The sequence below is a fragment of the Calonectris borealis genome, chromosome 22 (genome assembly GCF_964195595.1).
Source record: "Calonectris borealis chromosome 22, bCalBor7.hap1.2, whole genome shotgun sequence".
NCBI lineage: Eukaryota > Metazoa > Chordata > Aves > Procellariiformes > Procellariidae > Calonectris > Calonectris borealis.
The window spans coordinates 9490563-9717406 of record NC_134333.1 but is presented as its reverse complement, the minus strand read 5'-3'; the positions used below and the strand labels follow the sequence as shown (position 1 = coordinate 9717406).

At 60.5% G+C, this 226844-nt stretch overlaps 16 protein-coding genes across 40 annotated transcripts; 4 read left to right on the top strand and 12 right to left on the bottom strand.

Annotated features, from left to right (window-relative positions):
• Positions 1–311: 311 nt before the first annotated feature.
• Positions 312–22146, bottom strand: RARA (retinoic acid receptor alpha). Of its 2 annotated transcripts, XM_075171615.1 has the most exons (9): positions 21923–22146; positions 14445–14746; positions 3249–3397; positions 3012–3153; positions 1899–2059; positions 1645–1821; positions 1366–1570; positions 938–1096; positions 312–638 (listed from the first exon to the last, which is right to left on the bottom strand). In XM_075171615.1, exons 2-9 carry the CDS (start codon positions 14620–14622, stop codon positions 448–450), a joined length of 1362 nt encoding a protein of 453 aa, XP_075027716.1. In that variant the 5' UTR covers positions 14623–14746; positions 21923–22146; the 3' UTR covers positions 312–447. The 2 variants fall into 2 exon arrangements, with proteins under 2 accessions (XP_075027716.1, XP_075027717.1); XM_075171616.1 differs by lacking the exons at positions 14445–14746; positions 21923–22146 and adding an exon at positions 8522–8700.
• A 3260-nt stretch (positions 22147–25406) lies between these two features.
• On the bottom strand, positions 25407–29439 carry CDC6 (cell division cycle 6). Its single transcript, XM_075171613.1, has 12 exons — positions 29338–29439; positions 28831–29079; positions 28312–28530; positions 28035–28234; positions 27725–27888; positions 27454–27560; positions 27156–27295; positions 26963–27063; positions 26749–26813; positions 26373–26572; positions 26132–26272; positions 25407–26045 (listed from the first exon to the last, which is right to left on the bottom strand). The coding sequence occupies exons 2-12, from the start codon at positions 29066–29068 to the stop codon at positions 25956–25958; spliced, it is 1665 nt and encodes a 554-aa protein (XP_075027714.1). The 5' UTR covers positions 29069–29079; positions 29338–29439; the 3' UTR covers positions 25407–25955.
• Positions 29440–29904: 465 nt separating this feature from the next.
• Positions 29905–47907, bottom strand: WIPF2 (WAS/WASL interacting protein family member 2). 6 transcript variants are annotated; one of them, XM_075171611.1, is made up of 10 exons: positions 47818–47888; positions 45683–45837; positions 39458–39757; positions 36134–36261; positions 35476–35608; positions 35197–35316; positions 34039–34698; positions 32420–32629; positions 32178–32279; positions 29905–31257 (listed from the first exon to the last, which is right to left on the bottom strand). In XM_075171611.1, the coding sequence occupies exons 4-10, from the start codon at positions 36197–36199 to the stop codon at positions 31217–31219; spliced, it is 1332 nt and encodes a 443-aa protein (XP_075027712.1). In that variant the 5' UTR covers positions 36200–36261; positions 39458–39757; positions 45683–45837; positions 47818–47888; the 3' UTR covers positions 29905–31216. The 6 variants fall into 6 exon arrangements, with proteins under 6 accessions (XP_075027712.1, XP_075027709.1, XP_075027713.1 ...); XM_075171608.1 differs by lacking the exon at positions 45683–45837 and having other exon boundaries at positions 47818–47905; XM_075171612.1 differs by lacking the exon at positions 39458–39757.
• Positions 47908–48868: 961 nt separating this feature from the next.
• RAPGEFL1 (Rap guanine nucleotide exchange factor like 1) lies at positions 48869–55586 on the bottom strand. The gene is made up of 15 exons (XM_075171606.1): positions 55172–55586; positions 52813–52891; positions 52070–52220; positions 51903–52000; positions 51508–51620; positions 51178–51345; positions 51000–51097; positions 50731–50853; positions 50471–50649; positions 50314–50404; positions 50173–50223; positions 49850–49937; positions 49691–49755; positions 49310–49364; positions 48869–49079 (listed from the first exon to the last, which is right to left on the bottom strand). The coding sequence occupies exons 1-15, from the start codon at positions 55584–55586 to the stop codon at positions 48955–48957; spliced, it is 1899 nt and encodes a 632-aa protein (XP_075027707.1). The 3' UTR covers positions 48869–48954.
• A 4552-nt stretch (positions 55587–60138) lies between these two features.
• On the bottom strand, positions 60139–72279 carry CASC3 (CASC3 exon junction complex subunit). Of its 6 annotated transcripts, none has more exons than XR_012676923.1 (14): positions 72002–72279; positions 70766–70793; positions 70374–70411; positions 68486–68644; positions 68247–68398; positions 67641–67817; positions 66710–67404; positions 64892–64956; positions 64519–64633; positions 63802–63900; positions 62819–63033; positions 61501–61639; positions 61292–61368; positions 60139–60605 (listed from the first exon to the last, which is right to left on the bottom strand). XR_012676923.1 is itself a non-coding variant. In XM_075171599.1 (14 exons), exons 1-13 carry the CDS (start codon positions 72257–72259, stop codon positions 61333–61335), a joined length of 2163 nt encoding a protein of 720 aa, XP_075027700.1. In that variant the 5' UTR covers positions 72260–72279; the 3' UTR covers positions 60139–60605; positions 61292–61332. The 6 variants fall into 6 exon arrangements, 5 of the variants coding, with proteins under 5 accessions (XP_075027700.1, XP_075027701.1, XP_075027702.1 ...); XM_075171599.1 differs by having other exon boundaries at positions 61292–61355; XM_075171600.1 differs by having other exon boundaries at positions 61517–61639.
• A 234-nt stretch (positions 72280–72513) lies between these two features.
• MSL1 (MSL complex subunit 1) lies at positions 72514–79967 on the bottom strand. 2 transcript variants are annotated; one of them, XM_075171603.1, is made up of 8 exons: positions 79398–79967; positions 76733–76956; positions 76006–76391; positions 74982–75046; positions 74629–74696; positions 74253–74377; positions 74067–74139; positions 72514–73912 (listed from the first exon to the last, which is right to left on the bottom strand). In XM_075171603.1, exons 1-8 carry the CDS (start codon positions 79950–79952, stop codon positions 73822–73824), a joined length of 1587 nt encoding a protein of 528 aa, XP_075027704.1. In that variant the 5' UTR covers positions 79953–79967; the 3' UTR covers positions 72514–73821. The 2 variants fall into 2 exon arrangements, with proteins under 2 accessions (XP_075027704.1, XP_075027705.1); XM_075171604.1 differs by lacking the exon at positions 74067–74139 and having other exon boundaries at positions 79398–79640.
• A 6672-nt stretch (positions 79968–86639) lies between these two features.
• On the top strand, positions 86640–92077 carry NR1D1 (nuclear receptor subfamily 1 group D member 1). The gene is made up of 8 exons (XM_075171594.1): positions 86640–86786; positions 88913–89245; positions 89332–89420; positions 89503–89647; positions 90023–90483; positions 90620–90805; positions 91263–91473; positions 91543–92077. The coding sequence occupies exons 1-8, from the start codon at positions 86759–86761 to the stop codon at positions 91740–91742; spliced, it is 1653 nt and encodes a 550-aa protein (XP_075027695.1). The 5' UTR covers positions 86640–86758; the 3' UTR covers positions 91743–92077.
• Positions 92078–92118: 41 nt separating this feature from the next.
• Positions 92119–107042, bottom strand: THRA (thyroid hormone receptor alpha). 2 transcript variants are annotated; one of them, XM_075171597.1, is made up of 9 exons: positions 107021–107042; positions 100690–100893; positions 99381–99442; positions 98224–98324; positions 98002–98149; positions 97553–97758; positions 97011–97157; positions 96675–96933; positions 92119–95108 (listed from the first exon to the last, which is right to left on the bottom strand). In XM_075171597.1, the coding sequence occupies exons 2-9, from the start codon at positions 100740–100742 to the stop codon at positions 94858–94860; spliced, it is 1227 nt and encodes a 408-aa protein (XP_075027698.1). In that variant the 5' UTR covers positions 100743–100893; positions 107021–107042; the 3' UTR covers positions 92119–94857. The 2 variants fall into 2 exon arrangements, with proteins under 2 accessions (XP_075027698.1, XP_075027697.1); XM_075171596.1 differs by lacking the exon at positions 107021–107042 and adding an exon at positions 101472–101531.
• Positions 107043–112067: 5025 nt separating this feature from the next.
• Positions 112068–131344, top strand: MED24 (mediator complex subunit 24). 3 transcript variants are annotated; one of them, XM_075171593.1, is made up of 26 exons: positions 112089–112151; positions 112447–112585; positions 115017–115099; positions 115625–115663; positions 117192–117265; positions 118427–118650; positions 119222–119333; positions 119822–119972; positions 120216–120329; positions 121038–121085; positions 121315–121397; positions 121777–121863; positions 122182–122293; positions 122901–123043; positions 123859–123896; positions 124595–124677; positions 125983–126161; positions 126295–126394; positions 126758–126933; positions 127027–127291; positions 127500–127681; positions 127985–128078; positions 128448–128547; positions 130404–130481; positions 130653–130801; positions 130961–131344. In XM_075171593.1, the coding sequence occupies exons 2-26, from the start codon at positions 112456–112458 to the stop codon at positions 131075–131077; spliced, it is 2961 nt and encodes a 986-aa protein (XP_075027694.1). In that variant the 5' UTR covers positions 112089–112151; positions 112447–112455; the 3' UTR covers positions 131078–131344. The 3 variants fall into 3 exon arrangements, with proteins under 3 accessions (XP_075027692.1, XP_075027694.1, XP_075027693.1); XM_075171591.1 differs by lacking the exon at positions 115625–115663 and having other exon boundaries at positions 112068–112151; XM_075171592.1 differs by lacking the exons at positions 112089–112151; positions 112447–112585; positions 115017–115099 and having other exon boundaries at positions 115656–115678.
• A 3655-nt stretch (positions 131345–134999) lies between these two features.
• On the bottom strand, positions 135000–136775 carry CSF3 (colony stimulating factor 3). Its single transcript, XM_075171885.1, has 5 exons — positions 136760–136775; positions 136245–136414; positions 135717–135824; positions 135419–135565; positions 135000–135170 (listed from the first exon to the last, which is right to left on the bottom strand). The coding sequence occupies exons 1-5, from the start codon at positions 136773–136775 to the stop codon at positions 135000–135002; spliced, it is 612 nt and encodes a 203-aa protein (XP_075027986.1).
• Positions 136776–139359: 2584 nt separating this feature from the next.
• Positions 139360–144028, bottom strand: PSMD3 (proteasome 26S subunit, non-ATPase 3). 2 transcript variants are annotated; one of them, XM_075171590.1, is made up of 12 exons: positions 143815–144028; positions 142860–143050; positions 142377–142514; positions 142010–142146; positions 141711–141901; positions 141413–141516; positions 141193–141307; positions 140820–140939; positions 140630–140733; positions 140173–140328; positions 140007–140090; positions 139360–139881 (listed from the first exon to the last, which is right to left on the bottom strand). In XM_075171590.1, exons 1-12 carry the CDS (start codon positions 143978–143980, stop codon positions 139804–139806), a joined length of 1584 nt encoding a protein of 527 aa, XP_075027691.1. In that variant the 5' UTR covers positions 143981–144028; the 3' UTR covers positions 139360–139803. The 2 variants fall into 2 exon arrangements, with proteins under 2 accessions (XP_075027691.1, XP_075027690.1); XM_075171589.1 differs by having other exon boundaries at positions 140007–140057; positions 143815–144026.
• Positions 144029–144546: 518 nt separating this feature from the next.
• GSDMA (gasdermin A) lies at positions 144547–151144 on the bottom strand. The gene is made up of 10 exons (XM_075171585.1): positions 151060–151144; positions 149455–149717; positions 149082–149292; positions 148345–148510; positions 148162–148255; positions 147686–147733; positions 147265–147419; positions 146691–146841; positions 145969–146042; positions 144547–145395 (listed from the first exon to the last, which is right to left on the bottom strand). Exons 2-10 carry the CDS (start codon positions 149666–149668, stop codon positions 145159–145161), a joined length of 1350 nt encoding a protein of 449 aa, XP_075027686.1. The 5' UTR covers positions 149669–149717; positions 151060–151144; the 3' UTR covers positions 144547–145158.
• A 607-nt stretch (positions 151145–151751) lies between these two features.
• ORMDL3 (ORMDL sphingolipid biosynthesis regulator 3) lies at positions 151752–163136 on the bottom strand. Of its 3 annotated transcripts, XM_075171586.1 has the most exons (5): positions 163015–163136; positions 159408–160231; positions 158216–158422; positions 156591–156742; positions 151752–156453 (listed from the first exon to the last, which is right to left on the bottom strand). In XM_075171586.1, exons 2-5 carry the CDS (start codon positions 159534–159536, stop codon positions 156318–156320), a joined length of 624 nt encoding a protein of 207 aa, XP_075027687.1. In that variant the 5' UTR covers positions 159537–160231; positions 163015–163136; the 3' UTR covers positions 151752–156317. The 3 variants fall into 3 exon arrangements, with proteins under 3 accessions (XP_075027687.1, XP_075027688.1, XP_075027689.1); XM_075171587.1 differs by lacking the exon at positions 159408–160231 and having other exon boundaries at positions 163015–163134; XM_075171588.1 differs by lacking the exons at positions 159408–160231; positions 163015–163136 and adding an exon at positions 159175–159385.
• Positions 163137–167101: 3965 nt separating this feature from the next.
• On the top strand, positions 167102–172054 carry LRRC3C (leucine rich repeat containing 3C). 2 transcript variants are annotated; one of them, XM_075171583.1, is made up of 2 exons: positions 167102–167173; positions 169165–172054. In XM_075171583.1, the coding sequence occupies exon 2, from the start codon at positions 169243–169245 to the stop codon at positions 170023–170025; it is 783 nt and encodes a 260-aa protein (XP_075027684.1). In that variant the 5' UTR covers positions 167102–167173; positions 169165–169242; the 3' UTR covers positions 170026–172054. The 2 variants fall into 2 exon arrangements, with proteins under 2 accessions (XP_075027684.1, XP_075027685.1); XM_075171584.1 differs by lacking the exon at positions 167102–167173 and adding an exon at positions 168732–168985.
• Positions 172055–178349: 6295 nt separating this feature from the next.
• Positions 178350–184492, bottom strand: ZPBP2 (zona pellucida binding protein 2). The gene is made up of 8 exons (XM_075171883.1): positions 184342–184492; positions 183544–183620; positions 182882–183007; positions 182166–182327; positions 181051–181269; positions 179750–179835; positions 178974–179151; positions 178350–178466 (listed from the first exon to the last, which is right to left on the bottom strand). The coding sequence occupies exons 1-8, from the start codon at positions 184458–184460 to the stop codon at positions 178369–178371; spliced, it is 1065 nt and encodes a 354-aa protein (XP_075027984.1). The 5' UTR covers positions 184461–184492; the 3' UTR covers positions 178350–178368.
• A 5120-nt stretch (positions 184493–189612) lies between these two features.
• Positions 189613–226268, top strand: IKZF3 (IKAROS family zinc finger 3). 6 transcript variants are annotated; one of them, XM_075171578.1, is made up of 8 exons: positions 189613–189683; positions 194924–194977; positions 196244–196354; positions 209387–209647; positions 210334–210501; positions 212215–212331; positions 218304–218420; positions 223117–226268. In XM_075171578.1, exons 1-8 carry the CDS (start codon positions 189677–189679, stop codon positions 223812–223814), a joined length of 1533 nt encoding a protein of 510 aa, XP_075027679.1. In that variant the 5' UTR covers positions 189613–189676; the 3' UTR covers positions 223815–226268. The 6 variants fall into 6 exon arrangements, with proteins under 6 accessions (XP_075027679.1, XP_075027677.1, XP_075027681.1 ...); XM_075171576.1 differs by lacking the exon at positions 189613–189683 and adding an exon at positions 191489–192136; XM_075171577.1 differs by lacking the exon at positions 189613–189683 and adding an exon at positions 194311–194418.
• Positions 226269–226844: the final 576 nt, after the last annotated feature.

Genomic DNA, 226844 nt, shown 5'->3' with positions numbered 1-226844 from the left:
ACAAAGGTTTTAAAACGTATTTATAGATATTTATAGATATTTATATATATATACTTTGTTTTCTTTTCTCTTTTAAATGACTCTGCTTCCTCGGCGTGCGGGGTCTGGCCGGGTCCTCCCCGCCGGACGGCCGGGACAGGGGGGTGGCTCGGTGGTCGCGATCCCGTGTGTGCTGGTGCTGGTGGGGCCGGGGCGTCCCCGGGGACGCGGCCGAGGGCCCCCGCGCCCCTGAAATGTGACTCAACCAACGCGCTTCGCCCGGGGTGGGGGGCGGCCGGGGGCTGCGGGGCTCCCCGCGGGGTCCGCTCCGGCGGGGGGTCCCGGGGCTGCGCCGGTGGGGGGCTGCCGAGGAGTCCGCCCCAGGGGGGCTGCAGCCAGGGCCGAGGCGCAGGGTCCCCCCCGCGTGCCGGCGTGCCGGGCTCTGTCCTGGTGCGCGCCGGGCGCGGGTCACGGCGAGTGCGTGGCCGGGCTGCTGCGGTTGGAGCTGGGCGAAAGGCTGGGGCTGCAGCTGCCCGCGCGGGGGCCGCCCGGCTGCCCCCCCAGCGTGTCCATGCCCTCCGAGTTCTCCAGCATCTCCTGGATGAGGGGCGGCATCGACCCCGGGATCTCCATCTTCAGCGTGATCACCCGCTCGGCGCCTGCGGGAAGGGTCGGGGTCAGCGGGGCAGGGCACTGCCCGCACCCCCAAACGGGCACCCGCAAACCAGCAACCCCGGCTCTGCTCCTCCCTGGGTGCCGAGGACAAGGGACGTGGCCATGTCCCCAGCATCCCTTGAGGGTGCGGTGCTGTGGTTATCCCCTCCCTCGTCCCCTCCGGAGGATGCTGTGCCCTGGGAAGGATGAGCGACCCGGACCCCCCGAACGATGCCGAGCCCAAGGGATGCTCCCCCGGGACACGGAGACGCAGAAGGGCGGCCGCCCCCTCCCCAGCGCTCACCCTTGGCGCTGATGCTGCGGAGATCCGTGATCTTCATGAGCATCTTGGGGAACATGTGGGGCTTGTTGGGCCTCCTCTTCCTCACGTAGATCTTCAGCGCCTCCAGCAGCGGCTCCTGCAGCTTGTCCACTTTGTCGGGCTGCTCCAGGTCCTGGCGGTCTGGGGAGGGGGGACAGTGGTTTTGGGGGGTCAGGACACACCCTGTCGTTCCCCCTTGCCCCCGGTGGGCACGGATACAGCCCAGCTCCCTGTACCGGGCCCCCGAGGGGGTCACCGGGGTGGCTGTGCCGCGGCAAAGGGCACCATTTGGGGTCGTCTTGGTCAGCCACTGGGGGAGGACAGCCGGGCAGGCGCCGGGGGTCCGCTGGGGCACTGGACAGGGTGCCCGTCCCTGCACACCCCCCCTGCACACCCCCCCCGGCACCCACCTCCGCAGATGAGGCAGATGGCACTGAGCAGCCCTGTCTCGGCGTCGTCCATCTCCAGCGGCAGCAGCTGGTTGGCGAAGGCGAAGACCAGGTCGGTGAGGGGCCCGAAGCCGGCGTTGTGCATCTGCGTGCGGTTCAGCGTCAGCCCGTCCGAGAAGGTCATGGTGTCCTGCTCCGGCGTGTAGCGCGTGCAGATCCGCAGGATCTGGGGGGGCGAGGACAGGGGGCTCAGCCAGGTCCCCTCCCTGTCCCTGTCCCCGTCCCAGTCCCCGCTCTCACCAGGATGTCGAGGCAGGCGGCTTTGAGGAGGGTGATCTGGTCGGCGATGGTGAGCGTGGTGAAGCCGGGGAGCTGCTTGGCAAACTCCACCGTCTTGATGATGCACTTGGTGGACAGCTCGCTGAACTTGTCCCACAGGTCGATGTCCAGGGAGACCCGCTGCTCCGAGCTGTTGTTCTGCAGCGGGAGGCGGGGGGTGAGGGCACGGGGGGGCTGCTGTGCTCCCCAGCCCCCCGGGACCCCCCGACACTCACCGTAGTGTATTTGCCGAGCTGGCAGAGGGCGGGGAAGGTCTCCTGGTGGGCTTTGCGCACCTTCTCGATGAGCTCCTCCACCTCGGGCGTGATGATGTAGCTCTCCGAGCACTCCGGCTTGGGCACGTCCTTCTTCTTCTTGTTCCGGTCGTTGCGGACGGCTGCGGGGACGGCAGGGTCAGCGTCACCCGGCCCCACTGCCACCCAGGCCCTGCCCGGGGGCGGACTCAGCCCCATCGCGCTCTGTCCCCCCAGGGCAGGATGAGGACCCGCTGCCAGCGACGGGATCAGCCGCGGTGACAAATGGCCAGCGGAGCCGCCAGCCCCACAGAGCTTTTCTTTAAATAAGCCCCCAAGTCATTAGGAGGCAATTAGGGGTGACACCGCACCCGGGGGGGGACACACCACACCCCGGCCAGGGGGACAGTGCTCAGCTCTGCTCTGCAAAGCCGATACAGCAGGGAAAAACACCAGGGAGAGAAAATGGCAGCTGAGCCACCGCGCTCATCACGGGGGCGTGCAGCCGGGGGGGAGCAGCCGGGCGCAGCCCCAGCCCTGCACCCCGCAGGGATCAGCCTCTGTGGCCGGGGGGGGCCAGGACCCCCGTAGGTGCAGGGTGAGCTGCAGCCCCCGGGACGCTGAACACCCCCCGGCGGTGCCCGGCCCCCCCAGCCCCCCCGGGACCACGGGCCCCACCGGCGCAGGCAGATGGGGCAGGACCGCCGGGTGCTCGGGGAGGCAGCTGCGCCCCAGCAGCCATCGCCCCCGGTCACCCACCCCCGGCGATGCCGCACCGCGCGGGGGGTACAGCCGGGCACCATGACAACTGGCACGCAGACTCCAGGAGGCCTCATCAGCGTCATTTATCTCTGACATCATCAATCATGCGTTGCCCAGGCAACGGCCAGGCTGTGACACAAACCCAGGGGGCCCCCCCCATCCTCCCCCAGGGCCTCACTGGGCACATGGTGGGGGCTGCCGGGATGGCCCACTGTGCCCGGACCCCCCGGCTGCACCCAGGCAGGGTGTCCCCAGCACCATCCCAGCCCCGTCCCATCCCTGTCCCTGTCCCGTCCCTGTCCCCATCCCCGTCCCGTCCCCGTCCGCACTCACACTCCTTGGACATGCCGACTTCGAAGCACTTCTGGAGGCGGCAGTACTGGCACCGGTTGCGCGTCACCTTGTTGATGATGCAGTTCTTGTCCCGGTGGCACGTGTACACCATGTTCTTCTGGATGCTGCGGCGGAAGAAGCCCTGGGGACCCCGCATGTCCCGGTCAGTGCCCGGCCTGGGGACCCCGGGGACCTGCGGGGCCGGTGGCCCTGGCACGGGGCGCTGGCAGCTCTCACCTTGCAGCCCTCGCAGGCGCTCACCCCGTAGTGGTACCCCGAGGACTTGTCCTGGCAGACGAAGCAGGGCTTGTAGATGCGGGGCAGGGGCGGGGGCGAGGGCGGGCTGGGCACGATCTCCTCCGAGCTGGTGCTCTGCGTCTCGACGGCTGCAAGGGAAAGGCGGCGGTGCTCAGGGCATGGAGACCCCCGGGTAGGGCTGGCCCCAGGGGGACCCCGCACCCCCCGACAGTGCCAGGGCTGGCCCCCGGGTCCCGTGGTCCCGCCGGCCCCCCCGCACTGGCCACCCCGGCCCTCCCTGGCCACAGGGCTGGGCCGCGCGAGGCCGGCGGGGAGAGGACGCGAGCTGGGAAGATGCAACTTGACATTTCCAGGCCACGGAGACGATGTGGAATTCAGGCAGACAAAAAAAAAAAAAAAGAAAAAAAGAAAAGAAAAAAGCCGGGATCCCAGGAGCCCCCCGCGCGGGCGGCGCTGATGGCGTCTGCGGGGCCGGCACGGTGCAGTCCCGGCCTGGCGCGGGGGGGCCGGTGCCGCACACTCGCTCGCACGTGCAGACACACACGCGTGCATGGCCCAGGGCCGCCCGCTGCGCCCACCACCCCAGAGCTGAAGGCATGGCCCCCCCGGGAGGAGATGGGCACGGTGGCACCCAGCCGGCACCCCACAGGACCCCGGCGAGGGACGTCCCCGAGGGCAGCGCTGCCCTCGTCCCCGCGACGGGCAGCCCCCGGCCACCACGTGCTGCAACGGCCCCGCCAGCACAGGGGACGCAGCCAGTGCCCCCTGCACCCCAAAACCTCATGGGACGTGCCTGTCCCCCTCCTGCACCCCAAAATCCCATGGGACGTGCCTGCTCCCTCCTGCCCCCCAGGACCACCCCTGTCCCCCACTGCCCCCCAGGACCGCCCGGGAGGTACCCGCGCCCCCCAGGACAAGCCCCGTCCCCCGCCCCGGCGCAGCCCCAGCCGCAGGGCGGGGGTGCGGTGCAGCCGGGGTGCCAGCCCCTGGCGTGGGGCGCAGCCAGGCAGGGGTTAAGCGCTCCCCGGCTCCTCCGGGATGTTTGCGAATGTTTTTCTGCAGCGGAGCCAAGCGAACCAGTCAAACAGGATATTAAAGGCCGGGCCCGGCGGGGGAGCCCGGCCCCCCCCCCCCGCCCCGCTGGCCCCTGCGCCCCGAAAAGGGCCCCCGAAAAGGGCCCCGCCGCCCGCTTCGCCCCTGGGGCTGGGGCAGGAAGAGGCCCCACGAGGGGCACCCACCCTGCGCCCACCCCAGGGCCGAGGTCCACCCAGGGTCCCGCCGGGGCGGTGGGCCTCGGGGGGGTGATGGATGAGGGGTGGGGGTCCCCAAGCCGGCTGTGCCACCAGCAGCTCGCCAAAGGTCACGGCGCCAGGGTCAGGGGGACAGCGGGGACAAAGGCACCCCCGATGCTGTCCCCCAGCACAACGGGGACGGGTGAGCGTGCCGGCAAGGAGGCGAGCGTGCAGGGCACAGAGGCGAGCATGAAGGGCGCAGCGGTGAGCGTGCCAGGCGCAGAGGCAAGCGCGCAGGGTAGGAGCGAACACGCGGGGCGCGGAGGCGAGCGTGCAGGGCGGGAGGTGAGCGTGCGGGGCGCGGAGGCGAGCGAGCCGCGCAGCGCTTCCCGGGCGGCACTGAATAAATCACCGCTGCCACTCGAGGGAGCGGAGCCATTAAAGTGACTGAGCGAACGTCGTCTATAATTTATCGCCTCTTTTATATAATTTAAGAACTTCCTCGTGGAGAGCTGCACTCACAAAATGCAGATTTGACAAGATTTTGATGTGCTGGGTGCGGAGGGGGAAGGGGACCCGGCTCCCCCCGCGCCGGCGCACGCCAGTGTCCCCAGGCAGGCACGGCTGCGCCAGCGCCGCAGGAATCCCCTGCCACCGCAGCCACCGGCGAAGGGACCGCGGTGCCACCGGGGAGGGGACAGGGCCGTGGGCACAGCCGCCTGCCTGCTCAGCTCCCCAGGAGCCCCTCGTGGTGGTGTCAGGCCCGGGTGCCCCTTGCGCCCCTGCGGGACAACGGGAGGGCACAGAGCAGCACCCAAAGGTGCTGAGCAGGCAGGATGAGTGCAAACCTCCCCTGCTCCCGCAGGGCTGGGTGCAGGAGGGGCCGGCTGGGGACAGCGGGGACCCAGGCGTCGGGGCTCCCTCCCCTCCCCCAGCCCCGTCTCCTCTGGAACAGGAGGGACCCAGGCGTCCTGCCCCCCCGTTCGGAGGAAGCGGAGCCCAGCTGCAGACCAGATGCTGCGGCTCCGCCAGCATCCCCGGGCGAACGCGCCGCCCCCGCCCGCAGCCCCGCCGGCCGCTTCCTGCCCGCGCCAAGGGACCCGGGGGCGCCCCGACACCCGGCAACCCGCCCCGGCGTGGGAAAGCGCCCACGGGGCCACACCGTGTGCCGGGGCCCGGGGGGAACCCAGGAGTCCGGGCGGCCGCCACCCCCTCCAACAACCCGCCATTGCTCCCGGGGCAGAGCCGGGGACGGGACGCAGGCCTCCGAGCGGGGGGACGAGGAGCCAAGCCCGGCCGGGGGCCGCAGCGGGGCTCCGCTGGCGCTCACCACCGGGCCCAATCCGGCAGGCAGCGCCATGCCAGGCAGGACAGCCCCACGCCCGCGCCGCGGGGCCCGGCGCGCCCGGCAGGAGGGTGGGCGCCGGCCCAGGGCTTTCCTGTGGATGAGGATCCCACGTGCCCCGAATTCCTGCACCTCTGCGGGAGCGAGGTAGGGGGGAAGGAGGGTCCCAGGGCTGCAATGGCGCCGGGAGCCCCAAACCACGGGGTGCCCTGGGCCATGGGGTGCCCGTCCCTGCCTACGTGGCGCTGGGCATGGTGCTCAGCCCGCCAGGCACCGCTGGGCATCCTGCCCAGCAGACCCAGGGGTCCTGCTCCCTGCCAGTGCCAGGGCCTGGGGTCCCCACCACCCCGACTCACCCATCTCCGCACCACCACACCGTGCCGCAGCACTGCGCTGGCTGCGCACCACCGGCCGGCCCGGGGTGACGGAGCACGGCTAACGCGAGGCGACGGCAGGGCCGCCCCGTGCCCAGCGGGGCGGTGCTCGTGCCCAACCCAGCCCCACGTACCCCCCGAGACCCCCACAGAACCCCTGGCAGGATGTGGATCCATACAGGCACGGGATGCTCCTGCAAGCACCGCCGCCACCGTTGGGAACCGCCTCGTGCCTCAGTTTCCCCAGCTGTGGCGTGGCAGCGTCCCCAGGCCCTGCTGCAGCGGCGGGCAGGCTCGCCGCACCCCGAAGAGCGGCTCTTCCCCCTGCGCCAGCGAGGCGGCGTCCCGCCGGGCAGGGCAGCGCCGGCGCCAGGCCAGCAGCCGGCACCTCGGGGCTGACCCTGCCGGGCACAGCCCAGCCACAGCCACAGCTGTCTCTGGGGAAACTGAGGCTCGGCATCTCTGACACCAGCACCACCGAGCCGTGCCGTGGGCTGGCACCCGTGGGCCGGGGAGACACGGCACCTCGGCATGACGTAGGGAGCGGGGCGCCCTGCCAGGGAGTGCCGCCAGCACCCGCCGCCCACACACCCGCCGGGTCACGGTCACCATGACCAGAGCCCGGCGGTGCCCTGGCCTGGGCAGGGGCCCCACGCAGCGCCATGGCCGCGCGTCCACCCAGAGCTGCAGCCCACGGGGAGGGGGCTCTGGCCAGGAGGCCCCTCTCCTGCAGGATTGGGGGTGAGGGGGGCGATGGCCCCCAGGCACCCCGCTCAGGACAGCACAGCCCCAGTGGGATCTGGGGGGGCCCTGTGCTAAGGGGATGGCACTGGAGCCTGGGACACAGGGCCCCTGCCAGGCCCTGCCTGCGCCCTGCCTGATCCGGGGCTCCGAAGGCAGCACCCCCCGCAGAGGCGGAAGGAGCCCCCGCGGCAGCCCCGCGCCGTCCCCAGCTGCAGACAAAGGCCCCTCGCGCCGCGCTCGCGCCCGATGCCAGCGGAAAGGTCGAGCGGCCCCGAGACAATGGGGGGAGCGAGACCGTGGGGGCCGTGGCCGCACAGCGACGGCCACGGGCACCACACCGCACCGGGCATCGCCACGGGAAGGGCGAACCGGCGGCAGGGAGAGGGGCTTGTCGGCCCCCCGGGACAAGGCGGCCCCGCTGGCCCCGCTGGAGGGCCCAGCAGCCCTTATCGGGGTGAAAGTCCTATGGAGCCCGGCAGGACTTTCCCTGGGCCGTTATCGCCGCCCGCGGCCCTCGGGCGCCAGGCCAGGCCGGCCGGCCGCCCGCTGCGGGGGTGCGTGGGACCCCCTCCAGCCCGCCCGGGCCCCTCTCGCCTCCCGCACCACCCTTGCCCTGCACGGTGGGCAGAAAGCACAGCGGGGCCCCGCGCCCCCCGTGCGGTGGCAGCCCCCCGGGCTGGCCGGCAGCACAGGGTGCCCCTGCCTGCTCCCACTGCCTGCTGCCCACCCCGGCACGGAGGTGCCCACGCACCCCCCATCTGCACAGAGCAGGGGGCTGCCCATCCCCAAGGGCGGTGGGGGACCCACGGGGGACATCGGCCTGTGACCCCCCAGGGACACAGGGCAGGATCCCGCCAGCGGGACTGGCCGGGCCCCACATCAGCACCCAGGACACCCCGGCCCAGGGGGCCACGGGGGGGCCCCACGCTGGCGCTCCCCCTCCGGCTCTGTGCTTAATTGGATTTTGTTGGAGCCCTTATCAGGAGGGAGCGAAATTCCCGGCGGCGCCGGCGCTGCCGCGGACCCCCGCTCGCGGGAAGGGGGTGCGAGAGGTGCAGGGGTGCCCCGCCGGGCCCCGACCGCCGCCCCGCCGAGCCCCGGCCCCCGCCCCGCCGGCCCCCGCCCCGGCCCGGCCCGGCCCGGCCGTCCCAGCTCTCGCCGAAATAGGACAAGGGTTGTTTATGGCCGAGCCGGCGGCATCTGCGCAGAGCTCGGCCCGGCGATGGAGCCGGCGGGGAGGGCGCTGGGCCGGGGGCTGAGGCCGGCACCCCTCCCCCGGGATCAGCACCCAGCACCCTGCTCAGCCCCCCCGCCCACGGCCAAGCCCCCAGCACCCATCGCTCTGCACCCATCCCCGCGCCCAGCACCCATCCCTGCGCCCAGCACCGCGCCCAGCACCCGTCGCTCTGCACCCAGCAGCCCGCACCCACCCCCGCAGCCCCCCCCCCGCCCGGATCAGAGCCGGCCTTGAGGCCGCTCTTCCCGCCCGGGCGGGCTCCAGCACCGGCCCGAAGCGGCGGTGAGGGGCTCGGCCGCCCCCGGGGCGCAGGTACCTACAGCGGCCGGAGCTGCTCCAGGGCGGGGGGCGGCGGGGGGCCCCGCGGGGCGCGGGGGGGCCGCGCTCCGGCAGCAGGCAGCCCCGGCCCGGCCCGTAGAAATCCATCCGGAGGAAGGGGCCGGGGGGCAGCCCCGCCACCGCCGCGCCCTCGTACATGGCCCGGGGCCGCGGGGGCGGCTCCCCCGGTCCGGCGGCGGGGGCGGCCCCGGGCGGTCAGCGCCCCCCCCCGCGGCAGCCGGGCCCCCGGGGCGCCCCGCGCCGCGCTGCCATGGCCCCGCCGCGGCTCAGCCGGGGAGCGGGGCCCCGCCGCTCCGCTCCGCGCCCGGGCAGGCGGCGGCGGCGGCGGCGGGAGGCGGAGGAGGAGGGGGGAAGGGGGAGGGGAGGAAGGCGCAGCCCCGCCGGCTCTGCGGCTCCGGCAGCCCCGGTCCCTCCCGACACCAGCCGCCTCCCCACAGCCTTAACCCGCTCCGCGCCGCGGGGCCGCCCCGTCCTCCCCCGCCGCCGCCGCCGCCGCCTCCCCTCCCCGGCACCGGCCACGGCCGCGCGGTCCCCGCGGGGGGACACGGACGCGCGGGGCCAGCGCCACGCGGGAGCAGGCCGGGGGGGCGCACGGCGGGGCCGGGGGCTGCCCGGGGCCGCGGCTCATTTGCCTAATGGAATGCGGGTGAACTGCGGGTGAACCCGGCTGGGAAGGGCTCACCTCGCCCTGACCCCCGGCCGCCCCCCGGGGGTGCGGGTGTCACCGCGGGGGGGTGCGTGCACGCGTGTGTGCATGTATGTGCATGCGTGTTCCCGCTGCATGACGGGGTACATGCATGTCTGTGTTCCCACTGCGGAGGGGCCCACGTGTGCTCCTGGTGCATCACTGCGTGGGGGGTGCATGTGTGCGTGCACATACGTGTGTGTGCATTCCTTCTGCACATGTGTACATGCGTGTGACACCGTGTCCCCACCAACCACAGGAGCAGCTGAGCGTGTGCACACGTCTGTGCATGTGCATGTCCCCACTGTGTCTGTGTGCACGCACCCCCACTGCACACGTGTGTTTGTGTGTGTCCCGCGTGGGGCAGAGCACCACATGCACCCCCCCTCCCCTGCGCACAGGTCCCCGCGGCAGGTGACACCCCAAGCCCCTCCCGGGCTGCCCAAGCGGTCACGGCCCACACAGCCCGGCATCACCCCACGGGGCACGGCACCGCCGCCCGCACCCAAACAGGGACGGACCCACACCAAGGACGGCGGCCACAGGCTGGGCTGGCAGGACGGGCCCCGGCGGTGCCACTTCCCTGACACGCCGGTAACCTCCCCACCACGCGGTCTCACCCACCCACCCACCCTGGCTTCCTGCAGCGCAGCACCGCCGCCGCCGCCACCCCACGGGGCCCAGCCCTGGTGCGCTCCGTGGTGGGCACGCGGCCTTCTACCCACACAGGGGTGTCCTTACAGGGAGAGCCCAGGATGCTGCAGGGCGCGTACGAACCTCCGGCTGGGTCCTGCCGTGGGCAAGGAGCAGGAGGAACACACGCGTGTGCACGGCCAGACACTGATGCGGGTGCTGCTGCACACACCAGCCCTGCACGGCCACACGCAGCAAGCAGGGAGCATGCATGAGCAGCTGTGCGTGTGCATGCGTGTGCATGCACACATGGCAATATGCACACACACACGGCAGGGTGTACATCCCCCCCAGTGCTGAGGGCACCCTCCCACTGGCACAGCCACACTCTGCGCGCCCACGCACCCCAGCCCTGCACACACCGGCAGGCCCCCCCCACCCCGGCCCTGAAGTGAGCAGCCAGGGCCACCCTGCTTTTATTGCAACCTGCCCCCCCAAGAAAGGGGGGGAAAGGGGAGGAAAACAAAAAACAATACGAAAAAGGCCGGGAGATGTGTGTGCATGTGTGTGTGTCCGTGTGCATATGTGTGCGTGCGTGTGTGCGCAGAGCAGATCAGCAGCGCCTGTTTAAATAATAATAGAAAGTCAAAGGCTTTGCTTAGCCAGCAGGTTTCTGAACAAAAGCCCAGCGCTCCTCCAACTTCCTGCAGCGAACATGACAAATGTCTGCTTTGACTCATTTACCAGCGCTGGAAAGAATGTGGCTGCGACGGAGGGGACGCGGGCCGGTGGCACCGCACGGCTCAGCCACAGCACAGCCGTGCCATGCACGCACGCCGGCGGCCGCCCCGCCGGGCAGCGCTTCCCGTCCCGCGCTGGCGGCAGCAGGAAGAAACAGAGATTAAAAAAAACCCCAAAGGCTTAACGCAGAAGCCAAGAGGAACTGGGCGAGGGGAGCGCCCCGCACGCAGCCCTGCGGCGCGAGGGGGACGGGGACGCCCCTGCCATGCGCCCCGTCCCACCGCCCCGCCAGCAGCCTGGAGACACCAGAATAGAGGCCCCCTCAGCAGCACCCCCCCGGCCCCGCTTCCTCCTGGCTCCACTTATGGGGGCGGCTGATGCTCCGGGGAACACAAGATGCCCCCATGAGCATGATGGAGACCTGGCCACAAAGCCCATGGGGACACCACGGGGGACCCCACGGGGGACCCTGCTGTGCCCAGAGTGGGCAGCTTCAGGAGCGCAGGGTCACAGCCCCAGCAGACAACGGGACGTGGGCAGGGACGCCCAGGACCCCCACGCAAACCCACCCAGCCCAGCCCGGGGTACGGGGTGCCTGGCCCCGGCCCCCTCCCCCCATCCCAGCACCTCGGGGCCCCGCAGCCCCCCTCCCGCCCGCCCACTTCAAAAGACCCCATTTATCCCCTTCAGCAGCTTTTGAGCGCAGCGAATTCCCGGCCGGCGCAGGCGGCTCCCCCCGGCCCCCGTGACAGTGATAGAAAACCTCCGCCGTAATGGGCTTTCCCAGGCGCGGGGGCCCAGCGCCCAGCCCGGCCTCATCAATCTTCCCCGGGCGGGATGGGGGGGCCAGGGGGTCCCCAACACCGCACCCCGCAGGGGCTCCCCGGGCGCTGCCCCGAGCGGGGCCCCCCCAGCCCCGCCACCCCCCGCCTGCAGCCCCCGGCCTGCAGGGAGCACGTTTTGCTCATTAATTTTTAAAAATTAATTAATTACGGGGCGCTGCGGGGGAGCGGCTGCGGCGCGGAGGAAACTGGAGCCAGCGGGTAGGGTGACAGGCCGGGCCCGGCCGCGGGGCCCCCCATCCCGGCAGCCGAGAGCGGGGCCGGGGGGGCCCCGCTGCAGGGGGAGGGGGCCGCGCCGGGGTCCCATTTCCCACAGCCTGGGAACCAGGGCGGAGGGAGGGTCTGGTGGGGGCGGCAGCCCAGGGAGCCCCTTGCGGGGCCGCGGGCAGGAATCCCTCACGGCCCCCCGAGACCCTCCATGGGCCAGCACCGGGCGAGGGGAGGGGACCCCAGGGGACAGCCAGGCCCTGCAGCGGGAGGCCCGGGGGACGGGGACGAGGGCACAGGCACAGCCCTGGCACCCCCACCCACACAGACACGCGTGCACACACCCGGCACGGGGACACGAGTGGCTCCGCACCGCGTGTGGCGTGCGCACGGGATCGTGCAGGAACGGGCACACGCACGGTGGGCTGGGCGCTGAGCACACCCGCACCCCCCCCAGTCGCTCAGCCCCCCCCGCGGCCCCAGCTCTGCGCACACGGGCGTGCACGCACACGCGCAGGCACAGCCGGCAGCGCACGCGCACACACGCAGCCAGCTCCACGCACACACGGATGTGCACACCCCCTCGCACGGGGTGCGCGCACACACCCCCCTGCAGCGTGCACACACGGGCACGCACATGCACGCCCACCGCGCGAGAGCACACGTGCCCACACGCAGCTCTGAGCATGGAGAGGCCCCACCCCAGGTGCCCCCTGCCGCCATCGCCTGCCCGCCCTGGGGTGCCCTGCGTCGGGCAGGGGCTCCTGTCCCCACCCCGCAGGGGAAGCCGCAGCACTTGTGCTGGGGGGGCCGTGCCGGGGGGGCCGTGCCGGGGGTCCCCAGGGCCATGCCTGGCACCCCCGCTCACTTCCCCTTTGCCCGGCGCTCTCGACCCACGGCACGAAGGGCCCCGGCACGCGGGTCTGGCCCCAGGCGGGACGGTGGCTCCCAGGGCACCCAGGGACACCCGCCTCGGGCTGGGGGGTGCAACGGGCCCCCCCCGCACCCGTGGCGAGTGGGGCAGCCCCCAGCGCCGCGCACGGGATACGGCCGATCCCATTTCCCCACACCGGGGGCAAAGCACGCGGCACCCCGGGGGGCCGGATCCGGCACTGGCAGCTCCCCTGCAGCCCCAACGCCACCGGATCCCCATCCCAACACCCCCGGCCCCGGTGGGGTGCCTGGCCGAACCGGGGGGGGCATCTGCACCCCCAGGAGGGCCCAGCCAGATCGGCCCTGGGTTCGCACAGCTGCAGCACATCTGGCGAGGGCGGGCCGGCGGCGGGGCCGGCGGCGGGGCCGGACGCACATGAGGAGGGGGTGGCTGCGCTGGGCCCCTCGGCGGCCCCCCAGCCCCGGGTCCCCCCCAGCCGGGACACGGACCCCAGCGTTTCCCTGCCACCAGGAGGGAGCGCGGGGGCATCCTACCCGGGCACACACCAAATACTGCAGGACCTACACAAACATTGCACCCACCAGGCTGTACAGCTGCTATGGGGGGGCAGACACGGTGCCCCCGCCCCCTGCATTCCCCCGGGCACCCCAACAGGGAAGGCCAAGGGGAAACTGAGGCACAGTCCACCCGGCCGCCATCAGCCCCACGGCACCCTCCAGCCGTGCCCGGCCGCCTGCCTGTGGCCCCCATCCCCAATGTCAGGGAAGGGGGGGCCGGACAGGAGCCCCCCCCCAGCCCGTTCCCACAACGCCGTACGGGAACGGCCCCAGAGCCAGCGCGGGGGAGGGGCCCCACCCGCCGCCACCCAGTCGCTGAACTGGTCCCACTGGGTCCCACCGCCGCCGGGGCGGCTCCGGCGGGGGACAGCGCCCGGGGCCGGCCCTGCCCGGGCCTGCACCATCCCCCGGGGCCAGGGACGGGCTGGGGGGGCCCCCGCCACACCCCGACCACAGGGGCCTCCCCGACGGCGGGCGCCGCAGGGCACCCATGCCAGCACGGCACGGGAAGGGGCAAGGGCGCCCGCCCCAGCGGTGCTGGGGATAGGAAGGGGTCTGGCAGCCGCCCCATGGCACTCAGCGAGGGTCTGGGGAAACTGAGGCACGCCATGAGCCCAGGGCTGGGGTGACGGTGCGGGGAGGACCCCGGCCGGGAGCCCACCTCCCATGGCTCCCAGCTGCCGGCGCGGCGGGGTGGTGATTACCGGGGCCGTGATGGACGACCCTGTCAGGGGGAAATTGAATCAGGAGCAGACGCGATGATTGCCTTCATCGCCTCCCCCGCGGGCGGCCCCCGCGCCGCCGGCAAACAAAGAGCCGCCGCGGGGACGCAGCGCGGCACCGGCCTCCCCGGCCCCCCGCCACCGCCGAGCCCCCCAGCCCGGCCGCGGTGGGTGCCGGTGACCGTGACAGCCAACGGCCCCTAACCAGGGCCAGCTGGGCCGTTAACAGCCGGGGTATAAACACAGCCATTAACGAAGGCGGCCACACAGCAGCAATTAACTCGCACACACCCCGCCGGGTGCCACTGTCCGCTCCGTGCCTCAGTTTCCCCAGCGGCAGCGCTAACGGGGACACATGGGGGGAAGTGCCCAGCGCTCACCTCCCACCAGGCAAGGAACTGGTGCCCCCCGAAACACAGCTCCCCACGGGCGGGTGATGCCGTGGCTGGGAGCAGGGACATCCCCTCCCCGGTGCCACCGCCCCAGGGCAGGTTACGGACCGGTGCCGGAGCAGCAGCCTGGGGTCAGCACCCACATCCCACGCTGGGGACAGACCCCGGCACAGAGGGGTCCCCGCACCGGGGGTCCCACCACCACCCCCCCGCGGGGCCACGGTACTCACTGGCAGGCGAGGGGGTGCTGTATCCGCTGACGGGCAGCTGGTGCTGGATGCCAGCCAGGGTGCTGGGCGGCGAGAGCCCCCCCAGCATGTGGGGGAAGAAGAAGGCGTAGGGGGGCACGGGGTAGCCGTTGAGGTGCCCCCCTCCGGGCGTGGGGCAGGAGCTGCTGTTGCTGGCCATGGCGGGGGTCTCCGGCGCGGGGGGGCTCTCAGGTGCGGGGCGCAGGGGCCGAGCAGAGCATGGGGCCCGCGGGCGACCCGCTGCCCGGCGGCTGTCCTCGCTGGCGGCGCTGGCTCCTGCGACGCTGCGGGGGGAGCAGAGAGGGGGGTTAGCAGAGGGGCTGGGACGCCCGGCCCCCACCCCAATGTGGCACCCACCAGCCCCAGTTTCCCCAGACCCCCCCAGGGGCCGCGTCCCCTCCCGGCCCCAGGAGGGCGCAGCCGGCCGGGCCCAGCGCTCCCCGTGAGATTAACGACAATCCCCCAGATTAACGACACCGCGACCAGCGGGGCCCGGCAGGCGCAGGTCGCTAATCCCAGCTTAGCGGGCGAGGGGGCAGGGGACGGGGGGACAGTGTGGGGACACTGCAGCCCCACAGGGCACCCCCTCGGGCCAGAGGCCACACGATGCCCCCAAATCTGCTCCCCCAGGCCTGGCCCGGGAGCAGGGGCGCACGGGGGGAACCAGGGGGGCAGCACCCCTTGCACCAGCCTGGGGGCCTGCGAGGCAGCCGCGGGGGGGACGGGCACACCGGGGTCCCCTGAGGACAGCGGCTCCACTCCAGCCCAGCTCTGCTGTCACGGCCACGCGCCCCCGCCGGCTCTGCTCCCCCCACGCCTGCACCGAGCATGAGGGGGCTCAGCCACCCGGCCCCGGGGCCGGAGTGGGCTCATCCCCCTGGGACCAGCACCCGGGGACTCAGCCTGGCCGCCCGCCCCAGGGCTGGGCTCTGTCCTTCGGGGCGCAGCCCCCGCCCCGTGCCATGTGCCGGGCCCTGCGCCGGGCCGTGCCGGCAGCTTCCACGCCAGCCTGGCGGGGCACAGACCCCACGGCCCAGGCCAGGCCGGGGGGCGGCGGTGGGAAGGGGGGCACGGGGCTTTCACAATCCCGGGCTGGCTGTTTATTTAAGCGCTGGCGCGGGGCCCGGCGGGGGCTGTTTATTTGCCGAGAGTGCTGGCTCCCGGCCCCGCGGAGGCGGAAAAGGATCCAGAGGAACAAGGCTGGGCCGCCCGGCGAGGCGCTGGGGAGGGGCCGGGACGGGCACGGCCCTGCCCGCCCCCCCAGCACCCAGCTGGGTGCACCCACTGGAGGCAGGACCCCCATCCTCCCAGCTCACATCAGCACCCACAGCCCCAGTGCTGCCCCCTCACCCGTGGGGACCCGGCGGAGCACCCCTGGGGAGACCCACGGTTCAGCTGCCCCCGGGGTGGGCACTCAGGGGTGGCTGGGGTGGGGGTCACGTCCCCCCCCGGCACAGGGCACCCCGCCGGGCGCTGCAGCGCGCGCTGGATTCCCACGGGCACCGCCACGGCATGCTGCCGGACACGGGGTCAGCATCCGCCCGGGCACAGGGGCCACGGCTCAGCCCCAGGGAGGGGACGGCCCTCGCATGGGGTCCCCACATGGCGCCGCAGGGACCCCAGCCCCCCGGTGTGGGGGGCTGCCCGTGGACCCCCCCAGCCAGGCCGTGGCCCCTGAGCCGTGCCGGCCGGGGGGAGCAGGGGGGAGGGAGGCGCGGGAAGAACTGTTTATGTTTGCCGGTGCCAAGTGCTCGCCGGGCACCGCGCCAGCCGCGCCGGGGCCCAATTACTCAACCCGCTCCTGCCCCCCCCGCAGTCCGCCGGCCTGGGACCGAGCGAGGCCAGCACCGTTGGCCCGGCCACCGTGCACCCCGGACCCAGCGGGTGGCTGCCGGCCCCCCGGCCCCTTCCCAACACCCCCACAGGACCAGCAGCGGCCAAGAGGGTCTGGGGAGCCCAGCCAGCCCCACTCCCGTGGGTCCCCGTGGAGCTGCAGCCCAAAGGAGCCCCCACGGGCCCTTGTGTCGGCGCAGACCCCAGCACACGGCTGCTCCCCGACTGGGGGGTCCTGGGCGTCCCAACTGGGGGTCTTGAGCATCCTGGCCAGGCCCTGCTCCCGGAGTGCCCCAGGCCAGCGGCGCAGGGCTGGGGGCCGTGCAGCCCCTCGGCGGGGGCCTGCGCTCGCCCTCCCCGGCGCCTTTTCCTCCAGTCCCCCCAGCAGGAGCTGGATGGGGCCCGAAGCTTCCTGGAATCCAGCGCCTCGTTCCAGCCCCGCGGAAAACACGGCCGCGGGGCCCGGGCCAAATCCCAGCCACGAGGAACCTCCCGCCCAGGCCGGGGGCGGCCCCCGGGAGCGGACGGACGCACGGACGCGCAGACCGGAGCTGTTCCCAGGGCCAGCGGCAGCGCGGCTAGGGGGACCGTGGCTGCCCAAGCCACCCGTGACCCCGAACCAGGGCACGAAACCCACCCCACACACCCAGATAGGCCGGGCAGCGCTGGCACACCCCCCCCAGAGACCCCTTCTGAAAACGCAGCCCCCAGCTGCGACCCCAGGCTGGATTCACTGCCCGCACCCGGGCAGGGCCGCATCCTGCTCCCCTGTGCCTGGCACGGCCAACACTAACCACAGAGCGACAGGGATTGCACCGGGACGGCGGCACCATGACACCCACCTCCCCAGCGGCCGCCCCCAGCCCTGCCCGCCGAGGGGGCCAGGCAGCACCCCCATCCCACCCTATGGGCACCCCCGTGCAGGCAGCACCCCCAGCCCTGGTGCCCATGTCACACCACCAAACCCAGCCGTGCTTCCTGCCGGGGCACACGGCGGTGGCAGTGCCAGCGCCCGGATGTGACACGCCGGTGAGCGGGGGCACCGCCCTGTCTCCCCCCCCGGCACCGCGGGGGCAAGCGGGGCCAGGGCAGTGCTGGGGTGCCTGGCGGGGCGGCGGGCAGCGACCGAGCCCTTCCTGTCATGCCTGCGGGCACCGCGCTCCCGGCCGCAGCTTCCCCTCGCCGCTCTCGATTCCCGGGCGACCAGGTTTCAGTTCAACCCTGGCCCTGCTGCCACAGCCCCTTGCCACTCCAGACCTTGTCACCCCAGTCCCCTGCCACCCCGGTCCCCTGCCCTGCTGCCACCCCAGAGCCCACCGCCCCAGCCCCTCTGCTCCCCAAATCTGGCAGGGGTGGCCGCTGCCTGCGTCCCCCATCCAGGGAGGGGACCAGGACAGGTCACAGGGACACCCCGGTGCCAGACCGCCCCGCGGCGCCTGGGCAGAGGAGGGGGTGCCATGCCCCCAGCGCGGGGGGAGCAGGGTGGCCCCGCTCCGCTGGCAGCCTCCCGGGCAGGGCAGGAAGCGCCCGCGGAGCCGCTGTGCGGTCGCAGCCTGCGGTTTCCTCGCTGCTGTCAGCGCCCGGCCCGGGGCGGCCTCACACGCGAGGTCGAGGGCCCGGCCACCCCCCACCGCTGCCGGCCCCCCCGGCTCCCCCCGGGCCGGCCAGTGCCATGCAGGGGGTGTGAGGTGCCCCCCGGCAGGGCTGGCGAGCGAGACCCCCTCCCTGTATCCCCAAAGCATCTCGGCCGTGAGTCACCGTCACGTTTCTCACGTTCCCGGGCAGGCGTGAATCATGCCCCAGCCCGGCGGCAGGGCCGGAGCCGGCGGCACACGCTCGGCACAGGCAGCATGCGCCGGAGCCGGGGCTGCCAGCAGCCCCCACTGGAGGGGATCTGGGAGCGCTGGGGCCGGTGTGGACCCCAGGACTCACACGCTGCTCCCAAGGGCCAGCGTGCACCCAGGGGCTCGCTCAGCCCCACCGCGGGTCCCCGGGCAGCGCCGGTGCCCCTATGCCCTGGCACCCTGCGGGCCAGCAGCAACCCACACCCGGCCGCCCCAGCTTCCACCAGCACGGATAAGGGCCAGGGACCCCGCGCTGGCCAGTGGGGTCGGTGTCTGTACTGGCCCCCCAACAGACACTCCAGGGAGCAGCCGCCGGCCCCACGGCGTGGGTCCTCGCCCCGGCACCCCCACGTCCCGCTGCCGGGTGGGAGCCACAAACTGAAATTCCACCTGTCGCGGCCGGGCCGGCTCCGGTTACGCGGGGAACGCGCCGCTCCGGTTACACCTCCCGCACCCGCCGCCAGACGCGCCATTCTTCTGCCGGAACAGGTGCCCCGGCCCCCGCCACGGCCCCCAGGACGGGCACGGCTGTGCCACGCCAGCACCAGCACCAGCACTGCCCCGGCCCAGCTGCCCCGTGGGTGCCAGCTCGCCAGATCCTGGAAGGAGCGAGCCAGCCCAGCCCAGCCCCAAAGGCCCCGCGGTGCCCAGGCCAGCCCTACCCACCAGCCCCTGGCACCGTGGAACGGCCCCGCACCACCCTGGGGACCCCCACCCACACCCCGGCGCCGCCTGCCCACGGAAGGGGCACCCCTGGGCCCAGCCTGGCCCCCACCCCGCGGTGCAGCCCCGACCCTCGGTGTGAGCCCAGGGAACTGCAGGTCCCGCAGCCCTGCTCGCTGCCGGGGGGGTTGCGGTCCCGAGGTGCCCCATCCCGGTTCCCCACGGGCTCCCGGGAAGCGGCGGGATTGCGCCACGGCAGCCGCTCGCAGCAGCGCTCGGTTGTTTTTAGCCCTGGATGCGGCACGCAGCCGGCGCCCTGGGAACGGCGTGCCGGGAACAGCGAGGCCCCAGACAGCCCTTTCTGGCTCGGCGACAGCCGGCAGACAAGTGCAGCTGGCTGCGCCGCCGGCCCGCGGCACGGGGCCGCTCGGGACACGGCGCCCGGGGCTGGCGTGGGTGGACCCCGCGGGCAGGCGGCCACACGACACCCCTGGACACCGGCATTTGGTGCCACCATGCCCCTGGCCCGGGCAGGCTTCCAGGGGCCGGGATCAGGCCAGGCCGAGCTGGGACCTGGCGTACCTGGGGGGGCCAAACCGCCCTGGGCTGCAGGCACCGCAACCCACCACGCCGGGACGGGCCAGCTGCAGAAGGGCGTGCAGATGTGTGGCAGTGCCATGTCCCCTGTCATGGCCTGGCGGCCACAGCTCAGCCAGGGACGGTGGAGGCCGAGGCGGGCACACGCGGCCCCTCGCCGGGCCCTGCCACGAGCCACCCCCCGCTAAGCCGCTTCCAGCCGCAGGGAGATTAACCCATTTTCCGTAATCAGCACATGTGTCACCGCAGATATGATCGCAGCCCCCCCGCGCCTGCCGGTACCGCAGCCCTTCCCCCCAGCCCCGGGGCTGGCACTGCCACAGGGGACCCTGCAGCACGGGGCGCCTGTGGGTGCTGGGGGTACCTGGGCACGCGCTGCGAGGGTCCCACCGCTCCGCCAGCCAAGGGCCCCCCGAAGCACCACAGCAGTACCCCAAAAAGGGCCAGGGGACCCCAGAGCCCAGCCACGCCCCAGGCTGGCAGCGCTGGCATCGGCGCAGGCCCTTGCTGAGGCGGGTGGCCCAGGGCACGCTCTGCCCGCGGCCGTCGCAGCCGAGCGTGGCACGTCGACACGCCAGAGCCTCCTGGTTATAAATAGAGCCGGAGCCGCGGAGCTGGTGAATCCCAGCGCCGCAGGGCAGGCGGCGGCACAGGCCCTCCCCAGGCTCGGCAGCCGCGACGCTGCTCCCGGCACAAGGACTGAGCGCCGGGGACACGGCGGGTGTGCAAGGACAGCCGGGCAAAGACGGGCATCCCGGCTGGGACGCGGCACCTGCGGGCACCAGGCAGTGTGGGATGGGGCACGGGGCCCTGCCCTCCTCCCCACTGTCCCGGTGCCCGCTGGTGGTGGCCGTGTCACCTGGGGGGGCCACGAGCGCAGCAGTGGATGAAGGGGCCGGGCACCCACCGGCATCCCTGGTGCGAGCACCCGCGGGGCCACGCATTTCCCGCACCGCAGCAAGGTCACCCCCAAGGGCAGGGCGCGGGGCCCACGGGTGACATATGGCGCGGGAGCGGCGGCCGCGGGGCCGCTAAGCCACCGAGCCGTCACCCGCTAATCCCGGCACGGAGGCCAGCAGTCGGGGCGCCGCATCCAGAGCCGCCGTCCGGCGCCTGCCCGGCACCCCTGAGCGGGACTGCTGTCCCTGCGGCGGGGACCGGCGTGGGCGCCGTGGGGAAGCACCCGTGTCCCCCCCAGCACCCGCCGGGCTGTGGGACGGCCCCCGCCGCCCAACGAGGTCAAAGGTCAGAGGCACAGATTTGGGGGACACCCCGGCTCCGCCGGGCAGGGCGCTCTGCCCCGGCCCCCCCCCCGGCCTGAGGCGCTACTGCCCGGCCTCGGGGGGCTCCCCCCACCCACGGTGCCGCGGCCCGGGGAGCACCCGAAGGGGCAGCCCCCCCCCCCGCCCCCGGCCGCCGCTGCCAGGAGCCCGCGGGGGCTCCACCGCCCCCGGGCCGGCCCCGGGCAGCTGCTGCGGCGGGGGAGGCGGCGGCCGGCGCCCCCCGCCCGGCCCCCCCGGCCCCGCCGCCGCGCCAGCGCCCTGTCAGCCGCGGAGAGCGATGGCTTCCTCCGCCCGCCGGCCAGGAAACGGCGCAGACGCCGCTCCCGCCCCCCGGACCCCGGCCCCGGCCCCCGCCGCCCCCCGCGCTCCCGGCCCCGCTCACCCGCCGGGCCCCGCCGTCCGCGCCCCGGCCCCCCCGCACCCCGAAAAGGGGAAGCGGCCCCGGCCTCCCCTGCCCGCCCCCGCCGGGGAAGGAGGGGGGGGACGTGGCTGCGCGCACCGGAGGCCCGGGGGGGGGCCCGGCTCTCCCGGGGGGGCACCCCCAGCACCGCGCTACTGGCGGTGCCCCGGCCCCCCCCGGGCGGTGGAGGACCGCAGCCCCCCGCGCCGGGGGTACCCCGAGCCCTCACTGGGGTGGGGGGGCATCGCTGCCGCTCGGGAGCGCCCAGACAGCCGGTCCCGGGAGAGGGGACCCCAGCCCCGGTAACCGGGGGGGCCCGGCACCGCCAAGCCCGGGGCCAAAGCCACGCTCCGGAACGGGGGCGGGGGGCAACGCTCCCCCCCCTCCAGGGCTCATGGCAGCTTCGGCCAGGCGGGGGCCCTCGCCTCCCCGCGGGGACCCCACCACCGAGACGGAGCGAAGGGGATCCCCAGGATCCCCCCTTACCGGAGGGGGATCCCAGCACCGCCTCCCGAGGGGGTCCCCCACCGCCCCGGGACCCCCAAGACACCCCTCCCGGGGCAGCACCTCCAGCAGCCCCTCCCGGGGCGGGGACACCCCACCACCCCGACCCACCGCGGGGGCAGAGCGGGGGGGTGTTCCCCGGTGGGACGGCACCCACCACCCTCGCCCGGTCCTTGCAGCTCCCCCCCCCCCCCCCCGGCGATCGCGGCGACCCCTCCCACCGGCACCGGGTCCCACCGCAGCGGCTCCCAACCCCAGCACCGGGAAGGCGGGTACCGGGATCGCGACAATAAGCCTCCCACCCCACCACGGGTGGGCACGGGGCCCACTCGTTACCTGATCACGGAAGCTTCACACCGAAATCCTTAAAACCGGGAAGCTCCCGGTGGTGGTTGCATGGCGGCACGGGAACGACCCGGCCTGGGGAAGGTGTGGGGGGGGTGGGGGTTGGGGAAGAGGACCGAGGGGGGTTGTTTAACGAGCGGCGGCCGCGGCCATTGCGAGTCATGTGCTCGCGGGGAAACTTTACCCGGGGCTGGGCCGGGCCGGGCGGGGCGGCGGCGGCGGCGGCGGCGGCGGAGGGCGGGGGGGGAGCGAGGGAGGACGCTCCGCCCCTCCCGCCGGCCCCGCCCTCGCCACGCCCCGCCCGCCAATGGGGTGCCGCCGGAGGCGGAGCCCCATTGGCGGGCGGGGCGTGGCGAGGGCGGGGCCGGCGCTACATTGTAACTCTTTGAAGTCTCCAGAAGGCGGAAGGGGAGAAAGTGGGTGCGCGCGCCGCACGAAGCGGAGGAGGTGGGGGGGGTTCTTAAAGGGGCCGCGCAACCGCAGCCTCGTTGCCGTCTGCCTGTCCCCAGCCGGGCCGCTGACCCCGGGGACGGGGACACGGACACAGGCTTCTGTCAACCGCGCTGCTGCACCCGCCAGCGCAGTCCGGTGCCGGGCTGGGGGGCAGTAGCTGCCCTGGGAAGACACATGTGTGAGGAGTCTGGGCGGCCTCAGCACACACCCGTGGGGGTCCCACTGCCCCCCGTGCTGCCCAGACCCCTGGGCACCCATCAGACCCACGCCAGGAGGGCTGGGTGCCCACCAGGCCGCTCTGAGCAGCGCTCCCGTGCCTCAGTTTCCCCTGTATGCTCAGCAGAGCGAGGGGGGACACCCCGGGCCAGGCGCAGGCAGCGAGGCCTGGGCACCCACGGCCTGGCGCGGCCACCAGCCCCCTCCCCAGCACGCCGGGGCTGCCGGCCGCGGCGAGGCCCAGCCGCCGGCATGTGCTCAGCCCAGAGGAATGTGCCAAATCACTCCCAGATGTGTGCGGCGGCCAGCCCACCGCCCCCTCCGCCGCCCACCGGGGTGGCCGCCGGGCACCGGAGACCCCGCACTGCCCTGCCGTGGGGCTGCCCGTGGGGCCAAACCCGCTGCTGGCCGGATCCCGCCCAGCTGCAGGGCCCAGCCTGTCCCGCTGCGTCGCGGTGCCGAGGTCTGGCAGGACACGGGCAGCGGAGCGGGCAGGACAGCGGGGTGCCGGGGCACAGACGGGAGCTGCAGGCAGGGCAGGGCTGTGTCCCCAGCATCCCCATCCCGCCGAGGCCCCACAGCCCTCACCCCGCGTGGGGCCCAGTGCTGGTGCAATGGGGTCGTGTGGGGTCCTGCCCCGCACCCCGGCCCCGGTGCCCGGCAGGAGCGCAGCCGAGCGGAAAGGGGCTGTCAGATGGAATCTGGGTGCCGGCGGTGACAGCGCGGCGGGAGGGGGCCGTGCCCGCCACGTGGCCGCTTATGTAAGGAGAGTGCAGGGGAGGACAGGGAGGCGGCCGGGGCACCGGGGACACCACCGAGGGGACACCGGGCCCCCGCCACGCACATGCGGGCAGGCGCGCAGCCGGACACGCACGCTGGGGTCTGCCCGAGGCACAGCCGGGCACTGCCCAGCCCCGTGGGCACAGCACGTGTGTGCGGGAGCAAGGGGACATGGGCACACGTGTGCCGGAGTGGGGGGCCGAGGCCCCCCTGGCCCCTCGGCCTCCCTGTGCTGCTGCTGCCCCTGCTGCTGGCCACGGCACAGGGCCTGGGTGTCCCGGGGTGTCCCAGGGCCAGAGGAGATGTCCCCAAGCCACGGTGCTCCTGCCGCGGCGCTGCCGGCCCCTCACCGCGTGGTGATGAACGGCTCCGGCGGGAGCTCCGACACCCGCGCGGCTGAATCCGTCTGCGCTATCGATTTTTCATCCACTGCGGCAGAGCGCGGAGCCAGGGCCGGCGCGGGCACCCCAGCGGGCTGGCACGGCCAGGGCAGAGCGTTCCCACACCGCGGGGCCATGTCCCCCACGCCGCCCCGCTGTCCCTGTCCCCACCCGCATAGCCGGGCCACCCTGGGGACAGTGCCGGGACCGGGGACCCTCCAGCCTCGCCATGGGATGCCCAGCACGGCCGGTCCGGCCCAGGCGTGGGGGTGCCCCCCGTGCTGCCTGTGCAGCCGCCACCTCACCCAGCACCACGGCAGGCCCGGGGGGGGCCGGGGCTGGAGCAGCTGGGGGGACGTGGGGAGCACAGGGGCACCGTGGTGCCCACCCGCGTCACCGCCGCGTCACTGCGGTCACACACGCTGCCAGCTGCTGCCAGCCGCTTCCTTCCAGCCACCGTCACCGTGTGCTGTGCCATGGGGCTGCGTCACGGCCACGGGGCTGGCACAGGGCAGGATGTGGCCGCTGTGGCCCGTGGGACAGGGGCAGCGGGGGGGCCCCGGGCAGCCCAAGTCCACCCCAGCTCTGCCTACGGCACAGGGGGTCAGGGTGCCGGTGCCCGCCCAGCCGCACAGCCTGGTGACGGGTGGCAGGGCCACGGTCCCCGCTCAGGGCCCCGCTCAGGCCCCCCGCAGCCCCCCGGCACGGCGAGGTGGCAGGGACGTGGAGCGGAGCGGGCGCAGCCTGGCCTGAACCCGCCGCCCCCCCGCCCTGTGCCGCCGCACACGTCCGACACACGGCAGCTCCGGCTATAAATAGCCCCGCGGCGGCGATCGGCTGAGCCGCGCTCGGGGCCCGGCTGGGGCCACCGGCCGCCTGCAGCCCTGGGCCTGCCCCGGCCCTGCCGCGCTGCCCCTGCCTCAGTTTCCCCACCGCTCCCCATGGTGAATGGCGGCTGGGAAAGGACCCGGCCGCCGGGGCCTGCCCTGTCCCCAAGGTGTCCCCTGGCACAGCAGGGACGGGCAGTGCCACAGCGTGCCAAAATGGGGGGTGGGAAGGGGAGGCTGCACCAGGACGCCCAGTTCAACGGTGGCATCCAGCAGCCTCGCCAGGCTCCACTTCGGCACTGGGTGCCCAGGGCAAGGACACAGCCCATGTCCCCACATCCTGCGCCCCGTGGGGACCCCACGAGCCAGGGGCCCAGGGGGCCAGGCCAGGCCAGGGCTGGCACACACTAGGGCCACACCATAGGGCCAAGGGAAACTGAGGCTCGCCAGGCACCCCACCCTGTCCCCACGCCCAGCACCCCATCCTTGGCCAGGAGCTGCCGCGGGGGCAGCTGGGGATCCTGGGGGACGGGGTGGGATGGCCGGACACAGGGTGCCACGGCCAGACGCAGGGCACCGATAGAGCCCCAGCTCCTCCCTCGCTTGCCCGGGGCCCCCCCACCCCCAGCTGGGGAAGCTGCAAAATTAGGTCAAAGCGTCTGTTATTTAACACGAGTGGAGGAGCCGGGGCCGGGAGCTGGGGGGGCTGCAGCCGGGAGGAGAAGGGCTGCGGGGGGCCAGGGCCAGGCCCCCACAGCCCTGGGGCAGGGAGGGAACGGGGGGGCAGAGGCAGGAGCCAGCGCTGAACCAGAACGACTTTATTAATACCAGGAGATAGAGGGACCCCGCTCTCCCCCCGCCTCCGGCCGGGCACAGCCTGGAGCCGAGCACGCCCTGCACCCCCCCTGCCGCTGCCAGCGCCGGGACCCAGAGCAGGGCTGGCCCCGGGACCGTCCGTTCTGCAGCCGGGGCCTTGGGGGGCCCCGACGGCTCCGACCGAGCCGGGAGCAAACGCGTCCGTGGCTCATGGCAGGGAGCAGCGCCGGGCCCCGGGATCGCACGTGCTGGCGTGGGAGCGGGACCAGGAGCACCACGGCCACGGCTGCAAAGGGGCTGGGGCGGGTGCCAGCCTCTCGCCTCAGCTCCAGCCACACAAAAATAATAATAATAATATTAATAATATTAATAAAACCGCCCCAGCCCGAGGGCCCCAGGGCAGGACTCAACAAACAACGGCTGAGGCCTCCGGGAGCCGTTTCCCAGCTCTCGCCACGGCCCGGCCAAACCCTGCACGCACCAAAATCCCACCCGGGGCAGCGCCCGCCCAGCCCGCGCCGAGGCGCCACGGGGAGGGGGCTGCCGGGGGGGCTAGCGCAGGCCCTGGGCCAGGATGCTGCCCACCAGCGCCGCGTCCTGCAGCGCGTGCTCCACCGCTGCCGCCTCCATCTTCAGGGAGACCTGGGGGAGAGACGAGAGCCGCTCAGCACCGCGCTGCCGGACCCTGCCCCGCCACCGGACCCCTGCCCCGCCGCCCCCCGCGGTACCTTGGCCAGCCGGGCCTCCTTGGCCCTCTTCAGCTCGAGGATGCCGTGGGATTCCAGGAGGGTGACGAGGGACAGACACTCGGCCTGGCTGACGGCAGGGAGCTGCTGCCGCCGGCAGACCTGGCTGTAGGCGTCGTGCAGCTGGGGAAGGCAGGGCGGGTGTTACGCCGCGGCACCGCACCCAAGGGAGACCCTGCCCACTCCCCAAACCCAGCCCTGAGAGGGTCCCACTGCCACTCACCTTCCCCAGCGTCACCTCCCGGGCGCGCAGGCGCTGGGCGAGCAGCAGCAGGGAGCAGAGCAGCAACTTCTGCTGCAGCGGGAAGGTGTCCCGGGCCCCCCGGCCGCCCGCCGCCAGCCGCTCCCCAAACACCTCCGAGATCACGCGGGAGACGTGCAGGAGCCCCACGCGCTTGGGGACGGGGGACGCCAGGGAGTCGCCTGTGGGACAGACAGGGCTGTAGGGGACCTCAGGGGGATGAGAAATGGGTGGGGGGGGTGGCAGCGCAGAGCAGGTGCCCCAGAAAGGGACCCTGGACCCCCCACATTGAGGCCAGCCAGGAGGTGCCCCCCGCAGGGCTTTGGCTCCGGCGCGGCGGCTGGCAGCAGCTACTCACCGCCGGGCAGCGGCTTGAGCAGGCTCTGGCTCCGCACCTCCAGCTCCACCACCTCCACGGCACGCCTGGGGAGACACGGCCCTGAGCGCCGGGCAGAGCGGCGCCCCCGGCACGGGCACCCCCGGCACGGGCACCCCTGGTGCAGGGGAGCCGCGTGGGGCTCGCAGGGGCCACGCTGGCCCTGGCACCGCTGGTTTTTGGGGCAGGCGCTGACCTGCAGACATCCAAGGCCTTGCGAGCATCACCGGAGACCGCGGAGACCTTGCGGGCGCAGAACTGGAGCGCGGCAGCGTCCAGGACGGGGTCACCAGCCACCTGCCGAGGCACCGTGCGCCATCAGTGCTGCTGCCTGCGTGGGCAGAGAGCCCCTCCGTGTGTCCCCCCTGGCGCGTCCCCTCGCATCCCACCTGCCCCAGCCGCTCCTGCAGGATGGCGGCGAGCTGCTCCCTGCTGTAGGGCGGGAAGTGCAGCAGCCGGGGGCCGCCGGCCGGCCGGGCACCCAGCCTGGCCAGGCCGCGGTCCGTCAGGTCCAGCGCGTTGGCCAACCCTGCGGGCACAGCGGGGTGAGGAGGGGAGGGGGGGTGAGGGCTGTGCCCCGAGGAGGGAGCGGGTGGGCAGGAGCGGGGTGCACAGGCAAACCCCCATCAGCCCCCCAGCACAGGGAGGGTCCCCAGGGTGGGCAGTGCCACGCTGCCGCACACTCACCCACGAGGACGAGCCTGGAGCCGGGCAGCTGGGGCCACTCGAAGAGGGTGTAGAGCACGTCCTGCTCCTTGCTCTCCAGCTGGTCCAGCTCGTCCAGCACCAGCAGGCTGCGGGGGGAGGAGCCCGGGTCAGCCCCAGCGCTGCCCACCGCCCCCGCGGCCCCTTCACAGCACCCCGGGCAGGGAGAGCCGCCGGCAGGGCCGCCTCTCCGGGCTGGCCACACGGGGTGTCGAGGGGGGACCCCACGCCACCCCCCGGGCGGGGAACTCACACCATGGGCCCCTGGGCCGTCAGCTGCTTCTCCAGCCTCCGCATGCCCTCCCGGCCGGCAGCCGCGGGGAGGCCCAGCTGCTGCGCCACGGCGGGGAAGACGCCCTGCGGGCTGCTCAGCGACATGCAGTTCAGGACGACGGTTTTGCTCCCGGCGAGCTCGTCCTGCCAGGGACGGGAGCGTTACACCGCCCGCAACCTGCTGCGCCCTCCCCTGAGCCGGCGGTGCAGTGGGGCTGTGCTCCCCCCCGTTTCCCTGCCAATCTGCTCCGCCAGCACCCCCAAAACAGGCCCCCCCGGCCGTGGCACACCTTGCAGTCGAGAAGGACGCGGCTCAGACAGGCCGTTTTCCCCGTCCCGGGGGGTCCGGAGACGTAGAGGCTGCCGGGCCGGCGCCCGCAGACGTGCTCCCGCAGGAACTGCCGGATGACGCCCGTCTCCCTCTCCCTGGCGTGGAGGCGGTCGGGCACGGCCGCGTGCAGCACCCGCTTCGCCTGCTGGTAGCAGGTGCCTGCGCCGGGGAGGGAGAGGGCTCAGGGGGGGCCGCAGCGCCAACAGGGCCCCGTCCCCCTCCCCGACCGCGCTCACCTTCCTGCCTGAAGAGCCGGGTGCGGGCAGGCTGCCCGCCGAGCCCCGAGCTCCGGGGGGTCTCCTGCCCCCTGCGCCGCGGGGACAGCCCCGGGCTGCTGGGCTTCTCAGGGGAGGCCGGGGGGTCTCCGAAGAGCAAGCGGCGCCCCTGGTTCTCCTTGCTGCGCTTGGCCGGGGAGCAGGGCAGGGTGCGGGGGACGTTGCAGAGGTTGTCGTCACCTGGGGAGCAGACGGGTCAGCGGAGCGGCCGAGCGCGCGGGCCCGACCCTGGCGCTCTCGCCGTGCGCTCGTGCGCGAGCAAGAGGCCGTTCGTAACACGGCGTCGCTCTCACTGGGGGGAGGCTTCGTGCGTCGGCCCCCGCCCGGCCCCACCAGAGCAGCTTTTCCTCCCGAAACCGGGGGAAAGCCACAAACGCGGCCGTGCGAAGGATGGGAGGGAGCTGGGTCCGTCCACCTGCCCCAGCCCCACAGTAGCTTTTGGGAAAGGGATGACCCCCCACCTTTCCCGGGGGGGCTCACCCAGGCGCTTGCGGGGGCTCAAGGGCAGCGCTTTGGTCCGGGCTGAGCGTGTGCCCGGGGCCGCCCGGCCGGGCTCCGCGGGGCCCGAGGCCCTGGGGCGGGGCGAGAGCCGCAGAGTGGCGGGGTCGGGGCCGGCGGGGTCGGGGCCGCTCTTGGCCGGGGGGGCGGCGAGGTGACGGGCGCTCCTCCTGCGGGGGAAGCCGATGGTGGGCTGGCGCTGCGGGCTGCTGCTGGCCATGGCGGGGGGGTCTGCGGATGGAGGGGGGGGGACACCGGTCAGGCGGGGAGACCCTCAGGCCCGCGGTTCCCGGCCGCCCCCCCCATCTCGCCCCTGCTTTGCCCCCCCCAGCCCACATCTCTGCCCCCCCGCCCTGTCCCACCTCTCCGCTCCCGGTGCTCCCCCACCGGTACAGCCCTGCCCCCCCGAGCCCCCTGCCCCCCCCACGTCCCCCCATCCCAGCCCTCCGTGCCCTCCTCCCGCCCCGGGCCCCCCCCGCCGCTACCGACCTTCTCCCGCCAACTCAGCCCCAGCTCCGCACTTCCCGCCACTAGACCGAGCCGGCCCCGCCCCCTCCGTCCCATTGGCTGCGCCGCCCGTCTCCGCCGCCAATCGCAAGGTCCCGCGCCAAGCGCCCTGGCCGGAGGCGGGGGCCGCCGCCGAGCGGCCAATAGGCGCCGGCGCTCGAGGCCTGCCGGGAGGTGCAGCGCGCGGGGCATGCTGGGAGTTGTAGTCTGCCGAGGAGTGGATGAGCCCTCGCTGTGCTCCCAGTAACCCCAATCCCGCCTCCCCAGTGCTCCCAGTACCCCCAATCCCGCCTCCCCGGTGCTCCCAGTGCCCCCATCCCCCCAGTCCCGCCTTCCCAGTGCTCCAGCACTCCCAATCCTGCCTTCTTAGTGCCCCCCAGTGCTCCCAGTACTGGCCTCGCTGCAGGCAGATGGGAAGGGCCTGACCCCACCCCTGGGGCCATAACCCACCCCCCGAAAGAGGGGAGGGGGCCCTGGGGAGGCTCAGAGCACCCCTGCGGCCCCCCCTTCCCCAGCCCCCCCCCCAGACAGTGCCCTCGAAGAGACATGTACCTTTATTACTTTTATTTAAATGCAATTTCAAGCTCCTCGGTTTTTATTCTGTTCCCTCTTAAAACAGCCCCTCGCTCCCCGGGAGGGGCAGCCAGCGCTCGGGGAGAACCTTTTTTTACCTTTATTTAAACCAAACGGCAGCGCTGGCGGGAGGGGCTCATCCTCCAGAAAAACCCACCCCACGCATCCCTCGCCCTGCGCGCTGCCTTGCTCCAGCCTGAACAGGGAAAGTTTCCATCTTCATAGAAAAAAAAAACCCAAAACAAACCCCAAAACAGTTAGAGGGGAGGGTTTAGTACACCCGCCGCGAGCCCGCCTTCCTCCTATAGTACAAGCTTTTTACAACGTACAAAACGGATCAGTAACTACGGTTAATGCCCAGCGCACCCCGGTACTGCGAGTAAATACAGAGAAACCAGCCCGGTGCCAACAGTCGGACAGGGTAGTGTGTAAGGCAAAACATCCGCCGGAGCCCCCCGGCGCGGGGGCCGCGGCCCCAGGTCCCTCCCCACGCTCCCCCCTGCCACATAAGAAACAGAACAAACGACCCCCCCACGGTAACGGCACCCCCGGCTTCCTCCAAGGACAATTAGTGTCTTCCCGTTAAAATGCTCTAGTTTGGTAATTTAGCGTTAAAACCCGGGCTGCCACCGCCGGGCGCCTCCTCAAACCCAGCGGTGTGAAAAGCCGTCGGCTGCGGCGGTTTTGGGGTGTCGGGTGGCATTGGGGACATCCCCCTGGGTGGTCCCGCTCGCCCCCCGCTCCTCCACTGGCTCCTGTGCAAAAAAGCAATCAGCTGCGCCGGGGTAACGAGGCTCTGCCGGCCTGTCCCAGCTCCCCCTGGCTCCGCCGCCGGCGCAGCCGGTGATCGCGCAGCGCGTCCATCTCCTGACCTACCCCGGCTCCTCTCCAAGCCCTCGCTCTGCCCCGGCCCCGAGGAACCGGGCACCGAGCCACCTCTGGTCCAACAGCCGGCCGCACACGGCTCGGCGTCCGCCCAAGTCCTCGTGCCCGGTCCCGGGCCGCGGCTGGACGTGGCCCAACCCGGGATCTGCGACGAGCGAGGAGGAAAGGACCCATCCGGGCTTGCCAGCAAGGTCAGCGAGTCCCGGGGGAGATGCATAGATGAGGGTGGGCTGGCGGAGAGAGCTGGGCTGGGGGTATCTGCTCGTCCTGGCGCAGCTCGGAAAACCAAAGATGCTGGGAGTTTCTCATGCAGGATCCTGGGGGGCAGGGAGGGGGGGAGGGTCCGTCTGAGGAAGGAGGTCCATCTCTCTGCTCAGGAACAATCCGCCTGTGCAGCCCGCTTTCACCTGGGGATGGGGGGCAGAGGGGGGGCCCCACGCATAGCTGCAAGACGAGAAAGCCTGTTGAAACCAGAACCCGCACGGAGATGGCTGGCACGGCGTGCCCTGCACTGCTGGCATGTGCTGGACCGGCTGCTCCCCAGCCGCCTGCACTGGTTCAGCGGATCGCCGCCCCGGTGCTCCGCAGAGCGGGATCCGGCACGTCTGTTTTCCCTCCTCCGCACCCCCGCGCCAGCTGCCCCCCCGTACTCCCCGCAGAGATCTGGAGCCTGGGATTTGCGACTCGAACCAGCCGCTGCAGCACGCATGGAAAGCTCAGGGCTTTTCAAATCCACATTAAACATTCATTGCTCTAAAAATAAACGAGCATCCCATTCTCCCCGGAGTCTCCTCCGGGATCCGCAGGGCTGACGTGCAGCAGCAGCGGCGCAGCAAGGGCACTTTGTGCTGTGCCAGCAGCACCGGGTCCGAGCGCCGCCGCTCAGGGCCCCGCGGTCGGGCTCATCCCGGGATGCGCAGGGGCTCTTTGCCCCCCTAGCCCCTGCCCAACGCCAGCTTTGGCCACAGGGCCGGCTGCTGGGGTCCTTTTGTAACTGCTCCAGCACCAAAGGCCCTCAGCGCAGGCGGGAACAAGCCCTGCGGTGTTTCTCTGCACAGGCAAAAGAGGGGGCAGGCGGGATGGGACACCTGCACAGCCCGAATCCTCGGGGCCCCCCCGAGCGCAGCAGGCTGCCTTCGGGGCTTGGCACCCTGGGGAGCGTGTGCAGGCCCCGAGGCAACGCTGCTGCACAGAGGACGTGGACCAGGAGCCCGGGGCGGCTCACGCCAGCCCCTGCACAATCCACCCTGCCCGGGGACAAACAGGACAGCCACGGGTGCACTGCTGTCACCTCCTGCCACCCTCGAGAGCGCAGGAGGGGAACCAGGCCATGCAGGACAGCGGGATATCTCCTCCTCCCTTACCTCTGTTTGTTTTGCTGGGGTAGATTCTCTGGAAGTATTTATACTCTTCTGGGGCTGGGAAGTCTTCGACAGGATGAAAGGAGTATTTGGATTCAAAGTCATCTGCAGGGAAGGGGGAAAAGGGGCAGGTGAGGGAGGGCGGCTCTGGATAAGCACAGCTAAAGCCGAAGGGCTCCAGCTCCAGCCCCCCCGGAGAGCAGCAGCCGCTGCGAGCGCAGACCCGCGCCCGGGGCCCCACTCACCCAGGAATGCTCTGACAGTGGAGATGGAGTCCCGGTGCCCGTTCCGCACCGGCGGGGGTGGCGGTGGTGGCCCGGCTGGCGTCCTCGTGGGCGGTGGCGGCGGCTTCCCTCGGCTTGGGGGCTCGGCAGAGCCGTGCAGTCTGTAAGGGGGCGGAGGTGGGGGGGCATCGCGCCCCCCGTTTCGCAGCATCGGCGGAGGGGGCGGCGGGGCTGCAAGGAGAGCTGGGTCAGCACCGGCACAGCCCACCGCATCCTGCCAAGCCACGGCATCCCCAGGGCAAACCCTCCCTCCAGCAGCAGGGCCAAGGACATCCTCCGAGGTAGCTTTCCAGGCCAGCTGCTGAGCCAAACCGCGCCAGCAGCCAGCGTGGCCGGCCCAGGGATGCTCCTACGCGCACCCAGCAGAGATTTCCTGCTCGTTCCTGACATCTGCATTCCTCCTTGTCAGCTGCAGCGGAGGGGACCGGCCAGCCCGCTCCCCCCCCGGCTCACCGCCCACCCTCAGTGGGGCTGCTCCGGCCCCTGCACGCTCCCAGCCTGCGGCCGGACCCAGGTCACCCTCTGCGCAGGAGGGGATCCGGGGAGCAGCTACGAGCCCGCACACGCGAGGGTTCGAGGGCAGCGGCTCCACATGGAGGCAAGATGCTGCCTGCCGGGGCTGGGAAGCCACATCCACACTGCCACTGAGGCGGCGACAGGACCCACGGCCCTTCCGACCCACCTTTCACTCCTGCCCAGCCTCCCACGGATGCACAGTGGCAGTTCGTGCTCCTCATTAGGCTAATTACACACAGACTAACAGAGCAGATCCCCAGCCGTAACTCAAAGGAGGGATTCTGGCACAGCCGGAAGGACAGAGCGGCTTGGCAGGGGACCAGGCGGGAGCTGCGGTCTGGACGCGGAGCCCAGGAGCGCATGGGGGGGCACCGGGGCGAAGCCATCGCCACTCCCGGCAGCGGGGACACACTCGCGCCTGGCTCTGTGTGCACAGGGGGAACAGCGAGCTGTTTTCACCAAGCCACCCCTTCCAAGGGTGCCCGACACCAAAACCCCAACACCTGCACCAGCAGCAACAGAGCATTCATCGCCAGCTGCGCTCTGAACCATACAGGGCCAAGACCAGCCCAGAGAGGGGCAGGACGGTTCCCGGGGCTGAGCGAGGGTGTCCGGCTGCACCACCGAGGGAAAGGCTTCTCCCTGCTCTGCCGCAGCTTTTTGTCACCACCCCGGTGACTATCAGGAAGCGCAGGGGAGCAGCCGCAGCACGCACGGCTCTGGCTCCACCATGTTCTCACCTCCCACCCCAGGAGGACACACCATGCTCACGGGCAGGAGCTGCCCAGCCGCAACCCACCGCCAACATCGGGCGTGAAAGGAGCTGGATAAAGAGGAAAGAACCGGGGACGCGAATTAAACATGAGTCCAGCTACTGCCCCTGGCTCAACCCCCAGACCGACTGCCACGTGCAGGAGAAGCCTCGCTGTGCCCCGGCGCCGACTCTTCCCCTGGCATCTCCTGCCAGCCCCCGAACACCCCACGGGCAGGCGGCTGCAGCCTGACCCACCACGGCTGCTCCCGGGCGTGAAGGAGCCGGGCCCAGCAGAGCAAACGGTTCTTACCTGCTCCCCGGCTGGGGGGGTCTCTGGCCGGCGGAGGGGGGCGACTGCTCTGGAGAGACGGGGAGGCTGAAGCAGGCGGCGGTGGCGCAAGACCCCGTAAGGGGCCCGGCGTCTTCCTGTGCAAGGAGTTGTGTCTCTGCGGCAGCTCCGGGGCGGACTCGTTGATGGGGCTGGAAGGGCCGTTGGGGACACCGGGGGGTTGCCGATAAGGGGGCGGCGGGGGGGCGAGAGACTGGCCCTGAGCCCCCGACCCCGTTCGGACACTGACTGGGGAGGGAGGGGGCTTGATGGGTGGTGGGGCGGGGGGTCCGTCCCTGCTCACGGGCAGTCGCTGTCCCGGGGTGGGTGGCAGGGGCTTCTCCCGGTTGTAGGAAGAGACCTTGGCGCCGTGCGCCGGAGGGGGGGCGGGAGGCGCGGTGGCACGGCGTCCCGGCGGGGGAGGCGGCGGGGCAGACGAGCTGTGCTTCATGCCGGTGCTGCCGGCAGTGTTGGGCCGGGAGAGGTCCGGCAGGGAGGGCCTCTGCGTGCGCGGCAGCTCCGGCGGAGAGGCCCGGCTGTTGTCAGCATCATCTTGAGGTCGGCTGTTGCTGGCCGGCACCGGGGGCCTGGGGGCGGCTGCTCTGGAGCCGGGGACTTGCAGGGTTTGCTTACTGGAGCCGTCTGCGGTGAAGGAAAGCAGAGTGACTGGCCAGGCACAGCGCGGGCCGGGAGTCAGCAAGAGCGACGTGCGGCGCTTCGTCCCCAAGCCTGCGCAGAGCGCGGGGCAGCCTGCCCGCTCGGCCGAGGAGGGCCAGACCGCGGGGAACGCTGTCTGGCACAGGCAGGGAGCTGGCACCAAGCTCAGCCACACACGGCTCCTCTCTCACCACTGCTATTCGCTCTCTGGCTTGCTGGAAGGCAGGTCGCCACAGAAAATAGCAGAGAGAAACATTCAGCAACACACGCAACTCTCGGGCCCTCCAAGGAGGTTCGTGTTGTGGGACACTGTGGCACAGAGAGAAGGCAGCTTGCCTGCGGCCACACGTGGGGTGTTGATTTGGGGTCCCTGCCTCTAACCAGCTGAAATCCCCAGGCAAACACGGCAAGATTCTCAACCCCCTCCTGCCCAGGGACCTCCCCAGGGAACCCCCACGCAAACCACAGTCAGACGGCCATTACCTGAGCTGTCCTTCGCTCCCACGGGTCTGAGCTTGGGCACGCCACCTTGGAAGAGGCCACCCTTCGGCTGGATCGCAGCTGAGCTAGAGCCGTAGCTGCCGCCGCCACTGCCCTTGGGCTCTGGAAGGAGGCAGAGAGGTTAAGCCTGGTATTATCAGCTCCTCCAACGAGGAGCCACTGGAAACCAGACAGGTGAGAGCCCAGAAGCCATCCTGAAGGGCACAGCAGGACCAGCGTGGGGCTGAGCACCTCCCGGGGACAGGCCAGGCGGGTACTCACTCTCTAGGATTGGTGCACTCCGGTCATTGATTTGTGTCACTTTCTTTAGCTTGGTCCCCTTACAGATGTCCTGCAGGAGGGCCCCACGGCCCCGCTGCTCCTCTCGGCTCAGTTTTGGCAGCTCTGTGTTCGCCTGGAGACAAGAAGCGGCTCAGCAGGAGCTCACCTGTGCAGACGGATACCCCGCCGCACAGAGCAGGCACAGCCCGACTCCACCTTCCCAATTCTACTACGCTGAGCCCAGAGGCACCCCCACCCCCTGCCAGCAAACAGCCTTCTGCAGGGGCTCTCTTCCAGACAGAGCGACGGGGCTGCCCCAGGAGGTTACGCTGCCATCCCACAGGGCAAGGTTGAGACCCCGGCCTACCTAGACCCAAGGCACAGCTCAGTTACAGCCACGTGCGAGATCCCCTGCTCTCCCCCTCGAGCCGTGGTGGAGCAGAAGACACCAATGCAAAAAAAAAAGCCACGTGCAGCCCCTTCCACGTACAGACTCTGCTGCAAGGGAAACTGAGGCACAGCCCCGAAGCTCTCGTAGGCTGGATTCAAGGAGGTCCAGAGACAACACAGGGGCCCCTGGCAAGTAGCACCACATGGAGACAGGCCACCTCCCCACGCCACAACAAGCCAGGCCACCGGGTAGCAAGAAGGCCCCTACCTGACTGAAGGTGGGAGGCGGTGGGGGGCCAGGTGGCGGCGGCGGCGGGGGAGGAGGGATCGGCATCCTGGCCCGGCTCCCGGCGGCTCCGGCTGCTCAGTGCTGGGGGCAAGCCTGGTCACTCATGCCTGCGGGAAGGGAGGAAGCGGTCAGGGACTGGAGGGGAAAGCTGGCAAGCCGGCCACAGGGAAACATGGCCCCAGGCTAGCGTGCTAGTGCCCTGTGCCTGGAGCTCCCCGCACGGGGCAGAGGCTGGGGCTGCCCTCTCCCGGCTGGCTCAAAAGGGCTGCCACATTCTCCCAACACCCTGGAGCAGCAGGTCCCAGCGCTGGGAGCCAGCACGACCCCCCGCCCCAAACCGCCAGGGCCCCTACGCCAGCACAGAGCTCGCAGCTGAAACCCAGGACGTTTTTCACACGACCGCCTCGCTCAGCAGAGAAAACCCGGCCAAGCTAATCCTGCACCATTAATCCAGCTCCTTTATCTGCAGCCGGAGGCTGCTCACGTGGAAGTGCGACGGGAGCCCAAAGCCTACAGCCTGTCAGCAGGCACCGTGGCCAGCCCTGGCACACGTCCCCAGCAGGCCCCTCCAGCCACGAACGCCGTTAAATCTGCCAGACGGATCACCGAGCAGAAGGCAGATGAAGCGGCGCAGGGCTGTCCCGTGGCTCGCACAAGGAGAGACGCTCCCGTCCCCAAACAGCCCTGACACATAAGGCAGTTTTTCCAAACCACTCGGATGCTACTTCAATAACCTCCCAACACTCTGAAGGCTGCGCCCCACTCTGTTTCCACAACTCCAAAGCCCCCCTTGAAGCTGTCCAAGCAGGCAGCAAAACAAGCTTTCCCAACATCGATCCGATTACATTCCAATCCATCTCATCACAAACCCAAAACGAATCCATCCCGTACTGTGGCTTACCCAGAACGGCTCCCAGCCCGCACAGCGCTTCGCCGGTGGGGTTCCGCAGAGCCCGGCAGCTCCGGTCGGCACCGGAGACTGAGCACGGAGGAAGCGGGGACAGGAAGATGAGCCTGAATCACCAGGAGATCACAGGACGGGCCCCTGGCAAGCTCATGCCTCTGACAGCAGTGCACAGGTAGGGCCGTCCCAGCAGCACCGGCTCAGGGAATAGGAATGTGATGACTGGAGGCCTCACTCGCCACCCTGGAAGTTTCGGGTGCTCAGGGCAGAGTGAGAGGCAGGGGATAAATGCCCCTCTCCAGGCCGCAGATGTCTTTCACCCAGAAAAACCTGTTCCTTAACCATTGAAGGGACCACAATGCCAACGCCAGGAAAGAACAGGATAGTTTTCACACCTGAAGCTTCCGACTTCTGATCCCTGACCTCCAGGGCAAGCGACCAGAGAGGTCACAGATATATCCACCACGACAGTGAAAGTTTCTTTACGACCCAGGCACTGAAACCCAGGTGCCCACGACCTTTGAAATGGTTTGTATCAGGTATTAAAATCCAGATCCCTTCTGAGACTCACCTTCGATTAGATAAACTACAATTTACTGATGCCACGGTACACGGAGGCCAGGATAAGACCAGGTCCGTCCTCACGTGTCAGACATTACCACTCCCTGTCACAGCAGAGGCCTGAGAACAGGAAAAACGGACCAGCAGCATCGCTGCAATGCCAGCGGCTCCCTTGCCCTCGAGCAAACCACCAGCTCTCTGCGGTTCAAGAAAATAAATAAATCACCTTTTAATTAAAAGCAGCTCTTCTACCGAGTGAGAAACTTCCCAACTACAGACACCCTCATTGGGAAGATGTTCCTCCCTCCACCTTCTGGTGTTTTCTAAGTCACTCGAGATTTCAAGTTCTCTGGTGGCACCTGCCACACCTCTGTGGAGCCGGGGAACGGTGCGAGCTCGAACCCTCCATGACTCAGTGGGTCCTCGTCCACCTCACCGGGGCAGCCACCTCGCTCCTGCCTCTCAGAAACGCACCTTCCCCCGACACATGCGGTGCTACTTTGCTCCGGACCGACCTGGAAGCCTCGCACAGAAGAGCCGACGTCTGGCGAGTTCTCCTTCAGCCCCTTGTGCCACCAGTTCCACCACACCGGGACGCTCCACAGACTGGAACGAAGCCCGGCAAACCCATTCAGCCTGTACCTTTCCCACCAAAGCAAGATCAGAGACGGCTCATAATGTGCTCGTCTGGGACCTGCCGGCGCTGCCAGGACGTGTTGCAACAGGAGCGCTTTTCCCCCGTGCTCCTTCCCACCCCGCAGCGGGATCACAGGGCTGGGACGGCGCAGGCTGCTGCCAGGGCAGAACACCATGACGGGGGGATGGCACGACGGTGTCGCGGCACCACCGGCGGGAGGGGAGAGGCAGGGGAGCCCCGGCCTTGTTTGAACACCAGCAGCTGGAGGTAATTAGCAGAGATACAGCTGAGAAACGTGCCAGGTAATGAGACTCCTGACTCGGTCTCATGTGTCACAGGCCTGAGCCAGCACAGGAGCGGTGCCAGCACTGCGGGCCGTCACCTCCACTCCCGACCCACAGGAACAGAAACACCCACATCACCTCCCTGTTACACTCCTGCTCCAGCTGGTTACTCACAGGGTGACGTTTCCCACCCAGCTCTGCACCTCGAATCACAGGAGCCCCTTCAGATACTCCCGTGACAGGGACACACCGCCTCGCCGTGCGCAGACGGATGGACAGGGGTTTGTCGGCTGTCAGAAGACAAGTCAGTGCCACGCTGCTCGGGTCCCCCCGTTTGCCCTGCTGCCCTTCACGTAAGCCCTGTGTCAGGCAGAGCGGCTAGGGACAATCCCACAGCAACATTACCTCCTGTAAGCACAGCCGGGGAGGAGAGGGGTATTTCTACAAAGAAAACCATGAGTCATTATCTCCCCATATCTAAGATACCCTTAAAACTCGTGCTGCACCGAAACCTGCACTCAGATAAAGGCTCTGACCTAGAAGAGCGAGAGAGGAGGGGAGAGAAGAGTTTAAGCTAAAGCAGCTTGAGGATAAACTGGAGCTGAATTCCCGAGAAACAGGTCATTTCGTTTCAGCACACGGCCCCGTTCAGGTTGTGGATTAACAGCAAAGGTCACATTGAAAAATCAAAATCAAGAGGCACCGAACTCAGCACATGGTGGCTGCTGATTATTTCATACCATGAGAAAAGCAGAGAGCTTTGGGTGGGAACACTGGAGTGATCCGTGTCTGTCTTCAAAATAAAGCCTAGATCTTTAATGTTCGTGAAGACAGGCACAGCTGATAAAGATTAGGGAGACACAAACTAAATCCTCCAAGAAAAAAAAAAAAGTGGGGGTTCTCCCAGCACTGCTTACCACCCCTTAATGTCTGGCGTATGCCTTACGGAAACCATGCCCTTTGAAACAATGCTGCTCCGACAGCCGACTTCTCTGCATTTCTTCTCCTTTGTTCTTCGTTACCAGGGATCCTTTCACCAAGCCAGATCTGAGCCTTTGAGAGCTCCATATGCCGCGGCGGCAGCTCACTGCGCTTGCAGGGAAAGTGGTTTCAAAGACCTGAATCGGGGCAGCGAGAGAGACACCCGCGAGATCAAAGCGCAGAGGAGAGCTTGTCTTCGGTTAAGCCAGGAGAGGCAGGTTTGCACCTTAGCTTTCCTTTTAAAATAAAAAACAAAAACCAAGAAAGCTGTGAGAAAACCAGGAGGAAGACAACGTGTGAAAAGCTATCACTTAGGAGGAGAGAGAGTTCACCGAAATCGAGGTGACCCTGCAGCAAGCTGCTTCCAGAGCTGCTGCTCAGCAGCCACGCTGGACCCCACCATCACCGCAGCACCCCTCGCCCCACGGCAGCACCGACTTCGGGGCAGTCCCGCAGCATTTCGAATCAGGCCTCCCCTGCCAACCCTGGGTTCAAAACACTACCAAAAACCAAGAATGTTCCACTCAGCAGTCCCCTTCTCCAGCTGAATTAGCCAGATCTGGCCTGGACAGGACTACCCGCCACGTTTTTCAAGTCCCCGTTTGCTGTGAAGGGAAACGAAATGCCTTCTCCAGCAAGCAGCCCTGGATTCTGCTCATCCCTCAGGGGAGGGTTTGCTTTTTTAGCAGGACAGGCAGCAGTGACCTTCAGACGCAGTAAGCACGTTTCCTCTCTTTTCAGGGGGATTTGGGCACTGTGGCAGATTTGTATTTCACAGCTACGCTCGCTGCTGCGGCGAGCCTGCATTTGCAAACCCGAGATGAAGCGCTTCATCCTCAGGGAGGCAGCAGCTTTGAACTGCAGATCAAGAGGAATTTCCAGCCCTCTGATGTTGGCTGCAGAATGCGGCTGCACCGGTTTGGGGACGACTTCCAAGGCTGGACCTCTCAAACACCTTCCCTCCCGCCCCCGCCTTGCAGGGCGCCTTTATCTTCCACCTCTTCCCACCCAAACCCTCAGTTCCTCGTTACCCTGAGTGCAGCCCTTCCAAATTCAGAGCCTGTCCTCTGAAGCCTGACATTTCTGCCCGTTCCTAAGGAGCGAGGGCTTCGGCAGCACTGAAGATGCGACATAAATAATTTATCCTGAAAGACAGCCATCGCAGGATTTAAGGTCATTCAGGCTTTTAAGATCATATCAGCATGCTTTAAGAGAGCAAGCTGCCATCTCGATTTGGAGCGTCTCAAAGAGCCGGTGCATCTCTGCGTGCACACAGACAGACACACTCCAGCCCCGCAGGACTCAGACGTTCACTGTGAATTATTAACAACCCACGGTCACTGACAATGCATTTTTAACAAAACCCTGAACACAAAAGTTTTTAACGCCTCGGGGCCGAATTCCACAGCCCTCGGTGGAGCCACAGCTTCCCCATCCCCGACCACGGGACCCCAGTCAGGCCGTCCTTTAGCAGCTTTCCACCGAGCTCAGCTCAGTTCACTTGGCAGAGGAAACCTTTAATCAGTAGCACGGAATCGTGTCCTGACATTAGGGGCTGCAGCAAAGCGAAGAGCAGGAAAAGCCCGTCCCAGGAGGGCCTGCAGACTTCCCTGCCTCTCCCCGTCCCATGTGCCAGGCGAGAAGGGAAAGGAAGCCAGGCAGGGAGAGGTGGCACACGAGGGGACCGGGCAGGAACCGCTCTGAACCACCGCTCTCTCCGATGGAGATCTCCGATTGTTCCAGCGGGAGGAAGCGGTGGGAGACACAGGGACTTCCCGACTGCTTCGACGGTGACCCACGGCTGGGAATAACGTGCTGCACAGCCCACGCCTCGCAGAGAACAATACGCTGCTGAATGGAAAGCAGCTCCCGAGCCTGGTGGTGTTAGTCTCGAGGTCAGATTAAAATGCCTTTTTATCAGCTGCCAACAATGCGCCGTCCCCTTCACCGCGGGCTCCAACACCGTCTGCGCATTTAGAGCAAACGAAGCCTGCACGCTAGAGCCGACAGAGGCGGGAGCTCCTCGAGGCACAAGGGGAGTAAGGAAAATATTGGCGGCCTCAGGCTGCTCCGAGCAGGACGGGGAGCAGAGAAGGGCTCCAGCCACCTCAGAGCGCCTTTTAAAGCCCCCCAGCAGTGCCAGGGCCCACTCACTGCGGGCTCGTTTAGAGGCAGGCACTAACAAGCCACTCTCTGCACAGCGAACCCAGTGCAGCATCAGTCTTTGGTCTCCGCCAGGCTGCGGCTGACGCGCTACCAGTGAAGAGCAAGGAACAGCGAACGAACCCACGGCTCTTCCGACTGTCACTCAAAACCGACAGCGTGCAAAGTTATCTGTAAAACAGCACCAGACGCTCCACGGCGCAGGGCTTACGGCACCGGCGGCCTGACACAGGAGCAGGCAACCAGTCTCCAGCTCCAGCCTGCCACCCTGAGTTGACGCCGTCAGCTGCCGCAGCATCTGCAGACGCCGGTCTGCGTCACGAGGCAGGGACAGCAAAACGCCCAGGTGAAACTCTCTGCCAAAAAAAGCACATTAATTGGAGGGGGCCCTCGTTGAAGGCCACGCTTTCAAACCAAACCCCTGCGCCAAGGTTTGCGCCCAGACTCACCCCAATATCCGAGCAGTTGGCAACAAGCCGACCCACCCTCTCGGCAGAAGCGATGCCAGGCCAGTGCTGAAGGTCTGACATTTCTGGGTCTTCCTCCTCTGCCCTTCGGGAGTGGCGGCCCTGCCCCGGCGCGTGGGCCCAACAGGCAGCGTCTCCTCAAGAGGTCACTGCGCCACAAGACCACACGGGCTGTGCCGGTGTTTTAGGAGGAAAGCCAGTGGTCTGCCCAGTCCCCCGGACCCCACCCAGAGAGCTCGGTAACAACCGTAAAAAAAAAAAAAAAAACAAACAAAAAAAAACCCTGTTGAAAACCCATGAGCTACACACACGCGCTGCCTGGAGGTCTGCTGCTCTCAGGAGCCTGGATGGAGAATAACTGTGCCTTCAAAACACGGCAGGAGCGGCTCCAACTTCAACCCTGTACCAGCCTCCGCCTGTGTTTAAGCAGAGTGCTTGAACATGCCTAAGACCCCGCAGTGCCTCTGCAGCGGCCGCCCTCCTGCTCTGCCTGCAGCCCGGCAGCCCCTTCGCTCAGCAAGGCAGCCCCCAGGGCTGGGTTGTCTCCCCTGGCCAGGACCTCCAGGACAGACAGCCCCCGTGCCTGCCGGGGTCTCGCCCGCCTCCCGCCAGGCGTCCGTGATGCTCCCTCCCTCTTCCGCTGCTTTCAGGGAGGCTGAGGACAGAGACCTCCAGCTCTGGTCCCTTTTGCCACCCCTCTCCTGCAGGCCAGAGGCGCTGGGGCTCTGCCTGCTCGCCAGCCTCCCATGCTGACTCTTTTGCAAGAGCTGCTCTGAGCCCGGCTGCGGGAAGCGGCCCTGAAGGAGACGAGCAGAGCTGGGCTGGAGCGCGAGGTCTCCTGCTGTTCCACGAAACCCGGCCAAGTATTCTCAGGGTTTTCCTAGGCAAAGGCCAAGCAGAGATGCGCCAATTCGCAATCCAGAATACACAGGGCGAGTAACCGAGGCAGAGGGCAAGTCGCTGGGCGCCGTCGGGAGGTGCCTGCTGGAAGGGCACAGTCCCTGCCGCAGAATAAAGTCACCCCGAACCACCCCAAAGCCACAACGGCCTCGCAGAAAGGAAGCAGCCACTCAGAAAACCATCGCTGACTGCTTCTAAAAAAGAAATGCATCTTTCCTCTAACCAGGTTTGCACTCGGAGTCATTAGGAGAAAATTTACAAGCTACCATAGAATACCCAGCACTTAAGTGTTATTTTGGGATACACGTATACACTTGACATTTGTGCAAGACCCTAAAGGTACAGAAACTTTACAAATGGGGCTGATCCACGCCGCAGGATCGATAGGACGGCTTATGGCAAGCAGAGCCCTTGCTGGGGCAGGAGGCCGAAGGTGGCGAGGGCCCGGCCCCGCCAGCCTTCGCTGCGACAGCCACAGCTGCGGGAGGTGTAAGAGCGCGAAGGAAGCGCCTGTGTCAATGCCAAGGGGAAACCGAGCCAAGCCCCGTCAGAGCGAGTTCTCCACACAGTCAGATCCACACTCGGCTGCTTTTCAGGTCGGTAGGTGCCAAGAACACGCTGCAAATTTACAGCCGGCGCAGAGAGAGGAGGGCTTGCTTTGAGACATGGTCTAGTAACGGGGTGTGACAGACGAGAGACTCAGCAATGGGGTCCTTGCAGATGCAACCCTGTCACTCCCAGCTCCCGGACAAAGTCACGAGCACGCCCGGGCCACCGACCCAGACTCCAGCCCGGGCAAGGGAAGACTTAAGCCCCACACCTCCAGGAGGGAACACCGCTGGCCACGCAGGGAAGGTGCCCACCTGCTTCAGCGAAAGCAGAGACAGGCCCTGGGCGCAAGCAAGCGCAGCGTGCATCGCTGCAGGAGCACCACGGCAGCAGGTCAGACCTGACAAGGACACTCGAGCGCAGCAGCACTGAATCCCAGCACGCAGCGTCCCGGGGCGCAGGGCCCGGCACGACACCCACGTCTCCCCACGGCCCAGACTGCCCGGGGCCACGCTGCGAGCGAGCCCTGCCGAGCAGCATTTGCAACTCACCTCACCTGCTCCCGCTGGAAAGGGGAAAGCTCCCTGCAAACCTCCGCACCCGCCCGGCAGCTTCTCCCCTTTCCCTGTGAGCACCCCTCCCAAGCTGCCTCCGCCCCGGGGCTGCCAGAGGGAGAGTCTGCGCCCAGGGCACCGGACAGCCGTGGCTCCGGCTGGTGCAGCCAGTCCTGCCGAGCAGCAGGAATTTCTACGGTTATGGTATTGCATGTGGGAGACACCAGAGGAAGGAAGGGGAACGGGGATGGGCCGAAGGAAGCAGGGAGACATCCGAGCCCCAGCACCACGCCGGGGCATGGAGCTCCACAGCCTCTGTGTTGCAGGAGACCCCGCAGCAGGTTTCGGCTCCCAGTACTGCAGCCCCCCTGAGGCCAGTGATGAAGAAGCTGGCTCAGCTCTGGAAAAGACCGTTTAATTTTTGAACCAACCTCTTAACATCAGAGCGAGAAGCAAGCCCTGGGAGCTGCACTCGTTCCAGAGCTGCCCTGGCAAAGCCGGCAGGAGAAACCCAACACGCTCAGCCCCTCGTTAGGAGGGCGCTTTCCCCCGCTCCCTCCTCCCACCTTTGCTTCCCAGCAGAAAGCTACTTCTTTGGCAGAGCAAATCTGCCTTCCTTCCAAGCAGCCAGATGTAAGTAAGTAGGTCAGACAAGGACCAGAGCGCCTCGACAACAGCACTTTAAAGCAAAGCAAAGCGGGAAGCGAGCCCTGACCTGGAACATGCCCCGTCACCTTGGTGCTGGCGGCGAGGGGGGGCTGGCATGCCTCACCTCGGAGTTAACGCGTTCAGCAAGAGCAGAAAATCCAACAGCAGCAGGGTGGCACTCTGCGGTGACTTTTGTGTCAGGGTCTAATACCCTGTGGCTGCAGCAGCCGAAAGCTTTGCAGCCTCGCACGTCTGCGGCACCAGCCGGCCTGCCACGCTGCGGAACCACAGACCTACTTTTAGTGGCAAATACTAAAACCGACCCAATTCACTGGGAAGGGAGGCAGAGGGGCGGGCCGCGGTGGTAGAGGTGGCACCGGTCAGCTGCGCTCCCCTCCGTGCCACGCTCACGTCTCAGCACCGGGCACAACACACGCTCTGGATGGCACCGGCTTGGCATGCCGCGGCCAACAGCTCCCGTTTGTTCATGGCGGGACGAAGCCAAGCCCTCCCTCACCCCCCACGGCACAAAGAGGGGTCTGTGCTCCCAGCCCCGGAGCGGCCATGGGAAAACAGGCTCTGCCTTCGCATTCCAGCAACAGAGCGCGGCTGCGAGCAGGAAAGCCGCCGTGCGGCCACCTGGCAGCCCCCACCGGTGGGGAGCGCGGCTGCCGTCACGCAAGGTGCGAAGAGGAGTCGTCTCCGCGGGGGGCTCGGCCAAAGCAGCGCTGCCGAAACACCTTGGGGACACGACACATTCGATAAGCCAAGACAGGCAGGAATGAAAGCAGGCAGCGGAGCTGTGAAAAGCAGAGGACGCGCTCGCCAGGTAGCTTTGCCCCAGAGAGCACATCCGAATTGGAGCCGGGCGGATTCACACCTCAGCTGCAAACCCAGCCAACTCCTTCGGCAGCGGAGACGGGAGTCAGGTCAGATTAGATCCTCTCTGCCAGCCGTCAGCGGGGCAGGGACACTCCACACCAAAGATCAGGCCAGGCCAGAGCAACCCGGGCAGACACCCATCCGCAGCCAAGTCTGCCAAAGGTAAAACGAGGACGATTTGGGATCGCGGCACCTCTCCAAGGGCTCCTGCTCAGCGCAGCGCACAGGCTGCGGTTCATTGAAATGACTTTCATGCAAAACCTCTGCCTCCACCTGGCCCGAGGACGCTGCCGCACCGGCTCCTTGCTGCCGCCTTCCCACCGGCCTCCAGCCCACGTTCCGCCTGGACAGCGGGATTGGGAAACCCGGAGCAAGGCAGTCACGAGGCGTTCAGCGCCCCACGTCCGCCCATCAGCTGAGGGTCAGGAGGCAGCCGGCGTCCCCTCCCTCTGCGTCCCACCCCACGGCCCCAGAAACGCTGCTCAAGTCCAAGCGGGTGGGCGGGGGGCACAGCCTGGCCCCCACCCGACTGCAGGGGGGTTGCTAGAGCAGAGCTGTGCTTAACAGCAGCGGGGACTCGAGGTAAACCCCTCAAAAAATCTGTCTCTGAGCAGCGCTTGGAGAATAAGCTGTTTCAGAGGACGCTGCGCAGCGCTGGGCTCACTGGGGCTTTGGCCTGCAGTGCCCCAAACCCACCCTGGCTGCCGACTCCCCGAGGTTTGGGCTCGCTGCAGCTTCTCCGTGACAGGGCAAACACCAAAACAAGCAACACCTCAACGGGAGCAGAGCCCCGAGGAGGGACAGCTGGGCGCCCAGGCACACGGCTCACGGACGCAGCCTGCCTGCTGGGCTCGTCCCCGTGCGGCACATGTACCCCACAGCCTGAACCCATCCTCGTCCCTCCCGTGCCACGGCCAAGGGCATCGAGGCGCACGGAGAACCCTGCGAACAGAGAGCCGGTGTGGGCGAGAGCCGCTCGCCAGGGCCAGCCGTGCACTCAAGGGCAGGCGTGAGCTGCATCAATTCTGCTGAGTCTTCGCAGGGGGAAAGGCTGCGGCTGTTCATGCCACGGCGCTGCTGCTCTCCCTCTGTCCCAAAGGACACGCAGAAAACAATCAGCTACTTATTTCATTTGCTTACAGCCAGGGCTCTGGAGGGGTCCGGCGCATAAACCCGCAGCAGGAATCCGGTCCTCAGGGCTGGGGCGCTGCCTGGGCAGTGTCTGGCGGGGGCAGGCGCGCCGTGCGGCTACGTGGGTGGGGAGGGCCAGCGGACTGGGAGCACGCAGCCGCGGCGGTGTTTACCCGGAGCAGAAGGGAGAGCTCAGCCTCCACCACGGCACTCGCAGCACTTTGCTGCCCAGCCATATGCTGCCCCGCGCTCGCGTTTTCGTAGGCAGAGGCTGCTCAGGCCGCAGTTTGCCAGCACCGGGCCCAGAGGAGTGGCCAGACTGCGACACTGCCTGGGCACCCTGGGAGTATCGTCCCCCCAGGTCGGCACAACGGGTCACCCAAACCTCCCACGGCAGCTGCCCACACACGGACACGGACCCTCCCTGCTCTCCCAGGGAGCACCGCTGGAGGGGGGCGAAGGGAAGAACGTGACACGGGGAGGAGCAGAGCGGGGAGAAGCTGTCCCCGGGGTCCCCGCAGAGCCCCCCCGCCGCCACCAGTGCCCTCTGCCAACACCCCTCCAGCACAGACCTCCCAGCTGCACCAGTGCCTCCCCGGGAAACTCCCCCACAACCTCCCGCTGCAACTGTCCCTGCAGACCCCGCTGCGCCCCACGCAGAGCCCAGCGCACCCACCGCCACCCCTGTCCCACCGCGCCCCTACGGGCCCACCGCCCCAAAGCGCCCACCGCCACCCCCGCCCTCCTGCACCCTGAAAGAGCCCAGCGCGCGTCCCCCTCCCCAAAACAGGACCCACACAGACGCCAGCGCACCCCAGCTCCCTCGCCCCGCCGCACCCCGCGGGCCCCGGGTACCCCACAGCCGTCCCGGGCTCCTCACAGGCCCCGCGCAACCCCCCTGCACCCCACACGCCCACCCCGAGCCACCGCACCCCACACAGAGCCCCGCAGCCGCAGCCCTCACAGGCCCCGCGGCCCCCGGCCCGGTGCCCCCGCGCTCACCCGCCGCCCGCGGCCTCCTCCCGCCGCACCCGGAAACGCGGCCCGGCGGCGCCGTCCGGCCTCCAGCCGCCGCCAAACAAAATGGCGGCCGCCGCCCCTCTTGCGCCTGCGCTGCCTGGACAGGATGTGGGCGGGGCACGGCGGGGCGACAGAGCCGCGGCGCCATGCTGGGGAGGTCGGGCGGCCATGCTGGGAAGGGCTCTCGCAGCGACGTGCTGCGTAGCGCCGTACGGGCCGCCATCTTGGGAAGGTCACCCCCGCAGCGGCAGCGCCTGGCTCCGCAGACGTCCGGAAGAGCGAAGGGAGCGCGGCGCCACCGGGCAGTGAGTCCCCGCTCGGGGCCGAGCCGCCCCTGCGGTCCGTAGGTGCCGCGGCCGAGTCCGGCTACGGTCGCCAGCTCCGCCCCCCCGCCATGTTGGGAAGGTCGGACGGAACAGTCGCGGCTGCCATGTTGGGAAGGTCACGCCTAGTGGCTCCGTGCTGCCGCCACCTTGAGAAGGTCGAGGCCCCCCCGTCGGTACCGGGACGTCCGGAGGGGGGTGTGCGCGCGCGACCCTCCGCCCCCCGCTGCTCCCGGCATGACCTCACCCAGCAGCACGGCTATGACCTCACTCCCCAGCATGACATCACGAGACGGGCGCCGGGACAGCCTTTTATTGGGGCTCCGCGCCCCCGCCCCCCCGGGCTTTTTTTTTTTTTTTTTTCTCCTTCTTCTTTTTTCCTCCTTTTTTTTAAAAAATAAATGTACAATTCCGGACGGCGGCTCGGTACAAAATATACACGTCTGGGCGGGCGGGGCGGGGCGGGGGGGCACGTACAAAAATAGAGGGGGGGCCAGCAGGGCACCCCGGGGGCGGGGGGGGACACGGACCCCCGGGGGTCCCTGCACCCCAGCCAGGGGGAGGGGCGAGGGGGGCTGTGGGGTGCCAGGGGGAATGGGGGGGGGGGATGCGCCCGGGGTCCCCAAACCCGCCCCCCCGACCTCCCCCCGTGCCAAGGGCGGGGGGCAGCACCCAGCTGCGCCCCCCCACCCCGCGCCAGGCCGGGGGCCCTGGCCAAAGTGCATCAGTGCTGGGGGGGGGCCGGGCCCCCCGGGCGGGGTGGGGGGTCCCCGGGGTGGGGGGCCCCCCCCGGCCCTCACTGGCTGCCGGGCTCCAGCTTGTAGGAGAGCTCGAAGAGCAGGTTCTGGTTGTCGATGACCCGCAGCTGCCGCACGTAGGCCTTGGTCTGCAGCTGGCTGGGGGAGGCCTCCAGCTCCAGGCCTGGGGGGGGGTCAGTGCCGGGGGGGGGCAGGACCACGCACCCCCGGGATGGGGATGCAGGGCGATGGGGATGCTGGTCCAGACACATCCCCGTCCCACGGGGCCAGCACCAGGGGCGTGGGGCCACGCACGTCCCCCCCACCCCGCCGGGTCAGCCCCCTCCCGCAGCACTGGCCCCTCGCCCCCGCCCGGCCGGGGCTGCGGGGGTCCCGGCCCCCCGCCGTACTCACAGAGCGGGCGGCTCCGGTACTTCCGGACAGTCCTCACTTTCTCGGCGATGCAGTGCTGCGGCAGAGAGCATCCCCCCCCGTCAGCCCTCGGCCCCGCGGGACCCTGCCCAGCCCCCCCAGGGACCACCTGCCCCCCAAGACCCCGGGGACTGTCCCCCCTCCGGGACCCTGCTGCACACCCTGAGGCACCCCTAGCACCAGGGACACCCCCCACAGATCCTATTCTGCACCCCGGGGACCCAGCACCCCCAGGGCCCCCCACCCTGCTGCAGGGACAGGAGGGCCCCAACCCCTCAGTGCGTTCCCCCTTCCCTGGCCTCACCCGGGGGTCCCTCCGCCACGTCCCCCCATCCCAGCAGCCCCCCGGCAAGGGGCACCCACCAGCTTCTCCACGTTGACCAGCCCGTCCAGGAGGGTCTTGCTGCCTTCGTGCAGGAAGGTCAGATCTGGGGGGCGAGCAGGGGGTAAGGGGGGCCCCATGGGGCAGCAGCGGGACCCCGGCCCACCATGGGCTGCGGGCAGCCCCCGCGCCCCCTTCACCTTTGAGGATGAGCGGCACGAAGGGGATGAGGGGGGGTTTCATCTTGGCCAGCACCTCCCGGTAGGTCTTGTGGTTCCTGCAGGGGTCCTGGGGACGGGCGGGGGGTCAGGCTGGGGGGTGGCTCCCCATGGGTGCCAGCACCCTGCCCGGGCTGCCCCGGACCCCCCCACCACGCTGGCCACCACGAGCACAGGGCCATGGCCATTGCTGGTGGCCTGGGGGGGGCAAGGACGGGAATGTCCCCTGCCCACCAGCTCCCCAAATACCCCGTGGGGGGCATGGGGGCTCCCCAATACCCACAGGGTGCCCGAGCACCTCTCACCGTCAGGTTCTCGAATTTCCGAAACAGGTTCTTGAATTTCCCCGGGAGCTTCTGCAAGACAAGCCCGGGGGGAGCCATGAGCACCCGGGCTGGGGTCCAGGAGCACCCAGGGGGGGTCCAGGGCACCCCACGGCCCCTTACCTCCCAGGTGAGGCGCAGGCGGCTGATGGCGGCGTTGTTGAGCCCGATGATGACGGCGTAGAAGGAGAGCATGTCCTGGTTCTGCTTGCATCTGGGGGGGGAGAGGGTGAGGGGAGGGCAGGGGACCCCCCTCTGCGCCCCCCGGCCCTGCACTCACATGGCGGCGATCTTGATGAGCTTCTTGAGGAGGTGGGCGCGCTTGCCCAGCGACTCGCAGAGCAGCAGCTCGGTGCCCACCCAGTGCTGCACCTCGCTGCACCGCTGCAGCAGCAGCTCCAGGTTGGCCGTCTCCCGCCGGCCCCGCTCCCCGTGGAACACGTAGTCCACGAACTCCAGCTGCCAGCGGGGGGGACGCACACGCCGTCAGAGCCCCCTCCCAGGGCGCAGCCCCCCCCAGCCCCCCAGTCACCCCCCCACCTCGTGGATGCAGCGGAAGAGCTCCCAGTGGAAGGCGGTGAGGTGGTTGGCGATCTCCTCCGGCTCCGCGCGGTGGATCTCCGTGTCCCCCGGGACCACCTGGATCTCCTCGGGCAGCGGCACCTGCAAGGGGACGGGGAGGTGCTCAGGGGGTGCTGGAGCACGGGGCTGGACCACGGGGGTCCCACAGGAGAGTCCCCCCTCTTCTGCCCAGGGGGTCACCGCAGCCCCGGGGCCGGGCAGGCGGGGGTCCCCGGCGCGGCGCCCACCAGGGAGTCGAAGGTGTCCCTGGTGCAGGCGAAGAGGTGGCTGTTGATGCCCAGGGTGGTGAAGACGCACTCCTCGCTGGGCTGCAGCACCGCTTTCTCTGCGGGCAGAGTGCAGGCAGGGTGTCAGCTCCGGCCAGAGCCCTGCCCCTGCCCGCAACCCCCCCGGCCCTGCGGGCACCTCCGGACGAGGCCATGGTGACGAGGATGAGGGCGTCCTCGCGGGCGCTCTGCTCCTCCGAGTACTGCAGCTTCTCGGTGACGGAGGCCAGGATGTCCTGCACCGAGGCCGAGAGGCGGCTGCGGATGGTGACGTACGAGTGGTCGGGCATGTACACGCGGCAGAAGACTGGGGAGGACGGGGGGGCGTCAGGGCCGCGCCGGACCCCGTGCGCCTCCCCAGAGCGCTCCAGAGCCCTGCTTGGGGAAACTGAGGCACGGAGTAGGCACGGCCCATTTCAACCACCGGCGGGCCAGGGAGGGGACCCCAGCACCCGGCCCGGTCACTCACTCTCGTCGGAGCCCCGGAAAGCCACCCGCGTCTGCAGGCACGAGTCGATGCGGCGGAAGTGCCTGAACAGCGGCTTCACCTGCTTGTTCGGGGGGGGCGTCTCGTCGGCCACCCTGCGGCACCGGCGCGGGGTCAGGCAGGGGCACCAGCACGGCCAGCACCCTCGGGTGCTGCACCCCGAGCCCTGCCAGGGTGCTCTGCTGGAGCAGGGGACCAGAGCCCCCGACCCGGGTCCTTGCTCAGTACCAAAGGGCTGCTAATGACCACCCCAGCTCCTGGGCATCCCCAAGGACCACGACTCCTTGTCCCTCCTGGGGACCCCCTGACCCCCAGGATGCCCCATCGCCTCTGGGGACCCCCTGCCTTCCCCTGGGACCCCCTGCCCCCCCACTCACTTGAGCTCCACGGTCTCCACGAGCTGGTGCAGCTTGAGGATCTCGTCCTCCAGGTCATTGTAGAGGGACGTGTCCTTCATGATGAGCAGGTAGAGCTCCTGGGGGGCGAGAGGGGCTCAGGCGGGGGGCGGCGGGGGGCTGCGGGGTCACGGGCGGGGGGCACCCACCTTGATCACCTTCCCGGCGCTCTCCTCCTCCTGCAGCAGCCCCTTGTAGGTCTCGAGGAAATGCAGCAGCACGGCCAGCACTGCCCGCTTGCGCCGCAGCCCGGCCCCCTCCTCCCAGCGCGGCGGGGGGCTGCCCACCGCCAGTACGAAGGTGGCACCGTCAAGGAAGCACCACGGCAAGGAGGGACCCCGGCCACCCATGGGCACCCACCGTGTCCCGGGCACCCCTTGTGAGCGTCTTTGTGCCCAGCCTGGTGGCACCCCTCTGCCCACCTTGTGCCCAAACCCCTGCCCTCCTCACAGCACCCATATGCCCGCCCTCAGGGCACCCCAGTTCCCTCCTTGCTGCTCCCATGTGCCCCCCCACGGCACCCTGCTGCCCTCCTCACGCCCTCCTCCTTGCAACCCCATGCCCACCCTCGTGCCACCCTCATGGCACTCCCGTGCCCACCCTCCTGCCCACCCTGATGCCCTCCTGGTTGCACCCTCACGTTCACCCTTGTGCCACCCTCACACTCTCCCTGTGCCAGCCTCGGACCCCTCCTCATTGCAACCTTGTGCCCACCCTCCTGCCACCTTCACGGCACCCTTGTGCCCACCCTTATTGCACCCTGGTGCCCTCCTTATGCCTAGCCTCGGATCTCTCCTCATTGCACCCTCATGCCCATCCTTGTGGCACCCCAACGCCCTCCCCACGCCCACCCGCTGCCCCCCCGGTGCCCCCTCGTGCCCCCCAAGGATATTGCTGGTGCAGCTGCTGCAGGAAGCGCTCGGTGGGCAGGAAGAGCGAGTGCGTGAGCACGATGTCGTCCAGCAGCAACTCTGGGGGAGACGGGGGGCAGGCGTGGGCACCCCGCCCCGCACAGCCCCCCGCCGACAGCCCCTGAGCCCCGTGCCCAGCGGAGCGGGCGGCCGAGGGAAGCGATGCTAATTCCCAGGCGACACCAGGAGATGCTGAACCCCACGCTGAGCCCCCCCGTGCCCAGCGCTGACTCACGGACCCGCTCCCAGCCCTGCGGGGCAGCCGGGTCCCGGGAGGAGCACGGCGCAGGGGCAGAGGCACCGGCAGGGCAGGACCTGAGCCGCGACGCCCCGGCATGCCCGCCGGCCCCGGCGAGAGCCCGGCTGTGGCCAAACCGGGACACGGCTCGGGGCAATGGGGACACTGAGGCAGGCAGCGAGGGCAGGCGGCAGCAGCAGCTATCGGGGCAGCTGCGCTGGTGCCAGGCGAGCCGGTGCCTGCAGCCGGGCTCTCTGGGCCAGCACAGGCGGCACCGGCCCTGGGGAGCGTGTTTTAGCATGGTACAGCTGGGTGAGCCGAGGGGCCGATACCGGCAGCGGTGCCCGTCAGCGCCAGCACCCAGCCACCACCGTGACCTTTGGACAAGGCACCGCTCCCTCGCCCAGCCCCGGAGCAACCCTCGACCCTGGGCCCTGAGCAGGTCCCTGGCCGGATGGGTGCCCGGGGGCTGTGCCTGTGTGCCCCAGGGACGCCGTGGCTGTAGCGGGGCCCCTGGTGTCCCCTCAGGGCCACAGGAGTTGTCCCCGTGGGAGGGGCCTAGCAACCCCCCCCAGCCGCCCCCCGGGCCCCAGCCCATTAACCAGGCCACGGATCTGTGCCGAGCCAGGGCTGAGGCTCCCCCGGCATCACCGCGCCGGGGCACAGCGCCCGCGGGGGACGAGCTGCCGCCGAAAGCGGGACACAGCGGTCTGGGGCTCAGGCTGTACCCACAGGGCCCCCCAGTCCAGCCCAACAGCACTGCTGGGCCGGTGCCCCACATCCAGGTGCCCCCAGGCTGGGGCAGGCAGGGGCACTGGTGGGGGGGCACCCCCAGGACAGGTACACGGCCCCCAGCTCCCCCCAATCCTCCAGCCCCCCCTGCCCCGGGTGCAGCCCCCTCCCAGGCTCTGCCTGAGGGGCAGAAGGAGTCAAACAACACCTGCCTCAGTTTCCCCATCCCTCTGCAGCACCCACGCCATCCCCCAGAGCCGCAGGGACAGCTTTCCTGCGCCAGGAGAGCGTGGCTGGTGAGAGCCCTCGGACCCCCGCGCTGGCTCCTGCTTCCCCCACTCCCTGCCAGCCCGGGCACCGCAGGGCTGGGCCCGGCAGCGTGTTGGTGCAGGCAGGGCCTGGTGCTGCCAGTCCCATCTCGCTCCTACCCAAAAGGCTCCTTCGTGTCGGTGAGCCCCACCCCACCCCGGGCTACCCTGGAGCATGGGGCTGGTGGCAGGATGGGGTGCCCCCCTGCCCCCTGGGTGTCCCCCAGCCCCGCACCCCTGGCAGCTGAGCAGGGTTGGCCGGAGCAGGGATCCCCATGGTGTGGGAGCGCTCCCAGCCCGCGTGCACCCAGTCTGGCTCCCACCCAGCTCCGTGCACCCAAAACCACTCCGGCACCTCGGCATCGCGGACACCGGGGCACCGGGAAGCCTGTGCTGGAGCAAAGGGGCATCCGCCCGCCCCCCCCCGCCCGCTGCGGCTCCCGTCGGGGCTAATTTTAGCACCGGGAAAATGTTAAAGATTAACCGGGAGGCTGTCGGCTCTGCGCGGTGCGGCGGCAGTCGGTGCCTGGCCAACCTCGGCCTCTGCCAGGCCTGGTGCTGCCGCCGAGCTCGCTGCCATGCCGAGCCCCCCTCCCCACCGTCCCCCTGCCCAGCCCCTCTGCCCCAGCGCGAGGCCAGGAGCGATGCCCCGTGGGACCCCTGCCCACTCTGCAATGCCCCTGCCCGCCCCACTGCCACGGGCACCCCGGGCCGCTGGGGACCCAGCCTGACCTTGCCACCCCAACCGGGCACCCGCCTGCGCCCTGCGCGGTGCCACCCGCCTCGCCGGGCACCCGGCGCCTCCCACCCCGGCGTCTCCCACCCCGGCGTCCATCAGCGCATCCCCCGGGGCAGCGGCCGCCCAGCAGCCACCCCCGGCCCCCCCCGCCGCCGCATCCCCCCCCCAGCATCCCTCACCGCAGCGCCCGGCCGCAGCCCCCGCGCTCCCCGCACCGGGCACCCCCGCAGCCTCTCCCGCCGGTGCCCGCAGCCCCTCCATCCCCCCGGCCGCGCTCCCGCGGGGCCCGCAGCGGCCGCCCCGCCAGCCCCGACCCGCGGTACCTGCTCCGCAGCCGCGGCCGTGCGCGCCGCCCGCCGGCAGCCGCTCGAGGAGCGCGGCCAGGAGCCGCTCGGGGGGCGCGGGCGCGGCGGGGGCGCAGCCGCAGCCGCAGCAGCAGCGGGCGGCGGGCGGCGGCTCGGGGCTCGGCGGCTCCCGGTCCCGGTCGCCGCCCGGGGACGGCTCCTCGGGGGAGCGGAGCGGCGCCTCGGGCGGCCGCAGCTCCAGCCAGCGGCCCTCGCCCCCCGGCTGCGGCCCCGCCGGCCCCGCCGGCTCCTCGGGGGAGGCGGGCGGGCGCGACAGGCTCTGCCGCCGCGGCCCCGGTCCCGATCCCTGCCCCGGTCCCGGTCCCGGTGCGGCGGCGGGGCGGGCGGGCAGGTGCGAGCCCGGCTTCTTCAGCAACTTCTCCAGCGGCTTCATGGCCGCCCGGGCGCGGCGGCGGCGGCGGCTCAGGGGGCCATGGGCGGCGGCGGCGGCGGCGGCGGGGCGGCTCCGCTCGGCTCGGGTCGGGCTCGGGCCCCGGCGCCGCTCCCCGCCCGCCCCGCGCCTGCTGCGCGCTGCGCCCCGCGGAGCCGCCGCCAGCGCCCGCCCCGCCGCCCCGCCCCCGGCCCCGCCGCCGGCACCTGCCCGCCCCCGCCCGCCGCCGCACCGGGAACGGCACCGGAGCGCGGGGGCCGGGGCCGGCCCCGTCGCGGGGATGCGGTGACCGCGGGGTGCTGCCGGGACACGGTCACACACGGGGACGCGGTCGCCCCCCCGCCCCAGCAGCCCCGCACAGGTGATGCGTTGCGCACCCCCCCGTACTCCCCCCCCGCAGCACCGTCACAGCGGGGACACGGCCACACGCCATCAGTCGCGCTCAGGGAACACATTGGCAGAGCCCCCGCATCGCCCGCACCGTACAGCCTGGCAGGGGGGGACACAGCCCGCACCCTGTCACCCCCCCTGCCATCACACCAGCGGCACCATCGCACACCCCGACCGAGGGACACGGCCTCACCCCCCGCGTGCTGTCTCACACCCATGTCACACCCCTGGCACACCCTGACGCCCTGTCCCCTGGCACACCCACACGGCCCCCCCATGCCAGCCCAGTGCCCCGGCAGCCCTGGGGCACACGGGACCGTCCCCCCATGGTGTCCCTTCCATGGGGGGCACGTCCTCAGGCCCACCCCGGCCCCCCAGCCCAGCTGTCTGCACCCCATCACAGCGTGGGAAAGGGCCAGGGGTGGGTGCAGGACCCCCCACTCGGGTGCGGGCACCCCCTGGGGCCAGGGCCACCCTGCGGGCAGGGCTGGGCAGGTCGGGGCAGCTGCCTGCCCCCCGCGCTGCCTGCCAGGCCGGGAACAGGCCCTGCCGGGCTGGCAAGCCGGGGCAGGTGCCGGGGCAGGGCAGGGTGGGACGCAGCACCCGCCTGGGGCAGAGCCGCCGTGCCCCCTGCCTGCTGGGTGCTGAGCACCCGCCCTGCCTGGGCCCTGCTGCCGCCAGCCCTGCCCCGAGCAGCTGGGGAGGTGCCAGGACCGGGACCCGCTCTGCACCCCTCCGGGTATGGCAACGGTGGTGACAGCAATGGGGGGACAGACCCCGTGTACCCCCACAATCGCCATCTCCCAGGTTCACTCCCTGCAAACCCGCAGCCCCGCGGCAGCCCCAGGGTGGGACGGCGGCAACGGCCGGGGGGACACAGCGGGTGACCCCGTAGCCCTTGCTGTGCCCGGGCAGGCAGAGCCGGGGGGTTTGGGGAGGGATGGAGGGACGGGGGGTCCCAGCAGATCCCGCTTTGTTCCCACTTCGCCTCCACCCGGCAGTTGCTTGGCAACTCCATCCGTGCGGCTGCGGGAAAGCGGCAAAACATGTCCCCATGTCCCCGTCCCTGGCTGCGAGGGGCCCGGTGGGATGGCATGGCACGGCCCGGTCCGGCCCAGCCCTCCTCCGCCCCATGGCACCTCCACCCGCCCCGCCAGGCGCCAGCGCTCAGAGCCCCCCCCATCCCACCCGAGACCCCATAATGCTCCCACCCAGCCGAGCTCCTCCGTTCCCTCTGCCCGGGGCGGCCGGACCAGGGTGCCCGGCCCCAGGTGTGAGTGGTGCCCGCTGGCCGGGCTGTGGCCGCATGGGGAGGGGCTTCTCCTGACAGCAGAGGCTGGAGGAGGCAGGAAGGGAAACTGAGGCACGGAGGGGCCATAGGAGCTGGTGGCAGCGGGGCTGCAGCCGGGCCATGCGGGTGGGAGGGACCCAGAGCATCGTGCAGTGCCAAGGACCGTGCTCACCCCCAGGACACACGCCCCAGATCCAGGCCCATCGGCTCAGCCCAGCTCCTCTCCCCTGGCTCAGCACGGACGGGGGCACTGCTGGCGCAGAGCGAGCTATTAGCTTAATTAATTTGCTGTTATTTCTCTTAACGAGCTGGGATCTGGAGCAGGCGCTTCCCTCCCAAAGCCCGCGCCTCCATTTGCAGCCGCGTTGCGTTCTCCCGCCCCGGCAGCCGAGCGGGGGGTGCGAAGCCTCCAGGCGCTGCTCAAAACAGACCTTGTGTAGGAGGGAAAAATTACACCGAGGGAAAAATCCCTCCCCGAGCCAGCGCCTTAACCCACTTCCCGGCTGCAGCGCTAGGAGAGGGGATCTCGGTATTCGGGGAAGGGGAGAGCCCCTAGTCGAGGGGCTTCTCACCTGGCAGCTTCTCCGTGAGGTCCCTGCGATGGTCTGAGCTGGCCCCTGGACCAGGCTCAGCCCTGAGCCCTCTGCCAGGGAGGGAAACTGAGGCAGGGGCGGTGGTGAGGGAAGGGGCCGCACGGCAGTGGGGGCAGCAGGTCGATGGCTCCCGCCTCTGCTGCCGGACGGGCTCTGGGACCCCGACCCCGCTGCCGGCAGTGAGGGCAGGGGCTGGGGAGAGCTGCAGGGAACGGAGGAAGGGCCTGGGGCAGGATGCAAAGGGGGGCAGCTGAGGTCCCCCTGCCCTCCCCAGCCACCCTCCACCGCAGCGCTGGCAGGCCCTGCCGGCATCCTTCCCCCTCCCCACGCCTCCCCCCAGCCCTGAGCCACCCCTGCCCAGGCGGGGGCCGGTTGCCGGAGGGCAGACCCCACGGTGGTGCTCCCTCGGTGATGCCCCTGTGATCAGGGTGTACCGGGAGGGTGCAGGAGCGGGGTACGTGCCCCCCACCCCCCCGTTTGCCGTGGGAAGCTGGGCCGCGGGCCAGAGGGAGGTTGCGGCGGCGGTGCCGAGGCGGAGGGAGGGAGCGCGGCACAGAAGCTCGGAGGCGGCAGCTCCCACACCACCTACACACCAGTTGTTCCTTCCCCTGCGAGCGAGCCAGGCTGCAGGGAGAGGAGGGGGCTCGCTTCCGCGCCGAGCCCCGCTGCCGGGGCAGAGCTGGGCTGGGGACGGGCCGCAGCTGCTCCCCGGGGACGCCGGCGGGGGGGCGAGGGCAGCTGGTGCCGGCCGCGGAGGAGCCGCTCTTCCAGTCCCACCAGGAGCCCCTGGAAAGGGGGGAGCAGCTCCCGGTGCGCGGCCGAGCCTTGCGGCGGCGCGGTGGAAGGGGCGCCGGTCCTCCTGGGGCAGCGCAGGGGCACGCTGTCCCCGCAGGTCTCAGCCCGAGGAAAGAGAGACGGAGAGCCGGCTACTTTCTAAAACGTATTCTCATCCGCGTGCCGATACAATGCTGGTTACAAATGTGCACTCCTAAGGGACAGGAATCCAAATAAACAAAACCAAAAACCCATCACAGTGTTGTAAGGTCCAGGACTTCCGTCATGCGACCGATACGTTAACGATACATTTCAGCCTTAAGGCAGAGAAACAGTTACATTTAAAACATAAGGGATTTCTGCTTTTTAAATGTCGTTTTGACGGCTGAAATTAGGTACAAAAGGTTGTCGAGTTACAAACAACAAACAAAGAAGGTATTTCTGCTGGAGAGCCGGGCATGCGTGAGAAGAGACCAGAGGGCGGGCAGGTGGGCCGCTGGGCACCCCTCCCTCACCGCAGATGGGGACTCGGAGGCCAAGACGCCGCTTGCTGGGAGCAGCGACGTTCCCCCTCTCGCCGAGCGGCCTGCGCCAGCAGCTGGCACTTCCCCACGCTGCCCCAGCACGTGCTCGGGGCGAGCGGCAGGAATCGGCAGCCTGCCTTGCCAAGTTTCCTAACGCAATTTGCAAACGGCTGCGAGGACACGGCCAAGCCCGAGCGCGACTGGGAGCCGGAGCCGCTCCGCCTGCCGCGGTGCCGGCGGGATGCGAGCTGCAGAGAGGCAGCTTGGCACACTTGGCACTGCGGCGCCAGTCCCCCCGGTAGATCGGCCTCCGAATCGTAACGGGGGAAAAGAAGGCTGCCGAGGTCCCTGGGGAACGCCGGTTTTCGTGGTGGCAGGGGCAGGGCTGAGGCGCTTCCTCCTGGGGATGGGAGCCCAGGCTGGATGCGTCGGGGCGGGTTACAACACCCCCTTCCACTTCCACAGCAGCAACACCCAAGTGCTAGGAGCAAATCACTCCTCTGCTTGCCCTGTCTAGCTGGTTTGTCTGCTGGCAGGGCTGTTCTGGCAGCGCCGAGGTGCCTGGACGCCCATAAACCTCCCGCTCTGCCGCTGGTTTGGCAGAGGCGCGGGAGGCGGGTGGAAATCGCCCCCTGCTCTGCAAGGTGTGCTCGTGGAAGGGGGTTGCCCCATGCTCGTGCACACGGATTCCCATCTGGTGCGAGTTGAGAGCTTGCACACACATGGACAGAAACTGCCAACGACACAAGTTACCAACAGGGCTTGTTCGGAAAAAGAAACGGGAGGAGCTTCTAAATTAAGTGGTGGCTGCACAGCCAGCGCGTTCCTGACAGACTCCTATCGCTCAGCTGCCCTTCCTATGCTTAAACAATGGCAGAAATAAACTCGCTAATTTAAAAAGAGAATTGAAATGAAGAATTAACTTATCGGCTGTCTCCACGGGGGACGGGGGATGTTACATTCCGGTTAGCCAGACAAACAAATTCAAAATACCCAAAAGAAACAAATCAGCTTTACTGAAGGAGCTGGTTCATTTCTTAAATAAAAAGAGAGACCACAATCAAGCCAGTCAAGTTTAACATCCTAGAGAGGGAAAAGGGCAGACGTTTAGTAAAAGAGAGAAGTTGCGAGAACTTGTGGCCAAGGACCGACTCTGGGGGTTGATTCTTCGGTGACCTCTGTGCCCCAGTGAGGGGGGGGAAGGAGGGCAGATCAGCAGCGGCGAGATGGTTTTCGGGAGGGCACCGGTAAAACCAGAGAGGGAAGGTGCCTGGCCCTGAGCACAAGACGGTGCAGCTGATTTCATCCCGCTGCCTCACCTACGCACAGGGAAGGAGCCTTTCCTGAGAAGAAGCTTCCTCCTTGCTGAGGTGCCGGGTCTGGCGTTGGGATTCCCACGGCCACATCCCTACGTGTTGCTCCTCTCCTTTGACTTTTCACCTTTGCTGTCCTGGTGGGGAAGAGGAAAAAGAAGCAGAGGCTTAGGCGACCCCACCACAAACGCTGCACGGGGGTTGCGGCGCTATTGCCAGGGTCCTGCGAGCAAACACCCTCCACACCTGGGTGCCAAAATGCGACCACTGCCTGCCCGCACCTCCAGCTTCCTCCGTGCCCACTCTGGGCACAACCAGCTCCCTTCAGCCAAGCTCTCCTCAAATATTTTTCCGAGGCCTTTCAAAGGGCACCTCGATCAGGCGATCTCGCGGTAGATTTACAAGTGCTGCATGTTTCCCAGCCCTCTACCGCGCCGCACGCCACCTCCCCGCGTACGGGGAAACAACCGGCACATGCCTGCCCGGGCCTGGGCTTGCCGCGGTTCAGGCTCGTTCGGCTCCCATACGCTAAGCAAGGTATTAAAAAGGAAACCAAACACACACGTGGCACTCTGGCGCGCACACACACGCACAGCTCACAGCACTGGAGCAAGGAAACCATTCCCAGCGCAGAGAAACGGCTCTCATCTCCGGAAAGCCTTTAAGTCTGCTGCCTGAATTATCTACTAAGGTCTCGACATTTATTCTTCCAAAGAAGTCACTGCCTTCTAGCTTAGGACTGGATTTTTCTCTCTCTAAAGTGTTCTGTTTTCTACCCTGAGCAAATGAAAAAAAAAAAAGCGAGAGTCAACTTTGGACTTACTTTTTACGTGGGTTTAGTTTTAAAGTATTTAGAAATTCAAATTAACTGGAGCCCTGCTTACCACCTGCAACGAGAAGCTGAGGTTTGGGACATGTCAAAGATCAGACAGTTTAAGATTGCCTTGGAACACTGTATTTTTTGGATGGGAGAGGGAGACTGCAGCATCGTGCACACCCCAACGGTACAGCATCGCGCGCGCGCAGACTCACGCCGATGGGACGGTACCTCAGGAGGCGGTGGCTTGATAGTCACAGGCTGGGACGTCCTTCGAGGTGGAGAAGGCTTGGGCTGCACTTGCTGCTGGACAGTGTTGTAGTACGTGACCCCTCCGTACACCTGGGACTGGGCCTGCATTCCCCAGAGAGCAGAAGGGTCAGTGCTCTTCACTGTGGGGGGGCGCAGAGAGCTGCACCCCCCTGCGAGAGCACCACGTGTCTCAGACAGCCTTTACGGCACACAGCTGGGCTGTGAAAAGATGCCACCACCTAGCACCGAAGGTGGGTAGCCACAGGGGGATGGGGGTTGATTTGTGCTGTGCTCCCCAAAGCTACAAAAAGCAGCAGCACTTACAACTCCCGGAGGACCCTCGCCTACCCCTGCTCTCGGCAGGGTGGGCAGGTACAGGCTGCAGCAATCCGCAGCCACGCCGGACTGAAGTTCGTGGCAGATGGGTTTCCTCCGCCCTGCAGAGTTTCCCAACTGCCGTACAACGTCTGTGCTTTGCAACAGCAGCAGCTACCGTTTTCCCGCATAGACAAGGCAGGTAACAGTTCCCCTTCACACCGAGATCCCCTCCAGCTGCCCAGGGGCTCGGGATCTGCCCCAAAAGCAGGCGGATTCCCTGCCGGGGCAGCTGGGATCAGCCCAGGGCAGCAGGGAAGGTCAGAGAGGTTGCAGGGCTCGGGGAGCGTGCACATCTCTCGCCTGCCACTGCGTGTCAGCCGTGGGCCGCTCACACGGCGGCCACGGGGAGCACCGGGTGCGTCATCATGATGCCCACAGAGATCTGCCTCCTCGCTGCCCAGCAGCTGCTGCGCCACAGAGGTCGGACATCGAGTGGGAAAAGGCAGCCCCGTGCGGGTTTTCCCGGCTGGTGCCAAAGAACAGCATCAGCCAGTTTCCAGCCTCCTGCCTCCGTCTCAAACAGAAAGGACTTCCAAAGCAATTTTCAAGGCATCCTTGGCTTAGCACGGACCTGGAGGGAACGTAACGGTTCACAGGCTCCTGGTGGGCTGTTTCCCTGTTCTGTGGGGGAAGACCTCGATTCTGAGATCCACCAATACAGGCATTTCATCCACTAGACCCTAAATCCAGCGTAGCTGCACAGCAGCCATGGGAGTAGTCCTTTTCAGTTACCCACCCCAAGCAGAGAGAGTGGTGACAGTAAACAACCTCCCACCACGGAGCAGCCCAGCTGCTCCCCGTTCTCTCCCAGGAAGCCTCAGAGAATAAACCCACACACCACAGGATCCCATCTGCTCTCGGCAGCTCCTGCTCAGGAAGGAGACGCGCAGCGCAGCTGCTTACCTGCGTGTTGGAATAGAGGTGAGGAGGTGGCGGAGGGGGTAGTGCTCCTGGGGGGTAGGGGTAGCCGGGATTCCCAAAATTCATGACGCCAGGAGGGGAGAAGTAAGTCGGTGCAAGCAGCTGCTGCGGTGGGGGCTGGCCCGGGGGCATGGAGACTGGCGGGGGGTACAGCCCAGGGTTTGCCATGGGGGCTGGCGTCTGGTGGGGATGTAAACCTGGGAAGCAACAAAAATAAGCTGAAGGTGATGTCATGGTAAAGCCAGCACGTCCCGCGGAGGGCTGGGGCTGCTACGATGCCAGCAGGTCAGCACGGCTGCGCCTTCCCTGCTGCAGCAGGAAGGAGAAGCACTTTGCTGAAAGGCCTTTCCTGCAGCCACGAGTCCTCAGCTCCTGCGCTGGGGAGGGAAAAAGGGAAGCGCTTCTCAGCACAGCAGAACACGGCCCCTTCCCCAGTGCGGAGGTTCCGATTCACCGGAACCGGACACGGCCCCGCTCAGCATATCCACTTCAGGAAACAGTTTTTGTGGGCAAGATAGAGAACATGCCAATTCAACAGCTCTCGTTTCTGCTTTTCTCTTCTGATCTACAAGCAGCAGGGACTGAAGAACCAGCCTAGCGCAACAGCTGGCAGAGCCAAGCACCCCACTGAAGGAGAAGCGACTCAGCCAGGAGGGTCTGCACAGAACCTGCAGACATCCAGCTAGAGGCTGCCAAAACACTCAGATCATCTCGGTCCTGCACTGGCTGCAAGGGCCCAAAATGTCTATTTTTCTTTCCTTAAAATTTATAGTGATCCAGCCTCACTGCAGGAGGGAAGCAGGTCCCTTCCACGTTGTAGAAATAGGGAAAACGGATTCCCCCAGCGACAGAGGCTGTGCGAAACCAGAGTTATCTGCTCCCCAGCACAGGCTGAGCCGCCCCAGGGCACAACCGCAACGTCGGTACCAGCTGCCCCGTGCCCTGCTGGGGAGCTGGTTCCTCACCTGGATGAGGGAGGTGCATTTCTGGCTGTACGATCATCCCTTGGGGCGGCAGCGGGGCCGGGTTCTCACTGTGGGTGTAGATTGGTCCCTGGAATTGTACTGCAACACACAACAGTTGGTAAGGAAAAGCTCCACCAAATTTTATTCTACTGCAGCAAGTCACACGCACGCCCCAGCCAGCTACCGTTACAACACCTGAATGCAGTGCTGCAAGCTACATCCCCATCGGCACACGCAGTCTACCAGGCTCACAGATGCTACGTACCCCCAAGAGAAAAGCCTCCTACTCCCTTTACAAAGCCGGAGAATACTCAAGGAATTTCTTCTCCAACACTTTAAATGCTGGAGTAAATTCCTAACCTATCCTCCGTCTTGTCCTGTAATTCTCCCCACTCTTACATGGCAACGACATTGCTCTGATTTCAAGTTAATTTTAAACCCTGGTTCTCATGAAGAAAAGCAGTGTCCTAGAGAGCCCATGCCCAGGGAGGGGAGGTCGTAACACTGACTGTATTTCAGGGGGTTTAAACCCCGACCAGGGAGGCTCAGAGCAGCTTTTTAGTTACCGTACGGGACGACGCAGCGATGCTATTTACAAAGGAAAGGGAAGACAAATCCCCCGACCTGCCCGACCCTAACAGGAGGGGGGGGACTCCTGCTCCAGCTGCTCAGGTCTGAGCACACGCGGAACCTCAGGAGCGGGAGGGAAGCACTCACGTGGGTCGTAGTAATGCCCTTCCATGATGCTGATGTGCATGGGGGGGGCAGGCTCCGGCACCGGCGGTCTCTGCCGCTGCGACGAGTAGCGTTTCACGCGGCCCCCCTGCACCGCCTAGAAGAGTCCAAAGGCATCGGTGAGGGTCAGTGTGCGGAGCAGCAGACGCCCCTCCAGCGAGGGAGCACCGACCTGCCCCCTCGCCAGCCCCTGCAAACCTCTATCTGGGTCACGCAGTAAAAACTACGAACGCCCACAAAAGGGAAAGGCTGAGGTGTCACAGGCAGTCTTTAATTACTACAACCCAGAAACAAATAAATGCTGGGCTTCCGCGCTTCTAAAAGCAAGAGTCACACTCCACGCAACAAGCTTTACCATTTCCTCCATCCTGTTAAACTGAGGCGGTGGCCCAGTTCCCACGTGCATATGGTTAGGAATACCTGAAGAAGAAACAAACTGGTTATTATGGTTTGCATTTGTTCCCAGTAAAGAGCCACCTCACCCGCCGAGGGCGCTGCCGGGAGGCGCCCGTCGCTGGCCGTAAGAGCGCCGGCAGCCTGGGGACGTCATTGTGCTACAAACAGGCACAGCTCTCGCTTTCATGACAAGAAACCTTTTCTAACAACTTCATCTCTTAGGTTACAATTTTAAATGTTTCAGTACAAATTAGAAGCTGTCGCGCCACTGTACAATCACCCACACTGCTCAACACCTTTTAAATCTTGCTAAAAAAAAAAAAAACAAACGATCCTCAGCTTGAAATCCAGGTCCTGATCTAAGCTCTCTTTGGGTGGAGACAAGGACCTCTTCCGAGCAGAAACAAGGATCCATGTGGGACTGGGTAAGCCGCAGTTTAAACTCTCTACAGGGCGTAACCACTTTTGTCATGGGCTCCTTTTAATTCAAACAACAAAGTTACAGCACACATTTAAAACCACAGTGCCAAACTGATCACAGGTGATTCCAGGGGAGCGAAAGTGGACAAAACAAACACTGGAAGTGCCCACAATCACTGATACTGCAAATATACGCACAGGCATACATGCTGTACATACAGAATGACCTGACGGCTGGCTCATCCAGTCAAATGCCTCCCAGAATTAACTCCTACCTTCTCTACTAGGAAGAAACAAAGAGACAGTAGAGTAACACGTCCTTCTTATAGACAGAAAGTGGTCTCCTACCTACAATCCAGAGCTGTCTCGTGGCAAACTTGTTAAGATGCTTTATTTTTAAGCATCAAAAAAAAAAGAGTACATAATCTCAGCTGCAAAACACAGCACTTTTGAACTCTCATTCTACTGGCATGTTTAAAGCCTGTTTACTCGCATCCGCAGTCGAGACCAAGGGTCTGTTCACACAAAGATTTCACCAGTCACATCAGTGCAAGAAGACTTATGGTGTCATGACCTAAACCTCAAGAGATGCTTATGAAAGCAGCAAGTCGCTTTCTTCTCCTTGCTCCAGTTTTATTTCCCTCGGGAAGGACTCTAACATTCCCCAGAAAAGACTCTAATTCTGCAAAGAGATAATTATACCTGAATGACCTCTCGCATGGATGCTCAACTAGAACTGTCCTTAGCTCACAGGGGGGTAACTCTGCCGCCTATCCCTCCCTCAGCCGGCCTGCCTGCTGCTGCGAACAGAGCAGCTTCCTCCTGCCAGTGAACTTGCCAATCCCAGTCAGGCCTTAGCTAGTGGCAACCAAATCTCAATGCTAGGAGATAAGCTGATAAACAGAGGAGAGTTCCCTCCTGCTCCTAGCAGGGCATTACAGGAGCCCGATTATTCATTACCCTTACCTGCCAACCAAGCACAGCACTCCTTATCTCTGCAGCAGCTGGTCTCACCCTGATTCACACCGCACAAAGTCCCTGTTGCCTGTTCTACACACTGAAGCTTCCCCATTCTCAACGCAAAACAGCGCAGAGCGAGAGAAAGGATCTACTTTTATGTCCTTCCCAGCCCTAATTCAATTAACCTACACTGGAATGTTTAATTTCCCCTTTTTCTCTTCTGTTTTGTCCCCTCTAACCATCTCCACTGCACTTCCTCAGCAGCATGCATCGCCATCACGAACCTACCCTGAGACTGGACTAAGGCAGAGACAATTCAGCTCTGCCCGACTACACGAATGCAGAACTGCATTTGGCTGGGGTTGCAGTGGAAAACCAACAGGCGGCACCCACTTACCCCTCAGCTCCCGGGGCTGTATGAACTGAGACTGCCCCGGAGTCCAGTTCTGCTCAGTGAGATTCATTTGGGTCATCTCTTGCTCAAGTCCATCCAAGCTGGATTCTACTGGCGACTCCCAGTTACCGCTCTTGGCTGGTGGGGGGGACGTCTCGGCTTGCACAGGTTTTGGAGGCACAGGAGTCAGCCCTTCCGAAGCGGGCACTTCATCTGCCAGCTTTCCCGCATCCCCAGCTTTGATTCTGGTCCTTCTTGCCCGGGAATAAGACTTCTTTTCAATTGGTCTGTCTGGCGGTGGCTGTGCAGCATCAGCAGCCGTGGCTTGGTTTTCCAAAGCAACCTCCTCCTTCGCAGGGCTGCTGTGGACGTGGGCTGCTTCCATCTCGGGTGACTTGTCTCTCGGGGGGGTTTGCTCTGCACGCTTTGCTCGATAGTTGCCCTCCTGTTTGGCTTGCTCGCCGTTACGAGACAGATGCTGGATGTTTGCTTCCGAAGCTCGGTAGCTTGGACGGGTCTCTTTGTAACCCCCCATCCTCGGGTAGTTCCTAGGTGGGGGCATCCTCCCCGTACCTGCGGAGCTCCTGTTGGTGAACGTTCGAGGGGGAGCTGAAGAGCTGTCTGCGTCTTGGTGCCTTGGGGGCTTACCTGGCCTCTCGTTCGACCAGTTTGGGTCTCGCTGAGGAGGACTCCCAAACCTAAGGGAGAAAAATAGTACAAATGACTGGAAAGACATCCCTGGGTGAGAGGTGCTGCTGTGCCAGGGAAACCCTCTCCTGTACGCAGCGTGCAGAACTCCCAGGACCAAGGTCCCACCCCGGGGCCAAAGGGCTTTCCCCTTCGGGGCTTCAGACCTGTTGTTTGAAGCGCCTGGCACAAAGGCTGAGGTTTCCCTCTGGGACGAGCCAGGCTCTAGTCTGACTTTACTGCTCACCTTGGTTTGCGCATCCTCCTCGGCTTGATGTCATCGGGGTTGTGAGCCGACCTGATGTCATAGCCATAAAGCGCGATCAACTCCTGCCTGGTCTTGGGGGCCTGCTCGTCCTCCCGGAATTTGTCGTGCTCCCAGCGGCCCTCGTCCTTCCACAGCTTCCGCTGACGACCCTTCGGCCTGGAACAGTTACACAGGGAGGACCAAGGAGATGTGGCAGCTTCAACCAGCCCCACACACAGGGACCGAGCATTTCTAGGGCAGGCTGTGCCACAGGAGACAGCGTCTCTTCCTCCCACTCTTCCTGCCCAGCAGCTGCTGGCCTACCCACTGCTATTTCTGAAAAGCAGCAAGAAGGGTCACTGCTCATTAGCAAGAGGCTTTCCTTGTGGCTTTTTTTGCACCACCCTCAGTCTCTCCTTCAAAACCAAGACCCAAAATGTCCTAGCAGGACATTGCAAGCAGGCAACTGAAGCACAGACAAATCCTCCTTGCCGATGCCTTCCCAGCACTTCATGCGGAAGCAAGGAGCTGTGCTGCCAAACACCGGCCTGGGAGTTGGCCTCAGCCTCCCAGAGAGAGGCAGACACGCGGGGGATGCTCGCGTACCTGACCTCCTCCTCCTGCGTCTGCCCTCGGAGGTCGTGCTCAAAGAAGAGCCCTTTGCGCGGGATGTAAGCCGGGTTCTTCCGATCCTCATCATCATCCAGGTGCTTGGGAACTTTTTTCCCAACTTTATTCTCAACAGGTTCAGTGCTCTCCTGTCAAAATCAGACAGCTCTTACCACTGCAGCAGTCCCTCTGCGAGAAGCCCCCCACAGCCCAGAGAATGCATGTTTAACACCTACCTGCCCGTCCCCGCTCTGCCTCTCACCAGTTACAGCACCTTTGGAGTCAGGTTTCTCATCCCCTTTCTCTGCTTTTGCCGCTGACTCACAGGAATCATTACTATCCTGCTTCAGTTCCACTTTGGCACTTTCTTCCTCGCTGTAATCCTCTTCCTCTGCCTGAAAGAACCCCAATTACTCAAACATGCACCTTTAGCAACAGGTCCCCAGGAATTTCCCCACTCAAGTCCCCAGATCCGGAGTTAGATCCCTGTTCCAGTTGCTGGAGACCCGACTCTTTCAAAGCAGAGGATTAGCTCTCAAGGTCCTTCCTATCCTTGTATTTTTAAGGAAAAAGCAAAGACTAAACCCAACACCTCTCCCCACCAACTCCCACCAGCGACATCAGATCCAACAGTCAGGCTTTCTAGCACAGGGCCGGGACCAGCTCCCCCACAAAGCCCCAGCCTCTCACCGCTCTGAAAGGAAAGGGCTCAAGCAACCAAGGGCCCTCAGACCGTCCCTTCCTTCCCACACCGAGGGCCCGGATCCAGCCAGCGCCGGGTTTCCAAATTCCCTGGAGTTACTCAGCTGACTCACTCGGAGCACTCTGCTCGCAGGAGCGTGACCTCGTTTCACCCTCCAGGAGCCTGCAAGCCTTGCTTAGGCTGGAACTGTCACTAAAAATAGCTCTGCGTGATTAACAAAAAGACTGCTCTATTTTTCTGTTTCAACACAGCGTATTTGCACATCAACTGCTCCTTTTGTTTACGTTGGGGAAACCCAGACGTGGCATTATTTTTAGGCACAGGAACAGAGTCATCCTGGCATGTCAGTGATGCAATACCCCCGCTGCTCCAACAGCCCAGCGTGCACCAGCGCCGCTCTGCTTCTCCGCGTGCCGAGCCTCCGGGGAGCCTCCGCGCAGGTTTCCAGGCTTGAAGAGCCGCTGCATGGTGAACACGGGGAGCTGCCCCTTACCCTCCAGGTACCACCTCTACAGCCTGCCACGCTCCTTCCTCGCTAATGGCAGAGATTAATTCACAAAGTAACAGCCCCTACGAGCTTCGATTTCATCTGCCTTGCTGTTTTGTGTTTTCTCTAACTGCTGCCCCCCTCAAGATCTCCAAAACAGCTGTCTCAAGAGAAGGGTTTTCACTAGAAAACCTTCACTGTGATCATTAGAAACCAGAACTTCTCTAAACCGCCTCGAGATGTTAAACTTACAGTTCTGAACTAAAAATCCAGGGACACCTACAGCCACAGGCTGCCTCCCAAGCGCAGGCAGGGGGTCTCAGTGCACGCGAGGCGGGATTTTCCCAGCACAGACCCAGCGCTGAGCTGCCAGCACTCATGGGGTGCGTTACCCCTCCAGCTGCCGTACGCAGAAGACAGGGATGCTGCCTGGGATGCTTCCAACCCAGCACTTAGTTTTCTAATTTCAACTAATTAAAACGCAACCAGCATCCTACGCTTCCTTCCACACCCTTCTTGGCCACGGCAAATCCTGCTCTCAGGATCCAACGTTTGAGGAGTCAGGCGTTTTTTTTTCCTTTTTTTCCCCATGGATACTGGCCCTACACCCACCCCGCAGCAGCGGCTTCTCCGCAGCGCCGGGCCCAGCGCCGGCTGCCCAGCACCGTGGAGGGAACTGCCCGGCGAGGGCACTCAGACCGGCAGAGACCGTTTTCCTCTGCAGCGGCGATGACTACGCTGCAGCGCAGCTCGCTCCGAGTCTCTGCACGGCTGGTGCGAAGCATGCGAGCTGGTATCTTGAGACAAAGGCAATCACTGCCGACGGGGTCAGTGGAAGAGAACGAAGGACACAAACTGGGTTTTGTGCTAAAATTATGCAAGATGCAGTCACTCGGCAGAACCCTTTAAATGCCAGGACAGAGACTCCTCTTACCTCCGAGTCTTCTGCGCTTTCATAATCTGAGAGTACAGCTGCGGGGGAGAAAAAGGAGTTTGGTGTCAGGGCAGAAACAGAAACACAGCTTCCCTCCGAGCGTAACACGCTGCGCTGCGGGCGACCGCTGGCAAACACACACCGAACAGTCCCGCCAAGGCGAAGTCAGAGGCCAGCACCAAGCGTCCCTGATGAATGCCATTGCCAGCTCACACGGGAGGAAGCAAGGGCAAGTTTGGGGCATGCTGTCCCTGCACCCCGCGTTTGCCTCCTATTATGAGTTAACGTTCGGGATGACAACAACTGCAGGACTATTGGAAAAGGCATTTTGTCCGGTTTTTACTTTTTGCATGCAGACAGCACTCGCAGTGCCAGAGAAAGTCGTTACTCACCGTCTCCTTCGATGCCATCCTCGCTTTCCTGCGGAGAGAGGGAGAGGAAGGTGCGTTAGTGGAGGGGAAGGTCAGCAGCCGGGTCCCTGTGGCATCCCACGATCCCGGACACAATTACGACAAGGTTTGGCCCCAGTGCTATCGCATCCACCCTTGGAAGTTCAGCTTCAGTGACCGAGAAAGAAGAAACAAATTGAGGGATCCCAGTATGTTTCTCTAAGATCCTTCTAGAGCAAGTTACGCTGGGGGAAAGCAGCTTAAGAAAAAAAGCACAAACTGTGTTAACTGCTGGAGGTCTTCAGAGGGAAAAGAGCGGCATCAATAGACAAGCCAGGCTCCCCTCCCTCGATAACGGAGAGCCAGACGGCTAACTCGGGAAAGGACAAGAGGATTACTTAAAGCAGGAGCCCAGGAATAATGAACAGATGCCGAGCAGGACCGAGCTCAGGCAGACATCTGCTAGAGACTCCGGCGACAGAAACACAACCCCGCACCTGAGAGAAGATGCTGGATGAAGCGGAATCAGATCAGGAAGAGTTTCTAGTAAAAGAACAGACTGATCGAACTGTGCAGTAAAAACAACCTCAGATCAAAAATAAAACCAGCCAACGCATTAACGAGATAAGCCCAAACGCCAAAACAACTGAGCAGAAATACGCTGCGATTCAGGAGGAACTTGAAATAACCGGCGCTATAAACCCACCACAGGACAAAATCGCACCCAGCGTAAACTGCCAGAGGAGAACTGCCCTGCGCAGGCGGGGGAGAGCAGCACCACAAACTGCCCGTAAAAGGTTTTTAATGCCCTCACTTAAAAAAAAAGGCTGGTCAGAGCTAATAAAGAGCGGAAAAGGCCCGACCAGGCAGCAAACCCACCCGCCCGCGCCCCGCTGCGGGGACCCCAGGCCGGGGGATGGGACCCCACAAGAAGGAGCCAGCCCCGAGGCTCAGGGGGACCCCCTGCCTGGTGCTGGGGGGCCGCAGAGCCCAGCCTGCCCCCGCGGGGCTGCCCCCGCCCTGCTCCCCCGCACACACGGGGGCACCCAGCCCGGTTCCCCCAATTCCCCAGCCCCCCTCGCACCCCAGTGTCCCCCCCACCTCCCCGGTCCCAATACCATCCCAGCACCCCCGCTCCGAGCCCCCCAACTGCCCCCGAGCCCCCCAGCCCCCCCCGTCCGCTCGCCCCCTTTCTCCCCCCGCTCCCCCGGCCCCACGCCCCCCCCCACCCGCACTCACACACTCGGACTCGGGCGCGCTCTTGGCCGCCCCCCCGGCGGCGCTCTCGGCCCCGCGGCCCCGCGGCCCAGCGCTGAGGGCCCCGGCGGCGCCCCGCGGCGAGCGGTGCGGCGGGCGGGGCGAACCGGAGCCCGAACCGGAGCCGGATCCCGAGCGGGAGCGAGCGGCGCTGGCGGCCGAGTCGGCGCTGTCGGAGGCGGCCGAGTCCGAGTCGTCCTCGCTGTCCTGCGAGGCGCGCTGCCGCCGCCGGTCCGCCATCTTGGGCAGCCGCAGGGGCGGGCGGCGGCGCGGGGCACCACGGGACGGACTACAGCTCCCGGCGGCCCCCGCGGCCCGCGACGTCACCGCCGCCGTCCCGACAGCCCTTGCGGCAGCGAGCGGCCGCTCCTTCCCCGCCCCGCCCGCCTCTCTCCCCAGCAGGGGGCAGGCGCGCGCCGGGCAGGGCGCCGACGTCACAGCGCGCATGGCGTCACGGCGGCGGAAATGACGTCATGCGCGGGGGGAGGCAGACAGCCGTTTTCCTCGTTTATTGTAAAAAAAAAAAAAAAAAAAAATAGAGCGCGGGTGTGTCCACGCGTGACGCCCGCCCCCGCCCCAACGCGTTTATAACTTTATTTTTTTAAACAGATTTCCTTTTTTGTTTTTTAAACTTTTTTTTTTTTTTAAACAAGTTTCCTTCCGCTCATGAACCTGGTGCCAGAACGCAGCTGGGTGCGGCGGGGGGGCGCAGCCCCGGGGAGGGGGGGGATAAACCCGGGGGGGCGCAGGCCCCGGGGGACGGCGCAGGAAGGGGAAACGCAACAAACCGAACCAAACCAGAACAGAAGCGGGGGGGCGGCTCTGCGGCGGCGATCCTGCTCAATCGCTGCTGCGGGGGAGGCCGGGCAGAGGGGGGACGCGTGGAGCCCCCCCGTGGAGCCCCCTCCCCACCCCTCCGGCAGCGCCGGCACCGCGGGGCTCCGGAGCCCGGCACCCGGGGGGTCGGCCAGGGCAGGGGACGCCGCGGCGGAGCAGACACGGCGCCAAGCCCAGCTCCTTACGGCACACGTTGCCAACCTCAAAACATTTAAATTATTAAAAAAAAAAAATTAAAAAACCCAAAATTGTGCGTATAGGATTTCTATTTCACAAAAAAAAAAAAAAAGGTTTTGTTTTTAAACTCTCCCCTCTGACCCCGTTACAGCCACTCAAGAGGGGGCAAAAAAAAAAAAAAACCAAAGAGGCTTCCTGGCGCTTTCCGGCTCCTCGCCGCGGCAGGGCACCGGCTGGCAGCGCCGGGACCCGCTGGCAGCACCCGCTGCCGCCTCTCGCGCCGCTCGGACACAACCTGGCCTTTATCCCGTTTCTAACGAAACGTAACAAGGCAGTGGCGGGCAGAGCCCCCGCAGGACGCGGCCTCCCCGGCTGGCGAACGCGGCACCCCCCGCACCAGGGTCTGGCCCCGGTGCTCTCCGCGCTCCCGCCCGCGGCTCGAAGGCCAATGTCCAAAATAAACCGAACATCGGCTGCGGGAGGGCAGGGGCAGCGTGCGGAGCTGCGGCAGGCAGCGAGGACGGGCAGGACGGGCAGGCAGGGCCTGGGGTCCGCCCGCTGCCCCCGGGACCGGAGCAGCCGGTGGGAAGCCTCGGCCGGCAGCTGGCCGGTGCCGCAGGGGGTACGGCTGCCAGCACGGGGCGGGATGAGTCCGGGGAACGTGTTGCAAAACCCAAGAGAACAAAACCGGGGTCACGGAGGAACGAAACCATCCGTCAATGAGAAGGCAGGAGAGGGCAGCGGCCATCGGCGTGACCCGGCGACGTACGGATCTCCCGGCGGCTCCGCTATTTCCGGCAGGTCCGGTGCGGCGTCTGCTTCTTCTGCATCTCCAGCCGGCAGCGGCTGCGCTCGTCCAGCCAGGGCAGCTCGAAGTTCCTGCGGCCAGAGCCCGCGTCAGTGCAGCACCGTCCCCAACCCAGAACGCACCAGCACCTTCCCGGTGGGCGACGCCGGGGATGCCGGCCCAAGCAGCGGTGCCCGGCACAGCCCAGCCCCGTCCCCTCCCGCCGCCGGTGACCCCGGTACTCACTGTGGGGTCAGTTTTGGTAAGGGCCGGCCAAAGGCGACGACAGGCAGGTAGGGGGTGATGAGCAAACTTTCCACTGCGGGAGAGACACCGGAGCATTACGCACCCCTGCCCGCATCCCCTGCCGCAGGCAGGGCTCCTGCCTGCACCCCAACACCCTGCCTGCCCCCCGATGCCGAAGGCACTCACCGTCATCTGGCTCAGGGAAAAATGAGGTAACTTCAGGCTCCGACTCCTGAATCCCTTTCCTTTTGTACATTCGGAGCTGCAGCCGCTGTAGAATTCTCTGTTCCCTGATCCGCTGAATGTCCCACCTGGAAAACGCCCGGGCAGTGAGAATCGGCAGGCAGCGAGCGGGCAGGCGCCTCGACCCTCCCGGGGAGCTCAGGGGGCTGCGCCGGGGCCGCCGAGCATCCCTTCTCCGGCAGCGTTTCTGGTTCCCGTTCCAGCTGCCGGCTGCGCCCTGGGCGACCGGACCCCATGTCCCCCTCCCGGGTGACACCCCGGGGCCCTTCCTGAGGGAGCGGGTGCAGACCGGGGCCCCCATCGCCCTCTTTGCTCCCACCTTTTCCTCCGTTTCTCATCCAGCTCCAGCTTCGCGTGCCGTTTGGAAAAGACGCTGTCGTCCAGGTTCTGCAACGACAGACAGGGGTGAGCACGTCCGCCCGGCACCGGCAGCCCCGGCACGGCCCTGAGCCGGCAGCCAGAGCCGCCGCGGCACAGAGGGGCTGGTCCTCCACCCCCACCCCAGCCCTCCAACTGCAGCCGGGATTCACCACGCTGTTTATGCCAGACGAGGGGACGAGATGCCGCCGGCCCCGCAGCGGCAGCGAATGCCGCAAGCCGCTCTCCTGGGACGGTCAAACAGCCAGGAAGGGGCCTGCGGCAAGGCCGGCTCTGGCGGGGCAGCATACGTACCTCCAGGAGGTCCGAGGGGTTGGGGTCTCTCAGGGGCTCCACGACATGGTCCCTCCAAGACGGAACTGCAGGGCAAGAGGCCAGGCCGTTACCCCGTGCCGGCACCCCCCACGGCCCCACGCTCCAGCCCCATCCCCGCCACCTCGCCGCTCCCTTCCCGCCCGTCCCTGCCTTGGGGAGCGCAGCTCGGCCTCCCCAAACCCCCGTCCTGAGCCGGGCTGGGCGATGCCCCCGGCTGAGGGTGGCGGCAGCTGCTGGGGGGAGGCAGAGACAGGAGGGCGAGCTCGTCGCCATCCCCCCGGCCAAGTGCACAAGCAAACCTGAGCCGCTCCCAGAGGAGACGTGCCGAGCTCCCGGGCGCTCGGCCATCCAGCACAGCCTCACCGGCAGCATCGGTGTCTGCCGCGGCACAGCCCAGCGCTCCCCATTGCCAGCGCTCGCCACACTGCAGGACCCATAGGAGATCGGCCGGGAAGGGGCGGCCGGCAGGACAGGACCAGATTTGGGGGCAGCAGGCGACCCCGTGGAGGAATCCATACTGTGCCGTGGTGGCACAAGCCAGAGAGACGTTTCCCAACCACGAACGGGAGGTTGCTTCATCCCTCGCTCAAACGGGTGCGCAGGCTGCTCGGCAAACCAGGCGGCTAAAGCGGAGCGGGGCCGGCAGCCCTGCCCAGCGCGCTGCCCTCGGCTCGGCCGTGCAGGCAGCAGCAGCCCAGCGCGGTGGCAGCCCGGTGCGTGCCGGAGCAGGGCGAGCCGGAGATGTGGTTCGGGAGAGCCCATCACCAGCAGCAGGGCTGCTACCGGCCACCGCGGGAGGAGCCAGCAGCGCGGCACAACAGGTTCCACCTCTCCCACCGCGTCTGGGACTCTGCCCTTTGCTGGCTTCGGGGCGAGGGTGCCGAACCCCGTTCCCCATCCACCGTGCCGGCCCCAAGGCGGGCAAACCCCTCTCTGGCCGCCAGCTCTGCCCCAACGCCCGGCACGCTGCTGCCTGCGCCGCGGCGGGCTCTCCATCGCTTACTTGCTACAGTCTCCTCCTTCTTTGGGGAGGGCTCCCGCAACGGCAGCGGCGACGGGGGCGGCTGGTGCCAGCGGCACAAGTACATTTCCGTGGTTGAGAGATAGGGCAGGTCGTCTGTCTCGCTGCTGAAGAAGCCCTTCTCCTTGGGGTGGGCGCCGGGGCCCTTCGGCGGGGCCGAGGCTCGGAGCGGGGTCTCCAGGAGCGACCTGGGTTTTTCTGGAGTCTCTTGGCTCCGCAGTTCTCGTTTACAAACAGTTTCGGACAAGGAGCCGCTCGATTCCTCCTTCCCCGGGGAGTGCTTCGGAGTTTTACTCTTCACTTTTGAGAACTCGGACACCAGTTTTTTAACGGGCGTCTTCCTCTCCGCGCTCCCAAACGTCGGCTTCCTGAGGGAGGAAGAGGAGCTGAGCCGGGCACGTGGATCCTTGCCCCACATGGGGGCTACCGGCACCCCCAAACCAGGGCTGACCAGAGGCAGGTTTCTGGAGGCGAGAGGGGCCTCCCCAGCATTTTGGGACCCCCCACTCCCCACCCAGGCTTTCACGAGGTTCCCCCCGGCCAGTGCCCACAGTCGATGGGACGCGCTCCCGGTGCCAGGCAGCCTCTCCGAGCGGCTGGACTGCCAGCCCCACGGACAGAGGGTGAAGCCATGGCGAAGGTCCTCCCCCCGTCCTCCCTTTCCCCCCAGGCCCCACGCACCCCCCCGGCACGGCCGGGCACCCTGTACCTTTTGTGCCCCTTCCCGTTCCTGCCGTAGGGGAAGTGCTTGGGCTGCAGGGTCGGGGGGGGCTCCAGCAGGTCCTGGGGACACTCCAGCGGCAGCTTCTCGCACGCCTCCGCCTCCGGCTTCTCGTCCACCTCGAAGCCCTGGAAGATGCGGTGCTTCTCCCGCTCGCTGTCCTTCTTCACCAGCTGCACCCGCCTTTCCATGCGCTCGATCCGCGCAAGGAGCTGCAACGCAGGGCGAGGGCTCACCTCGCGGGTGCGCTCCCAGGGGTGAACCCTGCCTGCACCCCTGCTCCCCCAGCCCTGGGCAGCTGCCTGCGCCGTGCCCTGCCTGCACATCCCTTCGGCAGCAGGGAAACACCCCGGGGAAGAGCCGACCCGCAGCACCCGCATCTTTGCCGTCACCTGCCTGCAGAAGCGCTCCGGCACACGCGGTGCGGGACCGGCGGAGGACCGGTGCCACCCCGCTGCGGTGCCCTGCCTGCTTTCCGCCTGTAGCAAACTGTGCCTGTCCTGGCTTTCACCTTGGCAATGCTCAGGGAGCAGGAGCACCTTTATGAGGAGCCCCTCAACAGTGCCTGAGCCGTCCCCGCTCGGGCTCAGCCGGCACGGCGGCGTGCTGGTAGTGCCATGGCTCACACCTGCCCTTGCAGAGGGGACAGGAGGCTGAGGGCAGCGTCTGCCACCGCGCTGGGTGCTGCGGGCATCGCACCCCTGGACAGTTTTACTGCAATGCTGGCAGGCAGGGGCTGAGATGTCCAAACTGCACAAAATGGCCACTTGCTCCCCGGCTGCTTCTCCCCCTCCGGCGCTTGCCCGTCCCCGTGGCAGGAGGGCCACGGCTGGCTGCAAACCCCGCATGTTTTGAGGAGCAATTTGGGGGTCTTGATCTCTGCCGCATCCTCCCCGAATGCCCGGGGAGGGAGAGGGCAGTTTGTAATTAGATGTAGGCTTCACTAGAAAGCAAGCATCCGACTCGGTGACACCTGCCCTCCGTCACCCGGCCCCGCCAGCCGGGAGCTGCAGCCATTTAGAGGGGTGCGTTCAGCAGTGGGGGGTCCCCAGGGACGTGGCTGGGGAGGGGGACCCGGCTTTTGGGGAGAGGAGCTGGGAGCAGCCCCCACTCCCTGTCCCTGCCTGCCCGGTGCAGCCGGGCTTCGCCTGCCCGTCCCCCCGGCTGCTTCACCCCCGTGGGAGGATGCGCCGCGGTGAAGCACCATTGCGGCCTTGCCGCAGCGGCTCCTCCATGTTGGAGGACTCGGCAAGCTCTGTGGGGACGCAGCACCGCTGGCTTCACCACGTGGGGTGGCCCTTCCCTCTGCAGCCGGGGCCACCGCAACCACCGCCACTGCAGAGCCAGCGCAGTCTTCCGGCACAGGGCACGCACCGCCCCGCCGGGGACGGCCGGGGCAGGCACGGCCTGGCAGGCGGGCGATGCGGGTGCGAGCGTGCGGCGAGGCACAGCTGCACGCGTGGGGCAATGCAGGCAGGGCAGGCGTGGGGGGCAACACGCAGCATCCATAGGGCAATGCAGGCAGGGTACATTTCGGGGGCAAGGCATGGCATCCATAGGGCGATGCAGGCAGGACAGGCATGGGAGGGCAAAGCTCAGCCGAGCGGTGCAGCGGGGTGCACACACCACAGGCAAAGACCAGCAGGGCCCCCCCGCCTGAGAGGGGCAAGGCAGGCAGCCCTGCGGGGCCGTGGGGGGCCCACCCACGCCCGGGGGGAGGGCAGCCCCCCCTCGGTGGGGCAGGGCAGGCCCTGCCGCAGCGGGGCGATTGCCCGCGGACCCACGCGAGGCCGTGCCCCCCCGCCCACAAACATACACACACCCCCCCGCCCCCGTGACCGCGGTGACGCGGCCCCTTTAAGTTAACCCCCGCGCGGCGGGGCGGGCAGGCGCCGCGGGCCCTTTAAGGCCCCCCCCCGCGGGCGCGCTGCCATGGCGACGGGCGGCGGCCCGTTAACCCCCGCCGGCCCGCCCCGCCCCCGCCCTTTGTGCCCCCGCCGGTCACCCCGCCCCCCGCCCGCCTTTGTCTGGGGGGGCACCGACCCCCGGGGGGGGGGGAGACGGACACCGATACCCGGGGGGGCATCAACCCCCTGGGGGAGCATTAACCTCCCGGGGGGGGCAATAACCCTTTGGGGGGGGGCGTTACTGCCCCGGGGGGGGGCGTTAATCGCTCGGAGGGGCACTAACCTCCTTGGGGGGGTATTAACCCCCTGGGTATCTTGGGGAGGGGGACTGATGCCCCCCCCAGGGCATCAATTACTCCCCAAGGTGTCGGGGGGGGGCATTAGTCCCCAAGGCGGGAGGCATTAACCCCTGGGGTGCCACGGGGGGGGCATTAACCCCCAAGGGGGCGGCATTAACCCCTGGGGTGCCACGGGGGGGGCATTAACCCCCAAGGGGGCGGCATTAACCCCTGGGGTGCCATGGGGGGGGCGTTAACCCCTGCAGGGGGGTGGCGTTAACCCCTTGGGTGCCACGGGGGGGCACTTACCTGTTGGTGGGCGGAAGCACCAGGGGACCCCTGGGTGTTGGGGGGGGGCATTAACCCTAGGGGAGGGTTAGTCCCGCGGGTAGGGGGTAATCCCGCGCGTGGGGGGGGTTAACCCCTGCTGTGCCGCACTCCCGCCCCCCCGTCCCCCCCCCGCCGTACCGTGTCCCGCTCGGCCTTGAGCTCCTCGATCTGCCGCTCCTTGGCCTGCAGCTGCTGCTGCTGCTGCTCGATGAGGTCCAGCTGGAGCAGCAGGATCTGCCGCAGGCAGGCCGCCTGCCCCGGCGAGCCCCCGCCGGCCCCCATCCCGCCGCGCCGCGAACCGCTCTTCCACTTGCCCTCGGCGGCCGGCGGCGGCGGAGGGCCCGGTTCGGCGGGCCCCGCTCCCGGCCCCGGCCCCGCTCCCGGCCCCGCCGCGCCCTCCCCGGCGCCGCGCCCGGGCAGCACCGCCTGGTAGCGCGGCCGGGCGCCGGCATCCCCCGCGCCGGCCTGCTTGCCGCCGGCCAGCGGCACCAGCCCGGCCCAGCGCTGCTGCTGCTGCTCGGCCGCCGCCGCCACCCCGCCGCCGCGGCCCTTGTGTGCCCCCAGCGGCGGCGGCGGCGGCTCCCGGGGCCGGCGGGGCGGCGGGCGGTGCGGTGCGGCGCCCTCCTCCTCCTCCTCCTCCTCCTCCTGCTCCCCCCGGGGCGGCTCGGCCGCCCGGAAGGCGGTGGACCTCATGGCCGGGGCCCTCCGCTCCGCGCCGCCCCGCTACCGCCCGCCGACACGGCGCAGCGGCGGCCGCCACCGGCTGCGCGGCCCGGGGGACGGCGGGGCCCCGCCGCCATCAGCGCAGCGCATCCCCCGCCCCGGGGGCCGCGGGACACGGGCAGGGGCTGCCCCGCCGCCGCCGCCCCCTCCCCGCGCGGGGCAGGGGAGGGGCCGAGCCGGGGCCCACGCGGGACGGCTCCACGCGGGACTGCTCCACGCGCGGGGGGGTGGGGGGCGCGGGCCGGTACCGGGGGCGGGTCGAGGCCGGGGCCGCGCGGCGGCCCCCGGTTACCTTTAAACCGGGCTCGGTGCGCATGCGCCGGCGGCGGCCCCGGCCGGGGCGGGGGCGCGGGGCGGGGGGGGGGCCGGGACCCCGGGGGCGAGGAGCGGGGCAGGTCTGCGCGCGGGGCGGAGCGGGGGCACCCCCGGGGACAGCCCCCACCCAGCCCCCCGCGCGACGTGGGGTGGTCTCCACGCGCGGAGACGCCGGTCCCGCGTGGGGCGCTGCCCGCTGGGGCCGGGCGGGGGTCCCGGCCCGGCAGTAGCGGGGCGCGGCCGCCCGGTGGCTCCCGAGCGCGGCGGCTCCGCCCGGAGCGCGCCGGGGTCCCGAGCCCGCCCCCCGGCCCCGTCCCGCCGCCCACCGTGGGTCTGTCGGGTCTCGGCCCAGCCCCACGGCGAGGGGACGCGGCGGGGTGCGGGGAGCCTCTGCCCCGGGGGAAGAGGGGGGCCGAGACCCACCGCCACGGTCCCCCCACGCAGGGGGTGCGGGGAGGGGGGAGGTCCCGCTCTGCGGGGACGGGTTTGTCCCGCGTGAGCAGGGCTCTGCCAGTGCCCCCCCCCGTGTGCACACACCCCCCCACACCCCCGCGGGTCTGCAGACCCACCCTCCGTGTGCACACACCCCCCCACACCCCCGCGGGTCTGCAGACCCACCCTCCGTGTGCACACACCCCCCCACACCCCCGCAGGTCTGCAGCCCCCCCCGTGTGCACACACGCACACGCAGCCCTGCAGAGCCTGCAGTTCCCGGTACATGTGCAAGTGCATGCACCCCCCCCACACACACACTCCCCCCGCAGAGACTGCAGCCCCAGCCCACGCACACGCGCGTTTGCACATGTACACACACACGCATGCACACCCCCCCGCAGTGGGGTCTGCAGCCCCCACTGCAGGCACACGCGCACCCTGCAGGCACTGCAGCCCCACTGCACACACACGCACGCACAGCCCCCCCGCCCCCGTACTGCAGCCCCGCATGCACACGTGTGCACACACACACGCGCGCACACACACACGCGCGCACACACACACGCGCGCACACACACACATTCACATGCATACACGCTCACACACAGAGCATTCCCCCCCCCCACCTGCTGAACCCCCCCCAAGGCACATGGGGCCGCAGCACCGGGGACACGCAGGGGACACGCAGGGCACGTGCTGGGGATGCGCAAGGGACACGTGGGGGGGACGTGCCTCTCCGCAGAGCTGCATTCGGGGGGGGGGAGGGTCCCCTTGCACACATCACCCCCACACAGCAGCCCCCCATGAGTCGCGGGGTCCCCATCCGCCGCGGTGGCCGGACCACGCTGGCGGGGCCGCCTCCCCACGGCGCGGTGCAGGGGAAGCCCCTCCGCCCTCCCCGCCGTGCCGTGTGTCACGCCAAGCTCTACGGACAGCCGTGCCTTCCCGCTGCGCGCACACGCGTGGCTGCGCTCCCGCATGCGCGTGGCCGTGCTCGTACACACGCCCGGGCCACGCTCGCCCACGCGCGGCCTCGCCGGCCCGGGCTGGGGGGTTCCCGGTGCCCCGTCCCCGCTGCGGCAGGCCCACGTGCCGGCCGGGCGCCCGCCCGCACATGGCTCTGCAGCAGGGCCGCCGCGCAGAGAGGCTGCTGGGGCTAAAAATGGAGCAGGGCTCACATGCCAGCGCCACGTGACGCCGCAACCAGCTCGCTGGGATGGAGAGGGCTCCCTGCACCCGAGGAGGAGGAGGAGGTGAAGAAGGAGGGGAGCGCCCGCTCCCATGGGCTGGCACAGACGCCAACCGGCCCGGTGCCCCGAAACCCGCGGCCACCGTGTCTCCCCGCGGGGTCGGGGGCTGCTGGGGGCTGCCCCACATCCCCACCGAGCTGCGTTTTGGGAAGGTCAAATATGGGGCCACAGAGACGTGGGAAAGGGGAGTGGGGTCCCCACCCTGCATGCCCGGGGTGGGGGGTCCGTGAGGCCAAAGGAGCCCCCACGGCCCCCAGCGCTGCCCCTGCCCTCCCCTCCCTCCGGCGGCTCGGGGCTCCGGGGCCGTGGCGCTGCAAGGGGAACACAAACATCAGCACATGAGATTTACGGGGCCGCGGCCAAGAGGGGTGCGGGGAGGGGGGCCAGCGCTGCCGCAGCCCCACCCTGCAGGCAGGGGCCACCGGGGCCCCCCCACCCGCCCCGGCTGCTCCCCGTGCAGGGGCTTCCTGAACCAACCTGCACGGTGAGCACGCCGGGGGTCCCCCCCCGCCTCAGGGTCCCCGCACCCCTTCTGCACTCCCATATTCCGGCATCCCCCTGATCTCTAGGTCCCTGCACCCTCCTGGGGTCCCTGCACCCTCCTGGGGTCTCTGCACCCCTGCACCCTCCTGGGGTCCCTGCACCCCCAGATCCTGCACCCCTACACCCTCTGGGGCGCCTTGCACCGTCCTTGGATCCCCAAGTCCTTGCACCCTCCCGGGGTGCATTTACCCCTAAATCCTGCACCTCCACGGATCTGGGCACCCCCGCACCCCCAGACTCTGCCCCTCCCTGCCCCCCTGCATCCTGCATCCGCAGACCCTGCACCTCCCGGGGTCTCTGCCCCCCACCCCAGGACTGCCCCATCCCGCGGTGACGGGGCGCTGTGGGGTGCCCCACCCACCGTGGGGTGTCCCCGCCTACCGTGGGGTGCCCCCGCCCGCCCCGCCCCGGCCAGGCCTGCCTTGTTTACCTGATTTTTTTTCCCTTTCCGCGGGGAGGGGAAAGGCGAGCCCTGGCAGCGCGGAGCCACCAGCCCCGGCCAAGAGCCGTGGGGACGAGCCAGGGCTGCTCTCTGCTTTTCAGCCACGGATCTGCTGCTGCACAGCAGGAAAACACCCCAAAACCCCCAGCACCCAGCCCTGCCTGGCACCCCACAGCGGCACCAGGGCTCCTGCCTGCTCGCCCACCACTGTCAGTGGAATCCCGTGGGGATGAAAGGGGGGCTCAGGGGTGCAGGACCCCCCAGGCGAGGTGAGACCCAGCGTCTCTGCTTGCCCCCCCTGCAGCATTACACCTATGGCTGGGGAAACTGAGGCACGGTGTGCCCCAGGGTGGCACAGAGACCCAGCCAGACCCAGTGTCCTCAACCCGATGCGAATGCTGCAGCGCAGCAGTGGGTTTGGAGGGTGTCCAAGCACGGGGGGTTGCTGAGGCTGCAGCGCTGGGGGGTCTGCACCCTGGCAGACCCCCAGTGCCCAGCCTGGGGCAGGCAATAGGCAGGAACAAACCCCCATCCCTGGTGGAGACACCCCCCCTTTCCTGGAAAAGGCACAACAAGGTAAACAACCCGGCCAGCCCGGAGTAAAAATAAATCTCTCTGCACGCAGGCGTTCGCCGGGAAGCGGAGCGCACAGTCACGTGGCATGGCCGCACGGCACCGCCGGCAACCCGGGCACCGGGGCACGCGGCCGCTGGCCCTCACGCCCACTCCCTGGCACCGGCGAGCTGATTCTTCAACTGCGTCCTTGTCCCCGGGGTCAGCGGGGTCCCCGCTGCAGCGGAGGGGGCCGGGGCCAGCCCCTCCCGGGGGGATGTGGAAGCGGGGCTGGGGGTGGTGCAGGGGGTGCAGTTGGGGGGCACAGCACAGGAGGGGGCAGGGGCACAGCTGGCTGCTGCCCTCGGGCAGGGTCAGCGCCGGTGGCATGGGCTGGGGTGACACTTGTGTGTCCCCACCGCTTCAGGCAGTGCTCACCTGGCACCTGAGCGCGCGGCACGTGATGACCTTGGGGAAGGTTGAGGTGCCCCATCCGTGCCATGGACCGACTAGCACGGGCAGAGCCGTGTCGGGGTGCACGGGGACCCACGGGGAGCTCCCTGGGGCATCGCCCAGCCTTTGGGAGGGTCCCTGGAGTGGCTCAGCCATGGGGCTGCTGAGGGTCCGGTGCAGGGCACAGCAGGCACGTGCCTGGCTGCAGCACCCTGCTGTCCCGGTGGCTTTGGTGGCCCCTTCTGCTGCCCAGGGACTGTCCCCAGCCGGATCCCCGTCCTGCTGCCGGGATGTCCCAGCTGCACCCAGCCTGGGGCCCCGCTCACAGCGCCCTCACACCGACCTGCAGTGCCGGGGTCCCAGCCCCACGTGGGACCCCACGGTGGGACCCCATGGTGGGTCCCCACGGGATTTATCTCGTCCCTCCCAGCCCCGCACCCATCCCGGGGACCCCCAGGGGAGCTGAGGAGCCAGGTCCGGCCGAGCATCCCTGAGCAGGGCTGGCTCTGCGCCGTGTGCCGTGTGCCGCAGCGCCGTGCGCAGGGTTGTTTTCCGAACCGAGACAAGCGGCTGAGTCACGGCTAATTGCTGCGGCCCAGGAACGTGCCGGGAGGGGAACGAGGCGCCGTGCGGGGCCAGTGGCACCTGCACGCCCAGGGCAGCCCGGGCACGGCCGGGCACGGCTGCACCGCTGGGAGCGGGGACAGGGCAGTGAGGGCCCCCCGCCCCAGGGCAGGCAGCCCCCCGGGTCCCCTGGTCCCCGTGCCAGCCCGGCCCCACACATCCTTCCGGGAGCCGCCAGGGTTTCTCCCAGCCGGAGGTGCCGGCTGCAGCGCGGCCACAGCACCGCGCAACCACCCAGTGACTCAGGGCGAGGGCACTTCCTGCGGGGTGATGGGGTGACCCCACCACCCCAGTGCCACGGGGCGCCCCACGAGCCGGGAGCAGCCCCAGCACCCAGCGAGGGTCCGCGGGGGCCCCAGCCAAGGAACGGCCCCACACACCTGCCAGGGCTGGCACCAGGGGCTCCTTGGGGTGCAGAGCTCTGGTGTCCCCCCCCGGGCACCCCGCAGGCTCCCAGCACAGCCCTGCCCACGGCTCCGGGCATGGCCAGGGCACCCAAGGCCTCCCCTCCCGCGGGATTAGCTCTGAGGATTTCCCGGCACTGGCACGTCTGTGCTCTGCACCTTCTCCTCCTGGCTGGGGGCCAGGGCAGCACCCGGCACGTGGCACCCAGGGGGGTGCTGGCACCCCCAAACCCCTCCCCCTTGGGGCCATGAGCACCTATGGAGACCCCAGCACCACCGGGTTGGGCTGGCCCCAGTGCTGTGACCCAGATCCGCTCGGCGGCTCTGCCCTGGCACCGTGGCGCTGGGCACAGCACGTCGCTGCAGTCCCTGCGGCAGCTGGGAGCGGGGCCAGGCTGGGCCGCGGCTGCCGGGCACGTGCCACACTGGGCACCCGCCGTGGGCAGCGCATCGCCCCGGTGGCACTGGGGACAGGCAGGGGCTGGGCAGGGGGGCAGGGGGGGGCGCAGTGGGGGGCTGAGCTGGGCTGGTGTGGCAGGGATCTGGCTGTGCCGCGCTGTGCCAGGGCTGCACCGCTGCTGTGCCATGCACAGGCATCTCTGGTGCGGGGGCTCCTGCGGTGCTGGTGCCACATTGTGCCTGGGTGTCCCCAGTGCAGGGGACAGTGCCATACTGGGTGCCAGTGCTGTGCCTGGGTCTCCCTGGTGTGGGGGACAGTGCCATGCTCAGGTGTCCCCTGTGCAAGGGACAGTGCCATGCTCAGGTGTCCCCAGTGCAGGGGACAGTGCCATGCAAGGTGACAGGGGTGCCAGTGCTGTGCCTGGGTGTCCCCTGTGCAGGGGACAGTGCCATGCTCAGGTGTCCCCAGTGCAGGGGACAGCGCCATGCAAGGTGACAGAGGTGCCAGTGCTGTGCCTGGGTGTCCCCTGTGCAGGGGACAGTGCCATGCTCAGGTGTCCCCAGTGCAGGGGACAGCGCCATGCAAGGTGACAGAGGTGCCAGCGCTGTGCCTGGGTGTCCCCTGTGCAGGGGACAGTGCCATGCTCAGGTGTCCCCAGTGGAGGGGACAGCGCCATGCAAGGTGACAGAGGTGCCAGCGCTGTGCCTGGGTGTCCCCTGTGCAGGGGACAGTGCCATGCTCAGGTGTCCCCAGTGGAGGGGACAGCGCCATGCAAGGTGACAGAGGTGCCAGCGCTGTGCCTGGGTGTCCCCTGTGCAGGGGACAGTGCCATGCTCAGGTGTCCCCAGTGCAGGGGACAGCACCATGCAAGGTGACAGAGGTGCCAGCGCTGTGCCTGGGTGTCCCCTGTGCAGGGGACAGTGCCATGCCCGGGTGTCCCCGCCTCTGCCCGCTGCTCTGCAGTGCCCGGGCGTCCCCAGTGCAGGGGCCGGGGCCGGTGCCGGTGTCGGTCCCGGTGCCGGTCCCCGCGGGCTGGGTGGCGGCCCCGCTGCGGGGGTCCCCGTTGTGCCCGGGCTCCCCGGCGGCGACGCGGGGCCGGGGCCGCCGGCGGAAAGTGTGTCACTGGGGCACGAGGCTCTCCCCGGGAATCACATGGGGGAGGCGGCGGCGCCGCGTGCGGCCCAGTGCGCAGCCGCGGCCGGTGCCGGGCGGGCGGCGGGGCGGGCGGCGGGCGCACAACAGCCCTTGCCGGGCGGCGGCGCGGCACGGCTCGGCGCGGCTCCGCTCGCCTCGGCCCCCTTCGGCGCGGTTCCGGCTGCGGGAGGCTCGGCGGAGGCTCGCCCCCCCCCCCCCCGAGGATGGCCGCCCCCGAGGCCGGCAGCACAGGTCAGTGCCCCGCCGGAGCCCCCCGCCCGCGGCCGTGCGCGCCGGGACCGTGTGGGCGTCGGCACCGGGAGCGGTCGCGAGCACCGGACCGGAGTCGGGGTCAGTGCACCAGGGACCGCAGCGAGGGGCTGCGCGCTGAGACTGCGAGTCGGAGGGGTCCGGACACCGGGACCGGGGGGTCCTGCACACCCGACCGGGCAGGATGCGCACCGGGACCGCATCCCGGAACGGGGCTCCTTCCTACCGGGACCGGGCGGTCCTGCATAGCGGGGTAAGGATCGGGCAGCGGGACCGGGGCGTCCCCGGGAGGGAGGGAGGGATGCACGCTGGCACCGGAGCGTCTTGGACGCCGGCACCGGGGCGCTCCGGTCGCCGGCGCGGGAGGGATGGAGACCGGGACCGGGGAGTCCTGAACGCCGGGACGCGCTGGACGCGGGGGTGAGAAGGGTGAGGACCGGGATGGGTGCACCGGGGCGTCCCGGGCAGCGGGACCGGAGGGGAGCGCACCGGGTCCGGGCAGTCCGTGGGCGGCGGAGGCGGTGCCACGCGTGCCCGGGCGCCCCGCGCGGGGACGCGCACCGGGAGGGGCGGGGGGGGGAACGGAGGCGATGGCCCCCCCCCCCGGCACGTGTACCCCTCCCCGCCGCTGCCACGTGCGGAGTTTGTTTTCCCCGCAGCCCCGCCCCGCCCCCGCCCATTGGTCGCCTCATGACATCATCGCTGCCCCCCCTCGTGACGTCACACCCGGAAGCGGGGACGCCGCGTTCCACTCGCCCTTTCCAACGCGGGAGGGGAGGGGAGGGGGGGGCTATCTCCGGGGCAACGAGAAGGGGCGGGGAGTCGCGACAGGCCAATGGGGTGGAGGGGGCGGGGCAAAGCGTGAAGGGGCGGGACCGCGGGAGGCCACGTGCGGCTCGAGCACGTGGGGCGGCGGCGTGAGGCCGCCTGAGCTTGGAGCGGGGGGGAGAGCTGCGGGGCGGCTGTTTGGGGGGGGGTCCCCAGGGGGTCCCCGTGCTGCGGGGTCGGGAATGGCCCCCGCATTCTGCTGCAACCCCTTGGGGGGACCCCCCCACCCCAAAGCCCCAGGACCCCCCCCTTGGGGGGGGAACCCGGGGCTTTGGGGTGGGGGGTTCCTCCCAGTATTTTGGTGTCCCAGCAGCTGGGGGTCCCCAGGAGCTGCAGTCCTGGGGGGTGGGTGGTATGGGACCCACTGTCCCCAATTCGGTGACCGCCTTTGGAGGTGGCTCAGTGAGGCGGGGGGGGCGGTGGATGATGTACCGTGGTGGTAGGCTGGCTCCGGCTCGCGGCATCCGTGCCAGCGGCACCGTGTGCGGCGGGAGACACATGGCTCTGGCGATCCCGTGTGTCCCCAACATCACCTTCCACGTGTCCCGGCCCTGAGTCAGCCAGAGCCGTGTCCCGGTGCTGCTGCTCCTTCCCCGTGCGTGGAGGGGGAACGGGGAGGGTCTGTCACCTCTGCCTCTGCCAGGGCTGGCCGTGGGCACGGCGCCGGGGCTGAGCATGTGCCCCCCACGCTGGTCCCCACCTTTGTGGGGTTCCCCCGTGCAAATCTCCCCCAGCCTCTGCCCTTTGCTGCAGCCCTGCAGTGGGGCTGCATCTCCCCAACTGAGGGGGCTGCGCTGTGACCCCCCCACCCCAGGTGCCATGGGGGGGGCTGCGCCGTGGGGCTCTGTCTGGACTTGTGGGGCTGGGAGCCGGGCTGTGCCGTGGGCATGGGGCCGGAGCTGGCGGCTGTAAATGCTGTGATCTCCCGGTTATGCCTCCGGCGGGTTCCCGGCCCACATTCCTCCCGCGGGTGCTTCCGGGGCGCCGTGCCCGTGTTCCCGGCCGGCATGCACCAGGCAACCCGGCTGTCCCCATCCCACGTGGGGCCAGCACCCGTGGCGGCCGGTGGGCGCGGTGCCTGACTCAGGGTGGGCGGCGCACGTGTGGCTGCGGTGCTGTGGGACGCCCATGGGTCCGGGATGGTTCCGGGTGCTTCCCTGGGGACCCCCCGCCCACCCCACCCAGGGGCTGTGATCCCCCTCTCGGGGTCCCCTCTCGGCCGGGGGAGGCTGAGCCCGGCGCAGCTCGGTGCATGTGTGGCCCTGCTGCTCTGCCCGCAGGCGGCGTGATCAGCTACGTGGGCTCCAGCGGCGCCTCGCCCAACCGCACCAGCCCCGTCTCGCTCTGCAGCGACAGCTCCAACAGCAGCTCCCAGTCGGGCTCCCAGCCCTTCCCCACCTACTTTCCCCCGTCGCCCACCGGCTCCCTCCAGGACTCCCGCGGCTATGGTGGGGGCTCGCTGGCTCCCCGTGAGGATGGCTCCCCTTCATCCTCCTCCTCCTCCTCCTCCTCCTCATCGTACGGCTCCTCAGTGAACTTCCCCGGGGTGCAGCAGGTCCCCACAGATGAGCGGCGCCGTAGCTCGCCCAGCAAAGCCAGCAGCACTGTTACCAGTGAGTGGGGCAGGCCGGGGGGGCGGCGGGTGATCCCCCCCTGTAATGGGCACCCCGGGACCCCGCTCACCCCCGTCCCTCTGCAGAGCTGAACGGGATGGTGCTGCTCTGTAAGGTCTGCGGGGACGTCGCCTCCGGCTTCCACTACGGCGTCCACGCCTGCGAGGGCTGCAAGGTACTGGGATTGGGGCCGGGGCGGCGCGGAGCCCCTGCCGTGCTGGGGGGGTCCCAAGTGACACCCCCCCCCCGCCCCGCAGGGCTTCTTCCGCCGCAGCATCCAGCAGAACATCCAATACAAGAAGTGCCTCAAGAACGAGAACTGCTCCATCGTCCGCATCAACCGCAACCGCTGCCAGCAATGCCGCTTCAAGAAGTGCCTGCTGGTCGGCATGTCCCGTGACGGTGAGCTCGGCCCCGGCCCCCCCGGCCCCTCCAGAACCCGGGACCCCATGTTCAGTGCTGTACGTCCCCTCCGGGGGTGCGATCCCCCGTGCCCAGGGCTGCATGTCCCCTCCCAGGATGGGCACCCCTCCAGGACAGGGTCCCCCTGCCTGCCCTGGGTGCTGTGCACGCCCCATGGGACACGTCCCCCCCCGCTGTGCTTGGGGCTGTACGTCCCCTCCAGGGATGGATCCCCCCTGCTCAGGGCTGTACATCCCCTCCAAGCCGGGGGGTAGGGATGCAGCCACGTTCCCGGCAGCCCCCGGCCCCCCATCGCGCAGGGCTGGGGGGGGTCGGCGTGCCTGGGCTGCCCAGTAATGCCAGTGTCCCCCGCAGCCGTGCGCTTCGGGCGCATCCCCAAGCGGGAGAAGCAGCGGATGCTGGCGGAGATGCAGAGCGCCATGAGCGGCATGGGCAGCGCCCTGCCGGGGATGCCCAGCCCCGGCGAGGGTCCAGCGCTGGGCGGGGGCCGTGCGCCGCCCCCCGGCCCCCCACCGCTCGCCCCCCCCGCCTGCTTCTCCCAGTTCCCCCAGCAGCTGACGCCCCCCCGCTCGCCCAGCCCCGGGGGGGCCACCGAGGACGTCATCGCGCAGGTGGCCAAGGCCCACAAGGAGATCTTCGTCTACGCGCACGACAAGCTGGGACCCCCCCCGGCCTGCGAGAACAGCCTCCTGCGCTGGGACGCGCCCCCCGCCTGGGCCCCCGGCCCCCCCGAGCCCCGGCTCTGCCCCCCCGCCTACCCCGAGCCCCCGGTGCGGGGCTGCCCCTGGCCCCGCGGCACCAAGGACGTCCTGCCGGTGAGCGCCCGGGGGCTCCCGCTCCCCCTCCTCGGATATTTTTAGCCGCTAATCGCACTAATCGCTTTGTCCGTGCCGCGGTGGCGGGGCCGGGGGAGCCCCGCGGCGCCGGGCTGAGCCGTGCCGTCACCCGCAGGCCTGCCCCATGAATAGCCACCCGCCCGGCCGCAGCGGGCGCTCGGTGCAGGAGATCTGGGAGGATTTCTCCCTCAGCTTCACCCCCGCCGTCCGCGAGGTGGTCGAGTTTGCCAAGCACATTCCCGGCTTCCAGGCCCTCTCCCAGCACGACCAGGTCACCCTGCTCAAGGCCGGCACCTTCGAGGTACGTCCCGAGACGGCGAGAGCTCGGCACAGTGCTCTGCGGCGTTGCACGGTGCCCCATGGACTGGCATGGAGCCCCATGGCATGGGCGCAGTGCCCCTACAGCATTGCACAGTTCCCCATGGCATTGCAGTGCCCCACAGCCTGGCATGGAGCCCCACGGCATTGCATAATGCCCCACAGCATGGCACAGTGCCTCATGGGCTGGCATAGTGCCCCATGGCATTGCACAGCGTCCCATGGCATGGAGCACGGCATCGTATGGTGCTCCGTGGCATTGCATGGTAGCCCACAGCGTTGCAGGATGCCCCCCGGCATGGCACGGTGCCCCATGGCATCGCATGGTGCCCCTCGGCCCAGCACAGCGCCCCACGGCATTGCACGGTAGCCCGCGGCGTTGCAGGATGCCCCGCGGCATGGCACGGTGCCCCCTCCCGCTGACGCCGCGTGTGCCGCAGGTGCTGATGGTTCGGTTCGCCTCGCTGTTCGACGTGAAGGAGCAGACGGTGACGTTCATGAGCCGGACGAAGTACAGCCTGGAGGAGCTGTGGGGCATGGGCATGGGCGACCTGCTCAGCTCCATGTTCGAGTTCAGCGAGAAGCTCAGCGCCCTCGACCTCACCGATGAGGAGCTGGGGCTCTTCACCGCCGTCGTCCTGGTCTCGGCAGGTGGGAGCCGGGGCGATGCGGGGGGGCCACGGGGGTCGCTGCCCGCCCGCTGATGCCCCGTCCCTGCAGACCGCTCGGGCATGGAGGACACGGCGTCGGTGGAGCAGCTGCAGGAGACGCTGATCCGCGCCCTGCGCGCCCTCGTGCTGAAGACGCACCCGGCGGAGACGTCGCGGTTCACCAAGCTGCTGCTGAAGCTGCCGGACCTGCGCACCCTCAACAACCTCCACTCCGAGAAGCTGCTCTCCTTCCGCATCGACGCCCAGTAGGGCCCCGACGGACCCCGGGACCCCCCCGCGCACCCGCCACCCCTGTACATACCACCACGGGCGGGGGGACACACACACGAGCCCCCCGAGGGGCAGCACGAACGCCACGGCGCCCGCCGGACTCCCGGGGGGCTGCACCCCCCAGGTGGGCACCGGGATGCCAGGACCCTCCCCAGCTGGGCGCCAGCCCCACGGCTCCGCTGGCAGCGCCGGGGGGGTTCCCCCGCCCTGGCCCCCCCACTCTGGCCACTTCCAGCGGTGGAAAGCAGAGGCCAGATCCAGCCGAGCTGTGTGGGTGGGTTTGGTTGGGTTTGGTTGTTTTTTTTTTCATCATATATTTATTACATAAATATATAGTAAAATAGACCAGCAACAATTACCATAAAAATATCTTTCTTTAAAATCCTGACCAAAACACAAAAGGGTTTAAAATCGCACGTCACAGACTGTGATTGTCACGGAGCTCAGCGGCCCCCCCATCCCGCGCCCTACATTCAGCGACGCCGGCCGCGGCCCCCGCCGCCACCGCGGCACCATGCATAGTAGGGGGACCCCGCGCCGGGCCATGCCGAGCCGTGCCGGGGCGTGCCGAGCCGCACCGGCTGTGCTCGACGCGGCCCCAAGCAGGGGCAGCTCCGGGAGCCATGAGGTATGTGCTTGGGGGGGACGGGGGACGCGGGGACGGGGACGGCCTGGGGGAGGCGGCGGGGGGCACCGGTCCTGCCCCCCCGGGCGAAGCCGGGGCCGACGCTGGACGTGCGATGGCGACGCGAGACGGAGACGAGAGGGAGCGGCCCGGGGGGCGCGGGGGGAGTGCGAAGGCGAGGGCGTGCGGGGTGGGGGGCCGGGCTGTGCCCCCAGGACGAGTCGCCCCAGGGCACCGTGCTGCCGCCCGGGGGGGCCCACACCCGGCTGCGGGCGTCACGTTTGCTGCTGAACGCACATCCTGGCACAGCTCTGCCCTGCCACGCTGCTGCGGGCAGGCAGGCAGCGAGCGTGGGCAGCGCACAGGCAGCGCACAGGCAGCGCACAGGCAGCGCACAGCATCCCGTGGACCGTGCACGGGAACAGACGGGCATCGCATGGCCACGGCACCGGCACAGCATGGCCGCTGCACCGGCATTGCACCAGCATGCACGGCCGCTGCACCGGCGCGGCATGGCCATCGCACGGGCATTGCTCCAGCATGCATGGCCGTTGCACTGGCATCACACGGCACGGCCACTGCACCGGCATTGCATGGCATGGGCACTGCCCGGGCGCCGTGCCGCAGGGGCCACAGCCCCTGCCCGCAGCCCGAAGGCACGTGTTAAGGCCGGCGCTGGATGGCGCGCACGGGGCAGGGCTGAGCATGACCGCGGGCAGCGGGGGCCGGTGCTGCCGGGGGGCGAATCCCCAAACCCGGCGCCCCCCCAGCGCGGGCGTTAGTGTTTCCGGGCACCGACTCCTATTGCACAACCCGCAGCCGGTGCCAGCGCCGCCGTGCCCGCTGGGGGCCGCACCGGGACCCCCCTGTGCCGGGCACCCAGGGCGAGAGATTAAGACATTTTGCACCAACTGCAAAGCTGGCCCTGCTGCGAGGGGCCGAGAGCACCGTGAGCCCCCCGGCCACAAGGGCACCCGTGGGTGCCGCGGCCCTGCCACGCCATGGCCCCACTGCACCCCCCGACCCGGCTGCAGGGGGTCCGGCGGGGCCCTCAGACACGACCCCTATGGGGGGGGCCGGGGAGTGGCGGGGAGCCCGGCCCGGCCCCCTGTGCCCAGGGTGGGGGGGAAGTGTCTCGTGTTGGGATTTCTGCTTTTAAACGACCCGTAAAAAGATTTTTTTTTTTAATTACAAAAATTATATATTTTATATATATTTATATATATATATATATATTAGCTTAGGTGGGCCCCGGCAGGCTGCCTGCCTCGCCGGCCGCCCCCCGGCCCGCGCCCCCCCTCGGCCTCCGCCTGAGGTAAGAAAAAATTCACAAACCTAAATTGGGGGGGAAAAAGGTGATAAAACCATTCCCGGGTGCCCCCGCCGCAGCCCTGCCCCCCGCCGAGCCGGGACCCCCTGGCCCCCCCCCGGGTCCCCCGCCGGCCCCTGCCGCAGCCCGGCCCCCCCTGGGAGCAGGGGGGGCGCTTGGGGGGTGCAGCCCCCCGAAGTGCTGCTGCTGGGGGGCCGGGGCAGTAGTGCAGTGGGGGCCGTGAGGGGTCCCGGGGGGGCACCCGCTGCCCCCCCCGCCGGCGCCTCCGGGGCCATTGCAACTCCTGACGGACACGACAAATAAACCCACGAGGACAAGGGGGGGAAAAACAACAAAAAAAGGACAACGGAAAAGGTGGGGGTGTGGGGGGGGCGGCCGCAGCGGGTCCTCACAACCCCCCCCAGTGTCCCGCAGCGCCCACCGTCCGCTGGCGCTTGGCACAAAATCGTCTCCTCTCAGCCCAAAAAAGACAGAGAAAACCAAAGCCCCGAATCTGGCCCCGAATTTGGGGGGGGGGGGAGTGTGGGGGGGCCACCCCAGCCGGGGCAGACCCAGAGGCCAGCGGGCTGGGCGGGGGGGTCCACCAGCCCTGTGCCCCCATGGGCTGGGGTCCCCCTCGCTGCCGCTGTGCCCCCCCCCGTCCCCTGCCCCACTATGGGGGGGTCCTGGCCCCCCCCGGCCCCCGCGCTGCTGCCTGGCCAAAAGTGCATGTGGCCACGGCCCCCCCGGCCGGGGCAGCCTCTCCCTGTGCAGCCCAGAGCCCCCTCCTCTCCTCTGCTCTTCCTCCTCCTCCTCCTCCTCCTCCTCCTCCTCCTCCTCTCTCCTTCCAAAGTGCAGTTAGTTTAATATTTTAGCCTCTCAGGGAGGGAAATAAATGCTTAAAAAATAATAATCTAAGAAGAGAAGGACAATAAAGGAAACGCTCGACCGTCGGGGCCCTTCCCTGTGCAAACAAACAAAATTCGTCAAGTCCTGGGGCGCGGGGGGGCGGCGGGGGGGCGGCCGCGGGGGGCACAGCGGGACCCCCACCCTGGGCGCAGCATCCCCCCGCCCTCGCCCCTGGGGGGGGAGGGGCAGGGATAAGAAAAATTTGGGGGGTGGGGGGCAGAGCGAGGGGGGGGCATGAGGGGGTGGCAGCCCTACACCTCCTGGTCCTCGAAGACCTCGAGGAAGAGGGGGGGGAAGAGCTCGGTGGGACACTCCACCTTCATGTGCAGGAAGCGGCTGGCGTGGCAGGCGCCGATCATCCGCAGATCCGTCACCTTCATCAGCAGCTTGGGCCAGAAGTGGGGAATGTTGTGTTTGCGGTAGTTGATGTAGTGCTCGAAGGCCAGCAGGTACGTCTCCTGGCACTTCTCGATCTTCTCCACGCAGATCAGCCCCGTCCGGTCTGTGGGCACAGAGGATCCAGCGTCCGGGGGGGTTCGTCCTCCCGCAAGGCTGCATGCCCACACCCCCCCGGGGGCTGGGGTGCCCGCCCCATAGGCCCCCTTCCGTCTGGCACAGCTCCCCAGGACATCGGGGTGCTCATCCCATGCACCTCGTGCTCCTGGGCTCTGGGGATTAGGGTGCCCACCCCATGGGCCCCCAGGCTGCTGCAGCACTGGGGATTAGGGTGCCCACCCCATGCACCCCCAGGCTGCAGCACTGGGGATTAGGGTGCCCACCCCATGGGCCCCCAGGCTGCTGCAGCACTGGGGATTAGGGTGCCCACCCCTTGCACCCCCAGGCTGCTGCAGCACTAAGGATTAGGGTGCCCACCCCATGGGCCCCGAGGCTACTGCAGCACTGGGGATTAGGGTGCCCACCCCATGCACCCTCAGGCTGCTACAGCACTAAGGATTAGGGTGCCCACCCCTTGCACCCCCAGGCTGCTACAGCACTAAGGATTAGGGTGCCCACCCCATGGGCCCCCAGGCTGCTGCAGCACTGGGGATTAGGGTGCCCAGCCCTTGCACCCCCAGGCTGCAGCACTGGGGATTAGGGTGCCCACCCCATGGGCCCCCAGGCTGCTGCAGCACTGGGGATTAGGATGCCCACCCCTTGCACCCCCAGGCTGCTGCAGCACTAAGGATTAGGGTGCCCACCCCATGGGCCCCCAGGCTGCTGCAGCACTGGGGATTAGGGTGCCCACCCCTTGCACCCCCAGGCTGCTGCAGCACTGGGGATTAGGGTGCCCACCCCTTGCACCCCCAGGCTGCTGCAGCACTGGGGATTAGGGTGCCCACCCCTTGCACCCCCAGGCTGCAGCACTGGGGATTAGGGTGCCCACCCCTTGCACCCCTAGGCTGCTACAGCACTAAGGATTAGGGTGCCCACCCCATGCACCCCCAGGCTGCAGCACTGGGGATTAGGGTGCCCACCCCATGCACCCTCAGGCTGCAGCACTGGGGATTAGGGTGCCCACCCCTTGCACCCCCAGGCTGCAGCACTGGGGATTAGGGTGCCCACCCCATGAACCCCCAGGCTGCAGCACTGGGCATTAGGGTGCCTACCCCATGCTCGTGGCCATTGGGGATTAGGGTGCGCACCCCTTGCACCCCTCCCAGCCTGGCACAGCTCCCCAGGGCACTAGGAATTAGGGTGCTCACCCCACATTCCCCCAGCACAGCCTGGCACAGCTCCCCAGGGGCATTCGGGTGCCCACCCCATGCACTCCCAGCTCCTAGGGCAGCAGGCATTTCCGTGCCCACCCTGGGAGCTCCTGGCCGTGCCCACCTCCAAGCGCTCACAGCATCAAGGTGCCCCACTCCATGCACGCCAGGGCACTGGGGTGCCCACCCCATATCCTCCCCAAAGGCAGTGGGGCACAGGTTCCCCAGGGTGCCCACCCTGGGTGCTGGGGGCTCTGGGCATCGGGGTGCCCACCCCATGCACCCCACGGTTCCCTGGGCACCGGGGTGCCCACCCCATTCCCCGCCCCAGCAGCCCCGGGGGCGGACACCGACGCCGCTACCTGAGGACATGAGCAGCACGGCCTGGAGCAGGGCCACCTCAGTGTCGTCCAGATTGAAGGCAGAGAGGGACTTGCCCAGGTCGAAGATGGCATCGGAGACGACGCCGAGGCCGCCGTTCTTGAGCTGCTCCCGCTTGACGGCCATCTCCCCGCTGAGCGTCAGCGTCTCGCTCTCGGGGTCGTAGCGCACGGCCGCCCGCAGCGACATGATCTCCATGCAGCAGCCCTTCAGCAGGATGATCTGGTCTTCGCAAGGCAGCTGGGGGGGAGACGGCGTCAGCGGGGGGGCAATTGCTGCGGCCCCGGCCCCGCCGCCCCCCCCGGCCCCCCCCTTACCTCCGAAAACATGGGCAGTTTTTTGGCAAAGTCGACCACGCGGGTGATGGCCGGGGTGATGATTTTTGTAAACTCGCTGAACGCCTCCAGGTCGACTTTGTCCCCGTCGGGCATGGAGGCCATGGGCGACTGGCCGATGTCCTCGGGCTGCGGGGACGGACGGTGGGGTTGGGGGGTGCGGTGTGACCACGTCCCTCCCCAGGACACCCATCGGGACAGGGGGAAACCGAGGCAGGGCTGGGTGCGGGGCAGCAGCCAGGAGAGGGAGCTGTGTGCCAGCGCTGCCATGGGGACAGGGACAGGGCCACCCCGCAGGGCACAGCTGTCCCCTTCGGTCACCGCTCACCCCTTAACCCTTCTGGGGGTGACAAGCTCAAGGACACCGGGCAACGTCCCAAACCCCCAGCTCCGACCACCCCCTGGTGCAGGGGCACAATGGGCACTGCCTGCCATGCGTGCACCGAGCGTGCGGGTGCTCAGCTGCCACCGGCCGGGGCAGGGGTCCGGGGGGGCGGTGGGCTCCCCCCGCCCCGTGCCCTCACCAGGAATTTCCGTTTCTGCTTCCAGTGGCTGCCCTGAGCGTTGGTGCTGCGGTGGGCCTCCGTCACCACGTGGATCAGCTCCCACTCCTCCGCGCTGGGGTTGGGGCGATGCTGCAGCGACTTGATCATCTCCTCCTTCCGCCGCCGCTCCCGGTTCTCCTCGATCAGCTTCCGCTTCGCTACCCGCTTCGAGTCATCCAGCACCACTGCCGGGAGCCCCCCGTCAGCTGGCACCCCCCCGGCCCCCCGCCAGGCCGTGCCAGGCATCCCGACCTGCTCCCACGGCATGGCACCCCATGCCCGGCACCCCAGCCTGGTCCTGTCCTGATGCTGCACCAGGCACCCCGCCCCACGGCACCGCCAGCCGTGCCGGGACCCCCCCGCCGTGCCAGGACCCCCAGCTGTCCCTGCAGCAGCAGCAGTCGCCCCCCCGCGCCCCCCGCACTCACGGTCCATGGCCATGCCCACGGAGATGCACTTCTTGAAGCGGCAGAGCTGGCACTGGTTGCGGGTGATCTTGTCGATGACGCAGCAGCCATCGTACTTGCAGGAGTAGGTGGGGTGCAGGTTCTTCTGGATGGTGCGACGGAAAAAGCCCTGGGGACAGCGGAGGGGTCACGGTGAGCCCCAGTGAGCCCCCCTGCCCCCCCCTGCCCCCCCCGCCCTCTCACCTTGCAGCCCTCGCAGGTGATGCAGCGGTAGTGGTAGCCGGTGGCTTTGTCCCCGCACACCACGCACTGTTCATCTTTGTCCAGGTAACTAGGGATGTACCCTGCGGGGCGCCGCGCGTCAGGGACCCCCGGCGCGCCCCGCTGCCACCACTGCACCGCCCCGCGCCTCAGTTTCCCCCTGCGACAGCATCTGCGCCAAGCCCTGCCACTGCCCCCCGCCCTGCTGCGGGCAGCCCCAGCACGGGAAGGGTTAAAGGCTGGGGGGCTGGGGGGGTTGCCCGAGCCCCCCGCAGCAATAAAGCTCCCATTATTCGGCTCCCCAGCCGGCTGCGGGGGGGCGTCCCCGTCCCCCCCAGCGCACAATGGCCCACTGTCCATGCTATTGTCCGGGGTCCCCCAGGCTGGCAGCCCGCGGACCAGCCCCCCAAGCCCCCCCATCACCGGCCTCACGGGGAAACTGAGGCACAGAGCACCCATGATGCATGGGGGGGTCCCCAGCACCTCGGGATCCCTGCACCCCCCCCCGGGACGGAGCAAACCCGGGCGTGGGGGCCGCGAGAGCCCACCCTGGTGCCCTGCGGGTGCTGGATGCGGGGGATCCCGGGGTTCTCCCCCCCCCCGAGCAGGGAGGGTGCGGGAGGGATGGGCTGGGAGCCGGACGCCCGGGTCCCTCCGCGGGCCCCTCCTCCCCCCGGCAGGATCCCGCCGGCGCCGGCCGCTCCCCGCTGGGGAATGGGGCAGGGCTGGGGGGCAGCGCCCGGCCGGGGCCCCCTTATCTCCCACCCCGGGGTGCTGCCGGCCCCGATAGCACCGCCCCGGCCCGACCCACGGGGCGCGGAGGGGGACGGGCACCTCGCGGGGACGTGGGCGCTCGGGGTTCTGACCGGGACGTGGGGTGCCGGGGTCCCTGTGGGACCCAGAAGAGACATGCCGGAGGGGCCAGGGGAGTGGGGTGCCCGTGGGACCCTGGGGTGCCTGGCGAGGACCTGGGGTTCCCGGGGGACCCCGGGATGCTCAGCAGGGACGTGGGGTGCCCGTGGGATGCAGGCAGGACACGTGGTACCTGTGGAACCCGGTGAGGTCGCAAGGTGCCCAGGGGACCCGGGGTGCCCACCAGGGACGTGGGGTGCCCAGGAGACCCCGGGGGGGGCCCGTACCTGACATGCTGCTCTTCACCAAACATTGGCTGCTCTTTCTTTTGCGCTTGCCATCCAGCCACCTGCGGGAGGGGGCGGGCTGGGACGGGGCCCCACGGCCCCCCACGGCCCCCCACAGCCCCCCACGCCCCGGCCCCCCCTGCACCCCGCCCGCCCGCAGCTGGGAACCCCTCGCCCCGGGGTCCCGTGCAGGGGTGATGCCACGTGTGGGGTCCGGCATTGGGGCATGGACCCATGGGTGCAGGGTGACGCGGGGGCCCTGGGGACCCCCGACCCGGGACACGGCATCGCCCGGGGGGGGCTGAGCCGGGGCTGGGGAGGGGGAAGAGGGGTGGGGGGAGGAGAAGGGAAGGGGGGGAGGGGAAGGGAAGGGGTGGCGGGTGGGGGAGGGGAAGGGAAGGGGTGGAGGGTGGGGGAGGGGAAGGGAAGGGCTGGGGGAGGGGAAAGTGGGGGAGGGGCTCATTTACAGTCAAAGACAAAATGTCCTTTTGGCTCAGCGGGGAAGTGACATCAGAGGGGCTCAGCCAATGGCGGGCGGCGGGGGTCCGCGCCTCGCCCGCACGGCACTAGCCCATTGGCGGAGGCGCCTGGCACGGCTGGGCTGGGGGGGTCCGACGCCACGGGGATGGGCACCTGCGGCTGGGGGGGGTCCCGCACCCAGGGGTGCCCCTGCAGCCCCCGCCCGGGGCGCGGCGCGGGGGGGTCCCGGGCTCCAGCCCAAGGTGACCCCGGGCCTGGCTCCCCCCGGGGCACGTGAGAGCGGGCGGCCCTCCCGAAATAGCCCCGGGACAGGGTGGCCCGAGGGGCCCCGGCCGGGGAAGGGGGCGGCTGGGAGAGGCCCCCGCGGGGGCACGGGCACGCGTGGGGGACACACGGGCATGGGCACGCGTGGGGACATGTGGGGGACAGCAAGGGCATGGGGACACATGGGGACACACCGGGTGCAGAGACATGCAGGGCATGGGGACACGTGGGACACACAGGGCACAGGGACACGCGGGGCATAGACACGTACACGGCCACGCAGGGATGCACAGGGACACATTGGGCAAGGGGACACACAGGGCACGGGGACACCTGGGGACACACAAGGCATTAGGATGCACAGCGCGTGGGGCCACACAGGGCGTGGACACGTACACGGCCACGCAGGGATGCACGGGGACACACAGGGCATGGGGACACACAGGGCACAGGGACACACAGGGCATTAGCATGCACAGGGCATGGGGACACGTGGGGCACGGTGACGCGGGCACAGAGGAGGCTACAGCGGCCGTGCCCGCGTGGGCACAGGGCGGGGGCTCACCGGGTGTCCTCTGGCTCCGACAGCGGGTCCAGGGTGCTGGGCTTCTGTTCCATTCACCGCAATTCCATCAAGGAGCGCTCAGCACCGACCGAGTGGGCTCCGCCACCGGTGCCACGCGCGGGGGGGCCACGGCGGGGGGCTACGACGCGCGCCCCATGGCGCCCACCTCAGTGCTCAGCTCCGCGCAGCATCCCGGGCCGGACCCTGCCGAGACAAACTGCGGCTGAGCCCGGACCCCCAGCGAGGGGGGGCGAGGGCTGCAGCCCCAGGCAGCCCCCTGGGAGCTCGCGCCGTGGTGCAGGGCCGGGCGAGAGCGTGCAGGGGGTGCAAGAACGCGTGGAGCGGGCGAGAGCGTGCAGGAGCGAGCGAGGCTGGGTGAGAGCGCGCAGGGTGTGCAAGGCCGTGCAGAGCGTGCAACAGCGTGCAGAGCGCGCAGGGCTGGGCGAGAGCACGGGGGACGTGCAAGAACACGTGGAGTGAGCGAGGGCTTGCAGGGTGTGTGCAACAGCACGCGGGGCGGGCGAGAGCGTGCACGGGTGTGCAAGGCTGTGCGAGAGCGTGCGGGAAAGCACAAGCGTGCAAAGCGGTGGCAGCGGGTGCTGCACCCAGCTGTGGGGCAGGGCTGGGGGGGCCCCCCCATCCCACTAGGGGGAAGCCCAAGGGGGTGGGGGCGCACAGAGCAGCCCCCCCGCCCAGGGGAGCACCCTGGGGCCAGGCTGAGCCCCGATGCATTTGCTCCATGCGTGGCCCCCCCTATGCCAGGTGGGCGGGGGGCGACTTACGGGGCGGGGGGCGCCGGGGGGGCCAGGGGGAGCTGGGCGATCCCTCCTCCACAAGCTCTCCTGTGGCAAAGACATGGCGCAGTGGGGCCGGGGCGCGGGCAGCACCGGGGGCACCCACCATCCCCCCCTGCTGCAAAGCCCCGTGATGGGGAAACCGAGGCACGACCCTGGCAGACCCCCCCTCGCTCCCCCTGCTCAGGCTCCACGTCCCCACAGGTGCCCAGCACCCACCCTGCACAGCCGCAGCACCCCAGCGGGATGGGGGGGCCCTGTTTGCAAGCACGCCCCATGAACCCCCGGTGACCCGCCCCAGCACAGGGGCGCGCGGGGCTGCGGGGGCCCCCAGCCCACACCGGGGGGGCTGTGGGGCTGTGCCGGGCGCCGTGCCCGGCCCTCGGGCTCCTCCGCTCCATGCGGGGACAGGCAGAAAGTAGGTCACGTTTGTCTTGGCCGCGGCAGAAATTCCTCCGGCGGATTTAAAACACAGCGGCCGGGGCTCGGCTGCACCCGGCCCCCCCGGCACCCCCACACCGCAGGGCGCCCCAGCCCCCTGGCCCCCCTCCAGCTGGGGATGCCCGGGCAGCAGCGGGATGGGGGCGAGGGATGCTGCACCCATGGGTGCATGGCAGGATGCCACGCCGCTGCGGGGTGAGAGCACGCATGGCGACACATGGGGGGGTTCGCACCAGGGGTCCCAGCCGCCCCCAGGCATGTGCCATGGGGGGGGGCCATCGCCTGCCCCTGCAGGGAAACTGAGGCACTGCGGGGCACCTCACCATCCCCGGGTCCCCTCCCCACCTCAGGGGGCTCGCGGGGGGGGCCAGGGCTCTTTGCCACAGCTCCAGGCCAGGCTTTGGGGCCGGCCGCCAGCGGTACCTATAGAGCCGGGGCGGCGCGGCTGGGGGCTGCAGCAAATGTTTGTTCCATATGGGAACGGCGCGCGGAGACTTCCAAGTATAGGCACTGGCAGCGCGCCAGGGCTGCGCGGCCCTGCCGGGCACCAGCCCCCCCCCCGCCCCCCCTCCCCCGGGACCCCGTGCGCCGGCAGAGCCCCAACCCGCTCGGTGCACGTGTGGGGCCAGGGTGCATCACTGCCGCGGCGAAGCTGGCATGGGCCAGGGCATGGGGCACTCTGAAACCCGCTGCCGGGGGGTTTGGCCACCGCTGCCTCAGTTTCCCCGCCAGGGCAGCCTGGCCGGCAAGCGGTGTCAAATTAGAGGGGCTTAGGGCTAAAGCCAGGGCTCAGTGCCGCTAAGTCGCAGCTCGCCCGCGCCAATGAGCGTCCCCGTCAGCCCCCGCCGACACCCCCGGGATCGCCAGCACCCAGCGCCCGGCCGAGCCCGCGGTGCCGCTCCAGGAACCGTCGCCCGAGGAATCCCGGCTGCGCTGGGGCGGCCCAGACAGCCAGACACGGGAGGCGGCTCTCCTCCTCCTCCTCCTGCGGGACACGTGCAACGAGTGCAGTCGGGTCTCAGCCCCTCGTGCTGCTCCCCATGCTGGGTGGCACCCCAACCCGTGCGTCCCCACCCTGCGGGATCAGGTGCGGGGCTGGGTGGGAGCGGGGTGGCAGCCAGCGGGGGCCCCCACCCTGTGCTCCCCCCAGCCCAGCCCCACGCCCAAGGGAGCGTTTCTGCTGAGTCGGGTGGTTGCAGCTGATGGAAAACAACCTGGGGGCAAAGTCCAGGGCTGGGCCAGTGGCGGGAGCCACGTCGCCCCGCGGGGGGCACCCAGCACCCCATTCCCCAGGGATGCCGCCCCCGGGGACCCCCCGGGGATGGGGACCACAGCCCAGGGGACACCCCTCTGCGAAGGCACCGGCTGCCTCCGTGCAGCCAGACACGGGTGCCAGGTACTGGGGATGCCCCACGGGGACACCCATCGGTGTCCCTGCCCCCTCAGGACAGATGGGCTCCGGGGGTCCCGGGTGCCCCCTCCCCCCACCCAGCTGCCATCTGGGTCAGGGAGGTGAGGGCCTAAGCGCTTTAGCCAGGGTGCCAATTAGCGTGATTAGCGCGGGCTGGGGGCAGGGCGCCGCAGGCAGACCCGCCAGTCCCACACCCGCCAGACACCGGCACGTGATGCCCGGTTGTGCAGGCAGCCGCGGGCAGCGGCACAGTGGGCACCGGGGCAGCAGCACTGCTCTGCCCCAGCCGGAGAAATCCCGGCTGCGCCGGCTGGCAGGACCGTGCCGCAGGAGCGCGGCCAGGCGCGGGGGCACCTGCTGTGGCACGGCTGGCAGCACCTGGCACACGCCAGTGCCCACATGTGTGGCTGTGCCCGGTGCCACATGGATGTCCTTGCCCCGTGCCTTGTTCTCACCCCACACCTCTGCCGGTGCATGTCACCTTATGCCCGCTGCCATGCAGTGCCTGGTGCGGCGGGGTGCCCGGTGCCGTGGGGCACGCATGGCAGTGCGCAATGGGGCCGGCGTGCCGGGAGGCTGCAGGAATCTCAGGCATGCGCAGCAGCTGGGCAGCCCAAGCGCGGGGGATGCCATGGGCCTGACATCAGGGCAGCCCACCCCGTGCCACAGGGGACCTGCGTGGTGCCCCCTCCCTGTGCACACAGGGTCCGGGCCGGGCCGTGGCATGGGCTGGCCAAGCCTGTGTCTGCTGTGGCCAGGGCGCATGGGCACCGGGGTCCTGCCCATGCCGGGGCTCGGTGGCTCAGGGAAGCCACCACCCAAGCGAGGGCGCGTGGCCATGGGGACAGTGACCTGCCCGGGCGCTGACCAAGCACCCAAGGGCTGCCGCCGCCTCGCACCTGCGATGGGTCCTGGATCGCCACTGCGGGGACCTGTGCCGCGACCCTGATCCCCACCCGGCCCCGCAGCCACCACGAACCCCAAGGGACTCCTGGTGCCCTTAAGTCCAACCAAGGCCACGCTCCTCCCCGCGGCTCCCGAGTGTGCGGCCGGGACAAGGCGGCAGCCCCGGCTCTGCTCCCTCTGCTTTCGGCCGTGCCTCTGTTTCCCCATCCCAGCAGGGCCGCCGGCGGGAAGCTGCTCAGCAGAGGAAGAGCCACGGTGCCACTTCCCCCAGCACCGTGCCCCTCGTGCCAGCGCGGCAGGACGTGACCGGATCCCCGTGCCTCCGCTCCTCCTGACTACAAAGGACACCCGACGGGGACCCCCGGGCACCCGGTGTGTGCCTTTTGCCCACGGTCTCAGCTCGCCGGGGCGGCTGCAGGTCCCGAGCCCCGCGGGGTGCCCCTGCCCCGGGGAGGCTGTGCCGGGACGCCGGGGAGCTATTCTCAGCGCTTGGAGCTTGGCACGGGGATGGGGACGTTTCTAAATCGGGGGCCCCGGTTCACGTGCACCGGGACGGGGGGGCTCCTGGGTTCCCTCCCCGGAGGCCCCCGCTCGTCGGGGAGACGGAGCTGCCACCTCACCACGAGGCACCCGGGGTCGGCACCACCGGTGGGACGTGGGAACGGGCACCGAGCCCGTCCGGGGGGAGCACACCCTGGCCCGGGAAAGGGACGCAGGGGATGGTCCCCACGGGGTCCCCGCAGCCACCCGACCCCTACCCGTCCGGGGCGGGCCAAGGGTCCGCAGCACCGGGGCCACCTCCGTGTGACACCGCCCCGGGGGGTCCCGGCTCCGCCGCGCCCCCCGGCCGCATCCAGCGGGAGCGGGGCCCCGGGCGTCCTGCCCGCGCCCGCCTTCGCCTTCACCGCATCCCCCCCTCCTCCTCCTCCTTTCCCCCACCCGCCTGGAAGGGGACCCAGGCGTCCGGCCCCGCCCCCGCGCTCCACCGCGCACCGGCGGCTGCGCGGGGTCCGGCGGGGCCGGGGGGGCGGCGCGGGCTGGGACCCCCGGGCCGGGCCCGGCGGCTGCTCCAGGCTTTGCCGGCAGCCGCGCTCGCTGCCCCGGGAAAGTGAGCGGCGGGGCGGGGAGTGACGGGGGGGGGGGCCCGCTTCCTGGAGCCGCCGCCCCCCGGGAGGGGACGGAGATGGGGGGTGCGGGCGCAGCCCCCCCAGCGCCCGCGGGGTGCGGGGCCGCGGGAGGGGACGGCCCTTAGCGCCCGGACCGGGCTCCCCACCCCATGCCACCCCCCCCCGGACTCCCGCCCGCCGGGCTGCCACGCCGCGGCCCCACGAAGGTCACGGCCGCGGCCGGGCGGGGGATGTCAGGCGGGGACCCCCGCCCGGGGACCCCCCCGCTGCCGGCCCGGGGGGTACGGGGCTGCACCGGCGTGTGCGAGCAGCTGCGGGGGGGGCACACGCAGCCGCACGGCAGCGCCGGGGGCGGGGGGGGATGCGCCGCGCCCCCACCCTGCGCCAAGACCCCCCGGGCGGGGGAGCCCCCCCCAAACCGGTTCCACCGGGGCCTGCCCGCGCCCCACGGCGGCCCCGGGCCCCCCCGCCCCGCCGGAGCCCCGGGGGTCCCCGGTGCCGGCGGGGGTCAGGTGGGGTGAGGCGCAGCCCCGGCCCCCCCCCGCGGCCGGTGCCGGCGGTGGCAGCCCCGCGGCGCGGGGGTCACGGCGGCCGCCGCGGCTGAAGGTCGGCGCGGGGCCGCCGCCTCGGCCGGGCCGGCGGGGAGGTCGAGCCGGAGGGCCGGGCAAGGCCGGCCGGTCCCGGGGTGACCTTGGCCGCGGCGCCCGGCTGCCCTGCCTCAGTTTCCCCGCTTCGCACGGGGGGACTCACCGCAGCCCGGCCGGGACCGCAGCCCGCGCCCCGCCAGCGGCACCGGGACCGCCGCACCCCGGGCAGGATCCGGCCCCCCCCGGGGTCCCCCACCGCCCTCGGGACCGCGGGGCGGCGTGGGGAGGGGAGCCCCCGCCACGCCCCGCGCCCCGCTCGGCGGGGGCAGCCCGGGGGTGCGGGGCCGGAGCCCCCCCCGCGCCGGGGACGCCCCCCGCTACCCCCGCCCCAACCGGGAGCGGCCGAACCGCCCCCCCGCCCCCCCCGCGCTCCGCTCCCGGCACAGAAAAAAATAATAAAAAAAATTAAAAAAAATCGCAGGCATTCCTGCCGCCGCTGCCAGGAGCGGGAGCGGGCGGGGACGGCCACGGGGCACGGCCACGGCCCCCCCACGGCCCCCCCACGGCGCAGCCACGGCCCCCCCACGGTCCCCCCACGGTCCTCCTCCTGCGGCGCCGTCACGGCCCGGCCGGGCCACGGCCCCCCTGCCCCCCCCGCGACACAGCCACGGCCTGCCCACGGCACGGCCCCGCGACCTGCCCACGGCACGGCCCCGCCGCGGCTCGGCCCCGCACCCGTCACCGCAGAGCCACGCCGCCGCCACGGCCGGGGCCCACGGGCCCCCGCCACGCCGCCACGCCACGCCACGGCCACGCAGCAGACGTGGGGCCGGGGGGCCACGGCGCTGCAGGCGGGCGGGGGAGCTGCCCGCCGTGCACGGACCCCCCCAGCCCCCCCCGGCCGTGGCGTGGCGTGGCGGGCGGTGGGCAGCGGCCGTGCCCCGCGGGCAGCCCCGCGCTGCAGCAGCGGGGGTGGGGGGGCGCGGGCCCCCCCCGGCCCCACGGGGGGACGCGGCCCCCCCGCCCCACGCCAAACGCCCGGATTTTTTCAAGAAAAATATTTACCCGTGTTTTTCCTCCCGGTGCGCGCTCGGGCCGCCCCCCCCCCGCTCCCCGCCGCTCCCCGCCGCTCCCGGCCTCCCCCCGCCCCGACCCCCCCCCCGCCATTGCACGCACCGAACTGCGCCCGGGCTCAGCCGGGGTCGCCCGGGGGGGCCGCGGCCGGCGGTAAACAACCGGGCTGCGGCGGGGCCGGGCGGGGGGCGGCGGCGGGGCCCGCTCGGGCCGTACCTGGGCGGCGGCGGCGGCGGCGGCGGGCGCGGGGCGGGCGGCGGGCGCGGAGCGGAGCGGGGCGCGGAGCGGAGCGGAGCGGAGCGGGGCGCAGCGGCGGCGGCGGCCGACGGCGCCTGGCTCCTCCCCCGGCCCCGCCGCGCCGCCCGCCCGCCCGCTCCGCCGCGGCCGCAGCCCCCTCCGCCGGCCGCAGCCGCTCCCTGCACCCCGCCGCGCCCGCCCCACGGACCCCGCGTGGGGACCCACGGGGGAGCAGCGGAAAGACGGGGAGGGAGGGCGGCCCCGCGAGGAGGCCCCACGGGACGAGGGGCGAGGGGGACGGGGACCACCGGGGTGGGGACGGTGCCCCTGGCCAGGCGGAGTTGGTGCGTGTGGGGAGCCCGGGACGGTGCCCACGAGGAGCTGGGGACGGTGCCCGCGGGGATGCCGTGGCAGTGACTACGGGGACAGGGGACGGTGCCCACAGGGCGGGGGTCTGTACCCAAGGGGGGCTGGGGATGGTGCCCACAGAGGCCCAGGGATGATGCCCGTGGCAGGGTGGAGATGGTGCCCACAGGGACTGGGGACAGTGCCCACAGGGATGCTGTGACAGTGACAACGGGGTGCCCACAAGCGTTGGGGACAGCACTCAGGGGCAGCGGGGGAAGGTGCCCACAGGGCCCCGGGGATGGTGCCCGTGGCGTGGTGGACATGGTGCCCACAGGGGCTGGGGACGGTGCCCGCAAGGATGCAGTGACAGTGACAATGGGGACTGGGGACACTTCCCACTGGGTTTGGGGACGGTACCTGAGTGGAGCTGGAGACGGTGCCCACAGAGGCCCGGGGACGGTGCCCATCACAGGGTGGGGATGGTACCCACGGGGAGCTGGGGACAGCGCCCACAGGGATGCAGTGACAGTGCCAAGGGTGACAGTGCCCACAGGGGTTGGGGACAGCACCCGGGGGAGCTGGGGACGGTGCTCACAGGGCCCCAGCGAAGGTGCCCTTGGTGGTGGGGTGCAGATGGTGCTCGTGGGGAGCCGGGGACAGTGCCCACGGGTGGTGGGGACGGTGCCCACGGGGCGGAGGCCAGCTCCGCACCCCGGGGTGCCCGGCGCGGCCCCAGTGCGGCGGCACACACCTGGCACGGGGGGCCCACCCGGCCCCGCACCGCCCCGGGCAGGATCCGGCCCCGGCCCCCCCGGCCCCACGGGGCACCCGCACCGCGGGTGGGCCCTACCCCTGCGCCCCCCGGGGGGTGTGGAGCAGGGATCCGCTGTGGGGCCGGACCCCGCCGTGGGGCGGGCCGTGGGGCCGTGGGTGGCGCGGGGGTCTCTCTGGGGAGGGCGCTGGGGGTCCCCCCCCGCAGCACCCCAACCCGCCCGTCCCACCCCACCTCCTTCCCAGCAGCCCCTGCGCCCCCCCCCCACCCGCCGGACTACACGTCCCATCATGCCCGGGCTTAAAGGGCCGCTGCCGTGTCCCCCCGCCCGCCCAGGGCACCGCAGCTCGGCCCTGGGACCCCCGGGGGGCTCGGCCTGGCCACCCCCCCCAGCCCCCCCTCCCTGGGCTGCACAGGCAGTGCGGTGGCACCCGGGGGACGAGGGTACCCAGGGGACGAGGGGGCGGGGGGGGTGGAGGTCCCCAGGGGATGAGGGTTTCCAGGGGAGGGTGGTACCCAGGGGATGGGGGTAACTGGGGCACGGCAGCACCCAGGAGAGGGGGGCATTGAGGGGACAGTGGCTCTGAGGGCATGGTAGTGCCCAGGGGATGGGGACAGCAAGGGGACAGTGCTACCCAGGGGATGGGGGTACCCAGGGGATGGGGGTACCCAGGGGATGGGGGTCCCTGTGGCACAGCGGTGCCCAGAGCAGCCCCCACTCTCCAACCCAGGGCAGCCTGGGCTGCTGGTGGGTGTCCCACACCGGTGGCCGCATGGTCCCCATGGCCCCCCTGGTCCCCCTGGTCCCTCAGTCCCCCAGTCCTCATGCTACCCCTGGTCCCCACAGCCCTGTGGTCCCCGTGGCCCCCCTGGACCCCCTGGTCCCATGGTCCCCATGGCCCCCCTGGTCCCTGCGGCACACCGGGCCACCCCATCCCCATGGCTGGTGGCAGTTGGGGTGCCAGCGTGGCAGGGGCAGGGTGGCGGCACCCCCGGCCTGGCCCCCTGCCTGTACCGTACACTTTATCCTCGGCAAACACGGCGCGCCTGCGGCCGCCCCCCCCCAACACCGTCTGCCCGCGATAAGGCCGCGGCCGGGGCTGAGTGTGTCTGCCCCCGGCCCGCTGGGCTCGGCCACCTCAGCACGACGCCGTGTCCCCAGATCCCCGCACCCGCGGCCACCCAGCACCCTACGTTCCAAGGGGGAAACTGAGGCAGGGCTGGGGTTCGCCTGCAAACCCCCTGGCGCGTGGACGGGCGCCTCTCCCACCCGTCGTCAGTCCCCCGTCCCCCACGATGAGCCTGCGAGCTGCCCCCAGTGCCACCCCCAGGCCTCTCAGCCCCCCCCGGGCAGGGTGGGGACCCCACGCCCTGCAGCAGACCCCGAGCCGGGGGGACGAGGGACGTGGAGGGGCCGCATCGCTCTCGGGGCGCGACGCAGTCGGCCGGAACAAGCTCATTAAAATTCATCCCACTGCTCTGCGGCGCGGAGCCGCTATATATAGCCCGAGCCCAGCGGCACGGCCGAGCTGGGCCCCCCCGGGCCCCCTGGGAAGGGGGTGACGCTGGGCGCAGCCCGGGCGCCTGCATCCCCATCCTTGGAGGCCCCCGTGGGGCAGCACCCGCCACCGGCTGGGGGTCCGGGTGGCCCCGTGGGGGTGTCACCCATCTCAGGCTGAGTGTCCCCCCCTCGCCTTCCCGCTGGGAGCCCCTCCTGGGAATCAAATCCTTCACACCCCACCGAACACCGGCGCAGGCGGGTGGGAACCGGCCATGTGCCCCCCCTCCGCGGACAGGGACTGGCACTGGGGGTCCCGGCTGTCCCGGTTACCCCGCGGGAAGGGGAAGCCCCCCGCGCCGGCCCCCGCTCGCCCCCTGTCTGCCCCTGGCGCTGGGAACGGCCCCGGCCCCTTCCGGCCCCCCCGGCCCCGGGGCTGGAGGCAGCTGGGCCGGGGCGCCCTGCCAAGGCCGGGGCGCTGGGCCGAGGCCTCGACGCCTTCCCCCCGCGCCGGCCGCCCCCGCGCTGGGCCGGGGGGCTGGGACCCCCTTAGCGCATCCCACGGCCCCCCACGCCCCGCCAGACCCAGGGCCCGGTTTGGGGGTGCTTTGCCATGGCGGGGGGGGGGAGTGTTGTACAGGGGGGCTCCTCTGGTCCCTGGAACAGGGACTGGCCCCCGCGGTCTCCGGTTCCCCCCACCAGCTGCGGGGAGCGGGACCCCCCCGGCACAGGAAATCCCTCCTCATGAATAGGGGCCGGGCCCCCCCGGCTGCCGGGGCCCCTCGCCGGCTGGGCAGCCGCTCGCCCGCCTAATCCCGGCCCCGGCGCGGGGGGATTTGCAGCGCCCCGGCCCCATGAATGATTAACCGGGGAATTAAGGGGCCTCGGAGCCCCCCCCGAGCGGAGCCGGGAGGGCTGGGGGGCAGCGGGCGCCCAGGGCCCCCCCGCCATGGCCGCACCTCTGGGGACCCCTGCACCCTGGGGGGGCCTCACCCCGCTCCCGAGCCGCATGGGGCTCCTGCGCCTGTGGGTGGGGGGTGCTGGTGGGCTGCCCCCCCGCCAGGGCCATGCAGCCCCCCCTCCCCAGGCCCGCTCCCCATCCTCCCGTTGCCGTGGCGATGGCTGGAGGCAGCCATTGGGGATATTTTTAGCTGCTGGTACCACACAGGGTGGGGGGGGCAGCCCTGCGGCTGCTATATGTGGGCACGCACACGCGTGTCCGTGGCACACCTGTGCACACCCGTGTGCGTGCATCCACCCACGCACAGGTATCTGTGCACACCTGCCCGTGGGCGTCTGTGTCTGCGCACACACGAGCACACACGTGTCCGTACGCACGCCTGCATGCACGCGTGGCCCTGAGTGCACACCCAGGTTTGCACACCCACACGTGCACACCTCTGCTCACACACATGTGCCTGTATGCACACCTGCGCTCACACGCGTGCATGCACATACGTACACCTATGCATCTATGCACACGCACACACCCCGGCACATGCGTGCGCACACCCACCTGCATGCATACCCATTCCCACCTGCACACCCATGTTTGCACACCCATGTTTGCACAGTCCCATGCTCACACACACACGTGCCTGTATGCACACCTGCGCTCACACGTGTGCATGCACATGCACACGCATGCATCGATGCACACACCGAGACACAGGCACGCACACCCCCATCTGCATACACACACATTCCCGCGTATGCACACACATTTGCACACCCCCACACGCACATCTCCATGCTCAGACCCCCGTGTTGGCACCCCCATGCCTTTGCACGCACGATGGGTGCACACCCACACCTTTGCACGCACCATATTTGCACACCCATGCATTTGCACCCCCACCCCTTTGCACCCCCACCCCTTTGCACCCCCACCCCTTTGCACACACCATGTTTGCACATCCACACCTTTGCACACCCAGGCCTTTGCACCCCCACACCTTTGCACCCCCACACCTTTGCACGCACCATGTTTGCACACCCACGCCTTTGCACACCCATGCATTTGCACACCCACGCGTTTGCACGCACCCTGTTTGCACCCCCACGCATTTGCACCCCCACGCCTTCGCACCCCCCCACCTTGCACCCTCCCACTCGCCTCCCCCCCTTCCGAACTACACCTCCCAGCAGCACCCGCGCCTCGCCACTCCCCGCCGTCCAATCAGCTCCCGGCTTGCTGGCGGGTGCCACTATGGCGGTGCCCAGACGCTAAGGGAAGCGTTCGCCGGCCGCCGCGGTGCGGGGCGAAGGTGAGGGGCGGCGGGGACGGGCGGGACAGGCGGGGGGGGGGGGGCGGGCGGGCTCCGGGGCCGGCCGGTGCGGGATCCGGCCCCGGAGCCCCCCCCCCCGGCGGGGCGCCAGGCCCGCAACCGCGGCCTCCCCTTCCCCTCAGGAGCCGCTTTTCCCGCTCACCACCGGGCCCCACTGCCCCCCCCAGTCCCCAGCCCCCCCTGCTTTTCCCCCGTGCGTGTGTCAGGAATCCTTCCCCCCCCAGTCCCCTCCCCAAAAGCCTGGCAGCCTTGCCCTGACACCCTACCTCTGCAGAGCGCGGCCATGAAGGTGGTGAACCTGAAACAAGCCATCCTGCAGGCCTGGAAGGAGAGATGGAGCGATTATCAGTGGGCCATAAATATGAAGAGGTTCTTCCCCCGAGGAGCTACCTGGGACATCCTCAACCTGGCAGGTCCGGGGACGTGGGGCTGGGGGAGCCGAGGGGGATGGGGAGGGCTGGGGACAGAGCAGGGGCGCGGGAGTGGGGTGAATGGGGCTTTCTGCTTTGGGGTTACTTGCCCCGGTGCTGCCCAGGGTGGTCCTAGCCCAGCAGAGATGGCCTAAAGCTCAGCCTAGGGCGGAGGGCTGGCCCGGCAGGACACCCAGGCAGGGCTGGGATCGCCGCTGGCTGCAGCCACACGTGCCGAAATGCTGCTGGAGCAGAGCTCCGGGGTCACACCGCTCTGCCCCAACACCGCCCACCACCCGGCTGCACGCAGGTGCCCACTAGCTGCCTCAGTTTCCCCCACTGAGAGGGGATAATGACCCTGTCTGCCTCGTCAACGTGTCTAGCCAAGGGAGTGAAAAGCGCTGCGAAGGAGCCAGGTGCTGCTCCAAAGGCTGCTTCCCACCCCCGGTTATTAGGATTTCTTTTCCCGTCCCTATTCAAGGGCGTTTGACACAAATCTTGCCAAACGCTGGTACCTGCTGAGCTCCACGGTTTAAAGATTTGCCAGGCTTTTATGCCAATTATAGAAACTTGTTGCTAGGTTTTTTTTTCCTGTGCAGCAAGCGCGTGTTTGCAAGCCCTGGGTAAATAAACAGAACGCTGCTCGAGGATTGCTGCACCGGGGGATTTAAAGGGAAATAGCCCCGGCGCAGGCAGCAGCGCTCCTCGCCCCACTGAGCGGGGGACCTTTCCCTGGTGGGTGTTTTTTACCTCCCTCCGTCCTACCAGTGTTTTTTCTGGCAGCGTCTGGCCTGTGATGGTGGGTTTTGTCAAACCACGTCTTCACAGCTGAGCTCCTCAGGCCGGGTTTGTCTCCCTCCTGCTGTGGCCCGTGATGGGGTCAGCGCACGGATGTGTCCAGCCCCACGGCGATGTGGGGCTGGAGGAGCCGAGCTGGAGCTGTGGGGCCTGGCTGCAGCAGTGGGGCAGCCCTGGGGAGACGGATTTGCTCGGGGGGGGGGCTGGCATGGCCAGGGGAGCAGGGGCTGCCAGCGCAGTGCTGGGAGACGCGGGGGGCGGTTGGCTCGAGGGCCAGCCCTGCCGCTGACCAGCTGGTCCCCGGGGCTCCCTGGGAGCCGGAGGGACCGGCTCCTGCTCCGCTCGCTGAGGCAGCGAGGCCCGTGGGGCGCTTGGCATGGGCCCGTCTGCGTACCCCCGAGAGCAGGGCCAGAGATAATCGGTCCCTACGATTTCTGTAGGAATAGGTTTCTCCTGGCCAACTCTTAGCCAGAGAAAGGCTCGTTAGCCCGGGCTTCATTGGAGGGCAACCTCTCTGCATGGAGGGGAAGGGAGCTGGGTCCCTTTTTCCCTGCTGCAAAAGGGAGCTTAAAAGGGAGGATGCTGACACCGACGCCGTCCCGGGCAGCACGAGCGTTGTGGGCACGCAGGGAGGCTGTTCCCGAGGCCCTGACGGCTGTAACAACCGTTGCCTCCCTTGTCGCAGCCCTAGAGCCGTCCTTTCCCAAGCTCGTGCCTTTCAGATTTAAACTACAAAGGAGGAAAAGCTGGCACGAGCTGCCAGGATCACGGCGGTGCCCTGCAAATCTATGCTGACACGTCTGCAGTGGGTAGCAGCATGTGGCTGGCTCGTGTTGACACTCCCTGATTAGATGGGGAGGGGAAGGCTGCCATTAGCCTTCTGTCCTTGAGCTGAGATGCTTTTGGCCGAGGTCTCAGCCTTCGAGCGAGACCCAGGGAGTCTCCCGCTCCCGTGGTCGGGATCTGGTGACGGCTGCTGCTGCTCCTCCTCGTCTTTGGGGCGACAACTTCCCAAATGGCTGCTGCCCCCTCTTGCATCTGGGTGCTTTGACCTACTTACAGCCCGTGCCGCAGCCCGGGGCCTGCTTTTGGGAGGTGGTTTCTCTGCTCTGCCATAGTTCAAATGGTCAATTAAAGGCTTGACTGAGCAGATAGGACGGGCAGAGCCCCTCCAGCGTCCACGGGCCGGCGCTGGCAGGCAGCCGGCGGCAGGGAGGGCCAGACGTGCGGGGCTGGTCCCAGCTGAGAGGGGCTGTCTGCCCGGAGTTCAGCCCCAGGTGCTGGAGCAAAAGTCACTCGGCAGAGGATGCGAGAGCCTCCTGGGCAGGACGTGGGAGGGAGGGGAACGTGTTTGGAGAGCAGCAGGCGCTGTTTCGGGGCCAGGGTGCCCGGGGAGAGCTGAGTTAGCAGGAGGCTGCTTGCACTGCCTGAATTATTTACTGGCTTTTGCTGTCGGGGATTAGAAAGTTGTGGGATTCAGTTAATTTCAGGAAAGAGCAGTGCAGAGTCGCTGTGGTTAGCACAGTTTGTCTTTGCCACCTTTCCTGGGGGATGAGGGCAGAGCGTGTGTGTCTGTGTGTCCCCACACCGCGTATGCGCTGACCTGGGACCTCCCGGCCCCCTCCTTTGCTTGCAGAGGCTCTTCTCGAGCAGGCCATGATCGGGCCGTCACCGAACCCACTCATCTTGTCCTACCTGAAATACGCTATCAGCTCCCAGGTAATGACAGTCCCCGCGCTGTCTCCCTGCCTTGCGCTGCAGACGCTGCTGGGTGTCGCCTCGCAGCCCCAATTAGCAGGTGGGCAAAGAAACCGGGGTGCGGAGTCGGTGGCGGGCAGACACCCCGAATCTCCCATCTGCCTCCCCTGGGCTTGGGCGGGAGGTGGAGGGCTCAGCGCCTGCCCGAGGCAGGGATGTTTCTGTAAAGAGCCTCTGCCCCTCACCTGCCTGCACGCGGGGTGGGAATCCTTGCCCTCCGAGAGCCTTCGCGCTTGCTGTAAGCCCTGCGCTTTCTTAGCGCGGCATTTAATATCGTCTAAAGTTTGTGTGAACCAAATCAGCTATCACCTAAAAATGTCTGTTTGGATTTGTGCCGGGTCAGTGCCCCAGCCCCGTCTGTGGTGACAGGCAGCGGGGCCGTGCCCTGACCTTGTCGTTCCTCAGCAACGAGCACCGCGCTGGCAAACGTCACCTGCTAACACGCCGCTGCACCGGGTTTGTTTTGCTTTTGTGTTCTGTTTATAGATGGTGTCTTATTCCACGGTCCTGACGGCCATCAGCAAGGTACGGCTCTGACAGGTGCTGTCTGAGGTTTTTCTCTTTACGTATGACCCACGTATCCCTTTCCCTCCCCACAACTCTCACCAAATGTAGGTCAAGTGGAAAACGACATCCTCTGCTGAATCAGCAGCGGTCAGACAGGGCAGATTAGCGCCTGAGTCCTTCCGTGTCCCGCTGGGGACGGGCTGCCGCCGCGCTTGGCGGGTCCCGCTCTGGTTTCGGGGACGGCTGCGGGTGTGAAAGCCTCGTCCCTCCGTCGTGTGGGGCCTGGCAGGCTCCTGCCCCGCAGCGCCCTGCGTGTAAACCACGCCTCGGCTGCCGGAAACCACATCCCTCTGCGGCCGGCGGTGCTGGCAGCACCGTGGGGATCCGGAGCTGGCGATGGAAAAGCAGCGCCGCTCACGAGGGAGGGCTGCCAGCACCCGAGCCACGCGGCTGCGGCTGCCTGCCCTGCTCGGCCGGCTGGCTTCCCACGGGTGCTCAGCATCCCCACGCCGCTTCGATGGGGACGAGTCCTCTGCGGCTGCCTCCACTCGGAGTTTGGGGCTGCTCCGTGGGGAGCAATAGCCCCTTGCAGGCTGCGCCAGGCCCCCCACCCTCCCCGGGCACTAGCCTCGTCAGGGCGACCTCTGATCTGAAGGAAGAATAATTTAAGGGAGAATAATTCCTCTCCTCCCACCTCCTTGTGGTTACTGGGGGATGGGAGGAGAAAGGCGCTGGTAGCCACGCAATGCCGGCGTTGTTCTGGGGTGCCGCAGGCTGAGCTCAGAGCTGTGCCGTAAACATGCCGCAAAGCCCCGGCAAGGGTGGGGACCCCTCCAATGGGACTCAGCACCAATCCAGGATGGTGGGCATGTTCCCAGGGGAAGGTAGAGCCAGCGTACGGCCGGCTGACACCGAGCACAGTGGCGGGTCTGCTCCGAATGGCGCAGGCTCGTTGCCGTTCCCCTGCTCGCGCGTAGCTGCCCGTTCCGGCAGGGCGGGCAGAGAGCTGACCTTGACAGCTGAGGCTTCCTCCTTCAGATCAGCGTGGGCTGAGAGCAGACCTGCGGGCTAGCTCCGGCCCGGCGGGGTGGCCCCATCTGCTCCGCGAGGAGGCGGGGAGCTGCGCTTCTGCTGCCCACCGCCATCCCGGCCCCGCGGCCAGCCGGGCTGTTGGCGCGCGCTGCCAGCCCCGCCGAGCCGGGGGTGGGCACGCGGGCTGGCGCCGAGCCACCGCCGCGTCAAGGCAGCCGGCGGGGAGTGGAGCTCAGGCCGCCGCCACCGTTGCGGGGAGGCTGCTGACAAAACCCAGCCTCGTCCCCGCTGCCGTGGCACGGTTGCCTCCTGCGACCCCGGGAGGGCACGACCCAGCCGTCGGACAGCCCTGACCTAGTTCTCATTCAAGTGGCTGCTGGGCAGCTGCCAGGGCGAGCGTCCTGCGGCCGGCAGCGCCTGGCCCAGCCCGTGGAGGACGGGGTTGCGTTTGTTTTCGGAGCTGCTGGAGCCCGGCAGCCCCCATCTGAAATCCTTCCTTGCTCTCCTGCTCTAGTTCGATGACTTCTCCCGAGACCTGTGTGTCCAGTCGCTGCTGGAGATCATGGACATGTTCTGTGACCGCCTCAGGTACGGTGTGGCCCTTCCAGCCCTGCCACCTCGGCCCCGGGCTGTACCGCGGGCGGTACCGGCGGGGCCAGGGCTGAGCCCGGGATACTCGCCCTGGCAGAGGGAGGCAGGTTCCCCCTCCAGCTCCGTGTCCGTTCCCGAGTTGCCGTCCCTCTCCGGCTGCCTCAGGCTGGGCTGCCACGCGAATGCCAGCGTGGGGAGAGCAGAGGGAGTCCAAAACCCACCAGCTTTGTGGGAAGCTGCAAGAAACCCACCTATTCTGGGATAAACGCCTCTGCCATGACATTCCTGCCCGGCTGAGGTGGATGGGGATGGGCGTAAGCCCTGTGGCCTGAGGTTGCCTGTCCCCTCAAAGCGTCTCGTTTCTCTTGTGTGGCCTCTGCAGCTTCCCAGGGCCCCGGCTACGTGTCCCTGTCTGCCAGTGCTCGCAGTCCTGCCTGCGCTGCCCCAGGCGCTCCAGGCAGCTGCCTTGTTTTGCTTCGTGCTCTTCCGCTGGTGTTGCAGGACCCAGGGGAGTCCAGACCATTCAGGCCACAAAAACTTTTTTAGAAAGCTCCGAAATCTTCCTGTTAACCCCTGACAGCCTCTTCTGGGAGGCCGGAGCAGAGAGCATGCGGCAGGGCGCAGCGGGAGGAGGAGGAGGAAGGCTGAAGGTAGCAGCTCTTCAATTACATGAAATGAAGCAGCAGCAATGAATATGCATCAGTCACAGATGTTGACAAGGAGCTGTTGCTGGCCAACTGCAGAGCCGGCCACTTAATCCAGTCCCTGCCTAATCTGATCCTCTGCTTAATTTGATCAAAACTTCTGGCCCCAATGATTTGTGTATCAGGAGGGGAAAGCGTTCACCTCCCACAGCACGTTGATCAATGCTGAGCCTCTCTTAGCAAGATAATTTGATTAGAGGCTTGGAAAGTTTCCTGTAGTAGAGTGGCCAGAGAGGAGGCTGCACTGGGGAGACTTTATTTCCCCTGGCACAGTAGGGGTGCTCGTGGGCTGAGCAGGTTGGGGTCTGCAGCAGAGGAGCTGGCGGGCACGTTTGGCTGGGGACACGGGATGTGGGTTTGGATCCCCAGCCTGCCCTGTGTCTGTGCCTCGGTTTCCCTGGGGGCAGGAGCCTGGCCCACAGTGAGCACGCTCTCGTTTCTCTCCCCTTCCCAGCTGCCACGGCAAAGCAGAGGAGTGCATCGGCCTCTGCCGGGCGCTGATGAGTGCCCTCAACTGGCTCCTGCGCTGCGCGGCTTTCTACGCCGAGAAGGTGAAGGAGACGCTGGAGCAGGCAGCAGCTGAGAGCCAGCTGAAGATGTGTCTGGAGCGGCTGGAGAAGATGCTCGGCAGCGCCAAGAACCGCGCCCTGATCCACATCGCGAAGCTGGAGGAGACGTGTATGTCGCTGCCCCTGCCCTGCCCCGCGGCACGCTTTGCCCGTGGCCGCTGCCCGGGCTTCCTCCTAGTCGCTGCTGGCCCTGGGGAGATGTCATTGCCACCTCTCCCTTCCCCCTGCCCGGCTCCTGCCGCATCGTCCCTGCGGCTCCAAACCCATCCATCTTCCAGCCGTGTTGCTGTAACTGTCTCCTCCCTGGCTCTGTGCCACCCTCTGCCCCCTCCCCTCCACGCTGCCCTTGGAAGAGGAGCAGAATTAATGTGAAGGCTGCGTGAGCGCTTGGCGGGTCCTGTGCTCCACCAGCGTGCCTGGCACAGCCCTGCACCTTCGGTTGGTGCCTGCGTCTGGCCAAGAGGCTGTGCCAGGCCGGGCCTGAAGCAGGAGCTGCCGGGTGGCACACAGATCCTCGGCTTGGGTTTGCAGAGGTGCGCCGACTTCTGCTCACCGGGGGGCCCAGTGGGGAGCCCCAGCCTCGGCAGGCCCTCTGTGCTGCCGTGGGCCTTGGGGCCAGCCTGCCCGGCTTCTCAGCGTGTCACCGTCCCCCCCACTGAACGCCTGCCCTCCCTCCCCAGCCTCCTGGAGCGCGGTGGAGCAGTCCCTCGTCAAGCTGGGGGAGAACGTGAACAGCCTCAGCAATTCCCCGCTGCGAAGCCAGGCTGACGACTGCATCTCCCTCATCAAGAGGTAGCTTTGTGCTGCTGTCTCTGTGGGCTCAGAGGGTAAAATGGGTCTGAGCCCTGCTCTGGGAGCTGAGAGCCTCCTGCCTCCCTCCACGCTGGCTCCCTGCTTTCCTGTCCCTTCCCGCCCTGGACCCCTGCACCGGCAGCGGGCTGGGGCTGGCGAGAGGCCCTGGGGTAGGAGAGGGGACAGGGCTGCAAAGGAGTCTTACCCAGGAGTTGCTCCTCTGGTGGCTCTGGGGCCTCTTGTAACCCCTCAGCTGCTCTGCCCACACCAGAGCTGCCGTCCCTGCTCTGGAGCCCCCCAGAGCTGCTCCCAGGGCCTGGGCTGTGGCACAGGGGCTTGGCTGTGCCCAGGGGCTACGAGCTGTCCTGCCCTAGAGAGATGCAGGGCAGCAAAGGTTAGGAGCTTGGCTGGGAAGGGAGGATGGGAAGGAGGAGCAAGGATCCGTCCCTGCAAGGCTCCAGTGACCCTGTGCTGTCTCTCCCACCCAGCATCCCCACCATGCTCTCAGTCCACTCCGAGCAGCTGAACAAGACCGGCTTCCCCACCGTGCATGCTGTGGTGCTGCTGGAGGGGACCATGAACCTCACGGGAGAGACCCAGCCGCTGGTGGAGCAGCTGATGATGGTGAAGAGGATGCAGGTACAGAAGTGGCATCTTGTTCTCCTGCTCAGGGTGGCCTGGGGGCTGCGGGACCAGGGCCTCGCTGCAGCTCTGAACCGCGTACCTCCCTGTGCTGATCCTGATCCAAGGCTATGGGCGCAGCTGCAGGGAGCAGCGTGAGCCCATCAGCGCCTTCGCAGGGGGTTCGGGGTTTGGCTGTGGTTGGGGGAGTCACTTTATTGCCTTTCCAGCACTGGAGGGTTTTGTCTGTGTGCCCTGCAGCGCATCCCCTCCCCGCTCTTTGTGCTGGAGATCTGGAAGGCCTGTTTTGTGGGCCTCATCGAGTCCCCGGAGGGCACGGAGGAGCTGAAGTGGACAGCCTTCACCTTCCTGAAGGTAGGGCCCAGCTCCGCCACAAGCGCAATGCTCCAAGCCCTGGGCCTGCCGCTGCCTTTTCCCCGCACGCCTGGCCCCTGCTGAGCGCCGAACCCTGGCAGACCGATTAGTTCTCCTGTCCCGCAGCGTGCCCCTTGGGGTCCCCCGTGCCCCGGCTGAGCCCGCGGCAGCCCTCCTGCAACCCGCTGAGCATCAGCTTTGCTGTCCAGAGCTTCTTTTCAGCCCAGCCCCACTTTGTTTTGCAGACTGGTTTTCCTGGGGTGTTGTGGGGGAAATCGTGGCCTTTGAAGGATGCCACAGCAGCCTTGGGGCCTACGCTCCCAAAGCTCAGCGGTGGGCAGCCCCGGAGCAGTCCGCTTCGCCTGCTTTCTTTGTACCAGACAAAAGGGTTCTGCGTGTCATTTCAGGCCCGACGCATGCTCTAGCCTGCGCTGGGCTCCTCCGCAGCCTCAGTCCTCTGCCTGCTGTTGAGAGGTGGCCATGCTCCGCGGCTCCCTGTGACGGTGGAAGGGCCCTGCAGAGGGGAGGCGGGGGGACAACGTCCCCTGGGTGCACGGGCTGCTCCAGAAATGCTCCTTTCCCTGGGCTGGCAGGGCAGCTGCTTGCAGGCGTGTTTGCGTGGGGTCCTGCTGCCTGTGTGGCTGGGAGGTCCTGAGTGCAGAATGGGGTCTGCCTCTGTTGGTCACATCCGTGCCCCGTGTCTTTCAGATCCCCCAGGTCCTGGTTAAACTCAAGAAGTATCCCCAAGGGGAGAAGGTGAGTTCAAGGGCTGTCGATCGGAGCTGTTTGCCGCATTGTGTGCACAAGTGAGCCGTGTTTGTCACGATGGTGCTGGTGCCTGGCCAAATCTGCGTGCAGGTGGCTGGGGTAGGAAGCGGTCTATGTCCCAACAACCTTCCTCTGACGGACAAGGCGGTGTTGGAGGGGAAGGTGGGGTCGTGTTGGCAGCGCTCCGAGCTGAGTGCTTGGCTTTTGTGCACTGCAGGACTTCACCGAGGATGTGAACTGCGCCTTCGAGTTCCTGCTGAAGCTGACCCCTCTGCTCGACAAAGCAGATCAGCGATGCAAGTGAGTCCTCGCCGTGTCTGGGGCTGACCTGCAGCACTGTGAGCCTGTGGCCATCCGTGCCACTGCAACCCTGTCCTCTCTGCGGGGAGCCGTGGTATGGGGTGCTGGGGCAGCTCCTGGCAGGCTTTTTTAGTTTCTGATCCAATTCCTTCTTCCTGAGGACCTGACGCTGCCAAATGAGCAAGGCAGTGAGTGTCTGACAGCTGATTCACGTGTTGGTGATGCTGTGTGATATCTGGAGCTGCTTTTGGCCCTGCAGCATCCTCAGAGGGGTGGGAGCAGGGCCAGGAGGGCAACCCAGGAGTCCCCCTGCCCTGTGGCACTGCCTGGGACAGCAGGAATGCTGTCCCTCAGGCTAGTGCTCGCCTCTTTCTTTCAGCTGCGACTGCACGAGTCTGCTCCTGCAGGAGTGCAGCAAGCAGGGGCTGCTTTCGGAGGCCAACATGACCAACCTGATTGCCAAACGGTACAGCCCCCTCCAGAGTCTGGGTAACCAAGTGGGGTTTTGCTGTCCTTGGGGGGGAGCATAAAGGGCCAGCTGCGATGCCGCTGGCTGTCCTGCAGCTGGGACACCGTGGCCTGGAGGGACGAGGCTTTGCTTTCAGTGACAGATTCGAGTACAGTCACAGTCTGTCCTCTTGGAGTTGCAAGGTGGTGGCCTGAGGTGGTGGCCTTCCCTCGGGGGTGCTGATGGTGGAGGTGGGTGGAAGGTGGCTGAGCATGTGGAGGAGTGAGGCAGGGTGACGAATTCCTGCTCACTGGCCCTTCTTTGCGGATCCCCCAGGACGGCGGACAGAGAACACGCTCCGCGCTTGAAATCGGCAGAGAATGCCAACATCCAGCCAAACCCGGGACTCATCCTGAGGGCCGAGCCGACCGTCACCAACATCCTGAAGGTGAGTCCCCTCCTGCATCTCTGCTGGGCAGGCTGGTCTCAGCCCCAGAGCCTGTTTCCAGCAGCACCGGATTCACCAGGCAGCCGGGGTGGTTGGGAGGTGCCTGATCCCCCCCTGTCCTGGGGTGGAGGAATGGAGGAATCACTCCCAGCCTTGCTGCTCTGCCGTGGAGACCAGGAGCTCCCCTCCTCCTTCCCAGGACGCTGGAGGAGCCGTCAGGCGGCACGTTCTTGTCAGCGCCAGCAGCCTGAGCCCAGCCAGCTCTGTCCGTCCTGCTCTCAGCCGCTTCCCTGCGTGCATCTCCCCCGGTCCCTGGGGACTACCCCCGTCCCTGCGTCACTCTGGTTGCCTCGCCGCTGCTGAGCGCGAGAGGATGTTTGCTGCCAGTCGTGCTGCCGCGGTGCGCTGCGGCTCTCCCCTGCGCCGTGCCCTGCGGTGCCTGGGGCTCGGAGGGCTCCATCCCCACCCCCCCGAGCCCTGTGGGTCCCTGCTCACCGAGGCCTCACGGGACAGCTCTGGCAGGCGATCGACTCTGCCCCCATGGCCAGAGTTTTACTGCTGCTCTGTAGCACACATTCCCCGTGACTTCTCTTTCCTTTTTTTGTAGACCATGGATGCGGATCATTCCAAGTCCCCCGAGGGCTTGCTGGGGGTCTTGGGTCACATGCTGTCTGGGAAGAGCCTGGACTTGCTGCTGGCAGCGGCAGCAGCGACGGGCAAGCTGAAATCCTTTGCTCGGAAGTTCATCAAGTGAGTGTCCACCTGGGCGACACTGTCCCTGGTGACCAGCGGGGCTGGGGTGAGCAGGCAGCCCCCCAAGCTCTCCCCCAGACAGGGCTGGATGTGCCTCTGGCCCAGTGTCTGTGCAGCCCTGGATCCAGCAGAGCCCTGGGGAGGGCCGGGATCTCGGGGAGACTGCACCCCGCAGCACCCCATCTCCTTCGCTTTTGCGTGAACAGGGCAGAGAATCAAAGTCAGGTTGGTTTAAGGATATTAAACTGAAAGCGCTGGGACAACCTCAGATCCAGGGCGCTCGCTGTGTGCGCGCCTTCAGTCCCCAGACGCCCGTGTCCTGGTTAGAGCGCACACACCAGCACGCGTGGGGCTGCGTGATGTGTTCCCTTGAGCAGGGAGGACTGGGACAGCTCGAACCACACCAGCCGGGCTGGGTGCACGGCCCTGCCGTGCTCGCTCCATCTGGGGGTTCGTGTTGCTGCGGTACGGAGAGGGCCGCGCTCAGAAATCCCCACGCAGCCAGGCAGAGCCGGCTCTGGCGAGAGGACGCGCTCAAATGCCGGGCTGACTGGGTGTGGGGAGAAGCAGCGTTGCTGGACCTGTTTTGCTGCAGGGGAGCAGAGGGAGGAGGCGGCTCACCCCTGCTTGCTGGAGGGTGTCTGCCGAGCTGGGCCCTGCTTCAGTGCGGGCCCACCCCGCTCCTCTGTGCTGGGCGCTGGGATGGGGTGCAGGCAGGGGTCTGCAGGCAGGGGCAGCCTGTCTCGGGGATGGGAAGAGGCCTGTTTCACGTGATGATAACGCTTCACTGCGGCGCTCTCTGCCCCCTCTAGGCTGAACGAATTCACGAAGCACATCAGCGGAGAAGGCTGTAAGTGCGTGCGCATCCGTGTGTGGGATGGTTTGAGCTGTGCTTTCCCCGCCGCCACGTGCTGGGACACTGTGGGGCCCGGCTGGATTAAGCTGGGACGGGCTGCGGCGCCAGAGTGAGCCGAGTTGTGCCGGGTCCGGCTGGGGGGTGCCAGCAGGGAGCCCGGCACAGGGGCATGTGGCTGGCTGCCAGTGGGGATCTGGGCTCCCAGGGACCCGCTGCCCTCACGCGTGGCACACGTGTGTCCATCCCGAATGCGGGGTGTTCCCTGCGTGCAGGGGAAGAGCTCCTTCTCCCCGGCCCAGCCCGCGGGGCCCCTTGGGGCCGGCCCTGCCCCGGCTCTCTCCCGGGAAGGGGTGATGTGTCAGCACAGAGCCCGAGATAAGGACTCTGACTGCATTTGCCTGTGATGAAACTTGCTGAGCGCTCTGACCTTCCATGGCGCGGGGGGAGCCCGGGGATGGGCTGGGGCTGCTGAATGGGAGGCCAAAGCTGCTTTTGGGACTCAAGCAGAGGCAGATGGGGTGGAGGGAGGCACTTGGCCCGTCCCCTGGAGCCCTCGTTCGCACACAAGCACTTGGGGGTTAGAAAAGCTGCCTGGAGGAAGCAGGGTCCCGGCCCCCGAGCTCACAGGGCTCCTGCCTGCCTCCTTGTGCCGAGGCTGGAGACCTCCAAGGTCTTTGTTTCTCCTCCCGCAGCCAAAGGAGCCTCAGTTCGGGCCCTGCTCTTCGACATCTCTTTCCTCATGCTGTGCCATGTGGCCCAGACCTACGGCTCGGAGGTGAGCATCCTCGGAGGCGGTGGGGCTCTGACCTCGCCAGCGCAGCCCGTGCACTGCAGCCTGCCAGCCTCCTCTAGCGGCCAGCCTGCCACCGCCGCTGTCCCCACTGTCCCCACAGCCACCCCGCCGCGTGGGGTAAAGCGCCTGGTGCCTTTCCCCTGGTGCGGGTGGAAATCTGTCCTTGCAGGGTCTGTCAGTGCCGGGCGATGGAGCAGGGGTGGCTGCAGCCTTCCTGGGGGCTTTGGTTGTGCTCCCTTTACGGTACCGTGGTGTCGGTGGGAACGCTGCCTCCGCACCCTCTCCGGGCTGGCTCTGATCTCACTGGACTTTTCCCGGCATTGCCCCTCTGGTTTGGCGCTGGCTGGCTGGGGGGGCCCATGCACCAGGCTGAGTGTCAGCCCTCCCCCACGAGAGGAGGAACTTGCAGCCCCGCTCAGGAAACAGCACTTTGGTTGCATGAAAATTTTCCAGGTTTCGACATCTGTGTGTGTTGGGAGGCAAAATGATACCGAAACACCGGGAACGTGAAGAGGGAGCAAAAGGCGGGCGGGAGGGGGCCTGCCCGGCCGGCCCTGGGGAGCGGGGAGGGGGAGTCCTGGCGGGAGGCGGCTTGGAGCGGACGTGCCCGGGGCTGTCTGATGAGGTCTCATCCCCCCGGCCAGGCCCAGAGCGACTTTCCTGACCAGCTGCTGCTGAACAGATGTGCAAAACTTTTTTGACAAAAATAGTGTCCCTTGGGTGACGGCAGGCTGAAGGGAGGAAGCGGCGTGCGGGATTCCCAGCTCGTGTCCCCCCCCGGGAGCCCTCCCAGCTGGCTGCCAGCTGGGCTGTGCGCCCCGACCCCGGGCTGTGTGCCCCGACCCCGCGGAGCCATGGGCCAGCCGGCCCTGGCACTGGGGACCCTGAGCACAGCTCGGCGGGCAGGGGACAAGTGGCCCTTTCTGGGCAGGGCACGGTGACCCCGCTGCCACACTTGGAGCCCCTTGGGACTGGTCCTGTCCTGGCATCTCTCCCAGGGAAGCTGTTGGAGCGCTGCTCTGAGGTGGGCCGTGGTCCCCCGGGGAGTCCTCTGGTAGAGGGGGAAAACCACAGCCCACAGACTGGAAACCAGTGCCTTACTGGGGGGTGACCAGTGCCTTACTGGGGGGTGACCAGTGCCTGCCTCTCCGTGCAGGCCACAGGGCGGCGCTGTTCCTCCGGCCATGAGCTCCCCAGGGTGGGGGTCCCACCCCCGGGTGGGGGTCCCCAGCAGGGTCCCTGCGGGATGCAGGCCGTGTGGCAGACCCTGTGCCGGTTCCCTTCCAGGTGATCCTGTCGGAGTCGAGCCCGGCGGGCGAGGTGCCCTTCTTCGAGACCTGGATGTTGACCTGCATGCCTGAGGAGGGGAAGATCCTCAACCCCGACCACCCCTGCTTCCGCCCCGACTCCACCAAGGTGGAGTCCCTGGTCGCCCTCCTCAACAACTCCTCCGAGATGAAGCTGGTGTAAGAGCTCAGCCTGCACGCCCACCCTGCCGGGCCGGGGCAGACCAGGAGGGGAGCACCCACCCCATCTTCCCCAGCCCCGTGGCTGCTCTGGACGAGTGCCTGAACCCCGCGCCTCTCTCTCCCTCGGCAGGCAGATGAAGTGGCACGAGGCATGTCTGAGCATCTCAGCCGCCATCCTGGAGATCCTCAATGCCTGGGAGAACAGCGTCCTCACATTTGAGTCGATCCAGGTGGGCCTGGCAGGAGGATGGTGTGGGGCAGAGCAGGGGCACCGGCACTGCGCTGTGTCCCCAGGAGGGGCCAAGGCTTGAGCAGGGCAGGCGTCCCCTGTCCTCCTGCCCTGAATGCTCCTGCAGCTACTGCGGAGCTCGCTGGCTCCTTCACGACTTGGGTGGGGAACTGACGTGGCTCCAGCCCCTTGCTGCCCCGAACCACCCGTTGGTGGAAGTGGGGCTGGCAGGGGCAGATTCACCCCTGCAGAAGGGCTTGGACCCTGCAATCGGGACCCACAGCCCTGGGAGGTGATACTGAGATAAAGCCCGTGCATCCACACACCTGTGCTCATCCACCTCCGCTTCCACCTCCTCTCCTAGAAAATCACAGACAACATCAAGGGGAAGGTGTGCAGCATGGCGGTGTGTGCGGTGGCCTGGCTGGTGGCCCACGTCCGCATGCTGGGCTTGGATGAGCGGGAGAAGTCCCTGCAGATGATCCGGCAGCTGGCCACCCCGCTGTACGGCGAGAACACGCTGCAGTTCTACAACGAGCGGTGAGCTGGAGTGCAGCAGGCCCTGTGCTGTGCCGTCCCCTGCCCTTCCTCCACTTCCCGGGGCCTGCGTGACGCTGTCTCTCTCTGCTGCAGCGTGGTGATCATGAGCTCCATCCTGGAGCACATGTGCGCGGACGTCCTGCAGCAGACGGCCACGCAGATCAAGTTCCCCTCCACGGGCATGGACACCATCCCCTACTGGAACCTGCTGCCCCCCAAGAAGCCCATCAAGGAGGTGCTGACGAGCGTGTTCACCAAGGTGCTGGAGAAGGGCTGGGTCGACAGCCGCTCCATCCACATCTTCGACACCCTGCTGCACATGGGGGGTGTCTACTGGTTCTGCAACAACCTGGTCAAGGTATGGGGTGGAGGAGGGAGGTGGCTGCGACCCCCAGCGCCGTGGCTGGGTGTCGGGCCCAGGACTGCTGGGTCTAGCCTCTGCTCTTAGTGCCCAGGAGTCCTGCTTGTGCCTGGGCTGGCTGCTGTGACAGTCCCAGGCGCTGGAGGCGAGCGGGGCAGGCCCAGCCGTGCCCCTGCCTCCCTCAGCCCTGCCCTCTGCCTCGCAGGAGCTGCTGAAGGAGACGCGGAAGGAGCACACGCTGCGGGCTGTGGAGCTGCTCTATGCCATCTTCTGCCTGGACATGCAGCAGCTGACGCTGACCCTGCTGGGCCACATCCTGCCCAACCTGCTCACGGACTCCTCCAAGTGGCACACCCTCATGGACCCGCCGGGAAAGGCCCTGGCCAAGTAAGACCCCAGACCCGCGGGCACCCTCTCCTTTAGGGCGGGGGGGCCTGTTTGTGGAGATGGGGAGTTGCCCTGTGCTGGGACCGGGGTCCCAGCTGCCCAGTTCCCATCTGGCCCTGGCACAGTGCCGACAGGAGCAGACACACTGGTGTCCTGCGCCCCGTTCCCTGCTGCTTCTCACTGGGGAGGGACCTGCTGTGTCCCATCCCGGCACATGCTCTGGGCTCTGCCGTCTTCCCTTGCTCGCGCACCATCATCTGGGTGGGCTGGCAGCACCTCGCAGTGTCCCTGCTTTGTCCCCAGGCTCTCCGTCTGGTGTGCCCTGAGCTCCTACTCCTCCCACAACAAGGGCCAGGCATCCACCAGGCAGAAGAAGAGGCACCGAGAGGATATTGAGGTGTGTCGGCATGGAGCAGGGTTTGGTTGGAGGCTCTCTGTGTGCAGGAGCGGGGAGTGTCTGTGGGAGGTGATGGTGGCAGGAGGAGCGGGTAGTGAGACCAGACTCCCTACCCAGGTTCTCTGGGCTGTCTGAGGTCCTTTGACCCTATAATATGGGGTTTTCCTTTCTCTTTTCTGGGGAAGGGGGGCTGTAATGAGATGGGCCGTATGTGGTTGGCCAGGCTGAGACGCTCTGGGTGAACGGAGATCGTAGTCCTGGGCCATGGGGCTGTGCAGAGCCCAGGGTGGGTCATCAGCCCCGGGGAGGGGGGCCAGGATCCCCCCTCAGTGTGGGGCTGGTGGGGCTGAACCCCCTCTGCCCCCCCAGGATTACATCAGCCTGTTCCCGCTGGACGACACGCAGCCCTCCAAGCTCATGCGCCTGCTGAGCTCCAACGAGGAAGACGCCAACTCCCTCTCCAGCCCCAGTAAGTGCGGGCGAGGAGGGCGGCTCCTGGGGAAGGCACCGTCCTGCCTCGCTGCTCGTTTCTGGGTGTGAAATGTGTATTTCACAAAAACGCTTCTCTTGCCAAGCTGGCCAGGTAAAGATTTAGAGTGCTCGAGTGTGTTTTGCTGAGTTACCCTGGACCTTTTGCACTTAGAAAAGGTCAAGCTGCTCATTTCTCTGATCAGAACAACTTGGGAAAGGGAATGAGGTTACACCTTCCCTCCGTGACGTTGCCACCCAACCCAGGGCCTCACGCACGAGGGGCTCAGGGAGGTTTTGTTACAGCCTTGTCACCCCCCGCCAGTCTGTGTGGGACCGAAGAGCTGATGCGCTGCAGCCAGAGTGGCTGGAGGTGACGTTCCTGACATCTGTGGCTAAATCCTGAAATTCCACTGTTGTTAACAAGGCAGCGAGCGGAGCTGATGAGTCCCTACAGTCACGTCTCGTGTGTCCCCGCAGCGCGGTGCCGCGGGTTGCAACAGCTCTGGCAGGACATGCCGGGGGGGTGTCGGTGCCCTCCTGCCGCAGCGGGGTGCTGTCACGGCTCCCACATATGTTGACTGGACTCCTGGGCCGTGAGTCAGGATGTTTGGTCATTGTTTCTCCTGATGCCCTTATCCTAAGTTACTCTTTATTTATTAGTTTTCAACACATCCATCAACTGTGGTTTTTGTTAGTTTCATTACTGTTGAAATATGGGGTTTTCCCTTTATTTCACTATCTTTTTTTAACTTTTGAGGCGGTTCCATCTCTTTCCAGTGACATTCAGGACTTTTTTGGGCTGTTTGCTGCAGTGATGTGGAAATGCTGCTTCCTGCAGCAGCCACGTAACTCGTGGTTCCATGAGAAAAGTGTGGGAGGGTTTTCTTTTTTTTGGTGAGCATCCTCAGAGCAGCGCAAGGTGGGTCCTGCTGATTTTGTGTGTACTATGGGGTCTGCACAAGAGCCTTCCCAGGAGATTCCTGTCCCGTTGGACCAAAGATGGCCCAGTTCCCCTCCCGCAGGAGCACCCAGCAGTGCTTCACAGTTTGGGTCAGATAAATCCCCTTGGTCTGTCCCAAGATTTGCTGCTAGTCCGTTGGACAGGCCTCAGCTCTGGTAGCTAAACTGTACCCCGAGAGTGAGATTTGAGTGCTGCTGTGCAGCTGTCGAACATCTGGCTCGCTCCGCCCAGCCGCTGTGCCGCAGGCAGCGTGCACAGGATGTGTAACGTGCGCGTCGCTTCGCCTTGGCAGAGCGCTATTCTTCTCCTCTCCCGATCGTGACATTGCGTTACGTCGCTCGTGCCTTCGCGGAGCGTCAGGGACGAGTCACTGCTGCAATTAAAACCGACCACGGAATAGCAGGGAGGCACACTCACGGTCTCACTCACGCTTAATGGAGAGGTCATTAAGCTTGGTCAGACTCGGAATAAATCTGGCTTGTGCAAGAGCGAGGTGTCACACCCCAAGAGCAGCAGTGGCAGCGTGTGGAGCCCTCCTCGGGCTGCTGTGCTCCGTCGTGCCGGGGGCATGCGTGGGCCCGCGCCGCCTGCCAGGGCTGCCCGCACCCCGGCAGAGAGGGACGGTGGCCGAGGCAGACGGTCTCTGCCTGCTGTGCGTCTGGTGTGCCCGGGCAGCAAAGACTCTGCTCGTTTGGGTGCGGAGGGCGCCGAGGACCATGGTCCAAACCTCCCACTCCACGGGGTAGCTCATGGCAAAGCCCCTCCTGGAGCCCGAGCGCTGGGCGAGCTCGAATAGCCAGAGTTGGCCAGGGTGGGCATGTTGGCACGGCCAAGGGGGCCAAGAGGCCGTTCCAGCCTCCCCCCAGCCTGATGCATGTTCTCCTCCCCAACAGATCGCTCGATGAGCAGCTCCCTCTCCGCCTCCCAGCTTCACACCATCAGCATGAGGGACCCGCTGAACAGGGTGCTAGGTAATGGCGGGGCCGGATCCCAGGGAGGGAACCCGGCAGCGAGGCCTGCCTGTGGGGTCGGATCCAACCATGCCGAGACGCTGGTGGGGACCTGGCCGCTGTGCAGGAGGCTTGGGCTACCCCCAGCCTCCCTGAACCGGCCTGGCTTTTGATATTTCCCTGTTTCCACAGCAAACCTCTTCCTGCTCATCTCTTCCATCCTGGGGGCCAAGACGGCCGGCACCCACACCCAGTTTGTCCAGTGGTTCATGGAGGAGTGCGTGGACTGCCTGGAGCAGGGCAGCCGCGGCAGCATCCTCCAGTTCATGCCCTTCACCATGGTGAGTCCCGCGGCCGTGACGTCCTTCTCCCTGGTCGCAGGGTGCTCTGGGGCGCTGGTCCCACGGGGCAGACGGGCACGTCCAGGGGAGTCCCGCTGCCCGGCTCTCGTGTCTCCAGCGCTGTCGTGAGTCAGCTGTGTTTCTCCTCTTTCCGGGCAGGTTTCGGAGCTGGTGAAAGTGTCCACCATGTCCAGTCCCAAAATTGTTCTGGCCATCACGGATCTCAGCCTGCCCCTGGGCCGCCGCGTCGCTGCCAAGGCCATCGCTGCGCTGTGAGCGGGGCACCTCCCTTCTGCCGTGCAGGAGAGGGCTGCCGGGCAGCCGCAGGGAAATCCGTGAGAACCTGGATGCTGGGCTGGGACTGGGATGCCTGGGACAGCCCCTCTGTCACTGCGGGCTCAGCCTGGCCCTGCCCGGGGGCTGCTTCCCTCTGTGTTTGGCCTCCCCGAGGCACCCCCTTGCTGCCTCGTGATGGGCTGCCAGAGACCGAGACAAACCCCCTGCTTTTTTTCTATAATTAATTCAATCCTTTTGTAGAGCCAGGCTTTGCTTCATTTCTGTTTGGTTTCCTGACTGCAGCCCAAGGCCCTGGGGCTCCCCAAAACCCTCATCTCGGGGCGAGCTTGATGGTGGGGGTGATGGGAGGGTAAGTGGCCAAGAGCTGCGCTGGGCAGGGGAGGGAAATGACACTCGCTCTGTCCCTAACCCGCCTGCCCTGACCCCGCAGCAGCCCGGGAGGGCAGTGGGCTGCCCGCGACGCTCCGTCTGGGGAGCGGGTGCCTGTGGCCGGCCAGCTGCAGATGTGCGGCTGGGTGGAGCGGAGATGCTTTCCTGCCGTGCTGTAAGCTGCAAGCAAATTCTTGTTGGAAATTCCTCCACGTGAGCATGAGTTCACCCCGCGTCCCCGGCGGTGAGCGCGGCACCCAAGGGCCAGTGAGTAACCACGGCCTCGCCAGCGCCGCGCCGGCCTCGTGCTGGGAGAGGCTCCTCCGCGGGGCTGTCCCGGCACCCAGTCAGCTGCTTTGGCAGTGAATCCACCTGTAACTGTCACGAAACCCCGACCCGGAGGGGGTGGCAGGGCCGGGACACCTTCGCCTCTGCTCCTTTCATTTACGTTTTCTGCTTGACTCACGAGAAAGGGGGAAGCGGTGCCTGGGGTAGCCGGGCCCCAGCCTTCCCCTGGGGGTGCCTCGGCTCAGAGCCCGGTCCCTGCTGCATCCCCGGGGCTGGGCTGTGCCTCCTACCCCCCTTGGCATTAGCGGGGTTCACAGCCCCGATTTTGGGGGGCTCCAAATGTGGCGCAGGGAGGCCCCGGAGTGGTGCCGCAGGATTTGGGTCAATTCTGGCCGGGGAAAAGGCAGCTGGACCGCTGCCTGCTCCCCGGGATGATCTCAGCTCTTGGCTGCTCAAGGGCTTTGCTGGAGGGAAAGACCCCGATGCGGTTGGCGGAGGAGCCTTGCCGTGCTCGGGGTGGCTGCGGGTGCTTGTGTGGGGGCCCGGGGAGCGGCTGGCTATCGCACACCCGAGCATCCTGCCCCTTCCCGCTGCCTCCCGTGAGTCCGGCCCCGAGCGGGCAGCAGGCTGGCACACACCGGCCCCTGCTACGAGGGCGGATGGAGAGCAGGTCGCAGGGCTGGGTGGAGCGGCTGGCGGAGCTGCTGCACGCACCGGGGCGGGACGTGGGGTGGAGGGTGAGTGGGCCGAGGGCTGCCCCGCCGGAGGGCTCGGTGCCCGCGCTGTGCCGCGGCCGGTGCTGCTCCCCGCTGGGCCTGACTCGGGCATGAGTCCTGCACTGAGCTGGCACCGACCTGCCCAGGCACCTCTGTCCCGGACCGGTGGCAAGCGCCTGCTCGCCCAGGGGTGGCTCTTTACTGTTAGCTTGGAGCAAAGAGCAGGACCTGGTGCTCTTGGCCTTCTCAGCTCTGTCAATATTTGCCGGCGGCAGCCCCGCGCTCAGCATTGGCGCCCGGTGCTTCACCTTCCAGGAAAGGGCTGGAGCGGGAGAAGGGGTTTCCTGTAAGCGCTGATAAGCCGGGGGAGGAAGGAGCAATGGCTCTCGCCGGTTGCTCTCCTGGGAGCTGCTGCGGGCAGGGTGTGTGGCCAAACAAGCACGGGCAGCGGCGGCTTCCCCGCAGCGGGATAGCGACGATGGTCTGGGATGGGGCGGTGGGCGGCAGTGGGGCTCCAGCCTCATGGCTGCCCCTTCCTGGGGCTGGGAAATTGGGGGAAGGCAGGAATAGGGACCCCCTGACACCCACCGGAGCTCAGCTCCGTCTCCGCCGTGGCCGGGCTGAGTGTGGTGCGGGGATGCTGGTGGTCATGGGACGCGAGCACGGGACTGGTGGGAGGAAGCGGGGCTGGTGCAAGCCCGGGAGTGCAGGGACAGCCCGCAGTGGCCAAACACCCGCAGGAGAGTGGGGAGAGGCCGTGGGCTGGCTGGGGACGGCTGTGGGGGCTTGCCAGGGTGAGGGGAGATGCCCGGGTGTCCTGGCTCTGCCAGCTTCACTCGGGCACATCCGTTCGTCCGTCCGCCTTGCCTTTCTCACTGCTGGAAGTCCCGTCCCATCGTGGCGGCTCCGGGAGGGCTCCAGGCGCGTCCCTGGGCAGCTCTGGGGCAGATTCCCCTTGTGGCAGCGGCAAAGGAGGGGTGGCCGGGCCCCCCCGCTGCTGCCAACCCCAGGACCTGCGGTGAGGGCACAGCGCCCAGGTCGGCTCCGCTGCCGCAGCAGAGCCCCTGGGCACTTGCGGCACCTGTGCTCACCCTCCCGGCCATCCCTGCACGGGACGGGGATGCTCCGCGCTGCCGGGGCTGGCGGGAGCCCCCCCAGCCGCCGGCAGGTCCCGCCGTGGTGCCGGTGCCAGTGCCAGGGCTGCTCCCCATGGCCCCGGGCTGCCGCCCTCAGCTCGGCGCAGGCGAGCTCCGGCGCTTTCTAGGAATCGGCTCTTGCCCAAGCGGCGCTGCCGGGTGCGGGAGGAAGCTGCCACCCCCGGGCAGCCGGGCGGCTGCACCCGGCCGCCCCGCAGGTGCTTCCCGGCCCGCGGGGGGCTTGTGCCGTGTTGCAGGGGCAGGAGGGCCGGGGGTGCTGGTTTTCACCCGGGCTGGGCACTGCTGAGCCGGTGCCAGCGGCCATGGTGGAAATGAGCCCGTTCCCCCGTGTCCCGTCTCTCTCCCTGTGTCCCCACGCCCCGGCCACGCAGCATCCCCCCCGCGCAGGCAGGAGGCAGCAGGAAAGGCAGACAGCCCGGACTCTGGAGCAAAAATAAGAGTTTATTTCAATTTTTATTGCATATAAAAAATAGCACGTATTTCTCTGGGGCTCGCCCAGCTGCAGCAATAAATACAGTACAAAACACCGCTTGAGAGCCCCGCCGGGGCAGGCTGTGAAATTTCCAATACGCAAATACGGCTGCGTGGGCCGGTGGGAGCTGCTGGCACAGCCACGAGACTGGGGGCTGCGCCGGGGCTGTGCTGGGCTCGGAGCGGACAGGACTGCGGCAGCACCAAGCTGCTCCCCCGGGCCAGGAGATGGGTGCAAATAAGTTAAACTGCAATAAATACGCTGAGTTTAGCAGGGAAGGGGGACGGGCGCTGGCAGAGTGAAGCCACAGCCCCCAAAGGTGCTGGGGCTCCCCTGGAAAAGCCTCATCCCGGGAGGCTGCTGCATCCCTACGGCACCTCCGTCCTCCCCTCCCTCCTCCTTACCTAATGGCTAATAAATATTAATTTAACTATGCCTAATAGAAATAACACCAGTCAGAGCTGTCCCTGCAGGCTGCAGCCCAGGCAGAGGGATGCTGCTCTGAAGCAGCTTCATCCACGGATGAAGACGGTTTCCCCTTGGCCAGGTGGGATGCTGCAGGGGTACCCACAGCGGCCTGTGCGAGCCATGGGGAAATCGAGGCACACGCGGTGCCTGCAGCAGCTGCGGGGGCTCAGCCCAGCTCCCGAACCTCGTAGCAGAGATACGCTTTTGTTTAAATATTAAACAAGGGTGATGCTGCGCACAGATACCCGTGCACGGATGCCACCGCAGGGCCGACTGCCCTGGTCAGGGTCTGATGGGTGGGGGAGCATCCCCAGCCAGATAAATATTAAATAGCGATAAATATTAAATAAGCAGAAAAGCCGGGCACTCCCGGGGAAGGTCGCTCAGGCTGGGACATAAATAAATAGTGTGCAGTGGCCCGGGGCCGGGCGTCAGAGGCGGGCGAGGTGCCGCAGCGCCCGGTACGCCGTCTCCAGGAACCGCTGGAAGTTGGCCAGGATGAAGAAGCCGCCGACCTGGTGGTGGAAGCGGGAGGAGAAGGCGGGGAGGGGGCCCCGGTGCTCCGTGGGGTACGTCACTGTGGCCAGGCCCAGGTCCTCCACCTGCAGCCGGGCAGAGGCAGAGGCATCAGCTCCAGACCCGGAGACGCCTCGGGAGCGCGGCAGCATCCCGATGGTGCCTGCAGAGCTGGTGCGAGCCCGGGGATGCAGAGCCCCGTGGCCCTGCCGTGTCCTCCCTGTCACCCCAGGAATGCGGACCCCATGCCCCCGCGTGCCCTCCCCATCTCCCTGGGGGTGCAGACCCCGCGCATGCCCACCCCGTCCCCCCAAACCCCCCGTTCCCCCCTCACCTGCTGCTGGATGTTGGAGGAGAGGTTGGCAGCGTCCAGCTGCAGGGTCTCCACCAGGCCGGCGTGCGCGGGCAGCAGCTCCAGGACGGCGGCGAGGGAGCCATGGTAGGTGCGGAGCCCGTCGCGGATCTGGCTGAAGCAGGCCTCCTGCGGGCGGGCACGGCGCGGTCAGCGGGACTCGGCACAGCCCGGCCACCGCGCCCGAACCACGGCAGGCTTCAGGCTGCTCCAAGCAGTGGTGAAGCCGGCGGGGCTGAGACCGGCCAGCTCGTGGCAGGGGTGGGCTGCCCGCACTCACCGCCTGGAAGGTGCGGCTGTGGCACTGCTCCAGCGGCACCTGCGCAATGCCAAGGTCCTGCCGCACCAGCAGCAGCTCTTCCTCCTTGCACAGCTGGAAGGTGTCGCACTGCGGCCGAGGGGGACGGGGTCAGGGCGGCCAGAGGACCCTGCCGCGCCCCCCAACACCCTGTCCCTGGGGTGCGGGACCCCCCCACAGCCCAGCCAGGAGGAGGGAGGGCATGGGGTGGACTTGCTGCCCAGTGAGAAGGGGACGGGACAAGAGCAAACTGCAGCACAGCGGTGCCGGCCGGTGCGTGCCCCAGGGAGGTCCCCACGCGTCCCCGAGGGAGCAGCGGGGCTGTGCTGGCCACAGCCCCTGCGGGTGCCCCAGGACCCTGGGGCTGAGCAGCGCAGCAGGAGGCGCAGGGGACACCGCTGGCTCCTGGCCTCACGGTGCCGATAAGGCCGGGGAGGGGAAGGTCACCTTATCTGCGACCCTGCAGCGCCCGCAGCCACCGTCCCCCCCGCCGCGGCACCCGGCACTCACCACCATGCGCTGCAGCGTGGCCACGTCCCCCTTGATCTTGCGAGTGAACTCGAGGTTCTTGTGCAGGAAGAGCTGGAAGTCCTGGTCCCCCGAGAGCTCGGCCAGCGGCGCCCCGTGCAGCGCCCGCCACGGCGCCCACAGCAGCGCGCCCAGCAGCAGCGCCAGCACGCCTGCGGGGACAGCGGCTCAGCGCCCGCCCCGGGGGGACACCCGTCCCCAACCCAGCGCTGCGCTCAGCAACCAGATGCCCCCCGGGGATGGCGGCACCAACGCAGCCTGGGGAAGGGGCAGAGACCCCCCGAAAGGGGGAGGGGGACCAGGTGCTCCCTGCGTCCCACCAGCCCCACGGTGCTGGGGCCCCAGGGCAGCGGGCTGGGGGCTCTGGGTGCGCGGGTGCAGCGGGTGCAGCGGGTGCTACAGGTAGAGTGGGTTTTGTGGGGGCAGTGGGAGCAGTGGGTGCAATGGGTGCTGTGGGGGCAGTGGGTGCAGTGGGTGCTGGGGCTGTGGGTACTCACGGGTGAGGAAGCACATGGTGCCCGGCTCGGCGTCTCCCCTCTGCACGCGTGGCCCGGCCCGGCACAGCTCGCTCCTGCCCCGGCTCTGCGCGGCCTCATCGATTAGGGCATTTATAGCGGGCTCCGGGGATTCACACTGATGTGGCAACAGTGACGATTGCCTCATTGTCTTAATCACCAACATGCAAATCCTGGGAGCTGGGTGCCCCCGGCCGCTGCCCACACCTCGCTGCCTGCGGTGCTTTCCCGGGGCAGCGGTGCCCCTCGGTGCGGCAGGCGCCTGGCGGAGCCCTGGCACCGGGGCGGGTGCTGGGTGCTGGAATGGTGCTGGTGGTGGCTCGGTGACTCATTAACCTGCTTGCAAGGCTCCCGCCTCGCTGGCCAGGCTGGCCAGTGCCCAGCACCGCAGGGTCACTCGCAGGTGACCGGGCGAGGGGATGGTGGCTTTTCACAGCTGGCGTCCCGCCGGGATCGTCGCCATCCCCAGCCCATGCGGACGTCGCCCCCACCAGCTGCCCGAGCCCCTCACCCCGGCGTCAGGGTGGGCACCGGGGGTGTGACCTTCACAGTGCTGGGACCAGCTGGAGGTGGCCAAGGTGAGACTCGGTCCAGGCACCCGCCCAGGGCCACAACACCCCGGCTCAGCACCCCAGGGCCAGATCCTGCCCTGCTAGGTGCTGCGGGGCCGGGCTGTGCTCAGCATCCCTGTGTGCACCACCGAGCACCCAGCTGCATCGGGGGCCCAACCCCTCCCCCCCCGGCGAGGGGCCGTCCCCGCCTGCCCCTTCGGGGAAGCGGCTGCCAGGGCAGCCTGGGAGCGGGGCCGGCTGCTCCCTGCCCCGCCGCGGCCCCGCCATGCTGACGCGGGAATTTTGGCTTGTGCCGGTTCCCGCAAGTGCTTCCAGGATGATCTGCTGGGCCGGTGCCAACTGGGCCGCCTCCTGCCTGGCACGGGCCAGCCGGGGCACGGGAGGCACCCACTGGACCCACAACCCCAGAGCCTGGGGAGGGTCCGGGCAGGGCGACCCTGGGGCAGTGCTGAGCCGGGAGGTCTCCCTCTGCGCCACCAACCCCCAGCCTGGGTCCCATCACTGCAGGCCGTGGGGATGGGGATGGGGACGGGACCCCCGTCCTCGCACGCTGCAGACCTCGGTGCGCACCGGGGTGGGGTACAGCCCACGGGGTACAGCTGGCAGAGAGCCCCAAGCCCTGGGAGCTGCTCCCGCCTCCAGCTGGGGAAAGGAACCCCCAGCAGCTGCAGTCAATCCGTGAGTACCACCCAGGGCCTCACCCAGCACAAGGCAGGTGTTAACTCTGAAACCTAATGACAACTTCCCTTCCTAGGACCTGGCAGCACTGTGTGTTCTGCCCTCAGGCTGCGTGAAAGGACCTCGGCACTGGAGCCTGTTCACGGGATTTCCTGGGAGAAACCCCCTCCTGGCTCTGCCTTTGCTCCCCCCGGAGCTGGGGGAAGCCAGGGCCCTTCTGGAGCTGGTGGCCATTGAGGGGGCTTTGCGTGGGGTGCCCGAGCGCCTGGAGGATCACCCTGTGCCCCAGAGCGGAGCTGCCATCTCAGCAGGTCCGTGCTTTCAGGAATCGGGGGGGGGGGTGGGTGTGTGAATCAGCGCCTGGTGGGGCCCAAAGCCCCCGTCAGCTTTCCAAGGAAGGAAGTGGTGGCCGGACCCGAAACCCCGTGGGTGTTGGGGCGCGGGCGGTGGAGCTGGCCCGGCACACCCCGCTCCGGGGCCAGCACTGCCCGGCCTGGCCCCAGGGACTGTCCTGGACACCCGCGGTTCTGCCTCGTGGCCACCCTTCCTCTCCACGGGGCCTGACCCAGGCACCCTCGGCCCCTTCCCGTAATCTGCCAAGAAGCGAGCGCTTCGGGGTGTCCCTGTGTCCCCCGTGCCGGATCCGGCACTCCCTGGGCTCTTGCCTTCCCTGCTCCGCCTTGGCCAGGGGGGTCTGGCCCAGGGACCCCAGGGGTGGCCCCGGAGCAGGGACAGGCTGCGTCCATCGCCCTGGGGCAGCCCCACGCTCGACCCTCGGCCCCTGGCTGCCGGCCCGGCATCGGCACGCTGGGAGATTCCCGGATTTCCCCAGAGGATGAGCCCAGATGCCGGTGGGACCCACCGGGGTGGCTGCATGTCCCTTGTCCCCATCACTCCCTAGAGCTGGTGGGGCTGGGGGGGACAAGGAGGCCCCAGGCTGACCCCCGTGCCTTTCCCGGCAGGGCTCGGGGGTGGCAGGGCTCGGCCGTGCTGGTCCCGGCAATCCCTGCTCTGGCCTTTGTCAGCAGAACAAAGCCGTTTTTTGGGAAAGAGGATCCGGGGGCTGGAGCAGACGGTGTCCCTTGTCGCCGGCCGAGGCGCTCCCTGCCCGGCCCTGGCTCAGCTCCGGGCTGGCCCACAGGTCCCGGGGCCCCCGGCACCCCGGCCCTGAGCTCCTGGGGCCGGTCCCGGCACAGCCGGGACGCCAGGTCCAGCCCCCGGGGGCGGCCTGGGCCAGCCCCAGCCCCCAGCCGCGGGGAGGGGAGCAGGTGACAGAAGTCACCCCGCACGCGCTCGCAGTCACAACAAACCCACGGCAGGAGCAGGCCAGGCTGGTGTTTTTCCAACTTTTATTTTAAAAGTCATAATTGAAGCTTAACAAAGTTTGACCCCGTTATTGTTGCGAGAGCTGGGGGCACCCGCGGTCCCCGCGGAGCCGTGCTCCTGCCCCCGCCAGCCCCGGCCCTGCTTCCCCGGGAGCTCCCAATTCATGGGCTGGTCTGCGCCTCTGCCGGGCTCAGCAACGACCGTGACCACCAGCAACCTTAAAAGAATGTTTGTTTATTGGGGAAGGGGGTTCCCGCCGCGGGTGGCAGGGGGACGGCAGAGCAGGGCCTGTGGCCGGGCCCAGGGAACCCCCGTGTCCCCCTCCCACAGTACAGACATGCAGGTATTTTTAAAAGAAAGGCAGACGGGGGACCGGGGCTGCGTGGGGGAGCTCTGCTCAGACAGCATCTTCCCTAGGGACAAATAAAAAAATACAGCCAGGCCAGAGAGTCACGGAAAACCGTCGTCATCGTCCTCTGCCATCTCCTTTGCGAACTCCAGGTCCTGCTGCTCGCGCTCCCGGCGCTCCTGGAAGGCAAAGGCAGAGGTTGGTGGCAGCTGGGGGGCAGGAGCCGCGTCCTTCCCGTGGCCTCGGTGGCTGCAGCACGAGCGGTTTCTGGCAGCAGGCTGCAGAGACCCCGACGGGATCTCACCTCTGCAGATTCCAAGTCCTTGTTATAAGATTTGGGTGGGAACCTCATGGCCTGGAAAAAAGAAGGGAGAGGAGAAGCTCTGAGCTGCGAAACGCCCCAACTCTGCCCCGCTGCCCTGCCCAGCCGGGCCCTGCCAGCCCCTCGCCCGGGGACCTGCCGCGCTCACCTTGACGGACATGTTGTGGATGTCGAGGCAGAAAGAGATGCGCTGGTGAAACGCCAGCTGGGGCTCCCGGGTGGAGTAGATGTCGATCATTTCCTTCGACTGGACGTAGCCCTTCTCGTGGTTAATGCTGGCCTCGATCACGCCGTCCCGAATGGCCTGCAAGCCGGAGGGCACGCGGTCAGGGCACCCGCTGTCTCCGAGGGCTGAGGCAGCAGTTTGGGGTGAAGGGAGGAGCTGGCTGCTGTGACAGGAGCGGTGGGCTCAGGACACAGCGCACAGAGAGGGGACTTGGTGCCCTGAGTGTCCCCAGCATCCCCCGGAGGAGCCTCAACCTAAAACCAGCGACTGCCCCGGGAAGGCAGCGCTGCAGGGAGAGGCAGAGGCAGCCCGGCAGGAGAGCGAGGCCAGCCGCCAGAAACGGGGGCTGCGGGCAGTCCAGGACTTCACAGGCAGCTACCTTGGCGACAATGAACTCCGCATCCTCCGGACTGTCCAGCTGCAGCTTCTGGGCAATATCGGCCAGGGAGATGCGAGAATAGGAGAGGCTGATCATACGGACACCTGCGGGGGAGGAACGCGAGTGGAGCCCCCCAGGCCAGGCAGCCCCGGGCCCGCCAAGCCCAAACACCGCAGCAGCAGTCTCCTACCTGTCTTGATGACGTTGTGCCGCAGGCGAATGATCAGGGTGTAGGTGCCGTCGGCCTGGAACTTGTCCCCAAACTGATCGAGGACTTGGTTGAACTTGGCCAGGTTCCCGGTCCTGACGGCTGGGGGAGAGAATGTGTTAATGGGGGAAGGGGCGAGGGCCGGGGCGCGGTGGGGAAGGCGAGGCAGGGCTGACTGCCGGGCCTGCCAGCCCCTCCTCTTAGGAGCTGCCTCCTCCGCCCCAAGCGGAGTCCCTGCAGCTGGGCAGAGGAGAGAACCCCCCACTGCTCTGCCCCCCGCCCAGGGATTCCGCTCCCTCGGAGCCCGGGACGTTGTTGCGAGGGACTGAGCGCGGGCAGGAGCGGCCGCTCGTACCCTGAGTCAGGAGGAAGTAGGGCATGAGCGACCGCTTGAGCGAGGGTTGTCTGAACTGGAGCCTGTCCGGGATCTCCCCGAGCAGCAGCTCCACCACGATGAGCAGCTTGTGCACCTTGAGCAGAAAGAGACCCTGAGTCCCCGCGGGGCCCGACCCGGAGGCAGCTTCCCTGGGGACCCAGGAGGGACCGGGCCCCGCACGCTTCCCGTCCCCGCTCACCGTCTGCTTGAAGCCGACGGCCGTGTGCTGCGGAGCCTTCCGCAGGGCGTTCGTCATGGTCCTCCGCGCCTCCGAGTACTCCAGCTGGATGGCCTTGATGCGCCCTGTGTTCACATGGGGCAGAAGGCGTTTGAAAAAGCCACTGAGTTAATCCAACTGGATCCACCCGGACGGGGCTTCAAATCCTGCCTGGAAGCCCCATCTCCAGCTGCTCAGACGGGTTCTCTGAGGAACCAGAGCCCTCGATCTCGGGTGCAGCCCGAGCTGCCAGCGCCGTGCGGGTCCCTCTGCGTCTCACCTGTGTAATAGAGGTACCGAGCCCACTCGTTGTTGTTGGCCTGCTCGGGAAACACGGACTTGGAGACGAGCTTTTCTGCTTGGTCATAGAGGTTGTAGTGGAGATAGTTCCTCAGCAGCAGGTTCAGGAGGGTGGCTTGCCCGTCCGCATCGTGGCGCAGCGTGGCCGTCCGCAGCCGGGCGTGCAGGAAGCTGCAGGAAAGGGAGAGAGCGCGTCAGGGAGGAGGAAAGAAACAGCCCTGCTCACCAGGGCGCGCGGGACCGAGCTCAGCGAGCGCCCGCAGGCGGGATCCACCCTACCTCCTGACCACGTCGAGTTTATTCAGGAATTCGTAGATGCGGGAGTGGTAGTAGTAACATTTTGCCACCACCAGGTCAAGGGCCCGGCGGTTTTGGGAACTGATCTTCTGCATCAGGTCGTCGGACACTTTCTGAGCCTGCAGGAGGGGAACAGAGATCAGAGAAGAGGAACTGCTGCCCAGGAAGAGCAGAGAGATGGCCAGGGCGCGGGACTGAGCCCGGGGGCTGCCTCCAGACACAGCTGAAACAAAGGGGAGAGTGCGGGGCCACAGACAGGCAGGTCCCCGAGGCTCCGCAGACCCTGCCTGGCGCAGGAGCACCACTCGAAGAGCTCAGCTTCAGAGCTACAGAGCGCAGGGAATCTCACCTCCGGGTATCGCTTGCTGTTCATCAGGTAGATGACGAGAAGCAGCTGGAGGTAGGTCTCCACTTCTGGCAGGAGAGGGGCTGAGGCCGCTTTACCCGTCCGTGGGCGAAACTGCAGCTCGGCTTCCGTGTCCATGGACTGGGGGGAGAGAGACAGGCTGGACCCCCGGCCTCCCGCGTCGACCCCCCGCCCACCCAGCGCTCCCCACGCCTCCGCCTCAGCGAGGCCTGTCCCCAGCCCGGTGTGACGAGGGAGCCAGCCCAGGCTGCTGGCACTACAGCCCCATCCCTGCCAAGAGCTGCAGCGACCCAGCTCATCTCACACGCGCTCCCGAGCAGCCGGGCTACGTGTCCCAAGCGTCCCCAAGCTCCCGCTGTTCCCAGTGCCCTCCCGCCCCGCCCAGCGGCGCTCTGGAGGCTCCTCAGTGCAGGAAAGGTGTCCCCTCCGCAGCCGGTGGTCTCTCCCCATCCCCTGCCGCAGTACCTCCTCCAGAAAGCCGAGGAGGAAGTCCCGCATGGAGCTGTTGGAGGTGAAGAAGCCATTGATGGCTTTGTGAAGCACGTTGGAGTTGAGTCGGCGGGAGGTGGAGGGCAGAGCCCGCAAGGCACGGAGGACGTAGCGCGGCTCCTTCCCCGACACGGCCTTCTCCAGCTGCTTCACGTGCTCTTTGATATCTGCGGGGGCACAAGGGATGCGCCGTCAGCACGCGTCTCCCAGAGGCCCCTGCCGAAGGACGCACCAGGGCGAAGCGGGCGCCGGGATCCCTCCAGGAGGGTGCCCCGTCCTGCGGCTGTTGGGTCCCTCTGTCCGCTCGTGGCACCGGGGCTGTGTGACCTGACCCCGCGGCCGTCCCTGCTCAGAGCAGGGGGCTGGAAAAGACCCCTCCAGAGATCCCTTCCCCTCATTCACCCTAAGGGCTCCAGCCACCCTCCGCAGCCCCGCGGGGTCCCACCACGATGTCTCTGCAGCTCCCCCTGCCCTTGCCTGCCCCTTGCAACCCGTCCTCACAGGGACCCTCCCAGGGGTTCCCCCAAAAACACACCTCCCACCTCCCTGTCCCTCACAGGGCCCCCCAACTCCTTTTCCCCGCTGCGATCCCCCATTCCCCTCCTCTGAGACGCTTTCCACCTCTCCCCCACCTACACTCCCCCGCTCCTTCCCCCACAGGCACCCCCGCATTCTCCCTCCTCTACAAGGATCCCCCCCTCCCAGGGCTCCCTAAAGCCCCCCCGTTCCCCTTCCTCCCCCAGCCCCCTCTCCTACAAGGATGCCTCGCGCGGGCCCCCCGAGCTGGCCCTGCTCCCCCTCTCCCCCAGCCGACACCCGCCGCCACAGATCCCCGTTACAGGGACCCCTCTCAGCTACCTCCCCCCTCAGGGACCCCCCTCCCGCCCCTCCCCGTTCCCCTCAGCCCGGGGCTCCCGCGCCCCCCCCTCACCCTCCAACGTGACGGCGTCAAGCTCTCGCTGCGGCTGCCGCTCCCCAGCCGTTTCGGCCGCCGCTGCCTCCTCCTGCATCTCCACGTCGGGGGGAGCGGGCGGCGGCCCGTCGGGGGGGGCCTTGGCCTTGTCGCCGCGGCGGCGGGACGCGCCCTCCTGCTTCATGGCCGGGCGCGCCGGGCCGGCCGTGACACTGCAACAACCGCGGGGCACGCCGGGAGTCGCCAGGCCCGACCAGCCGCACCGGCCTCGCCGCCAGGCCCGTGCGGTCGAGCGCCGAGCACGACACCGTTCGGCTCCTTCCGCCGCGCCCGCTCGGGTATTTCCGCCATGCTCTCGGGTGTTTCCGACAGGCGCTCGGGTATTTCTGCCCGCCGCTCGGCTATTCACGCCCGTTTCGCGGCGCATGCGCGGACGCTTCTCGGCTGCCGCGCTGAGGCGAGGTGCGAGGCTGCCGGGCTCTACCTCGGGGAGCGGCCGCCGTTCCCCCCCCCGCCTTTGAGGGGCTCGGGCCGCGCTCCCCTCATAGCTGGTGCGGAGCATGGCCAGGCCACTCGTGCTGGTGATGCCCTCAGAGCCATCAGTGACCACCCAGGTAAGCAGCACCCCCCTTGCTGAGGGCACCCCCTTCCGCCGGGAGCCTGAGAGGAGCCGGGCCTCCAGGCAGGCAGCACCGCTGGGTGACTGAAAATACCTGCAGATTAAAAAACTGCCTTTAAGAACATCCAGTTAGTCAGTAAGAAATTATTCTCTTTATTTATAAAGTAGTGATCAAATTATTTTTAACATTGTTCCAAAATGTTGTAATTTATTCCTCCCTGCTGCTGGTGGGGTGTGTAGTCTGTGATGGAGGTGCTGTTTTACCAGGTGTGCGTCATTAAGATGCTCTGAGAGCCCACAGATTTCTGCCACTTGACAGCTTACTGAGTCACACACAAATTGCAGGTGTGACCAGGGTAAGTGAATTATTGCTGATTTGGTCCTTTGTGCCTTATTGATTGCATGAGTGGCTCTGTGCTAGCATTTTTTAGGAAAACCAGGACCACGTAAAGTGCAACTGACAGGCTTGTCATTCTTTGGGCTAGTGGATTTTTCAGTTGGCACTCTGCATTCATATGGGGAGAAAGGAAAATCAATTTTGGTATCTGGCTTCCGTAAAGAGTTTTCTTGCCTTAAGTCTGTTTGTCCTACTCATTTCACATCAGCACTGAGCATTAATAAGGAATGCCTCACCTATGGAGAGGTAAAGTTTGGAGAGAGAAACTGGCTTGCAGTAAGAGACTTTCAGATACGTTGTCAAGTGATTCCCTTTAAATCATCCCTAATGGGAGGACACGTGTAACCTAATCTGAGTTACTCAGAAGATTGAGGACGTACAGAGACGCGTACAGGGCTGCTACGGCCGAGAAGGCTTCTTCCGTACAGACAGCAGATCCGTCTTCCTGGAGCTTCACTCCACTCATCTCAACCATTGCAATGGTTAATTTGTGTTCCTTCTCTCGTGAGAAGGAGAGCACGCTGGCATCCACGCTGAAACACCCCTTCCTGTGTTCTATGTTGTGTTCCAAGGTGCTCTCAACCTTCGCAGCAACAACAAAAAAACCCAGAATCAGTATTTTAATACTGCTGTCTGTGGAAGTTGTTAAGTATGTAAATGATCTCTTTGACTTGTGAAGTGCTTTACCTCTTACAGGTGCACTAAATAATCCACATTTATATATGGCACTTTTCACCCTGAAAGATATCATGTGCATGTATGCAGTTCCCAGTTTCTTGTGAATTAGTTATGTCCAAGAAATTAAAATTGTAGTGTGTTTTCGTGTTTGTTTTTTTTTTTTTTAAATCTGGAGCCAAAGGACCCGGAAAGTTCTGACTACCATTTCAAGAAAAATGGTAGTCAGCTGTGTCCAATTTAATGTTTATTATCAGCAAAACAGTGGTTAGAAATCTTATGTCTTCACGTCTTGGGGTGATTTCTCTTAAAGTGAGTATTTTGATCCCTGCCAAATTTGAAGGAATTATTCCTTACCTTTTTCCCAGTGTTACTTAAGTTGTGATACTGCTACCTATATCATCATCTAAATATTGCTTTACTTAAAATAACACCCCCCTGCCCCTTCATTTTGAGCCAAACGCGATGCGTGTTTTCTCACCAGCTTAAGCTGTTGGGACACAACCTTCTCTTCCAAAGACTCTAGCAATAGCAGCAGCTGATCCTCCGTTAGCTCTGCAGAATTAAAACAGGTTTGTTCCAAAAACCCACCACCAATGTTTCAGAGACAACTGGCGAGATGTGAAGGGCGACCATCAACTGTCTTGCCTGTTTAGTCAAAAGTTCTTCAGACGTTTTAAACTAAATTACTGCTGCGCCCTCCCTGTGCGATGAATACAGCTGTTGCTCTGTACAGGTGACGGTAACATCGAGTGTAGAGACCAAGGGCTTGAGGGGAGGTTAAACCATGTTTTGTGGCAGCCTGGGGAAAAGAACCCTGGAATTTGCACTGCTCTTCCTGTGAGGTGATCTTGCCGTCTTTACGCACATTTTAATTCCGATTTCAAGCTCTCTTTTCAAGGATCCCCTTGTGCACCCTGTTCCTGGACCGAGTGGTAATTTGGCATCGTGCTCCCGGCAGTCGCTGCTCTGCGACTCTCCAACTGTTGCTGAACAGCAGCTGCCTCGGACAGGTCTGTGCTCTCAGCATAAACCACCTTTATTCCCACAATCTAAGAAATGATTTTACGTAAATCCTCTGCAAGCCTCTCGCGCTCTCTAAGTTTTCTGTAAGTTTTTTTCTGCTAGTCTTGTTGGTAGGAATGACCTTAATATATTCTGGCGCTACTGGATTTCTCTATGAAAATGGCCAGAAAGCCTTACCATCCAACGCGTCAAGAGTGTAGGCGACTGCTCCTGCCAGCTTAAGGAGAAGATGTCTTGCGGAATACTGTAAGCTGCTCAACAGGTCTCTTAAGTCTGGGCTTTCTGTTTTCAACTCGCAACTAGCAGTTTCATCAAGAACTGCTTCCATCTAAGTGGAAAAGAAAAAGAAACGTCAGGATTTAAGAGAAGAGGCTGCTGATAGTCCCTTGCAGTCTAACTACAGAAGCATATGAACAGTCATTTAGTATGTGTCTCCCCTCCCTAAGCTGTGTATGAGGCTGTAATTGAGGCTTTAGCATTCACACTGGCTCCAGTTAAAGACAGAATATGAAATTTAAATGGTTTGATACCTTCAGGTAAATCTAGGCTAGATTCAGGACATATTTCAGCAGTTGACTCTGTCCTGAGCACCTCCTTTCTCTGTATGGTGCTGAAGACCAGACAGATGTGCCGAGAGAAGGGTTTTTGGATTGATGGTTGTGGCACAGGAGAGGTGACTTCTGGGGCAAGAGAGATGATCGTGGATGTCTCTGTATTTATAAATCCTGGCAGGAAGAACAACTTTGCTTACTTTCTGGGTCAGTTCTTGAAAGAGGTTCCTGTCTCTCATCACAGCTTTGATGGCTTTTAAAAATACGACGCGCAGATCAGAAGACAACTTGGAGAAAACTTGACAGTTCTCTTTAACTTCTTCCTTCAGTGCTCCTAACTTGCCTTGTGAGAAACCTGAAAACCAGAGAGAGTCAAATATGTCACTTGTAAGCTAGACAATCCCACAATAAGTTCCCTGGCGCCCCTAACTTTAGAATTTGAAACATTTCTGTGAATATTTTTGACAGTGATATGCAATTTTGAGTTGGCAAGTTGTCACGTTTCAGGTAACAGGCAGTAAACACATCGCTTTTGGTGGTTTGTGTTTATCCTGAGAGATTCCATCTTACCCAAAGGGGGTAAAAATAGTGCAAGTGGAAGTAGTAAAATACATTGCTTACCATCAGATACGAACATTGATCTGCTTTCTTCTGGGAAATATTCAAGATCTGCGATGGGATAAAAAGGGCATTGCTGATTTAGACAAATACTTAAAGCTGGATAGGTTTTTTTTTTTTACCAGGGTTGTTTTTAAGGCTGAAGATGCTGGTATCCCAGGTCTGAAATCTCATGTGCTAGTCGTAGGTCAGACTGGTGTTTGCACTCTTCTCCAGCGCATCTGTCTTCTGCCCGTTCATTTAAAACTCGTTATTCCTAGACGTCGTTCCCTACCGTCACGTGCTTTATGCTGGGGTCTCTATTGGCCAATATGTGTGTTAAAATACAAGTAAATTAAAGTGACAGCTTATACTCAGCAAGATCCACGCAGGCGTGGGGAGCATAGGGGAAGCGAGCCAAACGTGGCCTCTAAAATCCTGCAGCAGGTTTTGTGGATCTCAGTCCTCTCTTGCTCTCCTATCCAGCACAAGTTACTTACCCCATGATCCGTCTGAAATGGCCAGCTGGATTGCCCTGAATGCCAGGGTGCAGCCCTTGGGTATAGTTATGCTTTGTTGGTTCTCTCTGGTGCCCTGGTCAATGAAAAAAATCTGTTACTAGGCCTGGATGGCATGCAGATGTTTGGGAAGGACTGGCTCCTGAGGCTGGAGAGAAATCTAACCTTTGCAAAAAACTTGGCGTAAAGCTGGGACATGAAGCTCCCCTCTGCCTTGGTAGATTCCTCGTAGCTGGCCTCCTCTGAGGTTTCTATTGTTTCATGAACCACATATAAATTTTGTCGTGTTTTCTTTAGTTGTTGAATGAAGGAGTGATTCACATTTATTTTTCTAAAAGAGAAAAGGGATGCAATATCCTGGCTAAAAGTGTCTGTTTTTCTGTGAGTTATGACAAAAGTACCGTAGCCTGCTTAGAGCCAAAGGCCTTATGCTGCTGTCCTTTCACGTTGCGTACATGTACACGTAAATATCACAATGTAAGGGGCTTCTGGGGGAAAAAGGTGGCAGGAAACGGGCTGTAATTCTTGCTGTCCTCAACGCATTCCCCTTCTGTGTCTGAGGGGGACCGGGGCAGCGAGGCCGTGGCCTGGCAGGTGATGCAGGTGATCTGTCCTGATCTGTGTGCTGCTCCTCAGGTACAAACGTGAGAAAAGGTGGCTTGTCACTCCATGTTGAGGTGTCCCCACTTTCTGAATTACAAAGAAATCTGTAAGCATTACAAAGCTGTGTGAGGAATCTTTATCGCCTCTCTTTGCTGTCCTCCAGAAGTATGTATAGTTAGGGAGAATGCATGCTCTCGGGTCTCAATCTTAGTTTTTGGCTGTTGAAAACCATTGTGTGACCTGGCGTGGGGTAGAGGAGGGTGACCGGAGGGCGCGTTCTCCCTTCCTGTCTGCCTTACCTTTCCGTTTTCAGTGCCTCAAGTTGTGGTACTGGTATGTAGTTCTTCTCCAGCTTGATGGACCACCCTTTGGAGAAGGAGGCAGCTCCTTTCAGCTCTACGCTTGTAGGGTCAACACAAAGGCTTAGACTCCCATCAACTCTGTCACTGACATTTTTTTTGACTGTGAATTGCCTTGAATCTTGACCATCTCCATTGGGAAAGAGGGACTCTGAAATAATTTGATGCATTAGCTTAAGCATGATTACACAGACTCAATGTTATAACTATTGCGCACACTAGAAAGATGGAACATGGTAGAGTTCGGCCATGATGAACCACGTGTTTTGTCTATGGAAATTGTGAACTTAAGATTGATAAATGTGGGCTTTACCTGTGCTTTTATTGTCTTCTCCAGGCAGCAGCACATCGTCGAGTCTGTACCATGTCCGTTTGTAGCAGGGAGATGGGTGGAATATGGCTTTTCTTTTTCTTCTCACTAGACAGAGGGGTCTGAAATGTTCGTGGTCTAAGATGCTGTGAACTGGGACCAGGTCTCCTCTTGGATCCATTTGGTTTACTATGGATTGGGTGACTTTTTTAAACATTCTGCTGCGGCTAGATGAATTTTTGAACCAAAGCGAAGTGTACTTGTGCCTTAGGAAAGAGGCAAGACAAGTTAAGCAAAATTAGTCAAAATACAAGCAGAAGGTTGTAACGAAATATGTTACTTTAATTATTAAGAACTTTTCAAAATCGATGATAACCCAAAAAAGCCCACGTTAGTACAAGGACACAGCTTTCACAGGATTGTGTATGGGGAAGCATTTGGAGGGGTGGGAGTACGAGCTGTGCCTTGCTGATGAGCCTTGTTTAGACTCATCCCCCTTTGGTGGTGAACTCCGGGGCATCGTGCAGACTGAGAACGCAGCTAGCCGTCTCTGGGGGTACTGATCTTCAGCACTGGAGTCTCTTACTGTCCTTTCCGTTAAGATATTTTGTTGCATATACCAGTACATACCATAATAATTTTCATTACTAAACTAGACCTTGCTCCTTGAAGAAGCATTTAGGACCATGATAGGTCCTAGGTTAATCTTTAATTAATGCTTTGCCCTGATGTAAGTTTAAAAAGAAAAAAAGCTTGAGCAATTTCTTGCTGTTTTTTACTGCTTCAGTGTTTTCCCTGTGCATCTCATTGCCTGGCAGACAGGAATGGTTTAGCATTGTTTCGAAATAGAGTGTTAGAAAAACAATTTTGTCTAAGCCTTGCTGCAAGGAAGTGAAAGTGCTGAGATGTGAACAGCGGGTTGACGGGGGGAAGTAGGAGAGGTTGTTCTATGGCAAATCTCCCCCAAAATACAAAAAAATCATCCCAGCTCAGCTACGTGGGTATGCCCTGGTTCTCTGCCTGTATCCCCTGCAGAGGAGAGCTGGGTGTTTGAGAGGCAGAAACAAAATCACTGTTGGTTTCTTGTTGCAGCTTGTTTTTACTCCAAAGTTTCAGTTTTGCTTCTTGCTTCAGTTGGTGTACTGAAGACGTGATGAAGAAGAACTTTGATCTACAAATGAAAAAACTTCCTGCACTTATTGAGAAGAAGAAAAGCGTGCGGGTCTTTCCCCTCTTCTGCACCCTACTTTATCAAGCCTTGTTAGAGAAGAGATGCTGATCCGCATTTACAGATCAGGTGCGTGCGTGGCGGGGGATATCTTCCCTCTCCCTAATGTCCCACAGGGGTCTGAAAAAAGAAACTGACTTAGTCCGATTTTTTCCAAGAAGTAGAAGGACTGTCACATCACAAAGGATGGTGTGTTGTACACGATGGGGCTGGGCAGGGGAAATAGTCTTGTGTGCTTAATGTGGGATCATTTTAGTAGTACCTCCAGGACTCATTCCCGTGGGAGACTTCAAAAAGAGATAAAAAACTAAACAAGAACACTTAACAGACAGTTTGCTCCACCCCTCTTCCCTACCGAGAGCTCTTAAAAATGTACTTGCCTATTTGTGGAGCGAATGGCTTCTCATCCACCGTCGGTGGGCAACAGGCAGAGCAGTCCGCTATTCTTCTGAAGTGATGTGGCCCTTTAAAGCAGCAGGGCTCGGGAAATGCTCTCTCCCCACCTTCCTGTCAGAGATCCGGAAGCATCTACTAAATTAGGGCACAAAAAGCCTTTTGCTTGCATAATTCTTCCTCCAGAAAGTTTCAGTCATTGACTTGAGTCAGCTTGTCCTGATCTGTTACAGTGGCTGTGGATAACTTAACTTGTTCTACAGATGTATCATTCCTATGAGATTTGTTTCATTTCCAGGGTGGTTCTGGTTTTCATCTATACTTCTGATCTGTAAGGATGAGGACCAGTGTGTTCTGGTTTAGGATTTCACTAAACCTGTGAGAGCACTAACTAATCAGGTGTGGTGCAAACAAGGGGACAATATTATGTTACTGGAGGCACTCCCATTAACTTGTACTGGCCAGTGATGCACACGCGTTTCCATGCTTTATGGCTCGTTGTTAGGAGCAGAGGGTTTGTGCGGTACCCTGCGAAGGGATCCATGCAGTGCGCTGCAAGCTCTTTGCTTTACTGCGATCCATCACTTGGTGGGCTTGCAGTTGCCATCTAGTATTCATTTGCCACGCTTGTTTAAAAGCAAAACCTGTCCATGTAAAAATTCAAGGCATCAAACACAAGTTTTTACATGAATACTTACTTTATTAGTTTCTCTTAGAATACTGTACAAAGGAGTAATAAAAATATTCACACTTTATTTTAGAAAGTTCTACATGAGACTTCTGTATACACAGCAAAAAGAAGGGCTACTGGAAAAAAACCCTAAAACTTTGTACAATGTCAGAATGTTCCATTAAAAAAAAAACCCAACTAATTTAGCTCACTTAAACTGATCCAAGGAGGATACGTATACACACACACTTGCATGCTTAAAAGATACTATAGGCAATGATAAAGCAACGTAAGTCACAATGAGAAATATTAATATGTTAACAATGGTAACCAGCTGCTGTCCCCTTTTCAAGGGCCAGTACCATGCTTCTAATAAAACAAACAACAAATTAAACAATGATTAAAAAAAAAAAGTACTCGGGAATTATTAGCCCTAGATCTCAGGCTTTTTTTTTTTTTTAAAGGCTTTTTCCTGCAAAGGGTTGGACTGTATGACATCCTGTTAGCTATGTTAAACGAATCACAAGACAGGATCCCTAATTCAGAAGCATCAAGCTGTTAGTACTTGATTGTTTTCTGACTTTCCTGGTGCAGTGACTGCCGTACTGTGGGAATACCTGTGTGGTCTTGACGGAGGCTTAGAAGAGGCTTTGCCCAGGACAAGATGGGGCAGAGAGCTTCTGCCAGTGCCTGTGAACGGTTCAAGTGGTGGGTTTTCAAAAGCTTTTCTCCTTTGCCATTCATGGCAGAACAAAAAAGAAAAGCATTTTAAGTACCTACTTATCTGGTAATTGTTTCTCAGTCACTGGATGGAGCCCACCGGAGCCCAAACTCCAGCTGAGTTTGCCCTAGTCACTATACAGGAAGCCAGTACAAGTTTGAGAAGAAAATCTGTCAAGTGTGATGTGATCAAAATCCCATTTAAAATCAGTAACAATCAATTATCTCCTTCACACAGATACTTGGAGAAAATTCTACAGTCTAAAAGAATGAATGGACAGTCTTTGCGCTCACATTCTGGTTCTCCACGCAAAAGGTAGGCTTCACCCTTGGATCACTGCGCGTATGTGTCTGAAAGTCCCTCATCCTGCCCACGCTGTCCCGATCTCCCTTTTCTCAGCAATGAGTTATCCCATGGGAGTGTTAGTGTTTTGACTATGCTCTTTATTGTTTGTGTGCAAGATTAGCCTTTGAGTGCTGAACTCGCTTCTGTATGAATTTAACAAACAAAATAAACCAGAAGTGGTTTCAGTACGGAGTTCCAGGAGACCCAGAACTGTCTCTGTTACTTCCACACCACTGCAGTGGTGGTGGTTTCCAAGTGGAAAATTCATCGGGTACCGCTTGCTCCTGTGACACCGACAGGGAGGAGCCACGCAACTGGCGCATGAGGGTGGCTCAACCAGCAGCACCCAAAACTCTTTCACTTAAAACTACCTCAGGTACACCTAACAAGTAGCAATTGTGACTGTGGTTTAATTACAATTAACTTATGATTTCTTTTCTATTTTTGGTTAATTCTGATACCTTCCTTAAGACGGGATCTTAAGGAAGATATTATCAGACATATAATTGTTCAAATAATTATTAATCTTATGTAGATACTTAACACACCACATTATTAATGTGAAATCTTTCTTCAACTCTCTCGCTTCTTTCCATATTTCTCCAGTTTTCATTTATGTTTCCCTTGATTGGATTAACTGTATGAGTCCAAGTTAACTTCAGTTATTCTGTGGCAAAAATGCTATCCCTGTGTTGTAAAGAATGTCATTTGCCATGTAACACATCTGTTTTTGTAATGGCTATTTTAATCATTTGTGTGGACAAGGTAAATCAGAAAAGCTTACTATTATAATTAAGGCTTTGCCTAACAAGAAGTTTTAGACTTTAGGTTTTAAAACCTGCCTTTTTGAGAAGTTTATAATCTCATTCTGTTTTACAGTTGATCTTTAATTTAACAAAACAGAATCAGATATCCATAGTGTCAGTTAAGAGCACAAATAACTTGTTCAAACCCTCAGCTGCTGTAATGCCAAGGCCTTCAAGGAAACAGTGTGAAGTGCTGTACTTCTGACCCCTACCTTCAATTTATGTTTATGCTAAAAATATCAAAACTGCTTTGACTTTGGGTAATGTGCATATACTTAGAAATAATCAGTATATGTTTGTCTATATAGGAGTAATGTTTTTAAGCATCTAGTGACTGTTTCTGTTGCAAAAAAGTTGATGTTTTTCCCCTCATATTCTACCAAAATAAATAGTTATTTTTCCTTCCTCCGGAGATTTACCACTGGCATGTAAGTTGCCCCTGTGGTCAGACATTCAGATCTGTTAAGCAACATGCAGTCTGCATTACAGATACAGCCTTAGCCATCCTGATAAGGACAGATGCTGCGGCTCTGAGGGCAGTGATCTTTCCGTAAGTGTTCTGGGCATTGACGCTGTTGATTTCTTAGTCATTTCAAAGGTATTTAGCTGATTGATGAAATACCTCTATTTGAAAACAGTATTTTTTTTCAAAAGTCATTGTCTAGTAGCTTAAAGAGTATATTAGCTTTAGGGTATATAGTACCTTAACTAAAGCAGCAGTCCTTATGTCATGGTGGTTAAAACGTTTAACCCCCCCATCAAGTAAATTGCACATCTGTCAAACTCCCTGGCTGGAGAACAGCACTCGGGTATCAAGCCAGACTCTCTTCTCTTTCTACCTTTTTGAAAACTTCCTTTTCACTTAAAATATTTCCACTTTTCAAACATATTAGGTAATGATTCTCTATGCATTCCAGCAGCCCTCTGAGGTACACTAAATGTTTTTCCCCTCTCTGCAGCGGTCCGATAGTAAGTCTGAGATAGAGAAGTAAAGCAGCTTGCCTAAAATTATGCATGGAGTAGTACTAGATCTTACATGCAAACCTGAAGTTCCCCATCCATATCCTATGCTCAGAGCATCAAACAGACCTCAACAATATCCACTATGACCTCTAAAGCTAGAATTGGCTAATGCAGGAACAAAAATAGCATATTTAAAATGTTTATACCATTGTCAAAAGTGTGAGACAATATAAGCACTAAGATAACAAAAATACAGGCTTTCATGAGTTTACAGGGGAAGCATGAGGAAAAACACATTTCATCCGGCACACAACCCAAAAGAAAAACCGATTGCTTTGAACAGTAGAAAGCTATCTCAGCCAGGAAACCTGAATCTACAAACCTACTTTATTTAGGTGGTAACTTTATGGGGGAAAAAGGCTCAATTTTGTTCCTATACTAAATAATCTATTATCTTCAGCGACCCATTGCATCCTTCTGTTGGTCAATTCAGTCTGCTGCTGGTGCTGCTCGTTAGTATGGCTCTCCTGCAGCTCCCTCACCCTTGCCGGTGATGACCTGAGGGCTCAGGGGACGCTGCCGCAGCACCTGTGCGTGGAGCGGAGCGACAGACTTCCAGGTAAGCCAGAAATGAAATGCTCGCTTGAGTCAGATACTGAGTTAAGATACTCATTGACTCAATGCCTTGAGTCAGACACTGAGTTAAGTCCACCGGCAAATCCCAGTAACACGTAGACAGACTTAAGAGACCAAGGAGCTGGACCGAGGAGAAAAATTCCAATTACAGTCACTAACTGATTATAGCAAGCAGCCATCCATCTCTCTTTTGGCCTATACCTCTCAGTCTTCAGCTTCTCCCATGCTTGTGCAGTCTCCATGTACCAAGTAGCTCAGTGGCATTTGTTGTCGATCGTTAAAATGACCTGCGCCCCAGTCCTTGATCCAAATGCTGTGCTGCCTGAGCGCTCAGTGTCGCTTAAAAATTAGCGGTTTGGGGTGGGGAGCATAGTTACCAGATAGATTCTGGAATAAGCTGAAAATAACAAGTATGATTTAGGATCTACCGACCTTTTCCCTGAACCACACGAGTGGTACCATAGAAAACTGAAAGCTTTGCCAAATTGCAGATCATTCCTTCCTGTACTGTTTTTAGTAAAAGAACTTCCTTTCTCAGTGGCGTAAAAGATTGCAAAATAAAAATCTGTCATTCTCTTTCCCCTCCCACTCCCCCGCCCGAAAATGGAACTCAAACCCTGAAACAATCAAGTATTGGGAAAGTCTGGCTGTATCCCTTTGAATTTCCCCCACATATCGCTTAAAGCACCTAGCTTCAGAAAGCGAAATATATTTTAAAGTGCATTTACCACAGCGATAGTACCAGCACTAAAAGCTTTACCTCTCATCCCTATTCTCGTCATTCAATGTCTGGGATAGATGAAAATCTTCCCCAGAATTCATTCTCTGTACCTGGAAGTCTCAGTGTATCTGCATCTATTTATGACACTGGAATAAAAGAAATCCAGCATCATGCATCCTGCTCCGCGCTAATCTCTACTCTGGAGCTTGTTTAGATTTATTGGGCATGAGGATCCAGCATGCGGTATATGTCTATTGGATACTGCATTTAAACAGCCGCTGTGAAATTTTATCCCAGTGTGCGTGGGGGTGAAGAAACAGGACTAGAGAGAAGGAACTTCCCCCTCTCCCCTGCTTCTCTTCAATTCACTCCAGCCACGCAGTTCAGTACTTGTTGATCCCAAAGATCCGGACTCCATGAAACTGAGGCAGTTTGGGGATCAGGACACTCATAAGGGAGATGGTGTTGATTATGAAGTGTATCCGGTCATACTTTGTGTAAAAGCTGGTTAGAAAATACCTGGAAAGGAGGGGAACAGAGAGAGAGGGAACCTGAATTATAGCACTTCGTGTTTTCATTTCCCAGGACAGCGTGTGCAGCAGAAGCATTGATGGGTGCAGGCGCGTGAGGCAGCCCAGCTGCCCCGAAGTACTCACAGGACGATGGGCATGATGGTCAGGAACTTGCGCGATGCCGTGAACTGCACGCCGTAGTCCATCTGCTCCCAGTGCGTGAGCAGCCGAGCCTTCCCCTGGTCCGGAGTCTCGAAAGGAGTTCCTTTCACGGTATGTAGGAAGATGTACATACTCTGTGGCAAATACAAACGCAGTGTGAAGTGCACACAGTGTTCTCTACGCCCCTCGCCACGCCACCAGAAACGTTCAGCTTCGTTGTGGGAGCTTGCACCAGCGCACTGTTCCGCTAGAGGGACGCAGCGTCGCTGCTGGAAAACGCGCAGCGGCTAACGAAGCAGCGAGAGTTAGGGAGGTAGGCCGCTAGCCGGGGCTAGCTCAGGCTTGGCTGTTACACGTGAGGCCTCTCGTTCAGCTCCTGGGCGTAAGCCAAGAAGGTGGTTGCAAGATTACAGCACGCAGATCTCTGGGATCAGGAGATTACCGTGGACTCGCTCTACCGTGCAACAGCAATGCTAAATGCTTTCTAAAAAAGTAGAGCTGTAGGCAGTGAGGGTCTGTTACCGCTCTGGCTGCGAGTTAACCTCTTGGAGTGGGATACAAGTCACAGAAAAACAGCAAGTGCCTGGCTACATCACGTGCCTCTTAAGTATAGCCATTGCTGGCCTTTCAACTCCTTTCTGTTCCCAGGACCTAATCGTTTAAGCTGCCAGAGAGGGGAAGGAGCTGGATGAAAAGCATGCAGCTTCTCAACTGAGCCCCGAGCGCTCTAGTTGGTGGTTTCGTGCAGGGTTTCTTTCCGCTAGCGACATCAATAACACCTCAACAAGGGTGTCATTTTTGTCCCTGGAATATTCTTGGGCTGAGATGTTATTTAAAACAAAGGATACAAAATTGATTGCGGCACCTCTGAAGTGTTTTGTCCCCTATGCCTGAGGGTGGACGGCTGCCGAGAGGTCTGCTCCTCCGCTCTAGGACCCACGCGTGCCAAGACTTGCGCAGTGGGACAGTGGAGTCACAAAAGTGAGCAGTTAAACACAGCAGCTTCTGGCATCACAAGGAACCCCCCGGGTGCCCTGCACACCCGGAATGGGCATCTGTTGACATGTGCTGTGCTTACTTGTGCACCCCTAGCACAGCACTCTGACACCCGTTCATTTGGGTCCCTGATCCTTAGAAGGGGAGAATCTGCTCCTGGACTAATCTTTTACTTTAAGCAGAACAAAGTTTGCGTTTTAATCTTGGTGGTGTTTTTTTTTTTAAACTCTCATGAGGCCAATTCAGGTTGTATCAACCGAAGTAGAAGCTGTCATGCCAGCTTCTGTGGCCTGTCACAGCTATTCTTCTGTTAAGGGGACATGACAAAGGGACTTACCCTGCAGGCAAATGAATTCAGTGTCCCCTCTGAGCAGCCTCACCAGATGTTTGCTGTCTCATCAGTACCTAGGCTGGATTTAAATATATGACCTAGAGGCAAAGGTGCAGTCTGAGGGGTGGAGGTTGAGTAACTTAGCCTGCATCTTTGGAAATACAGAGAAGGGAATTGTTTCAACAAGAATCTTGCTAGATTGCTCTCAAAAAACAGCTGGTGCTTGAGAGATTACCTCTCCGTGCCCCAGGAAGTCAAGCCAGCCACGCTGTTCCCTTACCATGTTGTGAATGATGTTGGTAAGAGTCCAAACCACAGGAACGCTGAAGAAGGGGATGCTCAGGAGTACAACATGCAGCAGGCCAATTCCAAGGACGTAGGACAACCAGATGCCCCGGCTGTTCATGACACGGGTGTTGGGATTCACCTCGCTGTGTGCTGTTCCCACGTTCATGTTGGCTCTTGTGTCAGACGGGCACCCCTGAAACTAAAGCAGAGTCAGGTCAGTACTTCAGATCGCGGTAGCCCTCCGTCTAAATTACTCAGGTAAGCACAGCAGGGGTCGAGCACTGTCTTGCTGTTAAGCAAACCTGAAATCTGTTGTTTGCTATAAAAATCACAAGTCAGTTCATTTCTCTGCACCTCATTATTTCCGTTCGTAGAGCTGACATTTCTGAGGGGAAGCTAAATCTGGGAGCAGTTAAGATGTGGGAATAATGTTTGGGAAGCCTGTCTGTGACAGAAGCTACTTGTGATCTGCTGAAATGCTATCCTGGAACCAAGAAGTCAAGGTTCAATCCTGTGATTGCCTGACAAGACTCAAACGAATACTTCTAAGCACTTTTTAAATCATCATCACAGTGTTAATCATGGAAGCACTCGGCACATGAAGCTTCTGACATGTCTACGGGTTCAGCATACCCTGAACTCAAAAAGAAAATGCAAGTATTTGCAGAGTAAAGGCATGGCAGCTCTGTATCAACAGATCTCCTAATTAGTTCAACTAAATTAACAGGGTTCTGCACGGCTCTAGAGGTTTGCTGGTCTCCTGGTCTGGCTTATGTGTTTTGCCTTCTAATTTAAGACTTAGGAGGGGGGGGAAGAAAGTAACAAAAAAATTATTCCACAGGGAAAGAGTGAGATTCTTCTTGAGGAACATAAAAAGTTAGAGATAACAAGGAAAAATGCATTAGGAGGATATTTCGGTAGCAAGAGCTGCAGAGATGGCTCTTCCCCTACCTGGAAGGAACAGCTGCCACGTAGGAGGAATACAGAGAGATGTTTTTCTAAACAATACCAGGAAGGCGAGGAAGCAAGACCGTGTCATCCCCTCAGAGCAAGTCTTTGGAGTGGTGCCCTATGGACAGCGCAGGTATCGGAGTGGCTTTTTGGACTGCTGCACTGGTAGCGGCAGCAGGTATCGGTCATTATCGGTCTTAAGGCTTTCTGGGAAGATGAGAGCTCTGGTTTACCTGTTTCCAGGGATTACAGGAAACGGCACAAATCAGAACCGCTGTAAAGCTGAGTATCTTTACACTGAGAGCAGGGAAGTTCTTGCGTAAAATCATCTGTGTCCGTGTCCCACGGAAACGTAGTTTCATTAGGTAACACGGTCTGTCCCTCCTTGTACGGAGGACCCCAAGGCGAGGGCTGTTTCCTGATGTCTAGCCTTGTGTTTTTGCTGCTTTGTTCCCACAGCTGGAAGATGGCGTTGCTGTTCTCTCTAGCTCTCACAGTCTTCGGTCTCGGGAGGCGAGTCCGAGCCAGATCTAACATTACGCGCTCTATGTCGCTGCCAGCTGTTCCAGGTTCCCTCGCAGAGTGCTGGGCCTGGCTTGTTTCAGAAGCTGGCGCTCTCCCCTGTTCCTGCCCAGGGCTAGGACACAAAGCGAACGCTTGACTCCGCAGCTCCTGGGACGCTCGCTGTAACTTCCAAACCTCTCTCAACTGCACAGGCGGCTGTTGCTCGATGTTGCAGGCAGCTCTGGAGAGGCAGGGCTGTGAGGTGAACTGAACAGATGCTCGCTTACCTCTGCTACCCAGGTGTCAATCAGAGGGCTTATTTCTGGAGAAGGTTTTTGTTACCAGAAAAGAGGCTTGCAGGTCTGTGGAGTGCTCGTTTTCTTGTCACCCATCTCCTGGGTCAAAGGATATCGGCTACTGGATATTCCAGAGAAAAGCCTGAAGCTTGGTCTGGAAGCAGGACTTTGAGCCAGAGTTCAGCACTTCAGTCCTAGCAGGGGGAGCAACTCCATCCTCAGTCTGGTGCAATTCCTAAGGGCTTTCAGAAGGAAATCTAGGGGTTGCAGTGAAGCATAACGAGTCAAAAAAGTCATATTGTTGCAACAAAAAAAAGCAAACACCCCCGTGGAATGCATAAACAGGAGTGCTGTTTGCCAGACATAGGAAATAATTCTCCTAGATAGCGGTAAGGCCTCAGCTAGAATACTGCGAGGAGCTGGAGGGAGTCCAGGGGAGAGCAGTGAGAATGAGCAGAGGTGTAGGAAAAACATGACCTGCAAGGACAGATTGAAGGAAATGGGTTTGTTTAGTCTAGAGAACACTGGAGAGAGGCGTGAGGGAATAGTCCTGAAACACGTAACAGATAGCTGCACGGAGAAGGGAGACAAATTGTGCAGTGGCGTTAACTGCGCAACTGAGACTCGGAGCAAGTCGATAGTGCAGAAGGACTGATGGTGGAATGGACTGCCCACGGAAGGTGATGGGAGGCTTTAAAATCAAGTTTCATAAACATTTAAAAAATTAAGATTCCTCTTTGGGATGGGGGGTTGACCAGGTGGCCTCTTCAGGCCCTCTCCTTGAAAGGATGCTGTTATCCAAAGGCTACAGAAGCTAGCAGACCTTCCTGCAAGCCCTAGAGCTAGGGGTGCACCCTGCCTGTGTAGTAATGAAGTGCAATTTCCATTTGAGGACAACCAGGAGTGTAATTTTCAAAAACTAATAAGCAACTTCTACTTGGTCCCCTCTGCAAACAAGGGCAGTTGCAAACCTGCAGCTGGGTGGCAAAGGGCCAAACTTAGAAGCTGTACAATTCTGTTCCCTGTGCCTCAGTTTCCTTGCTTGTAAAAATGTGGAGTAGATGGGTGAAATGCTAGAACGTACAAGAGGCTAATTCATTCCTGAAAGAGGGGTATGGAGATGGCAAGCGTTAGGTCCTATGATGAGGATAATTCTGCGTGCTTCTCCAATTCTGTCCTTCCCCACCTTAAAAATATTTCATCTGCGAATCTTTCCCACTTCTGAGCTGGCGTTTGCAGCCCTTGCCCAAGCTCTGTGCTCACTCCAGATTGCACATGCAGCTCTGCACAGAGTTGCAAAAGCCTGGCTGAGGGAGCGCGAGTTCTCAAAGCTCCAATCCCTACCCCCATCCCAGATCCCATGTTGTTTGCTTTCTGATTTTACACTGGGGATTTGTTCACCTGCAGGAAAAACAAGGCAAAGCACAACAGCGGGAGGAACTCCAGCTCCCCACCCCCGGCGCAGCTGGCTGTGAAGCTCCGCTTTCCCACTTCTGAAGTGGTTTTTTGGGACAGAAAAGCTTTAATGCTTCACCAGACTGAGTGTGAAGGTCGGGACTGAGCTGACGTTGGACAGTGCCCATCCAAGGAGGGGAAAAGTCATAGCTGTGGTTGGAGGCAAACAGCAGGCTGTGATGAAGCCGAGCCCTTCCTCTGCCTGATCCTTTGCATCCTGTTCCCGACTTCTCGCCTGCCGCTGTGCCAGCTCCCTGTCCACAGCTCTGTTGGGAAAGACTCTCGTTCTGGGGCTCAGAGCAAGCGTCGGGGCTGCCAGCTCAGCAGCTGGCGTGACAGCATCTCCCCACTTCTGAGGAAAGGGGAAATAAAACGACATCGGCAGTTTCCTGCTCGCTTTGTTGTCCATCGGCTGCTGAAGGACCCACAACCTCTGACTACAGCCGTGCCGCCAGCACCCCGAGGCGCAGCTCCTTCCCCGCCTTTGCTTTTGCCCCCGAGAAGCGTGACCACCGTCCGTTCCTGCCCCCTCACACTTCGGCAGCGACGTCGCTCTTCCCGCGGCCTTTCCCTGGATCGCACCCCGGGCCCGGCACCCCGTTCTATTGCAGGAACTTCATCCGGGCCGGCGGAGGGAAGCAGGGCTGAGGTGCTTATCTCGGTCGATCTTCCTGAGTGTTCCCAGAATGCAAACCATTATGATCCCACGGAGCCGCCGAGGAGCCGAGATCCCTATCTCTGGCAGCAACAGCCATCACCGTCTCCCAAGCAAATAAATATTTTAAACCCTTCTTTGCAAGATGGCATCAGCGTTTGAACCAGAGATGGTTAGCAAACACGGCAGCCTTTAGAGGCAGCTGACAGAGGTTAGACCGAGACAGCGCTGCTTTGTGTCCCGGTCCAGCCCGGAGTCGCTGACGGACTTCAATGCTTCCGAGCCCCAGAGCTGCCAGGTCCCTCCTCAGGAAGGCAGGAGGACCCCGAGCTGGTTGAGCTGACAGGAGAGCAGCGAGTGGGAAGTGGAGGCTGCAGAGCTGCGGGGTGGCTCCAGGGACGGGAGGAGAAGCACGAGCCCTCCCAGGCGGGAGCGGGAGCAGCTGGGGCTCTGCCTCCCTCTCGGCCTTTTCTGCTAAATTTCGAGGGGAAGTTTTGACGCGCAGGGAACGCTGCGCGTTGGGTTTCTCCAGGCGCTCGTGGGGGCTCGGGGTCCCGGACCCCGCTTACCTCGACGCAAGGACCTGCACCCTGGGGTGCTGGGGCAGGACCCGCTCCCCCCGGCCTGGCCGTGCACGGCCTGACTGCGGGGACCCCGGCGCCCCGCACCTTTCTGGCTCCATCTCAGCAGCCGCTTTTTTTTTGGGTTTTTTTTTTTTTTTTTTTTTTGGGGGGGGGTGTTTTTCTTTCGGGACGGGCCCACGCTTCCCCCGCCCCCGCCCGCCTCCCCGCGGGCCCGGGAGCGGGGCTCGGCCGCCGCCTGCTCCCGGGGAGGGGGCGAGGCCTCTCGCCTGGGCCCGCCGGGCTCCGGGCCGGCCCCGTACTCCCGGGGGAGGCCGGAGAAGAGCCGCCGCGCCCGGCCCGCACTCACCGCTGCTCTGCCCGGCTCGGCCCGGCCCGGCTCGGCTCGGCTCGGCGGGGCCGGGGCTCTCTCCGTCGCGCACCCCGCCGCCCCGGCTGCGCTCCCGGCGGGCACCTCGGCGCGGCCCGCCCCGCCGCCGCGGCACGCCGGGAGCTGTAGTCCCGGCAGCACCGAGCACCGGCGCCCGCCCCGGGAGAGGCCGGCCCTGGGGCGGTGGCGGGCGGGGCCCGGGCCGTGCTCACCGTGCACGGTCAGCGAGCGGAGCCGCTTTGGGAACGGGGGGGCGACCCGGGGGAGGCGAGGCGGGGTCCCTCCGCCACTGCCCTGCGCTCCTGGCCGCTGGCCTCTCTGGCCACGGGGTCCCACCTCAGCCCTCCCCGAGCCGGGGGGAACGGCCCCGGGGGGGTGCTCGGGGCTGGAGCCACCCGCCCTGCACCCCGGCGGGGCTGAGACCCAGCTGGGTGCTTCCACCCTGCTCGGGGAGGGTCGGCTCCCCCCCCGCCACTCTTCCCAGTGGAAAACTTCAGCAGCAGGCGTTGTGCAAGCAACCTGGGCAGGCCGGCAGCGTGCTGCCGGGACACCCGGCCAAGGTCAGGGGCTGGGAGCGCAGGATTCCTGCGCTGGAGCGCGGGGGGAGACCATCTGGCCCCGCTTTTGTTTGCACAACCATCAAACCTAATAGCGTGGTGCTGCCACGGCCCCTCGGTGCGCGCAGCCATCTGTGCAGGGCTTTGTGCGCGCCGGCTGCCGCCAGCTCCTCTGCCCAGCAGCGGCAGAGGGTGCAGAGCCATCGCCCAACGGAGAAGCCGCTTTGTGCTGCAAACCCCCTGCCCGGAGCTGCGCTGGGGTCCCGGGCTGCGCAGAGACCCCGGCCCTGTGTGCGGAGCCCGGCAGCGTGGTGCTCCCCGGCTGCCCGCGTCGCACGTGTGGCTCTGCCAAGTGCCCCAGCCGTGCACGGCCGCTCCCAGCCCTCCCTGGCCACTCGGCAAAGCCCGTCTGTGGGGCTTCGGTTTTGGCCCGGGTAGGTTTGCAGCGCTGCTTTGCACGGAAGAAATCGAGGATTCCCCCGGCACTCCCCGGAGGTGGGTGCCCCTGCGCCGGTGCCCCTGCGCCGGTGTCCCTCAGGGCTTGCAGGCTGAGCTCTGCATCCTGACCCTGCGTGCGTCCATCTGGCCTCGGCACCAGCCGCGCATCCGGCTCCAGGCCCGAGCCGGCTCTCAGCGGGCGGTTGTGTGCCGGCTGGGCACGGCGAGGACACGGAGACCCTGCGGCTGCCAGGGCCGGGGCTGCCCGGGTGCCATGTGCTGGCACTGTGCTGCTGCCAGGGCATGGGGCTGCTTCCTGGAGCCAGAGCTCCCCGGCGGCTGCTCCCAGAGGGCCTTGGGCGCGGTGGGACACCCGTGCGTGGTTAAAGCAGCCGTAGGGCCGCCGACGGGAGAATCCACTCCCTGCCCGGCTTCTCCGGGGTGCCCTTGCCAGCAGGACAAGGTGCGGGAATGCCAGCAAGCAGAGGCAGGGGATCCCGCGGGAGCAGGGGGCGGCAGGCGAGGTGTGGGGATGCCGGTGTGCGGAGGCGGGGGATCCCGCGGGAGCTGGCCCTACTTTGCAGGAGAGCCACGCACGCACGGCAGGCTCTATTTTTATCCCCGCTCCTGCCTGACTGAGCAGCTCCCTCTGCGCGGTGACATCTAATTTAGCAGCTTCCCCGCACCCCGCTGACTCCGCACGTGAGGGGAAGCACAATGCGACAGCTATTTTTAAACGCCCATAAATATTAATTCCTCTCAGTGATGCGGCAGGCAGCCGCTCGCTGCCGGTGCGAGCACGGGGGGGGGGAACGACCCACTCCCTGGGCTCCCCAGATGGGGTTCACCCACCAAGGGAACCCCAGCACCGGGGGCGGGGGGTTCCCCAGGGGGGGATCCAGCCCCATCACAGCCCAGGCCGGCAGCTGTCCTGACCAGCGTTTCCCCTGGGCTCAGTGGGGCTGTTCCCATATGGATTCCCAGGCCTCGCTCATTCCCGGCCTCCCCCTGTGCTGGGGGGCCATGCTCCCCTCCCGCTCTCCCGGGCTGCCGGTCCCGCTGCCTGGTCGATACCGGCTATATTTAGCACCATGATGGCAGCGAGGAGCCGGTACCAGCTATTTTTAGCCATCCCTGCCGCGGCTGCCGCGGCTGCGGCAGGGAAGGGTCCGCGCGGGGTCGTGCTGCACTGCAGGTGCTGGGTTTTCGGGCTGGCGGGTGCCGTGTCCTGGCACATGGGACCCCCGCAGCGCGCAGCCCTGGTGCTGCTCCAGCTCCCGGGGTCTCTGCCTGCTGCCGCGGTGGCTGTGACCCTCCACCTCTCTGGGTCCCAGCGTGAGCTGGGACTTGCTGAAAGCCCAAGCACCCCCAAGCCCCTGCCTGCTGCCTCGGCCCCTCGACGCCCGCAGGCCCTGTCTTGCGGCGGGCAGATGTGTCATCCGGAGCCGGCCCCGCGCTGTCACAGCCCCAGCACTGCTCCTGCTCCACGCACAGCTCCCAGGGGCACTGGGACTGGTGACGGTCAGCACAGGACTTGTCCGCTCCCCGGCCAAACGGGGAGATGCCAGCAAAGGTGCCCAAGAGCACTGGCTCTGCCTACAAGGCCCCCAGCCGTGTCCCGGCCAGCCCTGCCTGGGTGAACCCCTGCCCCAGCCCGGCGTTGGGCTTGGTTCGGGTCCCAGCCCCAGCAATGGACAGACCGGCTGGATCATCCCGAGTACGGGCCCTGTTGGCAGCCCCAGAGCCCCTCTGGACCCCTGGCCCCGGCACAGGGGCGGGGGGCGATCCGGTGGCTGCCCTGGCGTGTGCCGACCCTCCACCCAGGCAAACCCTCGCTGGCTGCAGCACATCGAGGTGCGGAGCCTGGGGCAGGCCTGGCTCCCGCTGCGCCGCCAGCTCGACCCTGGCCCTGTCCTCTCCGCCTGGCCCCAGCTGGAGGCCAGGGGTCTCCCCAGGGAGCGAGGGGGTCCCGGGGGAGCGTCTGGCTCCGGCCCTGCCTGGCTGCGCCTCTCCCGTCAGGTTTTGTTCTCCTAATTGAGCCGAGATCCAGGCCAGCCGCCTCGTAAACGGTTTATCCTCCCTGAGCAGCGGGAGAATGTCGTTGCGCAGGGCTGGGCTCTCCCTCCAAGGAGAACCGGGGACCGGGCGGCCGCCGCCGTCCTTGCTGCGGCACGGCAAGGGCACGGCCCTGGGCCCCGCTGCTGCCCCGTGTCCCGCCGGGGCGAGCCCCGGTGCTGGCGTGCTGCGGAGTGCAGCCCCGGGGGTGCTCCGAGCAGCAGGGCCGGGGGGGCCCGGCCGGGGCAGCGGGAGCCCTCGCCCCGCTCGGCGGTCCCGGGCGCACCGGGGCCCGGCCCGGCCCGGTAACGGCGGCCGCTCTCCATGGTCCTGAGCCGGCCCCGCCGGTGTCCCGGGGCGGCGGGGCCCCGCGCAGCGCCGAGATCCTGTCCAGCCCAGCGAGCCCCGGCCCGGGCAGCTCGGGGCTGGGCTGGGGGCCCGCTCCGGCCCCCCTGGCGGGGCAGGCAGGCTGCTGCCCGCCCGCTGCCCGCCGCGGCTCGGGTTTCCCCGAGTAAGCGATGCCGGTGCCGGGCGGGGAGGCTGCGGGCGGGGGGGGGCACCGGGACCCGGTCGGGGTGGGTGGGGTCCGGCTCTCCCCAAGGGGCTGGGGAGGGGGCGGGGGGCCCCCGAGCCCTGGGGGGCAGCGGGGGCAGAGCCGGGGGGTGCACAGCGCCGAGCGCCCGGGAGGGCGGGTCGGGGCCGGGGGTGCCCTCACGAAGCTTCGCGGGGACGAGGCGGGACGCGGGGGGGCGTGGAGCTTCCCCGGGAGCCGCTGGCGCCGGCTGCCCCGGGCTCGGGGGTCCCGGCAGCTCCTCGCCGGGTCTCCCCGGTTCCCCCCTCCCCGGGTCGGGGGCCCGGGGCAGAGCCTCTCCCGCGGGGCGGGGGGCTGGAAAGGACCCGGGTGCGGGGCCGGGGGTACTCGGCGCTGTACGGCCCCCCCCGGCGGGGCGGGCCGGGGGCGGGGAGCCCCGGGGAGGCCCGGGCGGAGGATCCCGCCCACCGGCCCCGCCGCCGCCGCCGGCTCCGGGCCCGCCGCGCTGCGCGGGGCGCGGCCGCTCCGGCCCGGGGCGCGGGGCCGCGCTCGGCAGGTGAGTCCGCACCGGGACCCCCCCAAGGTCCCCGGCGCCGGGAGCGGGCAGGGCGGGAGGCGGGGGGGGGGGTCCCCGGCAGCGCCGCGCCGAGCTGAGCTTCCCCCGGGGAAGCACCGGGGCTTCCCTCGCCCGCAACGCCCCCGGTGCCGAGCGGAGCTGGCGCTGGAGCGGGGCCGGGGGGAACCCCGGGCATCCCCGGCTGCGCTGGGCGCACGGCGGGTCCTGGCGCCCGCACAGCCCCGCCGTGGGCAGCCCGTCCTGCCCCCGGGCACCTCAACCGCCCTCCCCGGGGCTGGCGGGGTCGTGCTGGGGAGCCTCGTGTCCTGCTGTGGGCTGGGGACCCCGGCGTTGTGGCAAGGGGCTGGTTGTGCCCGTCCTCGCTGCGGTGCGTGGTCCGGGGCACCGTGGCTGGGAACCATCCGAGCCCACCACGGGGCCCTGGAGAGCCGCATCCCACCCGCGGGGGTCCCCCGGCGCCCCAGGTCCCACGGACAAAGCACCCCCTGTCCCGGGTCACCGGCTCCCAGCTCAGTCCGGTGGGTTCGCCGCGGTGCCCAGCTCTGTGCTTGCCCCCGGGCAGTGGGAGGGTGGTCCCCAGGGGCAGCGTTGGCCCCAGGGTACTTCTGGCTGTCTTGGGGGGCCGGTCCCCCCGCCACACTGATGTGCTGGTGCAGCGCTGGGGTTCCTGGTGCTTTTCGGCTGCTCTGAGCCCTGGTCCCCGCTCGGGGACCTCGAGCAGCCCGGGGGGGCTGGCAGCACAAGGGCCGGCTCCGCACTGGCGCGACCTTGGGGTGTTTCGGTGTTATGGTGCCCAGCAGTCAGGGTTTCTGCCCAGGCCGGGGTCCTGGCTGCGCTATCAGGGCCACCCTTGGGTGGGGACCTCTGCCCCTCGCTGGGGAGCCGCGTTCGGCAGCCAGAAGCGGGTTTGCTGGTGGCAGGGTGCTCCAGGGAGCAGGGGGTGGTGGGACCAGCAGGGCAGCACAGCACGGGGCTTTCCGCAGCACAGAGCTTTGCCTGACGGGGTGCCACAGGGTGCCCTTTTATGCCGGTGTCTTTAATCGTGGGATGGTGGGACAGCTCCTGCATCCTGCCTCGATGGCTCTGCTGCCCTGGCCTGGCCGGGGACGGTCTGGGGCCTCTGGATGTGGCGGGACCCACGGCTGGGAAAGCCGGGCAGCGCGCTCGCAGGGCTCGGACGTGGCCCTTATCTGCTGCCACCACCCTGGGAACTCGCTACACGCTCAGCTCCAGTGAATTTCCTTTTTCTGTTTTTGTTTCTTTCCTGCTGACGTTTTTCCCCTCCGGAATAAAGGGCTGGATGGGGCCCATGGTTACGGGGTGGTGTGGGCAGCCCGGCCCCGCGGCCGGGTGGCACTGGGCAGGGGACAGCAGCACCCAGCCACCCGTCTGGCTGGTCCCCTCGCAAGGGGAAAACCCGGCGTGCGTCTGCGTGTGCCCCGGGCCCTGCTGGGGAGCGGAGCCGGGCAGCAGGAACCTGCTCTGCCTCTGCCCACGCATGTTTTCCATCGCGTTCCCCGGGGGCTGCCGGCAGCGGCTGCTTGCCTGGAGCCAGGGCTCGCCCGCCGGCGCGTCCCGCCGGCCGCCGCTGCAGGATGTATCGGCCTTCTGCGAGCGAGCGATCAAACCGCCGGTGACCTTGGCAGGGCGGGAGCTCACCCCCGCCTCTGGCTCAGCCCGAGCCGTCTCCGTTTGTTACAGCCCAGCTGCCGGCACGCAGGAGACGTGCCTTCGCTCGGCCCCTCGGGGCCTGATCCTGCCACGCAGGAACCCTGAGCGAGGCTGCTGACGGTAGAGGATGGGGGGATGCGTGAGCTGTGCCGGCTGGCCCGGTCCCTGTCCCTGTGCCCGTCCCCGTCCCACGGCCAGGCTGCGCTGGGGCAGGCGTGATGCTCGCAGCTGGCACAGCAGCGGTTCTGCCTCCTGGCACCCCTGGTCTGACACTGCCCCCTCTGCTGTCTCCGTCTCAGATGCACCGAGCCCAGCTGAAACCACCGCGGGCGAGAGCCGCCGGGCCAGCGGCTGCGTGGTAAAGCCAGCGCGGCACCATGCCGGCGGCAGGGAGGGTCCTCCTCCGCTCGGTGACCATGTGGCTGCTCCTGCAGAGCCTCCTCCTCCTGGCCTCCTGCCTCCGCTCGGCCGCCGCCTTCCCCAAGGGCTGCTACCCCTCGGAAGAGGAGGGGCTGAAGACCTTCCGCTGCAGCCACGCTCGGCTGACCGAGGTCCCCAGAGACATTCCCAACGACACCAACAAGCTCTACCTGGATTCCAACCGAATCCCCTTCCTGCCCCGCGACGCCTTCCGGGACCTGCCGCTCCTGCTGGAGCTGGACCTGTCCCACAACGCCATCGCCAGCGTCGAGAGCGGGGCTTTCCGGGGCCTGGCAGAGCACCTGCACTCTCTGGACTTGTCTTCCAACAGGCTGGTGTCGGTCAGCAAAGACGCCTTTAGCAACCTGAAGGCCAAGGTCAACCTCTCCAACAACCCCTGGCTGTGTGACTGTCGGCTGCAGGAGCTGATCCGCGCGGTGGACCTGGCGGCCGGCTCCTCGGGCGGCATCGTGTGCGACTCCTCCGCGCAGGAGGAGCACGTCGGCAAAGCTTTCCTGCAGGTGATCGCCGACACGGACTTCTGCAACGTGTACAAAAAGACCACGGACATCGCCATGCTGGTCACCATGTTCGGCTGGTTCGCCATGGTGATCTCCTACCTGGTCTACTACGTGCGGCAGAACCAGGAGGACGCCCGGCGGCACCTGGAGTATCTCAAGTCCCTGCCCAGCAAGCAGCGGAGGTCGGAGGAGTCGTCCACCATCAGCACTGTGGTGTGAGGCACCGGCATCCCGCAGGACACAGGGATCCACGGAGCTGGGCATCGGCCGCTCCGCAGGCTGGCCATGGCTGCAGGAGCTGTCACGAGCCACGGTCATCGCACAGAAATAGTCACGGATTTGTTCTGTTCTCCTGGGAAGCGGCGTCTGGCAGCGGGAGCCACGGCCGGCGAGTGCCCGGCTCTGGCGCAGCGAGGGGCGAAGCGGCTGCGGCCGGGGCGGTTATCGGCAACGAGCACGGAGCAGCCGCAGCGTCCGCCCGCTGCCTCTGCGTTACGAAGGACCGGAGAGACCCCGAGCATCCCCCCGGCACGCGGCCGTTGCTCCGACCGGCCTGGACATTCAGACTTCATTTAAAACTTTTATATTTCCTTTGCAGAGATCCCTTGGGGCATTAACGGAATCAGTGTTTTAATCCCTGCCCGGCTTACCCTCGGCTGCCCGAGGGATGTTCCCGGCAGCGCGGGGCAGCCTGGGCCTGGCTCCCTGCCTGGCCGGGCAGCGGGCAGGGCTGGGCCGCGGGGAGGAGCGGTACGGCCACGAGGCCAGCGCCCTGCCGGTCACGGGCCGTGACCCCCAGCCCGGCGGGACCGAAGGATGGGGCGGGAGGTGGGGACGCGTCGGTTGGGAAAGGCAAGAGGCAGGGCCGGGGGTGCCCCGCTCCAGCTCTTGTGCCGGACGATGCCGCCCCATCTCCCAACTCAGCCCCCGCGGCTCCCCGCTCCCTCCCCGGCACCCCCAGGCCAGGCGGAGCGGGGGGCACGGGGGGGCCCACTCGGAGACGGGGCGGCTGGTGGGCAACCCCAGCACCTTCCCCTCGGAGCGCGCCGTTCCTGTAAGGAGTAAATGGGAAATAAGGAGCAAACGGGCAATGAGCTCCCCCGGGGCTGAGCCCTCCAGGGCCGCCACGGGATGCGGGTGCGGATGGAGGGGAACCGAGGGGTCCAGGCGGTGGGTCCAGCCCTGCCGGGATGTCGGGGGGAGCGGGTTTCCCCTCGGTGCTCCCCGGGGGCCATGCTGGTGGGTGTAGCACCCCTCACCAGCTCCGATCTGGTGCCGGGGGAGAGCTCCCACCTCTCACTCAAGGACTCAGAAGCTGCCGACCGGTCACTGTGACGGGAAGCGGGGAAGGAGGGAGCTGCCGCGGCTCCTCCGCCCTCTCCCCACTCCCGCGCCGCTGGCAGGAGCCTGAATCTCCCCTAAAATGCCCCAACGTCCCTTCTTGATACTTCCAGTATTGGGGTGCAGGTTCCTGGTGTCGGTAGGTAGAGGCGAGGCCGCGGCGCCGGCGGCCGGCGCGGGTGGGGGTCGGTGCCCACCTTTGGGTGCACAGGGTCCAAGCGGCGACTCAGCAAAGCCAGAGCAGACCCAGACTCTTCCAACTGAGTGTCTGGTCCCTGAGAGAGCTGGTTTTGCTGGTTTTGCCCTTTTTTTAAACCAACTGAAGCTAAATTGCCTTAATTCACCAAGAGCACCAACCAAAGCTGCTTGAACATCCTCTATGCCGGGCCAGACCCAGCTCCGGCCGGCCCGGCGCAGCGGGGGCTTATTGCCAGCACCGGCCTCGGACCCTGGTGCGGGCAGCGCGTTTCGGCGCAGGCAGGGCTCCAGCCCCTGTCCTCCCGCGCCCCGGTGCCGGCGGGAGCCGTGGGACGGGGCGGGCCGGGAGCGGCGCCCGCGCCCTTCCACAAGTGCCTACTTTCCCAGCGCAGAGCAGGGGCTCTGCCACGCACAAGCGCCTCAGCCCCAGCTCCCATCCAGGCGTCCCCTGGGCCCGCAGCCCCACGGCAGCTCCCCCCCCATACAACCGGCTGCGGAGAAAGGGGGCTGGGGGGCACCGGCCCGAGCCACCGCCAGCGGCTGCACCACGGCCCCGGGTGCTGCCCCCCCCCCCGGCATCCCTGGGCGGCCGCTCTCGTGCCCGCGGCGTGCGGGGACACCCGGAACCGTCTGACCCAATATGTGTTTTGTTTAAGGGACCTTTTACGTTCTTACTTTATACGACAATAAAGTTGGCTTTTACTTTGGAGCCCGTGCCCGCGTGTGCTGTGTGTGCGTCTGCGGGGGGCACAGGGCGCTGCTCGCGCGGCAGCTGCGGCTTTGGGCCGAGGCGGGTGGCATCCCCTCGTGCCGGGGCCACCCCGGTCCTCGGTGACATCCTGGCCGCACGGGAAGGACGAAGGGCGTCCGCAACACTCGGTGTCTTCCCAGAGCCACGTCCGGCTCTGCCGGGTGCTCCCGGGCTGGCGCTTTCAGAAACACGATACTCGGTCCCTCCGGTAACCCTGCTTCGCCTTCAGTAAATGAACACCCCGCGGCTCAGCTCCTGCGAGCGCGGCTCGGGTCACTGGCACGGTGCCGGTCTCCGAGCCGCGTCGCGCCGGGACCCTGGGGAGCGGTTTGCCGGGGCCCAGCTCCGCTCCCTGCCCTCCCATCCCCACTGGACCAGACCCGGGCATCGCGTGGCAACGGGGCAGGGACCACGACAGCCGGGAGGGACAAGCCCTTCCCGATGCTCATGGTCCCCCTGGTCCCCACGAGCAGCCTCTTCGGTCACGGCATCCGCAGCGGCCCCGTGCTGGTTCGCCGGCATCTTTCCCTGCGCGGCGCATGCCGAAGCGTGGTGTCGCAGAGGGCGAAACCTGGGACCTAACGCGCAGTGACAGCTCCCGCTCGCGGGACATTAACCTCGTTTGTCACTCAGCTGTCTCCAGACGCAGCGCGGCACGGCACGGCCGTGACAGCCCGCAGACCCCGGGCTCCCGAGCAGATGGCTGCCGTCCCCTGCCCCGGTTCGCTCCCCAGGGACCCTCCTCCTGCGGCACTGGGAGCAGCTGGGGAGGGCTGGGGGGTGCAGCAGGATGGGCGGCCCCGGCTGCCACCCCATCCGCGGGGCTGTGGCTCCCCGGGGTCCTGCCGGTGTCCCCTCACAGAGCTGAATAACACCGAGCCCCCAGGGACTCCGGGGAGGTGTCTCCGAGCCGCTCCGAGCCTTGAGTCGAAGGGGAGGGGACAACCGCAGCCGTCCCCAGGGGCGATCGCAGCCCCGAGGCCGGGGATTCGCACGAGGTCCCCTGAGACCGACCCCGAGGCAGGCAGCGGCTCCCCGGGACCCCGGCGAGGGCTTGTGGCAGGGCCAGCACTGCCTGGTGTCCTGGCAGGTCTCGTCCCCAGCTCTGTCCCCTCCTGTGTCATAAAACTCTGCAGTCAGCTTCAGGAAGGTGGCTTGGTCTGGGACGGACGGAACCGCGCTGGGTTTATGCCCTTGGTAATATTGGGTATTTAATGGGGTGTTGCAGGGAGTGGGGAAGAGCAGAAAACCGGGATTACGTGAATATTTCCAGGAGGTGCCTGCGGCCAAGCCGGGGCGTCGAGGGGTCTCAGGGGGATCTGGCCGAGCACAGGAGGAGGTCTGGGGCCGGCGCTCGGCGGTGGTGGGTACAAGGAGCTCAGCGTTAAAGTCAACACTTCTCTTTAAGCAAGGAAATATAATCATCCATTTTAATACTGCATTTCTGGGTAATTCGCTTCCTGTAGATTTATCTGCTGGGATCAGCAGCGGGAGAATTAGCAGCGTGACCTCCTTCTGTACCGTTCCAGCACGCCGGTAAATCTCTCTTATTAACTTCCAAGGTGCTCTGCCCACCCGTGCCGGGCGGGTAATTAACTGGCTGTTCTTCCTCGCCGGGATGGAGGAAAACGTGTCACTGGGGCGAGATGTAAGAACCGGGTCCTGGCTGGCGGTGACGCCCCTTCCGCCCGCCCGGCCCCGCACCCCCCCGCAGCCCAGGGACCCAGCGCTGCTCCCCGGGCTCCGCGTGGCCCCGGCTCCGCTGGAGATTCGGCTCTTTACTGGGCTCGCTGGCGGGCAGCCTGGCTGCGGGTCCGTCCTTTCAGCAGCGGTGACGGAGGCTCTGCGCCGTCAGGGGCGTGTGTTTTGTGTTTTAGAAGGAAGGTGAAGCAATGTTTTCCTCAGCCCGTGAACGAAGCGCGTTCAGCAGTCGCGGCCCCAGACTGCATCCTGAACTTTTAACTGATTAGATTTAGAAGAGGGAAGGAAGGATGTCTAATTGTTTAATTTCCACAATTATAAAAATATTTATAAATAATTAGAACTGATGGCAGCAATTACACTGTGATTAAAGCTGGTCTACACTTCATCAACGGCCCTTCAGTTATGTAGCCTTATTTATTTATTTTCACCACAAAAAATCCATTTACAGTGGCATTGCTGCCAATAATGAATCATACTTATTCACTGCCTGCAAAGGACTCATTAATCCGATGATGTTGCTTGTTATAGGAACGGTGCCGCGCAGAAAATGTGGTCACTGGACTTCGGCAAGAGGAAATTTAATTTGAGTGGATGGAAAACCGAAGCAGAGCTAAAAATCACAACATCTCTTCCCGTGTGCGTGGTTAAGAGCCCAGCCTGTAAGCCGCCGCACGCTCCCCTCCTGACTCGCCGTTAATTTTCCCTCCCATCCCTCGTGAAGCTGGGCATCGCTGGGCGGGGGGATCATTTCTCTGATCGCCATTTTTTTCAGATGAGGTTGTGCCTGGTGACAAAAGAGGGATGGGAGGGAAACATCGTCTTTCCAGGCACTTTTCCTGCCTCGGTGGGAGACGCGGGGCCGTCGGCATCCGTGGCCCGGGGCTGGTGCTTGTGTCCGTCCCGTCCCCCCGTGGGAGCCCCGCGGGGCTGGGTGCTGCGGCTGCGGCACCCACCGCCTGCCCACGGCCTCGCTCCAGGCCAGGATTTAGGTGCCAGAAATCAGCACAAGCTCCTTTTTTTTTTTTTGCCCTGGTTCCAGTTCAGCAGAGCACTTGAAAATATGTGTAATTTTATACAAATGATTGGTCCCATCGAGGAATTCCCCACGGCTGCTGTACCTAAATAGACTCTGCCTTTCCCAAGAGGCTCCCCCGGCTCCCAGCCGCTGGCTTCGACTCAGCAGAACAGCCGATCCCCTTCCAGCGCCACGTCCCAGCCCTCCTCCCGCCTCCGGGACAGCGCAGCCGCACGTGGGATCTCGTCTCTCCTAACACACGTCCTCGCCGAGGCCCAGAGCTGCATCCCGGGATGTCCCCATGTCACCCAGCCCGGAGCACCTGCAATGTCAGCTTGGGGACAGAAATGACACCCTCGACTCCCGGCCAGGCTTCGTTTTCAAGCCACTTTCCACCAAAGCGGCTCTTGGAGCGGGTCCTTGGGGGAATTCCCAGGGGATGGATTAGCCGGGGCTGCACCCAGGGTTTCCTTGGCTCAGCCCCCCCCTCCCAGGTGTGATGAGTTCCCGGGAGGTGCCGATCTCAGGGCACCTGGCCCCGCTCCTCCCCTGCCCCCCCTCCCCACAGCCCCTCTCCTTATAATCTGCTGAGCAGGCTGATGTCCTCCGGCACGTCGAAGTGAGCTGCAAGGTGCAGCGTGTCGCGCTGGCGTCTCGGGCAGCCCCGCGAGCTGTTCAACTCCTGTTGACTTAAATTGAGAGGAACAGCTCGCTCGTGAATAGAGATGCTGCGGGGAGTTACGAGACAACCTTCCCACTGGAGCGGAGGTGTCACCCTCACCCCGGCGGACGCGGTCCCGCAGCCGGCTAGCTGGCGCGGCAGCTCTGCAGTGAGTGCTTTAACATGTGTTCGTTAAGTGTTTCTCAAGTGGTTTGTTCCAGGCTGGGAAAGCACGGCTCTGATGTTAAAACAATGGGCTGCGGCGTCCAGTTGGCAGATTATTTTTGTCATTCGTGGATGTCTGAAAGCGCTCGTGGGCTGTGGGTACGCAGGCTGTGGGAAGGGCTGAGCTGCTGGAGGCCTGTGGGGAGAAGGGGACAGGAAGATTTAAGTTCTGAATTTATTATTTGTGAGAATTCATCCCGAGGTGTTGTAACCCTCCTTTGCAGAAAGCAGGATTAGAGCTGCGTGGTCAGGGCAGGTTAAAGCAGCGCTTCCAAGGGCTGAGCCTCGCAGGAGCAACCAGGGGTTCCCCCGCTGCGCCCAGGGCATCGGCTGCAGCCCGCGTTTCCAAGAGGAAGTGTAAAAACAGAGCGGAGCAAAGAAGAGGATTAAAGCAGGGAGGAAGGCTCTCGCAATTCCTCGTGAGCTATTGCAGCTGCGGGAGGTAGAGAGCGATGGTAAAAAGTAAAGGTGAGGCGAAGTGAGAGCTGATTACAGCGATTTGTAAAATCTGAAGTGTGACAGTGATTCAGCGGCTCGGGAGAAGGGAGGGCAGCGAGCGGCGAGGGACGGTGGTCGTAAATGAAAGATTCAGCTGCGTTTGGGTTGTCACAGGCAGCAAAAGGGGGGAGCTCTGGCTGGATGGAGAGCGCTTGCACAGGAAAGGTCAGAGTGAAGCTATTGCACATCAGTTTTTCATGAAAGTCTCCACACAATTAATGACACAAACTCTTCTGCAATGCAATACTGAAATATTTGACCTATTTTTCTACTTTTAAGGCCCACTGAAAAACTTGAGGCACTATAAGAGCTTCCTATACCTCCAGGTTTGAGGAGGAGGGAGTGAGCGTTCATTTGTGACTCGCTTGCCATTGCACTTAGTACCTACTTACTGCTTTTTTCCCCCATAATTTATGCATGTGGCATTCCTCTGTTATGAAATAGGCCAAGAGACGCAGGCAGCAATCGCCGAGCCCATCTGCTTAATCTGTATAAGCCTGCGCCGTGCACACAGCGTCCAGTTGGCAGCTAAGATAATCAGCCTACAGGCAGTTTAAATGCTCGTTACAGTATATTTTATTCGTCAGTATTTAATAAGTAATGATTCCGAAAAGCTCGGAGCGTGGTCTGTGCCCGTACCATCTCCTGCTGTGTTCCTGTCAAAATGAATAAGTTCAACTGGGTTGGATCTGGTCGATTTTTGGATGAACACCCACCAAGGGATTTCGAGATGCCCTAAGAAGTTGCAGTTATGGAGTAGGAGGAGCTCTTTTTTCTTGACTTAGTCCTACGTAGTGCAAAAAAAAAAGGAACGGCTCTGCGCGGGGAAGCCGGGCACGGCTTTCCATGGCTGCGGGTGCGCGCAGGCAGCGGGGCGCAGAGCCCCCTCCGCTCGGATTGCGGGGGGTTACACCACGGCTTCAAAAGGGACCGCGCCGGCCGGTCAGCTGCGCTTCCCGAGGGAAAGGAGGGGAAGAGTTCTCTGCTGTCCCTCGACAAAGTGACTAAGTCCGGAAGGCGGCAGCTCCAGGCAGGGAACGGGGTCACTTGTGAAGCTCGTGATAGCAGTAAAATAAAATCTTTACTAATAGTGCTTTATGAGCAAAATGATCAAGTGCTGCAGATCCAGCAGCTATCCTTCAAGAGCAGATCGGAGAAAGTCTTTTCTGGGAAGAAAACTTTCCCATTATGTCAGTGCTTTGGCAATTTGTATCTGGACTTGTTACTCATCCGGTGACCTTGACAGGAATTTGCAGCTGGTGTAAGAGGATCATCGGCTCGTACAGCACAGCACCTGGGGCCGGCAGGGCTCTGCCACGAGGATTTGATGCAGCTGAAGGAAAAGACGCAGCAGCAAGCAGGCGGAGGAGGCTCTGCAGCCTCCCCGCTTCCCTCCCCAGGACATACCCGCTTCTTTCTGGGGAGCAGCGGACAGGACGAGAACCATGAAGCTGGGTCCTTAATTCTCCTGACTGCTGGGCTGCAGAATTTGTTATTCCCCCCTCTCTTGCCTCGGAGACCTGCACTTTCCACTCTGCTGGTGTCTGTTCATCAGCAGAGCTCCCACTGGTGGCAGCGACACACAGCCCTGAGCGGGTCGGTGTCCGTTCACTAGCGCATTGTACAGTTTTGCACGGGGCAGGCTGGAACACTTCAGACACAGAGAAAGAAATGGGGAAAAATAAGGGGAAGGGCATCTAATGTTTTTAAATCATGAAGATTAAGTACTTCTATTAATATCTGCTAGAAATTGCTCACAGAGTTTCTGGCACGTCATTATGGCACATAATTCCACTACAACTATCTGCCATCTTTCCCTAAATTGTTTATAGCTCCTTCATGCTCTCTGAGCAAACTGCAGCACAAAGCTGTGGCGTGTCGGTGTCACCACCAAGAAATGGACTCTTTGCACTAACAGCCACATGACAGACGTCCTTTTTTTCCATTGAATTACCTTACCTTGCATGAACGCTTCATTTTATGCATCACCTTTACAGTTTAAGTGGTCCCTGAATACAGAAAATGTAGGGATGCATGAATGATGTTTTGCGATTGTTCAAAAATGAATGTAGGATTCCAGAATTGGTGGCTAAAAATGAAAAGAACATCACAAACCCAATAATGCTTTCACAGCTGCTCTTCGGTTTTCCAATTTCTGTCGTAAGTTTATTAGCAAGATCTTGCTCCGTACATTTTGACTTGAGGCCTTGTACAAATCTGGCAGGTCACTTCGTCGTTAGGACTGTAAGTTCCGGGATCACAAACCACTGTGAAGAGAAGACAGTCAGCGTTTCAGCCAGCTCCCCTCTGCCTCGGCCACGTGCCTTCCCAACGCTGAGATCTCGTCCTTCCCGAGCTCGCCGAGCCTGCCCCTCGCTAAATACCCCGAACTCCAGAACTAGCAGTAGGTGCTGCTGGCAAAAGATCTTTTAAAACAGCGGAGTGTTTTCTAGCAGCACTACATTAAGGTAACTGTTTCTCATTTGCTCTATATCCTGAGCATAGCCACTCACCAGTGACCCGGAAGAAAAAAACCACTTCATTGCTTCCACTTACTCTATTTGGAAATAGTTACACATATGAGCGCACTAACGAACACTGCCGGCTTCTTTTCTGTTCCTATCAGATTTTTTTAAATTTGCGACGTGAATGTCTTTCCAAAAGATGAATGGAAATATTGTTACTTTTGACACTGATATTTACCAAATACTCTTCAGAGAAACCTGTGATCATAGCTCATAGGATATATTTAAATCAATGTATCTTATATTTACCACAGCAACTAGCGCAGTTCTTGTGGGTGGTATCATTTTTCCCAAAACCTGGTTGACAACTGTCAATGCGAGTCACTGAGAAACTGTTGTCCACGTAGTGTATTATAGGAATGGTCTGAAACTCGTGCTTCAAAGCATACGTCTGTCTATTGAAAAACTCTCCAATTCGATCTCTTGCCTAAAATTCAGAAACATTGGAAGAATAAAAAATAGTCAGTTGCTTTTTCTTGATTTAAAAATACCAGTAAATACTTTAGAGTCCTGATTTCCCCCCACACTGACCTCTCACCTTAACTGGAAGTCTTCCTTTGGCTTCAGGGGGCCTGGGATCAGACCCAGTATGCAATCTGATAGCACACTTTACCATTAAGAAGCCAGAGAGAACAGATTTTAGAACTCAGCTATGGTAGATGTAGATTTACTTTAAATTGTATTTCATTTACCAAATCATAAATCAAAGGTTTAATTTAGAGAACTGGAAGTTCAATATACTAATATAAATACTAATGTTTATAATTCTTTATTCTTAGAAGTAAATATAAAGGAAATAATGAACCTGATTTTTTTTTTTTTTTTAACTGTTTGGATCAATGTGACTCTTAAAAAGTTTTCCATCCTGAACTGAATTATTTGAAATCCGTGAATCGTCATTTACAATTATATTAATCCCATAAAATCTGGGTGAAGCTGGATTACTACCAGTCAAATCTGTAGATGCTAAGGCAGAGATTTGTGTTAATTACGCAGAGAAGACACAAGGGTGGCTGACACAGAACCTCTTGAACTCTCATGTTTGTCGCATCTTCACAATTGTAAGGAACCTGGTGGCAAACTTCTTCCCATCCTGGTGCAAAAGGATTTACTGTGGGTGGTGGGGAAAAAAGATACGTGTACATGCGTTGAAGAATATATCACAGTGAACTCGAGTACCTCAAGCAGGTATCTTTACGTTCATTTCAGAAAACATTGACAAATAAAATGCACTGCTGCTTTTAGCATCTTACGGTACTCACTTCATCCTATCGTACCCTCTTAATTTTGCCTCTAATCTGTGAAGAATTACGAGATTTTTTTCTTTCACCTGTCACTGTCTGCAGTCAAGATCATGTTTTGAAACAGTTCTTTTGATTTGGTGCATTTGAATGTTGAAAAATGAGTGACCAATAAAAGGGGAAAAAACAGATTAAAACAGATTTGGTCCTCATGGTTTCTATGCAGTTACTTAAATAGCTTTGTTCCAGTAAGAGTCAGAGGTCAACCAATAAAATAACGGGGGGAAAAATATGCTAAGCTGACAGGAAGAATGGAACTAAATTCTCACGCAGTACCCTCAGGTTACAGAAGGGGCTGAAGCTTTACGTAAACTTAAAACCTTTGGCTCCTCAGTTTGTTCTGAATGTTTCTTGACTTTACTGAGGGGAAAATGGCCACAGAACTGTTCCATAACCTGTTACATGGTCCCTTTTGGCATGTGAGGAGAACAGATACAGCAGAGTATGTGGTCAAAGCATTAATGAATAACTTCCTTTCCGCAGTGATAAAACCTCTCTAAATTAGAGCAGCCACCAGGGTTGATTTAAGCTGTTTTGCAAGGCAATACAGCCACATCAGTATTGCCATAAGGGAACTGTGAGGCTCTTGCTTTTAACCTCTGTGCAGTTGCCTAGAATCAAATAAAACCACAGAGGTCACAGACTTATTAGAAATCAAATAATGAAAAACAAATATGACCATTTTCCTTTTTTTTTTTTTTTTTTTAAAAAAAAACAACCCACCACAAAACCAAAACATGGCATCTTATCAGCATCTCCTTTCAACAATCCTTCCAAACTGCACACCTTGAAAAGTAACATTTCTCGCTAAGGTTGTAAGAAGTACAATACTGCAAATTCAACATATAAACTGCATTTTAGCTCCATCTGTGGGCTAGTAAGAAAAAATACAGGGACTCCAAAAGAAAGCAGGGAACTTCTGAAGGTATACTCGACTTCAATGTATTTCAGATGTTGTTTATAGTACTCTCAAGTTGTTCATAAAAATAAATAATCCCTCCCAAACAAACACTGAAATCTGTTACCTTGAAAACTAACAAGTAGTTCATGCAGGAGGCCTTGTTTTGGTATCTTGACAGAATGGCATTTGTAGGATGACTTTACGATGTGACACATCAGATCAGAGATGATGTTATTTAAGATTTTCTTTAGTTCCTCAAAGAACTGGCTGTTAGCTGCTAGCTCGCATTCCTTTGTAGTAAAGCGAACAAATACCTGATATGCATGGTCAGCTTCCCTGTATGCTTTAAGAAAATAGTTTGTGTGTGAGTTCTTCGGTGTAATCACAGATTGACTCTTATACAGAACCTTATCGTCTGTATCAGTGTACTTTGTATCTGAAATACAGGCTCTTATTCAAAAGTAAACAAATAAATAAAGCTTACTCATTAACCATAGCAGAACAAATTTGTCCTTGCCAGAGCTGGCTCAAACAGTAGGAGACATTTGGATTTGAAATGTACAGGAATTTATGTGCTTATGTTAAGAGGCTCCGCTCCCAAATATTAAAACAAAAAAGGGGGCAAATAGTAAAATAACACAGAACTAGCATGTCTACAAAGTTGTGTAACTGGTATGGATTGGGATTATGCAAAAACATTCTATGCAATTACGGTGTAGGAGTGAATGTTTTATAAAATTATTTTAAAAGTTAGTGTTTCTCAAGCATTTTTGGAAATGTTATTTTGTGGGTGGGGTGATATTGGTGAACAGTGGTTACGGATGGTGGAAGAAGGCCCGAGTGTGCTGCTCGAGCAGTTGGGGCAGAGGCTCATTCTGCATCAGCGTGTGTTCGGTTGGGTAATCTCCCGCGCAGGAGACTGCACTCGGACACGAGCTTCCTTTTCAGATCTTGGATATCACTGGAATTATTGTAGTTCACTTTGTTCTTATTAAAGGTAGAGATTACGTTATTCTTTGAGTTGCCATATATTCTTGGTAGCAGTTATTTAAAACTTTTTCCAAAACTGGGAGAGGGCGGGTGTGTGTGTATAAATATAAAAAAATTATTTTCTATTCTGGGAGAAAATGTTAACTAATTATTTCTTTTTATCAAGCCTTGCAATAAACACGGACGTCACAAACCCACCAAACTACAAAGGCTATGTGCATTAGCTTACTAGTAAGTTAGCAATTTTACCGTATACCATGAATTTATATGCCTCAAATATTTCTCTTTCTTCTTGTGTTGTAGTTTCTATGATTTTGTGAGAAAGAGTGCAAGTGTAGGCTCCAGACATAGACTCCTTAAAACCCATCACCATCAGCTTTCCTGTTTCTGTAAGATTCACATACATTCGCCCTAGAATAGAAACAGGAAATACTTGATTACTGGAAATGTTTGGTATCTGATGCTCTGCTCATTTAGAACATTTGAAGATGAGATCTTGCTCTTGTACATAATGACACTGATTCGTATTAGTCTGAAACAGTCTAAAATTCATGACCTTTAGGACTTATTGCAAGTTTCCTTCTATCTCAAGCATTTGAAAATTTTAGAGGGAGAAGAGAAACAGTCTAATGACAGAGCTCGTGGAAAAATTTGACAAAGGACCAAGTGACTATTTGGACCCACCATCCTATTGCAGGGTGGCATCAATAGAAACAAGGAAAATATGTGATTTCATGTACAGTAATCTACTTAGCCATTTGTGGTTGACTTTTTCCCTTGTAAATAGAAAACAGAAACTATTTCTCTATCTCAGCATATTTTCCTGATTGCCTTCCCGCCCCTCGAGGCAGAGGCTGTTTCTAAGTTTGTGAAAGAGCACTGTAAAAAGCCTATTCCATTAGTGGGAAAAAATGGCTAAGGCAGGCAGAGTGGAAATCCTTTGTAGTCTGAACAAAGGGACTAACCTTCTAAATTTCTTCCATCTGGACCAATCCACAAATACTTGGGATCTATTACTTCTTTTTGAGAACGAGCCAAATCCATACATTCTAGAAATGGGCTATTTGTAAACACCTTAACATACACGTTAACTGCAATACAAGAGAATAAGGTAAATGACGTGAAATGCTTATATTGAATGAAATTACCAAAATACTCATTTCAAAAATATATTTCATGTAATGCTAAGTTTATTTTTCATGTTTGGACTTGAAAAGTATAAGGTTAATCTTTTATCTCCGTTTGCTCTTATTAATATCATGGAACTGTCCACAGCGTGGTTGGTGCTGACTGTACGTAGGAGACACTCGAGTCCCACACAAATTGCATTGCAGGGTCACAAAAACCATCGGATTTTGAGCCTTTTGCGGAGTGGGACCCCCATTTAGATGTTAATGTTTTCAGAAGTGCTTATAGTAGCACTGCGGGATAAATGTATTTCTAAACCCACCCCCGCTCGTTACTCCATGCTATCAGGACCGTGTTCTGGAGTCTCCAGCACCGTGTTTAGCTAAGCTTGGTTGTGTCGCCTCCATGTGTGGCGTTGTCTACATAATGATCACTGTACTTAAAACTCCATTTTGAAAGTCTAGTAAGACCTAAATATATATATATAAAAAAAGTTTACCTTCATGTTTGATATTGCCATAAACATAATTCTTTTCTGTTAAATCAACAGAATGTTGCTCTTCCTTAGGTACAGCTCTCACTGCAGGGAAAAGGACTTAGACTATTACAGAGAGAAACCTAAATGCGTGATCGTTAACCTTTTATTTTGTCCTAGTGAGTTTCTGTCTCTTGCCTGACTTTTTCTTTCTCCCCACACCCTTTTCTTAAAAACAAGGGCTCCCACTTGTTGCTGACTTGCCAGTTTTTGTTGCTTTAATGCCCAGGTTGCAAATCTGACTTCATATAGCAGGTTCTGACCTAGCTAAGCCTTTCCCTTTACCAAAAGCCAAAAAAACGATTATAAGATCTGACTAGAAAGCTAAGGCATGGTGATGGTGGGAGGGTCTACAAGCACCTGTGAGCTTTGCCTTTTGGGAAACAGTGGGCAGATGTTGAGGCACGAGGGTTTCTGTTCCGAGAGCCCCCGGGAGATGTGAAAATCATAAAGAATTTGTGCCGACTTTTTCAGGCCGCGGCGGCAGAGGCGGACAGCCCCGTCTGACCGCTGCCGCCCAGGACTCGGGTCAAGAGGGAGAAGGCCACTGCTGCGATCCACGCCTTCCCCTCTGAGAGGGGCTTTGTTGTCATCTGCTGAAGGCCGGTCCTGCAAAGCACAACCGTTCTCCACAGATGGCTGAGCCCCGAGCCCAGAGGTGCCGCCCACCCCGTCCCGCAGCGGCCCGAGCCCCACAGCCGCCCTCCGAGGAGCCCGCGCCCAGGGGCGCCTCAGGGAGGGCACCCACCGCCGCGGCCCTGCCTCTCCCTCGCTCTCCCTCCCTCGGTACCTCCGCTCAGGGCACCCAAGCCTGCCACCACCGCCACCATCCCCAGGAGGCCCCCCGGGGGGGAGCGCGGCCTCCCGCCGCCCCCGGCCATGCCGCCGCCCGCCCGCCCCGCCTCCCCCGCGCTCAACGGCCGCCGCGCGGCGCCAACCGCCCTCCCCGCGGCGGGGGGGCGCTAACGGCCCCGCCCGGCCTTCGCGCGCGCTTCCCGCCCTTTCCTCTCCTCAGCGCCGCGGGGGGCGGTGAGGCGGGGGCGGGCGGCCTCTCCTTGCCTCACCGCAGCGCTTCGGGCGGGAAGGGGCGTCCTAGCTCCTCACTCGCCGCCTTCTTTTTTTATCTCACCCACTCCCTGTGCTTTTTAAAAATTCTCTTTTTTTTTTTTTTGCTTCACAGGCCTGCAGGGTCTGCGGGCCGCTTGGCTAGTGAAGGATGGCCCCGCTCCCCGGGTGCCGGGCGTCCCGCTGTCGCGCCTCGGCCGCATGCTTGAGAAACTACCACTTTGCTCTTCCACAGTGCGTAGTGGGATTTATTTTTGACTCTAAGGTGGTGTTTCCAGCTGTGTGGGCAAGGGTAGGAAACTACGGGGGGAGGAGGGAATAGGTTCAGGCATAGGCTGTGGTCTGTCTGCTCAGCGTCCTCAACCTGCCCTGTAACCGCAGGGACAGCCGGGCTGGCGTCTCCAGCTCCACGTTTCGAGTACCGAGGGCTTTGGTAAGGTAACTGCAAGCTTTGCATGCCAGGGTGTTCTTCAGCTGCAGGTTTCTGGAGCAAGTCATTATGGGACACGTACTTTCAGCTTAAAAACAAAAACCATTCCTGCTACTTGCTCTGAGAAAGACTGAAAATAAGAGCTGGGCATATCCTGTTGGCTCAAAAATAAAGCCGAATGCGACGTTATTACTTCAAGTACTAAGTGGTTTTTAAGTCAGTTACATGTTTTGGAAGACTTGCTTATGGCTTTTAAACTCTTTTAAAAGTGAAAATATTTTGTTTCTAGAGTGAGTGTTATGAAAATACTCAGGAAATACAGCTGAAGGGAGAAGAGGGTACTTGCATTCGACCACACCACGCATCATGAGACACTCAAGATCAGGAACTGTGGCCAAGCCTCTGGTAATTAGCTAAATCATATTTATTGTGCAGGCCCAGACCATGCCAGTGTCCAAAAATGATGTAATAGTATTTGCATAACAAATACGGAACCAGCCAATGCAGGAATGATAGTTATTTTTGTAGATAGCTGTAAAAGTTTTAATTCAACAGTTCCATGTAAAAAAGCACTTAAGTTATGAGTTTTCTTTAATAAAGCATGCAAAAAAAAAAAAGGCGTGAAAAAGAAGGTATCACATTATTAGTGGAGAATATTTTACTCAAGCCTGGTGGTATTTTAAAGCAGCGTCCCTCTCATTTCATGTCTTGCAAAACTCCTTGCCCTCCTGAATGTGTGCACTGCCTCATTATGTCACTTCTCTCTCTTTGCAGGGAAGCGGCCACACTTTCTTATTCCTTAGACCAAGATACTAACTCTCAAGTGGTCGGTTAAGGTATAAGAACTATGTCAGGGTTTTCATTTTTGATTTCCTTGAGCTGCTGAACAGTTCGTAATTAGGACCACCTCAAAAGATCCAGCGTTCCCATGTGTTGAATGTTTTCAGTTTTACTCAAAGTTAACATTTCACGCTTACGCCGCATAGGCAAAATGATTCAGTTTTTAACGTGTCTGCTATAAACGAGTCATATTTCAGCCCGAACATTCTCTGTTCCTAAGGATGTTTATACCCTATTGCCATGTAACTGTCCTACACAGCCCATCAGTCCCCAGCTTGTTAATTGTTATAAAATAGTATCTTTACTATTACAGCTTTGTCTGCTGTTTCGAATCTTTATAAACTTAGGCTCCTGGTCTGTGTCTTTAGTCAAATGACTCATTCCTTTTCCAGTCTATGATATTTCTAAGTTAGACTGATAAATTGTCATTACAGATCTGTAAACTCGGGGAAGAAAAAGCTGGTTGTCTTTAAGAACAGGGTAATGGCAGGGGGAGGATTTGATAGGACAAAATGTGAAGTCATGTATTTATGAATTACTAGGTATTTTTGCTAACATACCTTTCATGTAACGTACCTTTCATAGAAGCTCCTTTCAGTAGGAAATGACAGAAGAGGGGGGGGGGGGGAAATCTGTTGTAAACTTGTTGATCATGGTGTGCATAGGTATTTGATCATTAAAAAGGCAAATATTTTATCCTAAGAAATAAGTAGAGACATTTCCAGGAGTACAGGGTCATGTGAATGACCTGTGCAAGTCTCTGGAGAGATGTTACCTGGAATGCAGAAGACAAGTTTTGTCTCTAATCTTCAAGGCGGGTGATCTAAAGCAGGGATAATGCAAAGGAGGGCCCCGATGAACATAGTGGCATTTTTTACAGGCTGGCAAACCCAGACTCTTTTGATTTCTGCACTTGAAATAAAAGCTGAGAGAAGATGTGGTTGAGCATCTGATGATAAATGTGAGGGAAAGTGAAGATGTAAATTAGAGAACAAATCTGGCAGTAATCCTGGGATGGAAAACAGAAAGGGGTTTCTGATCATCACACAGTAGATTCCAGCGCTTCCTTAAAATTCATAGGCGCGAGAAACTTTCCTAATGGTTCTGGAAGGGGCATACAGAGATTGTCTGGAGCAGCAGAGAATCGGGCTTGATTATCCCAGATATCTTTTTTTTTAACATTGAATTTCCAGAATCTTTTTCCAAGTGATGGAAAAGCATCAATTTAAGAAGCGGTTATTGACACAACACAAAGTAAGTAGGACAATCATGTTTCCATGTTGTCTTGTTATCACACACCTGAGCTATGGTAATTCGCACTCGCTATCTTTGGTTTTATGTCCAAGTGATCAGGTCAGATCACAATTTCATTTGCCACTTCATTAACTTCTAGATTCTCAAGTCACATGAGTATTATTACTGATTTCTGGGCCCCTTTGTGGACAACATATGTAGTAAAGGAACAAAAATGCATTAAGCCTCCCTCCATCAGTCCTCTTATCCTAAAACATTCATTTCTCAGTTTTAAAATATAGCTGAGTTGCAAGGCCAAAAAAACCTAACCCAACCCAAATGCACAATGTGATGAAATAAGTGTATAAAACTGTAATAAACAGATGCAGCAATAACCCCAAGGGTGCAGAAGTGCACCTGCCCTAGTGATGCTGAAGATCATCAGCAAGTCTTCCATCTTCTGCATCTTGGGTTTGTTGTTTTCCTTTTTCTCTCTCAGCTGTCTCTGGCTCATCAGAGTTCGAAGCTGCAAACACGAGCTCTGTGCTGATGTCAAAGCACGCCAGGTACGGACTCTTCTGCACTGATGTGCTGATCTGAGATCTAGGCCAGCTATTACCTTTTTAGGCCTTTTCTTGGTAAATAGCTCTGGGCTTTGGGTGAAGCAAAATGCCACGACTAGTGCTTGGCTTGCACGTGAAGTCGAGATTGCGTTGGTCTGGCACAGCTCGCGCTTCCTCGTGAATCATAGAAGGGTTTGGGTGGGAAGGGACCTGTAAAGGCCACATGGTGCCACCCCCCGCTGTGGGCAGGGACATCCTGCGCTAGGTCAGGCTGTGCAAAGCCCCGTCCAAGCCCTCTGTAGAGTGAGCCTCCTTTCAGACCTCTGTCTTAAATGTACAAAAACTATCATTTAACAATCCCCCGAGTACTATGAGTTAATCTTTGCTTTAATTTATTAAGCAATTTTGGTAACTTGATTTTCTTTTAAATAGCAATGCTATTTTGTTAAGAAAAATGGCTAACTTAACATAAGTTTTATTTTACTTTTATCTCGGTCATTTAATGTACAGTCTGAGGAGTGTGATCTGTTATCAAATAATGCAAAGAAAGCAGCATGTGTTTAACAGTTGAGGCTGCCTTACCGTGTTTACGTGATGTGTAAACAGGGCCAGGACACGCTGCACACAAAGGAAATTAAGTGTGTAGAAAAGAAGTTACTCTTTCGTGTGTGTGGGCATCACAGCGCACAATTGCCACACCAGTTCTAATAAAGGCTTAGACTGCTTGGCTCTGCAGTGTAAAATAAAATGAGTCAGAAGTCTGCCAACGCAAAATAGCTCTGTGTTGCCCTCATGCTAAACTCTCTGCATGAATAGCTATTGTCCCTCGAGTGACCTAACCCAAGTCATCGCGAATGGCTTTCCCGCGCTATTTTGGGTGTCAGTGCTTGCTGCAGGCTTTAAAGATGAAGGGCTCCCTAAAATTAGTAGTATTAGTAGACCCCAAAAGTAGTATTTTCGACCGGCTGACCGTAGCGGGTTGCGGATCCATTCGTCTTGCTGGCGACCCTCTCACAGAAGGGGCTGTCGAATGGCTTCCCACCCGGCCGCGCTGAGGGAGCTGGGGGGGAACGGAACACGCTTCTTGGTGGAGACGTGGGTTGGAGGGAACTGTTGACCTAGCTCGAGACGCGGTGGGCAGCGAGGGATCTGTGCATCGCCGGCTGCCTTGGCCCTGCACACGGGAGCGTGGCTAAGGCCTCAGGGTTACTCCTGTGAGGTTGGTTTATTGCTCCTGGAGCTGCTCCCCTTGATCCCGCTCCTGTCAGTGTGCCCACCTAAGGACCTGCCGTGGCTTCTTTACCTGTGGAGTCGCCTCTGATGGTGGGGAAAGAGCTTCTCTCCCATGAAGTTGAGAGGGACGTTTTCTCTGAAGCAGAGGGTTCCCAGTGTTTCATTTTGGCCCCTTAGTGCGTTGTGCAAGAGCAGGGGTGCTCCCGGCTCTGCCTCCCCGGGGTTCGCTGCCTGCCCGTGCCGTCTATCAGCATGCGGTGCGCTGGCCATTGCCTCGGCTCCGGCTGCAGGAAGGCCTTGGCCAGGCTGCTGGCGGAGAGCGCGGCGCTTGGACTGCTGTCCGCCTCCCGTTCCGAGATGCTCCTCACAGCCTGATGCCGTTTGTCCTATGACAACGGCTGGGGCCTCCCTCAGCGCCCCCCCAACACACCCTCTGCCCTCAGCCCCCCGTGCTCTGCCGCTTTCCCTCCCGAGGGGTCCACGCCGAGTAGCCATGGCTTAGCACCAGCGGCGAGCTCCGAGGCAGGCGAGTCGCCGGGGCCGGGGCTGGGACCGGGTCGGCTCCGCTCGCCGCCGCCCGGCGCCGCTCTCCGCCCGCCGAGCGCCGCCGCCGCGCCGGGCCCGGCCGGATGTCGCGGTGCCCGCGGGAGGCGAGGCCGGTGAGCTCCCGCCGCCCGCGCTGGCAGTCCCCGAGCCCGGGCGGGCAGGTGGGGCCGGGAGCCGCGGCCGGAGCATGGAAGGTGAGAAACGACCCCGCTTTTTCCCCGGGCCCGGGGCGGGGGGCACGGCACCGGCGCTCCCCCTTCCTCCCCGCCGACCCCGCTCGGGGCGCTCGCACCGGGCTCCACCTCCCGTTTACTTCCAAGCGGCTTTTTCAGCGCTTTCTGCAAACAGATTGCAGCCTCTGGAGGAGAAACCTAATCGCGTGTTGCAATTAAACAGGAAACGAACAGGGCTTTTTTCCTCCTTCTCTGTTTAATTTCAGAAGCATCTCAACGTGTATGATAAAGTTGGGTTTTAGAGCCGGCTTTATCTGCTGTTCGTATTCTAGGTTTTAACGAATTAAAGGGTGTGTTGGGTTTTTTTTGCTTGTAACTTTCAGAGCCAGCAAAAAACCAAGTTGCGAGTTAATCTTGGGCTACAGCATAATTTGCTTTTGAAGAAAAGCAAAATTACCAGTGTTTTTAACAAGCCTGGCAAAGAAGCGTTGTGAAGCATCACTTGATTTATTATTTCAGAGGTGGATGTTCTTATTTCAACTCATCATTTTAAGGGCTTGAGTTTAGATTCCGCTGTGTCTCAATGACTTGAGGTTTTTGGTTATTTGAAGTTAGATGCAGTTGTCTATTAAAAATGTATTCTCCTTTGCTAAAGGTTTTTAAAATGCTTGTATTTAAATATTGACTCTCATAGAATCTGACTTAATTGAGACTATCACTGCTTGAGAGATGTAACCAATGTTTTGAAAGAATGGGTCTGGTGGCAGTTTGGCACTTAAAAATGCAGCCTCATTTTCCTGATCAGTCAGGACCACTGTATATCTCTGTGGGAAAAGAAAGCTCTTTAGGTATGTCAGTAATTTTAGTCTCTGATTAGAAAATAAGCATGTTTCTGCCACTGCAGCTGAGATTATTTGAGAATTCTCTTTTTTGTGCTCCTGCTTCTTGTGCACTTAAAGTTAACATGCAAATAATCCTTCAGGTTTTAGTTCTGTATGTGGGGATTATGAGGCTCAGTTAATGTGCCTGAGCTTGTTAGGTCTGGGATGAAGTTAATGTAAAAGACAGTGATATACTGTATTATCGCTGGATACAGTAACTGCTCCGTGTCTCTGTTTTCATGGGTCTTGGGAAAATCTCCAGTTGCATTGGAGTTGATGGGAAGTTTGCCATTGAGGACAAAGGGGTAACACTTCTGTCCTCAATTTTCTGTGCTCAGTGCGAGGAGGCTCAGTATGGCCACCATCTGGGAGACGGGCACTGGCAAGAGTAGGTCTAGGAAGCCAAAGCCTGTGATCTACTGGGTTGTATCTCTTCATGACTGGCTTATTTTTTGCAAAGATCACAAGAACTGACCTCGTTCTTCACAAGAATGACAGCTGTCATTTCCATTTGCTCTACTGGGATGAACATCCTGAATTACTGGAAGATACTCTGCTGTTTTCAGAAGGTTATATGCTACAATATGAGAAAAATGTTATCCTTAGTTGCACATTGCTGATCAGGATTTCTTCCCAAAATGACATGTGCACTTAAAATGCCTGTGTCATTTCAAACATTACATGGCGCTTAAGAGCAGCAAAGTATTAGAGACCCTATTATTAAAAGTGAAAGAGTTTATTTGGTCCAGGTATCTTCTTCAGAAAGCCATTGGGACTGTAAATGCTGAAGAAGGCCATTCAGTGGGGAAATTAGATAGGCTTTCTCTCTTTAATCGTACAATGCGGGTTGAAGGTGAAAAACATGCTGGGGTGAAAGAGGTTGACTGCTGCACATGGCAAAGGCACTGGCTCCGCTGTGAGCATTTGGGGATAAGGCTGTGGGAGTCTACCTGTAGGGCGGTGGCCAAGATTGGTGTGTGGTTTATTTTGGCTTGCTTGTGCCTCTTAAGACGGCAAAAAGACAAGGAAACGAGCTGTGTTTGCTCTATATGCTGGATAGAAGGACTAAGAGCATATGGGATTTAAAAAGATGTCCCCTTCGCAATGCTGTTGGGTTGAAAAATGCAGCTGGCAGTGAAAAGGCAGTGTTCTGGTTTTCACTTTGGAGGCAAACAGGTAAGATTATAATAATTCAAGATGTACCTCCTGTTCTGTTGCCTACAACTGTGTTGATGTCAGGAGATTAGTGGTATAATTTATTTGAAAAAAATTTTTTTTTTTTTTTGTTAAAATACAGGTAGGCTGTTTTGTTGCTTCTATTAACTGGTTAAATACCAGGATAGAATATTAATACAGTTATGTATTAAAATGCCATAACACTTTTTTAGCAAGCTATTTGAATATTTTTGCTCACTTTGGCTATTGGCGTAGAACACAGGATGGCTAGGGATTGGTTTCAAAGGCACATGAATTTTACTTCTGCTTTGTAAATGAACATCGTGCGTCAGCTGCAACACACACAAGACAAGCGTCGTCTTTCCATGCGCCCTAGTCAGTGGATCTCTTTGAAGCTTGGGAAGACCAACGTGTTCTGTAAGTGATTTCCCATGTTGTGCTTTTCTGAACATTAGGTAGAAATATGGTCTTATCTGTACAGAATTGGGGATGGAAGCTTCCTAGATCTTCTTCTAGTGCACTTACGTGACGTAATGAAGATCTGGCTTAAAATACTTTACTGGGGAAAGAGACCTGAGGTTAAATATTAAGAGACCAGTAAGGCTGTAAAAAGCTACTTGAGACTAATACCGTGAAGAAACCAGGTACTGATGAGTGGATGTTGGAGGACTGAAAGCGATACAAAGACAGGGATATTTCTCAACAGAAAAGAGAAATGTTATACTGTGTGTCGTTCTTCTCTCTTCAGAAGGATTGTACTGCCCAGCAGCCCATCATGGACAGGAACCTGTTATGCTCAACAAAATGTAAATAAATATGCAGAGATGATCTCAAAATTGACTAGATGAGTGTTGGAGGACTGGCTAGGTCCTGCTAGGCTGTAGCATGGTTCAGGCAGTACCGTTCTCTAGCAGGTTACCCCATAGCTGCGGTTCAGAGCTGCTCAGAACAGTTGACTGACTGTTAGGGGTGTAGCCCCGAGCCCTGTATACAGAAGCTTGTGCTGATCCGATTTACCCAGTAAGCTATAGCAATGCAATCTTAGTGGAGTGACTGCGCACTCAGGAGATGTCCTGGGGAGTACAGTGGTTTCTAAAACAAGATATTTATACAGAAATAGATGCAGAATTATCTGATTTGAAGCAGCCGCATAGGGGCTCTAATTCTTCCTTTCAAGGCCTCCTGGCAGCCTGGGGGGAAGGCAGAATTGCTGCAGAGTTTCCAAGCCACACCTCTCCCCCCACCCGGCAGGCACCCTTTTTGCTTAATCCTGGGGCTCTGACCAGTTCAGTGGTTTATCACCCAAATGGGGCAACTGCACAGGACTTCTAAATGCAATTAATATCGAATTTAAGTATTACAGAATAATGGGGATTTCGTTGTCTTGCCCAAAGGTTAATTATTTGCACAATTACAAGGGTTTGTGTAATTTAAGTATCTATATTACTGTGATGTAAAATTAAAATGAATACCAGCGAGAATTTTGTTCATGTAGCGTGTATTTACTGATGTTTCGCCATCGTTATTCACAGTATAAATTGGTCCATTTGCTTCTTTGTACCTCACTTTTCCTGGTATGATAAAATGAAACAAAGACAAGGTACGAGCTGTAACTATGGATTTCCTTGATCTTATTTATTTATTTTAAAAATACAGATTTAGCAAATATTTGAACTTTTTGTTATTTAATTCTGTAACTATCTTTATGACACAAGGCAACATTCTTAGCTCTAATAAAAGACACTTAATGAAAAGCTTGCATTCATGCTAAATTTGCACGAAAGGGTAGGAGCTCTGATTTCATTTTAGTATGCATTTCGTAAGTGCTAATAGCGTAACAACTTGTCTCCAGTCAGGAGTTACACCCCAAAAAGCTCCGGCCACTGCTGGATGGCTTGAATTATTAATAAGTCCATCCTTAAATGCATTGGTTTTTTCTTGCTGCTCTTTGGTAATAGCTAGTTAAGAGTAATGGGAACTACATGCATAATGTAACTCTTAAACCCATTATTGAGAAATGGGAGCTGAATGCTTTCATTTAGGAGACAACAGAACCAAACATTTAAAAAAGATTTGCTGGATAGTTCTATTGTTGCTTTTTTTTCTTCTCTGAATTTGCCTTTATTTTGTTGGAGGCATCAGCCCATCCTCTATCCATGCAGTTTTTTGGATAGCCTCATCTGATACTAGGCTTCTTTGCTGTAGAGTTAACAGAGCTTTGTATTTTGACGTTGCAGAGACCACAAAAATGTTCCATATGCAGTGGTGGTAAAGATAGATAATTATGGGGTAAATGTCACTAGTGGTTAACACCTCATGGCCACTGCATGTGTATTTCTGTTATGTAACTGCCAGGAATGAATTTTACGAGTCCTGGAGCTATTATTTTTTATGTTCAAAGATGATAAAAGATTTTCTGGTATGTAAAAAAAAAAAAAGGGGGGGGGGGAGGAAGCTAGAGGAAAGAAAGGAGGAAGGAAGCAGGTAGCTGTGGCACTTAAGAAAATCAACTCTCATACCAATGAAATCTCAAGGCAGCAAGGCATTGAGTAGAGACTTATCTGGACAGTCAGATCTTGCCTCCAGTTAAAGTCGCCAGCCTAAATTTGGGTGCTGGAGTGGGAGATGTAAATACCTGCAGCTTATGCTGCCTTCAGAGCGGTCTGCTGAGTGCTCAGCACTTTTGGAAGCCAGGCCACGTACGTAGTCCTCTCAACTTTTTAAAAATTCCTGACATGTGATCCTGATCAGAATTTCTAAATGGGAATTAGACTTGCATTTCCATGAAAACCAAGTAGATCTTGTGAAGATAATAGGGTTTTCCCTTTGTATTGAAAAAGGAATGTAAAAATACGTTGTACTTTGCGCTTCATAGAAATCACTTCACATAGAGTTACTACCGCTATGCTGTGCTCACAGGGTGCAAAGTCAGATGTTAAATCAAAAGTGTAAGTTATTCTGTTCTATAATTTTTTGAAGTTAGAAAATAATACTTAATCCCTTTTCTGGGCACATGACAGTGCTCAAGATATAAAGGAGTTATACAATGAAACATAACAATTATTTGATATTTATTTCTTTGAGAATTTTGCTCTTTCAATTTTGCTTTCAGCCAAGAAAACGGGCATTTATTAGATTATAATAACTGTGTCATGAATGGTTCTAAATATTAAGCAACTCAGACTGCTTCTCTGTCTTTTGCAGATTCACAGGCAGGTATGGACCTAAGTAATTCTCAGGAACAGCCCATGGCTGCAGGTACTGTGCTGTTCAAGTTATGCTCTTTCACCCTCTCTTGAAAATTTTAAATTTAAATGGAGAAAAATGTATGAATTGCAGCTTGTTTAGATTCCCAGGACACTGAATAGCACAGTCACAAATATGAAGATGGGTGTTAAAGGCAAAAATTAAATTCTAGAATTTAAATAAAACTCTGGAAGTTCAATATAATATTTGGAAATGATACCAAAGGGAAAAAAAGACTGTGTAGTAGGAAATGAAATGTTTTCTGAAGAAAGCTGGAAGTTTTGATTAGGGAAGCAAGAATAACGTGATTCTTTTGGTTGGCTGCATTTCTGAAAATATGAAAACAAACCTCTTGTGTGAGTTGGACAAGTGTTTTACTTTCTTACTAATCAAAAAATAAAACTTTTTCCAGATCCAATGTAATACTTAGCTTGAGAACGATTGGGTTTTTTACTATCCAACTGTTAATAAGGTAAACAGTTTTAACAGCAATTTCATAATGTTGCTGTGGACTTGAAAAATTCACAGGATAGTTGAAAGAAAGCACTGTCAGTTTTTTAAACAAAACACTGATCTGAAATTTACAGAAATATGTGTAATATTGAGTTAGTCTGTATTATGGATTTTATGAAGGAGGCTTTATTTGAAAAACTTCACTCAAATTTCACTATAGTTAAAAATTTGCCTTTATTTCAGAGAAGAGGGGCTTGGATTTCTGAGACATACACTGCTGCCACAGTGATCAGTAGAAAACTTTCTGATACTGTTGATGTTTAAAAAGACATGTGAAATAAGCACAAAAGTGCAACTGGGTTCAAAGAGGCTTCCGATTAAATGTGCTTGAGCACTTTCTTGGCCTGGGGCCAGAATGATTAATATTTTGCCCAAATGAACAAAGTAGAGCTGTGATTCCTTTTCCATGCTCTGAAGAGCTTGCTTGCTTACCTGCTAGCAGCAGTTGTCAAAATGCATATGATATGTAGAGTTACTGGATTTTATTCCTGTTTTGTTGTCATTTAGAACAACCTCCAGAATAGTTAAATCTGCGCAAAAGCTTAAGACTTGGTTAAAGATGTGTACTCTGTGTGAGAGTTTGTATAGGGCTTTGGGAAGCAAATCCATTCAACCAAACTGCAGCTAATGCACCTATAGGAAGAACATTGTGGGCATTGTGAGCAATATTGGGAGTTTGCAGATACTTTGAGGTAATCACCTGGAAATATTCTTGGAGCATAAATAGTTAATTATTGGTGGTTTTGGTTTTTTTTTTTTTTTCAGAAGGACAGGAGGTTTTGACAGACTGTAATCGGAACAAATCCCAGGAAATGGAAAGTATGGATAATGCGGAAGATATGAAGGAACACAATCAGTCTAATGAAGAAGCAGGAGGTAAAGTGGAGATTGAATTCTGAAAAATAATAGTTATATTTTGTCTTTTTATTCATCTGACTATGCTCTGGGAGTGATTAGAAAGTTTATTCTGGAACATGGCTCTGGTTTTTCTGCATGTCTGTAAAAGGTATAACAATACAATTAGTTTAGAGCATTTCAGCATGCTCTAAAGGAGGAGCAACTGTCTTCCATCAGGGAACCTCACGTGCATTTTATAAAGGTCACTTTTACAGGATCGATGAAATACAGATAGCAAGATAAAAAAGCATGAGCCTATGGTGAGCTCTCTTAATGTGTGTTGTAGCATACAAATTCTTAAAAGTAGTTTGCATATGACAAATGCGTGTGTTAGGACTGCACTTTTTATTAATGTTGTTAAACTACTCTGATATCTGAAAAATAACTAGGCAGTGTTTTGTTTTTTTTTTTTTTTTTTGAAAGAAAGGACAAGTTACCTCAAATTCATAGGACAACTCAGCCCTGTAAAATTTAAAACTGTAGCAGTAATCCTGTACTTTAACCTGTGGGTGAACAGAAGGTTGGTCAGTTTACCATGTTTATTGTTTAATTTGAAGAGTAAACCCTTCCTATACAACTCTGAAAGAAGATACAGGTATAAATAAAATATTGAAACAATATGTACTATTTTTTATTTAAGAGGTCCTACATAAATGCATATTTCTGTGTATCTTTAAAAACTAGTAGGCCCTCTTCACTTAACAGATAACAGGCAAAAGAAGGAGCTCCTGGACTCAGCAATCTCACAGGCCCTCAGAGTTCAGCATTCGTATATGTGTATATGACATAGATGTAGACTAAGAGACTTTGAATTTCTTTCTTGATGTAGAAGCTCATAAACTGAAATCACAGCATTAATAAACATTCCTGCCAGTGAGCTGAGCGTGTTCATTTATGCCAGTTCTCAACCACAAACAGTGAAAAATGCTGCCTGGTAGAGGATGTGGTATACATATACTGGGGAAAAGATATACATTGTTTTACCAGTTTCATGTTGCCTTTCAAGTACTGCATGTCCATGACAGTACAGCAGTGTCGAGTCAAATTATGTCTGTGGCTTTGGTTAGTAGTTTTGAGATAGCATTTATGTATCACATGAATCAAGTAAATCACTAAAGAATTCTCTGTTTTGGTTGCCCCAGTAGCCTTGGTTGTTCCCTGTAGCGTAAATGTGATTACTTTATTTTGGACTAAAATTATATGTTCAGAGGTTAAACTTTTGCATTATTAAAGATTAAACTTTTTCTATTTATTATTACAAAGTACAAAACAACTTAAAACACTCAAGGGAGTGCTACACTAGCAAAAGAGTCTGTGAGGAGGGTGGAATGAATCTTACTTAGGTATCTATAGTACTGGTGTCTGGCCCTTCTTGACAGTCGATGGAGAGAGAGCACGCGGGTTTTCTGACCAAATTCGGCTGTCTGACTTAGGATGAAATGCCTCATGTTCCCAGAGTAGCTGCTTCTTAGCAGGACTCCATTTATAGTCAGTGGAGAGAAGCTTAGTATAGATGTCTGCAGTGTAGAATCTAGCTTGGGCAGGTGAGTTCTGCTCTGCTTACCCTAAAAAGAGAAGTTTTTATCCACAGAACATGGAAGGCTCGAGCCTTTTCTACATCCAAGGCATCTGATCTCTCTTTCAGATCCCACAGCACATGAAATATTCACAGTCATATTCCAGCTATTTGTCCATCCCTTATGCCATTTCCACTTGCACTAGCTCACTTCTTTTACCTCTGCTTTCTCAGTGTCCCTGCCCTTTGCTCCTCCTAGTCACCAAGCTGTGGATACAGGAAGACAGGACATAAACGCTACCTCAATATTAACCATCCAAGAGGAATTGCTCTAGCTTCTCCCCACCTTCCCATTCCAGGAGCCCTGTCTGTACCGCTTGCAGGTGCAGTGTCATGGCATCTAGCAAGTCTTTTTTCAGTTCCTTGACTATCCTATGCCCTTCTTTCTCAGGCTCTTTTCCATCCATTTAAGTCAGGTACAACTTCAACACTTGCGAGAGAATGTTTATATTGATATTGCTCTAATATACGATTCATTTTTTATATTGCTGCTGATCTCTTAAAGTTTCTTTACAATTTGTTCTGGAATGCAAATACTGAAAATTTACACCTGGAAGATAATGCTATAAATATCAATAAAACATAATTTCACTCTGATAGACTCCCTTACCATTGGAGCGTTCATTCATTATAAAGTGAGTACAAACCTACTCAGTACCACAGGGTACTATTCTTTGATCCTCACTGTACGAATAAAGACATGATTGCTAGGAGAAAGCTGTTTTAAATGCACAAAAAAGATAGCTACAGTATCTTAGTGTTAAATGGCACAAAATAAAATATATATTGTGTTTACTTCATTGCTTCACATACAGTTCTCTACAATCATTCTGATACTCGAAGCACAATAAATCTTAAATATTTAAGCACGCTGCGTTAGAATTCTAGGCTATGCGAATATCAGTAGGTGTATTTAAATTTCTTCCTAAAGCCCAACTTCAGTTGCTGTTGGATACTAGAATTCACAAATAATCTTAGCTTTCATGTCATGCCTACTATATAACAGTAGCAGCTACGTTAGTCACTGAGCAGTCCTTGCGAGTCAATAACTATCTGTCTTACTTCTAGCTAAGTGAAACCACATTCTGACAGTGCTGCCCTGGTGGGAGTATTATCGTTCGGGGATCACTAACCCTGGTAAAAATCAATATATAGCATTCTCCAGAATCACAGAATATAAATATCGTTAGTATTGGTGATGGCTCTTGGCAAATGGATTATGTCCTGCCTACACCTGAAAAGTCTGTCTGTTTAAAGGAAAAAAAAAAAAAAAAAGAGAAGCTCTATTTGGCACTTTTCCAGGTGTGATCACTAATACCCTCATTACATATCAAATTTAAAGAGAAACAATGAAAAATGTTTGTGTGGTTCTCATAAATGTTAATCGTGGTATTCGTGATCCACCCCTTTTGTGAGTGAGCAATTCCACTTCAGTATCTTCACAATTCATCATTGATGATAGCCTGCATCACAGAAAACTCTTCTTTTTTTTTATCCTGAACCCCTGCATGATCCATGCCCACGGGGTTTGTTCCATCTGCTGAAGGCCATCATAAGAACATGAGGCCACTGACTCATAGAGTGAGATCAAGCATTTGATAGCCTGCTTTCCACTGCCTTAATATGTCTGTAACATGTTTTCCTTCAATACAATTATGTCTGTTTTTTCCATGTTCCGTCAAGCATTCACAGTAAGTAGTAATCTTCCAGTTTCTTGGACTATACATTTTTTGTGAATCTTGCATTATTAGTGGGTGACACACTAAATACATTGTGGGGATGAGGCTTTGAGCAGAAGTTGGAGCCTGGTCAAATCTAGATGTTGTATAACTCTAGCTTGGTGGAGCCTTTTATGTTAGGTCTGCAGAAAGTGGTGCTGTGATCCTTTCAAAAGGCTACAGAAACTTCATAAAGGCACTATATAAACTAGTGTATAGGGCTGAAACTTCATCACAACTAGTGCTCTTTTGGTATAAGAAAATCCACTTTTTCAGCAAACAGTTCCATGTTTCTCCGAGCCCGTGCAAACACACTGGCTGACGTGGTGTTCATTATGTCTGTGTCATAACTGATGAAGGTGAGATGCCATTCAATGAAAACAATTCAACCTGTCCTATTATACACCCCTTTTAAAAGGGCTTCAACTATGATGATTGCTAAGTATAGGGCAAACAATCAGGCAGAAGGCTGTAGTAATATGTTAATTAAAAGCTTGATGGAGAACAAGGGAAAAAAAAAAAGAAAGAAAAAACCCTTTTTTGCCTCAAGGGAATGGAGGCTGCATGCTGTGGTGCACATGGTGTATGCTTGCCTGCAACCCTAAAAATACACTGTTCCCATGGTGCTTCCTGTATCTAGTGTGAAAAGAGACAAGCAATGAGACAGATAGGGGAGGAAGCACTTAATTTCCCTTCTTTCTTTATGTGCCCCCAACACTGCTACCTTTGGTGGCCAAAGTTGAAGTGTTCTCAATTTAGAAATTAAATAAAAAAAGCCACGTCCTTTCCTATGGGTGTCACAGTCAAGCACAAGTGTTTAATTATGTCTTAATTCCCTCATCTGTTGAGGTAGACAACTTTTTGGGTGTTATGAATGTTAGCTAGCTTTCATGGTTGTGAAATAAAAAGAAATAGAAGCCACATTTGTGGTTTATGGATGCTAATTGGTGCTGCGTTTAGGTGTGTGAAAGGGGGCGGTTAAAAGGCTGGAGTGAGACAGGAGAGGATGACAAACCCTCGCTTAGGCGCGTACTGAGGTTCCAGTGGTGCTGCTAGCACACGCACTTATCTGCTTGAAAAGGAAGTGCCGTTTTTTATCAGAATATTACATCTCCCAAGCCCAGATCGAGCCCTACCGCTCATGGGACTCAGGGGTTATCTCACAACATCAGCAGTACTGTGCTGCAGAAGTTCACTTGACAGGGGATTTCTGTAAGTGTTAAAACCAGGCAAGGAGCCTGCACTGCTTAACTGTGTCAGGTCTCTCTGCTTTGGTGGCTATGCATGAACTGAAAGTCGCATCTGAGTGTTATCAACAAAAGATCCTCTTGACTTTGTTTTATCGCTACAGTACTATACTGTCAGCAGCAGGAATGCTGCCAAGCACGTTCAGTGACATCAACACAGTCAGTTGTGTCACCACAGCCTGCAAATGATTGACATCAGCTTTGGACTATCCTGTACAATGGGTAGCCCAGAGCACCCAGGGCTGAAACAGAAACTCGGATATTCTGATTGCCTTGAAATAATCAGGAAAGTGCAGCTATTTCTTATTCTAATTAACCCATTACAGTTAGCAGAAAATAGAATTTGCTTTTGAGATATCCTGACTATCGGTGTAAGCTATCGGACAGGACAAGGTCTGGAAGAAGAGCGGATGCACAGTGTTATTCAATAGGTGATGGACTCCTTTCCATAACTTTTTAAACTACATTTTTCTTCACTTGTTCTACAATGTGTATCTTGGATTCATACAAAATAATTCCCTGAAATTAAAAGTGAGAGAAATACTTATTCCTTTGGCATCGGAATAAAATCTAGTCCAGGGTAGATGAGTTGTAGTGTGTTCCCTCCCCACCCCCCAGCAGGAAATAAGTGAAGATGAAGAAAACGGCCCTAGGAACTCAAATCACATGTCATTGTAGAAAATAATCCATTTTTAGAAATATGGGTTGGTGGAAAGGAAATCAGTTAATTAAGATGACTCATGTTTTGCCCCCAAACTAGGTTGTTCATTTGGCGCAAAATGTGTGCGTTTAAGGGGCAGGTTTACCACTCTTTGTGCTGCCGGAAAGGTATCGGAAAGCAGCAATAAATCCGCAAGAGTCAAAACTTTGCTAAAGTGCAGGAAATAGTTCCATGAGCGTTGGAATTGATGAAGCTCGGTTTCCAGTGGGGTTGTGTCTTGTTGCTGGCTGACTTTTAATTGAATTATGCAAAGTTTGCATCATGTGCTTGACACCGTATTTTACTTCTGGTACCTCAGGCTAGCTTGGCTGTGTTCTCAACACCGACTCCCATCACACTGCATTCAAGTGCTCCAGTTCTCGTTCCTGTTTTTGTTCCTTCAGCCGCTCTGCAGGAGTGGTTATGAACTTTGTTTAATTCAGAGCTCAATTCCATATATTCTTGTTGAACAGTCTGTTGCTGCACCTCACCTGCCAAGTGTGCCAAACACACCGACTGTTTCTCCTGATGCGGGAGCACCACCTCCAGGAGTGGTTTGGGGAGTTGCAGGTACTCCTGGGCCGTCTGTTGAACAGGCCGGTTGTCAGAATAGAGTGATTCTGAGGAGCCTTCCCCTCTGCCAGATTCGGTGTACAGGTCTGAACGTTACTAAGGGAACACAGAGTGGATGCATACGCTTCTATAGAGGACCAGGCTAAAAGTAAACCACAAGTATTTAATTATAGAAACCTCAATTTGGAGAGAATGTACTTGTAATCTAAAATTCAAGTCTCAGGATCTAGATTATTTACTACTGGAAAATTTTTTATAGTCGAATCAAATCAATACACCTAGTTTTGTGAAGATTATGATGTTCAAGGATTTTTAGCAACATCTTAAACTGAAGACGGGAGCTTGGTTATAGGTGCTAAAATTCCATTGACATTTATCACATATTTCCCTGTTCTTCATATTATATTATATTTTATTTTCATATTATATTATATTTTATTTTCATATTATATTTTTCTAGTATAAAACACAAGAGTACATTGCATTTTAAGAGAGACTTTTGGGAGATGAATTAAAAAAGGCTAAGTGAAACTACACTTTCAACTTCTTGGATTTGAAGTTCATTTGAAAAAGCAGTTGACCAGAGACGATCATGCCTGAGTGGTCGTATTAGTAATAGGTCCCTTGATATAACTAATGAAGGCGATTATCTGAATTTAACATGTGGCCTTTTTCAGTCTGACTGTTAGGTCCAGATGTTCTCTGATTAACTGTCTAATTGAAGTCTGATTTAACGGTGTGATTGTATCTGGCTTTCTGGACTTTAGGAATTGTAATTTTAGAAATGTTTTCTATGAGTGATGTTATCTTAACTGCAGCAGAAGGGAAGAACTCATACAGTTTCATCTTTTTCTGTGTTGTTTTTTTTTTTCAAGAGGGAGACTTTAAAGATACTAAGATTTGAAAGGATAATGTTAACAGGTGTCATAAAGGAAACAAAATTCATCTGGGACAGGCTTTGGAAAATCTGGGACTGTAGGCCCGGGGATGCGGGGTGGCATTCTCTGATCCTCTGTGCTCCTGTGCAATACTAGGGGTGTAGGCAGTTGAGGAAAAACGGCAAGCTATTGACACTTTTTTAAATCAAAAAAAAAAAAAAATCCCATGATAGTTTTAGCCTAGTACTAACCATAGTTTTCTAGCCCCCAGTCATATTGTCCCAGGTAATAACATTCTGTTGGTAGTGTCAGTTAAATGCATTATTTTTCATTTCCTTCCCTCAAGCATGGCCTAGCGCTGCCTGGTGCTGCTGTGCAGTTGTCCTCTTTAATTCCAGCTTTGGTAGCACTCAGTTTTGGATAACATTTTTCCTTTATCACTATTTCCGTTAGTATGACTTTAACAGATTTTGGAAACCTTTTGAACAAAAGTTCTAAAAAACCCACTAGATTATTATTAGGCAGAAATTGCTAACAGATGGGAAATATTAGGTATGAAATGATAGATTTACGTAGGAATATACATCTTTATTGATGTACATTCTTGCATTTGAATAAGATGCTTTAAGAACCAGTTGCGTAATTCAAGTTTCCTGGCTCACATGAGCTTGGCGATGATGTGTGTTGTTTGATTTTTTTTTGTTGTTGTAATTAATTGTACAACTAGATCAATTATACTGTGTTTTAATGATAGAAAGACACTGGTATTAATGAAGTAGAAAATACACATCTGAGTGCTTGGAAAATGATGCCTGGTTTGTTTGGGTTTTTTTCCCTCTAATTCTTAGTGCTGCATTTCAGTTTGATTTGTTTCTATTTTTGTTTCAAGTCACAATAAAAACAAGGAAACTCATTACCATAGAGCATGCACTCCACAAAGGGGAATTATGAAAGTTTCTCTCCTATTTTTAGAAGTGAAATTTCCAGCAGGTGCATACTGCACTGTTTCATTTAGGAATTACCACTCAAGTATGCTTTATACAGTATCTAAACAAAATAGATGCTTGGTTTTTTGTACAAAAATCGATACTGAACAACAGTACTAAGAAAATACTGGAAGGCACAAAGATAAAATAAAATCAAAGCCAATATGTCCAAGTAATAATTTTTAGTAAGTCAAGGAAGGGAAATCTGTGGATTTCCAGTGCATTGTAGAACAGAAGTACTGAGTGCAGTACTTGGGTTTTTTAGTGCAGAAGAATCTCCTTTGGCCTGTAGTGGCACAAAAAGGGCACCTGACCTGTGGGGACGCCCGAGTGGGACAAGTCCAGTGGCGTACGCGCTGTGCGAGGGTGTACACGTTTATTGCCACTACATCTTCATTACTGTTTTTGCCACTGCTGTCTAGCTGAAAGCTGATCTGCTTCTAGGTGATTGCTGCTTCCTTTGTTGGCAAACAATGATCTCATAAAAGCATCGCTGCTATTGTAAAAAAGGGAGTTTTATCACTGGAGTCCGTGGAAGAAACAAAGCCACGTTGGGCCAAAAAGGCTTGAACTCCTTTCCCTTCCCTAGAATTGATATCTGCAGTGGTGTAGAAGACAGACATGGAGAAAAGTTGCCTTATCTCTGTTTGTGTTGGCTCTATTAAAAAAAAAACACCCTCATGTTGCTGTTGTGTAACTTCACATTTTATAATTCCCCATTACTTAGTCTCCAAATTTTCAATATATACAGGTATGTCACGTGTAATTGGTTTCTTCTTGTTATTTAAGGAAAAAAACTTAGGTATAGCATTGATTTCCCCCCTCCCAGTTTATAATTTTGATGAGATATACTGCAAACCTCTCTTTATTCATTAAGGAATATGGGTGTTTTTTAATTCATGACATATCTTCCCCCACAGTGCGTTAATTCCATTGTAGAGGTGTTTTTCATAAACATGCAGGATTCTGACTTTAATTTGGAAACTCCGCTGACTTTTTCAGTTTCACCACGTATGTCTGTTTTGTTTCAAGCTGCTTTAGGTAAAGGAATCTCGCATTCTGGGAGGGGACCAACTGTAGTATGTGTACACTAGGTTTTGGTTTTATACTGCTATTTCTGGGGACAATTTGTGGAGATAACGGTGATGAATCATCAGTTAATACCTGTCAAATCCAGGTAGTCACAAGAATCCTTCAATATGCACATGTATAGACTCCCTTCTTGTTCTTTGGCATCTGAATCCTATTAACAGCTGTCAAAACCTGGTAAACTATTTATATGCTTTCACAATTTGTTTAATTGGATAGTTAGGAAATGGCATACAAGAAAAGCTTTTCTTTTTTCTTTTTTTTTCTTTAGTCTGGCTGAACATCTGTAGCATTAGGGGCTCATTATCTCTGAATTGGCATAGCAAATCAGCAGCATCATTAAAATGCCACATTAAGATGATTAAGTTTCTTTGTTATCCAGTTGACTTTTTGCATGTGCTGAGGATTTCATGATTATGACCCCACTCCTTGTAAAACACTTGAGCAACATCACCCTTTTGTGCCGTTGTCTTTAATAGCTTCTGGTTTTTATTCTTTGTGCTTTTCATAAGACTACTGGCAAACTTTGCTTAACAAAAGTACAAAACTTACGTTCTTTTCTCTATATTTGATGCCAAGGTCTTGGATTAAATATAGTAATTGGGGGGTTTTCCTTCCGAGACTTCCTCCCAGAGAATAGCTAAGATAACACTCTAGCTTGTCCTAATTGTTTGCTGCTATTGACTTCTTTTTTTGTTCATGCATTTTATAGAACATATACAAGCGCTGTTCATGTGGTGACTCAGTCTGAAGTTGCTACCACAGCTTTATTTTGGATTTTTTCCAGAACCCATTGTTTTTACAGTGTTTCAGGTGAAACAAAAATATTACTCTGGAGTATGTCTTTCATCTTGTAATCATCTCCCCAGGAAATGAAACCATGTGCATCAGCCTTAACGCATCACACTGGTACTTTGTTGTGTAAAATCGACAACATTTTTTTCTGCAGTGTATATTACCTTCATGAACTGCCTCAAGAAAAATAATTACCTGGGTTGGACACCATGAATGTTTTTTTCCTCTTACAACCTCTTTACTTTCCTAAGCATAGAAGAGATGATAGCACTTCTTTTTTTCAACTGGGGGAACTTTGTTAGTTGTTGTTAGGGATAATTGTGTTTTTCCTCAGTTAAATTTCCCTTTTCTACTTGAAGTTGCAGCCGTCTTCCTCTTGGTTAAGGCGGACCAGCCTGGAAATTCCCTAATCTCATTAAAATACGTTGATACGATTTTTAAGTGACAGATACAAACCTTTCCACACAGCGGCCAATCTCCTGATCTCACAGTATTCCCTGTGCGTGCCAGTACACAGAGCAAAAGTCAGGGCTGAAAAAGGGATTTGGTTGCTGCAGACCTCTGCAACCGCCTGGTTAATTTTAGGCTGACCTGAGCTGTCTTTTCCTCAGACTGCTTTGTACCAAAGCTTTCTTCTGTATTGCTGTCAGGAAGGCAAAGCAGACTCTAAATAATAACAGGTGTGTTAGGACAGAAAAATTCCAACCCTTTTAACATTTATTTGATTAAAAAAAGCTTCTTCCCTAGTCGCTTCTGCTGTCTGTTGTTCTCAGTCATCAGAAGGTGAATTTTTCCGTTGAGGTTCTTCAAATGCCTACATGCAAACTAAAAAGCACTCGAGCTTTGATGGGATATCACTGACAGCTGGAGTGGCGGTGATGTTTTTTGGGGGGAGGCAGTCGTGGAAAAGCCTTGATCAGAACTTAGGTGCATCCTTCTCTGTTACTATAAGAAAACATAAGTATTGCAAGCAGTCAGCATGCAATATGGAAAATGCAGAGGTAATTGTTTTCCGCAGTGGAACCATAGGATGGCTTGCCCAGTTTGTGCCAGTCAGCAAGTGCTTGCCATGGGGAACTCAAACCAGCGTTCACGCTATGCTGCATGAACACTGGCATAAGTCTGTAAAAGAGTGAAAAGCTGTGAGCCATGAACTTGTGGTGAAACAGCAGAAAACGGTAGAGAAGTCTTCTCAGTTGGAGGTTACAACTAGTCCTCCACTGCTAAGCAATTGCATTTGATGCAGACGAAAGGTGAGACGTTAAGTAGAAAGTGGGAATTGAAATTGTTTCTGAAAGTACCAACAAGGTGCAGCTGCAATGTGTACTTCCTTTTACCATGCTGTGCAGGATGTAGCAAATTATTTTGGAACTGCCTCCTTTTGAGGGGGAAAAAACCCCAACCAACCAACCAAAAAACCTTTTTTTTTGGAAAAGAGATTCTGCTGAAAGCTGCTTTCAGCAACTGGCAATAATTTTTCCTTAGAGCGTTGGAAATGGATGCGTAAACTAATTTTGAAGGAGTCTTGATAGCAGGGTCACCCTCGCACCCTCAGACATGAAGTTGGCAGCAGAAGGTACCTGCAGTGGAAGGTAGGAATCGCCAGGATGTGAAGCAGAGCTAGTGCTGAAGAAGGTGCAGAGAAAAATGGCCCATTTGTAGGTGTATCTAGACCTCCCTGTGACCCTCCGAGCAAACACCCAAACCTGCGTGAGCTCTTCTGGGACCATGGCAGTCAGTCCCAATACCAAACTCTAAAAAACGTCTGGGAGGGGAGGATAAAAACACACAATATGGGGAAAAAAGCCATCCTTCTGTGGATATCATCATCTAGGGAGAGCACCAAGAGGAATCTCGGAGTTTTCCACACTACTGTGGATTCTTGCATAGGATGAAGAAATTATCGCCCACCTGTTTCTTCCACCTCAATTCAACCCAAAGTAAGATAGATTGTCTGGGCTTAGTGCAAACATTTAGGATAGAGGAGCAATTTTATCACTAAAATATAGCTGAAAATTTTGATTTCGTGAAAGTATTGGTTGCCAGATCTTTATTTTTCAGTGCTGCTTTTATGTTGCCACCTCATTTTTGCTGTCACCCATTGTTTGTTCTCAGCATTTGATGTGGTTTATTACTCAGAACCAGAGCTAATACATATTCAGCAGTCCATGTTCTGTACTTTGGAGAAAGGACAAGTGATTAAGTGCCATATTTAACTGTCTAACCCTCAGTTTGAGAGAGGAGCAGGTGGCCATGAGAACAATACTTTCAAACAGGAAACTATGTATTTTATCTCTTAGTGCTTTTCTTCACTTGGTAGCTTGAGGCATAACTCGAGTTTCAGCCATAGCTTAGCTCTTGTCTAGATGGAAGAGTCAGCTTTAAGCAGAAAAAAGCTGTCCTGTCAATTAGTAAGGATTTTAATGCAAGTGCTGGTAATGCTGGAGTTAATAGTGGAAAGGAAATTCAGCAACACAAGTAGGGAATCATCAGCTGTTTATATAGTGTGACCAATTTGCTTATATTTTTACATGGCAGCATTATTGTTAGTAAATTATTAGCTACTTGTTACATTCTTCTCTTGTCATGAAATTGCATTCATTTAAGGCGACGTCTTTGGTTTTCTCTGGACATGGCTACAGGTCCAGGAATCTACTCAAAGGCCATGGATGCTGATCGTCATGAGTCTTTGGGTTCTTTGCCACATACTCGCAATATAACTTCGGACGAATCTTTTAACGTTTCTGGGATACATTTATTTATCAGGAAATCATTACCCTGCCTCTGCTAGTTTTACTCACATAGTAACCTTATGATACAGGTATCAAGATTATCAGATGCTCCTCACACATTTGAGATCTTTGGATAAAAATTGCAATTTGCAAGTGAAAATTAGGATTATTGATTAGGCTTAACTGATGAGAATCTATACCATGGGAGCACTGGAAGTCTTATACTGGATCATACATATTTCTTAGGCATGTTTCAAGCACCAGAGGTTCCACAGGAAGATCTAAGTATCCTTTTTAATTTGTGTCTTTCTGTATGTCCGATTACAGGAACAGCCTGAGACGTTAATTTCTGTAGGCTAATTGTGAGTTGTGAGAATAAGTATTTTCTTTTGAATCCTGAATAGTACCCTGTAATTGCAGGAGAAGTTTGTACTGTATTATACTTCTATAATCTGTAGAAGGAAATTATCCATCAAAGGTAATTAACAGGCAGGTCAATATTTTTAAAGGTTATCTCACTGTGAGTATCATTAAGTGTACATGACCCATGAAGATTCATGTCTCAACTGCATTTCTTCATCTTTGGGTGTTTAAGTAAAACTTTTAGGAAGATTGGTAATGTAATTTTATGTAATTTTTGGTGAGTTTTTTCCCTAAGATACTTCATTGTGCCTAAGATGAGCATTTTTTCACTTTTGTGCTTTGTTTTACCTGCAGATGATGTGGTTAAAGTGAAAGGTGAATACAGTGAAAGAGAGGAGAGTGCTTTAAATTCAGAGCCTATGGAAAACCCAGAAGAATCTGAAATGCCTTACACCTATCCCAGAGAATATAATGAATATGAAAGCATTAAACTGGAAAGACATTCTGGTTCATATGACAACGTCAGGCCAGCTAGTGGAAAAATGAATTGTGATATCTGTGGATTAGCCTGCATTAGCCTCAATGTCTTGATGGTTCATAAGCGTAGCCACACTGGTAAATATCCCTATATTATTCTTGTAAGAGCTGAATACTGGAAGGATAATAATTTGTAACCTAGACTACTTATCTTTAAAAAGGATGCCAAAATCAGGATTTCCTTGTTCTGTCCTTGACGCCACATGTCATCTCTAGCAAGTTACTCACTTTTCTGTGCCTCGCTTTACCTACCTTTCTTCTATCAGGATTGAATGTTAGTAGAAGCACGTTTGTGAGGCATTTTAAGAATTTTGGATGAAAGGCACTATGTAATTTAAGTATTTCAGGCACAAAACACAAGTTAGATTGGTTTTGTGCTGCCATTTCCAGTCTGTATATGTATTTCTCTTTGTGCTATACTTTGGCAACAAACCAATGAGCATCTTAGGTTTCGACCTGCAGTAAGATAAGACTTTTTTTTTTTTCTAAAAAATTGCTCGCTTGTTGGAATCAGCCTCCTCCAGAACACTTATTTCCATGGAAAAACTGTACAGTGTTTTCCATAGTCATACATATGTTACAAGAAGCTCTGACACCAGAGCTGCATGTAACTCCCACTGAAGTCAACGGAAGGGCTGTGTGTGTTTCTATAGAAAGAAATTGATCCAGTATCTCATTCTTTCCTCTTCCAAAAAGGAAAGGGTATGAGGATAGCATGATACCCACGTAACCATTAAATGTCCTTTTTTGTATGTCATTTTAAGGTGAACGGCCATTCCAGTGTAATCAGTGCGGAGCTTCCTTTACTCAGAAGGGTAACCTCCTCCGCCACATTAAACTACATACAGGGGAAAAACCTTTTAAATGTCATCTTTGCAGTTATGCCTGCCAAAGGAGGGATGCGCTAACAGGTCACTTAAGGACACATTCTGGTAAGTGACTTCAAAGACACTTCATGTGTTTTAGATGTGTGTCACTAGGACACTAGGCGTGGAAAATAGTCAGTCAGCAAAGTTTGTTCAGCCGGTCTCGTTTTGAAGAGTTGACAAATAGCAGTGACCACTCACTCTGCCTGCTGTGCTGATGGAACCATCTCAGGACTCGGCTCCGCTCTTAATGCCAAAAGAGGGCACAGGGAAACCCGCTGTCACAGTCGTGTGCTGTGAGAAACGGCCAGACTCAATACCTGCTTGCAGAAAATAACTCCTTGGTATTTTCAAATGAGTGGAGCTAGCTATGCCAGCAAGCTCTGAATTTGCGGAGTAGCGCGAAGACATGCTTTGCTAGGACTTCTGTTCCTGTCCTGAGCTGTTAGGATAGCTCTAGGACCATAATCCAGGACAGCATGACTCTATTGCCAGTTAACACCTCGCTGTTGTGTAGTGCCTTTCATCTGAATGTCTTAACATGCTCAACAAATGCCAGTGGTTTTTCTCAAGACTGGTAGGGTGTTCCATCCATTTTACAGGTGGGAAAAATGGAGGCATAGAGCTGAGGTGACTTGAATAAGAAGCCAGATATAAATTGATTAATCTTAGTTCCCCCAGTTCTGCAAGAGCCAGGTTGTGCTTACTCTTTGATTTTTGTATAGCCTGTGTTATACAGGGGCCTAGAAAGAAAACATTTATTCTGAATGATAGATGTTATCTCTGCACTGCACTTTACAGAGAAAAAAGTTCAACCTCCCGAAGAATCAAAGTTAAAAATGAGATTATCTGACATGGATAAATGAGATTCTGATTTAATCAAGACCCAGCACAGTGGTGGTGACTGTCCCCCACCAGCACAATGCTAAAAACATCGTGCTTCAGACACATCGTGTGGTTATTGTGACTGAAGTTTTTAAGAGCTGGCTTATTAAACAGTAGAAAAAAAATCTCTTCAAGTGAATCACATAAATAAGTGAACAATTGCATTAGCAGTAGGGAGTATGGTCTTTTTTCACAGTATGCAATGCAAGGCTAGTTACATTTGCACTGTGCAGGGATGATATTTTGCCTGGGTGTGTTAGAGGACGTCTGTTCACAAAACAGTAATGAGATAATTTAGGAAGTGCTTCCAGTCCTTGTGGATGAGGCACTGGGAAAGGCTGTGTGGATATCTTGAATTTCAAACAGGTTTGCTTTAGCTTAAATGAATTAGGAACATAATTCGCTTTACAATTAATGCCTTTGGAAATGAAATGAACCTCACATAGGGTTTTGGTTTGGTTTAACTTCATCAGTTTCATGAAATCCTTGAAAAATTCTGCGTAGACAGGACCTAGGTCAGGCAGTTAGGACAGTTGCAGTCCCGGTTTAGCAGCAGTACAGTTGGTCTTCCCTAGGGAGGTTACGCCAAGAAAAGTTGTCAGCTAGAGCAGGGCTCGAGGAACCTGAGCTCCTGGGAACAGTGTCTAATTATAAGTCCTCTTCTTTTCTGGTGCTGAGCTTAGGGGATGAAGAGGAACTCCATGTGTCCGGTGGGTTTCACCCTTATGTAACCCTAATTTTGTGATGATTACAGTGCTCATAAACTTAACAGAAATTTAAAGCATTCTCCATGAGCTGAATATATGCTATTAGTAACTATATACTTGAATGTCAGGGAGACAGTGTTTTAGTAGTCTCTTGTGGTTACTTTATACTGTGCTCTTATTTTTCTAGTGGAGAAGCCATACAAATGTGAGTTTTGCGGAAGGAGCTACAAGCAAAGGAGCTCATTAGAGGAGCACAAGGAGCGGTGCCGTACTTATTTGCAGAATGCTGGCATGTGCGAGGCTGGTGAGTTTATCACGTTACAGTGGTTTTGGTGTTTTGGTTTTTTGGTGCGTTACAGTGCTTAAAAAAGGGCATCTGGTAAGCTGTTAATTCACAGCCTGAGAACAGTTTTTAGAACAATCGTTTTCAGTAACCTAAGGGACTGTAATGTCTTATAAAAGGGTCTGGTTTAACGCATCCTTCAGGCAACTAGTTAAAGAATGCTTTTATTTTAATAACTTTTTTATTTCACAGTTACTTTGAATAAAACACCTAAAATACCTTGTACGCAGCATTTCTGTAGGTGACACTCAGAGTAAGTTAACCCTACATTAATGCTATTACTGGCTTATTTTATTGGATGAGTTGATGCCCGTGGTTGTTGACAACAGTTGTTCACATGTCTCAGTCCGTTTGAGGCTTCCTTTTCTTTAGAATAAGAACTGTTGGCCAGAATCGGCTAGAATTTGCAGAAGTTTTAGTGGCATGGATCTAGGCCATGGAAATGGGGTGCTATCCTGAAGCTCACTGATAGATCAGCTTAGGTGGTGGTGAGAGGTAAGGGACTTCTTTAAGTATAGAGCTGTCTTTGAAAAAGGCTGAAGATAAAATGTATCAAAACACAGGTTTTTTTATTTTCCTTTTCACAGTCTCAGTGCTGCAGTTCTGAAAATACTTTGGTGAAAAATAACTGCCATAATCTCTGAGCCTTCTTCACCTGAATATTTCAAATCCTAAAATGAACTTGTGTGATTTAAGTCCCGCAATACGCCAGTAAATCAGGAAAGAATTACTTTTCCCATTCAGAGTCAGGGAGTGGTTGTGACCTCCCAAGAGATTATACGACTAATCTGTAGCAGAGCTGAGGCTACAATTTCAGAATTCAGGTTCCCATTCTTTTGCTATACAGCCTTAAAAAAACAAACAAACAATAACTTTAAGGACTCAAGCTTCCTAGTTTTGATTGTGAATTTCAAATAGAATTTTCTTTTCAAGGAAAAGGCTAAACTGAGTTTTCAGAGAAGAAAACTAAAATGTAAAAATAGACTTAGAGAGATGACAATGTTCACCAAGGCCCTTTAATAATTTAAGAAAAAAAAAATTGTATTATCAAGCAGAGAATCTGCAGGCATCATCACAAGCCGGGCCTGAAAACCAGCATGAAGACCCGTTGGTATATGATGATAACTATGTGGGTACAAGGGTCCTCACCCTGTGCAGAGTGAGTAGGTTGGTGGATCAGGCTTCATGACACATGCACACACAAAAACCGCCATAAAGAAACAACGATTTAACGAAGTTAGAGTTTTATAGTTTTTCGTGGGCTATCATCTTTTCAGTAAATGATATGTTTTTTAGAGCATTAGTAAAAGTAAATGGTTATCAGAACATCAGCAAGTTTTGGTTTTCATGAGAACCCATACATATTGTAACTGTGGTTTTATGTTACAGTATATACTCCCATGATGGCAATCACTCCGAGATGTCCACCACATGAAAATGGAAAACATGATACCTACTGTAGATTTCTGCTTTTAAATTATTCTCATGGCTTATATTCATTTCAGAATAGCAACATTTCACTTATCCAGAATCTGCTATACAGTACTTACTAAAGTAGTACGGTATGCCTTAAATTCGTCACAGAGGAAATGTAAATTTCCAGTACAACATGATGTGGCTGTACCCTATGCCTTTAAGACCTTCACACTTCAAAAAATACTGCAGCGTTTTTAGTGGAGTAGTAAGTTTTATGAAAAACAGGAACTCCAGTCTTGCTGAGGCATTCAATTCTCTGGTATCAGCACTATGTTAGATCACAGAATCAGAGAGAGGGAAGGCTGGAAAGGATCTCAGGAGGTCATTTAGTGCATTTGATTTGTTTTTTTCCCTTAAGTGTAGCACTTTGTACTTGTGTTTAGTGAACATCGGGTTTTGATTTTTGACCATTTTCCTACTTATCCACATCACTTTGAATTTTGGTACTTTTCTGAAGTCCTTGCAACCTTCTCATATGGAGCCATCTTTAAGTGCAAGTATGCTCTACATGCCATCATCCAACAATTAAAATATTGAAAAGCATCAGGACCATAGTAACCATTGTAGTTGCTTTTTAGCACGAGGTTTGCATGTTCCAAAGGTAGCAGTGTGGAAATATTTCTGAAATAAAGGTTTTATGTAACAATATTGTTAGAGCGTTGCTTAGTCCCTGATAACAATCTCTGGTCACATTGTTCTCATTGCACAATAACCCACCTCTCTGTTCCACTCTCCATTATTTAGTGACCACATAGAGATGCTACAGGAAGCAGTGCCTCTAATTTGAGCTCTGCTTTGTACTTCAGGGTTTTGTTAACGATGCCCTCATGTTCTAAAAATTATACTCACATTTACGGTGTGACAGAAACCACACTATGGAAACAATTCAGTACAGGCTAAATGATCGTGTGTTCGCGCTCTGGGCTGGAAGAAGAGTATCCGCTCTCTGTACATCTACAGAATGACACGTTGGCTATGTGACAGCACTGTTTGAGAGGTGGCTCATCATCCGGTGATTACAAGAAAACACAAGGAGTCATTCATCATGGATAAATCACGTTTACACAAAAATTTTCTTATGGAAGTGTTTTATAAACATAAGATCACAACTGAAATGTACATACCACTGAGGTAGGCAACAGTACTCAGAAGCACCACAGAAACATCTCAGGTGGTGGTTAGGGAATACCATAATCAGTCACTAGTGTTAGGTAAGCAGGAGATGGTGACCCAATTTTAAAAGTGGTCAGGACATGGGGGCTAAGCCCCATCCTACTGCTGTGTAAAATACCCTGGTTAGGAGCTCGACTTTCCATGTAAGTCCAGAGGCACATGCGAGAGCACTGATCAAGAGGGAAGAGGGTGATTTATTTCGTCTGCAGTTTCTTTCAGCATCCTTAGAGTTTTTGTTGCTTCCTGGCCATGCAGTTGAACCCCAGAAGAAGGAGGTGGGTGAGATCTTTTTAAGTTAGCTTTTGGGTAGAGAGAGCAGTGTTGTGGGAGAGAAGCAGTGTAACCACCTGTGTCTCAGTGGGAGCAGAGTCTGCTTCCCTAAGGCTGTATTGTGAAGACATTGTCAAAGACCTTTTGTGGCCCATAAATAGAGATTATTTTTTTCTTTAGGAAAAAATGGCCGTTAGCAAGGAGAAGAAAATCCTAATGTGAAAGAAAAGACCCTTAGCGTTAAAATAAAATGGCAGACAGACATCAAGCTGGAAGATTGATGCTTACAGATGTCCCAGAACGTATTATGTAGGTCAATAGTTACTGTCTCTTCAGCAATCTCGTCTGAGTAAAGACTATTGTTACCTCTGCAGGAAGCCACTTGTCTGCCCTCTTGACACTAATTTAGTAAAGTTCCCTTGGTGGCACATAAATAACGTCGACAAGACAAGTAGACACTGATACACTACATGTAGCTTCCAGTGTGTTTCTAGGGCTGGCTAAGAGGACTTACAGAAAAGTCACTCTTTGAGTTCTGTCAGAAGATAGAGAAAAAGATTCTGAAAATGTGAAATTAAAGCTTTAATAGAACGTGAGTACAACTAATGAAGTTAAAGATTGAGAAAAAAGAGGAACTAGAAGAACAAAATAAGAAAAATGAAGAAACGGTAGGGACCAGGGAGCTGCTTTCATGACATGGATGAATTGTGTTGCCTTTTTTTTTTCTTTACAACATAAAATTTTGAATATACAGCACTGTTTGTATTGTTGTCTTGTTCGGGGTAGTTGTGGGTTGTCAGAGTTTTTAAAATTTAAATTACTATTATTAATGACTTGTGCAATGATCCTGTCAAGATTACAAGCTTTCTGTGTTGGGGATAGTTCAAACCCTGAACTACAGTTATCTAAAGATAACATAAAGAGCTCAGAAATCATATTCCAGTTTTTGGAGCATGAGAGTTAAACAGAAGTTCTGAAATTAAAAATCCCATTACATTATTCTCAAGAATTAACTAGAGCTTCTGGCCAAAATCCAAACAGATGATTATGTTCTGCCTACCTAACTTTCCCTTATAGTTTCAACTTAATCTGATGTTTTGTCTCACACTGTGTAAACTGTTATGTAGTGTCTTGGTATTTCATGCTGGAAGTGGGTGCATTTTAGTAGTTGATGAATATATTTATGCAAGTCTTTAAACATGCTAGAGTAATTGGGAATAAAAATCAGACTAGAAAAGCAGTATGTTATTACCTTTAAGGCATTGTGTATGCATGCCCTCTGAGGGTCTGGTTATCATGTATATCATGGGGTTACAGCCTGATGAAACAGGACTGAGGTAGTGCTGAGCTGAGCCCTATTATGCCATCCATCCTGAGTCATATTCGTAGCTAGTATTTGTGGCATCGAGTACTTATGAAGCACTTTACATTTTCAAAATGCTGAACAAACATTAACAAATAGTTCTGGCTGAGGTTTGGTGAGTCATGGTTTGTGCTGACTGAAACTCATATGATATCAATAACAGCAATAATAAACAAATAAGGAGTGATTGACTTTGAAATTTATAGGGAAATGCTGCACACTAGGCTATGGAGGGATGATACTGCGTTTTTATCACTTGCTGTACTTGGCAAACTGCAATTTAAGTCCAATACTTACTAAAACTTCATTTAGCAGGACTGAAGTGATACCGAAGTGCTTGTATAATTTTCCTCTGGCCTTACTTCTCTCTTAGGTAGATTATGCTTCATGTATTTAGGTATGCTAGTGCAATAGTACACTAACGCAGCAGCCAGGGTTCTTTCACCGTGAGATCTGACCTTTTGTATTACCTTGGGAAAGTAGATTACCCTTCCTTGTCTTCGTTTTCCTCTACTTAGTTACCAACTCGTAAAGGCATGTCTCTTAAAATGTGTCTAGTTTTCATCACAGTGGTCCCTAATGCTGAAACTCTTAGTGCTCTTTTTAATATAAAAGTACCACTACTGATACTTGTTCTTCAGGCAAGAGCAAGCTTTTTGGGGGGAAGCCGCAGCGGTTATATTCAGTATTAGTCTGGCAGTAGTGATATGAGGTGGCAGTCCTTCAGCTTGGCTGATCCAGCGCGAAAGCCTGTGCAGCCTTCATGAGGTGCGAGCAAGCAGTAATTTCCGTGAAGTGATGGGCGCTGGCTAGCACGGCTAAAGGAGACTCTGGAAAATGGTAAGATCCTTAGAACAGTCAGTGGCCCAGTCTCAAGGGAGTGATCGGAGGGCACAGGTACTTTTCTTAAAATTAGAAATTCTGGAGGTTGTAATGAGCTTTAAAACACCTAGTGCTTATAAGTGTGCCAGAGAGAAAACATTCTTAATTAGTTTTAGCTGTAGCATTTCGGAAGAAAAATTAAGCGATAATAACACCTGGGGAAAAAAAAGTTAAAGTGAATATTGAAAGGTTATATTATTTTGATTTTAATGGAACATTGATATATTTCATACAAGTTTCTTAGTGATTAGTTGAGAAGACATCTACGTATGACTGATATCTAAAGAAGTGCAGCAAGAGGACTGAATGTCTTACATTGAAGTTTTGAAGCACTATGTCAGTCTGCAGGTGTCACGCAGTCTTACTCAGAATAAAAAAGAAAGGCTAACAGAGGTTATATCTCCATCTACGTTTTGTAACCAACCCTTCCAGCCAGTTTATTTTACACTTCCTCTTGCTAATGAAGATATTGGGTTTGTATGGTTTATGCTCTCCTTGCTTGAGCTCAGGACTGCAAGATTAGTGTCTGTTTCTGTGCTTGCTTCCACTGACCGCAACTGGTGCCCAAGACGCAAAGAGCAAGAACGACAGAAAAAGCAAAACAAGTTTACATCAGATCTCCAAACTGTTTCCTCCCAGTCAGTGTGGCAAACTCCGGAGATTAAACCATTCATCTCTTCCTTTTTTTTTTTTCTTTTTTTTTCCCCCTTTTCACCTACGTGTTTTTTGTTTGTTTTTTTTTTTTTTCTTTTCACATTTTCCAAACTAGCAAGCGTGGAGGCAAGGCACATCAAGGCAGAGATGGGGAGTGAAAGAGCCCTTGTGCTGGACAGGCTAGCAAGCAACGTGGCAAAGCGAAAAAGCTCAATGCCTCAGAAATTTATTGGTAAGAACAAAAAACCTTTTCATGTGCAACAGTTGAATATGTGCAAGTTGGTAACTTACAGTACAATGCCTCTGCTTATTTTAAATATCCTTCTCAAGTTTATAATCTAATCTAATACAAAAGAATATAAATAAAGTAACTGATTAATCTGATGTGTTTTTAGTGATTTGTTGTAAGGTTTTGATTAAAATAAACTGTTAGATACTTAAACTGGATGGAAGCTACTATTGTGCTTTGTGTCTATTTGTGTGGGCAATTTATAAATATATTTTATGAGCTTCCATGTGTTGTTTTCTGTACCTGTGCATTTGAAATGTTCTCTGCTAGGTTCCTTACAGGAAAAGAACAGGAAGGCTTAATGCTGTTAAGAGCCGAGTGCTCTTTCTAGTCAGCAGGAGTTGAAGATACTTGCAGGATGCATGTGCGGAATAAGGCCTAAAGACAGAAAAGTATTGAATTTCTGTTAGTCATCCTGCTGAATTTGAATGTGATTAAAAAATATCAAATCCTTTCTTGTGGTAATTTAAGCAACAAGATGTTTCCATAGCATTTTCTTTGCATTTAATTTTATATGATCAGAGTTTTGCATGCTGGGGATCTTAAATACTAGTTTGGCAGGTTCTGTGTTTCAGTGAACGCCTGATCCTCTTGGCTAGTCTTATTTCATTAACTTGCCTTTTAAGAAAATAAAATGCAACTCTTGTGTCCTGAGTAAAGACCTGACTTAGTCAGCAGTTACATGATATTAGTACTAGTAATGCCTTATTTGTTATCTTCTGTATGGTTTCTAAGGTACTGAGTGCATATTTTTCTTAATACCAACTTTACCTTCAGAATAGGGGCCTGTGTGGTGGCTGGTGGTCACACACATGACTGGGGAGGGGAGAAGCGTGGGGCTGAGTGTGCAGGCAGGGATCGGCTGCTGTCAGACAGACCCACCTGGCAGAGGGATGTTCTGAGGACCTGTCTTGAACGTCTGGGGCTAAGGTCCGAGCCTAGGTACAGGTATGCGGCTAAAGCCATAGATGGATATAAAAGCAACTTAATTTTTGAAGGTGATGCAGCTCTTACTGGATTTGGTGGGTAGCACTGGTAACTTTTATTTAGACATCTTAGTATGGCTTTAAAAAGGTCATCTTTTTATACAGGAGTGAAGTAACACCAGCACGCTCATCTGAGTGCCTTTGGGTACTTAATATCGAAACTGTTGACTGTGTGACTTAGACCTTACATGTCATGCTGTGATTCAAAAAGTAATACTAATGCAAATGTTTTTGAAAATCTTTAGCGTCCTTTTTTTTTAGCACTGAGATCAGCTTCACCCTATCTTGTTTTACAATTGCTACCAATTCAATCTTTATGTATTTTATTAAACACATCTGCAGCAGGACGCAACCACTCAGCATACGCTTAAAGTTAAGGACTAGTGTTTTTCTGATTGGTTTTAGCAGCATACTTGTTACCATATGGAATAGATCCTTTTTTGATTTGTGATTGTGCTCAGTAACAACGTGGTCTGCAGATGGCATGAACTGATACTGCATCCTGCAAGGGTTTTTGTGGAGAAGTTAGAGGACCCAGGGCAGTTCACCTAAAGGAACAAAATAACTGATTTCTGAAACGTGATGTTTTTCTAGAACCTATGTGATTGGCATGTTCTTGTTACGTAATGTGTGAAAAAATTACTCACTTAGTCCTTTTTATCCTGGGATCCTTTATACTGGGAAGTATGTTTGCAAGAGCAGTCTGCCCGACCTTGATTTGACTTTTGTGACTTTCTGAACTGTGTGTGTAGGAGTGCAAATCTGCCAGGACAGCTTTGTGATTTCTTGGGAAACGGCGTTCTCAGAACGGGTGCTGATTTTTCATTTTGTCAGGAAGAAGGGATAGAGATGTATACTAACAAGGCATCTTTGTTTGGCTCATTTCTGTGAATGAAGTCTATTGATCAGGAAAAAAAAAAAACTTTATTATTATTTGAGGGCTCTACAGAGATTCATACAAGCACCGGGAGTCTTGCCCACTTTATTTTTTTCACATTTTCATCTTCAGTAGCTACCTCGTGTGCACAAGTATAAGTCTCAAATAAGGACACAGATCAGCTGACCGTGTACTTGACTCTTCACCTCTACACTAGGCCCCCCTTCAAAGGCTTCTCCTGCAAAGATTTTGTCCTCAGCTTTTCCTTTAGTTATGAGGGACCAAGGATTTGAATGGAAGTTTATGATTTTGTGTTTCCTGTTTTGCTGTGGATTTCTATTTTGCATGTATATGGACCAAATCTAGAAACCCTGGCTTTTTGTACTTCCTGGTTTGATTAATGAACAGATATTTAAAAAAAAAATAGCCCAGCAGAATAGATAGGTACCTGTGCTGGTGGTACTTCACTGCTGTATAAAACACTCATGGGGCTGTATCTTCAGTTGACGCAAGTCGAAGTAACCAGTGCAGTCAATGCATTTCTGCCAGTTTACACCAGCTGAGTATCTTGACCCACAGACTTCTATTTCTTCCTTTTTAAAAACAAGTTCTCCCTGAGACCAGGAGTGAAAATATATTTGTCATAGTGGTAAAAGTGCTAGTGCAGTTCTGACACAGTAAGAAACACCATTATCCCCCAGTGTGCAAAGTCTAATGAGAAATTGCCTGCTTTGGTTAGCACAGTGGCAGGAAGGTTCACTCCCTGTTTCCAGTGTCCGCACCTCATCAGGCTGCAAAAATCTACACACATTTTCGAGTAAGTGAAGCATCGCTGAGCAGCACATGAGTATGTGTCATACGCTATGGCTCATGTGTGAATTTTGAAGGGGAAAGCTTTTGCACTGCACTGAGACAAAGAAAAAAAAGAAAAGAGGAAAGATGTTCTGCTAACCAGTGGCTGCTTTGTAAATGAACACTAGAGAACCTGTAAATTTAATTTTTAATGTAGTGTTTTTCAATAACTTTGTGGCACTTCCCCTGTACCCAGTATCTGAGAAATGTCGCAGGCAGGTTTGCAGCTTGATCTCTTGCCCTCGTATAAGGAGTCTGTTCTGATGTGTTGTGGCCTTTTGAAAGTGTACAGCAACATGACACGTTACTATACGTCAGAAGGGCATTTGGGTATTTGCATTTCTTTTGATATAACTGGTAATTTAAGGGAGGCAGAATGGGCTCTTGTGGGGATTTTAAAAGCCACCAGGAGAGTGGAATACTGTGAGAGCCTCAGTGATCATGCGTGGTGTTTTTTGTGTCTTACGACAGTGACTCCTAACCCAAAATTTATAGGGAGTCCTGTATATTTTTGCTTTTGTTGCTTTTTTTTTTTTAAATTTCAAATTTGTTCACATCTTTCAGTTGCCTGGAGCTGGTTTTATGAGTCATACAAATGTGCTATATCGTTTTGTTTCCTTCTGTGTAAAGTTGGATCACAAGTTTTGTTGAGGGTTGGAAGCAGTTACACTCTTGTGGTTCACTAACCTTTTTGAGTCTTTTATAAGAGAAACGTGAGTTCCTGGTTTTCTGCCTCTGCAGTGAAACCTAATGAGTTTCATATACATTGAGTCATGGTGTTGACAGGTGACTGATAAACATCTGCACTACTCAAGTTACCGTAACTAAAAGATTAGTGGATCTGATGTTTGCGAGTCCCTTGCACGTGAAACATTTGGTCTGGTCCATTTTTTTTAAAGCTATGAACGATTTTGTTTTATGTAACCATAGAATTCAGTTACTTATTTCTAGACGTTCACTAAAAAAGTGACTTCAGTCCTTTTGGCGTGCAGTTTTATTTCCTCCCTGCACCTGGCATAGAGAAAACTAGCTGCAGCGTGCTGCCCAGCCCACCCTGCCTTACCTTAGTCCTTGCTAGAAGAAGTGTGAGCAGAATTTCAGGTACACGCTCTCTTAGCTCTCCTCTCGTTGTCTAATTTAGAGCTTTCAAAGCCCTAGCACACCCAGAGAGGAGTATGTTTCACTCCTCTTTCACTAACCCTGTATCAAGTGACCTTAAATGTGTTCTTCTATACGTATATACATAGCTGCCAGTGTTAGATTATCTGAAAACCTGTGTGGAGTTCAAAGAAACCAGGCGTGGTGCAGAGGAAGCTGTAGTTGTCAGAGGACAGTGGGGAGAATTGACTTCGGTGTCCCAGGACGTATGAAAGAAGACTATCAGATGGGTAAAAGTAATCCAAAGTGCATCAGATCTCAGCTGGCACTTGTCTTCACTTTTTCTATTAGAGAGGGGTACGCTGCTCGGGGGGACGAGTCAAGAACGAAAAGTTGCAGTCTTGGTACCGAAAATAGAGTATTTTGGTTCATTATCCATTAGCTCTTTTACAAGTATTTTCATTGATGATTATTTACCTTTTTCTAGAAAAAAGGTGAGAGAAGTTAATCTACGGAAGCTTTGATAACATTCTTCCACTTAAACCCCAGAATAATTTAAAAAGTTTAATGATGATTTGTCCAGTAAGTATCCCCACCACCTCCCCTATTAAATTTTTGCTTCCAAGGCTGGACTTCAAAAAATAAATAACAAAATCCCCAAAAACGCCCCCACCCAAAAGCTACTTGTGTATATGAATGGCCTCTTTCCGCAGAGAACATTTCATGCCTCTAGTTTCCAGAGACTACTGCCGTTTAGAAGAGGCATCGCGGAGTTCAAATACTTCTTTACCCACCCAGGTAATTTAATAGCTCTCCTCTCTTGCAGGTGAGAAACGACATAGTTTTGATGTCAATTATAATTCAAGTTTCATGTACGAAAAGGAAGGCGACATAATGCAAGGACGCATGATGGACCAGGCCATAAACAACGCCATCACCTACCTTGGGGCTGAAGCCTTGCGCCCTCTTGTGCAGACGCCACCAGCTCCCACCTCCGAAATGGTCCCCGTCATTAGCAGTCTGTACCCCATACCGCTGACCCGCGCCGACGTGCCGAACGGCGTCTCGCAGGATGCAGAGAAGAGCCACCTAAGGGACAAAAGCCTGTCTTCCGACAGAGGCCTCTCCCCAAACAACAGCGGCCAAGACTCCACAGACACTGACAGCAACCACGAGGAGCGGCAGAATCCCGCCTTCCATCAAAGCCAGGTGATCCCCGCTCAGGCCCGCAACGGCCTCCAGTCCTTGAAGGATTTCCCAAGGCCGTATGACATAATCAAGCCACCTGCCATATGCCCACGCGATGCCTTTAAGGTCATCAACAAGGAAGGGGAAGCCATCGGGGCCTACCGGTGCGACCATTGCCGCGTCCTCTTTTTGGATTATGTGATGTTCACCATCCACATGGGCTGCCACGGGTTCCGCGATCCCTTCGAGTGCAACGTCTGCGGGTACAGAAGCCACGACCGATACGAATTTTCCTCACACATAGCACGAGGAGAGCACAGAGTAGTACTCAAATAAAAGGACTGGTTTTCCAAGGTCAAAGGCTTTGTTTTAGATCGGAGGGGAGGCTTGTTTCTTTGGGTTTTAATTAGTATAAAGAAATTTTTTGAGTATTTTTCTATGCCAGTTTTTAAATAAGTGTCACAGGGAGGTGACACCTTTTTAAATTTTTCTTTACAAATAATTCTGTAGTATCTCTGCCTAGCTGCTGTGGTGAGTGGTACAGTATAAAATACCAGGAGCAGAGACCGATTTTTATATGAACTTTATTTTTGTGAAAATTAAGAGCCATTTAAGATGTTTTTATTTTTTAACGTGCATTTGTTTTTACAATGTGTGCTTTAACTCAGTGCAGAAGGTTTTTGTGCCCTGCTGCCAGTTTCCCTGCTTGGTCAGATGTATGGTCAGAAGTATATAGGAGGAGCTTTTTCTCGCTGTTACAATCCCGACGGTCTTCAAATGGCTAATCACCAAAACTAGGGAAAGGCGTGTCTGGGAGGGATTATTAATTCCTCTTTACAGGTTTTCCCCTAAGTCTTAAAGAGCATGTGGCCCCACCACACTTTCATTTTTCTTACCCCTCCGTTCACTTTCTTTAAAGTCACTCCCACGTGCATCTTACTCAGTAATAGCAAAATAAGAAATGAGACCTATTTTGGGGTTGGGGTTTTTTAACAGTATGCATTTTTGGGATACCCAGTGAGGTCATCGGTAGGCTCATCCATGCAGTCTGGGGGAAATCCTGATTTTCATTGATGGAAAGTCCTTTCTGGTGGGTGCCAAGAACCAGGACGAAACTGCTCTGTGCGTCGTGCCCCCGCCTTGCTCCTGCTCAGCTCCAGCAGCAGAACTTGCGGCCGTGCCGTCCGGTCGGCAGCCAGCCCCGGCACGCACCGTCCCGGCGGATGGCGGAAGGCGTTGGGCTGGGCGCGGGAGTCGCCCTGTCCTGGCAGCAGACACCGTGAGAATCTGCATACGCGAATGTGTGGGAGCTGACAGCTCAATCACACTGTCTGGTTTTACGTGGGGATATCCCTCGGAGTGAAATGCGCTGTTTTGCAAAATGAGTATTTACCATTACTTTGAAGCTGGTTTTTAAAATAGTTCTTTTAATCTAATCATTGCTCTGCAGCTGTATTATTAGTCACTGTGCTGAAGATATGAATTTGATAACAGTTTTGCTGAGTGAATGTTTATTGTTTGCAAAGTATTTTTGTATAATGTAGAGTTAGGTGTGTTCTGATGGACTTTTTGCATCCATTGTACCGTTTGATATCTACATTGCTTTTGTACTTTTTCAGCGTTGCCGTGCCCATATCCGTGGTGATCCATTGCGTTTCCATGAGGGAAGGGTGGGGCACAGAGGCCTAGGTGGAGTGCCGAGGGTCAGAAATACCGAATTTCACTCTTCCCTCTGACTTGGGCTCACTCTTTTGGCTCAAATACTTCCTCCCTGCCTGAATTTTAAGGTACAAAAAAGAAAATTATATTCATTTTTCCCCAATAAGTGCATGTCTGAAGAAGGACAAATTAGTCTGCAGAGTGCTTGAGTATCTAAAGTGCTGTAGAAGTGCTAGATCCTAGCTCCTGCTTATCGTTGGGTGTAAGGAGAACTCTCCCGCTACCTCGTGTGACGCTACGTGCGTAGTCATAAAATAGGTTTAAGATCTTTTCCGATAGCCAGTTTCCCATCATGAGGCACAGACGGTGCGCGGGTGGACGGTGGCTCTTCCCCGATGAATACCCATTGTCTTGGCGTGACAAACGATCCTTCTGTGAGCGGGGCTGCGCTGCCACCAAGGGCTTAACCCGGTCGCCTGAGGACTGCCTTCCGGGCAGCAGCCTGGATTGGGGGGGCTTCAGCCAATTCCCCACTTCAGTTAGCGTAAATCGTTCGATAACTCCATCTCTCCTGCGGCGTTTTCATGGGGGAAGCGACTGAGTTACACGCACATCGTGGCTGATGAAAATGCTCCTCACGGTTCAACAGAAATGAATAAGATTACGCATAGTAAAACGTAACTCGTCGTTTGCACAGGAAGCTCCTCAGAATGTGTGTCACGCAGCACCACCGGTTTCCTTCTCACGCCGCTACCAAATCCTTGAAAACACTCTTCAGATACTCTCCCACTCTTCACTTACCGCCAGGCAGGGTTCAGCCACCTACCCTTGCTTCCCAGATAAGGTGAGCAATCAACCACCGCGCCTCAGAGCAGCTCAGCGTCAGCGACGCTGCCAGGCTTTTGAAAGGAAGGAGGGAGGTTTTCGCAGCGTCTGGCCTAGACGGCACCGTTTTCCCACCACTGCCCGGGCAGAGTCATAATTTCGAGATAGGCTGAACCAAAAGGAGTTCCCGGGGCTGTCTGGAGTTGACGAGCGGTGATCTCCTTACAGCTCTGCTGTGGAACGATCACGTGTTGTGGAATTTCAACCCAGTCATTTATTAAAATATGTCTGTATTTTTATGAGTACCGTTTATCTGCTGCGTGATGCTCGCCCGGCGTGTGCCTGCGACTCCCTGAACCGGGGCCGGTGCCGGCCTTCGCTGCGTCCTGGGAGCGGGGCTGGAGAGCTGGACGTGCCGGCCCCACGCGGTGCCGGGGTCGGGCCCCGCTGTGTGCCTCCCTTTGCGGGGTCCCCGCTGGTGCAGCAGACCCCCTCCTGCAGCGCTGCCCGAGCACCCTCCCTCGTGGGCCCAGCCCCGGCCGCGCCGGCGTGGGAGGCAGGAAGCCCGATGGGCCGTGCCCGTACGTCGAAGGGCCGCGCTCGGTCTCGAGCAGGTCTCTGAGCTCGGAGGAGCTTTGCAAATCACCTCACCTGGGAAAATGGAAGGGAAAAAACCAGTGGTATTTGTTGTGAGCCCGATTTATTCTGCTCCTGGTTTGGTTACTTTGGTACGAAACAAATTTCTGTTCGGGCCGTTCTCTTTGAACGTGCTCCAGCCAGCTGTTTCGTCTGCCTCACTTGGTTTCTTTATTTACTGCTGAATGATACCTAAACAGCGGGCAGCACAGAGGAGGCTCAGGAAGCTGGCTTTTAGCGTTAGGA

Bases quoted from the DNA above. Each gene is read 5' to 3' on its own strand.
- CDC6 (XM_075171613.1), bottom strand. From the start codon at position 29,068: ATGGCCAGCAGCAGCCCGCAGCGCCAGCCCACCATCGGCTTCCCCCGC. The intron at 28,531-28,830 runs GTGAGCCCCCCC...TCTGCTCCCCAG, and splicing joins GAGCCCCCGCAAGCGCCTGG to GTGACGACAACCTCTGCAAC. The intron at 26,814-26,962 runs GTCAGCGCCTGC...GTGTCTCCCCAG, and splicing joins AAGGCCTTGGATGTCTGCAG to GCGTGCCGTGGAGGTGGTGG.
- THRA (XM_075171597.1), bottom strand. From the start codon at position 100,742: ATGGAACAGAAGCCCAGCACCCTGGACCCGCTGTCGGAGCCAGAGGAC. The intron at 97,759-98,001 runs GTGAGTGCGGGG...GGCTCCCGGCAG, and splicing joins CGTGGGCATGGCCATGGACC to TGGTGCTGGATGACTCGAAG. The intron at 95,109-96,674 runs GTAGCGGCGTCG...CTGTGCCCACAG, and splicing joins CGTGCTGCTCATGTCCTCAG to ACCGGACGGGGCTGATCTGC.
- PSMD3 (XM_075171590.1), bottom strand. From the start codon at position 143,980: ATGAAGCAGGAGGGCGCGTCCCGCCGCCGCGGCGACAAGGCCAAGGCC. The intron at 141,902-142,009 runs GTAGGGTGGATC...CCTTTCCTGCAG, and splicing joins AAACTCGACGTGGTCAGGAG to CTTCCTGCACGCCCGGCTGC. The intron at 141,517-141,710 runs GTGAGACGCAGA...ATGTGAACACAG, and splicing joins TCGGTACCTCTATTACACAG to GGCGCATCAAGGCCATCCAG.
- RARA (XM_075171615.1), bottom strand. From the start codon at position 14,622: ATGGCCAGCAACAGCAGCTCCTGCCCCACGCCCGGAGGGGGGCACCTC. The intron at 3,398-14,444 runs GTGAGTACCGTG...TTTCCCTTGCAG, and splicing joins CAGCACCCCCTCGCCTGCCA to CCGTCGAGACGCAGAGCACC. The intron at 3,154-3,248 runs GTGAGAGCTGCC...CGGGGTCCCCAG, and splicing joins GCGCCTGCGAGGGCTGCAAG to GGCTTCTTCCGCCGCAGCAT.
- MED24 (XM_075171593.1), top strand. From the start codon at position 112,456: ATGAAGGTGGTGAACCTGAAACAAGCCATCCTGCAGGCCTGGAAGGAG. The intron at 121,086-121,314 runs GTGAGTTCAAGG...TGTGCACTGCAG, and splicing joins AGTATCCCCAAGGGGAGAAG to GACTTCACCGAGGATGTGAA. The intron at 124,678-125,982 runs GTGAGCATCCTC...GTTCCCTTCCAG, and splicing joins CCCAGACCTACGGCTCGGAG to GTGATCCTGTCGGAGTCGAG.
- NR1D1 (XM_075171594.1), top strand. From the start codon at position 86,759: ATGGCCGCCCCCGAGGCCGGCAGCACAG. The intron at 89,246-89,331 runs GTGAGTGGGGCA...GTCCCTCTGCAG, and splicing joins AGCCAGCAGCACTGTTACCA to AGCTGAACGGGATGGTGCTG. The intron at 91,474-91,542 runs GTGGGAGCCGGG...CCGTCCCTGCAG, and splicing joins CGTCGTCCTGGTCTCGGCAG to ACCGCTCGGGCATGGAGGAC.
- CSF3 (XM_075171885.1), bottom strand. The intron at 135,825-136,244 runs GTGAGTGCCGGG...CCTCGGCCGCAG, and splicing joins CCACGCTGCAGCGCATGGTG to TGCGACACCTTCCAGCTGTG. The intron at 135,171-135,418 runs GTGAGGGGGGAA...GCCCGGCTGCAG, and splicing joins CCTCCAACATCCAGCAGCAG to GTGGAGGACCTGGGCCTGGC.
- IKZF3 (XM_075171576.1), top strand. From the start codon at position 192,034: ATGAACATCGTGCGTCAGCTGCAACACACACAAGACAAGCGTCGTCTT. The intron at 196,355-209,386 runs GTAAAGTGGAGA...TTTTACCTGCAG, and splicing joins GTCTAATGAAGAAGCAGGAG to ATGATGTGGTTAAAGTGAAA. The intron at 218,421-223,116 runs GTAAGAACAAAA...CCTCTCTTGCAG, and splicing joins AATGCCTCAGAAATTTATTG to GTGAGAAACGACATAGTTTT.
- GSDMA (XM_075171585.1), bottom strand. From the start codon at position 149,668: ATGTTTAAAAAAGTCACCCAATCCATAGTAAACCAAATGGATCCAAGA. The intron at 146,043-146,690 runs GTAAGGCTTTCT...TTAATTCTGCAG, and splicing joins CACTCTTGACGCGTTGGATG to AGCTAACGGAGGATCAGCTG. The intron at 145,396-145,968 runs GTGAGAAAACAC...GTTGCTGCGAAG, and splicing joins TGTCCCAACAGCTTAAGCTG to GTTGAGAGCACCTTGGAACA.
- ZPBP2 (XM_075171883.1), bottom strand. From the start codon at position 184,460: ATGGCCGGGGGCGGCGGGAGGCCGCGCTCCCCCCCGGGGGGCCTCCTG. The intron at 183,621-184,341 runs GCAGGGCCGCGG...CCCTGCAGTGAG, and splicing joins GGAGGGAGAGCGAGGGAGAG to AGCTGTACCTAAGGAAGAGC. The intron at 183,008-183,543 runs GTAAACTTTTTT...CTTGTATTGCAG, and splicing joins TGGCAATATCAAACATGAAG to TTAACGTGTATGTTAAGGTG.
- LRRC3C (XM_075171583.1), top strand. From the start codon at position 169,243: ATGCCGGCGGCAGGGAGGGTCCTCCTCCGCTCGGTGACCATGTGGCTG.
- CASC3 (XM_075171598.1), bottom strand. From the start codon at position 72,259: ATGGCGGACCGGCGGCGGCAGCGCGCCTCGCAGGACAGCGAGGACGAC. The intron at 63,901-64,518 runs GTGAGTGCTTCC...TGTGTGTTGCAG, and splicing joins AGGGCATTACTACGACCCAC to TACAATTCCAGGGACCAATC. The intron at 61,640-62,818 runs GTAAGCAGCTGC...TGGGGAATGCAG, and splicing joins ACCTCTATTCCAACACGCAG to GCCCAGTCCCAGGTGTACGG.
- RAPGEFL1 (XM_075171606.1), bottom strand. From the start codon at position 55,586: ATGAAGCCGCTGGAGAAGTTGCTGAAGAAGCCGGGCTCGCACCTGCCC. The intron at 52,892-55,171 runs GTACCGCGGGTC...CGTCTCCCCCAG, and splicing joins CGGCCGCGGCTGCGGAGCAG to AGTTGCTGCTGGACGACATC. The intron at 49,080-49,309 runs GTGAGTACGGCG...ACCCCCCCCCAG, and splicing joins GTACCGGAGCCGCCCGCTCT to GCCTGGAGCTGGAGGCCTCC.
- ORMDL3 (XM_075171586.1), bottom strand. From the start codon at position 159,536: ATGAAACTACGTTTCCGTGGGACACGGACACAGATGATTTTACGCAAG. The intron at 156,743-158,215 runs GTAAGGGAACAG...TATTTGCCACAG, and splicing joins CCAACATCATTCACAACATG to AGTATGTACATCTTCCTACA. The intron at 156,454-156,590 runs GTGAGTACTTCG...CCTCCTTTCCAG, and splicing joins ACCATCATGCCCATCGTCCT to GTATTTTCTAACCAGCTTTT.
- WIPF2 (XM_075171607.1), bottom strand. From the start codon at position 36,070: ATGTGGTGCTACTTGCCAGGGGCCCCTGTGTTGTCTCTGGACCTCCTT. The intron at 35,317-35,475 runs GTGAGTACCCGC...GCCTCCTTCCAG, and splicing joins GAGTGCACCAATCCTAGAGA to AGCCCAAGGGCAGTGGCGGC. The intron at 34,699-35,196 runs GTAATGGCCGTC...CCTTCACCGCAG, and splicing joins GGGAGCGAAGGACAGCTCAG to ACGGCTCCAGTAAGCAAACC.
- MSL1 (XM_075171603.1), bottom strand. From the start codon at position 79,952: ATGAGGTCCACCGCCTTCCGGGCGGCCGAGCCGCCCCGGGGGGAGCAG. The intron at 76,392-76,732 runs GTACAGGGTGCC...TTCCTCCCTCAG, and splicing joins AACGGGAAGGGGCACAAAAG to GAAGCCGACGTTTGGGAGCG. The intron at 74,140-74,252 runs GTGAGTGCCTTC...TCTCTCCCGCAG, and splicing joins TTTCCCTGAGCCAGATGACG to TGGAAAGTTTGCTCATCACC.